Here is a 230,447-nt window from a genome sequence, read left to right on the forward strand (position 1 = left end):
GCGGGTGTTTGAGTCTGTCGCAGAAGGAACTTGTCAGTCCCTTTACGGTCAGCTGCAGTGGGTGAGAACACTTGTTCCCGATGGATCCAAGCTTGGTCAACATCTTCCTCCTCCACAGAGCCCAGCGAGCTGCCAAGGACAGAGCTGTCTCCATACAAATGAAACAAATATGATAAATTTCCGTAAGCTCCATGATGGTTTAGGGGCTCCACCGCCTGATCACACCATCAACACATCACAGGCCAAAGGTGAGTTCCTAATTGGTTGATGCAACGTAAAGTCTTTGCCAAATTTCCAATTATTTAACCTTTTTGGTTAAATAATTTTGGTCGTGCCACATTCTTGCGCTGCCCAAAATGGGTCCCGCGCGAATCAAGTTTGGTGTAAACGCTTTAGGTCTTCAGGGAAAGTAGAAAAGCACTACATCATTCCCCACAAAAGATGACAAATGAAAAGGAAAATGATAGAAAAAGTAATTAAATCTAGAATCCTAAAGGATGGATGTAGTTTAGTGAATTTGCTCTTTTCTTATTTTCTTTCTCTCTTTTTCTGACAATTCTAACTGTTGTATCTTTAGTAGGCTTGACAAATCAACAGTTACTTCACAAAGAACACACAGTGGTCTGAAAAGAAGAGTCTGCAAGATTAAGTAGTTGGATGTCAAAACTTTTAGAGAAAACTGACAGAGGAAAGGATAGACAGCAGTTGGATTATTTCATTGAAGGCAAGTCCTGACATTGTGAGAACAGCCTCCCACTCAAAAGAAAGCATTTTTCGGTAAAAAAGAAAACAGCAGTCAAGTCAGTAAGAGTATGTTAGTACAAGAAAGTCCATGACACGTCTCCAAGAAAATAATAGAATGTCAGCAGCTGAAGAAACTCCGAGAGAGGCTGATCTAACCTTTTTTGTCCTGTAATAACAGGAAACTAGAAACATGTCCTGCTTTTAGCCAAAATCCCTTCTAACCTTGGTGAGGCTCATAAATGTATGCTGAGAGAATTGCATCGTGAGATGCCTTTTGAACCTTTCTGCCTGTGAGTATGCAGGAAATAATTACACACTACAGACAAGGAGCCCAAGGCTACACAGAGAGCCATGTTGGTTTTGACATTGAGTAGAGATAACACTGACAAGCAGAGGAGAAAAACCAGATCTTCAGCTCATCATTGCACTTAACCGTTCCTCTCATGAAGCATTGATCTCTGGAACGTTTGGCACAGTGGTCAAAGAAGCTGCCACCTGAAAGAAGTCATTTCTCTGGCAACTGTAAAGACAAATCCAGCAATTCAGAAAGAGAAGAGAGGGGCTTTTTCTCAGAAAGAAAAACTTTTTTTTTTTTTAGAATGAAATGTTCCTTGATGATTTGAAATGAGGTACAGGGTACGATCTACTTGAAAGTGAGGATCTGACATGTCAGAACCATTGAAAAACACCATCTGATTCTTTTTGGTTTGTGTCTCATTAGAAGGTTGCGCCAATTGAGGGTATGTAAATGTTTCTGAGTGGAGACTTCGAAAGTACAGTAAACCTTTGTTTTTCGCGGGTGTTACGTTCCAAAAAGAACCCGTGATAGGCAAAATCCGTGAAGTACAAACCTTTATTTTTTTAACAATTATTATACAATTAAATACTCTATCATACATTGAAAAGAAAGAACAAACCATTTTATGGGCTTAAGCATTTGTTTCACAAATAAAAGTACTTTAGAAAGGTTTTTTTAACAAATAACTTCTGTACTTTACTGTCAAATAATTATTTTAATCATCAATGTGAGCAGAAGGCTTTAAATTGCGGAGATTAGCCCCGCCCACCGCGACCTGAGTAATTACATTAAATGGGAGGAAATTTAAAATGCTTATGAAAAAAATAAAAAGTACAAACGGACAAATAGTGACTCAGGTGTATTTCACTGCTCTTCAGACTGAGCCGCTGCATCCTGACTCCACTCTGCAGTGTTTTCTTCTTCTGAAGCCCGCGGTGCAGCTGTGTTTTTGTTCGGGGGAAGAACATAGTGATAGGCAGTTGTTGTTGCTCTTTTTTCCGTGGGTTTTAGAGAAACTCGAAATTGCAAGAGAATTTGCACGTAATGTAAATTTGGCAAGCTGTTTTACGAACGTGTGCATATTAAACATTATTGACGCACAGGTAGAGAAGAAGCGGAGTGAATTTTAAGTCAATCAGAATGCAGAACACAATGCACAATGCAAATCCGTGAAGTAGCGAAACCGTGAAAAGTAAACCGCGTTATAGCAAGGGATCACTGTATTACTAAAAGATGTTGGACTTTTGACCTTTTTTGTCTGCTGCAGCTGGTATTCGAACTGCTCTCATTTCTTTATCTCATAAAACGATGTACATATCTGTGAAAAACATTTAATGAGGCTAATATTTTTATTTTTTTATTTTTATTTTTTACAAAATGCAACTATTTAGAGAAAGAATAGCAAGAAAAAAGGTAATTTAATTAAAAGAAGGAAAAATTTGGATTTGGATTCAAATGCGATTGGCTTTGATGCACTCTAATGAAATTTGTATTTTTGGTGTTATTAACATGTTCTTGTAGCATTTTTCTGAAAATGGAAGACATTATATATACATAAATAAGCAAGCTTAAAATTAAATTTCTGAAAATTTCTCTATTCAAATCATTGTGAATCAGGAGCAGACAAAAAAATGCAGTTTCAAAATTGCTGCTTTAGAAAGTACACAAGATCCGTGCTCAACCTGAGATGAAGGGAAAAACAAACAAAACAAGACCTGGATTCCCAGAGGCCTTGCAGGAGTCTCTGGGGACCCTAGCAATGGATTTTTTTGTTGTCAACATAAATTATTCATACTGTGAAACAATACATATAAACACACAAACACATATATACACTCACTGGCCACTTTATTAGGCACACCTTTCCAACTGCTTGTTAACGCAGCAACTCTATGTATTTAAACCTGTAGACATGGTCAAGATGATCTGCTGCAGTTCAAATTGAGCATCAGAATGAGGAAGAAAGGTGATTTAAGTGACTTTGAACATGGCATGGTTGTTTGTTCCAGACGGGCTGGTCTGAGTATTTCAGAAACTGCTGATCTACTGGGATTTTCACCATCAACTATCTCTTGGGGTTTACAGAAAAAAGAGAAAATATCCAGTGAGCGGCAGTTCTGTTGGCGGACATGCCTTATTGGTGTAGAGGAAAATGTCCAGACCAGTTCCAGCTGATAGAAGGACAACAGTAGCTCAAAGAACCACTGGTTACAACCAAAATCTGCAAAAGATTATTTCTTAACGCACAATACATCTCACATTGAGGCAGATGGGGTACAGCAGCAGAAAACCACACCGAGTGCCACTCCTGTCAGCTAAGAACAGGAAACTGAGGCTACAATTCACACACACTCACCAAAAATGGACAATAGAAGATTGGTCTCCATTTCTTCTGCCAGAAGTTACTTTCTACCCCTAAAGGATCTCAAACAAAGCCAACAAAAGTGTTCAAAATAAAGTTTCCTCAGAATATGAAACCTGAAAGTTTAAAATTCCAGATTTGTCACATAACGGAATCAATGAACTTTGTAAATAAGCCTTGATTGTGCATGCAAAGTAAAAATAGTGGGGAAAAAAACATTTTTACTGAAAATATGACCAATAATCTACAAAATAAGTGTAAATATATAAGAAAAACGAAATAACACATTGACTACGAGGGACATTGAGGAAATGGATCTAATGTTTAATAACCCACATTTAATTCCATCATAATTTTGCTTGTAATTATTGATTTTTTAAAATAATCTGAATAAATGTTTGACAGTGGATTTTCTTCACAGCCCTGGAAGCAGAGCGGCCTAACCTTATATTCGTTCAGATTTCGATCTGTTCTCTTATGAAGACAGTTTTAAGTATACAGTAGATGCTCCCAGAAAATAGACTTCATTCACTGCCCCTCACTGTGCACTTTAGAAATCCATTTTCTGGATACCGTCTCCTCTTATCTGAACTGTTTCTCATTCATATATAATTCATACACCTTTTTCATTTCATTAATACAGATTTTTCTGGGTCGTACTCACTCAGATTTACGCAAAACAATGCTATGAATTCATATCTGTCTTATTGAGAGCCAGGGTAATGTACTTGAATGAATATTTTATGACATTTTCTTTAATGTACTCCATCGAGAGAAATCAAAAGTAATTTGAAGTGGCTGCTTGAGGGAAAAGTACAGGGTCCCCTGCAGCCGGAGTGATTGTTTTTCTCTATTAACAAGTCTATTAAATTAATTAGAATAAGGTTGGTGGCCTAAAACTAGACAGATGACAGTATCAAAGTGGTGCAGTTGAGACAAAAGCAAAGAAAAAAGTTTGATAATTGTCCCATTTGTTGAGAAAAATCCAGTTTTAGATAGAATGCTACCAATAATAGAACGGAAATAGTAGATTTGAACGTTCCGTCAAAAATCCTGTATTTATGAGTTACTTTATGCGTGGGTGTAAACATGTTTGTTTATTAATTTGCACTGCAGTCCCCATGCACTGCCCCCCCCCCCTCCCTCCCTCCAGAGACGAATCATCATGATTAGCTGATGGGTTTTGTGTTTGGATCCGGCACCAATACATTTCTAAATTTAGCTTAAATAGCACATTTTGCAATGCCTCTCGATCCATTACTGGCATTATTAAGAGTCATTTTCTGCTTTTTGTTTGAAACCAAACATCCAGTTATGCGGCAGTCAAAGCAGAGTTATGGTGTCTGACAAAATATATGAAAATATTCTATATTTGAGACTCTGCAGTAAAAAGGAGTAAACCCTCACATGGATCTAAATCTGAAAACTTTTAACTATACTATGAAATTATGTCAAAAATTCAAATCTGTAGCTGCTAGACTTGTGCGTTGTTGGATGTCTTTCCCCTTACTCTATTTTGTATGTAGTCAAGAGAAGCTTTTAGGTATATTTATTCTCGTTTTAGTTATTTCAACACCCAGTTCTGCATTCTTTGTTTTTAATGAATGAAGGATGCAGTGATTTGACAGAACCGTTTAGTTTTACCTCTGAAAATAACAAAAAAATCCTGAAACTTGATGTGACAAAAGGCCCCCAACAGTGACTGACTGAAAGCTATGCTCTAAAACATGTAAAGATGTTATTTGCTAAAGCAAAAGCAGCTGTGAAAAATGTAAACGGAAACTTGGTGTGACGCGACTGAGAAAAAAAAAAAAAAAAAAAAAAACACGAAATTTTACAGAACATAACCTTAATTCAAACAAGACATGGTAAGGAAAATATCAAGTATATGAATAAACAGGATGAGCAGTGGGTACTGGGACTGAGTATCGATCTGATTCCACATAATTACAGGAAAAGCATCGATTTCATCACACACATCAATTTTTCACCTTGGTATCGATTCTACAGATCCTCAGATCGAAACACCCACCCCTAATAAACAGAACAGACAATGCTGTCATGGTTAAGAATGGAAGATACAGCACTGAACACGCTATGGGGTAAATCAGTGACTTGATTTTTGGTCAGTGAATTGGATCCAATCAGATTGTTCAAAATGAACCTACATCGACTATGAATCGTCATCAAAAATTATGATCTGAATCGAATCGTTAAAATGAACCATTACATCCCTAGTAGACTTTATTTGATAGGGAAAGATCCCACAGGTTTGTGTAAAAACAGTAGAACATGTAAGGTGTCATAGACTGTTAAAGAAAAGAGGTAGACACAAAGAGGAACTTTAATCCTTTAACGCGAGATATGTCGCTGGTGACAACCTAACACATGTACGCATCTCTTCAACAATTTATGATTCTGATGAGGAGAAATCAAGCTTTTCATAATGGCTTTATTATATTATGCAACACCTTATGTTGGTGAAGAAGCTCTGCTGTTTAAAGGGTTAACTGAGAGTGGTGCTGATCCTGAAGAGTTTTTTCTTTTACAAATCTTTTGGTTCCTGCACTTGTTCGGCTGCACACCACCACAGCTTTTAGATGCTTCTGTAAAAGGTGCAAGTGTTCTGTGTGAATACCACATGATCCACTTCCTCCTGCACATATTGCACATATTAAACTCACTATCAATATGTCTGCTGAGCCTTCATGTTGTATTGACCAGGCATAGTTGAGTAGGGAACAACATCATTTATCATCTCCATTGAGTTCCAGAAGTTTTAGGATTTACCTGCAAGTGAAGCAATGTGGTCCAACCATCTGATTTCTTTCATTCCAGTCAGTCAATGTTAATTTCATAGATCACTTTTGTGTGTACGTGCACGAACAGATGTGTTGTTAGCATTTGCAGGTCACATATTTTTAAACATTCTTATGTATGGCTCACATATTTTGGTACAAGAATGTAAGGATCTGCTGCTGCTTTGGTTGAAATTTTGTTTGGAAATAAGATTAATGCATGGTTTTCTGTTTATATAAATGGATTCAACACACTCATTTTGGCCCTTTAAACACCATACATTATTAACTTTGTCTTCTTGAGACTGAATATGTTAAAAACCGGCTTTTCTCTCTTTTTTACCTTTTTATTTTGCATTTTATGCCCTTAGGAATGATTCTTTGGTTTCTGAAAGAGATGTCTTAAAGAATTTAAAACAGCCTTTTGAAGAAAAACAAATAAGAGTAACGGTAATGGATAGCTTAAAATTAAAGGCAATATCACTGTTTGCTAGAGGCAGGAAAAGTGCAGAGGACATTTAGCAAGCAACAGGACTTCTGGTCACTACGACCTGTTTACTTCTTTTTCTATTAAAAAAAAAAAAAGAAAAAAAAATTTTAATAAGATTTTTTTTCTTTGCAAAACAGAAAAAAAAGACGTTTTTCCTTCTTTTTACCAAGGGGTCTTTTTACTTTCCTAAGATTCTGTTTTTGCAGTGTAAAACTGAATTCCTCCAAGGCTCTGTCTGGCGATTCTGTAATTTTGTTCTAATACGAGCCCATTTCTTATACGTAAAAAATAAAACAAACAAGTACAACTTAAGTCAGTTAAAATTAGACAAATAAAAGAAACTTTCATAAATTTGAGAACAAACTTTAGAACACATTAGAAGAACTCTTTAATACTCTCAAAAAAATAATTTAAAGAATACTTTGAACATTTTTTACTTTTTAATGCTACATTAAAAATCCACTCCAATCGTCTTTTGATCAATATTAAAAATGTTTTGAGTGGTCTTTTAATTATGATTATGTTGTATTTTATCAAAAAATAAAAACAAATAAAAGCAAAGCCGTTTTCTTCCAGGACATAATTTCTGTAGTTCATTAGAAATTCACCTCTGACTTGTGGGACTGTTGTCACAGAGCAACTCCACCCCCCCTCACCCACTCCATTGCTGAGAGCTCTATGTCTACACCATCTCCCGCTAGCTTACAGCCCCTCACACACCAAATCTATCATTACTGGTTCAACAAAACAAAAAATGGTGAGTAATATTGGAGTGAACCAGCTGTACAGTTTTGAAAAAACATGTCAGCTTAGACGAGGAAAACAAAGACGTACATGGATCTAGTCGTTTACAAGCAGATGCATCCAAATGGAGCAAAGCAGGGAGCTTGTGACCCCCCCAGCATATTTTCCATGTCGCCACTACGACCTTTTTCAAATGGCATCTTTTCGTCTGTTCCTGATTCACAACAATTGAAATAAAAAAATACTCAGAAAAACAATTATGAGCCAAAATTTTTTTAATTATGTCCTCCATCAGAAAAATGCCACAAAAACATTTTAAAAACACAAAAACACCATTTTCTTCTGAGTAGATCTTTAAGGAAAAATAATAGTTTAATATTGACTGGTCACCATTGAAATGGCTTTCGTCATATAGGCTTAACAAAGCAACAGGTGTAACCATATTTTCTCCCCCATTGAAAAGACTTAACAATGGATGCCAAAGGCAAACTTTGAGTGAGTAAGTCATTAAAAAAGAATAATCATCAATTTGACGTTGGGCCTGAAGCCTGCTGCCTTTCCACAGACTGTAGCTGCTGTGGTACGTTAGTGAGGTTTAAATGTCCTCACGCCTCCTGTACGTGTAAAATAAATAAAATGAATAAATTGGGTTCAGTTTTCATGTTTAATTTCATAACAGATCTTCAATTAGGCTTTTATGAAAATTCATTCAAAAGAGCTGAGGCGGTTTTTCACTCAAACCCTCTGAGAGAAAAGCTGGTAGGTAGAAATATGAATTATAAACGTCGGCTGGGATGTCTTCTCCCATAGCTGTGTGAGAATAATTTCAAGTTAAAGTACTTTACATTGACATAACTTTTTTCCCCCTCCTGCTTTTTTATTGTTTCCGCCTCTGTTAGATGCCAGAAAGGCGTCACTGCTTTGGATTTAATGGCTACTGCTTGTAAAGTGTTCCATTAAACTTTACATGTTATATTTTTTTAACCGTCCTTCATGCTGAAAGGCTTCAGTGCTCCAAAACATCACGCCATATATGCATCAACGGGATATCATCCACTGCCGCAGCAGCCGCCAACCCGTAGGGAAACTTTAGCCTGATAGGAATATTGCCCTGCACAGACTGTTTCTATGTAATTGAATCACGTCTTGCATCTGCGCCTGTGTACCGCGTTGTGTGAGAATTAATTTAATGGCTTGGAACAATGTTAATGCATTTACAGCGTTGGGTTTGAGAGGGTTGGTGACCTACGGTATGCATCTCCACGTAGGTTTGCTTTTCAGCTAATGTGATGCTCCCAGTCTAAGGAGAGTGGCAGAACAGTTGATAAGCACGAAAGGAAGAAAAAGTCAAAGTTTTACTTTTTTTTTTTTTTTCAAAGTTCTGTTTTATCTTAATTTAAGGGCAGCTCAGAAAATTGGTCTACTTATGCTCATATTTACTCCCATGCATTCTTTACTTATCCATAGATTAAAGACAGTAAAAAAACAGGATGCTGTGGGCTTAATTCTTATAAATGGAGCAATTCTTTTCTGCAGAATCATTGGGACTAATCAAATTATTGACCAAATTTGTATTTAGAACTTTTTAACTTGATAGAATATATCAGTCCTCTTTAGGACCATTAGGAAGTGAACAAACAAATAGTAGTTTTGGAGTAACCAATGGCTTTACATGACAACCTTTTTTTTATCCATATCCCCCAACAATTATGTTTGATCGATCCAATCAATACACAAGAGCTGTTTAGAGAAAAGAGAATTCTTTCTTGCCTCTCTTTAACTTCGACCCTCTGGTTTCACCTCACCAATGGTTTGCTGTGTCCTGAAGGATGGGGGGCATTTCCATGGTCAGAAAATCCCTGTGCCCCACCAGCAGTGAGCTGGTGCTGCAGGAACAGCTGTTAGTGTAGGTGGTGTATAGTGCATGGGGAGGATTCTGGTGGGACTGCTGAGCCTTGGTTACACATCATTATACTGCTGGAATGACAACACTTGGCCACTGTTGCTGCTATACAAACCCTCGTTAAGGTTCTCTCTGTCTCGTTTAGACACTTGTTAGCTTGTGTTTGTTTCTATTCATAGTTTCCATAAGGAGTTAGATTAACCCACTGACACCGGAGCTTTAGCTCTAGTGTTTACAACCATTGAACTACCCTAACTCTGTCCCTAACAGTGGGCATAAGCAGCTTTGTACTGACATGCAACAGTTTATGTTAATGGACCACATTTCTGTTTCAGAATCAGTTGTAATTAGGCTAATTGGTTTAAGAGTTACGGTAGGTCTAAGAGCGTGTGATGTTTTGCTGTCAACAGTTCTGGTGTCAAAGGGTAGTTTTGTCGAAGCAGGTGACTGGGTCGTAGCTCGTGGCGTGACTGGGACGTGGCTCGTGGCGTAGCTGGAGGCAACAATGGCTCGAGGCTTGATTGAAGTTTGATTCTGATTTGAGGCTTGGCAGAGTAGTCCTCGGAATTCCGTGAGGAGCTTCTGTTCCATAGGACTGGACACTCAGGCAACCACTGGTGGTGAGATTGTCCTGGAGACGAGGCATAGGATGAGTCTAGACAAGGAATAACAACATGAACTAAGAAACTTAGATTGAACACACTAAGCACCATCGGGGGCAACGAAATAGCGATGAATACTGGTTCTGGATCTCCTTTTGAAGGACTGGAGGTTGATGAGGTGAGTGGTCGCAGCTGGTAGAGTCAGGAACAGAGCAGAGAGGGAAGGGGGAGGAGAGCTGCCAGAGGCACCATGACAAATCAAGTAAAAATACTACATAAAAACAATACAATCAGAAGTTATACCTTCATATAAAGACGTATTAAACTTTGGATAATTAGACATAAAATTAAATATTGGTTGAAAGGGAGTGGAAGGAAGCGAACTTATATAATTCCACCCCTGTTCTAACGTAACCATTTTATTACACGATTTATCATTTTCTGGTTCATAACTTTTTTTTTTCAGACAGAATTGAGAATCCTTAGGAATCAATAAAGCACATGACAAAGATGAATTACTTAATTATTATGTAAAAATAGACATAACTATTTTAGAAATCAACATAGCAATTGCAGATCAGTTATCTATAATATATGCAGATTAAATTCATTAGAAAAATCATGTACATAATTATAAAATAAACTCTATCAGTAAAATAGACATAACACTGTTTCAAAAATCTTCATAGCAAAAATTGATCAAGTATCAAAAGTAAAAATCATGTGCAAATTATGTTTCATTAGGAAAAATGATGAATCGATTTCTGGAGCAAGTGAAGTATAATTAGAAATCATTCATTTTAACCATCTTCAACAATTGATTGAGCATTCTTTTTTATCTTTATTTTCTTTTCAATTTTAATTTTTCTCACAAGGTACTGCTGTGAATTAAATAAAATAAAAAAACAGGGTCCATATTCTGTCGATTATCCAAGGTTGGTGTTCCATTTTCTGCTGATTCTGCTGACAGCCGTCCTTCTGGTTTAACAGATTTTTTAAGTTCTTTACGCTGTTATGTCTGCACACACTAAGGTCCTTTCCTTCTGCGGCTGTTATCAGCAGTGCAGAAAGTTGAGGTGCAGGTCAGAACTCTGAAAATCAGGGTCACTTCAGACTTAGAGATAGCGATGAATCCAGGCATCATATTTCCTGAAATTATATTTGGCTCTTTGATTTATTACTGCATGTTGGATCACAACCAGAACCTTGGTGCGGTCCGGTGGGCCGAGGGTTTTGTGCTTTGACTGACTGTCCCTCACTTGTACAATGAGCGGCATTTGGACGACTTGACGTCAGCAGAGAGTGTTCAACGTTTTATGCATGTATTGGTTTGGCTCAACACAAACGTCTCATTCAGTAGGGGGCACAAATGATTGCTTCTAAAGATGAAGCTAAAGGAGCATCAATTTGAGCAGAGCTTTAATGTTTCAATAAGACAACATCTCTTTTTTTTTTTGCAATGAAATGGATTCTGGTCAGAGCGGCAAATCTGGTCTAAGTATAGCCATGCATGAATGCAGATGGGACCGCAGCACTGCCAAAGGCTTTGCCTAGAAACTAATAGCCTCTGTGGATCGTAAAATGTCTCCTTTCAAACTTGTTAAATGAGACCTTAGAGGTATGATGAGTGGGTGTGCAGGAGAAAGCGAGTCGCGCACATTGGATAAAATAAACTCCACATAGGTTTGACTCCTTTTTTGCTTTTTACGGCGTAGAAGCAAAAATAAGCTAAATTAAAGCCACACGGACAGAAGGTGTGAAAAGAAGAGGAATGGTATTTGGGACCTGAATGCAGGAAGCATGGATTCATTGGAGACATGAAAAGTGAGACAAGCTTTTACACTTTGTTTTAACACATTTTGTTTTACCAGCAGCTTCGAGAACAACCTAACAACTGGTATTGAAATTCATTTTAGTACTTGAGGGTACAAAGATATCCTTTTGGAAGCGATTGTGGTTATAGAGATGGAGCGTTCTCATTTATTCTCTGATTTAAGATTTGTGCGAGAAGAACATTTCATAGGATGGATTCTATACATAAGCTTGAAGCACTTTGTCAGCGGAGCAAATTAATTAATTATTATTCAATTTTCTTTACAGTTTATTTCACAAAACTGCATAGTCCAGTAGCGTCTTCACCTCTTTAATGGATCAGGTTCAATTTAGACGGTCCATATCATTGTCTTTACGCAAGACATTATGGAAAACATGCTTATCTAGCAAGCTCACTCCTGATTGGCGAAAGTGCTTGCCATAGAAACATTGACTCAAACAAATCAGATCAATCCCTGCTTGTTGACGATTTCTGGCTCCAGCATAGTGTTTTATTTGGCTGGAACCAAAAGTAAGCCAATTTCTATGGGTGATGTTACACACACTCGATCCAGTCAATCGGCTAATTAAATAAAAACTATTTTTTGTTTGCCTTTTAACTGATATGTCTTGAATATTCAAACAAACATGTAGAAAAATGTGATTATAAAAACGATGGCCGTTAGATTTCTGTGCAGAGTAATGCAACACAGCCACAGCAGAGCTAAACTGAATCCATTAGCATATGAAAAATTATTTCCATTTTATTAAACACATCTAATTCACTTTAGATAACACAACTAAAGTAAAACCCATTATGGCTTAGTATAGCTAATTATTAGTTAAAAATAAAAGAAAAAACATTCAATTCCAACCTTCCAAATATTGACTTAAGACACAAAAACAGATGGAAGACGCTCCTAAGAGAAATGAGGATCCAAAAAAAGCACAAAGTCCAACATTTACTGACTCAGGAGAACCGTCTGTGTACTTTTACACATGCCCGCTTTTGCGATGCCAATAAAACTGTTAGATCCGGCTAAAAACCATCTTTTTTCCATGAGCAGATTGCAGAGCAGGTATCCAGTCATCGTGCCCTGTTATCATCTCTGTTCCCAAAGCAAACAAAATTCTATAGGTTTATAACCATTTTAAACAGGAATTATGGGAGATATTTCTTTCCATTTTAAGAGTCCACACTCAATATTCCTGTTTTTATGACAGAAAAGCTTATCTACTGCTTCTTGGGTTTTACTGCCCTGTATGGATTATTGTAAACTACTTTGATCATAGGTTAGGAAGGAGGAAGAAACATAAAAAACAATGGATCTAGGAAAAAGGAAGACAGCAAAGATGAAAAGCAGAAGCAGTGTGGAATCAGAAATGCAGAAATTATGCTGAAACGTCAGTAGCAATTAGCCTACTGGAAGAGCAATGCCTTCCCCTGGAGTTTCAGAGTTAGCCTCAACCTTTTGACCACTCATCTATAACTTAGAACTCATTAAATACTCAATAAGGCACACCTTTTACCTTGCTCCTGATGTATTTAAATATCATAATATAACAATAGTGTTCTAAAATAGAAACAGCACAGATTACCCAGTTATCACTGTGATGAAGATGATTATGTTCAGCTTTCAAACCAAATATGTCTCATTACATCTTGTGCTGTGACCATAAGCATTTTCGCAGCAGCAGCATCATCATTTAGTGCAGTTTGGCCAACTTTAAACACGACACTTACTAAAGTAATGCAACTAGTGTCAAATTATACAAGTCCTGCGTTGTTAGTGCATTCAAATTTTATATTTCGCACACAAGTTTTTGAATGTCTGCATCAACACGTGGCTCAACACTTTTTTGGTCTAGTGGAGCCATGTTTTATAACAACAATTGTTACTGTTGTTTGCCATGGCTCATCTGTTGGATTCCTAATCTGTTTACGTCGGCCAAGATGGCCGTTTTGGTCCAGTTGTTCCACACCGAGGACAGACCTTTTACAGACTGAGGAATCTCAGAGTGAACTGAAGCCGAGTCTGATTCGAAATGAACCAAGACCATCTCAAAAGATGAGTCCGAGAGCAGTTTCTGGTCCCGAAAAAAAGTTTGTTTGTTTTCTTATTTGGGCTAAAAACTGCATAATTATTATTAAAAGACAACTGAGAACACTTTGAAAATAAATCAAAAAAGGATTGAATTTTCCAGGATTTTTGTTTCCAGTTGTGTCCCAACAAAATAATGGCTGATGTTTTTCCCACATATTTACGTGCAGCCAAAATGCAGATTGCGGCATTTCCCACATGGATTTTGTATTCATTATACAAGGCTAATGTTGTTAGTACGTGTTAGCCTCTCCTAATACTGGCTTCTTCCAGCTCCGTTCTTCCAAAACCAAAGCACGGACCACACGGATTAAAATTAAAATGATGAGCGAACAGGCGCTTCATAATATTCATAACATTATTAAAAGCACATTTAGTTTTTCTAGGCCCATGTACACGGTTGAATTTTAATCCGACTATTGATCCGATCAAGATATTTTGCCCATGTAACCGCGGCTTATGTAAACACACGTATACGCGTGTTTGGGGCTTTTGCGTTCGAAACTCTTTTGTTCACACGTCACTATGCAAGTTTCTACTAGAGGTGAGATCGGGCCTAAAAATTCCAGCCCGACCCAACACAGGCCCGCGGGCATTGAAGCAGAACCCGGTCCGAACCTGACCAATTAACTTGATTTGCTGGCCCGAGCCCAAAGCAAACCCGAAAGTTCAATTTATCCCATAGTATTTTTGGCAGAAAAAAAGTCCAGATTTCTTAACGGTAAAATAATCTACATATTTTTTTGATCATGAAAGTTATTTTCTTTCAAACAGAGAGTGGTCGCTGCAGCCGCGCGCGCAGTCAAGCTCGCTGTTGTGGCATAGAGTTCTGCCGGAAGCGCTGCGCATAGGTTCTTCCCTACATGATAAATGCATTTGCACAACGAAATAACGCTGGAACACAGAATAAGAGGCCAGACAAAGAGAGTGAAAGAGAGATCTTGATGCGCACTCGCTTAATTACGCGGAGAAATTCTGCAGCCTTTTCAGTTCCCCAGTCTTAAGTTTATCCTTGACTTCTTGCTGCTCCATATCGGGGATACCTAAACAAAATAGCTGCAGACTTGCGGAGGGAAGATTACATTCACGACACGTGCGCAGAGCTGCAGGCGGCCGGTTGCTGGTTTTCTGCCAGTTGATGTCAATCAACGGTGGGCTGGTGACTGGTGGGATAGAGGGGGCGTGGTCTACCTGTGTGTGTGTGCGTGCGTTCGGTGAACGTTCTCCCTTTGAGTAAGAAGAAGCTGGCTGTGCCTTTCGGTTCGTGCGGTAACCGTTCTGACATACAGGATTAATAAAGAGCTGTTTGACAACCGCCCGCCTAAGGAGCTTCTTTGCAGCCATTAAAATATATTTATTAAAAAAGTCAGCGACAGAGAAGCCGGCCCGAACCGACCCGAACGTAATGATTGTCATTTAGTGCCCGACCCAACCCGAAATTCGGGTCGGTTCTGACTCGGGGCTCGGGCTTAAGATCTTACCTTTAGTTTCTACTACCCTTTTTGCGGCATCCATCAAATGCTTTTTGAAAGTTAAACTTGGTCGAATTTTGTGACTCAGATTTGGTAGTGACGTATGGATGTCGTCTCGGACTGTTTGAAAATTGATCATGGAGGCAAAATCAATCATTGCAGTTTGTTTCCAACCAGAATTATATAACACCAAGACTATCATATGGAGCTGTGAATTAAAAATGAGTTGCGAGACATAAGCTCACAGTATGAAATGGTTTTGATAAGCTAAAAGACTAAAGAATGTTGACACAATTAAGAGGTAGGTTTGGCGGCTGCCTGCTAATTTATGAGCTGGAATGTTTATACATTTTATTCCCATGCTGCTTCCTTATGGAGGGAGCTTCTGCATCTTAAATTTCTTGTTTAATTTCCATGAGTTGCGTTTATCTTTTTTAGGCGTCAATCTATTTGTATTTTCATCATTAAGCTCCGAAGAAAAAATCTTATGTCAGCAAAGCTTTTGTTTGTGGTAAGAAAACTCACAGCAATAAAGAAGAAAGTTTGTTCCAAAGCATTAAAAGTACATTTGTTCAACCAATAGAGTCCAAAAACAAGATCCAACTGGTGATTTGTAGTTTTATTCACTATGTAGATGGTTGTTCTCCAATTAGGGGATTTACTGTGTTTTCCAGCATCTCAACATTCCCTCTTTAAGTGCTCAGTGGATGATTGGAAAGCAAAAGCCCATGAGAGTTGTGTAAAAAGAACATTTGGTTCACAAGTGTGGGCGTAGTAGAAGCATTAAGTGCTTTAAAGAAGCTAGATAAGGTTGAACTGTGCCATTTACCTGACAGCACGTCAGACAACACAGGTTAGAAAGCCCTGCACATTTTAGTTGGTTGAATGCTGTATAGCATTCAACCCTTTGTTTTCCTCTTACGCTATCTTCCGCCGTTTTTCGGCACTTAACTCCTTCTACAATTTTCAACCTATTTTAACCATTCAACTATTAAACTGTTCAGCTCTTTCAGCTTATTACTGCTATGACTTTTGGTTTTTCAAATCCTTGAACTTTTTAAGATATTCCAGGATTTTCCATGATTTTTTCTCCATTGAAATACATGGAGAATTTTTCGTGCAGAAGTTCACAGTTAAACTTCTTCTACAATTTTTCACCTATTTTAACCATTCAACTATTAAAATGTTCAGCTCTTTCATCTTATTCCAGCTATGACATTTTGTCCTTCAAATCCTTGAACTTTTCCAGATAGTCCCGGTTATTCCCGGATTTTCCAATATTTTTGCTCCATTGGCCACACCTTTGCTTCTTTAAACAATTGTAACTTTAACATTCTTTTGGTTAGAGACACCGTTCAAACATGGAAATGTTCACAAGGTTTTGGACTTCAATATAAGGCTCAAATTATTATGGGATGGCAACACCACCTACAGTTTGGCGGCCATTTTTTGCCAAAATGTGAGGCAATTTTAAACTTCTTCAAACTTTCACCTATTTCAATCATTCTACTATTTCAATGTTCAACTCCTTCAGCTTATTCCTTTCAGCTATTACTTTTGGTCCTTCAAATCTTTGAACTTTTCAAGATATTCCAGGATTTTCCAAGATTTTCGCTCCATTTAAATACATTGAGAATCCTTGAAAACCTTTGGTTCTTTCAACCATTGTAACTTCAACATGCCTTTAGCTAGAGATACCGTTCAAACGTTAAATTGATCACAAGGCTTTGGACTATAAAATAGGTTTAGAAATCATGATGGGATGTCGACACAACCTACTGTTTGGTGGCCATTTTTTGACCAAATCTGAAGCAAATATTGCATTTAACTTCATCCATGGCTGGAACTGAACATATTGAAATTCACTGGATCTGGACATATAAGGAATGTGGGCGTGGTTAGCAAACAAACTTCGTTGCTATGGACGTCCAAAGGTTTACTTTTTCTGATTTGTCTGAAACTGACGTCGATTGGTTCGTCATCCCCAGGCGACCCAAACATAAAATGGTTGCTATGGAGATAGAATTAATAGAAAAGCCGCCATTTTGAAAAAAGTGGATTTTCTATCAACTTAGACATGTAGCTTTTACCAATATGATACTCTCAAACAATGTGTTTTTTTGAGTCGGTTGATGATGCTGATTCCAATGCTAGCACTTTTAGCCATTTTAGCAACATCTTCAAATTTTCAACAGTTCAGCCATTTTTTCAACAATTTCAGCTTTAATGCTTAACTCCTTCTACAAATTTTGACCTATTTTAGACATTCTACTATTACAATGTTCACCTTTTTCAGCTTATTCCTACTAGGACTTTTGATCATTTAACTTTTCAAGGTTTTTCCAGTACAGTTCAGACATTTCTTCAGCAAATTTAGCTTTCATTCAGCAGTACAGCATTCAACCCTGCATTTTCTTCTGGAAATGCAGCTCCTTCTAGTTTTACATTGCTTCCTTGTAGATGGAAAAGTACCAGTAAAATGGTTTTAGACCTAAATTAGATGTAAAAGCTTAATTTTGTAAATAATATATCTGATTTTGAATAGTTGAAAAACAGAAAAGTTTGCTTTAAATTTTAGAGATTTGAACACAAAAATATTAAAAGCTAGTAGATGTGAGGGCAACAACAAACTGGATCTACCATGGGGTGAAGTTCTCACCAGCACTTTAAAGAGCTTGTCTTTAGGTTAAAGATTAAACAAGTGTAGAGTGTGTACCCAACCTCTGCCTGACAGTGACTGGGATAGCAGAAACCCTGTGACTCTGAAAGGGATTCAGGGCTTTCTGAAGGTTGACAGACGGAAATTGCCCATAGGTGTGGATGAGAGTGTGCATGTTTGTCTGTCTCTGCGTGTCCCTGTGATGGACTGGAGACCTGTCCAGAGTATACCTTGCCTTTGGCCAACAATAGCTGGGATAGGCTCCAGCAACCTAGTGACCCCCAAAAAGGATTTAGCAGGTTTAGAAAATGGATTGATGGATGCTTATAGGCTAAATTGGTATCTGAAGAGGTATTAGCTGATGAGTATCCACCCTGAGACGTGTTCCAAGTCTACTGCTGAGTCATACCAAACATTCTGAAAGTAGTTCCCCAGGCCTCCCTGCTTGATGACGACATTTTTGACTCTGGTTCTGGGACTGCCAATTTCAGAGCAAATGCAACAAGAAAAATATATCCTGTGATACACAACTTAAACTCAAAGTTTATATACAATATTGCACCCACCTAAATGTTATTACTTTTTAAATCCATCTGGGATCTCCCCAAATATCTAATGTCTTCTCCTTTACTGCAGCCAAAGACTCTTGAACGCATGATGAGGAAAAACATGGCACTTATTGAGCCAGGCTACATGGACAAAGCAAAACTACACCATCTAAAAAAAGCTGGTAACTGCTACAGATTTACTTGATGCTATAAAATTCTCCGGTTAAAGCAGACATTTGGTTTGTGTGGTACGCTGAAGGACATGACCCGCCTGAAAACATCCACCGGCAAAATCTGTTGTGCAACAATTGCAAAGATGCCTGTAAGGTCTAGTAAGAAATTAATTACTCCTGTCTCCTTACCATATTTTATGCATAGCAGTTTGCCTGTATGGCATCTCTGTTGTATTAGGTCCATGTACTCCCTCCAGAGTTTTGTAAAAGTAGCAGGTACACTTTCCATCTGCATTGTTTTTATTATTGATGTGCAACGCCAGAGTGCTATCGCACCACATCCACTGTTTGTTCCTGATAAGTTCCAGCGAAGCCGCATGACTCAGCAGCAAAAATCACAGTTTCCAGCAATTTCACTGTGTCGTTATTTAACCTTCTGAGAGATTGATGATGATTGTCAAAGTTACTCAGGGATGAAGACTGCCTGGGGACTAAAGTTTTCGGTAAGTACTGTTGGATTCCACCACCCTCATTTTACAGACAATGTTTTTCTGCAGAGCAAAAGGGAAACTAAACCTCTGCTTTTTGAGTTTTTGTCAAAAAAAGGGTACTTAGAGCAAGTTGTTGAGTTCGAAATGAGCGAGTAGCAACATGTGTGGCAATGCAGCTATCAATTTGGCTTCAAAACTAAACCTCCCTCCAACAGAGAAGAGGATAAAGCATTTTTGATATTTTGTCGAATCCTCGCCTTTGCATGACAATTAACATGTTTGCATCATTACCCCCTTGGAGCGGTAGCGCTTTTAGCAGTTCTCAGATAGTGACAGAGCTTTCCAACTGCTTCATCCATTCTGTCTGCCAAATATGCAAGATTTTTCTCGCTGAACCACAATCAGTGTGTTGGTCGTTTGCCAGCCAGCATTTCGCACGGCTGTGTCTCCGCTTTCTTTCTGAGGAGCTTCCTTCTAGTTGCGAAAGGGTTTTGACGGACTCCTACACTGCACCCACCTTGTAGAGACGGCAGTGGCGGGTGCAACATTTTTATTTTCACACTTAATAACTAACTCACTGGTGAAATAAATGACATTCATTTCTGTATGAATATACATAAAAAATAAATTTGTGTGCTTTGTAAATTCTAAATCTAAAATATTTACTGCATAGGGACATACTTTTATTTTACATTGTTATAATTAATATCATTTGTTTTATGTATAAACACAAGATACACTACTCACAATTAGTTAGGAATATTGTTAAAAATAAGAGTGGATGTCATAAACAATGTTTGCTTCACTTCAGATTTTTGGAATAGGAAGGTAATTGTTTGGGGGTGATAGATACAGTTCATTTTGTGTTTTCCACATAATGGTGTCACTCTGTTGAGAGTCCTTTACTTGTTGGGGCCAAAACAAAAAACTTCTTAGAGAACAATCTTTTCCAACATTCTGTGTTTAAAAAGCTGATTTTGCTAGTAATTAATTCAAGTTTATCCATGAAGACATGACGTTAGCGCCACCTGTGGTAGTCCCTTCAGGTTGGTAGTAGGCAGTCAGAGGTTGCAGGTGAACTTGCCTTAAAGTGTCATCGGCAAACTTTCATCAAGATGCACAACTACTGGCAGAGTTTGTGACAGACCCAGGAGTTACAGACCATGACCCGTACCTAAGGACCTCTGCACTCAGACATTGTTGCAGGGCCATTAACCAGAAGTGAGGGCTACTAGGGTTTCCAGACAAACCATTCACAACTGACTCCACCGCTTTGGCTTGAATGCCAGACGGCAGTTGCAAGTGACTCCCCTGACACCAGCATAAAAAGGGTAATTGTGTATTATGTAGAGTTCACACCGAATGCAATTTATGAAACAAACTTGCCTTCACCACCTCTGTATTGAACATTGACTTTATATGAGACCTGGACTGAGCAAGTTAAGTTATAAGTTATGAACAAACTAATCAGATGCCTCAATAAAAGCATGTCTGCTCCCCAGACACTGGTCTCCACCTCAATGTTTGACAGAATTTTCCGACTCTGCTTTCAGTGGTAGGGATGTGGACTTGAAACAAGCTTACTTCTGATCACCATAGAAACGTTAGCTCAGACCCACTCAGAATAACCATTGTCGTCTGGCTCTAACATGGCGACATCTGTATAGAGAAAAATGGTGACTGAATTGACTTAATTTCACTGGAGCTGGAAGTAAACCATTTTCTATGGGTATTGTCACCCTTGCCCAGTCCTGTTCTCTCATACAGTCAATGGCTTTGAGACGTCTTGAACTGGCTCCCATTTGAGTGTCCAAAAAAGTGTAAACAAACGTCAGGCAAACCCGCCTGTATAAGGAGCTACCACTAATTTTTACTTTACAATCTTACTGGTACATTATTAAAGAAATGATGTCGAGAGGATAGTTTTTTTTTTGTTGTTTGTTTTGGAGCTAAAGGCGCCGGCAAGCACATCGCATTGTCTGTGTATTCAAGGGCTTACTGGGTATACAAGGTCATGCAGAGATGTTCCCAGTATGGCAATTTTCACCATCTATTCCAGGAGCTATGTCTGGATGATGGACAGCAAAAGAAGAAAGTCATTTTCATATGCAAACATGAAAAATCATGCTTGGGAGAGCCACAAACAGCAATGATCAGTTTTTCCTTTATGGATGTTTTTCTGACTCCACCTGCTGATCTCATTAAAAAACATGTCATTACCAAATCCATGTTCCTGATTGGTTGACGAGATTCAAATATCCAGGTTTCCAGATTTTGAAACTCTGGAAAAATTGACACATGCATCAAGCTGTACAAAACTAAATACATGAAAAGCAACGGAATGTCAAGTAGTTGGCTCCACAACAGCCTTGCTGGGAGGGTTGTAATGAATGTCGAGCTTGTTTTTCCCGCCCAATTGTAAGTTGTAGCAAGGATACCCACATCTCAGCAGGAAATTGACTTAATCTTAATCTACAAGACACATTTCACATGAATTTGCACCAAGTAATGAAAAGCAGATGCTTGTACATCATTTGCAGAAGCCAACATTAATGAAGAATCATCAACTATTGTTTAAAGGTGCATCTCCAATCTGTAAAATTAAAATTAAAATAAAAGTGGCCAAGCCCAATGATGATACATTTTGATGAGTCTTACTAATTCTTCATCAGTTTAGCTACATAAATCTGTCATGTCATGGTTAGTTCAAAGTTACAGTGTATTTTGTAAAGCAGTCAACCAAAGATGCCACTTATACACTTTCCTTACCACAAACCACAGGATAATCTTCGCTGCGAGGTTACAGAAGAGCTCAGTAAACATTTTTCTTTTACTGTATTTATACTGTTTTGCTTAACTGCGGGCATAAAACCCCAAATATGGTCTCATGAAGGCGGCACCTACTTTAAGCTTTAGTCACAGGGGGCTTGACTTGTACAAGTGTTGCAGGTTTTTGGATTCAGGCGCATAGAGATTTGCTAACCGGACCCTTAAAAGGGAAACTAAATGGGTTGAATTTGAATATCAATTTTTAGAAGTACTAACCCATGCTATCATTTACAGATGATGATAAAAAGAGATGACCAATTTACAGTAAAAAGTACTCAAAGCAAGAAAAAGATCAGTGTAAATGTATGCTTGTCATCTTGATCAGCTTTAAAAGCAATAACTAAAATTATATGTAGTCCAGCATCTTTTATTTTTACGGCAATTTCAGGAGAGCTATCAAAGAACATCAGACCTGCACACATCCCATTTTTAGAAGAATCTTCCTTTTTGAACATTAAAAAGACCCTAATAAAATAATAATTTTAACAGGCATTTAGGCATTTTTCAAATTTGTTAACATACCCAAGTGCATGTATGTGTAAATAATTACATCAGCAAAAAAGAAATATATATATGAACCTAAAAACATACATTTTACACTGTGTGTAAATTCTAAGGCGTAAAAGTTTAAAAGTTAATATCCTATCAGCAGTCAATGTTTGATCTACGCATTTAGGTTGAAAACAAACTAGATGCAGCTTTAGGCGGTTTCATAGAAAATCTCTGCTGATAATGTCAAACAATCAACAGTTGAACCAAGTATGACAGAAAAAACACACTCGCCATTTAAAAAAAGTAATTTTTCCTTTAAATAATCAACTTTTACAAGAACTTTACGCCAATCGAGAAGGCCCGACAGCCCCCGATAGCCCATTTATCAGGTCAGCGAGTCATTTTCTGATAAACTTCAGCACACTGTAAAAAGAATATGTTGACAAAATATATCAAAAGGTTTTAAATGTTGGTGTATGGAAGTCGGCTACATTTTCCAAAATGAGTCAAAACACTTTGGACAGTTTTCTTTCACCAGTATTGGGGCTCATTTAAAAAGAATGGACAACTAAATAAATAAATTAATTCACAAAAACAGATGAAGTTTAAGTTTTTTTTAAGTTGTGGTCAACATGGGATGTCAAAAAGCAAACAAATGTTGATTTTATTTTTGTAAATGATCCAAGTGATAAATAAAAGCACCTTTCTAAAAATAAAAAAATAAAAACTACTAAGCATAAACACAATAAACTCAACATGAAGGTAAATGTAGGACTGAAGGAACCAAAACCAAGAAGAGGGAGCAGCGCAAATGTGGACTTATATAAAATAAAGGAGGGTAGTTAACAAACAGGAAGCAGCTGTGCTGATTGCAAACTCCATCCATGTGTGATCGTGGCAAGAAGGTAAAACAGGAGGGAAAAAAAAACTCCCAAAACCATTTAATTGAGTTAAATAAATAAATAAAATCACCAGGATTTTTTTCATTTGCTTAATTATATTTGAACAAAAAAATACTAAAAGTAAAAACCTAAGACTGCTACAGACGTTTTGTTTTTTTGCTTTATAAATCCTGTAAGAAATTAAACTTTTGAACTAAATGTGTTGTTATGATGAAGAGGAAAAGAACAGTCAGACTCATCTATAAAATTAGGATTTAGCACAAATTGAATCTTTGCTTCCTGTGAGGACCTTACACGGAGGCCAGATCTCCAGTACCAGACTCTAAAATGGGTGAGTGCATGCCTCCTTTTCTCAAAGTGTCTCCCCTATTCAGCAGCAATAATTTCCAATTTCCTTTTGCACTGCTTTGCTCCAGTTGGTATAATCAATTTCAATTTGGTATTATTTAGAAACAAAGGGATCCTCGCTTGGCTGAGAATCTTTGATCTGGCACCAGTTTATTCCGCAGTCCTTTATAATTTGCACCGCTAAATAGACCACCATCCCATCCTCCTCCAGCCTCCTTCACTCTCCTCTTCATTTACCTACCTTTGCTGATGAAGCTGATTGCTGCTCGGATTTGAAGTAGAGAGCGTGAGGAGTCGTGCTCGAATCACGCTCTCATGCAAAATTTGATTTATTTTCAACTTGTTTTGACTGAGACATCAAAAGCAAAGAAGGCAGCAGTAAAAATAAAAAAGAGTAATGATAAATCATCCATTTCTGGTTAAATGTTATTTAAAAATACACACCATACTGTAAAATTGTTTAAATTTTTCCCTTTTTTATATTATTATCACAATAATTTTACATTCAAGACTTCCATTAGGCAGTAAAAATATAACAACAACAAAATGTTATTTGATTTAAAACAATATATTTAAAAACAAACAAATTAAAAATAACCATTTTAAACACTTGCGGCTCAATTACTTCACCATCACTGCATATCTTTAAACTGCATATTTATCTCCGACATAAAGATCTTGTCACCTTAATACATGCAAGAACAATAAACGCCTTTGCTTCTTTTTTAAATATATATGTCAAGTACACACAAATTTTAAAACCGGGAGAACTGTTTAGTAATCAATGTGCACAAAATTCCACCAGCTCTTCTATTTGAACTCACTGGTTCTAATGGCTGGGCTCCCCAGAATTAAATAAATCTGTAGAAGATAAAGATAAAGAAGTAGAAGATAAAGTGTTCTCCTCATCTATGATTCCATGTGATTTTCTTGACCCAGTTTTTAAGATTAGTGGAGAAAATATTTTCCCCATCATCCCAGGCTGGTTTAACTTCCTTCCTCACCAATAAATAATGTCATGTTTTTTTTTGTTTTTTTTTTGCAAAGTATAATGATCGTTTTAACAATTCTGCTTAACAAATGCAGCAAAAATTGTATAGAACTCAAAAAGGGAGCAAAATAGTTGTTAGTGTTCTGTGTATTTGCTGCCAAAAGGCATCTATGTTTCATAGGAATTCTAATAAAGCTCCTGGTCTGTGCTCATATTTAAAGACCCATTTTGCGTTTTTTTTTTTATTATGTTAATGCTGCTTTTAGCTAAAATTCAAAAGCCTGTATTGTTTTTTGGATATAGTTTCTGCACAGTGCCAGTAGTTTATTAGGAATTCGCCTCTAAGTTATGGGTAGAATCATTCCTACCCAGAAGTGAGTCAACTCTATCTCTGAGACAACTTCTTTCACGTCGCGATTTCATTGCATCATCCTAGAGCCAGCTTCGGCAGTGTGTCTGCGTTTCGCTCACAAAGGCAAACAACATCCAAACTTTTGCAAAGCAGAATGCGGAAATTGTGCATTAAAAGGAAAGCATTGTTTTCAATCATCACAAGCTCTGTGGAGAAAGTGGGTGTAAGTGTTAAGCTGGGGCGGTGCTGGCAGTAAAGACTCTTCCTGGAAGGGCCGGTTCTCACTGGTCTACGTCAGAAGGGCCGGCTCTCACTGGTCTACGTTAGAAGGGCCGGTTCTCACTGGTCTACGTCAGAGCGGCCGGTTCTCACTGGTCTACGTCAGAGCGGCCGGTTCTCACTGGTCTACGTCAGAGCGGCCGGTTCTCACTGGTCTACGTCAGAGCGGCCGGTTCTTACTGGTTTACGTCAGAAGGGCCGGTTCTCACTGGTCTACGTCAGAAGGGCCAGCTCTCACTGGTCTACGTCAGAAGGGCCGGCTCTCACTGGTCTACGTCAGAGGGGCCGGTTCTCACTGGTCTACGTTAGAAGGGCCGGTTCTCACTGGTCTACGTCAGAGCGGCCGGTTCTCATTGGTCTACGTCAGAGGGGCCGGTTCTCACTGGTCTACGTCAGAAGGGCCAGCTCTCACTGGTCTACGTCAGAAGGGCCGGCTCTCACTGGTCTACGTCAGAGGGGCCGGCTCTCACTGGTCTACGTCAGAGGGGCCGGTTCTCACTGGTCTACGTCAGAGCGGCCGGTTCTCACTGGTCTACATCAGAGAGGCCGGTTCTCACTGGTCTACATCAGAGGGGCCGGTTCTCACTGGTCTACGTCAGAGGGGCCGGTTCTCACTGGTCTACGTCAGAGCGGCCGGTTCTCACTGGTCTACGTCAGAGCTGCCGGTTCTCACTGGTCTACGTCAGAAGGGCCGGCTCTCACTGGTCTACGTCAGAGGGGCCGGCTCTCACTGGTCTACGTTAGAAGGGCCGGTTCTCACTGGTCTACGTCAGAGCGGCCGGTTCTCACTGGTCTACGTCAGAGCGGCCGGTTCTCACTGGTCTACGTCAGAAGGGCCGGTTCTCACTGGTCTACGTCAGAAGGGCCAGCTCTCACTGGTCTACGTCAGAAGGGCCGGCTCTCACTGGTCTACGTCAGAGGGGCCGGTTCTCACTGGTCTACGTTAGAAGGGCCGGTTCTCACTGGTCTACGTCAGAGCGGCCGGTTCTCATTGGTCTACGTCAGAGCGGCCGGTTCTCACTGGTCTACGTCAGAGCGGCCGGTTCTCACTGGTCTACGTCAGAGCGGCCGGTTCTCACTGGTCTACGTCAGAAGGGCCGGTTCTCACTGGTCTACGTCAGAAGGGCCAGCTCTCACTGGTCTACGTCAGAAGGGCCAGCTCTCACTGGCCTACGTCAGAAGGGCCGGCTCTCACTGGTCTACGTCAGAGGGGCCGGTTCTCACTGGTCTACGTCAGAAGGGCCGGTTCTCACTGGTCTACGTCAGAGCGGCCGGTTCTCATTGGTCTACGTCAGAGGGGCCGGTTCTCACTGGTCTACGTCAGAAGGGCCAGCTCTCACTGGTCTACGTCAGAAGGGCCGGCTCTCACTGGTCTACGTCAGAGGGGCCGGCTCTCACTGGTCTACGTCAGAGGGGCCGGCTCTCACTGGTCTACGTCAGAGGGGCCGGTTCTCACTGGTCTACGTCAGAGCGGCCGGTTCTCACTGGTCTACATCAGAGAGGCCGGTTCTCACTGGTCTACGTCAGAGGGGCCGGTTCTCACTGGTCTACGTCAGAGGGGCCGGTTCTCACTGGTCTACGTCAGAGCGGCCGGTTCTCACTGGTCTACGTCAGAGCTGCCGGTTCTCACTGGTCTACGTCAGAAGGGCCGGCTCTCACTGGTCTACGTCAGAGGGGCCGGCTCTCACTGGTCTACGTTAGAAGGGCCGGTTCTCACTGGTCTACGTCAGAGCGGCCGGTTCTCACTGGTCTACGTCAGAGCGGCCGGTTCTCACTGGTCTACGTCAGAAGGGCCGGTTCTCACTGGTCTACGTCAGAAGGGCCGGCTCTCACTGGTCTACGTCAGAAGGGCCGGCTCTCACTGGTCTACGTCAGAGGGGCCGGTTCTCACTGGTCTACGTTAGAAGGGCCGGTTCTCACTGGTCTACGTCAGAGCGGCCGGTTCTCATTGGTCTACGTCAGAGGGGCCGGTTCTCACTGGTCTACGTCAGAAGGGCCGGCTCTCACTGGTCTACGTCAGAAGGGCCGGCTCTCACTGGTCTACGTCAGAGGGGCCGGCTCTCACTGGTCTACGTCAGAGGGGCCGGTTCTCACTGGTCTACGTCAGAGGGGCCGGTTCTCACTGGTCTACGTCAGAGGGACCGGATCTCACTGGTCTACGTCAGAGGGGCCGGATCTCACTGGTCTACGTCAGAGGGGCCGGATCTCACTGGTCTACGTCAGAGGGGCCGGTTCTCACTGGTCTACGTCAGAGGGACCGGATCTCACTGGTCTACGTCAGAGGGGCCGGTTCTCACTGGTCTACGTCAGAAGGGCCGGCTCTCACTGGTCTACGTCAGAAGGGCCGGCTCTCACTGGTCTACGTCAGAGGGGCCGGTTCTCACTGGTCTACGTTAGAAGGGCCGGTTCTCACTGGTCTACGTCAGAGCGGCCGGTTCTCATTGGTCTACGTCAGAGGGGCCGGTTCTCACTGGTCTACGTCAGAAGGGCCGGCTCTCACTGGTCTACGTCAGAAGGGCCGGCTCTCACTGGTCTACGTCAGAGGGGCCGGCTCTCACTGGTCTACGTCAGAGGGGCCGGTTCTCACTGGTCTACGTCAGAGGGGCCGGTTCTCACTGGTCTACGTCAGAGGGACCGGATCTCACTGGTCTACGTCAGAGGGGCCGGATCTCACTGGTCTACGTCAGAGGGGCCGGATCTCACTGGTCTACGTCAGAGGGGCCGGTTCTCACTGGTCTACGTCAGAGGGACCGGATCTCACTGGTCTACGTCAGAGGGGCCGGTTCTCACTGGTCTACGTCAGAGGGGCCGGTTCTCACTGGTCTACGTCAGAGGGGCCGGTTCTCACTGGTCTACGTCAGAGGGGCCGGTTCTCACTGGTCTACGTCAGAGGGACCGGATCTCACTGGTCTACGTCAGCTCATAAGAACCTGGATTGGCGCTTACAGGGCTTTGGGGAATTACTCAGAGATGTGTGAAGGGATCAAAATACCCCATTGGGGTTGTTTTTTGTCAGGAATGAACATTATAATACCTTAAAAAGTTAATTTTGTATGAAATGGGCCCTTTAAGCTGAGCAAGAAGATTGTTTCTCCCCCAGGGTCACAAATACCATCTTTTTCAAACTGTTTTTTTTTTTTTTTTTGCTCCTGATTCAAAACAATTTGAATAAAGAAAAACTTAGAAAGGCAATTTTTAACTTTCCTAATATATGTCCACCATCATTTTTTCTACTCTGATGTCTTAACAGTCACGTCAGTCAGCTCTGAGAATCCTTTAGAAGTTTTTTAGACAGCTTATATTTAAGGAATAACACATTTTGTCATCACAGGGGGCGTTGTTTTAGATTTAAATTGTCTCTATAGAATAAAAGTAAAAGACGATGTAGATAAGAGAGGAGCAACACTTGAAAACAGAGCTTCACAGGTTTTACTTTAACAAACTGAGAGGAAGATTTTTCTATTTTGTTCCTGGCATAGCTTCAGGCTGAATCTGAAAGATTTAAAACCATTAATCGGAGTATTTGAGCCTTGGTTTCACAAAGCAAGAGGCCAAATTGCCTGTCTCCCCCCTCAAAGCAAGCGTCTCAGTGAGTCACTGCTTCACGCAGCTTTTCTTGTAGGTATTTAGAGTCTACAACAATCTCAGCACAGACAAAAGGAGGTGCCCTTTCATGCTCCATTAAAAAGAACTTGAGTATCTTTCACACAACAGGCCTGCTTGAGACGCCAAGCGCTGCCTGCGCAGCCAAGACAAGCGTGCCGCCTGTTCTTTTTATTTTGTGATACTCGGGCGACATTTGGAGGAGCTCCAGCTTTTGGGATGATTGACCACAATTCTTTTTGTGTCGCTGCCTTTCAAGCTCAAAGTTAGCCTATCAAAGTGGCGTGCTCTTTGAGCGTTAATTTTGTTTGCACTAAAACAATGGTGGCGATACAGTGGAAGTCATTTGTCTCATAGGAAGTGAGTCCAGGTTTCTGTGGTAGTTTTGCTGAGCTGTACGCCACATTTATCCTTCACTTTTTCACAAAAAATGTGAACTTAATGACCAAAAAGTTGCTCAAGACTTAAAAGTTGGATAATAAATATGTTTGTATATGAGGGAATACATTTGTTATGTCACCTACCCCTCAACATAGAAATACCAAAGGAAACAAATCCAGCTCTAGTGGATTTATAAAGATGAAAGAAATTGTGTCTTGTATCTTAAAATTTAAGGGAAAACAAAAAGCTACATTTAAAGGCTTCATGCGATTTTTTTTTTTATTTTTTTTTTTTATTTTTTTTTTTTTTAATTTATGTTTATTTTAGTAACAATTTCAGTAATTTGTTTGTCTCCTTGAAGACAAATATTTTTAAAGACTTGGTGAACTTTTGGTCAACTCAAAGGGCAGAGCTTTGGTTCGGCGAGATGCGAGTCTCTTACCCAAATCCTTCTGGTTGCACAGTTCTAATGCATCTTCATTGCCAATCTGCACTTTGGCACAGCATTCAGGCTCCGTGCAATTATCCCACTTATCCAAATAACAAAAAGCATTTCAGGCAAATGCACAGTGCCGATCTAAAGCTTCGGCACAAAAAGAGGTGGCAGGGTTTTTTTTCTTTTTTCTTGAGTGTCACCATTAATGACGTATTAATTTATGCTACTGCCCCAGCGGTTGTTTTGATGCTTTGTCCACCAATCCACTAATGCCATCACTTCAGTTAATTACCCTCAATTAAGACACTATAAAAGACTTGTAAAGAATTGCTAATAAACTCATTTGGAAACGTGGAAACATTCAAAAGCAGACCCTGGATTGAAAGCAATTAACCCCAGGCATTTAGATAGGATACTTCCATTTTTCCTTTCCATTTTTACACTTTAAAAATAATTTTAAGTGAAAGCATGAGCAAAAAATGTGAAAGTTGTGAGGGGCTTAACGGAAACTGTATGACTAAATACTCTGACCCTTTAGCTTTCCAGCACGTCGTGAACTAAATTCAGATACGACATGAACTTAAAAATGTTTTCAATATGTTCTTGTGACATTGTTTCTGATGACGGAGGACATATATTTAAAGAAAATTAAGCTTCAAATTGCATTTCTTATATTTCTTTATTCAAATCGTTGTGAATCAGGAGCAGACGAAAATGAACTGCTTTGAAAAGAGTGTATTTGCGAAATGGAAAATAAGCTGGGCGCGCAACAAGCTCTCTGCTCCAATCTTTCTGGAAAGAGGATGGGAAGGGGGGCGGGGTTGCTTTTCAGCCACAAGTCAGAGGTGAATTTCTGATGAACGTCTGCCCCTCTGTAGAAACTGTCTAGTTTTTTTTATTTTGGCACAAAATGACAAACATGTTTAAAAGGCCTCTGAGAAGCTTCATCCAGTGTGGGTCCTTGGGCTAGATTCTTTGCACTACTGCCTAACAATGTAGCCACAAGGGGGTCCTAGTCTGTGCCCCTTGTGCCGGTCCCCAGTTCGTATGACATACAGGGTTGTGTCAGAAAGGGCCTCCGGTATAAAAATCTTTGCCAAACCACTTGTGCAAATCAGTAAAGGTATATGCTGAAAGGTGAACAACAAATGTAATTTTACATTCTATTTAGGCCTGGTGCTTGGTGTTTGGGGTCCTTCATAAACCCCCCTTTTCCTGACACTTTCTGGATTAAGCTTGACTTTAACCTGCTTAAAATCTCCCTAAATTCTTTTTTTTAACAACTTTTCAGATATTGATTTTACAAGGGCTTTTTAAATAACGTTTTTGGTTCACCAACATATCGTATCTCAACATAAACCAGCCTTATCTTCTTTTAAAGGTTTACTTTTCGCACCAGAATGTCAGAGAAAGCCAAATTTAATCTGGCAAAAGAGAACCTAAAGTCAAAGTAGGATTTGTTTCTTTCCTATTTGGATTATAATTGATGTTTTTAATGAATCAAATGAACTAAGAAGTGTGGAAAAACTGGCTTGTCATTTACTAACAGGAAGGACGTGTCTCTGGGAATTCTGGGCATGTCTGAGTCGCTTGATACTGCTGAAGTTGTGAATTTGCCTCGCTAATGGTGAAGTCAAACAGAAAGATTAAAAGCTCAGCAAAACGCCAAGCATGGCTGACGGGTCACCAGCCTCCTTTGAAGCATATTTCCAAACAGCTGATGCACACAGAACGCTCCCTTCACTCGTATTGTGGTAAACCTTAGACAGGAGTGCAGGCGAAATCCGAAAGGACCGAGCAAAACACTTCAACCTGGAAGCGCCTGTGACACAAATAATGATGTTGTCTTTTGCTTGCTGATTCATGAGGATGGCTAATTAGCAAGGACATCAAATTGTTGTGACAGTTGTTTGGATCTCCCATCGTCTCTCTATTGATTTGAGCTTGTTGTGTTTCTCCTTCTGCTGCCTCCTTTCGCTCCAGCTTTGTCTTTTGTTCTGCTTCTCCTGAGAGGACTGTGGGAGCAGCGTGTCAGTGACTTGCCAAAGTTGATTAAGACAACCTTGCCCCTCTTGCAGCCCATAAACCTGACTGAACAACACAACATCTCTCACATTTCAGCTTAACCATCTCCAATAAACAGTCTTTTAATTCCCAATTGATTTTTTTTTTTTAACCTCCTTAAGACCTGACGTTTACATGAGTGAACATCACATTGTGGGTTGTATTAAAGCCTAAAAAATAAAGAATAAAAATGGCACATCAAACAGAAACTCAGGTCTTAAGAGGTTAAAGAAAAAAGTTACACATGACATTGAAACCGAAGCTTAAACTTTTTAAAATTTAAGAAAAGAAAAAACAGTTTGCTTGAAAGGTTTTTCTGAATGGATTTATAAGAATATTTCTCAGTCGTAAAGAAAAAAGACTTGCAAGCTCATGCCTAAAACAAAAAAAAAACTGCAGTAAGATTTACAAAGAGCAATCTGTTGATTTAAAAATCCCACTGAACTTGCACAGCATGTAGATTTCTGATTACATTTAAAAATGTCACTAAAGATTTGAATCCACGTTACAGAAATGGAATTCACGCATCTGCAATGCGGCTTTGTCATTCAAACTTCCATTAAAACCCCTTTTCATGTTTGTTTACACTCTAACTTACAAAAATAAAGAATACAGACAGTCACATTATTTGCTTGCCACTTAAATTTAAAATTTTTGACCAAGTGAGATGAGATTTGGACAAGTTAATTGAATTTACATAGCCATTTTAAATTTTACAATAAGGTAAGATTGTTTACCATTAAATTTTAGGGATTTACAAATGTGAAATGAAACTTTTTTTATCCCAAATTCTATACTTAAGTACCAATATTTACCAATATTGCATCTGTTCTTTGTTTTAATTTCATCTTGACAGCTGAGCTAAATCCTGCTGTGTTGGTGATTAACTTTTCAAAACTATAAATCTAAATTTGCAAGTTTTCTATCCAGTTTACTTTAATCAGAGGAGATACTGACGTAATTTCACAAAAGAAAAGTACATTAGTGCCGCATTTTACATATGCACATACGAAATGTATTTTGCATTTCCATGATAGTGCATTAGATGACTCTTTGTTCACTGTGTCTCCCTTAATTTGGCAAAAGCGGGTCCATTATAACTGCGATTTTCTGTAACTAATTGCGGTGCACTCAAGCTGGCCTTTGAGGCTCTGCTGTTCATCAGCATAACCCAGGTGTGCATGCATGCAGGGCTACATCCATCGGTTTTCAGTACAAACACTCAAACTCAAAGAACAGCATGTGCGCCCATACTGTGAGTCATGTGCTGCCGATGTATTGTGAGTAACTATAGCATGTGGTGGGTGTTTTTGACTGTCAATGTGTTTATTTATTTATTTGGTGATGTTGGAAGGTTTACAAGTCTCTGTATCACCTGCAGCATTTGTGTGCCCTATTAATGCCGAATGCTCACCAAGTTAAAACATGTCAAACCGTGTCTGACAACTGTCGGCAGATGAGAACAACGTCGGCTTCGTGTCCCTATTTCATATGCCTGCTTTATAATGCAACCTAGCTGCATCTCACCACACCAACGCCTCAGTTGCTACAGGAGCCACATTGTTAAATAATTCAACAGTGGCATGTTTCTAAAACCTAAACCACTGCCACTCAATACGGTTGAAATCTGTGCTGATTCAGGCTGACGTGTTGAGACAAGGGGCTATTTAGGGGCATGAGAAGATGGGGGTTCAGCTCCACTTCAAAGTGTTCAGTTTATAGTGTGAAATACATTTTTACAGCATCAAATTTGTCCAGTTTTCCAAATATTCCTTGTTTTTGAAACCTGTATTGATCCATTTGCAAAAGCATTTTATGTTCCATTATTTAGTTTTTTTTAATCTAAAATCTGTAAAATATGCAAAAACCATGTTATGTGAAGATTTAGCCTCTTCTTGAGAGGAACTTACTAAAAACAGCCTCTGCTCTTCTTCATCTTTCCATATCTGCACCTCCTCCCATGATATGCACTCTATCAAACGTTTTGTAAATGATCAAATTTTATACAATTTACTTTGGTTTTTCTGCCGTCTAACGCCCCCTCTGGAGTTAGATGTGCTGAATTTTTACAAAAATCAACACAAAGTAAAGTACTATTCCGGACTGCTTCTCCAGTAGATGTCAGTAAAACATCCTCCCTATAGTTTTCTTTTTGTGTTGACTAAGGGATGTGAGGAAAATGTCCAAACCTTCAACACCAGCAGCTAAAATTATATACTGTAAGTGAAGAGAAACTCTATTGATGAGGTAGGGAACCTGACTTAGTGCAGGTCAGTTAAATCAAGCTGCGTTCAGAGCAGAAAATGAACCAAAATATTGTTTTTGTGTGGTTTCTGTCAATTATTTTAAGTTTTTTCTTTAAAAAAGACACCACTTGATGCTAAAAATCATTAGAATTAAATAGTTCTCAAGCTTATTGCCGTGTTTAAGTGGATTTTATTTTAATTTTTGAAGATTTTAAATACATTCATTAGATTTCTTTGGTGCTAAAAGCAGAGTACAAATCTTTTGTTTTGTGGTTTGAAATAAGCTCGGACTCAGTCAGTACCAAAACAAGTTTAGACACTTAAAAATAGGACGACAAAGCTGCATATACAAGATTTCCTCTGCAATGAGACTGTTCTGGGTCTGTTTCTCTTGGTGTAGCCGTTAGTTGATCAAGTGTACGCCATTCAAAGATTTGCCTTCTGGCAGCTTTTTTTAATCTTTTTTTTAATATATGTGTTGTTGCAAATTATGGATTGAAAAGGGGCAAATAACTCATGATGGTAGAAAAGCCAGCTGACTTCTTGAAGCCTCTCACTGCTCCTCTGTCGCTATATCCGTCCTCCTCGCCCCCTTCCAACCCCCCTCCCCTTCCCCGCTCTCAGTCGGAGCGCTTCTCGTCTCCAAAGCTCGTCTGCGGTAGCATGTCCTCAGACGTGCAGCCGCGGTGCGATGAAGCGGACCAAAAGACGCCGCCAGCGCAGCGCAAGTACAGGTAAGCCCCTTCACCTGGATGCTTTATCCCTCCTCTCGTCTACATGATACGAGCAATTTGCTGCGCACACCTCTGCTCTATCAAGTATATTTGTTTAAATGGAAACCAAAGCTGTCAAATTAAGAGACTGAGGGCTTATTTTGAAGTGAAAGCAGTCAACGTTTAAAGATAATTTGACAATGTTAAGTGGAGTTGAACCTGTTAATTAGTGGACTCTCGCTATAATCGTAGGTGTACCTGTATTAATGATTCTCCCGTGCGTAAAAAGCCCCCATATGGACATTTGCGAGCGTAAAAGTGATTTTCGTGAACGAAAAACAGCTGGAAAAGCACACAAGTTGGCAGTATCCCCGTCTGTTCTGTGGGTACATTTGATCACGAAGACAATTAAATATTTATCGCTGGATCCTCATCCGATTGTGCCACAAGGCGCACACTAGTGGAAGCAAAGCCAGCCTCGCCGTCGTGCATTCTGAACGGAGCCGCTGCGCTCAACGCCGCGCGCTTTCTCATTCAAATCTTAGCACGCATTCATCCAAGACCTTTTGAATTCATGTAGTTTTACGCATTTTAAAGAAAAATGTTGGATAGAAATCTTTTTGTTCAGGGAGCATCTTTGAGTTTTGAATTAACATTTTCCAAAACTCATTTCTACTTGATCATGAGAAACAAGTAAATATTGATGCATTTTAGTTTACTGTTTCAATATTTACCATGGAAGAAGGCGCACATCCAGCTCCTAAACAGTTTTTCAATTCGATCTAATTTGCCCAACGGCGTTTTCCTCAGTGGTCGATCAGAAACATGCTGTTACTTTCGCCTCAACGCTCCTTCAGCATAGCACTAACGCACCGTTTTGCGTCGCAACTGTTCCAGGCATGCGTAAAAGCGCAACAGACCTAAGTCCAACTGCGGGTCCTATTCATTTTTTCTACACACACAAATGCGCACGCATGTACGCACACAAGCAGATCCTTCACATGATGCTTTGGGTGACGCAGGGAGGATATTGTGTGTGTGTGTGGGGGGGGGGGGTGTTTTGGAGGTAAAGCTGGATTCTTAATCAATCAGACCTTATCATTTCTTTCAGCTCAGCTCATTGCACTTTTTTAATCAATATGGTAATTTCCGTTACATCGCTTTAATGGTGTCTGTGTGAGGTGGTGGTGGTGGTGGTGGAGGTGGAGGAGCGCACTTCTGAAATTTTCCATCTTTTGGCTAGATGAATCAGAACAGCCCGATGTGTGACGGCTGGAGATTTACTCAAGTTTGTGAACGTTTCATTTACTTTTATATTAATTTGGGGAAAGTTGGGCTGCGTGGAAGTGGGTTCAAGTGTGATGGACAGACTAACTGCAGACAGGGGAGCAAACCATTTTGTGAATGAGTTTTCCAGTTTATCAGATTTCCCCCCTCTTTTTTCTTTTTGAGGACTTGTTAAAAAAAGTGTCACCAAGGGGGGAAGGTATAAAATCCTTCTTTCCCTGCAACAATGAGCGCTTGACCTTGATTAAGCCTGCAGAGTTGGCTCAATATTGGTGGTAGTAAACGCACAAAACCTGTATTTTAAGGTATATGGTTGTGCACTCTGTCAAAGTCTCTTAATTTATCCGTGCAAATAAAATATAGTCGATAAAAAATACAAATGCAGACTGGTCTTTTTATTATTTTTATGGGTTTGTTGTCTTTTTTCACATTAAACAGAAACTTTCTTTGAAAATCTCCAGATCAAAGTAAACATGGCTTTTTAAGGAGTTTAATTTAAAATAATGACAAACACAGATGCATTTTAAATATAAAAATACGATCAAAAGTCTTTAATATGGTTAAGGGTAAAGTTTAAACTTGGAATTCGCATTATTTTTAATGCACAAAATGAACGTTGTGCCTCAATTTTTACCCACATTTCTCCAAACTTCCAGTGAGTTCTCATTCCTCCTCCTCATTTTGCTGCTGTCGTGGCATTTGGCAAACATTTGCATCCATGCAAACGATCAAACCTTTGACTGACATTTCCCAGCTCATAAAATCATTCCTATCAGGATGTTGCAGCCCATTTTGCAAAAGGCTGCACCGCTGCTCTCTCCATCACAAGAAGTTTGAAGACTTGTTGCTGTCGCTCTCCTCTCGTCAAACTGTCTGACGCCCTGATGACGTTGATGGATGAGGTTTGCATCCTTGTTATTTATTTATCTTTTGTTTCACTTCTGCAGGGCAATCACTGCTGCACTAATATTTGATCAGAGATGCAGTAATGACAGATTATTACACATTATGTGGTGTCAGAGAGCATGTCTAATGGCATGCATTGATTTATTGAGCTTGGCTCTCAGTTGAGCAGAAATGCTGGTGTTGTTTGAAGAAGTGAATATTTTCTGCTGTTTCAAAGATTTCTTTAACATTCAGGGTAACGTGCTGCCCCCTATGGACACATTTGGGCACTATTGGAGTTTATTAAATGATAGCGTAGTCATAGTTTGTCCAAAGAAAATTATTTCTCACCTTTTTGTCACATTTAACAGCCAGAACATAAAGAAAAAAGCTTTTACCTTCCCTGGTTGAATATGTTTTTGCCTGCAGTGGTTGTCATTTTAATTTTTTTTAAGCAGAGGGGAAAGTAAAGTTTTTATTTTTTTTCATTCCGTCAGCACAGACGTCTCTGCTGTAGAGAGGCTGCACATTAGTCAATCTGTGTATCTGGCACACAGAGAAAGGAATGTCTAATTATCATGCATTCAAGCTCACTAGGCTTCTCTATTTGCACTGAGCTCCTGCTCTAATCGCTGCTTTTCTTGTCATTACACTCAATTTTTTTCTTTTTGCACAATTAATATGCTATTTTTGCTCCACACGGATGCGCCGGGATGTCTGTGAAGTATCGACTCTGTGCTGAAAGGTTTCACTGAGAAGAGGGAAAAACAATGGCTTGTGATGTGAAATTTTCGTGGGAGAGATGAAATAGGAGATGTTTTTAAGGGGCTTTTACATAACCGGGGGAAAATGGCTCACATGGGAAAGCATGGGATTCACATGTTGATCAAATTCTGGACTCGGTGTGGAATTTTCTTACTTTATCCAGTGTCCTCGGCTGGAAGGACAAACGGCCTCTTTCCTGAGCCCATATCAGATACGGAGTGATTGCAGAGCTTTATATTATGAAGTGCCACTAAACCCACAGCACCAAGTGGCATCGACTGGAAAGGATTGCAGGGACTGCGAATCCTCCTTAAGGTCCTTATCTGACAGACGCGGGGAGATAGATGAAAGAAAGAAAAGCAATAATTGCATTCGTAACAAAAGACTTAGAATGAGTGGAGCTGGAACGACTTACAGCCATGAGTACGTGTATTTCATCAACACCCAAATGATTCCCCGTGACACTGTAATTGCTCATAAAATCTGCTTTATGAAACCAATTCTCCAGGTCCTGCTGACTGCCGTCCGAGTGGACTCGTATTTCATTTGACTGAGAATATGGATGACAAAACTCGATGGGTGCAGCTTTAAGACTTCCACATCTGAGACGCTCAATTGTTTTCTGATGGCGCTCAGTGTTGAAGTATAATTCGCCGCTGCTCAATTAAGCGGCAGGTTAAGCACACCGAAAGAAGACTTGTTGTCATTTTCCCAGCAAGGGCAGAAGTGTAATGAAAGTGATTCGAGTGGTTCAGGTCATGCCCCCCCCCCCCCCCCCCCCCCCCCCAACTCCCCACACACACACACTCCAATACAAACCTGGATTAATAAAAAATGTCTGTCCACCAGCAACAACAAACATAGTCACCGCATTTAAAGGGTGGTGAGGGGGAATATGTAATCATTTTTCTCCATTTTAAAAATGTATTTGTGTGTCTGAAGTGACAATTGACTAAAAGACTTTAAAACTATTTTTTTCCTGAGAATGCATACCTGAGTCTTTGCTTCATATTCACAGGAAACTGTTACATCCAACTCTAATCCAAGCAGAGGTTTGCAACCTCAATAGTTAAAGAGCCGTTCAGGTCGATTTCCACAACCCAATAGGAACCTTTGTGGTTCACAAAGTCTTATTTCATTTTTTGAAAAAATAAAACACAAGTTTGTATTTGTTATTGTTAATATTAAGATACATAAAAAAGAAAAACGTTTTAACATAAAAAAAAACAATCGTAAATAGAACATAGCCCTTTTTTCAAAATGTACAATAACTTTTGACGGACGTTCACATGACTTCTTTTCAAAATAACCAAATAAAAGACCTCTTGTGTCACAAGACTAGACCTACTAGTAGGTAGTGTAGTTGATCTTCACATTTATAAAAAATATATATATACATATTTTACCCTTTGTGGGGACATCTCAGCCAGAAATTTGTCAATTGAACAAATACAAATTAAAACAGAGCTAAATAGGTGATCTATACTGTATTTTGCACCAAAAATCCTTTCATTTGTAAAACAAAAATAGGAAATCTGCCTTATAATCCGGTGTGCCTTATTATTTGCCCTTATTGAATTTAGATGTTTTTTTCTCTTTCTTGAGTTTATCAGGAAAACAATATCATTTTCTAGTTAATGTTTCATTGTAACAGAAAATTAAATTTCTTGACTTCATTTTAGACAAAATGCTATTTTAAATTAATAAAAATATATCATAACTGGATTAAAATGTCACAGTTCTTTAATATTCAATGTCTGTTTTGATAAATGTATTGTATTATGGTTAAAAGTTGGTGGACCAATGCCTCAAATGGAAATTAAAAACCTAAATAAAGTACAAATCCTAAGATGTTGTCTTTTAAGATTATTTGTTTAAAATAAATCTTTTATTTTTAGTCATTTATTTTTAATCCTATTCGATAGTAACAACTTTTTATTCTGCATTCATGTAACCAAAGCTTAGAAATAACTGTTTAGGAGGATTACAAGCCTTCCCTTTTAATTAAAACATTTCCCTATGGTGACGCTGGGTTTTATTTAATTAAGATTTAATCAAATTTAGACCTTAAATAACAAAAATTGAGGCTTTTTTTAGACGTGCAAAACACAGCAAAAAGTCTTGCTTTTTATTATTCATAACGCAGAGCTCAATTTTCTTTTTAATCAAAGTGGATGCAGATTGTCCTTGGCATGGCAACTTCCCATTATTGCAGTCTTCTCACTGCAGCATTGTTTGTCTGCATCAAAGCAGGAGAATTTCAACAGAAGCACAGACAGTTGTGTCCTGAAGACCTCTAGAGATGCTTTTGAATGAGCCGTGCCCTCCAAAAGTCTCAGGTGTTACTCAGTTTTTTTTCCCGCTCGTCTAGCTGTTGGGCTGTCATTCCCTATTATTAATCGCAGTAAATCTCAAATCCAAATGTTTACAGATGATTACTTTATTCTCCGACTGGATTGATGTTTGAAAGTCAGCAGGCTGCATCCGTCCAAAAAGTCTTAAATAATTTTGGTTTCAAAAACAGAAATGAACAGTCACAAAGTCTTGTAACTGACGCAAACATGACCAAGCACTTTAACATGGAACTGGTGCTATTTGTGTGGGTGTTTCTTCTTCTTCTTTTTTTTTGAAGTAGCCCTGTGTGACTTTTCCTTGTTGTTGACCAGGAGCACTAACAAGCAATTAGCCCACAGGGACTAAGCTTGGTGTTGGAGGGGGTGAAAGCTGAACATGTGAAGTCTATAGGTTACCCTTTGTATAGTTTTCCCGGAAGATTTTAGTTGTTGTGGTTAGTAAAAGTCCCTGTAGACACAAAAGGCAACTTCAATTTAGACCAGCAAATGAGGCAGAAAGGGACAGGAAATGAGCCGAATACAGTTCAGTGACTTTTATTTATTGCAGATTGAAGAAGTTTTGATGCATTACCCCAGCAATAATCACTTTAATTATAAGTGTAAGTCAATAAGGGACAAATAGATATTTGGTTTCCTCTGAGTATTGCTGCTGTAATTATTGACGTGATACTGATAAACAGCACCAAGTACTAAATAAAGACAGAACCAAAGTCTGTAAAAAAAGCCCCCTTTTTTTACAATTGTGAACCTTTATAATTTCTGCTTCCGGTCGATGATGTCAGGTGCCATCTTACCTGCAAGCAGGTTCTTCTCACTGAAACATGGTTTTCTTGAATCATTTAGTAGCCATTGATTAATCCTACCCTAGCCTTCATTCGCAAAAACACAGATCAGCAGTGAAGATTTGTTAACTTATAGAACCCGGTTTGAATGATTCGTTGGTGTATTTGACAGTGTTGTGACTGAGTAGGGCAAAATTCATTAAGGACATTTCCCCAATGAATGACTGCAACGATACAGATTCCTCCAGATCAAATCAGAGAACAATAAATCCAATAGTAGACCAATTCTTTCCAAATGTTAGCTGTTAGAATCTTTTGTCCCTTTCTTCCCTCCGTCCTAGATCTGTTATAACAATCCCTCACATAAAATGATTCATTTTTAACCATTTTTAGTAGTGAGAAGATGAAGCCATCACAATAAAGACAGCATACGCTGAATGATGCTTTTTGAACCCATGAACGGTGTTTCTAGAGTTCAGAATTAGCCTGAGGGCTTTACTTCTTTATCATCGGCTTGCTTTGCACACAAGATGTAAAGTCTGAACGGCAATTATTAATTGTGCTACATAATACAGGAAACATTCATGTCTTTGAGTGCACAACAGAGGATGTCTCAATGTGTTTTGGAGACAATGTAATCGGTACCATCTGGTAACAAAATGGTCTCGCTGTAATTTTTAAAAATGAGCTTCAAGGCAACCAATTCACTTCTATTATCTCACATTTGCTAATAAAAAGAACACAAAGCAAGGTTTACTGTCAGTAAAATTCACAGTAAAATATTTAGTGTCCTTATGGGAACATAAACCAGTTGATTATTTGCCCTCCACTCTAGCCAAAGAAGTTAAGAAAAATTAGAACTTGATTCAATTTTTATTTTAAAATAACATTTCTTGAGAGGCGACTCTAACTTTTCCAAAACTGTGCAAAACGGTTACTCTCTTCACTTGTCAAGAAGAGTAAAAAATCAAAATGTGTGGAATCAAAGCTGAATTAGAGCTGCCTCCGAGACAGATGGCTCTACAAAAAATTCAGTGCTGTGTACAATACAAACTCGACAGATTAACGCGGGCCGTGACCCTGGAAGTCTGGGATAAAATCAAAAGTAAACATTATTTTCTCAGTGGGACACTGGAGTATGAGCAGAGGCAAAGTGGTGGTTGCTCCACGGATCCCTGCTAGGGGTCAGTGTTATTAAGTCCTGTGACAATCATTATCGGTCATTCTTATTGCATTTTCTGTTTTTACTTGTTTTACTCTTGAGCTTTTTGCAAGTGCAGAGTTCATCCAGTGTTTCTTTTAGAGCCCTGAAGTTCCCTTTTATGGGGTCAGCCAGTTAGATTTATGGACTCTGTCAACACTGTCGGTTTAAAAGTAAACTCAAGACAATCCTCAGAAATCTGTGGTAAATACCACTGTCTTCTTTGATTGCATGTTTTACATGCTATGGCTTCAGAAATACTTTTTCATTTTTTTGTAAGGGGGGGGGGGGGTTCTTGGGGAGAAAAGGGAAAATTCAGGATGTTTCCGAAAAGAAAACATTACTTCCAGATGCAACTAGTGTGTTTTTTAAAACAAAACATTTTCTCAAATTTTTTTGTTTTTTATTATTCTGATAGAGCAGAGATTATTGGAATATATGTTCTTGATAAATTTATTCCAGATGAAATTCTCGATTTTCTTTCTTCTGATTTTAAATGATGCCAAACAGTTTTGGGCATAGCAGACACAATTACTGGGTTTTTACATGTGGTACTACTTCTAGATACACATTAAAGCACAGAACGTAGGGAAGTCCACTTTCAATGTGAAGCCAATGTACAGACACCATCAGAGGTCCTGCGGTGACTTCCGAGCATCAAATGTGGTGTGATTTTCACGCGTAAGCCCATTTTCTTCAGAGCAGAAAAATTAATTTCAAATACTTGAACCAATACTTCAACCAATCAGGAACTTGACTTTTGCCTGTGACATGTGGATGGTGTAATTAATGGATGAAGTCCACAACCAAGTCAGAGGAGAAGCTAATCATTGTCAGTTGCTCTCCTCCTGAACTTTATGATACTTTATAATTTTCTTTTTGTTTTTATCAGCCCTCCTTAGACTAACAATGACAGTAGGTTGTAATTCTCTCCATTGCTGCCATCAATACATGATCGCTGCACTTTATATTTTAGCGGGGAAACCGTGACTACGAACACCAATGCCTTCTGGGTAATGTACCGCTAGTTATTTTTCAATTGAGTTGCATTGTAGTAATATTATCAGATAACTAACATAATAGTTCTGCCTTTCCTTTTTTTGTTATCGTTTGTGTTGGTTGGTTTCCGATCCGGTAAGAATTTAATGTCCCGTGATAAATGGCGGACGATTCCCATCTCATGGGAATCCCAAAATGTCTGCCTCTACTCAGCAGCGAATTTGACATTTAATGCAGAAGTGGAGGACGCCGATTTGCGTGAATCGCTTTTGCACTATATGCGTCATTGATTGGTCTTTTATTGCAAAAGGAATGTTCTTATTTTTTGTTGTTTTGGCAAGGCAGAGACGACCAGGGCACTTGTTCTTGCAGTTTTTGTTCCAGATTTCTTTTCAGGTTTCCAAGGCACCATTGACAGCTTTTGGTTTCTTGGGCAAAGCGGTGAACATTACCGATGTATTTTGACAGTAATGTAATATTGTTTTTTAGATGTTCATACAAATGGGTAATTTTCTGATGTTTTAAGATGGAAAAAGTGCAAAATTTTCCATTTTTTTGGTTTTTTAAGCAAAGCAGAGAGGATTACCAAAATGCTTTCCTGCAGAATTATTACCTGATCATTTATTTAAGGCCTTTAAAAAAGTTGTGTTTTTTGTTTCTTTAACAAAGCATTGAAACTGACCAATTTTTACAACCATGTATTATTTCTAAGGTTTTCACAGAAAACAGGGTCGTGATATGTCACCAGGAGATAAACATAAGTTGGTGAGGGAAAAAAAGCTTAGCCTGAGATTCATAAACTTGCTAAGTGCAGTGTGAGCGGTCATCTGAGACCTGGATGTCTCACTTCCCTTCAGGCCTCACTCTGAGAAGTCGGTGGACATTGTACTTTATCCAAGACTGTGCAAATAGACCTGGTTTCGTTTGATATTCTCAAAGACGATCCCTGAAGGTCTGTGTAATTCTTTCCAGGTGAATGATTTGACATTTGGAGGGAACGCGAGCGAGAAGGAAAGTGAGTGCTTTTCAGATTGTCTGAGCTTGTGCATGCCTGTGTGCCATGGAACTCGTGAGGTTTTCTTCTTTGCATTCTGCAGTTGCCTTTCGCACTAGTTCAGTCCACTTTCTTTCTTTTTTTTTTTTTTTTTAAACACTTCTCTTGGCCTTGGCCTCCCGTTGAGCTGCCTCACAGTGTCACACCAAGAAGCCCTTCTGAAATGCGGTTATTTGACTTGACAGGAACAGGACTGCTGACAGAGTCCAGAGACTACGCAGTGTCAGTGGAACACAAACAGGCTGAGGAATAGATTCACTGTAAGGCACCTGACGCCCCTGTGTTCACACTCTCTGATGGCCCTCTTTGACAGCCCTCTCACAAACAAAAAAGGAACAGAGAAAAAGCATGTACGATCAGATAAAAAGTAAAAAGCCTAAAGACAAGAAAAGACAATTTAAAGTTCTAAGTCTGTATTGTGTGGACTGCAGGTTATGTTTTCAAATGTATCAAATCAAACTTTATTAATAAAGCCCATTTTTTTCTAAAGAAAAAAAAGTGCTTTACATAATAAAAACATCTTTCAAAACAGCAAAATGTCCCTGTTCATGATGTCTCTTAAGGTGGCTGTACGAGCCACGGGGGAATTCCAAGACACACCTGTGCTCCCCTTAAAGATGCAGTCACTCTACTCTACGACCCTCCACAGGCCTAGCCCTGCAGCACAACACAACACACAACACAGGTGGATATGACTAAGACTTTACCAAAAAGAGTTAAGACAAGTACACATAAGTAAAGCCAGAAATGCATATAGTATGTGAACAATGGAGACTAAATGTTGAATTTCTGGCAAATGAACATTGTCTCTGTTGTGCTACTGAACCTTTCCCTTTATCATTTTCTATCCTTGATTTATAAAGTTTTAGTCAGATATAATTATAATGATTCTTCGCATTATTTTTTTTCGTGGATCACAAACACACTAAGAAGTAAACCTTAGCCGAAAATCCTCAGTCCTGTTCCAGATTTACTTTATTTGTCGCTAAATGAAAATATTTTTAGACATCTGGAAAAAATAATACAAGTTTTACTTATTTTTCTCCAACCTGTCACAAATATTGAAAACAATTTTTGTACCTTACTCTCAAATCATCTTGTTTAATAACTGTCACAGATTGGATTTCTGCCATAATTAAGCAGAAAATTATTTTTAAGTTCAGTGTTGTGGAGCATTCACAAAACAGTAAGCTAGATATTTTAGTCACAAAATCAGTTTTTAGGATTTGCAGCCTCTAAAGAAAATGTCCACTTTCTTTCACATTGACAGTTGTCAAAGTCAATTTAGGGAGGATTTGGGAGGGGTTTGAGGGGTTTTGTTGAGAGCGTCAAAAAAAGCTTTTTTAACCCATTAACCCATTTGATGCAAATATGCATCAAACCAATTTGGCTCCAAAAATAAATTCTAATTTTAAATTAAAATTTTATTTGTCACATACACATACATATAAATACAGAATATGATATGTAGTGAATTTTATTGTACGACTGTATGAAATATGGTGAAAGATAAAAACGACTGATTGAGATAATCAATATTAATATGACAATAAAGCCTACCATAGTATCAGGTCATACAAGTGTAAAATTACTTTACTTTAGCATCAGCATGAAAGAAAAAAAAACACTTTTTTTTCATGCCTGTAAAATAAATTCAGACATCAAGCGGTTAAAAGTTCTTTTCAATGTCAAAAGTCATCAGTTTTCTATATTTTGATAAATTTTGTTTTACTTCAACCAGTTTACTTAATCTGACACTAAAGACTGATTTAATGAAATATTTTGCGCATTAATGCGGTAAAGAGGAGCAACCAACACACCGCCTCAACTTGATGTGGTTTGCCACCGCATGCTCACTCATCACTTTGCAACTCCTCTGCGAACATCACTTCAGAGTGTTTCTTTCAGAGTTTCTAACGAATGATCTAACAGCTTTAAGTGGCAGCAGTGCTAAGCAGGTACGGCTTTTCGATCAGTGGAAGAGTGCAGGAGACAAGGTCATCCTGGTTCTCTCAGCTTTGCACCGTTTTCTAATCCAATCAATACTTCCAAGCGTGGTTAAAGCAGAGCGCTCATTTCTGAGGGATGCTTCGAGCAAAAACGAATGCTTTTTAAGCTTCAGTTGGTTAAGCATGAGAGTTAAAAAAAAAAAAAAAAAAACTGACAGTCTCTAAAATAGGTGAAAATTTAGACGGCGTAATTTAGACTTCGCCCAGCAGAAAAGTGATTTGGGAAAGCTTTCAAAGACACGGAAGACAATCGTAAAGGTCACAGTATATCGTTAGAAGTGCTAATAAACACTTTGATTCTTAGACTGGTTTATATTTGGTGGGAAATCCCCTAAATGTATCTATCAAATGAAAAAGAAAATCTCCTGGTTTGTGCTAGTTAGAAATATAATAAACTAGCCCATCACATGACAGATCCCCCACCATGATGACCATGTTCAACAATGCAACAGTCTGCACGATGTCCATTTCTGCATTGATTCATCTATCACTGTGGGACAACTGGGATCTTGATTCACCTGTGAACATATTGGGCGGCCATGGTGAGCAGTCGAATTCTGATTGGAAGATCGCAGGTTTGGTTCCCGCCCCACCCATCCATATGTTGAAGTGTCCTTGGGAAAGACGCTGAACCCCACATTGCTGATGGTGGTTATGGGTTGGCTTGAGTTTGGCAGCGGAGCTGCCATTTGAGTGTGACTGTGTGTGTGTGTGTGTGTGTGCATGGATGAATAGGACTTTGACTGTAAAGCGCTTTGGACCTTCCAATAAAGCAGCAAAGAGCTACATAAGTATACGTCATTAATCTTTTTACCATAATAAATTGTCATTATTTCATTTCAATTCATTTATTTATTTGTTCCTTTCATGAAAATTATTGATTGTCCAGTATGTTTACATGTTTGTTGTACAATATTGAAAATTATCATGATTATCAAATTAGATTGCTGTACATGTGACCTGCATCCCTGAATTTGTGCTTGTTGATGACGTTGCTTCAATATTGGCGGGGCAGCATGGGCGTAGCTCCTCTTGTGTAACCGCCTACAGATTGTCTTTGAGCGATTGTGTCAGATGCTATGAGACATCAATTCCAAAGCTATGTCGATTGAACCAAATGATTTTGGTGTAGCGACACGTGGACTTCCCAATCTTGGTCCGTTAGTTCCTTTATTCTGCACTTCTTACAAGTTAGAAATGGTGCTTAAGTGACACTACAATCGTGCTATGACTTCGCTTTGACTTAACCTGGCAAGCAACAATGTCTTGGTCACCTTAAGACAGACGTAGCATGACATTTTGACTAATGGACCTAATTTAGCAAGATGCCTGTCTAAACCTTTGTATTGGCCTTTTATACAACATGCTAACTAGACTTGACTTTTCTGGATATCTGTTGTTTAAGAACTTGTGGAACCCTTTTTAAGAAATCAACAGCCAGGTGTGCCTGTTGTTATGTCATAAGCAGGTTCTGAGTGCATTAACCTCTTCCAACAAATACATGTCTTTATAAATAAATGATAGCATACATGCAACCATGAAAGCAACATCATGTTGCATTCACCATTATCATATCCATAAGGATAAAAAATTCTTGTTAAAGAAAGTTGATGGTGCGGATTTAATTGAACATCTTAAAAAGTAGTTTTTTTCCATGGCTTCTACAAGACAGAGCTTTCAGATCCTGAAAAAGATTTCACTACGATTAGTTCATTTATGGTGGCTCAAAAGGTCAAGCCAGTTCGTTGAAAGCCCAATGTCATGACTGCCTTCATTTTCTGACAGAATGCTGTGCAAGTCCTAGTTAGAGATAATACACTGTGGTCAGTTTGAAGTAGATACATACGATTAAAATTAGGCCAAAAAAAGTCACTACAGCAGCACATTGGGTCTCTAATTTTGGGCTTAAAAATCTTAGAAGCAATAAAAGTCAGATGCCTATTCTTCAAGTTTATAAGTTTATCACTCTATTGTTTTAATACTGTACTACCATATAGAGATGAAGCTCAAAACTTGACGGTTAGCTCCTCCCACATGTGACAGGAGGTTATGAACACATTTTTAGCCAAACATTGAGCATCAGTTTTGATGTGTGAAGTACGTTTGGCGAGATCCCAGCATTATACCGGGCTTGGTCCTGGTCATTAGTCTCAGCTTTGTTTAACAAAGAAAACATGTATTTGTTTTCTAAATGAGGGCTTCCATGCAAGCATAAGGCCATGTCAACAAGGAACTTTTTTAACGTGTTTAACATATATACAAAACTTTGTTGTCAAATAGAGTTTCTCGGTTGTTTGCTTGTCAAGCTGTATTTTTCTGACGCATCGGCAGTGTTGGTCTTTGATTTCAAGGACGTGGTAGTTATGGAGACTTTTTCCTGTCTCAGTTACCTGACATGGACATTTTAAATTGCAGTGGTAAAACATCTCTTTTTGCAACATTGCCATTGACGGTGTGGGTACCGGATGTTCTCGGGTTGCCGGATGTTCTCGGGGTCCTTCAGGGTCCTTCAACCAATGATGACGTCACACTATTTGATTGGCTGTAAGTTGCGACGACCAATGAGTTAACGTCGCTAAGTTTTTTTAAAAACTTTATTGACAATTGCTGTATCATACATTAACAATGACATTCACGTTAACAACGAACAATAACAATGTAATGAATATTGCTTCGAAAATCAGTCACCATTGCCAAACATAACATATTAATATAGAAAATAAAAAATAGAGGGGAAACAAAGAAACAATGAACATAACACACAAATAAATAAAAACATAAGTAAAATAAAATAAAGGAACATAGAAAAAATCTAAATAGTTTAATACTAGTTAAGTTAGGGGTACTCGTGAAGTTTGTATTTCTGAACAAAACTAAGCAATTTCAAGCCATTCTTCTTTTTCATATAATGAAGTGATTGAAAGTAAAAACAGAGCTCTTTATTAAATGTTATAAAAGTGGTTTGGTCTTCAAAACTTGACCTCACCAAGATGGCGGTGCTCTCCTCCCATGAGGAACCACGTGATGTCCCCTCTAGTGATATAACTCATTGGAAGGACCCCGAAGGACCCCGAGAACATCCGGCAACCCGAGAACATCCGGTACCCACAACGGCTTTCAAGAAATAATAGGTTGTTATAATAACAGTCATTTATATGGGAGAGAAGTTGAGCTCTTTTATTGACTATGTTTATACGCACATCAATATTCCAAATTTAACCCAAATAAGCTCATGTCCAAAAATAAGACTGCCAGAAAAAACATGCCTGTTTGATCAGCTTTGCAGGCATAAGGTAGTATTCGGAGAAAAAAACTATAAGACATGTGCAACATGATCATTGTGTTTGTTGTACTTTTGCACACAAACCCCTTGCTTGTTCTGGAGAAGGAACAACTTTAGTTATAACTTGAGGGGAAAAAATGAATTAGATAAATTTGCGAAAGTTTCCACCTCGGGGAAAAAAAAAAAAAAGATTTAAACTTTGTTTACAAAACAACTTCAAGGCATAAAATCCTTCAAAACAGCACCCCAAACAAAAAAAAGGTGCTTGAATCAGTAACAGTTACATATCAAATGCGAGTAAAAATACATAAAATTGTGCATTCACCATCCAACGGTAATATAGGCAAAAAAAACATAAATGAAGAAAAAAAATACATATGATACAAAAAGGAGGGGGGCAGACCAAGACATTAGTCCTCTATAAGTGTTTTAAAATATTCATAAACATCAAGTTTTTGATATTAATTAGTTTCAAACTAAAGAGGTAAATGTCCACTAAAATCTGGAAAATTGGGTTTTGTGCTGCTGAGAATAAGGAGGTTATGGATGGTGGGGTGGGGCGGCCGTGGTGCAGCGGTAGAGCGGTCGACCCATGATCGTAATATTGCAGGTTCAATTCCCGCCTTGCACGCCCATGAGTCAAAGTGTCCTTGGGCAAGACACTGAACCCCACCTTGCCTCTGGTGGTAGGCAGGCGCCTGTGTTTGGCAGCGGAGCCACCACCAGTGTGTGAATGTGTGAGTGAATGTGTGTGTGACTGGGTGAATGGGTCTGTGACTGTAAAGCGCTTTGTCCTTGAAGGAAGAAAGGCGCTATATAAGTATACGCCATTTACCATTTACCATGGATAGTAAAATAAATTTTTTGTGGGGTAGAAATGATTTGGTTGATAACCATTTTTATAGGTCTTCCTAGAAAGTTTTAAAATAAAGACAATAAAAGAAAAGCAATCAATCATTTCAATATTGCAATCACAGAAATCAGATTTGTAATCGTCCAGATTGAATCTTTGTCTTAGTAATTCTTTGGATAGAAGAATTATGAAATGAACTTCTTTTACCAAAAGGGATTTTGGGACCTCTGCATCAGAAAACAGCTGAATAATAGAGTTTTTTTATAAAGTCAGGTTGAGAAAACAGAAAGCCCACTGCATGCCAATAGATAAATACATGCACGAAAAGTTCCCCCCTTAATAAAAAAACCCACTAAAAACATAGTGTTTTTGTGTGGTTCCAGACTTTTAAAAACACACATGCACATTTGTTCATTGAGTAATCCATTGTGGATTGTCAGTGCAAAAAAACCCCAAAGAAACAAAAATAAAAGGGTATGAATTTTTGACGTGACAACATCTGAGACATAAATGCTGGATTAAAAGGAAAAGTAATAATCTGTTTCAATTTATTATGACATCAATGGATTCTGTTAACCCTTTACCACCAGATACGACACATGTGGTGCCTAAGTAAAACACGCTCACTGACCGACGGTATATCTTCAACCATTTACGCGATCAATGTGAATCAGCTCGTTCTGATGTTGAGAAAAAGCAGCTTGACTTTGCTTTGCACTGATAGGCAACTCTTTACTCATGTAAAGCAGTGTTTTTCAACCAGTGTGCCGGGGTACACTAGTGTGCCGTGGGAAATTGCCCTCATTAACTGATCTTGAAACATTTTCCATCTCCAGGATATCAGCTCTGTGTTCATCCAAACAGGCTCTGATAAAACACTGAGTAGTTAGGAATATGAAAGATCGTAAAATAATATTTTCTTTGTGTTTATTTGATTCTATTAAAGACATTTTGATAAGAATGACGGTACTGCGATTTAACCGCGGCTACAGCTGTATTCGGAAAAGTCCCGCCCCTTTAACTGTCTCCACCAATCATTCTTGGAGGCTCAATCATACGTCATCAGTCTGACCAATCAGAAGTGGTTAAAGTCTTCACTTCCTTGTTCCGATTTAGATCATAAAGTCTTTCAGTTCCAACAAAAATACCAGCTTAAGCTCGTCTTCAGCGGTGTAGCTTTCCACAGAATCTGGTGTCAGACCGTGGAACAAGTGAACAAAACAATGAAGCCCAGAGATGCTAGTCTTTCTGCGTTTGGCGGCTGTTTGCACCACATCTCCCATGATGCATTGGGTTAAAGTGACAGCGTCTCAGCGCACAATGGGTCGTCCTTGTTAAACGTCTTGAAACCGCAACAAACACACATCAAACAGTTTTTAAATCTTTTAACTTAACTTTTATTACAACTTTTATAAAAAAAACAGCTGCAACTTCAAGCTTTTTCTGCCACAATTATCACAAAAATGCACGTGAGATTGCTTTGGGGCTGTAGATCAATACAGACTATGAGTTTCTCCTTTTTTTTTAATTTTTGGATGCTGGTGTGCTGCGGGATTTTTGTCAAGGTTAAAGTGTGCCATGGCTCAAAAAAAGGTTGAAAAACACTGATGTTAAGTGTAATAGAAGGCGCTTTTCTCCACTTCTGAATCCCTTGGTAGTCATTAATTGAGTAAACAGTTGAATTGTTACTGCATTTGAAAAAAAGTCAACACTGGAGCTAAAGCTAAAGATATAAAGGGTTAAAATCTTAAAACAAGAATTCAAGTTGCTTACAGTTCCTACATGAAAATTTTAATATTACAGTTATCAAAATGAATCAATTTCTCAAAATACTGCCTTTGCAATCATAACTGTCAATTGTTAAGCATGCAGGTGCATGTTCTTAGACGCTGTTTGTCCATTGCATCGTGATGCAAAGTGCAGGAAAAAAAAAAACTGTCATCAGAAGGCTGGACGCTCTGTCCCCCTACTGATTTAGTTGTCACACTGGAGAATTTACCTCTCAAAGAAGGGATGCCATTAGTTAAATAAAGATAATGTGTCATGAAGCCCCAACAGATTCACTGCAGTAACCATCTTGTCAGATATCAAATGCTGAGAATTAATCCAAAGGGAACTAAATCCCCATTCCTCCTCTTGCAGTTAATTGCAAATCATGGTGTCACTTTTCGCGTTGCTGCAACAATCCCCTGAGTGTAGCTCGTCCAATTATCTGTTGGCCAGTGATTTATTTGGTCACCTCATCTCTCCCTTAGTCCCCGTGCCATCATCCTTCATTCCAGCTCCCTACTTTATCATTCTGCTTATCCTACATCCCTGCTCCTCTCATCTTTCCATCTCCCCGCGCTCGGCCTCCATCTCCAGAGCGGTAATGGTCTGGTTCACCGTGGCGGGCGGGCGGGCCTCGGTAACGAAGCTGCTGCCCCGCAAATACTGTGGGTATGTTGACTTTAGGATAGAATTCGGCTTCAAGTCACACATCAGTGACAAATTAATGTTTGCTTCACTGAACCAAAACCAATAAGTAGCAAAAATGTTTTTTCTGGTAGAGCTCAGAAGTGAGGAACAAAATATATATATAAAAAAAAAGATTTTACAAATCAGGGATTTTCTAGGTTCCTGATGTGCTTCTCGTAAATTTTAAACCAGTGTGAGCTTTTGGGGGGATGTCCAAGTGCAATAGTACGTGGTAATTATCTAGAAAGTAGAGCAGTGGGTCTCTGAAGTGCAGTATTGGCCCATCCATCTGCTTGTCAGCATCATTGACGAGCTATCTGGCTGCTCCTGCTCCACCATTCTGACTTCCCATGACCCCCTTGGTCGGCTTTGACAGGCAGAGACGTGCTCTCTTCATGAAAAGGTGTGTGCATATGTCTGTCCGGCAGTGTGCTCAGCGGGGATCAGTGTGCCCGTGACCCGGGTTGACGCACATGTGCAGAGAAGGGTAGTTTCCCCGTGTCTGCTGTTCCCGCGTTTCTCCTGTCAGCTGTAGTCTTTGTGGAGCCCGAAGAGCAGCCGTGCATGGCTTCCCTCCATCACAGAGACAGTCTCTGTCATCTTTGCCCACTCATGTTCCTGTAGCTAAATGTCTAATCTATTTCAATGACATGAAACTAAATTAGGCCTGTTTGAAATCCTGTTCATAGGACAAACACAAATGTAGATATGCATCGTGTTTGTGCACAAAGTCTGGTTGTCTTAATTTAATAAAAACAAAATTAATAAGTCTGGTCAAGCATAATCAAATTTGGATTTTAGGAAAGGATGGTCCCACATCCTAAAGGTATCTTTTCATTAAACAGTAGCTAAATGTGTGAACAAAGCTTATGCCAAGCATGGTTTTTAAGTTTAGTGTACCTTAAAGATGACTAATGAAGCCTATTTTTAACTCAGTCAAACATTTTTCTACATTTTAAATAGTTTCCCTCTGTGCATCAGTAAACATTTCAGGCTTTGGTATCAATCTGCAGCCCAGGAGTAATGAAACCATTAAAAACATTCCCTATAAGCTGATTTTTGATGGGGAACCAGGTAGCCTGGTGTTCTGTTTGTGTTGAAACAGAAGATGTTCAACCTCAGTAATGAGGAGCAGGTCATCTGTGCTTTCAATGAGCTCAGAGCCGAACAGAATCACTGTAATAACAGGTAAAACACACAAAAACACATATTTGCTGCCTTTGGTTTTGAGCATGAAGGATGTCTAATGTATGGGACACATTTTATCCATTGTTTAAGCAACAAATGCAACTCTAGCTGATGCGTAAGTGGGCAAAAGCAGCCTTGCACTGATATGCAACTCTTTACAGTAGGAAAGGGTTTATGCAGTCTTTGGGAGTTGAGTGGTTGCTACAGCAAGAAAACCTCTTTACCTTATTATTGCAACGCTGTAATGTAAAACTGATATGAAAAGCCATTTTTTTTGGCGTCAGAATCAGCTGATTGACATCCATCGCGTAAACAGTTACGGAATGGTAAATGGCCTATACTTCTGTAGTGTTTTTCTACCCTCCTTGAAGGCCTTAAGGGTTTCACAGTCCTACTCGCCCATTTGCACAAACACAATTCACACACTGATGGCGACTCTGGCACCAGCCTGTGACCACCAGGAGTAATGCAGGGATCAGTGTCTTGCCCAAGGACACTTCAACACATGGACAGGCAAGGCAGGAAACAAACCTGCAAACTTCCCATCATAGGTTGATTGTTCTATCTTTGCCTTGTCAAAGAACTTGTGTTGTTTAGGAGTCACTGGCGACATCTCTGGTGTTAAGCAGTTAACGGTTTCGGTTCTTGCACCAGCAACCATTACCACTTGTATAGTTACCGATTGCAGTGAGATGTATTTTTTAACATAACTCTTTCCCACATCCACAAATAAAACAAAAACAGTCTTATGGAGTAGCATTTTTCCAACCCACAAACAGTATCAGGTGAAAATGACTCTGAGGTGGGACTGAGTATCCACAGCCTCTCAAGAGCTCCATGTTTCGACAGGAAAATTTATAAGATGACACAGATGCAAACACATTTAGAGGTTTGTTCTCCAGCTCATTTATTTACATCAATAAAAGTAAACCCAATCTTCTTTGTGTTCACACAAGGGCTCATCAATGCATGCAACTATGCAGTTTGAAATAGTGTCTTTTTCTCAAAGTGCAGTTGCACGGTGCATGCAGCTTCTTGTTGATACTTTGATGAAACAGGCGTTCGCTGTATACCTTGATGGGACACATCAGAAATGCGCTCAAGTACAGATGGCAGATTGAGTGGAGAAGTCTGAAAACAGATGTAATAAAAGTTGCTACAGAAAAGAGACACCAGGGATCAAGTGTTTTTTTTTTTTTTTTTGCTTTTTTGCCCTCAAATGATTGTAGTCTGTGCCTGTAGCTGCAACAGGGCAATGAAGCATGAAACCTTGATATGAGGTTCTGCTCGTTCCTCGGCATCCACGGCCAAGAAAGCCACATCCGTCATGCAAAGATCATCCCCACCCTGCCTCTTTGAAGTAATAACTTGGATCTGCTGCGGCAACACGGTTTCAACCACACAATTTTCCCCACAGAAAGACAGCAGAGTGAAAAGGTTCTTACTCCTGTGGAGCTACTTATTGAGAAATGCTGCAAGATGGATGTGAAATGTTATGAGACCAGGTGTAACATGGCCAAGTCAATCAATTTCCATTTAAGACATGCTCCTTGATCATCTATAATTCTTTTGAGCAGGAAACCTTTCAGGTCTTTTCAATTCAAGTGATGTGCTTAACCATGCAGTTCCTTCAGGTAAAATGCCAGAATGCGAAGTAGGGATAATCAAGAGGCAATATCTCAAATGCATTTTGCCGGGGGGTTTTCTCAAAAAAAAAAAAAAAGAAATCACACATCAGATGAAATTCTTTGCGTTTAAAGGGCCTATATCATGCAAAATCTGCTTTTTTTTTTTTTAACTTATAAGTGTATTATAATGTTCAATCGTCAAGAAAATAACCCCAAAGCGATATTTTGATCCATTCGTTCATCTCTGAGCATTCCTCTGAAACCCTGCTGTCTGAGCACCAGCCCCTCCCAATTGCAGATGATTGGGTCCCCATGTTCATATGTATGGAAGGGGCGGAACAGCCCCTTCCAGGAAGAATCTGCACTGCCAGCACCGGCCCAAGGCAAACACACACACATTCTCCACAAATCTAACGGGGATTGACAAAACGCTTTCAGTTTAGCATCGAATCTGAGAAGAAAGGGTTCATCTTGCATCTAATCTGCAGAGACAACAATAGTTTTTTTTTGCGTAAGATAATGTCTTCTAAGTAAGGAAAATGTGTTTTAGGGTGTGAGAGATTTAGGAGTTTGTTCAGCCTTCCCAAAGAAGAGCCCACTCATCAGACATGCCCATAAAAAACCCAATAAAACCTGAAAACCAGCAAGACAATTCTTAGTTCTATAATAAATGCAACAGTTCATAAGAATATTCTCTTAGCTTTTCATTTACCAGTCAGAAGTTATTTTATTTCGTAAAACATTCATTCTTAAGTGTGCCAAAGGCAATATTTTATTATATATAGTAACAGTTTACTCTGAAAGGCTTAGAAGACTTTTAAGACCTGAACGCCAGTGCAGCCCAGTTCAAGACACGAGATCGGCCATTGTTCACTTGGGGTGTAACGATTCAATTCATATCATAATTTGTGATTGACAATACGATTCATAGTCAATATTAGATTCATGACATCTTTAGCTGACAATTCAACTAGTGTGACTCAGAGAGAAATACCTGGTACTGAACAGTGCAGGTGAAGTTTTCCAGATTCCTTGTTTTTCTTATATGATTATCAAGTGTAACTTAAATATGTGTACAAACAAACAAGTAAACAAGAATGAATGTGAAATCCATTCACATCTTAGTTTCCTAGAATTCCGCCCACTGTTGTCTTTCCACATCAAAATAATCCAAAGGGAACATTATTAGAACATTCTAGCACTCTGTATGGTCACATGTCTTTGCTGAACTCAAAGGGTTTCCTCACACTGGACTGGAATGATCAAACTTTATTTATAAATATGATGGACTGATCCTTTTTGGCTGCATCATATGTGTGTTGTCCGCTGTGATGACACTTGGTCGTTTTTACGTAAACCTGTGTCTCAGTCCAAATGGTATTTTCCAAAATCGATTATGGATTTATGTCATGTTGAAACCATTTTCTAATGGTTAATTCAATTTACATAATTTTCCAAGATTTCTTGTTGTGGAAATTATTCATTTTGGAGGTCATGAAATAGAGAAATAGAAAATTGTTGAGTTTCTTGTTGTTTACTCTCATAAAACAATGAGAGCTCAAGATTGCTGTCAATTTTTCTACTACTTATGTCATCCATTTTTCCAATTTATGGAGTGTCTTCTTACGTTGATTAATCGTAGCACCTCTATTTTTAACTGTCCATGGCATGATAGTTTCTAAGGAAATATATTTAGTTTTTTAAATACAAGCTGATTCATTTTTCATCTTTGCGCCTGACTGAGCATGCCCAGTGGCCACCAAAACATGGCGATTGATTAAGCTGTCCAGACAGCTCACAGTCGAAAATACACCTGCCCCGCTTGTCAGCGTCTAAACATCAACAGGCCCCCTCGTGAGGTACTTTTATTGTTTTGGGATGAAGGCACATCCATTTTGACAGGCTTCGCTGCCCAGCTGATGATGTGTTAGTGCCATTATTCTCTGGGAATCTATTTGGAAAATGGCTGCACAGTGAAAACAGAAACTAGTGACATGATTCATTGGTTGCATCCAAAATGAGAAGAGAAAAAAAAAGACCAAACATGAAGTTTCTATTTGGAAAAAAACTGTGTTTATTATTCCCTATTTTCTTTCTGCATGATGAAAGGAGCTGATAAACAAGACTGCCAACGAATAGTAACAGACTTACAGCTCGGAGAGGTGGAAATGGGGAAAAAGGGAGCATGAAGGGCGGAAGGGTGACCAATGACCTAGTTACAAAATCAGCATGCGAGCACTCCATCTTTTTCCTCCTTGTAGCTACAGACCAAGCAGGTCCGGCTGCCATCCAGCTGACACTAGAAGTTTTCATTTCCAAGCATGACTAATTCATTATAAAGCTATTTGAGGGCCTAGAATGCTGTTGTTCTCACCTGAGTCTGAAAAGACCACAAACTGCTGACTGTCTGAAAAAGTGCTCTCATACCTGCCCATATGGCTGAATGGAACGCACGTCTTGTTTGGAATTCAATGAGCATTTGCCATGCATGGTTCAATTTCTTTAGAGCAAAGTAACAAAAAGACAGTCTTCTGATTTTAGAAAACTAAAAAGGTCTGACATGGCGCCCCATCTACTTTTCTTCAGAGTTTGCTCCCCTTTCAAACAGTCATTTGTCAGAACAAATACGTCAATCTGTTTGGAGGGAAGCATCACCACAGGCTTTCATAAAACCAGCTGCATGAACAAAGTGCACGGTCAAATGTTAAAGTTATCAGTGGAGTGCAGGAGCGAAGGAGTCCCTTCACCACTCCATTGCTTTTCATACCTGCACTCCAGGATTTCAGTCGCCTGGCAAAGCTGGCTATGACAGGGCAGAGCCGTGCTGTTGGGCCGAGATAAAACATAATGCAAAAATGAAAATTAAAAAATGTTAAATAATCAGTTCTAAAGAAATCCTGTTTTTTTTGTCTGAAGCAGGCCGCAGGAAAGGAATGGGATTGAAAGATGATGCGCGGAGGGATTTATGAGAGGATTGAAAGCCTGTAAAAATGTACACATTGTATTTTGCAAAATGCGTTTTCCAGTTTAATCTTTTGTTCAATTTGAATAACAAAATGCACATATTTATGGCTTTGCTTATTTAAATGTTAATCTTTTTTTTATTTGTTTTTTTACAAAACCTAAACAACCTGCAAAAAAAGGAAAAGCTAAACATCATTGGTTTGCTCACAGTTCTGGCTGCAATGTCCAAACTTTTTCTGTTGCTGAAGCTAAGCCTGAATGAAAAACCTGATTTAAATTGTTAAAGTAAATTTCAAAAGTTCATTAGTCTTAGTATTTGGTAAAAGAAGAACAACAACACCAACTAAGAGCAACATAGTGGACTTAAAGACTGCAGAAAATAAACCTCAAATTATCATCCGTCCACTGCCATGCCTAACAATGCATTTAAAAGGTTTTCATGACTTGTGTGAAGGCATTTTTCATTATTTTCTTAGAATTATGTGGAAATGTCAGGAAAATGGCCCAAATCCAGATTAAAGTTTGATTTATTGGAGGAAAATGGATTAATCAGAAATTTGAGAATATTTTAAATTAAGAAAAAGTCTAAATATTTGAAAGTAGAGAAAAGTTTCAGAACGATTTTTTTATTTATTTATAATAAGCTGCAATATTGGGAAAAATCTGCACAAAATGAAAATTCAGACGTTACTCTGGAACTTTATGGGGGAAATGTTGAAGTCTTTTACAGTAGTCCTTTATTATTGTGTAGCTAATTTTTCTTTTAGTGCAATTCTGCATGCTTTTGTAAAGCACATTCCATCCTGATTGGCTGTAGACCGTGTCACTCAATCGCTTCTGCGCTTTATCTGTTGAATCCTTTTAGTTTGCAAAAATGTACACAAATTTTGATCCTGCTTATCTTTGTTTTCATCCTTATAATAACGGACTCACTTTTTTTATGATGGTTTGAACTTTGAGAGTTTAAATAAACTCGTCTGTCTTAGAAAAGTTTTTACAGTAAGGAGTTTTACAGTATTAAAACATCTGTAATCCTACTTCATGGATTTCACCTATCGCAGGTTATTTTTAGATCGTAACCTTTGCGATAAACAAGAAAGCGCTGTACTCCCACCCACCTGAAAAACCTATTTCTAACTATGTCCACTTGTGAAGAGTGTTGATCAATGAAAATCAGTGGGTGTTTTATTTCTAAACAATGTATTGCTGCCTATTTCTCTTTTGTCAGATATGTTTACGTTTGTTTCCATTTAAACTTAAAAAATAATGAAGCTACATCTCGCTTAAGTTAGCCAAAACGTCCTAGCCAAAGCGATGTGATGCTGGTATTAACCGTATTAAAATCCAGCATAGCAGATTTTGATCCATGGCATTCATCAATGTTTCCATATATTCATACTTTGAATGTAAAAGAAAAACCTTGAGGTGATGATTTGTGTTTTCCTGCATTTGCAGCTGTCATTCCTGTCAAACAGAAAGAATATCTGTGATTCCCAGAGGAATACAAACATCCTCTAATGGATTTAAAGATTCAATTTGAGAAAGCTCTGAAATCACATCAAGGTAATGGGCCACTTCCTGAAAGTATTACTCATAATTCAGAAATAGGATTATGGTGGTCAGGCAGTATCTGCAACTGCTCTGAAACCTGATGGAAAATCTCAACAAAGTCCAATTCCATGACGAAGCAAAACAAACTAAAATGACAAATGAAAAGCCATCAAATTACCAGGGTTCTAGATAAAACAAATATATTTAACCTAAATTCTCTCCTTAGCTCGTCCTGCTCTGTCTTCATGGCAGAAAAAAGGCCTGCTGTGTTTATGAAAAAAAAAAAGATTTTTGAATTTGATTATATTTCTTTTTGTGTTACTGCACAAAAGAAGCCTAAGCCTTTCCAGAGCTGACACGTATTCCAGACATGTGTGATTAAAACCCACACTGGCAGCAAACAAAAGCTCCAGTCAGTCATGTTTAATGGTATTGTTCCAATCAAAGCGCAGATGAATTCATCTAATCCTCACTCATTCAGGAAATGTTTTTGGCTGAACCTCAGAATGTGATTTTTTTTTTTTTCCAGTCAAAATAATTTCTTTGTAAAATATGATGCCAAAAATATGATTTCCGCTTAAAGTGTTTAAAAGCTAGACAAACTAAATGACTGTTAGAATAGTCATTTTGTCAAAAGAAAAAAGACTGTTGAATTTCCTGACATTTATGTTTAAATTTAGCCTCATTTAAATAGCTTTTATTGAAAAACATCTATTTTGCCTATATTTGCTCTCTTATCCCATCTTAAACAGCACAGTTTGACCTGGTTGAGACAGTTAAAATAACTTAAAATGGGTGTTATAAAATAATAGTGTAGAAGAATTAGCGGTTACTACCTATCATTTGTGAGAGCTTGCATTCATGCTAAATCAATTTTTTAGTTCAAAAAATGTCAAAATAACCAGTTTTTTGGGGGGTTTCTTTGACAAAATCGCAGATTTTGTTTTTTTTATTTACCTTGACTTTGCTTCAGCTCGTACGTAGGTTCTCTGGATGTTAGCGAAGTGACACGTTTGTCCAACTACTCAGCATTTTGACATCTTGAATCAGATTCCATAAGTTCTGCCAGTGAACTCAAACCTCAATTTGCATCGCTGCCGTCTTTGAGGAGCATCCAGAGCAGCAACTCTTTGGCAATGACAGAAGATGTATGCTGGAAAAAAAAAGCAGTTCTGGATTTCTAGAGGTTGACCACAAAACGCTGACAACCTGAAAGATCCTGTCAGCAAGTCGAGATTTACTGGGTGAGAGAGAGAGGAGAAAAATGTTTACCTCATCTAAAAGGGGAGAAAATGCAAAGTATAGAAAATGTTGACTGTACAATTAGCAGAGGACTAAATATGGTATAGGCATGCATATGCATACAATTCCAATAGCAAATAGGGAAATTTGGAGCATAACAAGACATGTTTTCTGTAAATAAATATTAGGTCAAAAGATGAACAAGGGGTGCAAGGGAAGACAGTTATTATATTGTGGCTGGTTTAAACTTTGTAAAGAATAATTTCCTTTTTAGGTCTATTTGGATGTTAACAACTGGACATTAACTCAAGCCGCGTCTGACCTTTTAAGGTATGACAGATAAATAAAGTTAAATAAAATGACAAGCGTCATAAAACAGGTATTTTCTAAATATAGTAATAAACATGGAGTCACTGTCTCTGCAACTTTATTATCTGCGTGTGTGAAACATTCAAAATTCAGTTTCTGCATAGCAGGGAGCGCTTCTTCTGGTAAGTGAGAACAACTGTCTCGATAAAACCGTATTTCCGTGAATTAGAAGAGGCGTCATCCATATGTCACTATGAAATCTAAGACCCATGAAAGTCTGACCTGGTTTGGCCTGGTTTTCAACACATGTTCCATTGCCGCACCTTTGTACAAAGAGCCCAAAAACGGTCTAAAAAACTTGACGTGAATGCCAGAGTTTAAACGTTCAAACCCGAAGCGCACATTTACACCCATTTACATAGACTTGTCATTGAAAATGTTTCCTTATATATGTGTTGTCAAAGGGGGTGTGAATGTAGTGTAACACATTGTACACAAAGTGTTAAGTACAACCTGTTGCCTGGAGCATGCCCGTAGTATAAAATGTGCATGAACATTTTCTTTCTACGGGTTCACCAAGCGCTGTATGAGCTTGATATTTCAGTGGCCCCCCAGCATGCCCTGTGCAGGTTTGCCCATTTATCCCCTTAGGACAGCCTGTAGGCACTAATAAGGGCAATTGTGACTTAAGCTTTAGCTCCAGTGTTGTCATTCTTTTGATCACCGTAACTCTTCAACCGCTCAGACAAATGTCACAAATCTCACTGAAATGCAAAACTATTTATCCAACCAGCGTGAGCCAGTTGATTTTGTTGCAGACGAACGCTGCTTTTCTTCGTGTTAAAATCTACGTTCATCGCGTAGACTATTGAACAGTTACAGTGGTTCAAAGGGCGTGGGATCTTTTGCTGTCTCCGGTGACGGCTCTGGTGTTAAAAGTTTAAGGGAGATCCTTCACATGGCACAGTCTACTGCTCAGAATAACTTCCTACACTAAATATATGCATTTCTGTGCAGTAGCTCAGAGACCGTTTCACAATTTGCAAGACTTAGAAAGAAAAAAAAATGTGTTGAATTCTTTTGAGAACAATTTATTAAAACACCTTGTTCACTGAGATTAAAATGAACAATAAAGAAAAATAAATGTAATTAGTCTCTCAAATGCTTTGAGGCACTGTCAGGACAAACTGTTCCACAGAGGGAGACGACAAGAGGAAGTCAGAGGAGTGTGTATGGCTAAACAAACTCGCGTTGAATACTACAGCCTCCTGCCCTGAGGTTAAACAGATCTGCTAATCTCTTTCTTTGTTTGCTTTGGGTTTTGCATTCGTCTGGGTTGCTCTTAAGCCGGCACTCTGTTGTCTCTCCTTAAATGTAGAAAAGCATCTGCCGACTAAAATGAAGATCAATGGCAACATGAACCAAGATATGGATTTAAACTCCCACTCCAATCATCTTTTGATTTATTGTTAAAAGTGTTCCCAGTGGTCTTTTGATTACAATAATGCTGTTTTTAGTCCAAATGAAAAAAAAAAAATGGTGTTGTTTTCCAGTTTCTGCAGAGCGTTAATAGTTCATAAGAACTTTGCCATTGAGTTGTGGGCGGGACTGTTGGTGCAGAATAAACTTGTGCACATTCCCCATGTTCTCTTTGTTTACTCTCTCTCTCCCTCTAGCTCCTCACTATCCCAATTAGCAATGCAACAAAAAATGGCAAACAATATCGAAACTATCAGCGGTAATGTCTTTGTTGTAAATATACTCTTTTTAAACATTAATTTTTTTATGATTCAGAACTATTTGAATGAAGAAATACTCAGAAACGCAGATTGAATATTATTTTTTTTGTATTAATTATGCGTTTTCTATCATGAGAAAAATGCCACAAGAACACAATTTTCAATGCAGTGGGTCTTTAACAAATGTTACTTAAGCTATTGCTTCACCTTTTGGAATAAACACATTAAGTTAATACATTTATTGTGAATACCTCAAAATATACAAGAAGCTAGAAGATTCCTCCATAAACTCTTGCTATTCTGACCGGAGGTTACACTTATCAAGACTTTATTTTCTCATCACTGGAATGTTGGTCGACATCAGATAATGAAGAGACTGCGGTGATGCCCATGGAGATCCATGACTAGGTTAAGACATTAGCGAGAAACTTTTTCCTGCTCCAGTCTCCGATGCTGAAAGTGCAATAAAGCCCACACTTGAAGGGAGCCGGGCAGCTGGATTCAGGAGAAGATAAGTACTAGAAAACTGCATTATGGACGGCCCCTTCAGAGTATTTAAAAATGGAGACACTGGAAGACTAATTTTATTCTCCTGCGCTTTCGGTGAGGTCTCTCCAAAGAGCTTCCGACAGCTCATGTCTGCGCGAAGATGTTTTTGTTACAGGACGGTTTAAACGGCACTCTTCGGGGGATCTTTTAAAGATGCACAAGTCATCAAACATAAAAGCGCTTCCTCACAGATGGGTAGTCTGAGGTGAAGGTGTGATCAGTAAAAATATGATGACTGCTTTCATCTCTGTGGAGATCAAGTTTAGCTGCCAAGCGCCTTTCCTCATTTTCTATTACCTGCATGTCACATTCTCCTCCCGAGCTCACTTCTGCACTTGATGGAATTTTATTACATCTTTATGCATGGGTGACCCACAGCGAGCCACATTCATAATCATCAAGCAAGTCTATATCAGTCGTCTATAAATAAGAATGTAAAAGTTGTTCAAAGTTGGGATGTGACAAAACTTTATCTAAACAGCAAAGACAAGTGATGTGATGAACAGAATCATGTCTTCAGTTACAGACTGTAGAGGTCATAATGGGCTGGTTTAAGGATATGTTTATCATGTAGACCCTCAGAAAAGCATTATTTTATAAATCAGTTCAGAAAACCTTAACATACTTTTAATTGATTTTTTTTTAATTCTGTTGTCAAACTTCAATTGAAAATGACCAGTTTAGGGTCCCATTGACTTATCTGAACAAAATTGATCCCGTGTCACATTCCATTAGCCAAGGTGTGATTGTCTTAGTGTTTTGAGATTTCTCTTTCGCGGACGTCAATGATACAGACGTGATCTGAGGTCCTGCGGTTTTGAGTGACCAGCGCAGCGGTCTGGCAGCAGCGTGATTTGAGCGGCGGGCCAGGGTGAGCCAAGTTTTGAAAAATCTGAACTCTGGCAAGGTCGCCACATCGCATCAACCAATTAGGGACTAATTTTTGAACATGGGACGTTTTTAGTGTCTCCATCAGTGGGTAGAATACACATCCAATATGGTGGATCAATCCGATCGTTCTACTGAACTTCAATCCATTTTCTTAATCCCCTAGAGCCCTTCCTGGCTACTGTCTGGTGAAAGCACCCTTCTGTCGCAGGGCCCATGAGGTTGGAGCAATCGTGATCACTATGCCGGCTCCCGGGCGGTGAGCTGGGATGGGAAGGCAGCCTGACAGGGCTTCCTGAACTTTATGATGAATTGTCATTTTTTTCATTTTCATTGAAACGATAGTAACAATAAAAAAGGTCCCATTAATTTTATTCCTGTTTTGATTTTATCCCCTCTGGCTAATGCAGGAACCTTCAAACTCAGTCAGAAAGAGAACAAAATACTGCTGAAACGGACGTCACACAGCAGTGGGAGTTAAACTCGCTGTACCGGGAGAGACTCTGAATGATCTCATGAACCGGACATGGAGGCATGATTACTGATGGTTTTTTAGAGCTCCTCTCTTGTGGAGAAGGAGGGTCTAAGGGCAGCGATGTCCAGTTTAGCTTAGTCTGTGTACTCTAGTTTAGAAATCAGCTATTGTATTTTATAACTGATTTTGTTTTTAATACATTAAAATTACATGCATTTAATTCATTATTAGTGAAACCCATTAAGACTACTGTGTTGTAATATTGGACAATATCAATAAAATAAAATAAAAAATGGAATTAAATTCAAACTAAATAAACCTGATCTCTTAACATCCTCCAAGCTTCCGTGGATTGTAAGTGAGATAAACACAGACACCTCTCTTTGTACCGATCAGGCTATAAACACAAACTGGTAGCTCCTCCCACATGCGGCGGGGGCGTCAAGCTTATGTAGACTTTTTTGGACAGGCAGCGAGCAGAGGATCCGCTGAACTGCGAAAGAGGGGCGCTCGACTCGAAATTTGCAATGCGAATTGTGTACGGTGTGAAAGCAGCTTTACAGTCTTCTTCTTTTGTAGAAACAGTTACCTGTTGGGAGAAATTTACATTAAGCAGATGTTGGACTATTCCTGCTTTGTAACTCTGTAAGTAAACTCTCGCTCTCCCTCTCTCTCCATCTATCTATATATATAAATGACACATTTGTCTTCTACTCCATGCTGTCACAAGCACATAACTATGTTTACTCTATTTATTTTAAATACAGAAACCACATAACCTGACCTATTTAAGCCGGCTCCTAGCCAGTTAAAGTTTACTTTAATAAAATCGGGTTTTTTTGGGCAAATTTTATTTATTTCCAAGTTTTGTTCAAGTTGTCTTTTGTGACATTAGACAAACCTACCAAAGCTCCACCACATTTTTGTGCATGTCAAAGTAAACTGCATCCACTCCCACTTGGTATTAGTTATATAAATATTTGTTTCTGAATGAAAAAACTGAATTTAACTGTACAGTCAAAAATTGGATTTTCAAACATGCTTCTAAGCAGTACAGCAGCCTTGTTTATGAATTGTTGTCATTGATTTGTTTGTGCCAAGAAATAAACCACTTTATACAACTGTAACACCTCCCGGTGGCCTACTTGGATAGCAACAGCCGGGGATTTTATGATGAGGTTCCCCCAAAAAAGACATGCCAAGTATAAATAAAATCATTTCAGATTAGAAAAAAAAAATGCGTTTTACCTTTATACCACAGAAACTAGAAAAATGTTATTACCTACCATTTGGAAAATGTAATATATTGTTATATATTTAGTTAAACACATAAAAATTGTGACAAGTCTCTCTTCTGAGATCAATGAACTGAAAGAAATTAGTTTAATAATCATCTGCAAACAGATCAAAACAATCAAAAACAAGCAAATCTTAGTTTACCGTCCATTTACATTTTAGGTGTATTCATGTTCATCACCAGGGCATGACATTGATTTTTAATGTGTCTTGAGCTGAAATTATTGCTTTTTTTAGATGCAGACTTGTGTGTATAAACGCTGACTCCTGCACATTTAAATTCAATGCCTTCTTTATCTAATACTAAAAGAACATGAGCAGTTTGAAGAAATCCCCCGAGAGGACGGTTGTTTATTCTTGCAGCTGCACACAATCAGATGCCTTCCTACCCCCCTCCACATCGCACCTTCTTCTCTGTGTGTTGCCAATCCTCTGATCGTTAATTGAAACTGCCAGTTAGGGGAGAAAGAAAAAACATGAAAATGTTGCCGTTAAATTTCAAAGTTCTCAGTCTGAAGCTTGGAGCACATTTATTTCACAAATAAATCTAAAGCAAGTTCAAGATTTTCAAACTTTTGACTAAAGAGATGAGAAACAACCATTTTAAAGACACCAGAAAAGTTTGATTGTAACCTGACCACTAAAAATGGGCTTGTTCTGTTCCATCAACGTAAAGTCACCAATCTAAGGCTTTTTAGAAGGTTAAATGCTGCTTTAAATCAATGGAGGAAGAAGCAACTCTTTTAACCGAAGAATATGGTCGTGAACACACAATCGAGGAGGTCTGTGGTGGACCGAGCAGTAGAAGGCAGCAAACAATTTTATCAAAAATATTTAAATTTATTTTTCAAAATGTGTAAATGGGCAAAAATGGGCCCTTAAAAGAGGTCAAAGCAACAAAGTTAAGTCAAGTTTTTAAATGTAACAGCGGACAACTGAACAGACAAAGCAACATAATTAAACTGACCTTCCTCATTGCAAACACAAGGGAACATATATAGTGGCTGATCAAACCAACTAGACACACAAGGGGGAACGTAAAAAAGACTAAGACAAAATGCAGAGAACAAACTAAACTAATGTCCAATGAATGAAACTAAGGACCATCAAAATGGAAACTAAAGTAAAGAAACACAAAAAGAGTTCCTTGTCCACTGGGTGATGATTCAGTCCAATTAGCTGCCTGCTGAATATAAGGCCTCTGCTGACTGGCATGCATTCTTGTGTCAGGCCTGACTTGATTGTTCCAGCAGCAGATGGCAGCAGCAGCAACAATGGTTCCCTTTTGCACTGGTAACTCAAACAAAACATCAAATTATAATAAAGTAAACTGAAACATGTTGATACATTTTATGATCAAATGTGTGTGTTATTTGAAAAAGAAATCTAAAAGTATATGCAAACAAATAAAGTGAACAGATATATGTAGGGTGTGGTGCAGGAGGTTACTGCCCTGATGGTGTGGCAGCGTAGGCAGCCATCACGAGGTCTTATGCATTTGGGACAAAGAATCTTCTTTAAATATTTATTGGATTAGACTGAAAGAAGATGACAGTCTGTATGTGGGACACGTTTAACCAAGGAAGGAGTACTTGGCATTTTTTGGACTAGAAGATGATTCTGACATGGATCAGAATCAAAAGGCGTAATTTCAGAGAAATTATAATTATGTTCATAAAACTATTCAATCCCAATCAAATGAAATACTTTTAGAAGTTTGTGTGCCTAATATGAGATCTTTTGTTCAGATTTGAGTAAAGAAATGTACATTTTATGCTAGTTAGTTTCAGACGTTATGCAATCTCCTTTATTTGCTTCTCCATTCAGGGTATTTAGCACATTGATTAACCCTTGTGCTATCTTGTGTCATCTTGTGTCATCTTGTGTCTTGTGGGTCATCTAGACCCACAAGACAGTCCCCTGAACCTGTTTTCTTCAATGATTTGTGATCTTCACTGGTATCCATGGATTACATGAAATCTTTCCACCTTTATCCACCTTTGTCATGGTACGAATAACACGTCAAAGTAAGGGTGGGGTCATCTAAGATAGCACAAGGGTTATAAGACGGAGATTTAGAGGTTTTAATATTCAGAATGAAAGAAACTTGGTTTACAGTTATTTCTTGTAAAAGCTTGTTTTTTTCCCCATAAAATAATTGTCATTTATTACAAAAGAATAAAAATAAGTGATCTTTGTAATCCAATTTTTTTCTAGCAAACAAAATGGACCATCAGCATATTTGATCATCTTTGATTAAACACACCTCTAGCTTTGGTTGTTGTACATTGTGTCCCAAAAAAATTAGAGCCTGTGGGTTATGACAGCAAATCTAAAATAAAAATAATTACAATTTCCTGTCCAACTGTGCAAGTGCAAAATGGATTGCTAATTACCTCACCAAAAAAAAAATCACATTTTCTTGTTTTTTTCCAACTCCCCCAAGAAGCTGTCCCATATTTCTTTCACTTGTAGTTCACAGAAACTAGATCGAGAAGGATTTGAGACGCCTTTCAGAAAATCCCAGGTTTCCATAGTGTCCCCTGCTCTCACAGCCATTTCCGCAACTCCCTTCTAACCCCCATATTTAACCCGTTTACTCTGGAGCTTTGACTCCAGTGTTTCCATTTTTTCATCTACCATAACTCTTTACTCTTTACGCAGTTCATGTAAGTCTAGCTTCTGTAATGGAGAAAAGCAGCCTTGCACTGATATGCAACACGTTACAATAGTCAAATGGTTGCATAATCAGCGTAAACCAGCTGACTCTGTCTTGGAAAAAAAGTGGTTTAGTGCCGTCGTGTGATAAGTGTTGCATGGCGGTGCAGAGCCAATATGAAAAGCCACTAATTCACATGTCTTATCCAGGTGTCGCCGGTGACATTTCTGGTGTTAAGCTACATACACATGCACATTGTGCGTGTTCAAGAACCTGGGTTCAGTTCTTTTAGCATACAGTGGTTTAACTTGACTGTAGCTACCCAAGACTAGCGCATGTACTCACAGTAGGAAAGTAGTGAAAATCAGATAAATCTTGCTCTGGACTTTTTCTTTCTTAGTTCCATTCCAATATATGAAACACGTGGTGTCATAGAATTCCGGCCAGACACAAATAGCAATAATTCATTTCACAGTTAGCACTTCTGTGAATTGAAAAGGACATCCTTTCATCAGTACCAAATCCAACTTCCTGACTGGTCAAAGTTCAACTGGTTTACCTTTCAATGTTTGTTGAATGGCTGCGGGTTTTCTCCGTAGAGCCAAAAAAAAGACTTAAAACTTGTATAGCAACGCATCCATACAAGCGCTTTGAATGCAAAAGCTTAAAACACGCTAATATGTGTGTTTACATTGACTTGTCATCGGAAGTGATGCGTGTTTCCGAGCCCAGTGAACATGGCTTTAGGGGTTAACAAACGGACAAATTGCCTTAATACATTCCATTGCTGTGAAGATATTTTTTTCCCAAAATGTTGTTGTCATTAAAAAGATGTAATAAAGCTTAAATGCAAAGCCAGTGAGATGTGAATTGGACTTGCTGGAAAAGTTTGCGGTCTCTGTAAGTTTTCAGCCTGTTCTTTCACTAAAATGTACTGCCTCCCAGTGAACCCAGTCCCCTGTAAATTTGCTCCTTTATCGAGTTCTCCATCCCCAGAGGCAGTGCTCCTGGTAGATTAGGGTTATAAAGAGTGGATAAAGACACACACATAACCTTTTTTCCAATAATCTTGACAATTCCCTTTGTTTTTCTCTTACATTCAATTCAATTCCCCACCTAGAGAAAAATATATCAGTACCGTCTACTGAAGTTTGTTTTCCACAGTTCACCTTAAATCTGTTAAACTTCTTTTCCAAACTGCACTTTTCTTAGATGAATCAGCATTTCAGTGATGTGTGAGAAATCCTACTACATATTTTAAACCCTTATCACCTGACAAATTTTTGAATAATTTTTACAATCTCGCTGCAGACCTTCTTTTTCTAATCGTCCTTTCACATGATTAGAGCACTAAAGTACACTTATGTTTATGCAGTTTCTGATCCGGCAACAGCTTCCCCTATTAGCATAATAAATGAATAAAAGCTTCAGAGACAAAGATCATTAGGCAAATTCCTTCCACGGGGAAATCATTTGGACAGTGTTTCCTCTAACTAGGAGACTTAAGCTGCCTGGTCGTGTTGGAGTCCTAATTGTCTTCTGGCGCAACAACCTGCTAACCTTGTTTCAGTTGCATTTTTTTTCACCTGTGATTACGGAATGATGCTGCTACTACAAGCTGATATTGTGGCCAGAAGAAGCCAGGGTTACAACATTAGCCTTGTTTGATGAGCACAAAATCCATGCTGGAAATGCCGCAATCTGCATCTTGGCTGCACGTAAATATGTGGGAATAACATCAGCCTTTATTTAGTCGGCACACGACTGGAAACACAGATCCACCTGATTGTTTGAACGGTTTCTAAGAGTGTCAGGATGGAAGCCTAACAAAGCACTTAACAAAGCACTACCCCCCTGTCCGCAAACACAAAGTTATAACTCTGGCTGCTCTGCTCACAAACACGGTTCACTCACGCAGAGCAGCCAGTCCGTCCTGTTTGAGTTCCAAAGCTTCCTCTGGAGCATCGCACCGTCTATGCGTGACGTAAACCAGAGCAGTAGTGACACACGATTGGAATGAACCGTTCACATGAACAACAATCGGATCAACAATCGGCATAACCCACCTATCTCGATCAGAAAGAAATTTTGATTCGAACGAGTCTGATCGGGGCAGAGTAAGCCGAACGGCGTGTTTACATGATGCAGTTTTCTTCCGATCAGGCCTTCTTTCCGGTTATTATTATTGTCCATGTAAACGCAGCTAATGTTAGGCGTGCTCTGGCTGAAATTTGCATTTGAAAATAAAGTGTGGCTTGCAGTAGTTTGTATGGCAATTTAGGTGAGAGACCTGCAGAGCTTGAAGACACAAACCTCAGAGACCTTTAGGAGCCAAAACTCCCTTCACACCACCAAGTGGGTGTGATCTGCATAGAAAATGACTTAATTCCTGCTCCAACAAATTAAACTCAACTCAGTGTTTTTTCACAATATGGGCACGGCCATGCTGTAGTCATGTGTAGAGCTGTGATGGTGTGGGATTTTTGATCACCGGTGTGATGAACAAGTAGGGGTGCGGTGTCGCGGTTAATCGCACGCCCCCCCCGCCAAACACAAAATCCCCCAGCGGCCGTGTTGCAAGGAATACAATTACAACTCAGTATTCTTTGTTAACAAATAACAGTAACAACTAACTACTGCCTATCTTACTAATGAACAAACAATAAAGTTGTTGTCGAATGACTATGTATATGTGTGTCAGCGAGCCTTCACCTGTGCTCTCTTGTACAGACATCTTCTCACAATATTATATATTGCCCAGTAATAAACAAGACTGCAGACCCTTTGTCACCTTTCCGGTAGCCATGAAGCCTGACACCCATGAAGAACACGGGGCGGGAGGCTCCGCCTTTATTTATACGAACACGCAACTTTGCGTGTTCGTATAAATATCTAAAAATCTAACAGCGTTCATGTTTGGTGTTACAGAGTGAAGGAGAAAAGTAATAACCCCCCCCCAAAACAAAATCCTCCAGCAGGCGACCGTGTAGCGCACTCAAGAACGCACGCAGCTTGTAATGGAAATGAATACAATGGAAATTAATAATTTGAATGCAGTTAATTTGTCGTATTTCCTCGTGAGATGGAAACTTCTGTTGTAGAATAAGGATGTGTATGTGCTGCTTAAACCGCACGCGTGTGTTTCCCCCAGAAACTCTCGAAGTCTGAACACAGGACTAGCAGAAAAAGTAAATTATCAGCAAAGATGAATGTGTTTAATGTGTTTATTATAGTTCCAATCACGCACCATATGCAGAACTTCAAAAAAATAAAAAATAAAACTTCAACAACAACAAAAAAGTGCGGTGATGCGGTTATCGTCACACCCCTAGTATGACATCAGTTAGTAATGATTGGTCAAAATCGCCTGTACTTCATCATTTCTATGGTAACCACACGCACAACTCAGGAGCTTGTTGGAAGTTTACAAATTCAAACAGGGGCCATTAATACAGTAACGAGTGGAGGACAGAGTATTCTCTCACAGAAGAAGATACAGGTCTATGAGAGCCAGAAATCTTGCTCGATTGTATGTGACCAAATACTAATTTTCCACCGTAATTTACAAAAAAAAAAAAAATTAAATCAGACAATGGGATTTTCTGGACTTTTTTTTTTCTCATTCGGTCCCTCATAGTTAAGGTATACCTGTGATGAAAATTACAGGTCTCTCTCGTCTTTTTAAGTGGAAGAACTTGCACAATTGGTGGCTGACTAAATACTTTTTGCCCCACTCTACATAGATTATAACTAAGGAAAAAGAACAAGGTACATGTTGGCTTCTAATATAACGGGCAAAATCAATTGAAGAAATTACCTCAATTGTGTTGCTTTGTATGTACAATACAATTTTTTGATAAATTCTCATTTTTCAGCTGCACACTTACAGACACACCAATAGTTCCTGCATGTAGACACTTCCAAGTGCAAGCCTCTTCACCTGAACGAGATTGTATTCTCCCATTTTCCATTATCTGACATGAAAATGACGCTTCCTTGTGTTGAAGTAATTATGAATGTAAAAGTAGGCCACCTCTGCAGTGAGGCAGAGAACAGAAAGTACCCGGTAGACAACTCCCCCACATAAAGTGAAGGTTTTGCTGTTATAGTGACTTATTGTTGGATTTAATGACCTGCTCCAATCATCTTTTGATATATTTTCAAAGCAGTGGTCTTTTAACTAGGATTATGACATTTTTAGGCACAAACAAAAGTGTTGTTTTCTAGGACGTAGTTTCTGCAGAGCGGTAGTAGTTCATCAGAAATTTGCCTATGAGTTGGTGCACAATAAACCCCTAAAACTGAGCTCTCTGTTCATACACTGTCCCACAAGCCATCAGCCCTTCACACCAACAAAAATGGCGAGTAGTATTGGAGCTATCCAGTCGTGCAGTTTTGAGCCAGATTCCAGCTCAGACAAGGAAAATAAAGACGTTCGTGGATCTATTTGCCTGGAGGTGGATGCATCAGAATGAAGCGGAGCAGGGAGCTTGTGGCCCACCCAGCGTATTTTCCACGTCACAACGACAAGATTTTTCAAACAGAATGTCCTTGTTTGCTCCTGATTCGCATCAATTTGAATACATTTTCAGAAATGCAATTTTGAGCTGAATTTTCTTAACATAGGTCCTGAATCGTCAGAAAAATGCCACAAAAACATGTTAAAAAACACAATTTTTATTGGAGTGGGTCTTTAACAGATCTAAAGCATATAGAAATCTGTATGTTTTTATGATCATATTTATAAACTTTTGTCTTAATCTTCTACTTTTTGTGAAGCCATCCCATTCTCTTCTACTGAAAATGTAAAAGACAGAGTTGTAGAAACTGGTCTCTGTAAGTCTCCGCAGCCGCTGATATAAAAGTAACACTTTACGACTTGTGTTCATTGCTCATTCTGTTTTATCTGTTCTTTTTGCACAGAGGCCATGGCCATTAACCATGGAGCTGGAGCCAGATACGCCCATCGATTCATTCTGTCACAGACAGTCTCTGGTGCTGCTCTGAGTGCACACTCTCTGAATATGCCAGCTAAGCACGACAAAGCCCAACAGACTGTTTAACACTCGTAAGTACTCACGCTCCTAACTAATGTAGTGTTGTCTTATAGCACTCGAGCCTTGTCAGATCCCTCAAGAGGGAGACTTTTCTTTAACTCAGATTTCTCTGTGAATATCTGTTCTTTTTACAACATTTAAAACCGTTGCGCTTTAATTTTTATGTAACTTTGCTGTGTTTTATACACCAACAGTACCAACAAAAAAGAATAATATAATGAATAAAGGTCTAAAACAAGTAAACTTTTTTGTACGCAGTAGCTCTAAGAGGGGTTTGATGCTAATGGTACCCCTTGAACGAGTGATGAACATGTGTTTGTGACGCTTTGTTCCGGAAATTCTGAAGCGGGTAACAAGAGTTCGCCCCGCATCAATAGGTACAAATGAGCTCTTCAGCAAAAGGTAAAAAGGGGAGCTGCGAAGCCTGACACTTTTCCATGTATTATGCTACAATCACAATCCCACTCTGAATAAAAAGTGCGTTCGCTGTCAGAAGGCACCCAGGAGTGGCTGAGGTTAATTGCATCACAAAAATTCAGATAATCTCAGGTAAGTCATTGTCATGCATACTAAATTAATTAGGCATGCTATATGTACAAGTCACCGAGCCGCTCCTGCTCTTCAGCTCTGCAATCATAGAAAGTCTTTAACGGAGGTTGCCAAGATAGTTAGCTTTGTTATTTAAATCAGAACATTTCCTTTTGGGTTTTGTTTTAAACTCTTGTTAAACTCTTCTGATGTATTTTCTTCAAGAAATACTTGAAGCGTCTATCATTCAAGATGTATTATAATATTCAGTCCTCATAAAAAAACAATCCCATCTGAGTATTCCTCTAAAAACCTGCACTCTCAGCACCGGACCCCTCCAAAGGAGCAGGTATTCACGTTGTGACTTAACAAAGTGAAGAACAGCCCCTTCCAGGAAGAGTCTGCGCTGCCAGCACCACCCCCAGGCTAACACACACACACACACTCTCCGTGGAACTAGCGGTAATCGACTAAACGCTTTCATTTTATGTGCACATGCATCTATGCTAAAGTTTGGATATCGTGTGTTTTTCATGGGCAAACGCAGACATGCTGCCAAGGCCGACTCTAGGTTGATGTCATGAAACGGGGGGCACCAACAAGGAGGGAAAGGCGGTGCCTCAGAGATCGATGCGTCTTACTTCTGGGTAGAAAAATGAACTGCAAAAATGACTGATATTTCATTTGAAAAAACGTGTTTCTATAGTGTGCCACAGGTAATATATTATCATTTATGAGGATATAGTTTACTCTGAAAGGCTTGGAGAAGACTTTTAAGAACTGAAAGCCAGTCCAGCCCACTCATTTACAGTTCAAGACCCAAGAGATCGGACACTGTTCACTAGTAGTGTATGGATTCAATTCAAATCATAATTTGTGATTGACGATATAATTCACAGTCAATATTTGTTCATTTTGGTTGATCTGATTCAATCTAATTCATTGACCTAAAATGGAAAAAAAAATCCCAGCAATAGTTTCTTGTTAAATCAAATCTTTGTCTTTATAAAGTACTAAATTACAACCAATGTGTCTTAAATTGCTCTAAAATGACAAAATAATAATAATAATAATAATAATAATAATAATAATAAAATAAAACATAAAAAAAGACAAAAAGAAAAATGTTTACAAGGGATGTAATCTGAATAATTTACAATTTAATTTAGTTATTCCAAGTCAAGAAAGATCCACTTTGCAGCCTTTGAGAAGCTAACATTTCTTTGTTTTGTTCATAATAACTAGAAATTTAGTAAGTTTTTTTTTTGGTTTGGTCTTATCTGATATCATTTTGGTACCTATTCAATCCAGTTTATCAATGCTTGCATTCTTTATGAGCTGCCACATTCAGTTGGCGCTGCGTGTCAACACAATACAACCAGATATCTCCGTTACGTCAGAGCTTTTCAGATTTTGTTTTCCTCATTTTATGCATTTGCATATTTGATTACACAAAGATGTTTCTGGGGCTGTGCAGCATGTTCCCATGCACAGAAGGACTCTGATCAGTCGTCACTCCATCATGTCAGACGTTCTCTGCGGGCCGGGAGAACACGCATCGCTATGCGCTTGCTCGCCATATCAGCAGCGTCACCTCTGGCTTCGAGGAGTGAGCGTGGACATTATCAGCAGATGTGGCGTTTGCACGTACACAGGCCTGCACTGACACCAGCGTTTGATGTCTTTCCACCAACAACACTGTCAAGAGCTCTCCCTCTTCATCATACTGATGCTGTCCAGAGTCATATCTCAAAAGGAAACGCTGCTCTTTGAACTGAGATTTTTGTGTGGATGCGTGTGTCTCATCGCCTATCTGTGTCTCATTTGCATCAGTCATTCAGTCTATCTGCTTTTTTGTTTTAGTGCATAGAAAATTCTGTTTTGTCATTACATTCTTTCAGCTGATCATTCTTTAGTGTCCCAGTTATAGACTAACACAAGAGGGCAGCGCCACACTTCAAGGGGGGGATCAGTTATCTATGGGTTCTCGGTCCTTCCCCCACTCAATCTGGGTGACACTTTCCCAGCAGGTTCATGGGAATGAGCTCCTGCACACCCACTCACGTCTATGTAGCTAATAACTACCCAACGCCACACCAAACATCAGCCATTTTCAGCAACAGATGCTTGAGTCCCTGCAAGAACTGTCAAATATGCATAAAGGAGACGAGGTCTATGTCTTTAATCCCCCAAAGCAATTAATACAATCCTTTCTGAGGCCAAGCACTTGGATCCACACATCAAGCTCCTTTCTGGGCTTCTTGAATTTTTTAGCTTGACTAATTTGCAGATATGTTGGCCAGAGGCTTGCTTTAATGGATTGGACCTGTCTGGAAGGTAGTGACAGGCTATATATTGAGAATTCTCCTCACTGGTGTTTGGGGCTTAAGGAAAACATTTATGTTTTCACAATGACAAGAAGCTGCAAAAAAAAATATTATTTTGTTCATGTAATTTCAGAATTCTTTTCTTTATAATAAAAGCCATGTCACACCGCCACTACGTACATTTTGCACATATTGTATGGAGGAAAATTGGTCACATCACATTAAAATGTGTGGAAAAAGTTGTGGTCTTTATGTGAAATTTTCACCAATGTATCACGAATGAACCACGTTAAAATCACAGAAGAATACAAATAAATCACGCATCAATTGTGCATCAATTACGTAATTTTAACGTGACATGTGCGCTGTTTAGGCGATATAAAAGTACATGTGTGAAAAGTCCATTTGACATTTTTGGAACGGTTGTGGAAAGCCAAAGTTTTGCGAATGCATCTCTCAAATATCCCACACAGTTGCATGAGATTCACGTAATAATTGCGTATGAACTACATGATACATGCATAAACTGTGTAACAGCTCAAAACCAAATTCACATAAAGACCAGTTGGCCAAAAGCCTTGACAGACATCTGCACATCGACAAATGACGAATGCCAGAAACATTTATGAGTTACCTATATCACGCATTAGTCGCGAAAGACCGAAATGTCACACATGGAAAATGCGCCAAATGTGCAGTGTAGTTATTTGACATAGCAATATCTACATGCCTAAATGCACTTAGTTGCTACTGTGTGATTGACTGATTAGAAATTTGAGTTAGGGAGCAGTTGGATAGGTGTGCCTTAGAAAGTGGCCGGTGAGTGTAAATTGTCTGTGTTTGTGCTGCATTCTGTTATCTATCAATTCAAACAGGCGCCATTTTCCCCAATCAACCCCTTTTGAAGTGCAGAGGAGAATTCTGTTGCCTCTCCTGCAGAGTGTGTCGTCTTTTCAGTGTATAGAAGGGCATTTCCCCGCTCCCTTTTGGTCATTTCCTCCCCAAACGTTTCGCCTACAGTCCCGTATTGATCCAAATGTTCAACGCCAGTCCGCGGAGAAAGAAAGAAGGAGGGTTGATATTCAGCTTTCTGTTGGTGGGGAAGCATTATTGATCGCTCCCAAAGTGACAAGATTGAGGGGGCCCACTTTGACATGTTATCCCTGTTGCCTCCGGCAGCCAAAGACCAGGCCAAAGGAGCTGCAGCCATTGATTTCTGTGATCATGAATGGCCCAAGAACCATTAATCAGTCATTCAGAGTGTGCAATAGGAAAAGAAAATATATATATATATATATATATATATTTTTCATGCTGTTGTGGTGAAATATGACAGCCTCTTAGATATAAGAGGACAAGTACATTTGATGGTAAAAAATAGGCCTCCTGCACTTTATGACAAGCTGTGATGTCCTGAAAGCTCCAGCGTTTATATCCAGCACAGGGAGTTGCAGGTTTTCTGGCATCTGTGAGATTTTGTTTGTGCATAATTCACTGGTGAAGCGTGACGCTGATATAGCCTCTCCAGGTCTTATGATCATCCATCAGGTAAAATTGCATTCTTTTAACATTAACCGGTCAAATATAATAAATGTGGCCATATAGAGCTGTGCATAGTTACAGGACAGTCAAGCCCCCAGGTTAGAGGAATCTGACCTCTTTTATTTTGCAGCTTATTGAAGGCAGAAAGTCAAATATCTTGTGGTTTGACTTTGTTAGGAAGACTTTTTTTTTAATGTTTGCATCATTTAAATTATTGAAGGTCTTCAAAGGTTTTCTGTTGGAGATAAAAGCATTTTTTCCAAGCTTCTCCTTGACCACTGCACGAAAATAAGTCTTTCAAAAAGATTGGAAGGCAAAATGTAGACCCACATTTGCTGTCATCGATATTATATAAATCCATCACTGTAATCTAGCAGGAAATTGCACGGGCATTTCCAGAGGTGTAATCGAGATGTGGGTGCACTCGAAGTCCGAACGCGGAGGGAAATGAAAGAGCAGTGATGGAGCAAAGACCCACGCGGGAAAAGAAATGCCAAAAACATGAGAAACACACAGAGGCTGCTGGGAAGATAATGTTTCATTTGAGCAGAAGGAATGCACAAAATAATAAATAAACAAGACACAATAACTGAATGGAGGGGAGAGTGGAAAGAAAATGCTTGACATGCTTCAGTGATTGCAGTTTCTGCCGTCCCGCTGTTACCCTTCCACTGTGTCGCCGGCAGGTCTCCAGTTCCATGCGCTGAATAGCCAATTACCCATGAAAATAAGACAGGGACGCCCAGTTGTAACTGATAAGCACACACAAAACAAGCAGCTAGGCAGTAAAAATGCTGGTGTACAGAAAAATACTTTTGTTATAGATGAGTTTTCATAATTTAACAATTGTATCAGTTGCAATAAATCACAGAGCTGCTATATCATTATATGTTCTTCTCTGGAGAGGTAGATTGCAATAACCAGAAGCTTTACACACCATGGATGATCATAAATAGTGTTTACAGAGCGGGAGCTGTACTGTGAGGTCTAGATATCTTCTTTTTTTAGGTTAAAGTTTATATATTGGTGCAGTATAGTTCTGAATTCAAATTTTCTCAGTCAGTCCCTTAAAAAGCTTAGTTATGTCAGAGCATAACAATACAGTAGTAAAGTAAATGTTTGGTTCCATATATGCTCTTGAGTTCCTGAAAAAAGCTCCTGAAAGTCTCAAAACATAGACAAGGACTATCACACTCCTAGCAATTCTAAAGCAAATAAGGAAAATGAGATTCAAATGCCCACTACAAATTATGTCTGCCACTAATTTCTACAAATACAGTATATATAACCTGAACTTCATGGAAACTTTTTTTCTTTGTCAGTTTGTGGTCATTTAGACTTTTAGTAGAGTTTGAGAATATCTTTCAGTACGTTTGGTTGCAAATGGTTCATACAGAGTAGCTTTGTAAGGTGTTGACCAATCTTGAGGTGCAAGATCTTAGGCACAGATACATCTATTAGATATCTTAATCATGGCTATTTCAATATTTACAGCTATGGATATACATTATGTATTTGATAGATATCAATTCACACAGTTCTATTGCAGATTGCCATCTAGATCTAGCAGATGACTTTCACACTACAAACCACCCAAAAGGGATTCAGTGGGTTCTGAAGATGAATGGATGGATGTAAATTTGCAGAATTTATTATTCTTAAATATCAAATGTTTTAAAAGTTCAGTAATAGACATCTAATAATATTCCAAGATTGATATCAGAACCCTATTGGTAGACATCTAATAGAGTAACAAAATAAAGATGTCTGAGATGTCCAGTAGACATCTGGATTGATGTATATTAGTCAACTGAGAAACATGTTGTGCCTGGTGAGAAAGCAACGTGAAGACGAAGAAGCACTCCAGTTACGATGTTTGTGTTCTGTTAAAATTAAATTATACTCAAAACTTGCTGTGGTATTGTCTCATACACAGGATCATGGAGTAATTTTACATTCGATGCAATTTCAATCGGCTGCAGTGAAACATAAGTAGGCTATAATAGGATTCTCCTATTCCGTATATGTTTCTTTCTTTATTAGAACTAATCTTATGATACATTTAGCACCGTTTTCTGGTGTTGATGATGAATATTGAAGACTGTGACATAAGTGTTTTACTCCTAATAAGCTACAAATGTTGTCATTGAATAAATGACCCCTTCCCCTGGCCTTCCAAATAGGAAGTACCAGCTGGCTCCAAGAAGCCAAAATCCTGTAGACTTTTATAGAGAAATAAACAGCTGTTGCTCAGTCTTATACTTTTAACTTTCCTGATTGTTGTATTTGATCTTATTTTTTATAATATTTGTAATAGAGAAATTTCAAGTGGAAGGGGTGTGGACTTTCAACAAGCTCAGTCCTGATTGGTAAGAGTGGCTGCCATAAAAACGTTGACTCAGACCGACTCAGACTAATCACTGGTTGTGTCCGGATTCCTTCCCTACTTCGTGCAATATATTATACAGTGCGTTCACCATTTTGTAGTCCTGTCCGAATCTACAATACCAAAATTGAGTGCCCTGAAAATTTCCCAGAAGTCTTTGCAAAAAAACAAACAAAAAAAACAGTGTGCATCAATGACCACTAGATTGGCAAATGGACCACAATGCATTGCATTTGGGAAATTTTTGTGAAAAAAGTATTTTCTTTTTTTTTAAACCAGCCACATTTTCATCATCTAAACACAGTGGATTCAAAAATAGTCTTTGTAAAATGTTCTAAATAATCATATTTTTACTTTTTGTAATTGTCGATGTTATATTTGTGGTTTAACGTAACAAGCTACAAATATCGAATTCCGACTATTTAAACAACTGGGTTTGGTTTGATGCATTCGTTTTCATCCTTGTGCTGCCCCTTTACTTATAAGAAAAAAATACACTTTAATAATATGAATTGAATCTAAACTGTTTCCCTACGGTGTCGGTTAAAAAAAAATGGAAAGGTGAAGGAGAAGGGAAGGAATTGAAGAAAAATAAAAGATTTATTGATCTCAATGTGCATGTTGGTAATTTTGAAAGAAGCGGGCGGCCACCCACTCTTCTTCTAAAGTCCTTCACCTCGTGACCTCAGCTTGTGCGGCTCCAAACCATAACAAGTTTGCTAAGAGGCACGCCTGCATTTGATAAGTTGGATGTGACAGCAAACTGCTCGAGCCTCAGTAGCCTATTTGTGCCTGTGAGCAAATAATACAATGAGGTGCAAATGTATTCATATAATATCTCTGTTCTGATTAACATTTTGATTCGTATGATTTTTCTCCTCCACTCAGCTGCAGGTTGAATGAGGGAATTTCACTGCCTTGTGTGAATATCTCTGACATGGTAATATATTTTAATCATCCAGGAGATTTTATTGTTTCAGTTGAGAAGGTTTTCCATCTTGGTGGGATTACATGAACTAAACGTGCGTTAAATGGTCTTGTAGGATCATGCCACCAAGTGCAGACTGCTGTTTATGTTGCAGTCCACTACCTGTGTGTAAGTATCTGACCCTGTGCAGATCTTTTTCCTTCTTGCCTTTAATTAGATTGTAAATGTCAACATATTAAGCGCTCTCTTCCGCTGTGTGAAGCATGCGAGAGGTACCAGCTGCTGGCCCGAGGACTGCTGTTCGTCTTTTGTCACATGTTGACTTGGGACAATTAGAGATTGTGAATGGCCCAGAGGGAGCTCCCAGAATAGCTACCTGAGGCGTTTCTTGCTTCCTGAACCTCCTGGTGATTGGCGTCTCAGCAAAACCAGAAGAGACACGACCTAGCAACCGCCACTTACAGACTCACCTTAAACATAAGACTATTTCCCCATCAAAAATTTATGTCAAACAGAAATAAATCAGCCACTTCTTATCCGAGATGAAATGTTTCATAAATATGTTCTTAGTTTATCAAAACCAAGTCCAAACATTTCAGAATAATTTATGCACGTTGTGTTACATGTTTTCCTTTATCCTGCTGAATTCATTTATGATGTTTCATTATACTGCCAAGTAAACTCAACACAATGTTCTCATCCCCCTAGTTAAGCAGTCCGTGACAGTAAATCGCGTTATTGAGCTTAAATCAGTTGGGCTATGTGTGGACTCAATGCAGACCAAATAAAATACGGAAAAATACTTTATTTTCAAGCTGCAATCCAAGCAGTTACAGAAGTAAACAGAGTTGCTGATTAATAAATGCTACATGGAATGATGTTACAAAAAGTAGTTTTGGATAATCTTGCAAAATGAATGGCAAACTGAAATCTTCAGCCTTATTAGTCTAAGTCACAAGCACCATTTAATTAGTCGGAAATCCTAACTTCATTACTTCATGAAGCGCCTGCACACAGCAGCATTCCTGTTCTCAGGGATGTCTAAGCAATGAACTACTGTTGGATAAAATGAACTACCAATATTCAATTTTAATTTCCGTTTACTTCTTATCTTTTTCCCTCATCTTCTACCTTTGATTCATTGTTTAGTTGACTGCAGTTCCTCCAAAGACCACTAGTAACAGGTTGCAAAAATTAGCAATTCACCATTGATTTTTGTATGAAGACCCACTCCAGTGAAAATCAGGTTTTTGTTGTTTTTATCATGTCCTTGAAGCAATATCCTCACGATGAAGAACATATATAAACAAATTAAAGATTAAAACTGCATTTCTAAGTATTTCTTTACTCAAATCACGATGAATCAGGAGCATGAAAAGCCTAATTTTTTGAATGACATTTATTCCTGGAGCCAAATAAAATCCCTTGGTCATTGATTTCTGCACCCCAGTGAAGGATTTCTTTAAGAAACACACTTGGAGAAGTTTTTGATTACCACAAAGATTGAGAGAAAAAATTGAAAAAGACAAGACATTCCCTAGTGCCTTGTCTTGGCATCCATGGTGGAAATGTATAATTTCATGGCTTTGGAATTGTTATGCAAATGACATGAAAATGCGAGGGGTTGCATCGTCTCTGGAAAGTAACGTCGAACCGTGTGCTGCATTTAAATGCCATCAATTCATTTACATCTGCGTGTAATGTACATGTGTTTCCTTTCGGGGGGATGTGAACAGTCTCAACAGCCTCTTCAGTCTTTCTTTGTCTCCTGTAAAAATCCAAACTTTTAGAGACTCCAAATTTTCCTTTCTTTTTTACTTTCTAGTCTATCAAAAACACAAAAGTCACATATTACCTTTTTTCCTGTGCTTGAGTGCATTTGTTGTTGCATCAGCTGCCAGAACCAAAGTAACTGAGAAAATGCAGCTTTGTGGCAACTATCAACTGTCCAGAATTGTGGGGTGTTGTGACATCACAGATAGTCTTTTTCTCCATAGCTTCACATTAAGTTGCATGCATGTAGCGTAAAGAAGAAGAAAACACAAAAGGTGAGGATAGGAGAGGCAGATTTCCCTTTTTTAAACCATATACCTTAATACAAGTTCTTGAGAAAAAGATTTCCTGCATCTTTGTATCATTCTGACCTAATGATGCCACTCAAGTCTCATTAAAAATACATTGTGAAATGAGCCCAACATATTTTTTTCTTTGAAAGGAAAACAAAGAAATGACTTGTATTGAGGTATGTATATGGTTCTTTCATTTTACTATTATATCCCGAAGCAGAATTGATGCTAAATGGCTGAACTCTAATGCATTCCAATAAGGTGCATTGGCATTGAATGTCAAAGTAGAGTTATATAAGCAGTGCATCAACTTACAGCAAATGCTGGTACTGGAATGATAAAAGGCATTATACCCATACACCAATAAACTCCAAAGAGCTTAACAGCCATCACCATGCTGATGATTTCAAATATAGGAACACAACGAGATAGCAGACTAAGATCATTCCCATTCACTGTGGTGATTATCGGTTAAATAGATACTCAAGAAAAATAATGTGTGTTGTTTCAGACTGTACATGGATATTAAACACTGACACGTTTGTCTAAAACTTACCATCTGGCCTTTCCACCAAATTAGTAATGGATAAATTCTCAGGTGGAGGAATTTACATGGATGTGAAGGCCAATGTGTGTGTGGGTGCGTGTGTGTGTGTGTGTAGGTGGGTGTTTGTGTGATGTGGAGAAAAAAAAATACAATTTTCTGCATGAATTGCTGCTCGTCAAGACCTGCGTGATGGAGAGCATGCCACCAGTAATTGCCCTGACGCCAATAAACTTATAATGTGAACAGCAGTGGTGAGAGGTTTGAAACGACTTATGAGAAGGGTCAAACTTCAGCTGAGAGCAGAGATTGTTTAAATAACTTTTGCAGTCTTTCTCAGAACATCATAAAATTCCGTCATTGAGTCACAGAATTGTGGCACCAGGAGACCAAGACTTTCGAAGCTTTGTATAATGCAACCCTAATTTTTTATTGTTCATAGTTATTTTTAACAATTTTTGAATGACTAGTTTTTGTATCGAAGGATTTAGACTTTGAGTGCTGCTTGGTCTTCATTGGTCTAGAACAGGGGTCGGCAACCTATACCTCTCAAAGAGCCATTTGGCAATACTTGTATTGATTCAAAATGCTGTCAGAATATTTATTTAATTATTTATTTTAATTATTTATGAGCGTGATGTTTCCTTTGATCTTTTGTCTATTTTCCACAACCTTGAATAGACTTTTATGTCTGTCAAACACCCAGAGTTAAGATGAATGGGATGACGGAAACAAATGTCCTTTGATGCAGACTCATTTCTTTTTTTTTTTTACTTCTTTAAATCCAGTAAACCCAATAAATTATATTAATTTTGTGGATGACAACTATTTTTCATTAGGAACCACCTCTCTACCTATTCATTGTTTTCCCCAGAGTGTAACCCAGCTTCTGGCGTGTCATCATAGTAGCAAGGTGACAGGATAGTAGGGGCGCCCTAACACAAATTTAATTAATTTTACGCGGAAATGGGTGGTTTTAGTCTAAGGGGGAAAAAATTCTTTTTTTGGGGGGGGGCCCTCATGTATCCCCTACGAGATCACCACTAACTATCATTCCAGAAAAACTTTCCATCCCACAACAGACTCTGGTCGGCGTTCACAGCTGCAGACATGCCCCCTCCGCGCGTTCACACTGCTCTCTTCCTCCTGCCCGCCTGACGGTGTTAAAGGCACTACGACAATCTTGGAACATTATAGTTATTTTACAAAAACAAACAGAGCCGCAGCACAAGCATGAAGGAGCCGCATGCAGCTCCGTAGCCGCCAGTTGCCGACCTCTGGTCTAGAACATGGGTGTCCACTTCCAGACGTTTAGGGCTACTGTACAACATGTTTTCCAACCAACCTGCCTTTGAAGCTCCTTATTGACTAAACACACCTGATCCAGGTAATCAGCAGCAGATAATACAGGATTTCTGGAAAACATCAGGAGGCCGCCCCGTGAGGCCTGGATTTGGACACCCCTGTTTTAGAATCTTGTGGTCCCTATTACAATACATAATCCACTGGAAGCCTAACAATGGTTATTTATACCTTGTATGATGATTTGCTCGTGAACAGGAAAAAAATCTAGGCTAAAATTGACCAATGGATTTGATGTGACATCTGGAAAAATACACTTTATAACTGTCTGCTGTGGTGAATATAGACTTTAATGAACCCTTTTACACTGGAGTGGTGGTACAGTAGCTCATTGAACTACTTTTCGACCGTTCGACTGATTCTGATGTGGTGCAAGACTGCTTTTGTCTGCGTCCGAATCAGCTGGTTTAATTGCTTAAGAACAACAGTAAAGTGTTGCACATCAGCACAAAACTTCTTTTCTCAGCCTTTATATATATTGGAACTACATTGATTGAGTCAGCGGTTGAAGAGTTAAGGTAAAGTTCCAGTGTGAGAGGGTTATAAGACACGGCTCCCAATTTACCCATCAATTCATTTGTAACCCTTGTGCTATCTTAAATGACCCCACCCTTACATTGACGTGTTCTCCCTACCATGACAAAGGTGGATAAAGGTGGAAAGATTTCATGTGATCCATGGACACCAGTGAAGATCACAAATCATTGAAGAAAAAGGTTCAGAGCACTGTCTAGTGGGTCTAGATGACCCAACTCCCAATGTTAAAGTGCCTAGGATAGCACAAGGGTTAAACCTTAGCCACAAGGAAAAATAAAGCGATTTTTCACAGAATGGGATCTAGAGAAGAAGGTTTGAACCCCAGTCAGCTGGGTGTAGATAGGACTGCAGCTCCACATAGCAAGCAAACATGTTAAACAGCAAGATGGCCCATGGATAATACCCTTAGGTCTGTCCTTATAAGAGGACAACAGTTGCCCTAAGGGACACATTCCTGCAATAACATGACCTTCAAGCATCTTTAGGCCGGCCTTCTAACACCAGAAGAGCTAAAAAGGGAAGGGACGTTGGCATGTACTTGAGTAGACTGGTTTCTATGCAAGTGGGAAAAATAGAACAGATGAACAAATAGACATTTTCGGGTTGTTCGGACATTTGATTTGGGGCATGTCAACAAGGTCACCCTGTGGTTGACCCTAGACATGCAAATAAAAAAGTAGCTCTCAGCTGACCTTATTGTCTAGAACAAGTTAGGAGCTGGGGGCAGAATCAGGCATACTGCCATCCACAACCCCTATGGTGCACTAGTGTCAGTTAATTATTGAACTGGAGTACTTTAACACTTGAAATGTTTCACTAAAACATCTTCCAGTCAGAAAATCAACAAAGTATTGACTGCATATTTTTCTTCTAATCCAAAAATGATGCAATGAATTTCAGGGTCACATCTGGCTGTTGCTTTTATCAATTCCCTTATATTCATCTATCTGTTAACTTCTACTCGTCTAAAGATCTGATGATCAAGCCGAGGCGTGAATGTGTTTTCAGCGACAAAATGAAGACGTTACATCAGTAATGCAATACTAAACTGATGGTGAATCGCTGCGTTAACGTGGATGTGGATGTGGGAGCTCAAACAGCTATGTATGAGACATTAACCTTATGACAGCTCCCTCCTGTGAGGATTCTGATTGAACACATGAACAGCGTTCAGAAACTCAAACAGAATGGGTGAGCGGCCAGCTGGGAGTCCAAAGCAGGAGACGGAGTCAGTCACAAGGAGCTTCCTCTACTCCCGCTTTATAAAATGTGACAAGAACATTCCTGGCACAGTGACACAGAAAATGGAGCTACCTCTCCTTCCCCACGCACTCCGAGAGAAAGACAACCCTCTGAAAACACTTATGAAACACATTTGTGAAAATAAAAATATAATGAAGGCATTGAGCACGCTGGTTTGGGGTTTTTATTGCACAGTGTTTCTGCTTTCAGCGGGCTGCCGTTTCAACGGGCCTTGGACACGCACAGCACAACCATTGCAGGCAGCTGCTTGATTTTGTCAGGAACAAAAGGATGAATGTCTTTATTCTGAATGTGACTTGTCAGCAGTTGATGAATGCCTGACATCATTGCTAGTTTCAACTCTGGCAGACTGATAAACTACGTGAAACTGCTGACAAATGGCCACCTTTCTCCAAGAAAAAGGCCATTTCTCTCTTTGGCATGTACAGATAGATTTCTATTTTGACATTATAAGAGAATTTGTATCACTGTGGAGATCTTACCAGTATGTACACTGCATCAAACCGGCCTTGACTTGGTATTCTCTTTTATGGAACTTTGCGGTTACTCACTGAGGGTCACAACTGGACAAAAACATGAGTCAAAAGAAAGAAACCACCTGTGATATACATTCTTTTACACAAAATATGTGTTTTAGATGACAGATTCATTTAACATATACATTCTACATAAGTAAAATATATGGCACACATTTCAGCTATAACAAAACCTTATAACAATTTTAACTAACAAATATCCAAAAATCATAAGCATGAACAGATGCAGGTTCAACTCCCGTTAAGTTGCTGATGGCAAAAAAAACATTTGTTTTAAATGTGAACAACATTGGTTTTTGTACATCAACATAGGGAATAAAAACCTGTTTGACAGGAAATACCAGCGGTGTGGTTTAATGGAAGAGTCTGTTCCCTGTTTTTTTCAGTTAATTCCAATGGTTCCGTTTAAGTTTTATTTTAATCATAACTTCTGGTTGTTGGAGATCTTTTGCAAACCAGTTAGTTCTCGTGTGCCACAATGGGGCAAGTAAACAATATCATTCAAATAATTAAATTTAAAATTCAGCTCGAGAGGTTCTTTAGAGCGAAGCAGTGCTTTGGGATCCCATAGATTAAGCCTGTTTGTTCTTGTTCCTCGAGATCTTCCACCCTGCCCTGTTTTCCAGCTCTCCCTGAACTGATTGCTGCTGATTATGTGGACCAAGTGTGTTTATTCAATCAGAGTGTGGAGACATCTGATTGAGCTAATCAGCAACTAGAAGGGCTTGGAGATCTGGAAAACCGTCAGAGTGGTAGACCTCGAGGAGCAGGAATGAGCAGACCTGCGTAGAATGTATTACTGCAGTGTCTCGGTTAAAAACTATTGTTTTTTTTTTTAAGTTGGCGCTCGTGAATCATTGTAGAAGACATTTTCAGACAATTTCTTTGCAAAAAGAACTTATACCTGACAGAAATGATGTAACAGACAGCTATTACTGACGCTGATGACTGCTAATCTTAGCAACAACAAAAAAAAGCTAAAAAGTGCACAAACCATGCCAGAGTTAAACACAAAACAGAGGCTACATTCACACCGCAAGCTAAAACGACCCAATTCCGATTTTTTTTTTTGCCCCCACGCGACCTGAATCTGATCTTTTCATGACAGTCTGAACGACACAGATCCAATCTTTTGAAATGCGACCGCCGTCTGAACGGCCAGGCCACATGAATCCGACCCGTACGTCATTGAGACGCTACAAACTTCATAATTTTGCGTTGAAGTAGGCGGGAACGAGAACATAAACATCAACCACTGCTGAGACCAGTCAGTGGAAGGGAAGCAAGGTCACCGATTTGATTGATATTTGGGGTAACAGCTCTATTCAGGCCAAACTCCAGGGCTCTTATCGTAACCGGGCAGTTTTTGAAAAAATTTCCAGCGAAATGGCCGAGCGTGTTGGTAAACCTTTCCCGCGATGACTTTTTTTTCCTTTGCGACCATGGTCAGAAGCGTGGGGGAGACCTTTTTCAGGGCCGAAGGCGGATCCTCGTTCGGGGTCCACTTCCCCGTTCAGACCCTTAGATTCTCCAGAGCAGGTTAATAAAGAGTCAATATCAGTTCTGCTGGGGGAAGGCTTCCTTTATTATCGTTCTCCACACACAACATGAACCACACTTCCGCTGCCCCCTCTCACTCCCTCCTGCGCTGCATGGGCTCTCTCCTCTCTCATACACACACGCGCGGCCCCAGCACATATACATCCCCATTCCACAACAGTGGGTACAGACGATCCTGGCTCCAATGCCTTCTTAAAATGTGAAGATTGTAATTGTGCTGGCTCCTTTGTGAAAATAAATGTAATAATGCAAAAAGTGATCAGCTGTTGACAACACTGTTGTTGACATCCATTGTTAACGTTAGTTAGTTCCGCAACAACGAATGTCGTTCACCGTTGAGTATGCTTGTGCGTATGTGGGTAGCTTCTGGGACATTTCACGGTCACAAAACTTCACATTTTATCGGAAATGTGAACGGCCTTGCAAAAAAATTAGATTTTTTCAAAAAATCAGAATTGAGCATTACCCCCTGCAGTGTGAATGTAGCCAGAAACAGCAACATTCTCTAGATTTAAAACAGCTAAGTATATCTTTAACCCACAATTCAGGAAATCCAGACCTCGATGGCTGCATTCTTTCTTGGCTGTTTTCCAGCGTACTCTCGCTCTGCTCTGGCGTGTGCTAATTGGCTGGACACAAAGTTTCTCTGGAGTCCTGAGCCATTGCAACCTTTTAATATTATTTTTTTTTAGATGCAAAATAGTGAATAATATTTTCACGGTTTTATATTTTTTTATGCACGTCATGGTAAAATGATTGCAGATAAGCTATGGTTTCAACAACTTCTGCACCTAATCATAGAGAAAGATCTCACTGGTGCTCACTGGATTTGATCATAACCGCGGGACAGCAATGATGATTAGAGGGAAAATGTTGTACACCTCATGAGTGTTTTGGATGATTTTGTTGCTGAAGCAGGTTATCAGGTTTTGCTTCATGCAGACTGAGCTGAAAGAGAACATTTTAATTGGATAGGATCAAAATTGCCTGGCTTGGTCATTGATCATATGTCCTCCTCCTCAGCTCCTAGTCCAATTCATTTAAGCCAATTTCAGGTCCAGCAAAGACGACTTCCTTGTTTCTGATCAATAAACCAAGACGAACACAGTGCTCTCAGATATCCACATTTCATGTATCCATAAAGTCGTGCCCACGTTAGCACAATTATCCAAATGTTGATTAGAATTTGCCTGCATAGTTTTAGCGATACATTTTGTTGGTCAATTTGCAGTATTTCATCACTGTTTGATTGCTGGTTTTCAATTTAAGGCTTGCTGTTATTGTTACAGCAGCTCCCATGTTAGCTACAACCTCACCCATTTCCAACACTGATTACCCTCCTGTCAACAAGCCAAGAGCCCTGCTCATTTTTCATCTATTTACGCCACCAATAGTTTAGACAATGAAAATTTCGCTCGCAAACAGCTTGGATGCAGAACCCCCTTTTTTGGAGGGGACATCCTTCAACTGCCTGTGTGGTGAATAAGTCAAATGACAAGCTGATTGGTGACTTTAATCAGTCTCTGCTTTCAAATTTGTATCAGGGGCCACAGACATAAACATAACACCATAACCGGTGTGTAATTGCAAATTATGATCCGAATGAGAGTGTTAAATCGGCTTCTGTCTGTGATAAAACTGTGTCCAAGGGAATAAACTGGCATCAGCAGTAATACTTCATTTAAGAATATTTTCCTTTTTTTCTTTGTTTTGTTTCAGAAGTTAGAAAGATGTACTTGTATTTAATAGATCTTTGGCGGGTTTATTTGAAAAGAGTTAATTCTTTAACACAACAACTTTAGCTCCAGTGTTGACCTTCTTTGAACTACCGTAACTTTTCAACGTTTGACATTTTAGCGTAATTCCAACAGATTCTGAAGCAAAGATTAGCAGCTTTGCATTGATATGCAACAATCTATAGTAATTAAATGTTATGTATTTAATACAAATTAGCTGATTCAGATGCAGAGAAGCGGCTTTGTGTTGCATAATGCTTCAAAGTTTCTTTTGTATGTGTCAGAATCCTTTGGAATTACCTCCACAAATGTTTGAGGAGTTAGGCCGAATCATGAACCTTCCCCCGCCCCTACAGCTTCTCCCTACCCCTACATTTAGCCCTCCAGTTATAAATGACGTCATCAATAGTCGCTGGTCATTGACATTAGCGCACAGCTGCCAGCGCTCGGAAAGAGCACAAAAACATCAGTTTTATAAGTTTAAAAAGTCATCCTAAAAAAAAATGAATGACCTTAGGAGTATTTCAGGCATGCAGTTCGAGCAGTGTGTTTACCTGGTTACTCCTCCCCGCAGGCGGTTCAGTCTAATTAACTCACCTGTTTAGCGTCCTACTTAAGTTCCAGGTGTGCGGTCCAATCCCTCTTCATCTATTTCCCGCGAGCTCTGCGTTCATCGGCAAATCCAGGCTTCGAGGGCCGGTTTCTTGCTGGTTTTCTAGAAACTCCGCTTATTTGCTGCTGATTACCTTAATCACGTGCATTCAGCCAATAAGGAGCTTCAATGGCAGGTTGGTTGGAAAACATGTAGGACACCGGCCCTCGTGGCCTGGATTTGGGGACCCTTGCTCAAGGTGGACACCCATATCCCTTCAAATGCCCCTGCAATTTAAGGAATAGGGAGAAGTTGGAAGGGTAGGGGAAGAATTTGGATTCGGCTTTAGAGTACTTCGAGGAGCATGAGTTATTTCGCTGTCTCCGCCGACAACTCTGTTGTTAAAGGGCTAAATGATCTAAAAGTGTTTTTTTAAACAACTCTCAAAATTTTCATTTAATAGTCAACTGACACCTACATTTTACAATAAGACATTAAGATTCCAACAAGGTTTCTCTAAAATAGGTCTGCATTCTCTTAAATGTTAAAGGGTTAAATGTCCAGAAACAACAATTAAGAAGAACTGACATAAATTCAGACAAATGCAGGAATCAAGTTGTTGCTTCCAAAGATGGATTTAGAGGCTTCAGAGTTTTTGAGGTACTTGGTACATTTGTAACCTGATCAGGAACTGACGCTGAAAGCCCAAAGTCATAGTTTTGGTAAATTTGGTTGGACAAAGGCAGAACTGAAAATTTTGATTTTTTTTTTTTGCCCTCTCTATCAGCTCCAAAAAAAATCTTCAACCACCTAATTTTGAGCTCATACAGATATATACCTTGGTAAATAGTAAATGGTGTATATTTATACAGTGACTTTTCTACCTTCCTTGAAGGCTCAAAGTGTTTTACAGGCACAGACTCACTTACCCACGTACACACATCCCTTTGCCTAACGCTGGCGCCAGCCTATGACCACCAGGACACTTCAGCACATGGGTGGGCAAAGGAGGAAACAAACCTGCGATCTTCTGATCAGAGGTCGACTTCTCAAGTCTTTGTTTTAATGACTGAAAGAGTCTAAACTCTTTTATGAATTGATTCCTAAAATATCATCCCACGCCTTCAATTAGTTGCTTTTTCTTTCTTCTTCACAAAAGATGCTCTTCTGAACTTCAGGCAATTACATCAGTAAAATCTGTAGTGAAAATCCATACTTGGATGACAGGAGTTGGCAGAAGAAAGTAGTGGAAGTAGATCTCTGCTAAGAGTGTGCAATGACCCATTACTAAAGTCTGGCCTCTCTGGCTTCTCAATATAGCCTCATCTGTCTTTGAAGCACAATGGAGCTGCTTTTATTACTGAAGGGGTCAATGATAACTGCCCCTTCTTGGCTGTTTGTCTGGCTGTCCGCTGCCAACAGACCATGTGCTGGTTCATTTCAACTCCCACAGTGACATGCAGAGGAGGCCTTTGATGGCTACCATCTACATGTTTGGATTTTTCGCTTTCTTCAAGAACACCTCTTCAGATACACAAGATAAGTTCTAGCCTTGGATGCAGCTGCTAATCAGGGGCTATAAATCAAATTGGCAGAGCCACTCCCTCTCAGCCTCAGCCACATAAAAGCAGCAAAGCTGAGTGAAGCATATTGATGCCAACCCCTGGAGAGCAGTCGCCAGCGTCCAACTGGACTGAAGCCTAGCAGCGCTTCTCGTCGCTTCCTGCCATTGCAGGCACACTATGCTTAGCAGCGGTTTGTCAAACCCACTGTTCCATGAAAGCATGACAGCATGAAGCCTGTAGATTAAAACCACTCAGCTCTCCACTGCTGCAAGAAGAGACACACATAATCTCACGTGGGGAGGTTTGACAAAAGTCAAAGTTTTTGCTCACAGCCTGATAGAATTACAGTTTCTGTTCCATTTGCCTTTGGCAAGTCAACCAAGAGAAAAATAAAATCTTCTCTCGCAGTGCTGAACAAAACGAGTCCATTGACTTGTCTGCATTCTAGATATCCCAGCAGTCACATCCCTAAGATTTATGGAGCAGTTTTAACTACATTTCTTACATCACAGTAGAGATGAGGCTATTACACAACAAAACAGCAGCCTTTTTTTTTTTTTTTTCAGAGAATACTGCCCTTTCAGAGCTCCCCTGTGAGGCACAAAGCCCCTATGAGTCTTCCCAGCCCTTATGGGAGTAAACAGATCAATAATCTCACCTGAGAGATGAAAACTCACCTTCTCAGAGCAGTGGTGATCAAGCAGATTCTACAAATCCCTCCTTTCAGCTGCGTCCTTAATGGCTCTAATGGATACCAATGCTCTTAGCCGTCTTCTTTGACGCTGATTAAGCCAAGAGTCTGAAATATAATGTCTTAATCTGATTAAGACGAGAACATAGACAAGCAGGAAGGTACAGAAGGGTCTGGCTAAATGACACTGGTTTTGGTTGTTGATGAATATGAATCTACTTATGTTTACATCTGTTCCTGGAAATCATTTTAAAAGTTTACAACAGTAAAGCAATATTTTTGTTGGTTAGGTTGTGCATTTCAATGTTCCTTGAGCCATTTGGGCCAATAAGAACCAGGTCCAAAAGAGTACAAAAGACTGAAGAAACCAAACTTTAAAAAAAATCATGTCAATTCAAACACAGGTCATTGTTGTCAAACTAAGTACCTTTAAGAAAACTGGTTTGTACCGATAATCCTCTTGTTATCTTGTAATAATAAGCGGCTTTTCGCTACACTATGTTTACGCTTTCCCATATCTTTGCTATGAGTCCCAATTCTTCCGTTTAGCTGTTTTTGTGGGTTTTTTTTTCCTCTAGAAATACACTTTCCTTACACCATTTATACCGTTTAGTCTACTTCCACTTGGTGGCCTGGGAAGGCTGAAGCATCCCCATGACTCTAGACAGTAATAAAGTTAACTTAGGAAATGGATGGAGGACCAATGTTTGCTTGTAAGTTTCAAGTTAGAGTTCAAGTGAGCTTTCACACTTTCAGAGAGCAATCCAATAGTAAAAATGTATGGAAGCTTCTAACACGTCAACCTCTAAACAATGTTTAATTCAGAAACCAGGTTATCTTGGATGTATTTACACTGAGTTTACTTCCAGGAATAGTCCACTTTTTGTGTGGCAAGTGATAATGCTTGCCTGAGCTCTAACGTGAACAAACCAAGTAATTCCTAGTCTGTTTGAGATTACTGGTAATTTAAATGAACTTTGGTGCAGTTCACTGTGGTGTAAAAGGTTGAATCATACATAGGACTTTCAAAATAAGACTCAGTACCTTTTTGTTGGTTGGATTGGGAGGGCAACACTACTAAACGGTTCACGATTGTAGCTGTGTCTGCAGCTCACCAATTAAATGCCGAAAACAAATCTCACACACACAGGTGTGTAACAACTGATATGACTTTAGCTTAGACCGTCCATAGAACCAAAAACTATAGTAGCGCAGAGGCGATGAGGAGAAAATGAAGGTGCTTATTGCCCTCTATTCCTATTCTTAACTTTCCTACAGCTTGATCTGTGTCAGTCTTTGAATTGCTGAAAGGGGCAATGTGTGACAGTAAACCATGGCAAAGTAATCTTGCATTTATTACAGCGGGAGATGAGGGAAGCACCCAGAGAGGAGGAGGAGGCAGAGGGTTCCAGGGGAAACAGGATCATTAATAAAGTAAAGTAAACTAAACTAAACAAAATTCCACTGCATCAGGCAGGCAAACTCGAAACTCAAAATACATGTCAAATACACAGGGGAGACCTAATCAGCACAGGAGGAAGGAAAAGACAGGACTTAAATACATATAGAAGAGACGAGACACAGGTGGAAACAATGAGGGCAGATGGGGAACAAAAGTAAAACTACAAAACACGACGAAACACAGGAAACCCTACAAAATAAAACAGGAAACTGAACTCAAAACATGACAGAAACAAAAGACAACTAGAACAGCATTGTTGTCTTGGACTACAAACCCCAGCAGGGCCATTGGATGATGAATCCAATGGGGGCTGTATGCAAATTCTTAGTGAAATTGTCTTACCCTGTGCTTTAGTGTAACTCAGTTCTGCACCATTTTGACAGGGGCAGGGGTATGAAAGGTACAGAAAACTCTTGGTTCTTAGTTCTGCTCACAGAAGAACCTGTTTATGACCTCGGTGTTACTGTTTGGCAACCAACAGTGCAACACTTTACGTAAAAGTGTCATTTGCAGCCATATATTAAAAATACAGCACAGAATAATGACAACGCAACTCCTCTTATGACAGGACAGGAAAAAATAGAGTAGTATTGATGTTGACGTGTACTGTATGTGGGAAATTTACCAAAAAAAACTAAGTGGTCAATATTACCATTTACCTAAGTGTCCAAAGCTACGTTCACACCGATTTGTGTGTCAGGCGTGTCTAGTTTCAAAGTTAAGCCGATGTTCAGACGTGATCAGAGGTCATGTGGTGCATTTTGACCATCGAGAATGCAGTCGGGCAAGCAGCATGTTTTTCACAGTGTGTCCAGAGTTCAATTATCTGAACTTTGGGGTTGAATTTCCATCGTGTCAAACAATCAGGGTCTCATCTTATCCCATGACGGTTTGATGATTAGCGGGCGCAATCCAAAACCATCATGGAGGACAATCTGATTGTTCTGCTTTAGAACTATATGATATTTTTCTTATTTGTATCGCGTTAGTGAACATATTTTTGCCTCCAGCAGCAAATTTGACAAAAAACAGAGGTGGCAGATGGGAATTTGAAGTGCTACGTTCAGTGTGAACGTAGCACAAGAGTTCCTGGAGTTGAACTCTGTTAAGTTGTTAAGTTTTTCCCAAATATACATAAATAGAAGTTTTATTAAGATGGAAATCATCCGTTTCTGTAGTGGTCAGTCATAGGTTTGGGTGTATTTGTGTCAGCTTTTATGCTGTTTCATATGTGATGACTCAGATCAGTACAGTCATCTACAGATTAACCGGCCACAAAACACGTATAAAACTGTTTACTTATCAAAAAAGAAAAGTTGCCGTCTCCTGGGACTTATTAAGATCTGAGACAAGACAGAATAATGTACCTCAGCTGTGACATTTATCATAGGATCCAGGCTGGCCCAAAAATCAATCACTCCCACCACCTCCATTGAGATGGAAGCAGCAATGATGGATACGAGCCCCCGCCTCACTGCCAGACAAGAGATCCACTGTGGGTGTGTATGTGTGCGGACGTCACCGCATTTAGCAGTGCACCACAGGGGAGCCGGGGGAAATCACACAGAGACACAGGGAGAGAATAAACAAACAAATCAAAAGCATTAATCCAAACAAACACAACATAGGCGGCTTTTTTAAGGGCCGTTAAACCTCCATTATCCACATCAAATTAAATCTCTTTTTTTCCCCTTAAGTCTTTAGGGAGCTATGTTAAGAGCAGGTTTAAAAGCAGAATCCCCACGTTGACTGATGATATCAGCCCTAATCTTATTCTATCTTATTGAAACCTTTGCTCATTTTCCCTTTAAATGGAGAAAATGTTTATTTCCTCAATATAGAATTTACTCTCAGTCAAATCTTTGAAGCTTTCTGACAGTTTTATTATCAAAAAGCAATTTAAAGAAGCAGAAATGTTTCCATGTAACGCATAAAAATGCATCTCTCTCGGTTAACTGATGAATCATGTCATTCCGAGTCTGTTTATAAGAGCAAACACACACATGGTCTTCCAGCTGCCATCGTTTGATGATCCAATTAGAACTGGAGCCATGAGACGGTTAAAATCTATAAGGTCTGCAGTAAATGTCTTGTACGAAAGCAGCTCAATAAATTACAGTTAAAGAAGCAAAAAACAAACATAAAACACCAGAATAGCCGTGTTGATGCTTGCAGCAGGTCTATAATAGACCTATAGAGCTTTCTCTACCACTAAGTCAAGTAAATATAAAGCTAGAGTGCTTAGATAAAGATCTCATTGGGATGCTTGTTCAACTAATTGCAAAAAGTACTTTTGAGTAAGTTTCTAAAAAGTGTTGAATCTTTTGTAAGATTTGGACAATAACGGGTCACAGTTTTTCTGTGGATAAAAGGATGACAATTTCTTCAAATAGCAACTTGTTTTTATATTAAAAGAAGGAAAAAAAGAACAAGAATCTGACATTTTCTTATGCTTAAGTTAAGAAACCCCCACCCTCCCCCAATGTCTAATAAAATATGTGATATTTTATGACAATATGCTACTACATCACTAGGTGGTCAAGCTGGATGCAAACTTTGTTTTTTTTTTGTCTTCTATCTATTTAAAGCAAAGATAGTACTACATCAGCACAGGCTCCCTACTCCACTCTATTCTGATACATCCACTCACAGATGACAAAATGCGTCCAGTCTTCATTTTTCTTGCTGGCATCTGGCTCAAAAACTCAGATATTGCTCGCCAATTTGTGTTGCCAGTGGGAGGGCATGTAGACAAAGGGTTAATGGTAAATGAGCACAGGCTTACTTTGCACCAACGGTTCTGCCCACAACTCAGAAGCTCAGAAACTCAAAGCAGGTCCTCTTTTTTATTTTATTCTTTTTTTTAGCCATAACTTTACTAAAGTTATTATTAGGTCACAACAAAAGTTTGTGATCCTTTGCGTCGTGTCCTGCATATTTTAAATGCTCCTCTTCTTCAACAGTCTCGATGCAAATGAAGGTGCTGGAGCTTGATGAAGAGATAATTGACCCATTTACTGGAATCAGGTGTGCTGGAGCGCAGGATGGGAAAACATGCAGGGTTGGGGGATCCTCTCAGGGTTTGGGGGAGGATTCTGAAGTCATGGGGTTTGGAAATAAAATGATCTTTTATTAGGAAGGAAGAAAAAGCAAAGCAAACCGGATTTTCTCCTTTTAGTTTCACGTGAACATTAATCTGAGTAAATCCTATAACCTGTCTGTGTGTGTTTGTCCGCCTCTGCAAAAATGGGACTGAGAAGCTCAGGTGCGTTCCAGATGTCAGCTGCTTTCCTCGTCAACAGGATTGCCTGACGACTGAGCGGCGGCAGCTGCGGTGAGGTGGGCGGGGTCAGAGTCCCACGCAGGCTATAGAGTTTGAATTCTATGTGTGCAACTTTTATTTTAGTTTTATTTTGTTGGATTTAGAGGAAAAAGAGCTTTTAGCACAATCCAGGAACTTGGCCTGACCCGAGCTTTCTTTGTGCCTCCGTAAGAAAAGTGTGGATGCAGACTTCTGAGATGACATTTCAGCTGAATGGATGGAAACCGGCCATAGAAATGGTGAAGGTTAGTCTAAAAATAAGTAAGAAAAGCCTTCAGAATCTTGCATAGAAAGGTTGAAATTTAGATGATAAAATAAAGTATAAAAAACACATTTTAATATCCAGCTTGACGGGCTGTGGTTAAAGCTCACTTTCATAACAAGAGCAAGGTTATAAGACAAAATCATTCTCGTTTGGGCTGTAAAAAAGGTGATTTGAGGCACTGCTATATCAACCTCAATTCTTATTTTATTCTCCTGTTACTTTTAATTTTTTTTGTAAATGAAATTTCAGCAAGTTCCCTGCAATTTTGACCCAATTTAAGAGGAACATCAAGCTTTCGTGTCTTCAAAGGTTCTTCTTATTCTACCGCACAGAATGTTTGCATTAGAATGTTTACAAAAATGAGAAAAGAATCAATCTGAAGAGGAATAATTTCATTTTGACTAACATAGAAGTAATAAAACAGTTATAATTGAGTTCAGGAAGCTGGATTATCTATTGCAGATGTTTGTAACTCTCTGTAAGATGAGCTTTTTGTCCTTTGTCTGTGCTCACCTTTGAGTTGGACTGTGATTGCAGCATAATGATGAGCTGACACAACTTTTACTCTATTTTTTAAAGTAAGGGATATTTTTGTCTCTTTGGTCTCACCAATTTCCCTTTTTTTTTTTTCTCTGATGTAATCGGTGGTCACCAGGATCAAGTCACAACAATTATAGATATAAAAAGACCTTCTTTCATGGAAACTCTACGACCAGGTCAAAGAAACATGGAATTAATTTCCTGAGATGTAGCAGTTTGTCATCTCACTTTCATTATGTATTTATGGCTGAAAACATTGATTGTACAGACTGCAAAGGGATAACATCTATTGCTTGTGAAAACTCATACTTTCGAAGTAAGTAAGCAGTTTTTTAGATTAAAATGTTAATAGTAAATTAAAATAGTGCGTATGTAGTACCATTGGCATTAGGGGTGAAACGATTCATTTTAACAACGATATAACTCATATCATAAATTGTGGTTGATGATACTATTCATAGTTGATTGGTTCATTTAGAACGATTCGATTCACTGACCTAAAGTAGATCCAGGACAACCAGTGGGATCAATACCTGGCACTGAACAGTGCATGTGAAGTTTTCCAGATTCCTTGAATTTCTTGCAACATAATCAAGTGTAAATTAAATGTGTGTGCAAACAAGAAATTAAACAAGAATTAATGTTAAATCCATTCACATCTCACTTTTCTAAAGTTCAGCCAACTGTTGTTTTTCCACATCGAAATAATCCAAAGGGAACATTATTAGAACATTCTAGCACACTGTGTATTCACACGACTTTGCTAAATTCAAAGTGTTTCCACACTTTGGACTGGGATGATGGACTGATCAATTTTTGCTGACATCACATTTGTGTTGTCCGCTGTGATGACACTTGGAATAGGAAAATAAACCTACGTCTACAGATTCTCTAATGGCATAGGTCCACTCTATTGACAACTTGCCTCAGACAGATCGATCTGGTTGGATCATAAATTGATTCATCGATTAAGTCGATTATTTGTCACACCCCTAGTTTCCAAATCATACATGTTGATGCTGAATTTAGCCAGTTTTTAGGAATGCCGGCAATTCCTGTTAAAAATGGCTTGAAGTGAAGTTGCTCTTGGCTAAACTAGAAACCGCTGCCTGATGTCATTGCATAATTGGCGCATATAGTTAAATAGAAGTTTGGATGTTGTTGACTGAATATGACAACTGGACTGAGTGACCCCAACCCATCGCGTTCCTAACAGGATGTACCCGCTGGCTCCAAGAACCCATCATTTTTCTATAGAGAAATAAACAGCTATTACTCAGTCATTTTATTTGTCAGAGTTCTTGCTCGGCTAACTTTTTCGTGATAATCCTCATTTTTTTTATTTCTTTTCCATAGTTCAAGTTGTTCAAGTTATGAACTGGCCAATCAGATGTGTGACAGATTTCGTTTAGACTGCTCTCAAATGGTAGGGTGTGGACTACCAATAAGCCCAATCTTGATTGGGGAGAGTGGTTGCCATGGATATATTGATTCGGACCGACTCGGATCAATCACTGCTTATTGACGTTGTCTGGCTCCCACGAATGCGTTGGTCTTGTAAAAAATGGCAACTGAATTGACATAATTTGGTTAAAGTCTAAAGTAAATCACTTTCTATGGATGAAGTCACACTTACTCGGCCCATTTCAATGCAACTAAACATGTGAATTCAAGGAATATCATTGTGAGAAAAATGAAAAAATTATAACACTTCATACAATCTCCTATCAATATAATTTCATTTGGTTTGTTGTTTCTAACCTTCAAAAATGATCATCTCTATTCTGGTGATTGATTTTTTTTTTTTTTTTTTTGTATTGACATTTTGACTAGTAATTAAAACCAAACTTTCTGTTTGGATCAGGATCAGCAGCCACAATTTAGAATTATTCTCTTTTTCAGTCCAGATCAAAAACCAAAATATATTTCACAGTCTCGCTGCTTTTTCTTTTGACACAAAGCAGGAAGGAGCTGCTCCTGAACAGGTGACACTTTGGCAAAAAACCCATTCATCTAAATATAAATGTTCTTTACTTTCTTCCTGTCCGTCTGTTTAATTTGGCCCAAACTGAACAGTTTCATTATGAAAGAGCAAGAAATAGATGAAAAAAAAGAAAACCTTAGCAAAGGATAAAAAAAAGAGATGGCTTTAGTTTAGAGGATTAAACTAAAAAAAAAAACAGAACGTGAAGAAAATCTGAGTAGTTTTGGTTCCAGAATGATTCACTTAAAAGCATAAATTCCATTATACCATTTCATAACAGGAAGTATATAAATAAGGCAATATTCTCATCACTATTAAAAGTACAGTTTAATCTGATTTTAAAGGTCATATTAATAATATCTTTCCCCTTGTTTATCTCAGTGATGCAGCTTTCTGACACATTCGGATGTATTGTGATACTGAAAACTCTCTAAATATTACACACCAAATCTGTTAAAAAAAATTCTCCACTGTCTTAGCAAATCTTGCAGCAAATGAGGTTTCAACATTCGTTCTGCCAGATTTGAATGACCTAAGCGTTTGTTATATAAGGCAAATATCACAGTCGTTGAAGGATGCTCATATTGGGGAAAACGGCTTGAAAGATTGGCCTTTTCAATGGATTTAAGCTACAGGCGAAATGACATCGAAAATTACAAATCAACGAAATCCGACTTGACAGCAAACTTCCTTTGGCTGTCTTCCTTTCATTTGATAATGCCAACAAAATAGCCTTCATGTGTTTGCTAATGAGAGCTCATCAGAGGGGATGGGAACAGCTCTTGGCACATTGTTTTGATAGTTTATTAGGTTAGGTGCCATCTTGCTAAAAATGAGAAACTCCCAAAGAGTGTTGTCATATAAATGTTTGGCGACACTTAAAGTACTACTCCAATCATCATTTGCTCTGTTAAAGAAGTGTTCCCAGTCGTCTTTTAAATATAAATATTCCATTTACAGCTAAAATTTTTAATCCTGTGTCGTTTTGTAGGACTTAGTTTCTGCAGAGCGGCAGTAGTTTATCAGAAATTTCCTCTTTGAGTTGTGGGTGTTGGTGTGGAGTTACCCCGCCCCCTCTTCCCCTCACCATTGTGGAGGGAAGCAGGGAGCTTGTGGCCGACCATGCATAATTTTTCAGTCACAGTTTCGCTCATTTTCAAGCTACATTTTTGTCTTCTCCTGATTCCCATTGATCTAAAAAAAAGTAATAGTCAGAAATGCTCCATCATCCAAAAAATGCCACAAGAACGTGTTAAAAACAACAAGAAAATTGTATGCCATATAAGGCACAAAAACATCAAATGGCATGGAAAACGAATAGGAATTAATTAAGTTAGAATCAAAGCTTACTTTCCAACATCTTCAGAACATGTTTTCCACATTACTTGTACATATTATTGTCTTATATTTTGATTCATCTGGTATGCACAGTTTTCGCATAAGGCTTTGTTCCTCCTGTAATACCTTCCGACATCTTTGACGATACTTTTTCCCAATCTAGATCCACCAGTCATCTCTGAGATTCTCCCTCAGTGAAAAATTCAAATCCTTTTGACATCTTGCCAGCAGTCTTTTTTTTTCTTTCCCCCAGAAAAGAGAGTCTCTGATCATTAATTATCACTATAAGCTTCACAGACTGGCTTAGCAGCTACCATTATGAGGGGTTATTTCAGGTGGGGCAACCACTCAAGGCAATGCAAAGAAAGGGAAAGTCCTTTAAATACAGCATGTATTATGGATGAAAATGACTGGGAAAATGGCAAAGGTTTCAAATGTGGGAGCTTATTATAATATAACCTCAGAGGCAGAGCTGCCTGCCTTGGGCCTAAACTTAGGCTTTTGGGTAAAGTCCCACTCCGATCATCTTTTGATATATTGTAAAAGTGTTTCCAGAGGTCTTTTAATATGATTGTGCGATTTTTAGAAGAAAAAAAACTAAAAACATCGGAGTGGGTCGGTAAATGGTATAGGGCATAAAACGAAAAAGCTGTCAGACGACGTAGATCCTCTCCTTAGACGAAAATGAAAAGGTTTTACACCGTTCGATAGCTAATCTTTTTTTTTTTCAGCAGAGCAAAGGAATGACGTTCTAATCAAATCAGGAGAGGCAGATAAGTGGATCCTGACGAAACTGGCCGTCTCTGTAACAACGTGATGTGACAGGCTGTGGCGTTTGAGCACTTGGGGTTGGGTCTCGGCACATCTGTTACTCCAATCAAGGTTAACTTCTGTGGATTAGCGTCTGTCAGCTGGCCTTTTTTCTCCCCTTTTTCTTGTGATACTTTTAGGCTTTACAGCCAGGATTCCTGCCAAGAAAGCTGATGGCCACTTGTAACCGGCTCTGCCGTCTCTCACGGCTCAAGTTGCTGCTGCCACCAACATGAGATGCACTTCATGCATTAGCGGCTCTTGGATCGGAATTTCTTCTAAAATTAACTCTTTGTAGATTCTTAAGGTTTTGGCATTGAGACGTGTCCAGCTGTTTCCTCCAATTCTAATACGTATTTTCATGTAAATGGTATTCTCTACCAGCAAAAATGGACCAGGTACTATAAATAAAACAACCTGTCCAAGGGCAAAACAGCTCTGCTCTTTTATTTTTATCATGAAACACTGAATCACGGGTGCAAGGCAAAAATGGAGGGAGGGCTGGACAGTGAAATACAGAAACAATGAAGTGGAACAAATCCAACAGGCACAAGCTTTATCTCGTTCCCTTCGCCTTCCCCACCTTTTTTTTTCTTTTCATTTTTGCTATCTTTCTCTATCTTAATGAGCACCACAGCTTTCTATCTAGGGATGGTGCCAGTGTGATGCATCACAGGCAGGGCGCATACAGAGAGATGAGGACAGGATGGTAGCAGGGTGACAGTGATGCTGGCAGAGCGATTAAGGGCGCTTAGACAGGCACACACTGATTCAGAGTGTAGGCAAAAGAGCACCATCATGCTCAGGGAAATGGCAGAGGTGGACTTCCAACCTCTCCTTGAGAGGAAAATGTCAGGATCTAAACTAGAAACATTCCGTTTGTGTGTGTGTGTGTATGTGTCTACAAGACCGGGGAGACAATTTCAAGACTGCATAAAGATGACTGAAGGCTAATAGGGAAGATGACTTAAGGTCAAGGAAAAACAAAAATCCCCATTTAAATTCAGTTTAGCACAGAAGGCGGATTCACTTTTTTTTTTTTTTTTTTAAAGGAAAGGCATCTTTGATCTGGTTTTTGGGCAGAAAACTCTAAAGGATCCAGTGAAAAGAGAGGAGTTTATGAAAGGATGATGCACCACAATTTCAGAAATAGTTTAACCCAGCTTCTTTTCTCTGCTGCTGACTGAGTGATCCACAACACTTCCTGTATTTGGAAAGTCTTACCGATTTTAAAGATGAAATGAAATGCACCGCTGTACCTCCAAAGTCGTGGCAGCAAGTGACAGCATCTAATTTTGGCCTCATTTCAATCAACCTGAGTAGTCCCACCACTAGTGTTCATTTTTTTGTGCTCTGGTGAAGATGGGCCGCCTTAAGAGCGGTAAACTTACACAGAGCAAAAGCTGCTCTGCTGGCAAGAATAATGATAATAACGGTATTAGAAATCAAAAAGCCAAAAACCATCGTTCCTCAGGGGATCCTATCCTTTTCCCCTAGTGCCGGAGAAGAGAATATCTTTGACAATGAAAATTTTCTTTATTTTTCTATTAAATGTGTGGACAGCCTGAACGTTTTTGTTCTGTTAGAAATCCATCCAGTGTGGTCAAAGGTGCTCTGTTGCCAGATTTATTCCAATTGGACATGAGATTAGGTAAAATTGCGTATGGTGGTACATAAAGGCAAGGCAAGGCAAGGGCAAGGCAAGGCAAGTTTATTTGTATAGCACAATTCGTACACAAAGTAATTCAAGGTGCTTCACAAAACAGAAAAATGCATTAAAATCACAATACATCATAGAAATAATCAACATAAAATTTACTTTAAAAGAAAAGAAAAAAAAAAAAAAAGATTTAAAAAGAAAGGAAGGAAAGAAAAGTGCAGATAGGACCTTTCAGTCATATACACGGCTAAACAGAAATGTTTTAAGTCTAGATTTGAACATGAACACAGAAGAGGCCTGTCTTACGCCTTCAGGGAGGCTGTTCCAGATTTTAGCTGCAGAATATTGAAACGCTGATTCCACTTGTTTAGTTCTGACTCTGGGTATCAACAGGAGGCCGGCCCCTGAGGTCCTCAGAGTACGAGATGGTTCATATGGCACTAACATGTCAGAGATGTACTTTGGTGCGTGGCCATGGAGAGACTTGTACACAAGCAGAGCTGCTTTGAAGTCTATTCTTTGAGGTACAGGGAGCCAGTGCAAAGACCTGAGCACAGGACTAATGTGATCATACTTCCTGGTTCTGGTCAGGACTCGAGCAGCAGCATTCTGGATGTACTGAAGCCGTTTTACAGCTCGTTTGGAGAGGCCGGTGAGCAGGCCGTTACAGTAGTCTAACCTACTGGAGACAAATGCATGGATAAGTATCTCCAGGTCTCGCTTTGAGATTATGTTTTTGATTTTGGCAATGTTTTTCAGGTGGTAAAATGCCGCTGATGTTACTGACTTGATATGGCTGTTAAAGTTCAGGTCAGAGTCCATGATTACCCCTAGATTTCTGACTTGATTTGAGGGTTTAAGAGACAGAGAATGAAGGTAGCTGCTGACAATTTCTCTTTGTTTCTGTGGGCCAAAAACAATAACTTCGGTCTTGTCTGAGTTTAGCTGGAGAAAGTTGTTCTGCATCCACGCGCTGATCTGTTGGAGGCAGTGGTTGAGTGAATCCACTGGCCCATATTCACCTGTTGTCAGTGACACATAGATCTGAGTATCATCTGCATAGTTGTGATAAGAAATGTTATTAATGCGTATTAACTGCCCTAGTGGCAGCATGTAGAGGTTGAACAGAAGGGGTCCCAGGATCGATCCCTGGGGCACACCACAATTCAAGCCCATGTAGTCTGAGACACAACTCCCAATTTCAACAAAATATTTCCTGTCTTCCAGATAAGACTTGAGCCAACTTAGGGCAGATCCAGAGATGCCAACCCAGTCTTGGAGTCTGTGCAAAAGGATCCCATGATCAACAGTATCAAAGGCAGCGCTCAGGTCTAGCAGGATTAAGACAGAGACTTTTCCATCATCAGTGTTCAGGCGGATGTCATTGGTTACCTTGATAAGAGCAGTTTCTGTGCTATGATGGGGTCTAAAACCTGACTGGAAAACATCAAACGAATTGTTTAATAAGAGAAAGTCAGTGAGCTGTTGGTAGACAACTTTTTCAAGGACTTTTCCTAAAAATGGCAGATTAGAGATAGGTCTGTAATTATTCAGTACAGTGGGATAAAGACATAGGTACTGTACATGCAACAGTATGTGGGGGGTTGATCAGTAAGGGTGCCACAGGTTTTGGTGTCCATGGAAAGTCATAGAGAACCGCGAGCGCATCTTAGGAGGACCGCATGTGTGTCCTGTAGTTCCCTTGGGACTCATACTGCCGCCTTAAGGGAGGTCATGAAAATGGAACGTACCATAGTCGTGTGTAGGGTAAGAGTATCAAGAAGTAAAGGTTGCACCCACTTATGACATACGGGTGCCCTTATCGTACGGTGACCTCATGCTACACTTTATTTGTTAGTAAGGTGCATGCACGGTGTGTGAATGTGATATGCCCACACCCTCTAAAAGTCTAATTTCCTCATTTCTAACAGTCAGGCTGTGTGCAAAGGAGCTTGAATTTAGCCTTTGTGCAGGATTAAGGGGGGTTGAAAAATATGAAAAAGGCATTTCTTGCCGGCCCACCGCCTGTGTCCCACCTCCTGCACCCTTACTAGTTGTATAGATCTTCGCTACAACTTGTCAACCTGGCCGTGGAAAATTATTTAGATTACATCGATATTTTGCATGAGCCACCTGCATGCCCTGTACAGGAGTTACCCTTACCCATAGACAGCTTGTATCCACCGGTAGTAGGACTTGTTGCAGAGGCACTAACACTTACACCACAACTGTTGTGTATCATCTAGAATAATCAACATTTAAACTTGAAACAACAAAGTTAATTACTTTTCATGTAGAAAAAGGTTGTCTGGACAGAAATGACCATATTAGGTTGTTTTACCTAACCTAATATGGTCATTTCTGTCCAGACTCTCATTCATCCAAGATGGGTCCATAGCAGAAAGAGTTTTAGGAAGCGTCATTTGGACTTAGTTGCTTGAGTTGTAGATGTTTTGCCTCTTAGCACTTTGAAGTTTCTTTCAAAATGTAAAGCGAGCGACAGTGGCTCAGGTGGTTGAGCGGGTCGTCCAATAACCGAAGGGTTGGCGGTTCGATCCCCGCTCCCACCAGCCAAAATGTCGTTGTGTCCTTCACCCTCCTTGCCTCCAGTGTGGCTCCACTGGTGTGTGAATGTGCATGAATGTTCCCGGTGATGGTCAGAGGGGCCGTAGGCGCGAAATGGCAGCCACGCCTCTGTCAGTCTGCCCCAGGGCAGCTGTGGCTACAACCATAGCTTACCGTCACCAAGTATGAATGAGGAGTGAATGAATAATGGACACAATGTAAGCACTTTGAGTGTCATAAAAAGCGCAGATAAATCCAATCCATTATTATTATTATTTTTTTTTTTTTAAATGAAATGTGTTATCATTGTTATTATTATTATTATTATCTTTTCCAAGAGGCTTTTAAAATAAACTGGTAAAATAACGGCTTTTTATAACCTCTTCAGAGGTGGAAGTTGGACCCTATAAGTGACCATCACAAAGACCTTACAGGTTTTGGGTCACATGCATCTGGGATTCCATTAAAATCCATGCTTAGCTTGTGTTGAAGTATTTGAAATGTTCATAGAACACTTGGTTCCTTTTTATCCATGCTTAAAAGTAGTAGAACCCTAGTTGTTTTTTTTTTTTTCCCATGGTCCCACCATCCATGTGCTTGATGCTCTTTGAGCAGCAGTTAAAACCTTTTTGAGGGTGACATTAATGGCATTTAGCTCCCTTAGCGAAGTACACTTCAGCGACAGAGAGTTATAATTACTCTCTGTCCCGAGTTAAAATGTCTGGTCATGAAGTCAGCCTGTGCTGAGAGCCGGTAGCACAATCACAGCCACTCATTGCACAAAGTCAGAGAGCTCACTTGCATAACATGGCCTCATTATTCAGAGGCGATATTGCACCACTTTAATAGGAGGTGACCTTTCCATTTGTTTGCATCATGCTCTGCCAGTCGTAATTTACTTTTAATTCCAATCATGCTATCCAAAACCCTCCAACAGATCAAAGCTGAAGTCTACATCGTCTGCTTGCTCCAGTGATTTAAGTTACTACTGGGGGAAATAAAAACTTTAGCACATCAGCATAAAAGGAGCAATTCAGTAATTGTTTATTTTTATGAGAACAACCATCCATCCATCTTCAGAACCTGCTGAATCCCTTTTGGGGTCACGGGGTCGCTGGAACAAAACCAACCACGTACGGGCGAATCAACATATGTAACATGTTATTGGTCTTGGGGAGGAAACCCACTTATGAACGAGAAGAACACCCAAACTCCACACGGAAAGGTCCTAGCTGGGATTTGAACCAGGGCCTTCTCACTGTGAAGGAAGACTGCTGCTAACCACTACACCACCGTGCAGTCCTACATTAGGAATCTGAGTTCTTAAAAAATATGAAGAACTTCACCACTTTTAAACGTTTTAATTAGAACATAAATAAGAATTTTGCTTTATTTGGACCATTTGATGCACCAATCATGTGGGACATCATGTTCACTAACACTAACGGGCAAATAAACAAAAAACTGTCACTCCAATTGTCTGAATCCTATGATCCCACCAAGCATGTGTCGCACGTTCAAGAATGCAGCAAACACGGGTTCTTGAAAGTGCTTTTAGCTTTTGGTGTTCTCACTGGACTGTTGCTACCCAATGCTAACAAATCCTCGCAGTTGGGAGAAGCTTGGTGCGAAATGTTGAAGCGGTGCAAATCTCGCACATCTAATAATTTTGTAATGGTTGGCAATTCAGTGAATAAAACGGATCCATATGTCATTAATGCATTCCAATCTCTGATTGGTAAAAGTTCAACCTGGTTTAACTTTCAAAGCGCGTTCAATGGCCACGGTTTTTGTACTTTGAGTCCAAAAATGGACCCAAAAACATGTACCAGTTTAGAACACAAAATGCATATATACACACATTTACAGTGAAATGTTATTTGAAATTGGCCACTTGAACGTGTGAACGTAGCTTTAGATCTTAAATGTCCATATAATATTTCCAATTACTGTCAAGCCAGAATAGCCCATAAACAGCATTAAAAAAAAAAAAAAATAACAAGCAAAAAAAAAGAAAAGCACCAGAGATGTTGATGGAAACCGTAAAACATGGCAGGCTACTTCATTAATGACTAACCAATATTGTTTGTGGTTTTCGGTCAACCTTTGGCATCGTTTAGAAACAAACTGTATGGAGGATAAATGACAAAATTATTTTAAAAATCCCAAACAATACAGCATCCAAAAATCAAATAAACACTTTCCATTTATCGTTTTTAAATTATTATTTAAAATTCAACCATATTTCTCCTTAGTTGCTGTTGCATAAAACAGAACAAACCAAATACACAAATAAATCAAGTTAAAAGGTTTTACTTTTGTAGCACGAGAAGACAAAAATATAATTCTGTTCCAACTTGGAGTGTTTGTTCTTCACTTCTTTTTCTAATATTGACAATGTAACAAACAAGCTTGGCTATACATATGAAGCAAACACCAGCAGTTATCCTACAAGATAACAATGTATGCTTACTGTCCTTTAACTGTGTGACAAAAAGAGTTTAAAAAAATGTTAAAAGTCAGCAATAGAAAAAGGGGATATAACTAAGTTGATCTTTAAGTAAATTTTGTATTTTAAAAAGGGAATGAATGCTGAGCTTAACTGATTTCCATTTCTTATGAAGGCTTTTATTTTCTTTCTATATATCCAAATGGTTTTTTGGGAACCTAATATTGATACTCATTTGTCTAGAGAGACTGGAAGATTTTACTCTAAAAAACAGACCTGAATGTCATATTTGTGGCGCAGAATATAATAATAATAATAATAATGGATTGGATTTATCTGCGCTTTTCAAGACACCCAAAGCGCTTACATTGTGTCCATTATTCATTCACTCCTCATTCATACTTGGTGATGGTAAGCTACGGTTGTAGCCACAGCTGCCCTGGGGCGGACTGACAGAGGCGTGGCTGCCATTTCGCGCCTACGGCCCCTCTGACCATCACCGGGATCATACATGCACATTCACACACCAGTGGAGCCACACTGGAGGCAAGGAGGGTGAAGTGTCTTGCCCAAGGACACAACGACATTTTGGCTGGTGGGAGCGGGGATCGAACCGCCAACCCTTCGATCATTGGACGACCCGCTCAACCACCTGAGCCACTGTCGCCCCATAAAATAGTCACAGCTCTCAGCAACAGTGACAGGAAGTTGGGCTGGAGTTGCTCTGCATTAATGGTCCACCTGCAGACATTATTCAAAAATACCCTTTGTTTTTTTTTATTTTGGTCAAAAACAACAAAATCCTAAATTAAAGACCACTGGGAATGCTGTAAAAAATTGATAAAAGATTACCTGAGTGGGATTTTAATGTGAGGAACGTGGATGTAAACACGTTTCGCTGATGGTGCAGCAAAGACTTTTGAACGCAGCTCTCTCCTGCTTTTGTTTTGTAGGCATGAAGTAAAAAAACATAATGAAGACTTGGCGCGATAAAAATGACTGCCAGGTGTCAAGAACCACTTTATGCTGTAAAAAGCCCAACAAATTCCCCCGAGAGCCTGTAGTGGGCCACATGTTTTTGTGCAGGGACTGATAATATATTATTCCCGGGATGTTCATGTGCGCACACCCCCATCTGCTGATGGATTCTTTTGAATGCTGACAGCAAAAAGCTCACAGTTGTCTCTGACCTTTAGATGCCACTTCACAGAAGTTCTGTTTAGACTGATTTTGCTGCAAATTATCTTTAGCATTTCAGGAATGTCATTTTAAGGTGCTGCCACTGCTGATACCCCCCACCCCTCCACCCCACTGCGTCTGAGAATGCCATGAGATCTGTCCATTGATATTCAAGCTACGGCAGCCACCTCGCCATCTGTGAAAAATGACTGTCACAATCGACCTCTGCCGTTCTGCTCAGGCAGCCAATCACACGGGCGCGCTCCACCTTCCAACAGCAGAACCATGTGAAAAAACCCTGAAAGATGCTATTGGAGTCGGATCCAAACATCCCTTCAAGTACTAATTTAATTTTGGTCAGATACAGGTCAGTCTAAAGATCAGGTTCATTTTTTTTTTTTTTTACTGCGGTTGACAGTTCAAAAACTATCTCAGAGATTTCACAAAGCCCCTACGAGAGGCGGGGGAGAAAAAAGAAGCTGAGCCAGTAATGAATGAACAATGTCTCCCAGCTAGCTGGGAAGGTAAGGGGGACAAGTCAATTTTCTCCTGTCATACAGCGAGAGCCCGCAGCCCCTCCACAAATACTGTCAAGCTGTTTACTCAAATGTTTGCTATCTTGCCTCTCACTTCACATTTAACATTTCATTTCAAACTCCTAATTTACCCATGACTGCAAAAGCCCTGCATTGTCTTGCCTCTGCTGCTGATTGACTCAAATTAGCAACCTTCCACGTTTTAATCATAACTGCCTCTGAAGAGTGGGACTGAGAGCTTCGCCTCCATCTCGGAGCCCTATGGAATCTGGTTTGAAGACTTTCGGGCATGGCCGGATATAGACATGGGCAAGCGGGGGGCTGCGTCCCCCTAAAAACAAATCAAAGCACCATGTCCAGAGTGCTTTAATTTAACACATAAAAAAAAAAAAGATTACCGCAAACAACATATTAATACCATAATACATATTTTGATATGTTGACATACCTTATTCTACAGTTAACTGTCTTATGCGATCACCCTTCCGCATACCCCAATTCAATTATGATAATGAACACCTCGTCTGGCTTTATCCCTGACATAAAAGATAGATATGGCGCTATGGCATCGTTGTGGGTTAATTCTGTCAAGTACTACAAAGTTGCGTAATTGTGACGTCAAAGCAGCGATGGGCGCATGCTGTGTAGAGGAACGCAGAGAGCGATGTAGGACATGTTTTCAGCTGAGTTCAAATAAAACGTTCATGCAACTGTTAGACCTTTGTTTTATATTTGATAACACGACAATAGTTATAGATTAAAATGAGAGTACCTTGACTAACGTAGCCTCAAAAGGGCACAAACCAGTGTTCTGTTTGTCCCAAGCCCGGTACACACTACAAACGCAACACAAGTTAGGTCATTTTTGACCCAACTACAAAGTTAAACACTTCTTTCTAAGTTATTTTGAAGAAACAAAACTCAGAAAAAACAAAAAAGTCAGTAGAGCTCCAAAAAAGTTACGCAAAAATATATCCCAACATAAGAAACCCTAAAATTGGGTTGAAGACAAACCTAGTGTTTTAAATTGTATTTTTAAGAGTGTCAGGTAGAGCATGTAATAAAAAAGTTATAAGACCTATAAAGGCTAGATGGACTTAGACTTATCATAAGAACGTTTTTTTTATGCATTTTAGGGACTTTCCCTCCCTGATATTGTACCTGCATCCCATAGTGGGGCTAAATCCGGGCCAACACTATCAACTCAAGTGTTTGTGGTCTTGCTTCAAATACTTCAATAACACAGAAAATCCTTTTTTTTTTTTGCTTTGACAGTTTCTGTGTCCTTGCAGATGAAGGATGTTTTTCACTGTGCACCCGTCTGCAGCAGTCCAGAAACACGTTGTAATCAACAGACAGACATATTAACATCTGGCGAGCGAATCTTCTCTCTGGTGTAACACCTCAGAACAATGCCGGCTCACAACAGCCTGCACAAGCCCAAAGCCATGGAAATAATGTAATGTATGAAAAAAGTCCAGCACGTTATTCCTTCCACACTGGGCTTGCAGAAATCCCCATCAGCTTGAATGAGTGTGTTTATTGACTTTTCCATTTCTTCTCCCATAAAAATGTGTCCACTTTTGAGTATCTAATCTGTGCCTCATGTGGGCAAAAATGGAACGACAGTGAGTGTCCCTGCACTGTAATAATGGAATATGGAGGGAAGAAAGAAAAAATCACTATCCTGTGCAACTTTATGAGGGAATATCATACCTACCGTTTGTTTCAGCTGGAACATTTTCTTCCATAACAAATGGCCAGTATTGCCTCTGGGAACTCCCCTTCTGTTCCTACTTTCTCCTGTAATGCATGCCAAGGAGCTGGCCTGCGGCCTCTGCTGGCACTTTCTGGCTCATTACAGATTTCACATCCGGGGTAGATGTGGATGGCCTCTTCTGAGGCTTTCCATTCATGCAGCGGCTCAGTAATAATCCCACACAGGTCAAACAGAGTCTTGCTCGTGTTACTTTGGGGCTCGCTTTTGCAAAAAATTTCAATTAAACTTTGCTCCTGACTGCCACTTCAAAACAAGGGTACTGTACAGCGCCTGCTTTTCACTCAAGAGTGGTCGATTTTAGCTGCTCTATTCTTGGCTCTCCACAAAAAAAAAAAAATACTTTTTTAGACTTTTTGCCAGTTCCATCAATAACAGCCAGTAAAACTAGCTTTGAGTACTTGTAGTTAAGGCTTATATAGGTATCGGCACCATTTGGATTTCATTTAGTGCTGAACCGGTGCTTTTAAAACAGTTCCAGTGCCGAAGCGGAGCTCCAACCGGTGGTTGAAAACAGAAAAAAAAAGCATTTTTTTTCTAAAAACATTCAAGTGTGATGTAGCAGCATCCCAGGTATGAAGGAAAGCACTTGAATGTGCATAAGAGGCTTTATTTCATGTATTCTGATAGGAAGAAAAACTATGCTGAAGAACAACCTTCATGCATTTGTGTGACTACATTTTCTTTCAACTTTTTTCAAAAACTGAACGGATGTGTTTCACAGTCACTTTTTAAATTAAATGTATAAGTCCTTGTATACCTTTGCATGTTCACATTAGAAACTGTGTAACCTAAAGCTTCTTAGCCCAAAGTCTTTAAACAGATAAAACTAAAAGCTCTGCATCTTTGAATCTTGAAAAATAAAATCTTGAAATTATTCTACTTCCAGGACACAACTTTGCGGCCAATGGGACTTGTCCGACCAGTTTCTCATATTTTATTACACCTTTAACATTGAAGATGTCAACAGTGACAACTAAATAACACACGCTCTCTGACCTATCGGGAGTTTTTGACAGTTTACCCAGTCAACGGGAATCAGCTGGTTCTGATGTGGCTTTTCTTATTGGCTTTGCACCAATAACATGTTTCTTAATGCCACAGATCCACTTTTCTCCATGACAGAATCCCCTAGACTTGCATGAATTGCATAAATGGTTGAAGTTACGATAATCGGACGAATGTCTCTACTGCAGCTAAAGTTTTGATGTTAAAGGGTTAAGCTGTTTCCACGTAGTGTTGACTTGCTTCCATTGTTGCGTCTATGTCAAGAACGGAATAATCCTAAAAAAGTACTTTGACCTGTAGTATAACATATTTGTAAAACATTGACATTTAAAAAAATAAGCTTGACCCAGTAAGGTTGGGTTTCAAAAATATGGCTTCAGCATTATCTTTTCAAACAACAGATATTTGTTCTTTCTTTCACACAGACAATCCCTGCAAAGCTGTGCAGTTTAAGGCATTATAAGCATGTACCCGCATCAATGAAATGCTGGAAAGCCACAGAATGCTGTGCCTAATGTGAACCCCCCATGGGTTAGCTGTGCAGCAGCAATAACAGGCTTCCCATGTTCAAACATCAAGTAAACGTCGGCCTACCTCCTTCACCCCTCTGTGGAGAGGTTCAACAGTGAAAACGCATGTAATCATCAAAGGCAGGGGGTACGTGCTTTTGTGAGATCAGTGCTCTGAGATGGAAGACTGGAAACTGGACATTAGAAGTCGGTGAAGTGTGGCTGCCATTTCTGAAAGCAAAGTATTATATTTGTTGGCTTTAATATGAAGCAACAAAATGCCAGATCTAAACAAATCTTTCTGGCTGGTAGATAATTCGCCACAGCTGATGCTCAACTGCATTTGCTGCAGTATAACCCTTGTGCTATCCTAGGCACTTTAACATTGGGAGTTGGGTCATCTAGACCCACTAGACAGTGCGCTGAACCTTTTTTCTTCAATTATTTGTGATCTTCACTGGTGTCCATGGATTACATGAACTCTTTCCACCTTTATCCACCTTTGTCATGGTAGGGAGAACACGTCAAAGTAAGGGTGGGGTCATCTAAGATAGCACAAGGGTTATTCTGCCCAACATAATTTCAAATATGGGCATATAGGTGGGTCAATGTAAAGTAGGAGTTTTGTTAGATACACCTCTAACTGTGCACGGATTTAACTCAAACAAAACCAAAATAGCATTTCTAAAAAAGGGGACAAAAAAGTTTTGCTCTTGTTCTAAAGTTGGATTTTTCATCATGGGAGTCAATAGAAAATTGCTTACTTTTAAAACCAACCTTCAGTGGTCATTTGAGGATCTGCAACTATGAGTCCGTCTAGATGTCCTCCATAGACTGATAGTGATCAAAATCTGCACATTGACTATGGAAATCTGACCATTAGAAAATTCTAGTCTACGAATGATCTGGTGCATTCCAGAGAACTACGTTGCTGTTTTCAGTTTATACTCAGTAAGGCTGCAATAGTGGATGCAGGAGATGCTCAATGCAACCTGAGAACTCAAGTTGCCTACAGTATATGCCCTGTATTTGACCTACAGATGCAGCGATGTAAAATTATAACGTATTAGTCCCAACAAAGTTTTCTCTTTTTTTTTTTCATTCTGTGAACTGTGCAGGGCTGTTCACGTAATGCATACATGATCCTTCCGTGCCCTGTACAGGCCCGTATCTAGCCATAAGACCAGCTGTGACCACAGCTTTTCAGCTATAGAACAGCTTAAGGTCATCATACGATAGCGTCATCTTTACGCCGAAAGTATGTGGAATATACGTTAACTTTATGAATACTTTTACAATGCATCCACCATATGCATTAAAGTCCTATGTTTCATTTTCAACTGACCTCAGTGGAACTGCTAGACACACCTGTGTTACCGTTAAGATGTACCTTGAATCAGGCACTTCTCTCTACAACCAGGACAACCCATAAACCAGCAGCCCCCATAGGGGTCAATGCCTAATCTGGTGCCTGAGACAAAACCCTAAAATATATCAAGCAAAGGTGAACACATGCAAGGAAAAATCAGCTTTTTGATTAAAAAGCTGCATGGGTTATTTTCTATAACTCGTTTTAGGATAATTGCTGTCATTAGATAAAGGACATCAAATTATATTTTCTTCAGCCTCAGATTTGGAGCTGGAATCCGTGGGGTTAGATTTTGGAGCCTGACAAAACACATTTGTGAAATGAAAGGTTAAAGACTGTGCAGCTGAACGAAGCAGCTCAACTTGATCAACTTTGTCTTAGTTCACAGTGCCCATCTGACCGGCCAACAGTCCACCAGAGGAGAGTCAGGACAGAAGGTATGGGAAAAATGTGAGGTTGTCCCTCCGCTTTTCCCAAAGGGCATAAGCAATTTTCAGCTCTAGTGAGCCAGCTCAAGGAATATCCAGCACCGAACACAGAAGAATACTCAAGCTCATTTATTCACATCCTCCTATGACAAGGGTTGATGTGTAACAGTTTTTGCCAAACTACACACTTTGGGAAAACTTAGGATTTCTTAATTTATTGACTAAAATTGTATTCATTTTGTCAGGTAAAAATTGGAAAAGTCTTGGAAAAGACATTTCTCTTATTTAGACGATGCCTTAAAGAAAATGAAGGTCACAGTTTTACTCTGTTGGCATAATGACAGAGATGCCACTCATTCTCTGATAGTGTTCTGTCAGATGTGTACTTCTGCTGAGAGATTGATAGCTTTGTTCTGCTGCTCTATTTTTTATCAATCAGAGATGAAATCAAGATACTTTACATCCACCATTCAGACTATAATTTGGGGTAAAAGAAGATCCACGTGTTCCTGGTTTAATCATATCACTGACTTGAGTTTCTGCTACAGGATGTTAGCATGACTCAGCCTGACAACCCAAGAGTTAGAACCAATTCCAGACTCCTCTGTGACCTTTTTGTTTTGGAAATCCAGAGTTATCCCCATTGAGCTTAACAAGGATTTGTCCATGTTTAGTTGACAGAAGGCGGAGCGCAGCTCTTGCTGGGATTTTTGGTATGGGAAGAGGCTTACGGCAGCAGGAGTTACACAAAAAGTAGCTGAGGGAGGGAATTGGCTCCTCTCGGCTAAGACCATATATACTGATCCACTGTGCCCCTCTAATCCACATGGCTCAAGTGAGCCACAAGTGTGTCCCATTTGTATTGTTAGTGTTTTTCAATGTAAATCAGTGGACTTAAACATTTTATGGGGATTAGAGCAGCTTAGCTCCATGTCTAATGCAATGATTAGGGATTTCTGGCTCAGCTGATAAGTGAATGTTCACTAGTTCCTCAGCAACCAGGCTCAGTGGTTAAGACCGGTGAGACCTGTGTCAAAAGGCAGTCTTCAACCAGAAATTACCATAAAACCCCATCAAGTTGTTTGGCAAATTATTACTGTTTTTCCTTGGTTTAGAGTTTCCTCAACTAACATTTAATCAACAACTTCGACAGATTGGGGTCTAAGTTTTATAAAACTTTATCAGTGATAAGCAGATTGCAAATCAAAATGCTGTGATAAATCAATTCTCTTAGGATTGCAGAATTTTAACAAATAGGTTCATTTAGTATTTTTTCAGTGAAAAAACTCATGTTGTGGTTGTACAAAAAGCTGTCTTTACTTCCTCCATTGATGGCATATCTGAATAAATCTAAGCATAAAGTCCTCATTTGGTTGTGTCTTTATCATAGCAAAATATTTCAAATTTCTTTAAGATTTATTTTTTAAAAAGACACAAATTTCCCCCCAAAAAAACATTTTTTGGAAAAACAATAACAAATCTTTCACCAAGAAATAAAATTCCAGAATAAAATCACTACAAATTATCTAAATGGAAGGTTCATTAAATTTTAATGAATTTCATTTGTATTTAATGAATTATGAACAATATGGGAGTTTACTGACAGAAGGGGAAAGCATTTAAAGACATGAAAAAGATCAATCAATCAATGCAGTCTTCTATAATTAAAAAAAAGTAGTTAAAAGAAATATTAATTAAGCTTGACTGTCTTTACATTAAGCCACACAACTGTTATAATAAACTTCTGACCCATAGCTGCTCGCCGTCTCATGCTGTGTAGAGAACAGCAGCCTGACAGAAGATGATAAAATGCCTGCTGGTCCATCTCCTAAGTAGATAACCAAAATTACTTTTGCCAGCTAGCGAAAGACAGAGCAGAGTCTCCGTGAGAGTTTTTATTAGCTGTCCTGGGACATTATAAAGAAGTTCACCATAAAAGCTGAAAATCAAGAGGAAACTCTGGTTTTATCTTGGTAAGTGATTTATTATTATTATTTTATATTTAACAAATGGTATCACAGAAGTACAATATACGCAGGCACAGTATTTGTATGTGGAAAAGTATTTAGAGGAAAATAGCTAATGCTTTTATTTATTTATTTTTACTGAAAGTGAGTCCAACGTAAGATAAGATTTTAGTATTAAAATAAAATATTAAATATTATCAAGATGGTTCATGTCTGCATCTTTCACAATTTGAACATTTCCTTTAAATAACCTTAAAATCTATTAAGGTCATTTAAAGAAGTGTTTACTTATTCTAGTAGATAAAGCTTTCTAGTGATGGGCAATATCACACTTTGAAGATTTGTTACCATGCTAATTACTGATTTCTGTTAATTCTTTATTTGTGAATTATTTTTTATCCTAAAAAACAACAAAAAAAACATTAAAAAAAAATTTGTTGATTAACATCTTTAATGTGCAAGGTCAAAAATACAAAACCGTTTTTTTCTGACATCACCTATTCAAGCTGTGTGGCTCCTCTGATCATGTGACTGATGGACAACCGCAATATGCTGCGGGCTGGGAGGCGTTTCAGAACAAAACACTGGAGTACCTAATAACCAAAAATATCTAGAAATGACACATACACTTTTAGAAGAAGAAGGCCCCCGGTTCTAGTCCCGGCTGGGGGACATGAAAAACACAACATCAATGAGGGACCTTTCTGTGTGGAGAAAGTCCATAGGTGTGAGTGTGAGAATGAATGGATGTGTGATTGAGGATATTCCACCCTGATATTCCACCCTGCGACAGACTGGCGACCAGTCCAGGGTATCCCTTGCCTACGCCCAAGTGGCCGGGATAGGCTCCGGCAACCCCGTGACCCCGAAAGGGAATAAACGGTTAAGAAGATGAATGAAAATGAATGAATGAACACTTTAATAGAGTAATAGATACTAAAAAGGGTGATTTACACGGATCTTTATTTTAGTACTGTTGATATTGTTGCTCCCATCATTACCTTCTAATGTCCTATGTATCTTTTGTTTAGTTTCTCTTCTTTTTCAGCTAAATATAAAGTTCAAATAAGTGAACAATCCTGACAAGGACTGCAATGCGCAGGACTTCCGTTATTATTTCTTTTGTTGTTTTGCCTCGCCCTCGTAATTCTTGACCAATGACTGAAGAGATCTGTATGTGGTTTTGTTTCCACGCCTTGGTTTAGAACATAATGGTCCGCTTGAGGGCAGTCTGAATACGATCTGGACCAAATTAAGCGGACTCAGTCCGGACCAACAAACCTTTCCAGTCCTATTACCCCCTCTGTCTCTTTGTCTCGCTCAATGTGCCATATAGTTCTGTGCGATTTATATTTGACTTAAGTTTGAAAATAGACCGTTCATTGTTGGTACACCTTAGAATCCTGTGTGCCCTATAGTGTGGAAAATATGATATGTTTTTCTGGACCCTATTGTGTAAAAGGAAATGGCATTTGGAGAGCAACAACTGCAAACTAATACACTTTTTACCTCAGTTTGGTGCTTATGCTTGTTTTTTTTAACCTATCCTGCCTTTTTATTTTTAACATTTTCTTGTTTAATCTGACTGCACACATTGTGAAAAATCGAATGCATAACAAATGTTTACCATCTTTTTGAAAGCTACAGAAAGTATTCAATGTTTCTGAAACCCCAACGGAATAATACTACCTTAAAACAGGGACCACATGCTTGTAAGAGAAAGCTGTTTTAGCATGACCTCCTTACTGTATTTTGACACTCAATGACAAATTCTTCTAAAGTGCGTTCTCTCTGGAAGCCTGATTTCAAAGCAGAAATGTATCAGGCCAAAACCTGAAACTTTGTGAAAGTGTGAACATTATTTCAGCCTGATGATATTTGTGTCAAACTGCAAAATGATAAGTCACACATGGAGCGTTAAATGTCACCCAGAGCCACTGAAACCGCTCGAAGAGCGTTGACAATGTTTGAGAGCACACAAACCAGAATATCAAAGGGCCGTGTGACGCACACATCTGAGTAGCACTGTATAAATCAAAGAAAGTCTTCCACAGAGGCAAGTGTTTATAGTTACAAATCAACTAGCAGGTCACCTGAGGATCAAAAGAATGTTTGGAGTGGTGTGTGAAGAGAATTTTTGAGTGGAAATGAAGCTTTTTGAAGATCAAACGTCAACCTTATTTATGTCAATAATTCCTTTTAATGTTTTTATTGGATTCTGGGTAGCGTGATTTGTGTGCAGAGTATAATTAAACCCTTTAAAGAAGAGTGTTATTGGAAGACAAAAATGGTCGACTATAAAAACAACAGCCACGAATGAAAGAGTCCTGAAGTGCATTTAAAATAATGAAGAAATAAAAGCAGTATTTTAGGACAAACGGTAATTGTTATGCCTTATTTAGTTTAAAATGCATCAATCAAAGTAGATGGGTGAAAAAAGCAGTGAAAATGGTTCTGCTTTGAGCGCTCTGTAAATGGAAATAAATGAATGGTTGATACCAATGCATACCAATGCATAGGCTTTCTAAAGTCTAATATTTGGTTTAATGCTTTTTTTATGCCGCACAAATTTTGTAGCAGGTGTTTGTCCTTAATGATCCAGTAGATTTTGCATTTCTGCAGTCATCAATTCATCTGCCTTCTTCATTTATTACATATTTTCCTTTTAATTTCTAATATTAAATGAAGAGAACTTTGTGTCAAAATGTTGAAAAAGTGGTGTCGCCTTCAGTCTGTTTTCTTTTTTAATCATTGCGCATCTATTTTTGCACCCTTTTTAACTTACCTTTTTTTACTTTTTCGCTAACAAAACAGGTGCTTAATGGTGAGTTATTTATGCGTTAATTATGTTAAGCATAGATGCCAGAAATCTGTGCCTCTAATTGCAGAGCTAATTGGCTTAGAGGCTCAAATTGTTGCTGTTATTTGATGAGTTAGATGGGATGAAAGCTGGATCAACAGAAAATGGCACAGTGACAACATTGTTGATTCAATGAAACTTGCTTTTTATTTGTCGTTGTTTATTGTTTGGGTTATCATTATTATTTGCAACCCCACCATTACATGTGATGGCTGATTGAGGGTTTATAACACATTTCATTCAAAGATGCTAATTCGAAATGGGGCTGAATTGGCATGGTTTTCATAATTCCATGTTTAGCAACATTTATGTTTTGGATATACACTCACTGGTTAGGTTATTAGGTGCACTTTGGTGTAGCTGGTTGGACCCCATTTTGCCATATTGACATATTGGCATCACACAGGTGCTGCAGATTTTTTGGCTGCACATCGATGAGTACATTCATTTGAGTCCAATTAATTCATTATCATGTTCAAGAAACCAGTCTGAGCTAATTCCAGCTTTATGACATGGCACATTATCCTGCTGGAAGTAGCCATCAGAAGATGGTACACTGTGGTCATAAAGGTATGGACATGGTCAGCTAACAATACTTATGTAGGCTGTGGTGTTGTAGCCATGTTCAATTGGTACTAAGGGGCCGAAAGTGTGACAAGAAAATACCTCTCATACCATTGCACGACCAGCCTGAACTGTTGATACAAAGGCAGGATGGATCCATGCTTTGATGTAGGTGATGTCAAATTCTGACCCTACCATCCGAATGTCACAACAGAAATGGAGACTCACCAGACGGGGCAATGTATTTCCAATCTTTTGTCCAATTTTGATGAGCCTGTGCAAATTGCAGCCTCAGTTTCCTGTTCTTAGCTGGTGTGGTCTTCTGATGCTGTAGCCCATCTGCCTATGTTGGGCTTTCAGAGCTGCTCTTCTGCATACTTCGGTTGTAACCAGTGGTTATTTGAGTTACTGTTGTCTTTATATCGACTGGAACCTTTCTTATCCTTCTCCTCTGACCTCTGGCATCAACAAGGCTTTTCCGCTGAAATAACTGACACATTAACAACTCTAGGGTTTACAGAGAATGGTCCGAAAAAGAGAAGGCTGTGCGTGAAATCCCAGTAGAGTTTCTGTAATGCCCAGAGCAGCCTGACAGGCACCAACAACCATTCCACATTCAAAGTCACTTAAATCATCTTTCTTCCCTATTCTAATGCCCGGTTTTAACTGAAGCAGATTTTCTTGACCATGTCTACATACCTAAGTACTTTAATTTGCTGCCATGTGACTGGCTAACTCGAAATTTTAATTAACGAGCAGTTGGAAAGGTGTGTCTAATAAAGTGGTAAGTGAGTGTAAATGGGCAGCAAATGTCTTTACAAATCCTCACCTAACTAAAGCTCTCTGTTTTCTTCTCTTACAGATTTCCTCAGAGTTGGAGCTCGCAACGGAAGACCAAATGAAATGGATGCATTTAATTTTACGTACTGGAATGCCTCTGAAGGCAATGAGACTGTGGTGGAAGAGAGTAAAAGCCCCTACAAGACTGTGGAGGTGGTCTTCATCGTCCTGGTGGCTGGATCCCTCAGTTTGGTCACAGTTATTGGCAATATCCTTGTCATGCTTTCCATCAAAGTTAATAGGAACTTACAAACTGTCAACAACTATTTTTTATTTAGCCTTGCATGCGCAGACCTAATTATTGGACTGTGTTCTATGAACTTGTACACAGTTTACATAGTAATAGGCTACTGGCCTCTGGGACCAGTGGTGTGTGACTTGTGGTTGGCGTTGGACTATGTTGTCAGCAATGCATCTGTCATGAATCTTCTCATCATAAGCTTTGACAGATACTTCTGTGTCACTAAACCCCTCAGCTACCCAGTAAAAAGGACCACTAAAATGGCAGGAATGATGATTGCCGCTGCCTGGGTTCTTTCATTCATCCTCTGGGCCCCTGCTATCCTTTTTTGGCAGTTTATTGTTGGTGGGCGGACAGTGCCTGAGAAGGAGTGCTATATCCAGTTCTTTTCCAATGCTGCTGTCACTTTTGGCACGGCCATTGCTGCCTTTTACCTGCCCGTCATCATCATGATCCAGTTGTACTGGCAGATCTCCAGAGCGAGCAAAAGCCGCGTGAAGAAGGACAACCGAAAGCCATCGGGGGCCAACCCAGAACCTCTATCGCCTGTACAGAGGAGGAGCAGCACTCCAAAACCCAACAACAACAACGTACCGGGGGAAGATGCAGGGCATTCCCAAAACCAGAAAGTCGATGGTGGGGCAAACCAGCATGATAGCAAGCTGCAAAATGGGAAAGGACCATCATCCACAACTGCTGAAGGAGAGACTGAAGGTGAAGATATGGCACGGGAGAACTGCACCCCTGGAGACGAGAAGGAGAGCTCCAATGACTCCACGTCTGTGAGTGTAGTTGCTTCCAATCAGAAGGATGAGGAACCTGCACCTTCCACTGCCAACTCCTGTGCAGAAACAAGTCAGCAGATCCCACGTCAGCGAGCCAAGGCTGGGGGGTCCAAACTGACCTGCATCAAGATCAAGACAAAGTCCCCCAAGGGGGACTACTACACGCCATCAAACGCCACAGTAGAGATTGTGCCAGCCACGGAACGGCAAAACCACGTGGCTCGAAAGATCGTGAAGATGACTAAACAACCCCCGAACAAGAAGAAAAAAGGGGCTCCCTCTCGAGAAAAGAAAGTTACCCGCACCATCATGGCCATCCTGGTAGCTTTCGTGGCCACGTGGACTCCTTACAACGTTATGGTGCTCATCAACACCTTTTGTTCCAGCTGTATTCCCAACACAGTGTGGACTATTGGTTACTGGTTGTGCTACATCAACAGTACCATCAATCCGGCCTGCTACGCCCTGTGCAATGTCACATTCAAGAAGACTTTCAAACATCTTCTCATGTGCCAATACAAAAACATCAGATCAGCCAGATAAATACGGACTTCCACAGTGGAGGCATGGAGTTGTGTATGTGTGTGCAAGTTTGTGGATAAATGTGTCTGAAGAGGGGGTTTGTGAGGAATAATAGTGTACATCCTGAGGTCATTTTTCATTACTTTCACATTAGCTTTGCTAATTCTCTTGGTTGTAGCACTTTACACTAGTTCCACTAAAGCCAGTTGCTTTGGGTGGGATGTGGTAAGAGACAGTGTGGAATGGGAATTAGTGAGAATGGTAAGCTTAAAAAATCTGAGGGTCTATACAGCAGGGACTGACAAGGAGACGATAGAGAAAAAAAGAGTGAAAAAATAAAGATAGTAGGAGGATCGGTGTCGGACGGAAAACAAACAAAAGCTTCAAAATGGGAAAATAGGGCTGACTGAATGTACAAACCTCACAAGTTTAAAGTTCAGTAAGATAACTTGTAGATAGCTGTACATATCACTGTATATCCTACGTGTGTGTGCAAACGTGGGTGTCTGTGCACATTGGTTTGTGCTTCACTGTCTGATTTTGTTTTTGTTCATCATCTTCATCATCATCATCATGGCAGTTTTAACCAGCATAGAAGAAATAGGGCCTGGGCCCTAGCATCAAACAAACAGCAGCTGGACAGAAAGTTGCCACCACTGACTGTTTATGCAAACTGGAATAAGTGACCTCTTCCTTCTTTCGTTCCAAACAGCAAGTACGCACTAGCCCCAAGAAGCCAAAATCCAATCCTTTTGTCCAAATCAATATATTTGTCAGAATAACCATTCTTGCTGCAACATCTTTTTTCACGTCCATACTCCAAACATTTGATTAAAAGATTTCGTGGAGCCTATTTTCAAGTGGTAGGGGTGTGGCCTTCAAACCAGTTAATTCTTGATTGGCGAAAGTAAGACCAACATGAACCAATTACTGCTTACTGACAACATCTGGCTCCAACATGGCATCTTCCATATAAAAAAAAAAATGGTGCCCGAATTGACTTCATGTGTTGGAGCTAGAAGTAAGCCATTTTCTCTGGGTGAAGTCACTCGGTCCACTACTCATTTACAGTCAATGATTACCACAGATAAATGTTGTACAAAAAAAAAGTTTACTTTCAAAATTAGCACACAAATAGAATATGTAACAAAAAATAACAAAATTGTTTAAAATAAACAAAGAAATATATAATAACAAAACAGGATTGGAAGTTGTCTGCTCTTTCTAGTTGAAATGGTGAAATGACACTTCTGTGTGTATAGGTTGGTTTTCTTACAGCCACTTTGTTTTAGTGGTGTTTGTAAGGGGATTCCTGACAATTGCATTAACTTTTTTTTTAAAATATGATAAGAGATCCCTTCCAATTATGAAGAGATTGGTACAGTAGTTCCAGATGGTTAAATACATTTATTTGGTACATCGTTTTTAGACACGAAGGTTGATTTATATCTAAACATTCAGAAATAGACTACTCCAAAAAATATGATGATGCAAATGACACGTAAATTTAAACCTGCATGTTTTCTTTTATTTTAGGCTCTCAACATTTTCCAGACTTTCTATTAGTTTCTGCTGTGGAACAAAAAGACACTTAAATTTGGGATTTTATGAGTTTTTGCCAAGTAAAGGTGAGGCTACTGAATCCTGCTGCTCAAGACCAACCTTCTCCTACCCTTCTAGCGGCTTCTTGCCATAATGAATCAAGTTCAGCTTTAGGATCAAAATTTTAAAGATTCCTGTTATCTATCTCGACTATCTTGACCGGTGTCTAAAATGTCATCTGAGTTTGACTGATCAGTTGGGTAGCCAGAAAAGAAGCAGAGCAGTAGCTTTGGAGATTCCTGACATCACACTGCTCCACACGAATGTCTGAAGAATTTTGAGTGACATCACAAAGTACTTTCCCCCAAAACAGATCTTTTTATGTCTTCTCTTTAGCTCCAAAGACAATTTTGGGGAATTTCTTGAACAGTCTATAAACATTTATCTGACGATGTGATACTCCCTCCAAGACTTCAGGCGAAGTTTTCATAGGATTTGAATAAATTATAGTGACTTTACACTCTCCAAATGACTTGTGAGAACATCCCTCTGCTATAAATGATGCAACGTTCAAAGAACATCTACTTTTACATGGGATGTGATTCCTTGAATAAGAAATTATCTCGGCTGCCTCATCTTGGGGATGTTTCATCATCGGGAAAGATATTTCTCCTCAGTTCACAACATGCTTTACCATCTGTGATCATCTGATTCTAAGGTAGATCTATTAATACAAAAAAGTGAGTTTAGTGCAGAAAAATAATATTTCAATGGTTAAAAAGGAAAGAAAAACATCTATGGCAGCAAAGTTTTAGTTTTTTTTTTAGGATTTTTGTTATGTAACAAAGTCACTGCATCTCAACTTCCACCGTCACATGTTGTATTTTAGATTAATTTTAACATAAAAAGCAAATTAAATAAAGTGAATTAGGTACACAGAGGAAGAACACAACCTAGAACACACCAACCCTGAAAAGAAAAACTGTAAAACAGGATTGTTTGCTCACTTTTCATTTGTCCCTACCTTTATTGTGGACCTTTGGTGTTTTTTGGCAGCTATTAATGCAAAAATATGTTTGGCAATTTTTTTTTTTTTTTTTTTTTTTGCAGGACACTGTCATTTTCCATGAGAAAAATCTGATTGGAGCTCAGAGTATAAAAAGCATTTTTGATTTATTGTTCTGCTCAGATGAGTGACAGACATTATTTGATTCTGCTGATTAGTGGGTTGTGTCACAGCATGCATTGTTTGCGAAAACTGTGTGAGTGGGTTTCAAAAGCTGAGGTGTTTGCACGCTCCAACAGTGGAGTTTACTTCTGATCACAGGTCATGACCTCGTGATTTTAAACATTTTTAAAAAGGGCTATTTTTGTGTCTTGACATCATCGTTGTGATTCATCCTTCTTCCACCGTGCACTTAATTTGAGTTAATCAAATCCAAATCATTCCTGTTAAATTAAAAGTGATAAGGATTTGTGTTCATTTTAATGGCAGAAGAAATGAGAAAATATCAATTTACCAAGAGGCGTGTTGCGTGTACTCATGCGTGTCATCCATCATTTCAGCCTATTAGACTTTTCTCAGTAACAGTAATGCACGCTCAGTAGTTGGGGTGATGAATATGCAGCAGCATTCGCCATCAGGAGGTTGCCACAGAAGCTGGTAGGGGGGCTTTGCAAAGATTTACGCCTGCGCCGGATATCTCCTTGAGGCTGTCGGCTTTAAAGAGAGATCTGGGACAGATCCTATAATGAAAACTCACCATGAGGCTGATCAGATTACAGGCCGATGTGGAACACCTACATTTCAGATTAAAGACTGTCCATTACACGCTCAGCTTGCGCTTTCATGCTACACGCCCGTGCCCCACTTACTGTACTGCAGCGCCGCGTCACGTCTTTAGTTCTTACAAGGTCACGGCTGTGTCATATAGGACACCTGTGCATTCATTAGCTCGCACTATAATTCATGATCATTTCCCGAGTCTTTGCTCCAAATGGTGCATTCCTCCCTGCTAAATTACAGCTTCCCTGATGGCTTTTGTATCCATAATTGATGTTCGTGCCATCGTTGGTGGAAGAACTTTCTGCTTTCTCGTGCACAGACAAAAACTACCAATTTTCTTTCATAATTGGAAAAGAATTGCAAATTGAATATTTTGCGCATTGAAAAGTTGATCTAACATTTTATAAGTAAGGGCAGCCAGATGATGTGGAACAGGCCTACAGGAAATTTTCACAATTGTGTGAAAAAATAAAAGAGGCAAAACAGCCTAACTAACATCCATCTAACATGGTGGGTCTTTTTAATCACCCAAACAATTTTCAAACCATTTTTATATATAAACCTAAATTTTACTGCGAATGCTTATCAGTTGTCTAATCATGTAACATCAACAAACAATAGTTCCAATGTATGAAAAAGAACTGTCTTTCATTGCATCTGGACCAGTCTAATCCAGTCAAACAGGTGGTGGTAGTGTAATAAAATGAAGCTTTTTTTATTTGCCATTTAAGGGCATGAATGACTTTCAGCTCTTCAGATAATCCTGAAGTAGATTGTATTTAGTTGAAGACCTGCATCTCATTTGGGTTGTGCAGGTGGTAACAAAAACATATGAGCACAAATTCAAGATTTTTAACAAAATTTAACAAAAAAGTCATTAAATCAATTGAAATTCTTGTGGTATGATTTCAAACAGGCTAATCAAACTGAAAATGTGACCCACTTCGATGAAAAATTCTGTTATGGGTATTTCCAACATGTTCTTGTGGCATTTTTCTGATGATGAAGGATATGTATTAAATTAAAGTTATTTATTAAACTGCATTTCTAAGTATTTCATAATTCAAATTGTTGTGAATCAGGAGACGACGACCAGCATTAATTTCCTAAAGCCTATGAAAAACTCAACGACACACAGGTTTTGGTTTTAGTTTTTGTCTTTGGCAGGAAAGGCAATGCATTACAAGTTCAAATTGTTTTTTAAAGTAGTTGCTGTTTTAGCAATTTGAAATATGTTTTACGTTAAGTATAAGAAAATATTCAAAAACTACATATAATATCTTACATTAATGGGACTAAAGTAACAATTCTGAGTTGGGTTTTAGGTCTTGCTTAGTCTTTGTGGTTGGAACATCTTTTTCTTCCAAGAGGACATGAAACTTGTTGTAGGCGTGAGGAAATTCAGACCGGCTGCACATTAATGCTCTCAATATTTGAACAGAGAGCCTGTGACATTTTAAGATGTGACAGATTAATTATAGAAAGTATTAGACACTTTAATTGCTTCATTCTGAAAAATTAGCTGTAATCCCCAACCTAAAGTTTGTTTTTAGTGTTCAGTCATATAAAATTAGTTCCCACCCTTAACTGATCAGCATAACTACAGTTTATTGTGAAATGTTCAGTAGAATGCCAAACAGTTATTTAATCAAGTTGAACAGTAAATTGCAAAATGCATGATATTTAATAAAATGGAACATGTTCGTTTATATTCTGATCATCCTTTGATCTATTTATTAAGTGGTCCCAAAGGTCTTTTATTTTTGATTATGCCGTTTTTAGGCTAAATAAAAGGACACATGTTTTCATTTTCTTGGACTTAGTTTCTGTAGAGCCGCAGGAGTTCGTTCAAAATTTACCTCTGAGTTGTGGGCGGGCCCATTGGTACAGAGCAACCCCCACCCCCCACCCCCTTCCCCAGCCAGTCTGTGGCCTGCTCAGCATATTTTTTCCATGCCACAAACAGCATCTTTTTTAAAAGGCATTTTTTCATCTGGTTCTATAACAGAATGATTTGAAAGAAAAACTCAGAAATGCAATTTCAAGCTTATTTTCTTCCTGTATTATCAGAAAAATGCTACAAGAAGTGGGTCTTTAAATAGTTATAGAACAAGTAGTTAAAACTGTTTAGTGTTTGTTACATACTAATAAAAAGACTTTTCAAGTCATACTTTTGTTTTACTTTATCTTTGGGTTCTTCCGTAATATCATATTCTGGTTGACTTGATTTGATGAAGTGTCTCCTGTGCTTTCACACTGCACCCTCTGGAGGGGACTGAACTGCCAAAAACTGTCATGTAGTTACAACAGGGGCTCCTTTGGGAGCAGTTTTTCTCTTTCATTTATGCCAGTTCATTGTCCTGTTGACGTTTTGCCCACATTGTAATGAGTCACACCAGGGTTCACTTGCAAGTCAACTGAGATACTCGTCTTTATAGATTGTTCATCTGTCAGAGGAAACAAACTAAATACAGACCAACAACCCAGTGCACTAGACTTTCTTCAGTGTGCAAACAAAATGATTCCTGAATGGAAAAAAATAAAAAGTAAATAAATAAATAAGGACACAAGCAAGTGCAAGGGAAAAAGGGACAAATGTTTTGGAGTGTTTCTTTGGCTAAGTTAGAGGTCAAAACTGATCTTAGTTGTCTTATATAGCAATTGATAAATTCACAAATAATCATCTAGGTAAGACGTTGAAATGACACTGTTTCAAACGTGGCCTTATTGGAAAGTTTGAATTTGAAGTGAGCCTCTGTGTTCAACATCCAAACCTTTGTCACATTGATAAGTGGAGCCACTTCTGTCAGACATCTGTCACACATCTCTGTCGAGAGCGAAGAGCTTTCCAAAAACATCTAAGTAATCTGAGCTAAGCTGTCGTTTGAGTGGTACCAGCGGCAGGGGTAAGCGGCTCGCAGCTCGAGCGGCGGTCCAGCTGCTTGGGTGTCGGATGAAAAGCAATGGCAGTTTATCACCTCCTGGAGTGGGAATTATTTGGGGGGGGCGCATCGTGACACTTCCTGTATCCAACCCATCGTGAACAAAGAGACATTGTTGTATCGGCCCTTGTCTGGAGGTGGTTTGGGAGAAAGCAGGCTTCTGTCAGAACAAGAGAGTGTTCTTCTGTGACAGCCAGAGAGTGCAGCTGCCACGCATGCGGCTGAGAAAGCCACCCCAAGGTGTGCTCTGTACATATGAAACAGATGAACGCGCCTTTGTCATCAGCGTTACTGGAAGAGCGGTGGGGAGGGGGTGAGAGAATGAGAAGAGAAAAGGTTCTGTTAGAGACTGGACCCAAAACTGGAGCATCAGCGCAGGCTGGGGACCATGTTTGGAGAAAGTCGCAGCCATTCGGGGCAGGTCAGCCAAGGGTTTTGCTGCAGGAATTTTACTGTCTCCAGGCTAAACTGACATCTGTTATTAACACGACACGACACGGCTCTGTTTACTGTCTTTCATCTTGCTTTTCTCTCATTTCATCCAAACAAACCTCAACCTTTTTTCTCTCTCCATCAGACCATGTTATTGTTCATTCCAATAACTTACCTACTCATCCCTGTTCACCTGTCTAATAAAGCTAAAACAGGGGTCTGCAACCTGAGGCTCCAGAGCCACATGTAGCTCTTTTATCCCTCCATTGTGACTCTTTGGCTTTGAAGAGAAATGCTAAAATAATTTACATGAAAACAGGTTTGTGGTAATAGTTAATTTGTTTTGGTTAAATTTGTGTTTATGTCTACATTGTTTAAGACTCACTCCAATCATCATTTGATCTATTTTAAAAGCGTTCCCAGTGGTCTTTTAATTATGAAACGAATCCAAAAACCTGCGTCGCTTTCTAGGGTTTGTGCAGAGCAGCAGGAATCGGAAATTCGCCTTTGAGTTGTGGGCAGGACTGTTGTCACGAAAGTAAGCCTCTGCTAATATCCCATGATCCCTTTGTGTACATTCTCTCCCGCTAGCTTACAACTCCTCACACTCCCCAACCTAACATTAGTTCTGCAACGGAAATTGTGAGCAATATCAGAGCCATCTAGCCATACAGTTTTGAGCCTGATTCCAGCTCAGACGGGGAAAACAGAGACGTTCATGGATCCATTTGTCTCCAAGTGGATGCATCAGAATGGAACAGAGCAGGGAGCTTGTGGCCTGCGAATTGTTGTTTTTACATAGCAACTTTTTCCAAGTTTCCAAATCCAAAATGCACTGAATTTTCTTTAGATGCATCCTGCATCATCAGAAAAATGCTACAAGAACATGTTAAAAACATCAAAAACATTTTTACAGTTAACTGAGCAAAGTTATGCACATAAAACCCATATTCTTATCTTCTGCTGCACAACAGCATATATGGTGTTCAGAGGCAAAGTTCTTTAAGTATACAATTTGCTTTTGGATGTATTGATTTAAAAAAAAAAGATGCCAGACCATAATCATCTTGTTTACATTCATTAGTGAAAGAGGAAAAAGGATGATAGTGCAACAAAGTAATAGAAAAGTCATGTTGGACTTTCATTCGGTAATTGTTTTATTTTAAAAGGAATTTCCTGTGCTTTTATCAAAAGTAAAGTTCAAATTTGAACATACATCACTTAATCATTACTATTTATTTATCACTTTAATTATTGTAATAGCTATATTTTATTATGAAATGGCTTAATGGCTACAAAAACATAAGTAAAGTGTATTTTTCTGAATGGTGAGGTGGGAATGTGCCGCTCCTGCTGGGTTTTGATCGGAAAGAACCTGGACCAAATGGTTCTTTTAGGTTGCAGACCCCTTAACTAAAACAAACATCGATGGTCTTTCCTGTCATTGTGCCGTCACAGCTAGTTGGGCTCCCGTTCACACGGCTTTAATCAAAGGGCTACACTCCTTTTATGGAGAACATGTGATATGAAATGACTTCAAACTGAAGGTTTCTCAACAACCTTGTGAAGTCACAGCGCGCTCTCTTTCTCTGCGCTGGGAGATTTTCTTTTCCAGGACGGAGAGCGTATATCGCCAGATTGTACAGAGCAATTTAAAGTGCCTTATCCGGAGTGACATGAACAAATTGCTCTTTTGCAGTAAAATTCCCCTGTTGTGTGGTGTGCTGAGTATGATGCACATTTTAAAAAACAGTAGTCTTCCTTTAAAATCTAAATTGTGTTTTAGCTCTGAGCTCCAATCCCAGGGTTTGTGTCTTAAAGAAAAGTGCTCATCTGTTCACTTTCACACTTTTTATTTGATTAAAAGAAAAAAGTTTAACTAAATAATTCTGACATTTTGAAATCACACATTTCTGAAAGGGTGTGGCTGCAAATGATGGGGCTATTTTCAATATGTTTGTGAAATGTTCCTATTTTTTGATCATATCCTCCTGACTGTGCAAATATCTGTAGAGGACATTTCTAAACCTAAATATCTCCCAATCACTGCATACTAATGAAATAATTGCTTTTATCTACAGAGGACATTTACGGGTTTTTCAATGATACCAAATGTAAAGGGGCGGAGTTCTGGGAATTGTAGTTTTTTTCCGATTTAAAATAAAATGTAACAGACAGTCAGGAGGATATGAAGTACATTCTGAAAAGAACAAAAACATCTTCCCGTTTTAATCTTAACAAGCTTCCAAAGATTCACTAAAACACTGATCTATGTGTTAATAATATATGATATTGAACATTTTCTGTCACATTTTGTAAATCTGAATCTTATATCAATGTACAAAATCAAATGTAGTTATTCAGATTAGAGTATGGTCAGTGTACAGGTACTTTTTTATGTTACATCAAATATGAGAATATTATGAATATTGAAAATGTTTTAAGGGAATGTGAATATGAAAGGGTATATATGTACAATAGTGAAGTTTATGATTTACCAGAAGTGGATTCTTAAAAGAGACTGGAATTTAGCTTTTACAGATGTATTAAAAAAAGTTCCAGGGGATTTTTGAGGAAATTTCTTATTTGGACAAAATCAAAAGGGGGTGGACCTCAGGAGGAGGACAAAATCTTTAAGCTTTCTGTATGACCTTAAAGCCCAGAGTTCTCCACTTTTATTCACCGGATACCTGGTGTAACATTTTAAGGTTTTGTTATCCAGGAAAAAAAAAAAAAAAAAAAGTTCACTTTTTTTTTGAGGCAACTAAACAGCGCTAAGTGCGACTTTAAAGACCACAAAAGTGTGGATTAATAATTTAAAAAAAAGTAAAAAAAAGAATAATAAATCAGTAGCCTGCTGCAAGTGTTAAATATACATTTACTGTTAATATTTCATTTTCCTATATATGTAGATGTTTACTGGGTATTCATTCACTGTGGCTTGTGGCTCTTCTTGCAATAGGAAATTCAACTGTATATTGTTTGCATTGTATTTATATGACAAAACATTATATGTGACTGAGACGTGGTACATTTAAAATGTACAGACATTTAATAGCTATCCGAATGTCTGTCCCCAACAATTGCACATTTATCCCACTCATCATAATACTATACTTCCTGTACAGTGACAATGGTATTGATTTGATGCTTCTTGATGATTATTTGTTTTGGACAATAACTGAGTGTTAGTATCATCGGCCACCTTTGACACTGTAAGATGAACTGCATTAAGTGGTTACACTGTATCATATTCCTCTACAAATGAAATAAAAGCATACAAAATGTGTTTGAAATTTAAATGTATTTTTTTATTTTCTTTTGATGACCCAATTAGAAGAGGTAATGCTTTTTATTTTAAAACAGTTTTCTATTTTACGCTTTGAATGTTTACAATGATGGACAAAGTACGGTGGCCCTGAAGTGCAAATCTACAAATCAATTGACACCAAAGCCTTTTAAAGGTCACAACGAATATGAAAATAGCAAAACCAATAATACAAAAAAAATAAAATAAATAACATCAGAACATTTTGAAATCAAAACAAAATTCCAGAGAAAAAAACCTGAAGTGATTTTTTTTAGAAACAAACTTAAATGTTAAAAAACTATAAACACAATGAGAAACCGGAAAAGGCAGATACTACGGGACATCGCTGTTTGGATAATGATATCCACTGTCGCTTCGTGCCAAATAACTTTTGGTTAGTGATGAACAAACATCATCATCCAATCTGCGGTTTGATTTCTAAAATATAATGTTGCTTTCTCTCTCTCTCTTTTTTTTTTTTTTTTTGAAGTTACTGTGATCCTTATTATGTTTTTGTGGCGAGCGATTTGTTGATATGATTTCAACTTCGGGGCCACTGTAATGATGCAAACACTTTCTGCAAAGTTGATGCATGCCAAGATTTTTGCAAATAAAACATTTTTTTATCTAGGACGTTTTTTCTTCATTGTTCCAAAGAAAAAAAAGTTAAAAACAAAGGAACATTTAAATTTCTAACTCTGTCTCGTGCAGATGTCTCCATGAAAACCAGACAAAACTTTGGTCCAAAATGCGTTTAAATTTAAATTGAGCGATTTTGCAAATCTGTTTATGTGTGATACTTCAGGATAACCTGTATGCACCTCTGAATTGTAAAATCACAATGTGACACAACAGTAAAACTGCAATTCATTTTTTTTTTCCCCTCCAGCTCATTGAATGAAATTTTAAAAATTCCTTAAAACATTTAAAAGTCTTAAAGTTTCTTAGTTCTTTAGTTAAGGGGTACTTATTCACCCTGTTGCTGAGTATTTTTTTTTTCCTCTATGGCTATGAAACTTTTTCACAGTTAAGGAAAATAATCTGTAATGAACTACATTAAAGCTCAAATAGCTATGAGCAGAGCACTAATGGTAGTATTGGGTTACTAATACAGAAACGCTAATACCTCTTAAAGACCCACCCCAGTCTTTTGATCTACTTCAAAAGCGTTCCTTGTGGTCTTTTAACTATCATTGCGCCAGTTTTAGCCAAAATTAAAAAGCTTGTGTCGTTTTCTAGGACATAGTTTCTGCGGAGCAGCAGAAGTTCATTGGAAATTCACTTCTGAGTCGTGGGTGGAACAGTTGGCACAAACCTCCCCACTTCCCCTCCCTGTTGCTGAGAGCTCAGAGTGGCTATTTCATTTGTTTTATTTTATTTTTGTCACATTATTTTGTCTGTTTCCGATTCACAACAATTTGAATAAAGACATACTAAATTTTCTTTATTTACATTTGCCCTCCAACATCAGAAAAATGCCAAAAGGAAACATCAAAAACACAATTTTAATCAGTGTGGGTCTTCAAGGTTAGCCATAACGAAACTCTTATTGTGTCTTTTAGTTTTCATTTTCCGGTGTTTCGCTTTTCTAAGTGAAGTAATATTTTGTAAGCAAATCTAATTAGGTTTTTTTTCTTACAGTTTCTCTCCTTTGAACAGTTTTTAATCATTACAGCTGCTTTCTGTCGCTTTAGCCTTAATCAGATCACTTTTTCTCTTTCTGGTTTGCATCTTGTCACGTTGCAGTTCCAAATGAATTTTTTTTACATTTCACCTAATTATATAAATCGTTAATGTCTGTCATCAGGCCCTTTATTCTGTCACATTTAGCTCAAACATCCCTAGTATTTCTGACATGTAGAAATCCCTAAAGTGTTATTTAATGAACATGAATTGTGTGGGAATAAAGCTTGTCAAACGTTTTGCAGGTAAATTACCACTTCAAGCAGCTGCCATAAAACTAATTTTGTTAATCAAAAAGAAGACATTCGAGACATCCTGAGGAATTTGCTTTTTGTACTATAGGTTTTTTTGATAGTTTAGTAAATTTGACCCTGATAAATTAGTGGTTTAATTTGGTATAATCTGGCCTGAACCTGAATTATTCATTTGAAGGGAATTTTCTTTTCCATAGTCACCTGGTTACATGTTGAGCGTGTAACATTAAAGTAGTAATTATTTGCTGTTCTTGACTGAATTGAAATTATTACTGTCCTGGATTGAAATTAAGGCATTAATCTGTATGTTTATGTCTCGTTTTCTTTGTTTAAAGACCCACTCTGATTATATTTTGATCTATTTTGAACTTTTCCAGTAGTCTCCTAATTGGTGTTTTCAGTCAAAATCCAAAATCTGTGTAGTTTTTTTAATTTTTTTATGAAAACAGTTCTGCAGAGCAACAAGAGTTTGGTAGACGTTAACCAGTGAGTTGTGGGCACACACAGAGCAGCCCCGCCCCCTTTCTTCTCCCTGTTGTGGAGAGGACCAGTGTTTGTTCTAGGCTCCAAATTAGCTATTTTCCAACTGCATTTTTTCGTCTGCTCCTGAGTCGCAACATTTTGCACAAAGAAATATTCAGAAATGCCAATCTGACCTTTGTTGTCTTTACATATGTCCCTCATCAGCAAAATGACACAGAAACATGGTAAAAACACCAAAATCACAGTTGTGATCAGAATGAGTAATATGAAACGCATTCCAGAAAACGCTGAACCAGTATTCCTGAATATTCTTTAAACATACGGTGTGCTTACTGGACTGTCACTACACGATATTAGGGTAAGTACTCAAAGGTTTGGTTTAAATGCTGGACCAGTGCAAATCTTGCAAATGTCTCTCTAGCCTTTTTATTTAATTGCTCTATTCCCATATATGATCCACTTGGTGTCATATAACTCTGGCTGGCAAAAAACACAATTATTGATTTCTCCATTATGATAAATTTTCAATTGGTTGGCACTTCTGTGAATTGAAAGGAACCCTGATCTATACATCACTACTAAACCTGAATCCCTGATTGGTCAAGGTTTGACCTGGTTAAACTTTCAGTTTGCGTTCAATGGTTTCGCGTTTGGTCGTAAAAACGTATGTAGTTATGCAGGACCACTGGAGTTTTGAACATGCAAGCCCAAAACATGCAAATGCATGTGTTTACATGAACCTGTCTTTGGAAATGATCGCTTGAACGAGTGTTTCCGAGGCTGGAGTGAATGTAGCTTCAGAAATTAATCTTCTTGAGGCGACCATTGTTGTGCTTTGTAAATTATTATATGAACTAAACCAAATAAACAAAAAGTTAATCAAGAGAAACCAAAAGCGTTTTTCATTTCCCTGAACTACAAAAGCAGAAGAGGAAGAACCTTGAGTGTCTTTTTCAACTTTTTCTTTTTATTTCTTTTTGTTTTTGCAAATATACCAGAAAGCATAGGTTGTGGGTGAGGATACATTGGGGAGCGATAGAGAGTGGATAAACTGAGATACAACAGAGCAGAAAAAGAGAACTCAAACTGCAGTAATTTCATGCAACTTCCTTTTACAACACAACAGAGTCACGGGGAATTCTAGAAATGCAAGCGTTTGACTTCCAAATTAATTAAGTGGAGATGTTGGCGACTTCACTTTTAACAAAAGGCTTCATTAGGACGGACCACAGAGCAAAACATTTTCCAGAATTAGAGTTAGGGTGTGCAATTGTAAAACAAAGAAAAGGCAATTTGTTCTCTGGAAAGTAATCCTAAAAAAATAACATCATTAAACCCTATACAAACTCCTCATTATCCATCCCTACCACTGCATATAATGTCTCCTACAAAAACATACAAGTTTCATATCAGGTGCTAGAAAGAAGGAAAGATAAAACATATTCTTCACTAAAGGTCATGCTTCCACAGTTTTTTACTTCCCCAAAGGTATATAGGCTCCTAGAGTCAAGCTACTAGACACATAGTGAGGAACCGGGTTTTTTTTTCTGTGGTCCTCCGCCGATCTCAGTGGTTCAAACAACCTCACCAGGCCATTGAGGCACGCTCTCGCTTCTTTCCCTCCTTCTTCTGCTTTTTTGCATCTGCAAGAAAGAGGACAGAGTTATATCCCACAGTTGAAAGGGAAGTGACAAGAACCCCTGCTCGGTTTTAGGAACAAACCACTTTATCAGCTTCCAGCAAGGGTGGACTGGCACTTGGCAGCCATGACAAGAGCCACAGTGCGTGGCTTTGCTTTCCGCTGAGTGACCGCTGTGCTCCAGTAAACACGGTGTAGGCCTGCGCTCCGGCCGGCCAGTAACTGGCTAGCTGTTTGCCGGTCTGTCGAGTTTTCAGTGTTTACCGTATCCGCTCGACCGGATGCATGTGTGTCTCTGCATCGAAATGCTCCCTTCATTTTTTTTTTTTTTTACATTTTAAGTGCTTTTTTTGTAAAAAAAAAGAAGGGCTATTTCTAGGAGTAACTGACGGATTTGAAAGCATCTCATCTCAATTTTCAGACAATCATTAGCAAAATGTTTTGACACTAAACTCAACTGAGTCAAGAGAATCTTCTCAATTTTATAAATACTTTTTTTAATGAAGAAAATGAACTATAATTATGATAATCTGAGTGGAACAGTGTGACACCCCTCTTGATTACTGGTAATTTAAAAGAAAAGATTTAGATTGAGTTTTCAATTACAATAAGACTGGCAGCCAAGTTTTTAATCCTCTATAAAGAGCAAACTAATAAACATGTAGAGGAAACAAACAATAATTCTAAATGCAAAAAAATAATAAAATTCAATCCCACTTTTAGGAAAAGTAAAACTGGGCTTTATGTTGTTTGGAAGGAATACATTTACAAAAAAATGTGTTAATAGCAAATTTCAGTATGATAGTCTCAATTTAATGGTGAAGCACATTGGTGCTAGTATCATGGTTGATGATCAGTTTGAAATAAAAAAAAGTTAGATGTAGTCATATAATACATTGACTTAATACATTTAACTTTTGGGCTGACCAGAGAGTTGTTAGTCTTTGTCCAGAGAATTTTCTTTCACGGCTCTATTCCACTTTATATGAAAGACTTGATGTCATTGAATTCCAGCCGGGCACGAATGACAATTATTCATTTCTCCTTCATGATTAATTGTCAAACGGTTCCCTGAGTTAAAGGGACGCCATCCATACCAAATCCGAGTCTCTGACTACTAGAAGTTTGACCTGGTTTAAATTTTAACAAGTGTTCAATCGTGGTGCATTTTGTACGTAGAGCTGAAAAACAGTTGTAGAACCTGGCATGAACTTGCAAGTCTGAACATGATATACGTGGAAACCCGTAATGCACACATATGCGCGTTTACATAGACCTTTCATTGAAAGTCGTCACTTAAGCGTGCGTTGCAGAGGGCGATGAATGTAGCTTTAGATGACAAACACCTGACTTGAAATTTTTTTTTGTGTTTATGATGTTTCATTCCTGTCACTCTTTGTTTTCTCTTTGCCTTTGCTGAGTTTCTGTTCAATCTGGACAACACAGCCAAGACATGCAACTCTGGATCTCAGATACCTCTCTGTGGGGCTCTAAGCTTTGTCTTCTCTAAAATCTACAAAAGACACATGCATGATGACACGTGCTGCATTCAGGGGGCACCTAGACCTCCCCCAAACCCAACTGTTACTGTTCAGAATGTTGATTTTGGCGGTCAGTTCCTGGAGACTGTGACATGGCAGCCATTGTAAAGTCAAACATTTCTGTATTTTTTGGTAAGCCCTCTGATTCCTGCTGCTGTGTATTGACTCTCTGCCCTCTCCTGACATGGGGGGGGGGGGGCTTACACAATTCCCTTTCCTACACGCACCTCATTGTGCTTAGCAACCCCTTCTTTTTCCAAGTAACCTCTCTGCTTCCCAGAGCTTATCTTCCAACTGGCAGACGCAGGAAATCCCACTTTACTTGGATAGCTGGTCTTTCCCACCGAATGATTCTGCTTCATCTGGGCCGCTGCCATCACTGATTTGCCTCTCTTTTGCCTTCAGCACTCACACGTCGAAGATTGTCACTCTGCATCCATGCAGCCAGTTTCATTAGGGTGACAAAGAGGTGCAGTGCAACACACACATCTCTAACCTAAATGGAAGTGGACTGGTGAGACATCCAGGATGACATTTTCACACACATTTTTTTTTTTCAAATATGTAGAATTTATACAGAGCAATGCAATGAAGCTAAAAGTTGTACGTATGTATGTATGGATAGTGATTTTCATTTATCTATCTTCTTGCACTTCCAATGTCATTATTATAAATAAGAACATCCTCTTAATAGCTTACCTGGTCAACTAAAGGTTAAGGATGTCCACGCATGTCTCACTGACTTTTCATGCATGTACCTTTTATATAACTTTTATATATACATGTATACAATGCACATATCATGTTAAAACTACGTATTTGACACACAAATTTCTTATAATTTGCATAAAAACAGCGCGACAATAAAGCAGGGTTTATTTTCTACGTTGATTTACGAGTTCTTTGGATGGTTTCTTCGTCAGTCTTCCATGGTTTTAACGTGTTTCATTCGTGAAACATCTCTGAAAATGTCATGCAAAGACCACAACTGTTCTCACTTTTTCCATGTAAATGCATGTATGAACAATTTGGATCAGTGCAATATGCACAAAATGCACGCAAGAAGCTTAAAGAAATATCGTCTATCGGAAGATATCGCCATGCCAAGGGAACTTCTGGTCATCACTGATGTATCATATCGGTTTCATTTTCTTTTTCACTTTTTCACTTTTTTTTATTTTATTTCTGGAAATTTTTTAAAACATTTCATTTTATTTATATATTTTTTGTGTTTTTGGAATTATGTTCTGGTTTATTGAAATTTTGTTTTTATTTCCAAAATTGAATAGTTTTTTTATTTATTTTCCTTCTTTTAATCGTAGTTGAAATGGGTTATATACAGTAAGTACCATTAGGACCACTGTACTTATATACCCCATTGTATCCCCACAAAAAAATATCCCTGTAGAAAAAAAGCAACAAAAAAAAAGCAACTTTCAAAGCTCAATTTGAATGATTTTATAAATGACACATATTACAGTAATTTATGTCAAAAAGCATAAAGTTCAGTTTGTTTGCATAAGAAGGGACTCAGATGATTATGGTTGTTTGATGAATCTGCAGCAAAGTCCTTCTGGCGTTTGAACGAGTCATCTGCCGAGCGCGATAAGCCATCCGCTTATGGCTTTTGGCTGCAGTTCATTACTCCTAATAATCCTGTTTGCACAATAGGACACTCACGCAGGATCAATAACATCTTTGTTTGCACAGTTATTGCAACCTTGTCTGTTTCCAAAGGGAAATCAAGGCGCTCTCGTGGCCCTTTTTTTTTTGCACCAGTCTCCCATCATTCATGTATTTTCATGGTTAAGTTGCTCCCATTAATCCAATACTTGTTGCTGCTTAAGTTTCCAGAGAACTGCAAAGAGAATGGGCGAAGTTCAGCGACTCTGACACGGACAACAAAAGCTAAAAACCTGTAATTACAGCTGAATCAGGAGGTAACTGACGCAGCATCGCTTTCATACCCTCACTCAGCCCCGACACTTCAGGGCTTCTTTGTGCTAATGTTATATCCAATGCAAATCGGAGATGACATTGCCTGGGATTTGCAAGGGGTTTGTCAGATTTAGCAAAGATGCTATCCCAAAGAGATTAGCATCTTTTGAACTTTTACTGTAATTATGAAACTGATGATCGAGGCTTCTCGGTGCAGATACCAATTCCAGTTCATTTCAATTAAAAACCTAGTTCAGAGTCACTTTTCTTTGATTTTGACCTACATGTCATGTGAGGGAAGAGGACGGCCCACATTAATGTAAAATGTGTCCGATTGTCAGCAGGAGGTTGAGCAGCAGAAACTGGGTGGTAAACACAGCTTCAGCTGTAATTAGGTTCAAACGACTGATCTGTATTGGTCACTCTGCTTTAGCATGAGTCCAGGCAGGCCAAAGGAACTTGGTTAATCAACACAGAGAAACAAGATTTTTTAAGTTTTCAATGTTTATTTTTTATGTTTTTATCTATTATTTTTGTGTATCAAAAAATCTTCTCTTTTGAGGAATTAAAAGTTCAAACAAAATTCACTTTAGTGTTTCTGATTCAAAGCTGTTTTCACTTTCCTAACCATTTTTGTATAAGAAAGAAAGGTAGGTTTTACTCAATTTTTTGCATTTTAGTGAAGTACATCCATCAGCAAAGTATTCTACACCAAATTTATCTTTAAAAAGTTGAAATAAAAAAATAAAATAAAAAGCTGGTTAAATACTGTTTCTTCTATTCTCAGATCAAACCGTAAACTCTTAAACCTTTACCGGATATGTTTTTCATGAACTCAGTATTACAATTGCCTAAATCCAAAATACTCTAATCATGTAAATATAGCTCACACCAAAGTATTCAATACAAAATTTACTTTCGGTATAACATTTTTTTGTACATAAAAGGCTTTATTCCGATTAAAATGAAAGTCCTGATCTGCTAATCCAGTGATGGAGCCATTTGTGTCTTTTGTCACACCATGCTTTTCTAATTTCTGTAATGCATTCTATTGATCTCTTCTTTACGGTAATAAAAAAAAAAAAAGATAATATCAGTTTGATCTGAGCTGCAAAAAAACTAACTGGAAATAGTATAGAGGTTTATTAGCATTTTGGTTTTCTTAGCTTTTTCTGCAAAAGGCATTTATGCCTTGGTTGTTACTTGTAATTTAATGAAAAATTTAAATATCCCCTATTTCCTGTGAAATATGCAAAAATAATATTAGAAGCTACACGTTTGCATGAAAACAAGACTAAATTACAACATGTCCACCCATCATGGTTGCTAAGAAATATGTAGATAAATTACTTTGACAAACAGAAATGTAAGTTTGCACATATAATACAATGAGAAAAAACTGCATTGTGCTACGATAAATGGGTTGCAGAAGGAGCATTTAATGCAGTTTACCACTTTGATTATTAGATTAAATTATCGTTCTATTACACAAAGAAATGAGCAAAATAAGTCATATTTACGGTTTAGATGGTTGTCTTACTTAGACCTTTTGTACTAATCGTTGGCACATGGAAGTTGATGGTATTCAGCTGAAACATTCAAAATTATCCCTATATTTTAGTGATTAAACTGCAAAAACAATTTAGTGTAAATTAGATTGTTTTTAAATATATCTTTTAAACAGATATCTCAGCCCATTTTGTGAGATTCACCAATCTAAACTACAATAATATTAAGGCAAGTTTATTAATTATTTGACTTTTGTTAGATATAGAACCTGCAGTTGAGAGTTTTCCCTCTATATTTCTACAGATTTTTTTTGGAATACAATTTGTTGTCCTTTGGGTTTGTGCTGGATGCTCTTAAATTCAAAGTGGAGGATCAGAAATCACAGCTTTTGAGACATGAAGGTCCACCTGCTGGAATTTCAAGTATCCAAAGTTTTAGTATCTATGAAGGCGTGATTGCTTCCTCTCATCTCACCTTGCAGCTTGGTCTTGGGGATTTTCCCACAAGGCTTGGTGGCCGTGACAGTGGGGGTACAGGTTGCATCCATGAGTGCCCGCTTCAGAACTCCCGTCCTGTTCTTCATCCCCGTCACCAGATCACACTCACCCCAAGCCTTGAAGTCGTACTTGCATTCCCCTAAGAGAACACAAAATCTTCATTATATGCTAGAGTTTATTAAAGGACAAAATCAGATCAAAACAAAGCAGGAAAACCCTACTGAAATGTCACAGCAGGCTTGAGTTTGTCAAGGAAGCCCCTTGAGTCCAGGAATTAATGATTTGTAGACTTTTAATGGCTGTTTGATGAGCAGTTGGTCGTTGCTTCCTATCTGTCCAGCATCCACAATGACTTTTTGCGGAGCTTTTGTTTGAAACAGAGAGCTCAATGCTTTACCTCGCAGGAACAGATGCTTCCCAACTGTTTTGATCTCACAATTCCTATGTGATGCAATAACTGATAGATAAATGTAATCAAAAACAAGCCAGTTTCTTGAAGAACTAAAGGACCGAAAGGATCTACATCTACCGAGAACTGAATATCATTTCTTACGATGCATTGAATTGTGAAATGAAAAAGAAAAAGCTGTTTTTTGATCACCTCTTACCTGAAGAGGATCATTTTGAACTCTAAGTATTGAAACTACTCAGTACTTCAGGGATATTGCCAAAAACTCAGTAAATGTCATCTACACAGTGTTTGCGTCAAAGATTTTCGGGACAGGGGGGTAATCGTATTGGGGTGAAACACCTTGTGTTGTGTTTACTATATAATGGTCTCACTGTGTCAGTGACTTACTTATTTGGGCCAAAACCCCAAAAAATAATAAAAGGAAACCCTTGTCAATGTGGCATCAATTTTATCAATATGTCTAAAAAACTGATTTTGCCAGTAAGTCATTCCAAGTTCATAATTCAGCCATAAACACACAATGTCGCTTAACGGACAAGCAGCGCCACCTGGCCGTAGTGCGCCTTCGAGTTGGTATTAGGCAGTCAGATGCTGCAGATGAACTTGTCTCAAAGTGTCATCAACCGACTTTCATCAAGACACAGACCTAATGTCGGAGTTTTTGACAGATCACAACCATGACCAGAATCCTAAGGACCTCTGTACTCAGACATGGTTTAGCAAATGCCACACAGCTGCAAGCCCGTTTACCAGATGTGAGGGTTACTAGGGTTTCCAGACAAACCGTTACACCCTACTTCATTTGACTTGAACGCCAGACGACCGCTGTAGGTGACTCCATTGACACCTAGACACGTTTGCAGTGGACACAAGGCAATGTGACCTGAAGATTGCAGCAGTGGTCTACTATCCGGTTCACTGATGAGTATCAGGTCAGCTTGCACAGCAATGATGGTCATCAGCGTTGCTGGAGAAGGGGAGGTGAACCCCATAGAGAACCTCTGGGACCAGCTGAAGCAGAGACTGGATGATCAGAATCCACCCCCAAGTGACCTGGTAGAACTGCATGTAGCACTTGTGGAAGAGTAGAACGCCTCAGAACCACATCATGAGGCTGGTGAGGACCAGCAAATGGTGGCAATACCTGCTATTGATGTGATCAATGTTTGTTATTTGGAGTTATCCTAATCATTGTCTTAATTTTTTAAGGTAATAAATATCAAACTAATGAAAATAGTGTTTCTTCTCATTCATTGTGAGTAATATCAAAGGGAACTTATATGTATTCCATTTAAATTTAGATCAAATGGGAAAAAGACTCATGAAAATGACAACACTCCTAACTTATTGTGAGGACTGTACAGTTCTTCTCTTGCTGTCGGTCCAATCGAATCTCTAGCGGGCCGTGACAGTCATTTGTTTCACATGTACCCTCTGAAATCCCAGGGTGCTCATCAGAGAAGGTGAAGGTGGGATGGAGGGTGAGGACGAATGGGTTAGGAGAGCAGAGCGAGGGAATGACAGGGCCATTGTTACAGGAAACCTACAGGGAGTTTCCGAGCCACCTCTCGGCATTAAAGATCCCCTAGTGCCCTCATAATTTGTGTCTGGGAGAAAGAGGGCAGCTTTTATGTCTCCTGGGAACTCGCCAGGACTCATATATCCTCTTAGAAGCATCAAATGTGCAGAAAGAAAGAGTTATCAAACATTTGATGTCAAATAATCACAAGATTTACTTGCGCTACACACAAAAATAACTACTGACACGATTTACAAAAATGTTAGTTTAAAATTATACAAAGTTGAAATATAGTGACAGAAATATTTTCTGAGAGGAGCTTACATACAAGAAAAATGAACTCCAATTATTCCCTTTATGTGTCACCTTACAATAAAAACCTGAGGGACAACTATTATGTTCAATTATTTCTGAGGTTACAATAATTAATGTAAATGGATAACTTTTGTCTGACTTTGGTGACATTCTTTTAACCTTTTAAAAATAACTGTGCTAGTACTGAAGTCATGTTTTTTGACATTTTACAAAACCGATTTAACTGTCTGTGAAACCACATCATTAGAAGAAATTAGCTTGATTTTGTTTGGAGAGTCTGTAAACGTTTGCAGCCAAACATCATTAGATTCTTACTGGAGAGCAGTAACGTAACATTCCAACAAAATGAGGGAACCAAATTCAGGAAAAGACATCATAACCTGTATAATCAAAGTGAATATTATTATAAATATTAAAAATAGAAATAAAAAGATTGTGCCTTTTCTTTCTGTGGTTTTTTGGCCGTTAGCAAACAGCTTTGTGGTGCATCACCGCCACCACTCAGTCTGGAGTGTAGATCAAGCCATGGACACACCAAGCATGTGACAAGAATGCGCCAAACGTGCTTATGTGTACATGCATTTAACCCATGGTGTTCACACTTGACTGTCTCTACCTGATACCAGCGCATGTACACAAGTTAGAAGAGGTGTGGTGCGAAATGTTTACGAAATGCAAATCCTGCGAATCTGGCACCAGGCTTTTTCTTTTTTCTTTTACAGTTCTATTCCAACATTTGACTCACTTACTGTCATAATATTCCAACCTGGCACAAACCGCGATTATTCATTTCTCCTCCATGTTTAATTTTCAAACGGTTGGCCTTTCCGTGCCATCTACACATAACTACCAAATTCGAGTTCGACCTGGTTTACCTTTCAAAATGCGTTGAATATTACTTTGCCTTTGAATAAGCCTTTTAATTTTGCTTTATTTAGTCTCACATTCACATTCATTCATTTCCTGCAAGTCCTTCATGAGCTGGTATCTATAAAAATGTCACAGCCACTCCTAAACTGTGTATAATGTATAAAGTTGGATTGTACCATTTGGTTGTCCGTTTTAGTTTCTTAGTTCTTGTCATGTTCTGTTTTCAGGTTATGCCTGTCAGTCACACCAGATGTAGATTGCCAATCGTCTACAGCTGTCTTGATTTGTGGTAATGATCCTCCGTGTGTTTAAGTATCTGTTTTTTCAGATTTTCCTTTTCGGGTCATATGCTTTTCCTGTTTTTTCTTGTTCCCTGAAGTCCTGTTTTGTCATGTTCAAGTTAATTATGAAAATTTGTTGAGGAAATGGGATAAGAGTCATAAAGGCAAGAGTGGAGGGTATTGTCAAGACTTCAATTTGGTCACACTCAGTTGAGTTACAATCTTTTTAATATTGGAAAACAAATTGGTGCAAAATTTGATTTTTGCACTTATGAGAGAACAAAATCTCAGCAAGCTGCTCAACGATCTGAACAAGGAAGGGAGAAAAGATGGCATGAACAAAAAGAAAACCAAAATCATGTGCAATGAAATAGCAAGGAAGAGGAGAAGGAAAGGAATAATTGCAGATGGAGAACAACTGGAGGAGGTGGATGAGTGTAAGTATTTGGGAAGACTGCTAACACCAGGAAATGAGATGGCGAAAGAAATAGACGAGAGAGTAACAACCGCTTGGAAGAGATTCGGACGGTACAGTACGTTTCTGAGAGATCAAAAAATGCCCATGTGTCTCAAGAGGAAGATCATGAACAATGTCATACTGACATCAATGACATATGGAGCTGATACATGGTCACTTACCAACTGCCAAAGAGAGAAACTGGCAATCACCCATAGGAGCATGGAACGATCAATGCTGGGTGTTACGAGGAGAGATAAGGTCAGGAACGAAGACTTAAGATCAAGGACAGGGGTGAAGGATGTCATCGAGAAAGTGATTGAAGCCAAAGGCAAGTGGGCAGGACATGTAGCCCGAATGAAGAACCACGAATGGGCTAAGAAAACAACAGAATGGACTCCGTGGGACAGGAAGAGAGGAAGGGGAAGACCAAAGAAAAGATGGAGAGATGACATCGAGCAGATGGCAGGCAGCACGTGGACCCAGAGTGCCCAAAACCGTGATGAGTGGAGTAAGATGTGGAGGCCTTCCGCCAGCAGTGGCGTGACAGGCTGATGATGATGATGATGATTATGATGATGATGATGATGATGATGATGAGAGAACAAAACATTATTTAAAGACAGGAAGACCTCTCATCATAGATAAATACTTAAGAAACAACTTTTGTTGTTTACTATTATTTCTGCTATGCTTAAAGAAGCTTATATTGATGATTTCTTAATATTTGTCATTAACGACATCAGTATAAACTCGTATATTGTAGTGGAAAAAGAAGCACTCAACATGCAAAGCTTTAAGCTACACAACAAAGGACTAACAACCTTTTCAGGGTTCAGCAACCATGTGACCCTGAACAGAATTAAGATGGTAATTAAGACTGCATGTATGAAATTTATGAAAAGTTAACTGAAAAAATGAATTATTTATTGAATTCCAGACTGAATTTTACTTGTTTTTTTTTGTTTTTGTTTCATTTACTGTGCATTCATTGTTTCGTGGCGGATATGAATCACTTTCTAACCAAAGTTGCAGAGCTAGTATCATCTGTTTTTATTTACATCCGTCTAATGTGCTCGCTTTTATCATTTGGCAAAGCTGCACTGGAAATCTTTTGTTGTTTTGGAGGAACATATGGTCCTAGAGAAGACACCTGCAGCAGTTGCCGCAACAAAGACTGCTTTGAGTGTTTCAGGAAAGTGTAAATACGCCCGTCTGTTTGTGGAAACATTTTACCGTGATGAAAGTCTTCCAGTGGAGGAAGCAGTTTGCAAACACTCGCAGGTGTGGGATTGAAATTGCTCCACATTCCAACATTGTTGCCGCTGTTGTAATTTCCCCAGATAGTGGAGATGTTCCTCTGTCTGGATCTTTTAAACACAAGAAGGGCTCATTCGTCTCCTTTTTTTGTTTTTATCTCCGTGACCCCTCCACACTCCAAAGTCTAAAAGCATTTCACTTGTTGCTTCAATTTCAGAACTTTTGGTACAAGAATGGTGCAAAAATGTGTTTAGTTAGCAGATGCATTACCTCCTCAAAGAGATCATTTATGGCAGTTTTATTGCAAGCAGGAGGCTCCTGCTTAACAAGCTGTGATGTAGGAACAAAAGCCTGTCATTGCGGGAACTTGCACATACAGTATGTGAGTTTGACATATTGCAGCCCAAAAAGCTAAAGAAATCGTGTTGAACGTGTATAGGGTTTATAATTTAGCCGTTAATTTCCTGTATGGTAAGAAATGTACTAAAAAACATAGACTATCAAAAAAAAGATGCATATTTGGTGCTCTCGAGGTGAAAATTGTTTCACTGACGATGCAGGAGGGGGATTTCTGTGTTTTCCATCACAATGTATCATATTCTCTGCAGATATTTTCTTTGTACCTCTTACTAGTCTGCTAATGTATTCCCGTTGTAAAATTGGTGCCATTGTTTCCGCAGATGGCATTCAACAATAGGTCATGAGGAGGTGTGACGAGATAACTGGTGCATATAAGCACGAGGACTCTTTGGAACCGAGACTTTTTGGAAAATAGCTGATTAAAATACTTTTGAAAGGTTAGCATTTTTAGATTTTTCTTATGTGGTTCTTGTTGGCACACAAAGGTCAGTGTGGTGGCCTTTCTCACCCCCGAACTTTTTCTTCCAGTTGCACGGGATCTTGCAGCGTTGGGTCTTGATGGTCTGCTTGCAGTCGGTGCCGGTACGCGTTCCCTCTCTAGTGCCAAGTCCACAGTCACCCTCATTGGCCACGCAAACGCTCCACTGCCAGTCCCCACATTCTGACTTGCGCTCCTTCTTTCCTAAAAGGTCAACAATGACAGTTAAAGAATAGCACCAGATGTCGTCACCAGACAACATGGTAAGAGTCATTTTTGTGTTTCCACTTCACAGTTTACGATAGCCTTTTTGTTGTTGCAGTCAAAAGGTATTTTTAGGTGTATTTAACCCTTTTTGTCTAATTTGATAATCCATTTTCCATTTAAACAGGTTGTTAGATGTCCTTCAAATATTGATTTGATAGTTAATAGAAGTAAAAGCTTGGTCTCAAATGCCTTTGCGGTAGAGCAAAATAATGTTAAACATTTTACCCTACTGGCATGTAAGTGACCGGTTGAAGCAAACACATAAATTGCACGGGTAAAGTAAGGGGGTAATATTTGAGATGCAGGTCTGTTGGGTGGACTTTTTCTTTCTATTAACACCCCCCAAATACAAAAGCGGATTGTGCACTGAGCCCATTATTTGTTGTTCATGTGAACTCATGACTGTTGTGAATAAAGACATAAGACAATTAGAGCGTAGGAATTGTGGGCATCCTTCAGGCGTCCTACGGGCACTCACTATACTGTAGGTATCACCTGCACACCCCGTGCATGCCTCATCTGCGCAGTCCGTAATATCCCTTTTGTCCAGCAAATATAAATAATTGCCTTATTTTCTCTTTCAGTCAATAATGTTGATCACAGAATATTAAAATAAGTGGACGGTTTTTTTGGACGTGGTTTTGGTTACGCCGGTCTCAAAGCTGCTTGGCAAGCCCCCCTCAAGCGTCCGTCGGTTCCAAAGGTTTAAGATGCAGCAGCTCCCCTCCATGTTCCACTATGGGCTTGGACACCCAAAATCCACAGTACCCATACAGGTCAAAATCCTGTATAGGCACGTGTACTGAGGCTTAAGCGTTCCAAATGTTGAACTAACCCTGTTTTTTCATGTCTACAACTCTGCTTGACATCAAACTATCCCTGCTATGTCTGCTGCTGATTACCTGGAAATGGTGGGTTCACAATTAGAGCCTGAACTCAATAACCTCCCACTTTAACAAAATGATTTTAAGTGTGTATTTCATTTTCGATTGAAATGAAGTTTTCTTTCTCTAATTAAATTAATGTTTGGGCTGTTTACTGCTCATTTGGCTTCCTCTCCTTTTGCAAAACATTCTTTTTTGTCTCTAGTAAATTTTCACCAGAGACCAATTACATCAACTTCAAAGATGCATTTTCAATCTTACATTTTTCAAAGTTGCCTACTACCAAACAAATTGTTCAGTGGGACAGAACGCTGTAACGGTGCTGCTCTTTAGTAGCTGATTTAAATTGGATCCGAAAGGATCCTATTTGCATAATGTAAGACAAACATTTGTGGACATTGAGGTTTCACCTTGTTTCTCAGCTTTGCCTCCGTCTGCAGCCATGACTGTTAACACCAGGAGGGTCATAACAGCCACTTGGATCCACTGTTTTAGTCCATTCATTCTGAAAAAGACCAAAACAAGAATTAACCTCTGAAAACACATCTGATGCTGACACGTTAAGAAAAAGAGTTGACTTATTTGTCATACACTGCAAACTCAGAAGGGTTTCTGTCTATATTGTCTTGTGTCGTATCAGCTGATTTTGTGTTTCAGTTAAAGTCGACTCTCAAGTCCTAAAACTTACTAAAAATTATTATTTTTCTATCATACATTTTCATTGAACACCTTTAAGCTAGTGCATAACTACAGGCAGTTGGATTTCTTTTTCTTTATTTTCAACGCAAAATAATTATAAACAGAGCTTTTCCTTTTTTAAAGCAGACAGTGAAGTCCTGCAAACAAAAAATAAAAATAAACAAAAATGTTGTTCAAGAGTCCCAATCCTAATCTCTTATGTTTTTGCATGTATGACTTGAATGCAACTCAATAACAAGTGGATTTATTCAGCATAGGATGGTTTTGTGCAAACTAAGCAATGTTGGAAAGTTATTAAAATAGTTATTGCAAGGTCCCACTAAAGTCTTGTGAAAGTTAAAAAATCTTTTCAGCTCAAGTCTCCAGTTTTCGTTCTCAGTCCACACATATATGTATTTAATTACAGATGACTTTACTAAACTGTATTGCATCAAAGTTGTATTTTTGTTAATGATGCAAACCTTTTTCTGAGGGTGGCACCCTCCAGAATGCTTAGAAGAAATCTTCATCACAGATTAATGTTTTTATTTTTATATGATAATCATCCCATACCAATATCGCTTTTCTCTGCCTTGATTAAGGCCCAAAGCACTTTGCAGTCACACATGAACACACATGAACACACACTAGCACTGCTGCAAGGCAAGGAGCTATACCCAGACCAACAGGAGCAACGTGAGGTTGTGTTTTAACCAAAGACACTTCGACATATTGGCAGAAAAGGCATGAACACAACCTGCGATGGTGCGACCTTCTGATCAGGGATCGATTTCCGCCTCACAGCCGAAATGATCAAAAGAGACTGTGAACTTCAATGACAGCTAAAATTAAATTTGCAGCTTTCCATAGATCATTGATTTGAACCGTTTTTCATTTGGTTACAATGGTGAAGCTGAGTATTTCAAAATACTTGACATTTTTTAGCATTTACTTGATTCCGACAGGCAGTTGATCATTTTTTAGAATTATAACAAACAGTTAAACCTTTTAAAAAGTATAAATAAAAGAAGAAAGTATCATTTATGGTGTAAAGTTAAACTAATTTTTAGTGGGTGTCCAGTCAATTTGTTTTGTTTTGCATCCCTGACAAGGTAGTACAAAGTAGCGTTGAAATATGAACAAGTATCAGCATCAGGTTTCTCTTCTATGCTGACCCCAGCTCCACCAAAAGTTCAACTGCCACCAAATGTCGACTCCTGTTTACTTCTTTTGCTCTCGTCCAGAGCAAAATAACCAAAAGGCTGATGCGTGGACGGGCTTTAAGCGTGCAAAGGGGCGCTGACCTGCAGGATATTTGTCATAAAGAAAGATCACACTTGCATTGAGGAAATATGAGCCGTGTCCTCATAAAGCTGCAGCACAAGTGCTGGAACTGTCAGGGAAAATGCAGCATTTATTCAGATGGCTCTTTGTTGTCTGTGGCACACTGGGTGCAGCTAACATTTCACATTTACAGTGCACGATATAAGCTTTAACAACTAAAAATAAGATGTCATGCATCGACTTCCATGCCTTATTTGATCCTCCTGCTGGTTTTATTTGAGCAGAAAGCTCCTAAATTGCACTGCCAGGGAAATTATTGCTGTCTTCTTGGGTAATGCTGCCCTTTCCCTTTTTTATAAGAAGATCTTCCATCAGGCAATGGTATCTAAGAGAGAGTCAGCATCAGACTTAGGCAATTACTAAGCGTCTGACAGAAAAAGTAATACAAGGCTTCAGCCTAGAAAACTGTAATTTTTCTTCTTGTTATCTTGCACAGCTGAAAAAAAATAACTTTTTTTAGACAAAAATAGAATAGCTCTAAGTCAAAGAAGTGTCTATTCATTTAAAATGAAGTGGATGTTTTCCATAAGTCAAAAACTTTAATAATAAGCATGATGTCTGCATTTGCTCTGCAAAAGGATCTCCGGTCTTTTATTTGTGGCATCTCAGGGCCAAATCCAGTTTTGATTAAATGCTTCAGACTACCAGCCTTTTTCATTTCAATATTGACTCTAAAGGACTCCAAACTGTTCATAAACAAAATAAAAGGACAAAGAAAGGGGAAAGACATCATTAAATCTGTACTGTAAGGAGCAAACACAACCAGTTCTGAGAAAAGAAATCCAATAAAAGCATCCAGATAAAGATCATTTTTTCATGAAAAAGAAATAGTGGTTTTTGGAAGATAAGAAAGCTTTTCCCTCCGTTAGTCACACGCAAAATGATGGAGTCCCAGTGCAATACAAGCATAATAATGGAGTCAGGTGATGACTTTAAATGAGCCCTCTCCAGAGAAAACCAAGTCTTTGAGTTAAGCTTACTTAGCCATTCCCCCTGTAGCCGCCAAATCCTGTGAAATGTCACTTTACTCCACCTGCTGAGGTTAATAAATGAAGAGAAAAGTCGATGAGTGCTCCAGTTTCAAAAGCCTGACTTCACCTACGAAGTACGACTGGATGAGCCCTTGACACTCGTCAAGCAGACACGTGTGTAGCCGGTGTGACACCTCGATAAGGAGAGCTAAGAGGTGCCAACTTAAAGGGCATCCACATGCGTTTGCATATATATTTTTGTGCCTCATCTTTCTTTGCACACATCTTCAGCTCTGCAGCGGCGGCACATAATTAAAACCAGCACAGCTGTTTCCTTCCTGGGAGACTGTACATTAAAAACAACCTTGACTATCTGCTGACATCACATAACCCATCGATATTTTAATAATCCTATTAAAGCCCTACCAGAGCATCGTGACACAACAAACAGGGAGTCATTAATCATGACTCAGCTTGTCCTCAGACTCCGAAACAAAAGAAAATTGCAACACCTGAAGGTTTGCTGAACTTAAGCCCTCCATCACCTCACAGGTCCCTGAAAAAGCTTTGCAAAAAGTTTGTGGAAAGGTCTCAAATTGTTTTCAAAAGGTTACGAGGAAGGAATTCTTCTTAGTCATGGAGAGATAAGGTTTACACGTTGGATGGAGTTCAACTAAAAGGACAAGCTCATCCTTTAAAAAAAAAGATTCAGTCTGATGTAAAGATGACTGTAAAACAGATAAGTAAAACAACGGAGTCTCTGCCTTTTCTAACACAACTTTTTCAGTGGTTTTTGTAATATTTTACATAGAACAGGTTCAGTAACACTTCTATTACAACACATTATAATACACCTAAAAGATTAAATAATATATATTTTCCTGAAATAGGCCATTTAAATAAGGCACAACATGGTGGTTTGGGGAAATAGAAACACAGGAAGAACATATAGTTGGTTCTAGGTCATAATTTAAACAAATTGTACACTGTTGATTTTTAAGAATTTTAAAGGATTTTAAGTGCCTTACAGTCCAGAAAATAGGAACCAAATACAGAACCCAAGACCAGTGTGTCTCAAACTAAGATTATAATTCCGCTTTACAAAAGCAGATTAAAATTACTATAATAACAGGATAGAAGGACACCGGCTCTGGGAAAACATCTAGTAAAATGAATGAAAGTATTTGTGTTTATAAACCCTTAAAGAAAATTTGTGACATATTTTTATGTCAAAACCGATTAAATGGCTCATCGACCACAATTTTAAACCGATTTCTTTATAACAGGTTTGATTCCCGCGCTGCTCACCTACACTCAAAAAAAGGAAATTACCAGCCAATTAAGTTAACGAAAAAGTAACTTGTGATTTCAACAAGAAAATTTTATGTTTGTAAATCTTACGTGAATGAATCATGTCGATTGTACATAAAAATAATCCATTTAAAAGTTACTAATTTCAATCACGTTGATCCAACATGATACCATTAAATTGGATGCATTAGTAATCGCGAGGAATTGTGGGATACCATTTTCTTTGTCTATCTGGGCTGATTGGGGTCTAAGTGTGAGTTTTTGTCCATGGGTTTTATTGTCTAGCTGTTTTACTCTGTTTTAACTAGTGATTTAAACTGTTATGTTTATTTTTTTTTTGCACCATGAGTTAAAGTTTGGTAGAGGATGATCACCAACCACCTTGTGTGGCAAACTGTTAATGTTCCAATACTTAACACAGAGTTCGTGGTAATTGAGCTCCTGTCTTGTGATGGACTTTGCTGGGTAATTCATGTCTTTGATGTGAAAATTAAAAGACCCATTGGTTGTAACTTTGGAACAACATATCAATTACAGATGAATAAATAAAATTAAAGAAATAAATTGAAATTCAAGTTAAATAAACTTAATTTACTTAGGTGACCAATTGAAGTGATTCAATTAAATTGGATCAACTTTTTTCTTTTTAGAGTGAGCAACAATATCAATTTAAAGTTGGGTGCAACTGCTCTATTTAAATTGAATCAACTTAAATTTATTAGTTTGAACCTAAATACATTAAGTTGACCCAACCTAAATACATTAAGTTGAGCCAACCTAAATAAATTAAGTAGGACCAACATGATTCATTTTTGTTAAAGTAACGCAATCTAATCATGTGGAAATCCTTTCCATAATTTTTTTATGTTCATTCAAAGTGAACGTTTTTTGAGTGTATGAGCTGAAGTGTCCTGAACCTCAAATTACTCATATTGGGTAACTGTAAAGCAGTGGAGCAGTCATCGGTGTGTGAATGTGTGCGTCAATGGGACTGACTGTAAATACACCATTTAACCATTTTTCATATGAACCAAATGTAGACACGTTAAATATCAGAACAAATAAAAGGATACAAGAATAGGTGTACCAGATTAGGATTTTTATAAATGTTTGTGGATTACTGGGTGAAAAAGTCCAGCCATAGACTTTTATTCTGGAGTTGTCAGCAGCAGGAAGAAAATAGCTCTTCTTTACCCAGCAAGGCTAGTTGGTTATATAGCTTCTCATACTCTTGCGTCTTTAAACAATTTATATGTATCCTACCAGTCGGTTGTAATCATTGACTGTGTGAGAACTGGACTGATTAACCCCTCTCCCCAGCTTTTCAAACAGGAAGTACCCGCTGGCTCCAAGAAGCCAAAATCCCATAAACATTTATAGAGAAACAAACAGCTGTTACTGTTATTCTCTTTATCAGAATAACCATTCTTGCTCTGCTACCTTTTTTTTTTAGCATATTCTTGATAATCCAATTTTTTTTCATACTTTTTTTTTTTATTTGTTGTTATTCTTGTTATAAACTGACCATTCAGACACCTAAATAAAAAGTATGTTCTCTCACAATGAACATTCAAAATGACACCGAACACTCCTATCATTTGAAAGTGGGAAAGTGGCACACCGAACTATTAGACACAATAAGCAATTCAAAAAGTCTAAGTCGGTCAGACTTTATCAACTTCATCTACAGCAACTCTGTCTAACACGCTACATGTTAGCCATGCTAGGAGCCTTGTTACTGTGACTACGTTAACTTCCAACTATGTTAGTAACTAAAATCTGTCTGACACCATGTTAGCCATGTTTGCATATTCACAACACCCAACCAAATATTTTGACACAGCACTGTATTTGTCTCAAAATCACTTCATCATCAGTGACCACAACCAGCAAATATCCATATTTAAGGTGCTCCGGATTACAAGGAGTACTGAGTGTGCCTTATAGAGCGGAAAACACGATAGACCTTATATGTATAAAACGTTCAAGAGAACAGAATTCCATTTAAAAGCTTGGGCATTTGAGTGTTTGCAAAGATCTCTCAGAAGAAAGGTAAGAGGAGAAAAACCCAAGACGCCGGCCGGCTCAATTAGCCTGTCAAGACTTCTCCTTCATCAAATTGATTCAGGCACAGTTTGTGGTCAGAGGGACAGTGGAGGAGAAGCAAAGCAAATACCGGCCGCAAATCAATAGACCAGCACTGATCCTGTGAGTGCTCAAACCGATTTGGAGAATATAATTACCAGTCCAATGAGCGCACAAAGGTACCATCTTCTTCATATACCAATGTTCTGGAAGTAACACGTCATCTGCTTATGGATGAAGGAGGACTTTTTTTCCCCCCTAATTTTACTTTCATAAATCTTCTAATAATGTAGTCAGATGGAAGTGGCCCTTTCTTCATCCATAACTAAAGAACTGTGTAAAGGTGGGAAGTTAAAACCAACTTCAAGGAAGCCCATGGTGATTGCTATAAATGTAAAATAATAAGTTCACTGGTAATTCATCACTTATATGGTCCAAGCAGAGCAAAATTCCTGGGGTGGGTGGGTGTGCTGACTCAGCACTGTAGATAACCCCCCACCCCCACCACCACCACCACCACCACCAGCCAGAGGAGTGGAGTTTGGTTCTTTAATTCAATAAGTTTGCTCTCTGATTTGACTCCTTGTTAATCAAAAAACTTGCAGGCTTAAATGCATATGGGGGAGAATGTAATTAAGGAGAAGCTTTTCCATAATAGGTTTATGAAAACCACCCTTTCTTATCAAAGGATTTATTTCAGCTTTTAATATTTCCAAGCTGCCTTTGAACATACTTAGCAGAAGATGAGAGTGTTTGTCTCTGGGAGCCAAGTTTTATCGTTTAGTGCTGTTCATATTGTCAATGTTTACAGAGCAGAAAGCTGTTTATCGTAGAAGAAAAGTTCTTGGTAGAGATAAAACATTTTTAAAAAGAAATCCAATTAAAGACAGGGAAGAAAACCTGATTGTTAAAGTAATGGTAAAGTAATGCAACAATGACTGACGCATGTACTATAAATGACAAATGACATGTCAATGGTAAATGACAAACTATTTTTAAGTATTATTATATTATCTTACAAATGACTGTATTTTCCCCCTTTTTTCATTCTGATTCTTTTTTAGATTCATTTATTTGGCTCTGAGCACATTTATCCAACACAATGTTTGCTGGATTTGGTGAAAATAAATATAACTTTGTTGATTACAACTTTATTGAACTACAAACGGATGCAGTTGACTTGTTACAGATACTATTCTCATGTCAAGCCCCAGACTGAAGGTTACTTTTGAGTCTAACGTCACTTCCTTACTGAATTGTGGTAATTTCCACGCCTGTTTGAAAAGCTATTTCCTATAATATATCTGGTTAACTTTCCTTTCCATTTTTGTTAAGCCTCAGTCATAACTGTGTAGTTGGGCTCTGTGTATAGCAAAATTGTGCAAACCAGCACCGGGTACCTATTTCTTTTCTATGGACATGCTGTAGGTGAACAACTACAACCTCCAAATCCAGCGCACGGAGCCTGTTAGTGTTGTTTTCTCGTAATAGGTGCGCACTAGTTCTGCTCGGCCGTACTAGCACCTTCTTACGACTGCAACATGGCGTTAGGGCATTGCACGACAGCTTCACCTGTACGTCATACGTCAATAAGACTTACATTATCCTCCCAAATATTTCACAATACATTTACCACACCAACGACAATGGTACAATCCATTTTCATGGTATCATCTTAAATTGTTTATTATAAACTGTAATATTTTTCATGGGTTTTTACATACCCTTTCTTCCCAATGGTCAAGGATGACAGATGCCCCTCAGCAGCATCACCTGCCATTTCCATCCAACTTATTCGGTTTTACAGTCAGAACCTTCTCACTTTTTAACAACATATTAAACAATAATATAAACTTGCCCTGGATCATTCTAATCTATCTCATCTTTGTGGATTTGTCCACTTTAAAGCATCCCAGTTCTCATCATTAATGGAGTCACTGACTTGAGGGAGGTTCAACAGCTGATTACACAATTAGCAGTGATTCTCCGTCACTCTGTAGAGAATCACTGATCTCACACTGAATCTGTGCAAACACAATGAAGAGCTACGACAAACGAGCTGTGGCCTTGGCTTGTCTCGGTCAGTTCACCAGTTACACTGGAAGTAAAGTCAATTATCATGGCAGCATGAACTGCAGAGCTAAGCTCAAATTTAGAGAAAACTAGCCTTTTGGCTTTCATTCAAGAATAATCGATTTAAGAAAACAAAACCAATTTTTTAAAGTTAAGTTGAAAGTTTTTCTTGTGTCTTTGACAGGACTGCAGGAAAATACCATGTGACTGTCAGTCAAGCTTACAAGTCATGTCAGAAAAAAGACTCAATTTGTAAATGAAAAGCAGACAAGACGCACACAAAACTTAGAACACTGAAAGTCATGATTTTGAATCCTTTTGAAATGATTTAAAATCTGTTGGGAAACATTGACTGAAAGGTTTTACACCCAGGCTAAAAAAAAAGGCATTTTCAGACATGAGATACACAATATTTACATTTTTAAGGTAATTGAGTCAGGTATTAATTATTTCTCAATTTTGATTAAAATGTGACTGTGAAAGTAATTAACACATATGTAGATTGAGCTTTAGCAATGAACTTCCTTAAAAATAGGGGTAAAATCTTTTTTTTTTTTCATTTTATCAATCTAATAATTCTCTAATTGATAATACCAATATTTTTATTCTTGGGGATTTAGTCCACCATAGACAAATTGCGTTTGTTATCTGCTAGAAAAAACAGAAGAAAAGAACAATAAATACTTAATTCTAACTCATACGCCGGAGTTCAACCAGAATACATTATACTAATTCAGATTTTTCAATTATCATGTTTAGGATAAGAAAAACATGTCTGAACACTGAAATTGAAAACAAATTCTTTATTAAAAATGTTTTGGTGAGGACTTATCAACAACAAAAACCTTTTCTCTCCTTTGTCAGGAGAGCCTAAACGCATGGAAATTATTTCCTTCTTTTGGTGGATTTGCCTTCATTCTCTTTAAATTAAAATTGTTCATTGTTTTGGACAGATTTTGAGATTAAAAAGAAAAGTTCTTTACATACTAATGAACTGATATTTTCTGCTGGTTTATTTGTCTTCTCATCAAAGGAAGTCGGGCGGAAAGATTCCCCATCAGACGCCCGTCCCTCCTCAGTGAGCAGTTTTGGTTCTAAAGGGGGTTGAAGTGTTTACAGAAAAGACATGTTGTTGTTTTTTTTTCCACCTGTCTTCTGCGATTTAGAGACATTTCAGCTCAGATGGAAGAAGACCGACATCCGGAGAGAGCTAGGCTTTTTGGAAACGTGCATGTAGAGTCAGCATATAACTTAAAAAGTCAACGGAATCAAAAGCATGAAGTAGCAAGCGGCTGCTGCAGGGATATGGATGTTTTATAGATAATCTTTAGAGAGAATTTCTGCTGAGCGCAACAAACACCTCCAGGTTTGGTGATGACGTCCACTGAAGTAGCAGCGTTCCCGCTGGGTCGCCGGGATCCTTAATTGAGGAACAGCAATATTTCACATGTGCTTCGGTACAGATGATTAGAGGAAAGTGCCACACATTTCTGACTAGTGAATTACTTTTTTTATTTTTTTTAAAGGTCAGACTTTGGCGGCGTTGGTGGTGGTGGGGAAGTGCGGATGGGGTCCCTGCTATCTCTCAGAACAGCCCCTGAGGAGGCCCCAGGGAGCCACGCTTGCAGAAGAAAAACACTGCGTGTGGCGCTCCATGTAAGGGAAGGGGAAGGAGGAAGCAGAGTTGAGCTTAAGCAGCAGAGTAGAGTGATAAGCTGGTTGAAGGACAAAGAAACAGTAACAAGGATAAAAAAAAAATTTAAAAACAATTGAGCGCAGCGGAGCTGAAACAGCAGAAATGAGCAACTTTTAGTTCATGTATAAATGCTTCCATTTCGCAGAACACATTAAAAATGCCTCCAAACTCTCACTGGGTTTGCTGTCTCCCCTCATCTCTCTGTAGATGGAAATTGGATGCAAAAACTGGAGCAGAAATAAGTATTTTCTTCTGAAAATACACAAAAAAGCGCCACAAAAACAAAAGTGACCTAAACTGACCTAAAGTGCAACATCTTCGGGCCATAGTTTAGTTCAGGTTGCGGTCTCAATCGCAGGAAGTTATTTGGAAAGTTAACAATCTTTAATTAAAAAAAGAGAACAATAATTCAAGCTGAGCTCAAAATGATCATATAAAAGTTAAGTACAAAGGGACTGGAGGCAAAACACCAGATCGGAAATGAAGACAAAATGATTTATAACAGAACAAATTAAAGCAAAAAGTTGTATACACAGAGGAAGCAATTAAACTAGAAGCAGCTTTGGGTTTCACAAACTAAAACCAGGTGCAACCAGACAAGGAACAGAGCAGCCGCGGAACTAAAGGGCTGAGCAGTAAGGGGCCAAATACAGAAACTTACTTCAAAAAAGATGAAAAACTAGCAAAACTTTACATTTTCAAACTAAATATTAAGTAAATAATTTTTAAAAGAGATGTTTCCCTAAGACTACTGATCAGATTGAGATGCTTTCCCATTCACTCAGCATCAGTTCTCGTTCAAAAAAACCTGTCGGGTTTGACTTCTCACTCATTTCTCACTGGGTTTATCATTACCATAAATCTGTACATTTAAAGTAGATTCCACCTGAAGGGGGCAATTAGTGTCAGCTATGAGAGTAAACATGGTGAAGCAGCATCCTTCACTCCTCCTGTCTAAAAATAAATCATGATGTAAACCATTTCAACAACTTGCACATGTTGGGGAAATTATAAAGGTGATGTGAAAATGATTTTTTTGTCCCTTTCCAAAATGACAGTTTAGAGGAGTTTAAGTAAGTCCACTCCAGATCCTAGTAAAAAAGGACAGAGGTTAAACAAACTGAATGTCTGGGCCTCTGATTCATCTGAAAACGTTTTTGTCCCCCTCCTGAGCTCCGGTGTTTAAACTGCAGAAACAGTCCCTGATGTGCGTGTAAGGTGTCAGCTGCAGCTCATTATCCACCTCCATAAATATCTGGTTGCTGTCTCCACACGCTGCCAGGTGGTTGACTGCCTCACTGGAGTCCCGGTCAAGCCTGTTCTGGTTTTTGTGCATTTGAGCATCAGCCCATCCTGTTTCCTTCTCCGCCAGAGAGTCAGCCTGGACGTGGCCAGCAGGCACTCCTGCTTTTGTTTTCAGTTAACTGCCCAAAAGATGTTAAACAGGACGTGGGAAGGATGTTGCCATTTTCCGTTCCAGCTCTTAGTCAGGGGCAGAAGTGGAGTACAAACAGAATCTTGGGTAGTGCCTGAGTCCAAGAGTCCAGTATTGATGAAGAAAATAATTATCGTGTAAAATGTGAACAAGAGTTTACATTTGAATGTCATAAAACAAATTAATACATACTTTAAAGTATGAAAATGTGTGAATTAACTGAACCGGCAATCTCTGATTCCATATACTGGAGTTTACAACGCCCAACACAACAGGGCTCCAAAAATTCAACAATTCAGCAGAACAAAGAAAAGTGAGTGTAATGAAGACTCACTCCAGTGAAACTGGGGGATAGTCCAGAAGGCACGTTTAACTATCCTGACTTTAACCCTGAACTCTCGCTGAAATCCACCCGAACTTGCGTACTTTGGGTCTGTCAGTTCCAAAAGACCGGATATGAGTTGGCGTAATTACGCTTGACTTGGAAACAATGGGTTAATGCGCGTGCACAGCAAGTGCATAAAGACAGCAGCACTAAAGTAACACCTACTTAATTGAATTAATTTGACTGTATGTAAAATAAATGTCTGATAACTACTTGTTATGTTTAAGTTGACTGAACTTCAAAAAATGATGTATCTTAACCAAAGCAAATAATTAAGTTAGATCAAAGTAAAAAGGTTTATCTTTCCAACATCCAAACTTGGTCTTATCATCCTCTCATGGTGGAAAAAGTATTTTTTGAGCTTCTTCATCCACTAAATCATCTTCAAATGGACACACCATGCTTTTTCATCTCTCTAAAAACAAACTAACCTTCAACTAAACCTGCTCCAGACCAGGTAAGGTTCAGAGCATGAGTTGCTATGGCAACTTGACATATCCTGAAACATACCTCCATGTTCGGAACCAAAAGTTGAGGTTATCCGCCTCCTTAGCCTCAAACTTAACGTGGTAACTCACATAGCCTGTGTTTTGGAATAACTCCCTGGTGTTTTTTTGTGTTTTTAACATGTTGTTGTGGCATTTTTCTCCCGATGGAGGACATAAATTAACAGAATAAAGATTAAAGTTGCATCTCTGGCTATTTCTTTTTCTAAATTGTTGTAATTCAGATGCAGACGAAAAAATGTTGTTGGATAAAGCTTGTAGGATTGACGCAGAGGGGAAACACGCTCCCTGCTCCGCTTCATTCTGATACATCCAGATGTCAGAATCTGGATCCATGTATGTCTTCCTTTTCCTCGTCCGATCAGGAATCTGGTTCAGAACTGTACGGCTAGACGGCTCCAATATTGCACGCCATTTTTGCTTCTTCAGTTGGGGTTCTAAGAGCTGTTAGCTAGCAGGAAAGTGTGTAAACAAGGGGATGATTGAAAGGGGGCGGGTTTACTCTACCCGTACAGTCCCACCCACAACTCATAGAGGAATTTCTTATGAATTTCTGCCGATCTGCAGGAACTATGTCCAAGAAAATAATTTTTTTTTTTTTTGCCTAAAAACAGCCAAATCATAATTTAAGGACCATTTGGAACACTTTGAAAACAGATCTAAAGATAATCGGAGTGGGTCTTTATGGGGACGACCCACCAAAGAATGTTAAATAAAATACATAAACAAAAATAATAATGGATTAAAAGGTTGATAAAACCCACCAAGTGATCGTTTTTTGCCCTTCTTGGTTTTGTGAAAGTTTCTTTGCTTCCTTTCTTTTTTTATTTTTACAACCCCCTCAGCTGGTGATCTAACCATTGTGGAACATGCGGCCACGCATCAACAATGTCTGCAAATCCTCCAAGCTTTGAGATCCACTAATCCTAAATGTGAAGGCGGGGTTGAGTCCTGTGGACATCAGTCTTATGTTTGTAGGTCCTGTGATAACCCTCTTGTGCATTTGACTCCTAAAACAACAGCAAACTATATTTCAATAAGGATCTGCCTACATATGTGAACATAAATGCTTCCCATTTTTCTACCTCCATCATCTCTGATGACGCTAATGTTGAATTTGCTGAATTCTGCCTCCTCCATTATTCTTCTAAGCTGCAGATGGAGACACCTCTGCACTCTTCAGGCTCATCTTATCACCGCGTGTCCTCTTTCCCTTCTCCTTTCCATGTGGCTGCTTTTTGATTGCTTGAAATAGCTGGGCTTGTCCTATTCAGATGCTTTCTGTCTGACTGCTGGATGTGTGCAGCCTGCTCCCCCTGGCAGCCGCTGACAGCCCAGGAACAGAACTCCATCTCGCTCCGTCTCTCAAGCCCGACGCTCTTAGCATCACCAGTCCAACACCCCCGTCTTTTCCGTCTTTTCCTCCTGCCGCCTCTCCAAAGGTGCCAATTTGAAGGTGCCTGTTTAATTGAGTGGGCAACATTTATCTTTATGTGTGGAAGTGTGTGTGTGTTCATCTCGGTCTGAAAGCACCTCGAGTCACTCGTTCATTAAAGAATGCTGGATGAGAAAGCGCACTGCGTGGGCAGTTTTGTGTGACTTCTGATTAAGTCATCTTTCTTCTCTTTTTTTCACATCTCCATCCCTTTCTCATGCTTCTATCTCCTCTTTATTCAGCTGAGAGTTGGACAGATAAATCGTGTTTGTGTCCACTTCATCCGCGGCACCATGAGTGTTTCTGTGAAATAAATATCTCCTGTAAACAGACACAGGAAGGGAAAGGTGACAGCTTTGTGAAAAGAGCAGAAATCTCCATCTTCCTGAATATGAGTGGATGTAATCTCGTCCATATTAAGGCTTATAACGATGTGACCACTGTAGCTGTCAGTCAGGACTTATTGATTTAAAAAAAAAGGACGTTTGATATTGCAGACTGCAAAAGACTAAAAATATTATACTTTGTAATAATTTGATTCTACTCCCAAATTGATGGGCTTTTTTTTTTACCTGTTGGCGCATACTGATGCAAACCCGCAAAAAAACACTTAGGAAAAAATTATGAAGCTCCACCACAGTAGATTTAAAGACACACTCCAATAAAAATAGGGGTTTTTAACTTGTTATTTTGGCATTTTCTGGCATTTCTGATCATTTCTAAAATGTCAACGGAAAAAAAAAAAATTAAAAAAAGTTAACGGGCCACCACTTCCACGATAAATGGAAATTTGCCAAGTTTTTCAGTAAAATATGAAACAACTGTCTGCCTGATGTGCCAAGATACACTGGCTGTTTTCAAGGAGTTCAATATCAAGGAGGACTACCAGTCAAGACAGGTTACCTACTAAGCTAACTGGAAAGGAACTGTTTGCCATTGCAATGGAATGTTCATTAAACAGTTCATTTGTATATATTTTTTGGATATAGTTCAAAATATATGAGGCCAAATGGTTGGCCCTCAAGAATTTTCAACTCACCAAATTGTCCTCTTACTCCGCACTTACAGTCCAGCCTTCAATTTAGAACTTGTAATGACCTACTGCCACTCTGCAGAAACTATGTAAACGACACAGTTTTTAAGATTCTGGCTAAAAAAGGCATAATCTTAATTAATACTGGGAACATTTTGAGAATAGTTTGAAACAAGATTCGAGCGGAACTTTAAAGTTTTTGGTTGTAGTCTTAAAGTCTTACATCTCCTGTCTAAAACAGCTGGTTTTGGCAGATGCCCCGCCCACATCCTGGTCAGATCTCAAGAAAACGTATTCACTTTGACACTCCCAAATACACAGACAGACACACATTTAACCTTAATTCTGGTGTTGTTATTTAATATAAGCAGTTTTAGTAGATGTCCCGCTCAGCGTCTGATTTGATACAAGCAGTCCTGAAACCCTGACTGTGCGCTAGCTGTCTTTTCATTGGCTAACCATTCAGAGGTGGGAGCATCAACCTCGGCGTGTACAGAAACACTCATGGTGACGAGGGAAATTTTCCAACAGACCATCTCGAAATCAATTGTTCTGGGACTGTAGGGTTGAGTTGTGGTTAGCTCCCTTACCGCTCACCAAAAAAGTTCAAATACCAGCTTGTAAGATACCCAGTCCAAAAACATGCTTCATAGATTCATTGATGATTCTAAATTGTGAATGTGTGTGATTATGTAGCTCTGCGAAAGAGTGGTGACTTCTTAAAGTTTACCCCATCTCACTCACCCACAGTAGCTGTGATAGGCAGCAGCAACGGGGGATTCAGCACGTTTAAAAGACGGACAAATAAGTTGTTCTACAAATGTTTATCTAAAACATTTAGATGTCACTATCACATCTTTAGGTTAGCGGTCACAGTTTGTTGATAGTTATTGGGTTGATGCCGGTTTTAAAAAGTCCTGCCAGATAAACTTTCACAGACGCAGCAGTCCGAACAACCGCGACGGAATGATCCACTCAGGGATCTAATGGTGTTCCAGATGGGATTGTCAGAACCACATGAGCTTGATCACCGATAGCAGCTCATTTCGTGCAGCAACACCCGCGTCTCCATAGGCACCGCGCTGCCAGTACAAGAGTGGTAGATTGACAGCTTTGCGACATCCCATTTGACAGTGATAATAACAATCTGTAAGAAAAGTTATCTTTTAGTTTTTTGTCATTTATGTCTCTTTCTGGCTCCCAGCCAGACCTTGAGGTTTCTTTTCTCCATGAATCCGAAACAGAAAATTATACTTTTCTCGCAAGCTGTGTTTATGATTATTCATCGTAGTCTAAGATCAATCTACAGACCATACAGTGCAGTCTAACCAGGTTTTCCACCAGTGTCCCATGACAACAGCTGCTAGTGCAGGGGTCGGGAACCTTTTTGGCCAAGAGAGCCATAGACGCCACATATTTTGAAATGTAATTTCAAAAGAGCCATACACAAATGTAGTGTCCCTTTCCCACACTGAGGCACTGAGACGTAACCTCTTTTAAGGTTCTTTATTCTGGTTACTGTAGACCGCAACAAACGCCGTACAATTAATTCAACAACTCCTGAATCTCTCCCGCTGAGACGAGACAGAGCGCTTCTCCCAACTTTATATTCCCCCCTCCCGCTCCAGCTCCTCCCATTTCCCTTATTTGGCCCATAGCTGAACCCCATTGGTCCAAACTACCTAACAACAGGCTGAGCGACAGAACTGATAAATTGATGAATTGATGAATTGATGTAATTTCAACATTTTTAAAGTACAATAAGTCTGTGGATTCTTTTTAATAATATTGTTATGCTGTTGCTGATAAATGAGGCGTTGAGACTTTAAACCTGATCGTAAGTTGGTCTGATTGTTCTGTAGATGTGAGAAAGACTGCTCACATGCAGACGCGGAGCCAAACACACACACCCACGCTGCAGTGAGTGACGGGTAGCGGGTTTTACGTTACTAGAATCCCTGCGTGATTCACCTGCTACCTGTGCCCACAACTCCACCCTCCACCCCCACCCTCTGCTTTCTTCCTCACACATCCCGTCCCCGCAACTGCGCGCTCTTTCTCAGAGATGGGAGCGCGCAGTTTTAGGCACGGCAATTCACAGGTTTCCGGGTGTACAAACTCTGTGAAATAATAGATAATAGTAAACTGATAGTTTTCTCTCCAAGCACCGCTACTACTGCGCGCCTCTGGCATCGCATCGCGCCCGAGAAGGACTGGTCTAATGAAAAAAAGAAAAAAAAGTATAAATAAAGATTTGTCTGCGAGCCACATGTGACCATCAAAAGAGCCATATATGGCTCGCGAGCCATAGGTTCCCGACCCCTGTGCTAGTGGATAGATAAGGCCGACCCTTACCTGTAATTCTACAGCCCACACTCACACACCGTAGGAAACACAGCAGATCAAGCTCTTCGATTGCCAAACGCAAGCACACTATCAATACTGTAGATGCTACAAATAATTCTCTATGGTCGATGTGAAATTTGCCCCCAAGAAATCGTCAGAACATTTCACAGAATTATCATTTTCTGCTATTCTTTTTTTTTCTCTGGAAGACATCTGTTTATGTTAGACTCCAAGCTGAATCTGCTTCTGCATCAGGAGAGCCGAATGAGCTGAGCGGTTTTGGTGCTGTTTCAAATTTAATTACAAGAAATTGTCAGGTTATTACTTTGTACACACTTTATATGCACATGTTGAAAAGTGCTCTCCAGTTTTCACAGCAAATTTGTGACATTTGGATGCAAATTTGCACAGTTTGAGAGGGAAACTGAACCTGTGTTATGCTTTAAATTGACAGTATTTACCTACAAGTCATTAAGATTCAACAAACTCTATGTGAAAAGGTTTTTTTTCTATTTTTGACGAATGCTTAGAAGTTCATTTCTGACTGTTGACAGGCGTTAAACTGGATATTCACAGTAAAGAAGATCAGTGAGGCATCTCATATATCCAGCCATTAGCAAAAAAACATAAAATCCTGATTCAAGTGAAGACTTTAGTTTATCTCTAATAACACATGACCAGTGTGAGTCAGGAGACAGGAGAGGTGTACAGAGAGGAAGGCGAGAGGGTGAACCAGCGCTCGGCAGAGGTCAGATGGACTTTCACACCAAGTGAAGTGAAATCTAGTGCGACCGAACAGCCCGGGTGTGAAATAAAATTAAAAAAACAACTCCCCCTCAAAGTAAGACTGCTGCACATTCAGTTTGATCCAATAGGTTTTACAAACTTCTCACACCAACAACTAGAGATAAAAGATAATGTTTAGTTTCTTTAAAAAAAAAAGAAAAGAACAAATACAGCATTGTTTCATTTTCTGCTGTCAAACTGAATTTATTTATTTTTTTCTCTTTTGTGGAAGAGTCAAAACTCGTAGGTTTGTGCCTTCCTAAGCATAGGAAGAAATGAACCCCCAGCTGATCTATATCCGGTAAAGCCAGCCAAAGCTTTGGATTCGATGGGGAGCAATGGAACTCCAAGGCCAGCAGATGGGAGTTTATGAGTTAGGGGGATGTTCTGCTTCTTCCATTTAAAAGATAAACTGATATTCAGGTATTTTACCAATCCATCCTTATTTAGAATCTCACTAAAGTTATGCCTTAGTCACAACAGCCCTTACGGGGCAAACCTGTACGGGGCAGGAAGGTGGGTACACAAAAAATATCAAAGACCACTTGGTGAGGCCGTATAGCCAAACTGTTCATGCACATTTTTACTACGGGCATGCTGCGAGCGGCGGGTCGTAGTTAAAAAAACACCCAAGACGATGGTAAGATACAGGCGTATCATACAGATTTTGCTTAATTATCCCCCATAATCCTGTGGAGTTCGCAGGGAACCTGTCTGTGCTGTACATGTGATAAGTACACGGTCCTTGCGTACTGCTTAGAATTATGTTCACACCAGGTTTACGCACTTTCAAGAGGTCACTTCCATTGAAAAGTCCTTGTGAGCGCACGTTTATGAGCATTTTGAGCTTCTGCATTCAGAAGTCTTGCTTATGAAAGTTTTTAAGATTGTTTTCAGGCTTTGCTAACGAAACACTATGCCACTGAATGCGCATTGCATGTTAAACCAGTTAAACTTTGACCAACCAGGGTCTTGGATTTGGCAGTGATCCATGAATAGCGTCCTTTTCAATTCCTATGTGGCATTTTCACGGTCATTAAGGGGCCAATAAATGCTCCTTACCAACAAATAGAATGTGGTGTAAAGGCAAAGCCACCTGTACACCATAAGTATTAGCAACTAAAAGTACCCATACAAGTATTTCATAATATACTTAAGGGAACATACCATTGTTCTGCGTGTAATTTTATGACCTATGCCTTAAAGATGCAACCACTCCTCTCCATGGACCTAGAAAACCCAAAAACCCACAGCACCCGCACAGGTCAACCCATGGCACGGGTGCTTGTAACTAAGGCTTTGGTGTTTGACATCACTAACTATCACTATTTTCAGGACTCTCCTTTTATTAATGTGATCTGTTTATTAATGTAATCTACAAAAGACGATGTAAAGAAGGGGCCAGTGGATTTATGAGAACATCCTCCCAGGATCTGCTCCCATTCTTAATTTGACTTGCAAAGCCCCCCCCCCAATGATGTACACAGGACACAACAAAATGCTTTTTTCTTTCTTCCGGCTGTCTGACACCAGCAAAAAGACAACGCGCGGCATTGCACGGGGGAATCATGTTTGTTCACGTTACCAAAACAAATAGTGCTGGACAGCTTTGACAGTTCTTCCTCTCACTTTTTGGGGAAACTGAAGGTTGTGTTTACAGCGTTAGTGTCACCCCGCCGCCAAAAACTTTACCCAACATGTAGTGAATGTGCCGTCTATATTTACCCGTTATTCCTGAGAACTGCATTCTGTTTGTCTGTGCTTTTGCTTTATTCCACACCTTCTTAAAATAGGTTTTAGATGTACAGGCAGATCAATGGAGTCTCTGGTGGTGAACAACAAAAAGACTGTATGATTTCTTTATGCTCTGAAGCAGCCCCCCCTTGCCTCTCCTCCCCACCACCACCTCTTGTAGCCTGTGCGGTAGCAAAACAAAGCCTGACTGCAGATTACGCCAGCCTCACAGAGGCAAACAGGAGTGAATTTCCCTCCAGGCTGAGGCTCACCTCAGATCACACAGAAGCAACGGGGAGAAATACTTACAGTCCAGCATCGAGGAGACACTTGTCCCACCCTCTCGACCAGTCAAGCCCCCCACGAGTAACGTCTGAAAAAAAGCTCTATTGATTTTCAAACTCTACAGCAGCTTGAGTCACGGCCATACATCCGGTTTTACCGGAGATGGCTCCAGGCAAACGAGTCTAGAGCTTTTAATCATCAATGTGTGGGATTTTGAAAAGGAGGCCGTCACCACGGGCTATTTTCAGCCACCTGCCGGTGACCGCTCAGTTTGCACCAAAAACGCGGGAAGCAGGTGTGCTGATTAGTGGACTGGCATCCTGACCCCCCGCCCCCATTCAATTTTCATCACTGCCTTCAAATGTTTGCTTGATTTATATTCTCCAGCATGCCGCTCACAAGAGGACGCCCTGCAGGGAGCGGGAAGTTTTAGGTGCAGCGTGAGGAATAGTCTTTCTGCTGCTTTGGTCGGGAGGGATTTGTTCTCTTCCCTGCAGTGATTCGATGCTCATGTACCTCTGGCAGCTTAATGCGCAAAGACAGATAGACAGAAGCGAGGTGGGGAGGAGGATAAGCCTGAATCGCAATGAAAAAAGGAAAAAGCAGCATTTAAAAAGTAATTGAAATCATTTGGTCACCAGTTAAAGAAATCCTCGGAACTAAACGAATAAACTGCAATTAAATACAGAAACTTTTAAAAAGATTTTTAGCATAAACATTGAGGAATATTTGTTTGATAGACTGAAACAGCAATTATTTACTCAGAAATATGCTTTCTATTGAACATCACTGCACTTAAAAATAAGTCAAACGTAATCAATGAAAAGACATTAGAAATTAATATGTTATCCCTCCCAGGCCCACCTTTGCATGCACATTTAGAAGTTTACACTAACTTTAGACTGATTTTTTTTTTCTTTTATAAACTTCCAAGAACACCAAGACAAACTTTAATGGCTTTAGATCAGATGCTAAGAACTGTGCATCATGCTTCCTAAAAGAAAGGAAGAAGACTCCATTAGCCTCATATGGCCACCTCTAGAGATGTCACAGAACATAAACGTGCCATTGTCATGCATGTGCTACACAGCAAAATCTGTAGTGTTGCTTAATGTTGATCTTAGTGTTGTTTTGAGCACATCCAGTGTTAAAACAGCATTGGGGGCGGAGCTTTGTCCTGTAACGACTGGCACAGTTATTTCAAACTTGCTTGAAAAGTCCCTCTGCGACATTCGTTTCAACATTCTGACTTTCCAGTCTGAATACACCCTAAAACAGATTGTTAATAGACTTTATCATAATTTCTCATAGACCAGGTCCTAATCCTGCGTTTTACAATTCTATCAACTATGCAGTTCTTAGTACTTTTGCAGCTACAGCGCCAATCATTAGCGAAATCATGAGTCTTGCATTACTAACATGTATAGAAGCTACAGAAATGAGAAAAAAAAGAAAAATCAAATTATCTGGTATTCCACATTCTAATAGACTTTATCTAATTCAAAGTCCATGTCTGTTTTCAGCACATAAAAACAAGTTTTTTCTAGGGCTATTATTTAGTCTTAAACTAAATATCAACTAAATCAGACTTAGCTGTTGTTAAACTAAATTTGCAAATCGCACACAAGCAAAAACAACACTTGTAAATACTCCAAGATAAACATCTGACTTTGATTGTTTATGAAAATCAGCATATCACTGTAGGACATTGATTTTTAACTGTTGTGGTAAAATCTCCAGCATTTTTGAGGAAAAGAAATCATAATTTTCTCAGCAGACGCACACAAAATAGCAACGTTTTAGCTAAAGTTGTGGTAAAACTTCTAAAAGTTTTTACCCCCTTCCCATCTCTAAATCACATCTTTCCCTGAACTGCAGGGGTGTTTAAATTAAGGTTTTAAGCGGAGGGGATAACAGACTGGAATTTAGTTCCCGATTTATTCTCTCAAAAGAATTTAAAAAAAGAGTAATTGCTTGGAAAACCATCACACCTATTTAGGCAGTCTACTTTTTTATCTGCACAAAATTGCAAACAGGGGGCTAGTACAGCTATTCTTTTGATTGAACTGTCAGCAGAGGGCTCTCCTGATCTATCTGGGATGGTGCTGACCTCTGCTGCAGGGAGAGCCTTTAATGACAGCCACCATCTTTTCATGGACACACTGAGCAGGGATTCTTTGCCTCAAATAGTATGGAAGTGGCCTTTTCTGCTCAATTTCACATTGATTTCCTCACCGTGATTCAGGCCCACACTAGAGCATCCTTCTTAACTTTGACATCTACATAAAAGTGGTTAAAGTTGTTGTGAAGCTGTCACAAGAAGGGGAAGACCTAACCTGTTACAAAGTGTGATATAAATGAAGAAAGGCATGAAAACAAGTGTTAAAACTTTTGGATTAACATTTTCTTTTTTGTTTCTTTCTTAATCTGTGCTCACTCTGTGGCTCAACTGTCCAAACCCGTTAGAAGTCGGTCAGACAGAGAGGTTATAATAACTCACAGCTGACAGAGTTTCCCCTTGTGGGCTGTTGGGGGATCAAACATAAAAGCGGGCAAAGAACAAAGGCTTGTCAGGACTGTTAAAGATGCCTGGACCATGGCAGCCCATCAAAATGTATTCCCTGAAACAGGCATGAAATACAACGGCTGGAACCCATCAGACACGTCGACGCTTCACACTTGTCTTTTTTTTGGTGTGAGATGATGTAAACCCAAAGAAGGTCTTACATGTGAAGTTTTTTTTGTGACTATTTAATCGTTCACTTATTAATGAATAATCAAAAATATTTAGTTGAAACATGGTTTTTTAGTTTAGAAGCTTTGCCGGCTGTTAAAAAATATTTCACATTGAGCAACAGCTGGTTCTATCGGTTTGTAGCCCTGCATGGAGAAATGACATCAGCTGACTAAGAAACGACCGGAAAATATCCTGACAAGCAGAGAATAATTATTATCCGGATGACTGAATGATGGATGAAACCGGGCTCTCCAGGAAGACGATGCCCTCTCGCACTAAACTAGTCAAGGAGGAGGCACAGACTCTTGGTTTTAAGGCTCAGAGGGACAGAGCGACACTCCTAATGTGCAGTATAAAGTACACTACGGTACTGTCTACTTCTTTGAATTTGTTTTACAAAGCATCATAAATGTTTCAGAGGGGTTTTTGATGAGGAGGGATCATTCCTGGACATCCTTTGGCCACAGGGGGAGAGGGTAGTTCTCTATATTTGAGGTGTCTGCATATTTGCTGGTGTCTCTGGTCCTTAAACCCGGTAAATATGGGGGGAATACTGATGAGAGATTACAATAGCAATCCATTAATTTTCCCTTCATTTATGTCATACATTTGTTAATTTACTTGGCATAGTACCCCGGGCACGACTAGGTAGCTTTTTAAAACCCAGCTACGACAAAGCTAGAGGAAGGGAGAGAAAGCAAATGGTGCAGGGTGAGATCAGAGCAGAGATGGAGGAAGAGCGCCGGAACAAGATGGTGGCGGTGTACCAACAAGGCACCTGGACAAAGGTGGGACAATGCCAGCACATCAAGTTCATTATCCAATCTGTGTATGATGTACTCCCAAGTCCAACCAATCTGCAGCGCTGGGGTTTATCAGACACCGCGGCATGCCAGCTGTGCAAGAAGAAAGCCACCCTAGAGCGTATCCTCAGTTGGCGGCGAAAGGCCTTGGGGGAAGGACGGTATCGCTGGCGTCACGACCAGATCCTGAGTGCCTAGTCTATCCCCTTTTTTAGAGCTGGGAAGAAGGCACCACAGCGGCCAAGGCTGGAGGAGGGCTTCTCACCACTATAGAAAACTAGGAAGACAGCTCAAGTTCCCAGAATACATCTTGGCCACTTCACTCTGCCCAGACATATGAGTTAACATCAGAGACATCAAGGAAGTGATTCTGGTCTAGCTCACTGTCCCCTGGAAAGATAGAATGGAGGACGCCAATAAACGCAAGCGGGCCAAATAAGCTGATAGTGTCAGAATGACCGAGGGAAGGCTGGAAAGTCCGCTGCAAACCAGTTGAGGTAGGGAGCCAAGGTTTTACTGGCCAGTCACTTGCACGCACAATCAAACTCCTTGTGGTAAAAGGTCAGATGTGCAGAAGAGTCATCAAAAACATAACTGAGGCTACAGAGAAAGCCTCAAGCTGCTTTGGATCCGGAGGGGGGATCTGTGGAGTAGTGGCCCACTTGGTCACAGGCCGGGGGCCGTGCACCACCAATGGGTCACCTGATGGTTAAAGACCTGAAGCACCCTATGACCTCGGGTTTAACACTGATGTGTCCAAATAGCACCTAGTAGTGCATTTAAGAACCCCCCCCCAAACTTTCCAATTCTAAACAATCTTTCATCCTTTTGGCTTATCTTTGTTGGGTCAGTTCATTCACATCTGTCAATATGAAGAGTCTAAATAACACAGTTGGAATTTGTTTCAACAGATATCTTTAAGTATTTATTTTAAAAAGGGTATATTTAGAAGATCTTTAGTTTGGAGACCTTCCATGCCAAAGAACTCCAGGAATTTATTTTAAACACTCACAGTACATATGGTGGTTAAGAGTTAAAAAAAGTATTTCATTTTGTTACTTTTTGGGTTCCATACATGCAAGAATCTGAGTTGACCCATCCTGAACTACCAATATAATAACATATTATTAATAAGTTGCAATGACGTGAATCATGTCTTTTTACATCAGAGTTCATGCATTGCCCAAATTTGTGAAGCACACGTCAGACAGGAAGTTACTTATAATCCTTCATAATAGCAGTCATGAAAAAACAAAGACACATCATGAAAAGGTGAAGTATGGGGAATCTGTGGGATTTTTAAAACGTTCCGTTTTATTTCATGTATTCATTTCTTCAGCAAATTCCACAACTATCAATGAAGGATAAAACCTATAATGGATAAAGAAAAGAAATAAAAAACATAATAAAAGGTCAGCTGGGAGATTACTAAACCACAGACATGGAGGAACATTTTGGCTTTAAAACTCTCCAAATAGCCATAAAAGTTGAAGTCTTGCAGGAATCCTTTGTAAAAAAAAAAAAAAAAAAACACCAAAAAAACCTCCTAATTTAATTTATTTTATTTTCAGTGATAGCATCACTCACTTCCTGCTGCATCTGTATCCTCAGCAGATCAACCATCTCTGGCAACACACTGTACTTCAGGACCCAACGACAGTTTTATTTCTAGCTGTCAAAGAATGCTGTTTTGCTGTGAAAATTGGACATACCAGATTTGTCTCGAACATAGCTTTTGTCTAGCTTTTTATTGATTTGTTTTTGGGTTTTATTTGACCCAAACGCATCAAATCAAAAGGTAAACATGGAGCCTTTCCTTCCTCTATTAGCGCCGTCTTTGTTTTTGTCGGTTTTGAAGCGCAGTACAAGTATAACCTGTCAAGGCAGGAATCCCTTACAAAAAAAAAAGGGAGCTAACTGTTTAGACAAACTATTCGATAAAATAACGTGTCCATCACAAAAAGAGTATAAAAAAGTTCTACATCCTGCTTGATAGAGAGGAAAAGTATAGAGCAGTTGGTGTGGAGGACACGTGTAGAGATCCACCGCCTGAGGTCCTCTTACATCAGGCCCAGATGGGAATTCAATACACGGCATCCACACCACTTCATTTATCATGCTGGAATATTGGTTGGAGCTTGCTTGTCTGCAATTACGTCAATGGCTTGGGGAGATGAATATGACCACAAGCATTTCAGATTAGATGGTTTCTGTTACTTTTAGTGACATGACCAAATGTCCTCTTAGACAGGAAGAATGGAAGATCCCAGTAAATGAATCTCTGAGTTTGACTGTGATTATTGGGAGAGCAATGTAAGGTTATTATGAATGCCGTTACATTGGGTGGACATATTTGTTATGTCAAACCTATTTAACCCTCTAACACTGTAACGTTGACGTGTTTTGAATTACCGCAAGTGCTCAACTGCTTACGCCAGGGGTGACCAAATCCAGGCCTTGAGGGCTGGCTTCCTGCTAGTTTTCCAGAAACCCTACCTTATCTGCTGTTAAATAACTGAATCAACTGTGTTTGGCCAATAAGGAGCTTCAATGGCAGCATGGTTGGAAAACATGTAGGACACCAGCCCCAGAGGCCTGGATTTGGGCACCTATGGTTTACGCTATCAACCTAATTCCAACGGATTCTAATGCTGGATAAAGCAGCTATACAGACCTTTACAGTAGTGGCGTGTTTACGCAATCAACATAAATCAGGTGATTAGCACCAGTATTGACGCAAATACACTTTTTCCATGTCAGAATCCGTTTGAATAGCTTTAATTAGTTGAAGAGTAACGGTAGTTCAAAAAAGCTTTTGTTATTTTACAAAACATGATCAACTGTGACCAAAAGCAACTGACCAAAAAGAGTAATACTAGTAGAATTAACAACTGGTATCAATTGCGTTGACCAAAAACATAATTGCTTAAGCGTGAATACGGCGTGAGGTGGTAGCATCATGGTATGGGCCCCTAATGACTACTAACAATGCATACTCCTGAATCAACTTCTTTTGGTATCTACAGAGAATATTTGAGGTTTTTTGTTGAAACACAATGTGAAGGGGTGGGTCTCTGGGAATTGTAGTTTTTGGTGGATTTAAAAGAAGGTTTGACTGAGCAACTTTTTTTTCCCTCTGGTAGTCAGGTGGATATTCGATAGCAAGATTACCATTGTAAAAACGCATCATCAGAAGGGGTCTGTCTCAGAGCTAGCAGAGCTGAGACCAACAGGTTAGCAAAGTGGTGTCTAGTGTGATGAATCACACACACTTGCTTTTGCACAGAGATCTGTTAATTTTACATTTTCTAACATGGAATTTTTTCAAGGAAAGACAATGGTAAAGAATTGTTTGATAGAGTTTAAACCTGGTATTTACCTTCCACAGAAGAACAAATTATATGATAAGTATCAAGGGGCAACCAATTCCAATGAAAAGTCGGTGTAAATATGCACAGATGCACGTTTTGGACTTTTGTGTTCAAAACACTCATGTTCACACTTAGCTGCGCAAGTTTCTACAACCTTTTATATGACATGAATTACATCAAGTCTTTCATATAGTAGAATAGAGCTGTGAAAGAAATAGCCTGGAGCAAGATTCACAAAATTTACACCACTTTGACATTTCACACCAAGCCTCTTCCAACTGTAGGTGGAAGACATGTGCTAGTAAGAGGTAGAAAAACTCCTCCCTGTTTGATCAGTGTGGACACTTAGTGCTAAACGTGCTTTTAAAATGTACGTCACATGCCCGGTGAGTCCGTAGCTTTTTACAAATGTAAAGTTCGTAAAAAATGGTTCAACTTTCTCAAGCCATTTTCCCCTTCTCCATAGATGGGATTTCAGACTACCGGTATTTTACTTAGTGATCCTTAAATTAAAGTGATTTATTTTTCTCGAAAATGGGGTGTAGCCTATGGAATTATTTGTAACTGAGTCCCAAATCCCCCCCCCCCCCCCAATTACATCCTGTTTTTATTTGTTGTGTTGTGCAGCTCAAAGACACTATATAAATGCGCTAAATTTCAATCAAACATCTATGTGTCCAGAATCTTTAATCTTGAGACATAGTTATCTAACAAGTTAACTATAGAAATCTAATTTAAGTGCAAAAAATGTTTTTTTTTATTTTTATTTAAAGGATACAAGTTTTTGGCATACTTATAATTAAAAAACTGAATATGAAAACAGGATTACAAGGCAAGGGTTCAAGTTAAAGCCACAAATCTAAATAAAAGATTGATTTTCTTTCATCTCTTCCTTCTTGAGAAAAGCCACAGTGGTCTCACAATTTCTGCAGTCAAGTGTTCACACCTGCTTTGAGTTCAGATAACTACAGCTGCTGCATGTTATGTAATTATGCCTCTTTATAAAAGACTCGCTATGATTCTGTTGGCTATATTTTTTTTTCTCTCATGAATGAAATATTCTTCCACCTGCCAGCCTGACCCAGGTCTTTGCTTCTCCAGCAGAACATAAAAGGCAAAAAAAAAAAAAACTATAAAAAAAAGCTGACCAACTTTTTTTGACCTCGCATGAGCATTAAAACCATAAAGAAAATATAAGTTCCAATCAATGCATAAATATTCTTAGCTTCTAATTGTGCCAAAGTGATGAATTTCACAACTACTGCTGCATTAAAAAGACATGGTCAAAGTTAAAGCCAGAGTTTCTGCGGCTACGAAAACACTAGCAGTCGTTTTGTGACAGCTTAGATGTGTGTGTGTGTGTGTGGGGGGGGGGTTAACGGGATGGATGAGGGACTTGTACCAAGTGGCTCTCGGTAAAGCCAAAAGCGATAATGTGACCTTTGAACTTGCAGCTGAGCATCATGGGCGTCAGAGGAAAGTTCAGTCCTAGTGCAGTAGCATGTGTTCACGCTTTCTTCCACGTGTCGAACATTTAAGCCATTTGGTTGATGGTGTCAACTGCGTCTGATCGTTTCAAGTACCAAAAAATACACAAATATGGTAAAAAAGGCCCGTTTTTGTTAACCAGTGATTGACACATCTGCAGGGTGTTAAGAGAAGGCAGTCATCCGTGCAGTAAATCCACTGTTCAGTTCCCAGCAGCAATATGGATTTCTTGCTGCAAGCTGGTGTGCATTCATGTCCTTGTCACAGCTCAAGCTCCTCTGTCTGCAGGCGTTATGGGCCGTCTAAGCCTGAAATAAAAGATGGAAGGACGGCAGCGTTGGGTCAAACTAACATTTTGATTAGAAGGGCATCAGATTTTCTTAACTGAATTATTTTAAACCTACATAGACAAAGCCTTTTTGTGACATGTAAGCTACTTTTGACGAGAAAAGATACATACTATGGTATATCATATATACACAAAAAAATCCTTTATTATAAAACACACCTGCCAATGGCGGCCAGCGTAAATATTTTGCATGGCTCGCAATAAATTACAATTGAGGATTTTATAATTCCAACTGTACATTCCTTGTTTCTTGTAGTTTTTGGGGACATAAGTATGCACAGTACTTAGTCCCAGAGAAGAAGGGATCAGTGAAAACTGAGTAAGAGCAGGAAAAGGAGAGAGCTTTTTTTAAACTGCATTTTGCTCCTGATTCATTTCAATTTAAATAAAGAAATACTCAGGAATGCAGTTCTGATCTTTAATTCTTTTATACATGTTCTCCATTGTCAGAAAACTGCCCTAAGAACACGTTAAAAACACCAAAAACACAATTTTCAAATGAAGTGGGTCTTTAAAGAGTTTAGTTTGTTTATCCTGCGACAGACTAGCGATCTGTCCAGGATGCCCCCTGCATTCGCCCACAAGTGGCCGGCATAGGCTCCGCCAGCCCCGCGACCCACGAAAGGGACAAAACGGTTAAGAAGATAAATGAATGAATGCTTTATTTATCTTGTTACATAAGGAAATGTTAGCTTAAAAATTTTAAAGAGGCACGCCGAGCTGATCTTACTTTGAAAACTGTAAATCACCTCAAAAAGTAGGATAATGGCTCAACTGTGACTAAAATGATTACATCTATTTAAGGTGACTTTATAAGACTTTTACGGGAAAATTAAACAAATAAGCAGCTTTTTGGGAGTTTGTTTTTCTCATTTGATCACAGTGATCTGATGGGACAAACTTCACAGAACTGCTTTCATCGTGGTTGTTTTCAACCTTTCAGGTTGCCGCTGATCTAGATCTACAGAGATCCAAGAACTCAGCAGCGTGCTTTATACAGTCCTCTTTTGTTTTTCAGGATGCTGATTCCTGCTTGAACCAGCGAGCATGTGAACCGCCGCAATCTCCAAACTCCTGCCGACGATCTCACAGCCCGACCTGGTGTTTATGATCACTTGGAATGTGGACTCTGAGGGAGACGGGGGGGGGGGCTTTATAATGAGGCTTCCTCCTCTGTTACTTGTTTGTTTGGACAGACCAGCTCTCTGACAAGCTGCAGATACCAATAAATGGCAGATCATTCTTTTGTTTCTTTCTCATTTATTTCATGTCCGTGTGGATTTCAACCATTGGTGAAGTTTTCATCCTTACTGATCCGGCTCTCTATTTATTGGTAGTTGGACTGAAAGCCGTGCAAAACCACGAAGGGAAGTAATTTAATCTTCCATTCATCCATCAGAGGTGTTTAGTTTTTTAAATAGATATTTTTTTCCTAGGGAATGCAATGCCCTACAGCAACGTCGAGACATCCCAAAGCTGCAAAAAGCCTCCAATGGGTCTGATTAAAACCTGCTGAGATTTAACCAAGGATTAGACACCCCCCTCTGGGAGAAAAAGGCTTTGTGCACCGTTTAAAATTAGTTTGGCATTAAATGTTGAAGCTTTAGCCCCAAAAGCAACCTAGTAACTGCTAATTTAAAGCAAAGGGATGGAAATCTTATCTTACTTATTTGCCCCATCATATTATTAGCATGAATCCCAGACGGATCTCCTTTTTCAGCTTACTACTGACATGGAAAAAGCTTGAGTTGCAAGAGCAAAGCAGAGTACATCACTGGTCCAACAATCAGCAGGGCGACCACGGAAACCGACCGTGTTCCACAGCGATGCTCACAATCAATTCAACTTTCCATTAGACATCAGTGGCTGCATCATAAAAAACGGCTGCCTCCTCGGTGAGCGGGACGGACCTGCTGCAGGGAAGTCAAACCCACACACAATTACACCAACCATAAAACTCTTTCTCTGAAAGTGATTTTAATATTGCTAAAAACGCCGGGGGTTAAGATGCATTCATCTCCGCCTCCACAGAGTACCTTTTAGGCTAAATGGAGTCGTACTGATGACCGATGATGGGCATCGGTCATGCTTTATACCAAAATAACAATAATTTGAATGTGACTTTGTTTGAATTTTATGGCTTTTAAAGAGAAAAAAATGCTCATATTGTGTGGAGCTTATCCCTGTGTTCTGTGGTTGTGTACAAACACATCCTACTCCCATGTGTTTCACACACTGAAGCCTGAACACACAAATTCTGAAGTCCCTCTCTCACAATTTTCCTCAAAATGACTGGCTTTATTTGGCTTAACCCTTTAAAACTGGAATTTTACCTCCAGTGTTTACAGTTTTTTTGATTATTGTAACTCTTCAACCGTTTATGTTATTAAAATAATTTCCAGCAGATTCCGAAGTGGAGGAAAGTAGCTGATATGCAACACTTTACAACAGTGAAGTGTTTACAAAATCCAAACTCCAGTGTCTCAAAATACTAGAACTACCCGGACTGTATTTCGTCCACTACAATATTTTTGTTATTTTGCTAAATAATTTAGATTACCAAAACCATGAGTATTTTACAGAATTCACTGATGTAAATACGAATCAAAGTTTTCAATTGCTAATCTGATTTTTAATAGGAAAAAAGATGCAGAAAACCAATCTGTTACTGTTTTAACCCTTGTGCTATCTTAGATGACCCCACACTTACATTGACGTGTTCTCCCTACCATGACAAAGGTGAATAACGGTGGAAAGATTTCGTGTAATCCATGGACACCAGTGAAGATCACAAATAATTGAAGAAAAAAGGTTCAGCGTACTGTCTAGTGGGTCTAGATGACCCAACTCCCAATGTTAAAGTGCCTAGGATAGCACAAGGGCTACAAAAGCTCTCAGACTAAATAATAAAAGTCTTTAAAAAGACAATAAAACATTGATTTAGTCAAATATTCTATGGATCGATTCAACAAAATGTTGTGTATTAGATGTTTCTTGTACATCCAGATCAAAACAAATGCAGGATTTCCAAAAAGAACATCATATTAACAGTGTAACATGGGGGTGTTAGTGTCATGGTCTGGGACTTAGTGTTCCAGCATCAGTTCATTAATTTAAGATAAATATCCCCTGAATTATACAGCATAAAATTGCCAAAAAATACCAACAAGTCCACCTCTGAGTCAGTAGAAGAGGACAACAAGGAAATCTATCTATATAATTGTGTAAATTGTTTATTTTTTGTCTGTTCAGTTCTCCTTTTTTGACAAATTAGACAGCTACTCTCCTTCTACAAACACTACGTCTCCTCTAAAAAGGTAAACTTAACCATTATAACATCAACCAAACCTGTCACTAAGTATTAGCTGTGTTTTGATGAATTCAAGGTGTTGGGGTGGGATCCATTAGTCCTTAATTTCACAGAAACTTTGGGGGAGGTGGGCAAACATGCAGAAAGTCTACAGGCTTTGAGTTTGTACTGTAACTTCAAGGAAAACTATTCCAGCTTTCTTCTTCACACTGGCACAGTTGAAGAGGGGAAGGACAATAAGTGAAAGCAGCTGTTTACTGCAGATCTGTGTTCAGTGAGATACAGAGCGAATAACCGTCGTTACTGCTTGCATCTGTAGGTGGCAATCTGAGTCCATTAGTGAAAGAAAATTAGTTTTATCTACAAAAGGAGATGTGAGGAAATGCACTGAAACATAAACAACAAACGGCTGGCAGTGTGACTTTAACCCTTCAACACCCGAACGTTGATGTTCTCTGAACTACCGTAACTCTTCAACTGTTTACACAACTAAAGAAATTCCAATGGATTCTAAAGCAGAGAAAAGCAGCTTTTTGTATCGTGTCAGAATCAGCTGATTTACGGTGATTACGTAAACGGTCGAAGAGTGTAGAACATGGAACGTGTGTTGTCTATCCATTATTGATTACATTTTTCAGCACATACATGAAATCATAGCATACTACAAAAGAACTTAACCTAAAACTAGCATTTACATCATATGGAAATGTGCATGGAGGAGAAAGAACCAGAAAGGTTTTTGTTGAAACCAACCAACAAAACAGAGCCAATTAAACACAAAAATCATTTGTAACTGAGTTACAACAAATATTTGTTTAAAGGTCTATATTTGGATTTCGTTTTGTAGATAGTCAAAGAGTTTGCGTTGTATCAATAATAGTATTCTGTGGTTTGGGTGCACTCGACTAGTTTTGTAGAAGGTCATTTTGCAGTCTGTCTTGTTAACGGTGGTGAATTTGGCAATTATGAGTATAGTCATTTTTAAATGTGTGTGGAAGCCAACTAGTATTAGAAATGTCTCTAAATACTAATGTAGAAGTTAGCAGAGTATTGATTTCCTGAAAGTTAAGTGACTTGAACTTATTGAATAATGGTGCGTAAGGTGTGGCCAGGGATGTAAATCTTTTTTCCAGATTTTTCACAAGACTTATGGAACCAAAAATCACTTGACCTTCAAAGAAAACAGACCTACCTAAAAATCTAATAAGTCAAAGTTTGTTTTACGTTTTAAAACAAAGAAAACATGCACCTACATAGGAGGCCGCAGTTCTGAAAGATCCTCCAATTATTGAAAATGCAAACAAATTTGGATATAAAAGAAGAAATTCCTTGATATGGATTTGGATTTGCCAGTTTTCACATGCGTTTGATTGCTGTTGTTTGCAGCAAGACTAGTACAATGAGTCCATTATTTTTCCACGTAGAGCTAGGCAGGTTTTGACAGCTTTTTAAAGCTACTTTATAATTGAAATCATGTGTTTATACTTCCAAATAAGCAGCTAATCTTGTGCTCAGCTGTGGCTTTTGCATTTCGGCAAAACCAGACTTATTCATTTGTATAGTTGTGAGACATCTCACTTTGTTCAAATTTCATTGTGGCAAAAAAACAATGCATATGACAACAAAGTACCAACTTCATGCATCCAATTAAGAATAACCCCGCAGTAGTACGTTAACTGCCTCAGTAGGTAAGGAAGCCTGCATCCAACCATGAAACCATTGCTTCGTTGGTTTGCTCACTTTTGGAAGGTCTGGAGTGAATTTGTCAGTACTGGTGCTCATGTAGGTGGCTGCTGAACGAGGCACTAATGAAACTACTCATTATAGTGAAATGAAAACTGCAAACGTACTGGGAACGAAGGTTGCCTTGAGCTCATCCACTGGGACCCATCTGGAGGTGCTGGTAGTGGGGTAGCTCAGGTTGTTATGGGTTGATTACATGTACAGTACAATGCACTTATGCTTTTTTTTTTTTTTTTTTACTTTATGGTAGACAGTGGTAGTAAAAAAGCAGACAGGATCAGCAAAAATGATATGGATTTTCTTGATTGCTAGCCAAGCGGGATTCGGCCTGACGTGCCTTATGGCCTCTAAAAATGATGGCTGAAAGCCTCGGATTATTATTAGCTCTCCTAGGAGCAAACGTCAGTTGAAGCCAAACGGGGGTGGAAAATTTAGATTTATTTTTTTTAAGAAAGAAGAAAGTTGTAACAACACTTTAGTATAAACTTGTTGGATGCTAGAAAACATTAAGTAATGCTTTGAATGTGTTTCCTCAGAGAATGGGGAGCGACAACACTCAATCCTTAGAGGGTTTGTGGCTTTCTCTCACCTTGACTATATAGAGGTAGTTCGTTGGGCGTCCCTGTGAAAAGGTCCGCTTTTTCACACACGATTAATAAACAGCCTCAGGAGATGGTCGCTGTTCATCAGCTGAATAAAAGAGTGGGTCAGACTTTTTATGAGAAGCTCAGGGGACGTGAGAACAATCTTTGAACCTAAAAGCCTCAACTTGGTGGCTCCCTTTATAGTTTCCGTCATTTCCTGGGAGGTTCTGTTGATGCCAAGAGACCTGAGTATCTTCAAAGGAAGTGCCAAACAGCATGCAAGATTTATGCATCAATTGATCGAAATGTACAGATGGAAAGAAAGTAGTTTATGGATCTTGAGACGGTAGAGCCACATCTTAACGACATGCTGTAGTGCTGGTGGAGATGATAGGTTATAGTGGACATTTAAATGGTATATAATTAAAGTAAGGGCCATAAAATGCAGAGAAAGTTCACAAACCATTAAGTTTATCACTCCAGGGTGGTAAAAGTGCCTTTGAAGAGACACCTGGGCTGGATCAGTTGCTTCAGTTAATTACTTTAACTTCTTGGGTGGAACCTTTTTGAGGTATTTCTTGAATTGTCAGTTGGTGCTGTTGTAATTCTTCCAGCCTATGATGTTCGATGGACAAGAAGGACAAAAAGGGAATCCAAACAATCTCCTATGGAGCACAACTGCCTTCTCCAGCTCGGCTTTTTCTGTCAATTCTCTTCAGAATGGCTTCCATCTGAATCCGTGCTCCTTGACAGGCCTCTCTCCTGGCATCCGTCCCCTCCTCCTTTCTTCTATCTCCTTCTCTTTATGCTGCCCTCCCTTTCTATCAGGGCCCTGAGGACCCCATCAATGCCCATTCAGTTCACCCCACATGTGAAGGGTCAGTGCATACCCACAAAAATAAACCAGCCCCTCAATGGGAGGATCTTTGTGTGTGTCCACACACCCCCTGCGGTCTTCCTCTTTCCCTCACACCTACTTGTGCCTTATAGATGAGAACTGGCTCCCTTCACAATGTCTCCCACCCCCCTGGAGTGGACTTCTCAGGGCCCTAGAAGCCCAATTCTATGCCTTATTGCTTTTCTCGTTGATGGAGAAAGCACCCCCCAAAATCATTTGTGAGGACACAGAAGGAAATTAACTGGCTTTTGTGTTAAAACGCATTGACGTATAAGCAAAATCACGTGCTGAAGTAACAAGAGAAAAGGATTTGGGTTTCCCTGATGTTACGTTCACACCGGCCTCGGTGACACGCGTTCAAGCAACCGCTCACAATGACAAGTCAAAGTGCTCGAGTGCACGTTTCACGCTTCTGCATTCAAAACTCTTGCATTCATGCGTTGCCACGCAAGTTTTTAAGTCAGTTTTCGGGTGTGGAAATGAGCATTGAACGTGCATTAAAAGTTAAACCAATTGAATTTTGACCAATCAGGGCCTGGGATTTGGTAATCATAAAGATGAAATTAATAATTGCAGGAGATTTTAACATTTTGCATGAAGCCTTTTCAACCTGTAGGTACATGTGCAAGAATCGTGTAGCGACAGTCCTGTGTGAAAACTTTTTGCGGATGTTTAAGAATGTGCATTCAAGACCGCGCGACACATGCCCCGTGTGAACGTAGCATTAGGCCATCAAGAGGCCATCTTGGATTTCTCAGAGCTCGCCCCTGCTGGCTTTTGTCCATCTTCACCCGCATTGTGTTCTAACTTCCTACAAGCTTTCTTCAGCTCATCTCCACATCGTGTTTAATCTCCCTTCCGCTCTTTCATTAGGACCACACCGTGTGCTGATTCTGAAGAAATGAAGCGACCACCTCATTTTGAGCAAGAATGAACTGGAGAGAGCCTTTGTCTGCCACAGGAATGCCCATAAGACAGAGAGTTTGCTCTGACTCGGGCTGCTGCGCTGAGGCTGAAGGAAAGCCATGGCAACGCAGGCAGAAGGTCTACTTGATCACATAGTGCCGATACAATGCAGCACTCCACGGTTTGTCATTCCAGTCAGGCCTGACCTAAATTACGACATCCTGGGAAAAAGCGGTCCACTTCAACCAGCTTACATGCTGACTTAATTGGGCTTGCACATTTTTGGCTGATAGCTATATTAAACAAAACATATGGATGTTTGAAGTCTAATCACTGAGGAAACAACCCTGTTAATGATTTAACGCCACACTCCAAAGCCTGTGGCTGCTTGGATTATTGGGTCCAATTGTTTACCCCGTTTGTCCACAAGCCATTTTTCCATCTGCAGTTATAATTCTCAGCATTTAAACTACTTTTTACTATTTTTTACACATTTATTATCTTGTCTCAACAGCCTTCAGGGGACAACAATGTGATGTTTAAATGGGAAGAACAACAACAACAAAAAAAGGGATTAGGACCACGTCTACAGAAGTATTTCACCAAGGGCAAAAGTCTCCACAGAGATGCACAGGTGCAAAAACATTTGCACGATGACTTGAAGTAACTTTTGTGAAGTTTTTCAGAGAAATTCAGAGTACACCTTACACAGCCTCCATAAATCAAAGTTTTTGCACAAAAGCTGTTTCACCCAACAGTTTTTTTTTGGCTCACATAGCTGCTCAAGTATATACGTCCGCCTGCACTCACAAAGAAAGAATCCACTTACTTTACTCTGGAGGTCTGGTAGTTGTTTGTCAGGGGTAAAGGCAATAAGTTCTGTGGCTCTTTTTATCTGAACCTCTGCCCTGCCTCTCCAATACTATTTCTCTGTGTGGGCCGGGCGTAGGAAAGCTGTGTAGCCACTTTTTTTTTTCTTCCTCACTTTGTTTGTGTGTGTTGCTTGTGTTAAGGGGGAGGGTGACGGGGTGTGGTGTTCAACATCGGGTTTCCTGGCTCATGATCAGGAACTCATTATACCCTCCAAGGTCACTCCAGGGACGGCCTGCCCGGCACTCAGCGAGACACCACAGGGAAGATGTGAGAGAAGGGGCGGAAAATGGGGGAGTTAAGAGCCCATGTGCACAGGAGATCCGTGGGGACGGGAGCCAAAGGACCGGCAGAGGAGAGGCAGAGAAACGAGACAATGAGCAACAGTGATCCAAATTCCAGCAGAGGTAGATACTGAAAAAAAAAAAAAAAACAGGGAGCAGACACAACAACATGCAGAGCCACAGAGCGGGAAGGAGCGCCTAGAGCATCTAGCCAAGCCACAGAGTTATGTAAAACACTGTGTTGATCCATGGAAAAGTGAGTGCAAAGCAGTCGATACCATAATGATCAACCACAGACAGACTTTTCATTTTCTTTTCTGCATGGACTGTTTATATAAAATAAAAAAGAATTCCAGATAATCAAGTTTTTGTTATTCGGAGTAAAATTTTATCGACTGGAACAAAGAAAATGTTTTAAAACAGCCATTTTTTTTATTTCACTGTTATTGCCCAGCCACACCTACAGTAAATAAAACACACTCTTTGACCAACCGTTACACTTTGACCGCTCACCCGATCAAAGACAATCAGCCGATTCTAATGAGGAGAATAACGGCTTTTCATATCAGCTATGCACCAATATCCAACACAGTACTAACGTAGAGCCTTGAATAACGGAGCAAAGCTGCTTTTCTTCATGTCAGAAGAAGATAAAAGTATGTAAACGGTTGAAAAGTTACTGTTATAAAGAGAGAAAGACATTACAGCTTTAGCTTATGGAAATTCTGTAAAAATTCATACCAAGTAGACTAACCAAAATTCCTACATGAGTACGTAAAAAATAGGAACTTTTTTCTGTAATGCAACAAAGTATACACAATTTGATGATACTGTGGACAAACGTATTATATATTAATATATTAATGCTAATAATACATTTTATTTAAAAGCACGTTGCAGAGCCCTCAAGAACACTGTACAATTTAAAAACACAATAAAAGGTATTAAACTTCGTAAAAATGTACCTTATTTGAAATGCTTCTCAACTATCACCAAAAACTTAAAATATCTTTAAAAACAAAGGTTTTTTGCATCTTAAGGATTAGAAAAATCTTAAAAAACCTGAATTAACCGATTGTTTTGGATTTATAAAACATGTTTTTTTACTTTTAAAAAGTAACTTTTTTGCTGTATTTATACTGCAGGTCTTGATGCCCAAATCCGATTTTCTGACTATATTGGATTTTTTTGATGACCCGCTTACATCATGTTTTAAAAGTGACCCGTATCCGAATTTTGCATTTACAATATACAATGCTGAAACTATCAAACATAGACGCTCTGAGGACTACGAAGCAGCATTTCCGCCTTCCGCGGACCTCCTTTGGACTTTTGTATGATTGCGGTTGTCATGGAGACAACGCAGCGAGGGAAGGAGGCGTTGCCTTGGGCCCTCCTGAGGGGATGCGCAGGAGAGGAAAAAGAAGGGCTGCTCGGCCGGCTTATGTGCTCTCGCTGAGTTTTGAACGAGGAAGTGTTTGCAGACGTTGTGCTGTCCTAACAGTTTGATCCAAGCAAAGAAATAAACGGCTTCTAGCCTGTTCCAGAGCAACGGTGTCCCGCTTCATTAGTTACCGTTTGCGCCCTGACCTGGACCGGACCGGAAATAACAGCAGTTTCTGACTACGGTCTGAAGCCTGAGGCTGAAAGGTAACATGCTGATGGGGCTCCAGCTGTCCTCGAACAGCAACATCAGCGCACAAAATCACCTATAATAAGTCATGTGAACTCAGTTGGTGGTGTCCTGAGTTGACGTCATTTACTGGGGAATATCCGATTTGTCTGCTTACATGGCACACGCAAATGCACGTATCCGATTCGTATCCGATTTATTTCCACATATGAGTGAGGCCTGATTCCGTTCTGAGAAAAAAATCTGTGCGCTTTTGTCCTGCTTACACGCTCACAGGTCATATCCGATCTGTGCCACATGAGAGGAAAAAATCGGAATTGGGTCACTTGAACCATGCAGTGTAAATGCGGCCTTTGACATCATTGGTGTGTGTTCGCATGGAAGGATGCTAACATGCCAGCATCCTAACACGTTAGCATGCATGTAAGACTCAAGGAAAACATAACTTGCCCATAATTTTAAATTAATGCGAATTCCATTCACTGACGATTTCACTGGAAAACATCTGATCAGATTTGGGTCACAGGAAAGACTCAGAAAGGATTTTACTGTTTGTGTAACAAATTGCAAAGCGACCTGTTAAGCTAATTGGCAACCAAATATCACAATCCTGGCTGGATGGATGGGAGCCTGAACGGGTAATTTATCACCTGCCTAAACCATTTAAGTAGGAATTAAATTCTCCACACTAACAACTACAGCAATTGGAAAATTTAGTTCCCTTCTTCCGGCTACCTGCCAGCTGATCTAAGTCACTGTCATTCTGTCTTCCTGGCGTGATTGTTTTTTCTCGAGGTGCTAAAAGTGGAGCACAGCCTCGATGTGTTTGTGGTGGCAGATGGCTGCAGATGACCCTAAGAGCAACACCGGTACACCGCCACAGCTGTGTTGGCCTTGATTGACAGATTACAGGACACTCAATCAATAAAGTGCACCATTAGTTCTGTCCACAAAGCCCCGTGTAGTGATGTCAGACCGCCTCTATAAATTCTTCGCCGTCCACACAAAGAGAAATGGCCTTGTTCGTCACGTCATAAGACTGCCGTCCTGATTGAGTGCTTTGGGTGACTTCATTCTGCCTCCGATCTCCTCCTAGTGTGAAAACAGCACTTCGTCAGGCGTTAGATAACCCCCCCCCCAGTGACACAGAACACTTATAGGGTATAGTTAAGTTCCTCACAATGTTAATATTGTAAAAGTAAAATTAAAAATCCACATTTATCACATTTATGAGGTCACTTGACAATCAGTAGACATGATAATATAGAGTTGGCTTGATTTAAATTGAAACACTTGTAATTAGTTTGCTTGACTAAAATCTTTCTACTTAGATTTTCCATTAAGCCCGGAGCCACTTGAGTCAAAGTAAGAACTGCTCTGAGGAAATCTGACGTCCTGCAGGAGAAATGAAAAGGTTTAAAATGCCATACGACTAAATGAACACCATTAATGACTCTTTTTCAATATTCACCTGAACCACTTTAATAGGTTTTACATTGTGCGATAGGATATTCCAGCTATTTCGACACTTAAAGGGCCTATATATCATGCAAAATCAACTTTTTGAGCTTTTCAATGTATTATAATGTTATTTTCTCACAAAACAAAACAAAAACCCCAAAGCGGTATTTTAATCCATTCACACATTTCTGAGCATTCCTCTAAAGACCTGCACTCTGAGCACCAGCCCCTCACAACCCACGAAACAAGCTGACGTAGATGAGTGAGAATCAGCCATCCCAGGAAGAGTCTGTGCTGCCAGCACCACCCCCATTCTAACACACACACACAATTTCTCCACGGAGCTAACGCTGATCGGCTAAACGCTTATATTTTATATGTACAGTATGCACATCCATCTTTGTAAAAGTTTGGATGTTGTTTTCTTCCGTTGTTTGCTTTTCATGGACGCTGCCGAGGCCAACTCTAGGTTGACGTCATGAAATGGGCGACACCCACAATGATCGAAACCCAGTGCCTCAGACATTGAGTCGTCTTACTTGCGGTTCAGAAAATAAACGAGGCCAATCACTGTTGTGTCGTCTGCAAACTTAAGGAGTTTGGTTAAGGTTTGTAGTTGTGAGTGAAGAGAGGAGGGGAAAGGGTGGTACACCAGTGCTGAGTAGAGGCCCGTTCACACCGGGACGAGTTTAACACCTCGTGACTAAACAAAGGGCACCAATGAGAGTGTGCACACCGACGCGAAAAAACGCCACGCGTCAAAGCGTCAAAAGAAAAAAAACGCCTCGGGTTCGTTTTTTTTTTTCGACGCATCGCGTCGAAATCTATTCGACCAATGAGACTGGCGCTTTTGCACACTTGTCTGGAGCTTCTGAAGTTACAGTAAAACACAACTTGGGGGCGCTCAAACACAAAACTGCCTTGCTTAGCACACATACCAGCGAAGAAGATAGACGCCAAGTAGCGTCTACACTGTCGCGAAGAAATAATGACGGACATTCTAAAATATCCCCGAACCAAGCACCAGTTGGAGCTACTGGTGCTTGAAATATTCATGTTTTCTTTGTTTGATTCTGACAAGCGCGTAAATACTTGCTCTCTTCTTCTGAGTGAAAAGCGACTTTAAGAAGCGTAAAGTTGCACAGCGCCACCTCGTGTACAGGAGTATTTCTGGTTTACATTAAGCGCCATCTAATGGCAGGGAAGGAAATTGCATGTTCGCTCGGCTCATCGTCAGCGAAAATCGCCTGGGTGTGAACACAAAAAACGTGGCGAAAAACGCTGGCGAATAACGCCTGGCGAATATTTGTCCCGGTGTTTACGGGCCTTATGACGGTGGTGGAATAGGTGAGGTCTGAGCTAACATGTTGAGGTCCGTTGGTCAGAAAGTCCAGGATCCAGCTACAGAGTTTGGTGTGAATGTCCAGATCTTTGAGTTTGATAATTAACTTGGATGGAATAATTGTGTTGAATGTTGAGCTGAAGTCGACAAACTGCATTCTTGCGTAAGTGGTGCTTTTGTCTAGGTCAGAGGTGGGCACTGAGGGCTGCATTCCTGCATGTTTTCCAGCATACCCTGCTCTGGCATGTTCTAATTGGCTGGACACACCTGAACCAGGTAATCAGAATCAGAATCAGAAAGCCTTTATTGTCATTGTAACACAAGAAACTTGTGACAACGAAATTTCTGGTGCTCTCCAGCTGCTTAAACAATAAAATAGATAATCTTCTAAAGAACAATAAAATTGAGTTTAACTGAAAATATACATATGTACAAAGATACATAACTATTCTAAATTGCATTATATTGCACTGGGAATTGTTAATATTGCACATTGGCTTCAGATATTGCACGAGTTACAGTTTTTGTGGGATTCACATTTATTTAGGAGGTTGACTGCTCTGGGAAAAAAACTGTTCTTTAGTCTATTTGTGCGAGCTTTGTGGGATCTGTACCGTCGGCCTGACGCTAGCAGTTGGAACAGGTGGTGGTTTGGATGGTGGGAGTCCTTGATGATTTGCCTGGCTCTGCTCGTGTAGCGAGAGCTAGCAATGTCCTCTAGGCTGGGCAGGGGGGAGCCGGTGATTTTCTGGGCCGTGTTGATCACCCTCTGCAGCGCCTTCCTGTCTGCGGCCGAGCATCCTGCATACCAGGCTGTGATGCAGTACGTGAGGATGCTCTCGATGGTGGCTCTGTAGAAGGTCACCAGCAGCTTCTTGTCCAGGTTGTTCCTCCTGAGTATTCTCAGAAAGTGGAGACGCTGCTGGGCCTTCCCTACTGCCGCAGTGGTGTTTGCAGTCCAGGAGAGGTCCTCTGTGATCAGCACACCTAGGTAGCGGATGGAGTGAACCCTGTCCACGCTGACCCCATTTATATAAAGTGGGGGCGGGTCCACTTTCCCCTTTCTGAAGTCCAGGATTATTTCTTTCGTTTTGGTGGTGTTCAGGTGGAGGTTGTTTCCTGAACACCACTTTTCCAGTCTGCTGACTTCATCCCTGTAGAAAGTCTCATCTTCCCCTGAGATGAGCCCGACCACAGCGGTGTCATCAGCAAACTTGATGATGGTGTTGCAGGGGTGGGTTGGCGTGCAGTCCGATGTGTAGAGCGTGAAGAGGAGAGGGCTCAGTACACATCCTTGTGGTGATCCTGTGCTGATGGTGATGGTGGATGAAAGGTGGGGTCCAAGTTTAACAGATTGTGGTCGTTCTGACAGAAAGTCTTTAATCCATGAGCAGATGGGGGAAGAAAGGCCCAAGTGAAGCAGTTTCTCTGTCAGGATGTCTGGGATGATGTTGTTAAAGGCTGAGCTGAAGTCCAGAAAGAGCAGCCTAACGTAGTTCCCTGGGTGGTCCAGGTGGCTCAGGGCAGAGTGAAGAGTGGTGGAAATAGCATCATCTGTTGAGCGATTTGGTTTGTAGGCAAACTGAAGCGGGTCAAGGGTGGGTGGGAGATTATCTTTGATGTGTTTTGCTATCAGTCTTTCAAAACACTTCATGATTACAGGCGTGAGGGCGACTGGCCTGTAGTCGTTGAGGCTGTCTGCTGCTGGCTTTTTGAGAACCGGAATTATGGTGGAGGTTTTGAGGCAGGCTGGGATACTGCACTGTTGTAGGGACTGATTAAAGATACTGGTGAAGACGTCCGCTAATTGGTCGGCGCATGCGCTGAGTACTTTGCCTGGTACTCCATCTGGTCCCGTTGCCTTCCTGGGGTTGGCTGATTTAAGCACCCGTCGTACTTCCTGCTCCCGGAGTACTAGGGTGCTGTTGATGTGGGGTGGTGATGATTGTGGCGTGTCTGCTGGGGGCCTCTGCGTGTCAAACCTGGCAAAGAAATGGTTTAGCTCCCTTGCCAAGGAGGCATCCGCTCCAGTGGACACTGTGTTGCTGCTCCTTTGATTTGTGATGTGGTTTATCCCCTGCCACATCTTCCTGGGGTTGTTGTCAGCGAAGTGCTCTTCAATCTCCTTTTTGTAGGCCATTTTGGCCTTCTTTATGCCTTTTTTTAGGGCAGATCTGGCTGCGCTGTATTGGAGCCAGTCACTGTCCCTTGACCTGAAGGCGGTGTCTCGTTTTTTAAGGAGAGATTTTACTTTGCTGGTCATCCATGGTTTCTGATTTGGGAAAGTTCTGATCCTTTTGTTCACAGTCACATTGCCTATGCAGTGGTTTATATAGGAAAGGACTGTGTCCGTGTGTTCTTGTAGATTTTGGCTGTAGAAAGTGTCCCAGAGTGTGTTTGAGAAGCAGTCTTGCAGTTGTGTGAGGGCAGCTTCGGGCCAGATCCTGATGGTCTTTGTTTCTGGCTTTGTTTTCCTTCTTAGGGGGGTGTAGGTGGGGGTGAGGGACAAGCAGAGGTGGTCTGAGCCTGCTAGATGGGGGAGGGGGGTGACTTTGTAAGCCTGTTTAATGTTTGAGTAAACTTGGTCTAAAGTGTTTACTCCTCTGGTGGCAAACTTTACATACTGTGTGAATTTGGGGAGCACAGTTTTAAGGCGTGCTTGGTTGAAATCCCCAGCAATAATCAAAAGTCCATCAGGGTGGGCGAGCTGTTGCTTGTTGATGATAGTTAGCAGGAGGTTGAGAGCCGTGCTAGTGTTAGCATCTGGTGGTATGTAAACAGCTAGCACCAGAACAGCTGTGAATTCCCTCGGGAGGTAGAAGGGCCTGCATAAGATGGCTACAGCCTCCAAGTTCGGGGAGCAGTGTCTTTCGGTGATGCTGCTGTTGCTACACCACTCGTTGTGCACATAAACACAAAGCCCCCCTCCTCTGCTCTTACCGGAGCTGTGATCTCTGTCCTGACAATGTAGCGTGCGTCCCGCTAGCTCAATCGCGGCGTCGGGGATACGCGGTTATAGCCATGATTCGGTGATGATAATCAGACTGCAGTTCCTTGTGAAGCTGTTTTTGGCTGTTAGTAGTTCCAGTTCGTCCATCTTGTTGATGATGGACCTCGCATTTGAGAGGAGGAGGCTTGGAATTGCGGGTCTGAGCGGTTGTTTACGTAGCTTAGCCTCTGGGCCAGCCCGGCAGCCTCGCTTCTGCTTCCTCTCTCTCCTCCGCCTTCGTCGCTTGCCGGGTGGGCTTACCATCCACGGAGACCCCGGTAGCCTCGCTATTTCCTTTGGGATGTTGTGGCGCTGCTGAAAGTTCTTTGTTACCGACTGGGTTTGTCTCAGCCCAAGGTCTATCAGGTACTGGCGGTGGTATTTAAAATCGGCGTAGCAAAAATCCAAAAGTAAATAAAATACAAACAATAGAATAAAAAGCCATGCTGGAGAGCTGAGAGCCGCTGCACCCGCGCGCGCCGCCGCCATGCCTCACGCCATGAGTAGGGCAAGATTATTGGCTGGACACACCTGAACCAGGTAATCAGCCATGAGTAGGGCAAGACTATCTGGAAATCATGCAGACACACCGGCCCTCGAGGCCTGGAATTGCCCACCCCTGGTCTAGGTTTATTAAAGCAGATTGAAGTGTGAAATTTGGATGAGATCTGGTGTGTAGGAAATACAGCAATTCCAAAGTTTTTAAACATGTTTGCTGAAACATTAAAGTTTAGTTTCTAACTTGCCTAACTCACAGGATTAAAGGTTTTCTGACTTTTGATCAATTAGACTCATTTTTATTTTAGGCTTTTTGGCTTCTTTGCCCCTGTGGTTCAGAGTGTTGTGTTTTTGTTTTTTTTATGTGGGAGTCTCTGGACTGAAATCTGATTAAATACTTGTCAGATTATTATATATTTTGTAGTTCTAATCTTCTTCTAATCGGTAAATTTTGACTTTGTGCTTTTTTTAAAGGGACGTGAAAAGGATAAAATGGGGATAAGAGGAAAGAAAACTGTCATTTTTTCAGAAAACTATGTTTTCTTGGAAAACTCCAAGGGACAATAAATTCCAAAGGTTTCCCAAAGTTTGTCTGGGATTAAACAAAAAGGAGCTAAAATAGCATAAAAGATGTATGTGCGGGGAAGCAGAAGGTTCCAGAATCAATTATTAAGTCAAAGATGTGCTGCTCCATGAAAAGTATTGATCTGCAGCTGAAACGAAAGCTGATAAAAGCTATTGATATTTTCACTAGAATGAGGGGAAAGATTTTCATGACCTACTTGAGCATCAAAGATCAGCTTTTTCTCTGAAAATGCATAACAATAAAAAGGAATGTTGCCATCCATCAATTATTTCACATTTTAGGGAATTGCACATTTGCACAAATGCGTTATTAAAAAAAAAAAAGGATTCTGTGCAAATGCTTCAGCTTCTGACACTGTAGGTGCGGTTGGGGACTCCAGCCCCACTGAGGGTCAGTAATTAGTATGACTCATACCCTGTAATGATAAAGTCATACTCTGCTTCCATCTCAGCTCATTTATAATACATATCATCCATTTGCTCCCCCTTCCCATGGTCCGCTGTTTGCTTTATTGCCATCCAGACTGAGCTTTTTAACTTTCATTCATCCCTGTTGATTAAATGAGCTTTGACCAATGATATAAAGCTGATGCTTTATCTATTTATTTATTTTTATTTTTTACATAAAAAGTGCCAACGGAGCTAAAGGTAAATGAATGACAATTGCATTAAAGATGTTTATCGTTTCAGCTCATTCCAGGTGAAATTCAAAGTTGCCATCTTTGGTCTGAAGCGAGTCAAACTCTGCTCAGTTCCTATAAGCCTCCTCATTGACTGCATGTCCACGGGCATTACAGAGAGAGGGCTGAAGCGGCCGGGCCGTCTGTGGTGAAAGTCTGATGAAACCAAAGGAAATCTTCCTGCCGGAGTCAGCAGCGGCATGCAAACCGCAATTGCAGAGCCCCAGCAGCACCCCATCAATCCCAGACACCAGCGCAGACGGATGAGCGCGCCAAAGAAAGGATGTCATATTTCCATACGCTTAATAAAAGTGTTCGGTTTCTGCAACAGGTATGAAAAATTCATTTGTGACCACCAGCCATAAACTGAGGCTTAAAAATCCTGAGTCCAAGCAAATTTATTGTATTCAGAAAGCAGGCATCAGGGAAAAAGACGGGAAACTATCTATTAGGTTGGATTAATTAATTCCAACATGAATTTAAGAAAAAGAAAGTTGATCCCTTAAACGGTTTAATTAATTAATAAATGAAGATTTATTTGTTGGCAACAGACGTTCAAGCGACCACTTACAATAAAAGTCTATTTAAATACGCGTTTCGGGATTCCACATTCCTCATGTGTTGACTCATCGCTACACAAGTTTTAACAACTGTTATTATCTGATTTGGTAGAGACGTATGGATGGCGTCCCTTTTAATTCACAAAAGTGCCAACTATTTGAAAATTGGTTATGCAGGGTTATGCCATTTTTGACCAAAATCCAAGAAACCTGTCATTTTCTAGGACAAAGTTTCTGAGACCGCAGTTAATCTGAAACTTGGCAACAAGAATATGTCAAAAACACAATTTTCCTTAGAGTGGGTCTTTAAGAAATTTCTTTCAGGATGTTATGGTGTAGCAATTAATCCCTTCATAAATTACAACAGATCTTTTTAAGCAATGGGCCACAAAAGCAGCCCTGACCATCATGCTACCAACATCTGTTTTTACTATTGCTGCGATGGACCTTTGATTTAATGTTTCTTTTTTTCTTTCACACAGACTCAGCCCTCTCAAGGGAGCTTTCTGAACTGTTTTCCATCAAAAGCGTTGCCGTCGGTGAACCTTCTGCTAGCATGAAATAATGGCTGGAAGCAGCTCGAGAAAGCTAATTATTCCAGTAATGTTTTTGTTTGCTGTCAGTAAAAGACCGCCCGCATAACCTCAATTAAACAAACACAGCACCGAAGTCGGTCTCCATCACAATCAAGTACTTTTTGGAGTGTTAGCTTTGCCTTTTGATTAGATGGGTGGTTTTTGAAGTCTTCTTTAATTTATTTTAACAAATAAGTTGGTTTTAATTATAAAATATGAGTTTTTGTTCAACAATGTTTATTTGCTTATATGTCTTCACCCAAAGAACAAGGTAGGGAATTTGTTATGAGTTTTCATGAAATTCCCATCGGAACATGATGACGCGGCTGCTTTTGGTTTGATGTTTACAACCTCAAACGTCACAAAGAATGTAAATAAGTCAACAGTCAATTCATAAAGTTCCTGGATTCAGTCCATTTAATAAAATCAAAATTTATCCTTAATTGGAAGCATTTTTATGTTAATTAGCGTTCATGCAGCATTTAGCGTCTGCAATGCGGAAATCAAACTGATCAAAAAATAACCTCAACATTAAATTGTACTCTTCAAATGATTGATTGATTTAACGCCTAATAACTTCAGAGGAATTTGCAAATCGTATCAAATAAATAAAAAAAAAACAGCTGTATGTCAGTGAAAGCTCCTGTCCCAGCAGTAACAACACGGCGGAACTTAATTTATGAATGACAATTAGTCAGAAGGACCCAAAAACACTCCAGCATCGCCGCTGGAGCGTGACAGCGTTGGCAAAAACAGCCTTCGCCCCGATTCGTCTCCCAGCCGACAGTCTGGCCCCGTCGCACAGCATTTATCTGCCTTCGTGCGCCTTCACCCCCCAAAAAACTCATTAATCTCTAATGGTTTAACTCTGTTCCCAGTATGGCCTGCGTATGTTCTCGTTAATGACTTTTCAATCTTATGCTACAGAACAGAGGTGAAATTATGAAATGCCTTTCATTTAAACAATGAAATCAGAAGGATGTGCTCCAGCCCTTTAAAAATCAAACATACCACCTGCAGGGGAAAATTAAGAAACAAACAAGGGAAGGCGAGTAGCCATGATTTTTTTTTCTGCCTACAGAACTTTCAAAGCCAAACACAAAGCTCTTCAGTCTTTCTCTTCAGTGGTTGCAAGTATTGATTCCCCACATTCCCCAATGGGTGTTTTCTCCTGTGACATAAACACAGCCTTCCATATTTCATTTTCACTATAATTTCAGACTTTTGGCTGTCAAAACAACCCGGGGCTTCAAACTGAAACCACACGTGCAGTTGAACGAATTTCTGTCGCCAGGTGCTCAATACCTCCAAGGCCAATTAGCGAGAGATTCATAAAATAAACAAATAAAAACACAAAAACTGAAGGATGAGAGATGAGACAGGGAAGAGGAAAACTTAAGACCTTAGTGATGTTTCAATTTACCACGTTTGCGAAGGTAAGAAATAAAGACGAAGCTGATGGAGAATGCTGGCGATCACCTTTAACAACAGGATCAGTGACAAGCTGAGGGACAAAAAGGAGGATAAAAACTGTCGGGGATCACTGCTATCACTGATGGAGCCCCTGCGGGACCACTCGTCTTTCTGTTTGATTTGTTTTTCTGTCATCTCGTCTGTAGCCAGTGGGCTGCGGTCTGTTTACTTGGCACGGCCCTTTTATCTGCTGAATGAGAGACAGAAGTAGGGGATATAGCTCTGTGACCAAGTGCTGAACCTTCCTCGTCCATCTCCTGACAAGGAAAACCATACAGCCCGGAAGGCAGCTGGCTGGATTATCACTAACCTGATATTCCTGACCCCTTTGTGATGATAGGTCTTTTTTCTGCCCGTATATCCAGACTCCGAATCAGAGAACATATAGTTGCTGTGGCCTGTTTTATACGCTTTTGAAGGGGAAAAATTTATACCAAAGTCTAATGTTGTCACAACAAAACATCTGTCTCACTCAACAACAAATCCCACTAAAAATGAACAAATACTGAAACACAACAGCAAATCGTGGAATGATTGTTTTAACTTATTTATTACTGTTTTCTTTATGTGGACATTATAAAAACATGACATAGCATTTTTTTTATTGTATTACTGCAATAAAATTGTTTAGCAAGGTAAAGTTTTTGCATCACTTCTGGTATAAAGAGTATTTGTTTTCCATTAAGTCAAGTGCAAAACACGAGAGCAGAAGATGGAGAAAAAATTATTGAAAGCAAGAAACTAACTATAAGTTAGCAGCTGCGGCCTCAGCTGAGGGTCGAGGTATCAAAAGAAACGCAGGTTTGAGACAAAGTCCATCACATGGAAAACGGTTTGATTTTGGAGCTCTTCATACTGTTTGACAGGCGCAGGGCCTCCTTTCTGTCGTCTCTGCAGCTTTTCCATGCAGCTGAGCGTGTGTGAACACATCGGCTCAGCGGGCGCCGGTTCCGGCCTTTGCAGGTGCTCACTGTCGGCCCAGGAGGAGGTGAAGCAAACAAAAGTGCCTGAGAAAACAGAGCTCTGGCCATCTGCAGCCAGCACTCGGCCGGCCGGCTGAAGGTTTAATGTTCTAACTCGCACCGCAGAGCTCCATCCTCACATGAAGGACATGATTAGAAAACACAAACAGCAGGCGCCTGATGCAAGCCATTAGTTTTCTAATTAAAAGTGTGGCGTGCGTACCTGCAGAGTTTGGGAAAAAGTCAATTTTGTTGTACTCGATGAAATGTCATCAGTTTCGATTGAGCGTCGTTTAATTGTTTGATAATGAGAGATGATTATCAGCTCACGAGGCTCCATCTTGATGGTGTAGGGAATGGATGGTGGCCTAGAAGTGTCAAACAAAACATAACTTGAAAAGAAAATGTTTCACAAAGTGTGACCTCCTATTTCAAGCGGGACGCCCTGTAGAGGACAAAGCTATGGGTTTCCTCTGCCAGGCAGTTTAAGAGGGTTTTTCTGTTTTTTAAAAATTGACAGATGGACAGTCAGTGCGACTATTTAAGGACACAAACTTTTCAAGTGAAGGACAACAACAAACAGCAAAAAGCAAATGTTCATGTCATATGAAATAATTTGACCTCTGATTGGAGGATCGCAGGTTCAGTTCCTGTCTGTCAAAGTCCTTGAATAAGACACTGAACCCTACTTTGCTCCTGATGGTCAGCGGTCGGTCCTTAGCACCTCAGTAGCCGCGGTTACACGGGCAAAATATCTTGATCGGATCAATGGTCGGATTTAAATTCCAACCGTTCACATGGGATCAGAAAAACTTTTTCCGATTAGAACAAACGTTCACATGGGTCTCACTTTCAGTCGAAATAAATCATTTGGGCATGTGCAGTAGTGTTGAAAATACCTGAAAAGGAAATGAGTCCCACAGTAAACAAACCTTGCTGTCATATACAGTGAGGTCAATAAGTATTTGATCACCCTGTGATTTAGCAAGTTCTTCCACTTAGAAAACATGGAGGGGTCTAAAATTTTCATCATGGGTGCATTTCCACAGAGAGAGACAGAAACATACAGAAATCACGTTGTACGATTTTTTTAAAAACAATTTATTTGTATATTACTGTGACAACTAAGTATTTGATCACTTGATTATCAGAAAGATTTCTGACCAGCAAAGACCTGCTGTTCTGCTTTTAAATAGTCCAACTCCACTCTGCTCATTATTCTAAATTAGTGGCACCTGTTTGAGGTCGTTAGCTTGCATAAAAGCACCTGTGCAGCCCACAATCAGTCAGAAGTCTAACTACCAACATGGGCAAAACAAAAGAGCTGTCAAAACACACAAGAGACAAAATTGTAGACCTTCACAAAGCTGGAAGTGGCTACGGGGCAATTGCCAAGCAGCTTGGTGAGAAAAGAACGACTGTTGGAGCAATTGTTTAAAAAAATCGTACAACGTGAATTTTTGAATGCTTCTTCAGATTCTCTCTCTCACTGTGGAAATGCACCTACGATGAAAATTTTAGACCCCTCCATGTTTTCTAAGTGCGAGAACTTGCTAAATCACAGGGTGATCAAATACTTATAGACCTCACTGTACATTTATGCAGCAGCTCGGTAATAAACGAGACGATATTCCAAACGTGCTTTTATTAATGTTATGAATATTATGAAGCGCCTGTTCGCTCATCATTTTATTTTTAATCCGTGTGGTCAGTGCTTTTTTGTGGAAAAACTGAGCTCCCAGGAGAGGCTAACACATCCGCTAACATAACAACATTAGCTTTGTTTGATGAACATAAAAATCCATGCGGGAAATGCTGCAATCTGCATCTTGGCTGCACGTAAATGTGTGGGAATAACATCAGCCTTTATTTTGTCGGGACACGACTGGAAACACAAATCCACGTGACTGTTTGAACGGTTTCTAAGGACTGAGCGACATTCTGCTTTGAAAAGTTCACACACGACCCAAAGCACAGTCCTCCTGCGTCAGGCAGCCGCTAACCAGAGCGATGGGACGGATCACAGTCTGAATTCTCCCACACATAACTAAACAACAAAATGCACACGTAACAAAGCATCCTCCCTTCCCCTCAAACACAAAGTTATTAATCCAGCTGCGTTGCTCAGAGACACAGTTCGCTCGGTCCACCGGCACCTGAGCCTGGACCTCACAGGGTCCAGACCTCACGGGGCACGTAGTGCTCCTACCCCGCAACCCCCTCGTGAGGGGTGTAAGAGAGGGGAGAGGAGAAGAGCCAGCGGGGCGCTTCGAACCGGGCCTCAGCAGAGGAGCGGGTCGGTCCTGTTTGAGCTCCAAAGCTTTCTCTGAAGCACCACACCTTCTATGTGTGACGTAAACCAGAGCAGTAGTGACACACGATCGGAATGAACCGTTTAGATGCAACATGATCGGATCAACAATCGGCATAACCCACCTATCTCAATCGGAAAGAAATTTTGATCCGAACGAGTCTGATGGGGCAGACTATTCGTAACGGCATGTTTACATGACTCATTTTTATTCTGATCAGGCGATCTTTCCGATAACTTTTGCCCATGTAAATGCAGCTACTGAGACCTCCGGTCTCCATGATGCCTGTTGTCACAAATATGCGACAAACACTCTCAAATTACCGAATGGTAGCATCAACTTAAAAAAAAATAGGAAAGACAGAGGTGATTCTTTTTCATCGCTGGAATCAAATTAAGGCAATAAAAGGTGAAAACTTAATTTATTGTTAATTTATTACCAAAAGCATTTCATTTTATTCGTTTTGGAGAGCACCTACCAACACCAGCCAACAGGGCTCAATGTGCCTTAGACAAGGAAAGCAGAATATATTATATAATTAAAAAAAGCATAAAAGACATTAAAACAGATTTTAAAATCGAGATTGAAACCAACATAATAAAAAGGCCTGCCTCCTGACTCAAACAAGCTCTTATTGTTTTCCTTTATCTCTCTGGATTATATTGTGAAAGACATTAGGATTTCTATAACAACATTAAACCTCACCAACTCATTTCCACCCCCGATCGCTATTCATGATTAATTCTCAGCAAGTGCTCCGACGCAGAGATTGTTCATGTGAAAAATAAAACACAAGTCTTTCCTTCTTTATTGATCATTTGTATAATAGATGTTTGTGTGAGTCAGAATCTATGACCCCGACCTTGGTTGTAATAAATCTTTGGCGCTGTCTCGGCTGCTGAAGGGGCGTATTGATTTGTAATTATGTCATTTGCTCTGTGTGGCGCTTCCATGTTTTATCTTTTTTTTGTATGCTACAAGTTGACTCACTGTTAGATTTTAAACGTTTTTTGCATAATGTATTTAAGTCATTTTTTACTGTTTGATCTTTGCCTCATGATCCACTCAAATAAAAACTGTCTTTTTGGTGTTTTTAATGTGATTGTTTTGCAACTTTTTGATGAGGGCACATAGTTAGAAAATTCAACATAAAATTGTATTTGTAAGTATTTATTTATTGAAATCGTTGATAAAGTACTTTTTTAAAATAACAAAAACACACGTTTTTTTTAAAGATAATTTTGTTTTGATTGACCGGATTGTTATGAAGAAAGTCCAGCCATAACATCTTTTCAAAACTACAATATATTAATTTTGAGTCAAGACGCTTCGTATCCATGTTTCTCAAAGCGATTCCCATCGTCTCCATTTTTAATAAAACTTGGTATCTTATATGCCACTGATTAGCAAAACACTAGCTTGAGCAAATGAGAACCAGCACCTACGTGCTGTAAGCAGAACAAAAAAGTCGCCCTCTGGGAGCAGAAGAGACTGCAGCGGAAAGAGGGAAATAAAAATGATATGCAAGGCCAGAACTTGCAATAACAGAGCTTGATAGTCTCGCAGTAATGTGGAAAACAGGCTTAATTAGTTTGCTCTGCTGGATTTGAAGTGCTGCGTTCTTCAAATGTTAAGCATCTGTTCCCAAAGTGCAGAAGTTAATTTTCTTGTTTAGTTTCTTTTCTGTCTTTTTTTTTCCTGTTCTACACTTGAAAGGGGAGACAGTTCAAGTGCTGATGTCGAAAGGCTCACAGCTCGTTTAATGAGGCGAGACGTTGGGCTGTCAAATTGAGTCCACAGCATTTTATTTTTGTTCATATTCTGTTTTTGTTCATGTTTATGGATTTGATAGTTTTTCCTTGCATATCTACTTTTGGATTTTGAATTAAAAATAGGCATTTTGGGGTGGAAAAGTTGGGATCTTACCTCACTTTTTCTGCTGTTTGAACATTAAACGGTCGCTTTGGATTATGGACACAAAGATTTAATCAGCTTTAAATCTGTAATGGAGCAAAAAAATGTTTATAATGTAAAAACTGCCTTTCTTTTAGTTTAAAAAGTGGTTAAAATAACTTAAGCAGCTGTAATTTCTTAAACTGTATTGTTGTTGAAAAAGTTCTTGTGATCCTTAAATACGTCAGAAAAAGCTCTTGAAGTTTTGTGGAATATTCTTCGGTCATTTTTTCTTTTATTTTGCCTTTTTGGGAAAGATGTCTTGATTTCTCTTTTCATTTGCTCAGCTCTAAACCTTTGGCTCAAAAGCATAAAGTAACCATGAATGCTTGTGTTGACATCTTTTTTTTTTTTTTTTTTTTTTTTTTAACTTGTCCTGTCCAACAGCTAGGCAGACAGATGAGAGCTGAGGGCCTCTTGGGTTGGACATATTTTACTTTAACAAGAGGGGTTATTAATCTTCAGACAAACCAAAGGTATGTCTGAATAAACCCCTTTTGTAATTGAGGCCAAACTTTATTAATTTCAAACATGTCTGAAAATCTTTGGTGTTGGACCGGACGGAAAAGGAAAGAGGGGAAGAAGAAAGAGGGACGTTAGAGAGAGGGGGGGTAGGGGGTGATAATAGGAGGGGAAGGGGGATAAGACCATGAAGCAGCATAAAGCAACAAGTTTACTGGTTGTTAATCATTATGGTAAGGTTCAAATGTAAAAAAAAAAAAAAAAAAAAAAAAGGGCGGAGCCTGTCCACACACACACTCAAATGTTATAAACACACCTGTTAGTTGCAAAAATGTCCACCTGTCGACATGTACACAAAACAGATAGTGTTCACACGCATACTTATGCCTTAAAACCAACTAGTGTGAAATATTTCAGTCATTCAGTCTGTTGAGCTAACACCTGTGCTCAGGTGAGTGTTTATGTTCTTCTAAAATGGATGGTGGAACGTGAAAAGAAGGAGGGAGAGTGCCCAGCCATCCCCACCCCAAGACCCCCACCGCACCAGCAGCGGCAGCCGGATTCCCCCCAACACCACACGGGAACCGGCAGGGAACAACCGCCGCCCGGGCGACCAAGCCCGCCACCCAGGCCAGGGCCAGCAGGGCCGCCGCAAGGCCCCCAGAGCCAGAGAGCAGGGAGGCACGGAGGGAAAGAGGGCGCCGCCCCAGCCCAACCAGGAGAGCAGCCCCCCCGCCGCGCCGGGAGAACCCAACGCAGGGCCCCACCGGAGAAGGACGCCCACAGCCCCAGACGAGCACCCCACCACCACCCAGGAGTTCCGGGCATCCCCCCGCCCCAACCCCAGGTACGGGCCAGGACCCCCCAAGGGAGACCCACTCCGCACCCCAGGCAGCCATCCGCCCGGCCCACGGTTGGTCCAGGGAGGAGCGAGGCAGGGGCCCGCCGCCCCCGCCCAGGAGGGGGGAACCCCGGGGAAAAAAGAGGGCCCACAAGGGGTGTTGTAAATATGGCCCGACCAGGCTCGGCCACAGTTGGAAATTTGGCGGGGCCCAGCACTCAGGAGCAAGGACCAGAACCCACCCCCCAGGGACACGAACACCCCCGGCTCAGATGTAATGTGAACCCCCCCACCGCGCGGAGAGAGCACCGCCGGGCCCAGGAAGCCAGCACCCCGGGGACACAGCCGCCGTTGCAAAGGGGCCCGTACCCCCCACCAGGGAAGAGGCAGGGGACAGATGGTCCCAGGTCCCACCTTCCTTGCAAAATGTGTGTGCGTGTATGTGTGTTTGAGAGAGTGTGTGTGTGCATGTGTGTGTGTTTATGTTGGGATGTATATATTGAGGGGGGAGGGGTGTGTGTACTAAGGGGGGTGCGGTTAAAATTGGCGGGTAGGGCACTAAGGGGACGTCTCCTGATTACTCACAGTGACGTCCCCTCACCCTCCCCACCAAGGGGCCCTAAATGTCTAAGGTGCGGTTAAAATTGGCGGGTAGGGTGCTAGGAGGACATCCGCTGCTTGCTGGCAGTGATGTCCAAGCACCCCCCCTACCAAGGGCCCTACATGTCTAAGGTGCAAATAAAACCGAAAGAGGGGGGGCCCACTCCATACGGCAACCACAGGAGGGGGGTCACTGCCTAGTAAACCCCCCCCCCCCAAGGCTCATCGCAGGCTAAGCCCCCCACCCCCTCACCCTATTATGAGGTTATATGAGGAAGGGGGTAAGTTGGGGACAGATGATAGACTGTCCCCCGGTGGTCAAACAGCCGTCCCCCGCCCCCCCCCCCCCAGCAAGGGGGCCAGGCCCACCCAGCCCCGGGGCCCCACCCCCGGAGGCGCAGACACCCCAGGCCCAGCACCACCACCCCCACACAGAGAGAGGGGAGCCAGAAAGCGCCGGCCCCCCCCGGAGCAAGCCCAGGCCCCCACCCCCAAACGCCGGCCCTAGAAGAGCTCTGGTCAGGCCTCGACGGGACCGAGGCAGCCAACCGGCCGGGGAAACCGCCGATGGCCTCAGCGGAGACCCCGACCCGTCAACCCCCCCTGCCCCGTACCAATAGTGGCCCCCCCCCTCCCCCAGAATGCCCCCCCACAGGACAGGGCCGACAAGACCCCCACCCCACCCCACCCCCAGACCCCGCAGCCGAAGCGGATGACACCCAGAGTGACCGGGGGCCCCAAGAGGGTTGTCCCGTCCCGCCCCAGAGCCAGGGAAGGGCCGATCCCAGCCCCAAGTGTAGACGGGAAGCCCATCCAGCGCCGCTGGGCCCCCCCCCCCGAGCAGCGCCCCCCGCCAACCCCCCCCAGCACAGGCAAAGGGACCACCCCCCCAAGCCAAGCCAGACCACCACCCCACCACCCACACCACGCACCCCCACACCCAAGCCCAGAGGACCACGCAGCGCCCCAGGCCGCCCCACCCAGGCGCCGGACCCGACCCCCCGACCAACGGAGCCCCCACCACCCCCGGCCAGGCACCGGAGGCCCCGACCCCCACCCCGGCCCACGGCAGAAGGGCAAGGAGCAGCGACGACCATGCCCCCCCCACCCCCTAAGTCACGGAGTTAGCTATGGGAGACCAGAGAGACCGAATTCTTTCAAAGTTACTTGAACTTTGGGCTGACATTTTTTCCAAGCTGATATGATCAAGCAGCAGATTTCTGTGTTGACTTATATTTATATTTTTTTTGCTTTTCCAATTTATTAAAATAGTTTTTTTAGCAATGCAAAGAGTTATGAAAATGATAGAGCCTAATCCTCCTTCTACATCGATGGCACTCATGTCACCAAGCACACAAAGTGACGGTGAAGCTGTGATTGAAACCTTAAGCCAGACTGATAGATCGGCACATACCTGCTGCCAGAGAGCCTGGACAGGCGTGCAGAACCATAGTGCATGCATGTAATTGTCGGGTAGATTACTGTCACAGTGCTGACAAATGTCTGAGTTACTGAGACCCATCTTGAACATCCTCTGTCCAGTGTAGTAAATTCTGTGAAGAGTTTTGAAATGGATTAGCTGCAGATTTGGATTTTTTGTCATTTTAAAGGTGTTTAGACAAAGTTCTGACCAAAAACTTTCATCTGTGCTGATGCTCAAATCCGCATCCCATTTTGTTGTCGGAAGTGAAATATTGTTATCTAAATTACATAAAAGTTTGTATATTTTGGAGAGAGTTTTATTCATTGAGAAATTGATCAGAGTGGTAACTACATCTGGTAGCTTTAAATCGTTGTCTCTGTATTTAAACTTTTTAGTAATAATTGATTTAAGTTGCTGATATTCCAAGAAGTTATATATTCCATGTTTGTCTTGAAGTTCCTGGGGAGTTATGAATCTTCTATCAATAATTATGTGCTCTAGTTGTTTTATGCCCCCTGCTTGCCAAGCTGGGAAGTGGATAATTTTTTTGTTTATGAGGATGTCTGGGTTGTTCCAGATGGGTGTCATTTTGCACGGTTGAATTGATGATTTTGATATTTTGAGAAATTCCCACCAGGCTGTTAAAGTGGCATTTATATAAATACTTTTGAAACAATCCTGTTTTTTAACTATTTGACTAATAAATGGAAGATCTGACAGGTTGATCTTTCCACATAACGCCTGTTCCAAGTCTAACCATGAGTTTGTTTCTGGATTATTTTTTAACCATTTTAAGATGTATTGTAATCTATTTGCAAGAAAGTAATTGTGGAAGTTAGGTAATTCTAATCCTCCACAGCTTTTTGCAGATTTTAAAGTTTTTAGACTAATTCTTGCAGGTTTATTGTTCCATAGAAAGCTTGATATGGATGAGTCTAATGTTTTGAACCATTTTAATGGCGGTTGTGTGGGAATCATTGAGAAGAGATAATTAACTTTGGGTAAGATTTTCATTTTAACCGTGGCTACCTTGCCCATAAGGGACAAAGGCAGGTTGGTCCAGCGTGTTAGGTCGTCCTGTATGTTTTTCAGTAATGGGGTGTAGTTTAGCAGCACCAGTTCTGATATTTTGGGGGAAAAATAAATACCTAGATATTTTATATTGCCTGATTTAACTGGTATTGTGAGTCCTTGCTCCGCATTACTGTTCAGTGGTAATAAAACAGATTTATTCCAATTAATGGAATAGTCTGATATAGAAGAGAAGTCATTAATGATTGTTGCCGTTTCATTTACAGAATGTATATTACTTAAAAACAGTAATATGTCATCTGCATAGAGACTAATTTTATGATGGCTGTGTTTGGTTTTAATTCCTTTAATACTCTCATTCTGTCTTATTGCTGCAGCTAGAGGCTCGATAAATATTGCAAAAAGCGAGGGGGAGAGTGGGCAACCCTGTCTAGTTCCTCTTCCAAGAAAAAACCTGTTGGAAGTCTGTTTATTAGTTCTAACTGATGCATTGGGGTTGTGATATAATATTTTGATCCAATTGATGAATGATTCTCCAAACCCAAACTTATGGAGGGCAGCAATGAGGAACTTCCAATTTACTCTATCAAAGGCTTTTTCAGCATCCAGTGATAGTATAGTCATTTCCTGGTTTTTGATGGTGGCAAAGTCTATTATGTTAACGAGTCTGCGGACATTGTCATCCGAGTGTCTGCCTTTGATGAATCCAGTTTGATCAAAGTCAATTATGTGAGGAGTGACTTTTTCTATTCTCTGTGCTAGTGCTTTGCAGATAATTTTTACATCTGCATTAATTAAAGAAATGGGGCGATAGCTTGAAGGACTCGTAGGGTCTTTGTCTGGTTTTAGAAGAAGGATAATGTTGGCAGAGTTCATGTTAGGTGGTAGAGATTGGCTTTCATTGATAAATTTTACCGTTTTATAAAACGTTGGTGCCAGTTGTTCCCAGAATTCCTTATAAAACTCTGCAGGAAAGCCGTCAGGCCCTGGTGCTTTACCATTAGGCATAAGTAACAGAGCTTCATGAAGCTCAGACAACGAGAGCGGAGAGTCTAAATTTGTGATTTGATCTTCGTTTAACTTGGGCAGGTTTATATTGTTGAGAAATGAGTTGATGCTTTGTTCTGATGGATTGATCTGTGGAGTGTATAAGTTTTGATAAAAGTCTTTAAACGCATTATTAATTTTTACCGGGTCATGGGTGACATTCCCTGTTTGGTCCATAATCGAAGTGATTGTTGATTTTTCTTTATTAATTTTAAGCTGATTAGCTAGAAATTTGCCAGATTTATTTGAGTTTTCATATCTTTCCAGTCGAAGCCTTTGTATCTGGAATTGTGTTTGTTTATTGATGATGTCATTTAACTGCAGCTTGTGTTGACATCTGATGTCTATTTAATTTAGATAGTTTGACTCATAAAAAACTTTATATAATCTCCTGAAAACCTGCAACAAGCAGAAAAATAAGGTTAGCTGCATTAAATGAATATATGTGCATGCAATGAAATATCTACATCACTTTTTTAATCTAACAGAAAAATGATAGAATATGGATTTATTTATTTTTTAATTGAGGGAAGTTCAACCTGACTTTGGCTTTTTAGTTTGTTTTTCAAATTTTCAGCTTTTCTAAATAAATAAATAGTCCTAAATATATTTGGGCATAATTTTAGATTATCTAAATGTATATATCAGAGACCAGAAAACCATTTTGGCTTTTGTTCTGTTTTCCTGCTTCATGTTGTCGTCTTGTCTCACCTGGTTTCGTTTGGTGATTCTCCACAGCTGTTTTCAGTTAAATCAATCATCCTCTGTATATTTAAGGGTCCAGTTTCTTTTATTTCACTTCTGTTGAGTTGCTTGTAGCTTATACCAGCTTTGAGTCTTCATTGCTTGATATTCCATTCTTTAAAAGTTTTTTTTTTTTCTTATTAAAATGCATTTTTTCCTACACCACGGGCTCTGATTTGTAGTCAAAAAGTTTAAGGAGACTCATTATAATAGACTGTAAAATGGATAGCTGACATTTTTTAATCTTTATTTTTTTATCTTTTTGTGTTTTGTTACTTTGTATATTATTGTTTTGATGTGTTTGGATAAAAAACATTTATTTTAAAACAAAATGTAGAAAAGCTACAACCCTTTGACACCTTGTGATATTTTTAATTGTGAAACAAATCATTTGTATCTGTCTGTGCTAAATTAAGTAAAGTTTGAAGCAGAAATGGTTCAATGTGAATTTGCATCAATCAGCACCAAGATGTTAAACCTATTAATTATGTTTTTAATAGATTTGGTAGAACAGTGCAGGGATGTATAAACTTACAACTTTTCTATTTCTCTCTAACTGTATCTAACTGTAAGTTTATTTGATGACATAAAGAATTGTTTTGTTAGAAAAATGTTTACTTTTTTCCCTGTGTAGTGTGATCAAGTTCCTAAAGTCCCACTCTGATCATTTTCTGATCGATTTTTCAAAATATTCCCAGTGGTCCTTTAATTATAACTGCCTTTTTTTTTGTCAACCCCCCCCCCACCACCACCACCACCACCACCACCACCAAACGTGTCATTTTCTGAGAAACGGTTTCTGCAGAGTGGCAGGAGTTCATTAGAAATTCACCTCTGAGTTGCACCCCCTTCCCCTCCCTGGGAGCTCTCTGTTTACAGCACCTGTTTAGAAATGCAATTTTTAGCTGAATTTTCCTTTTTCCCCAAAAAAAGCCAAGAACGTGTTATTTTCTTCAGTGAGTCTTTAAAAAGGCTGAAGTCCTCCTCTGTTTCTCTTCCTGCTTTTAGTCTTGATGAAAACCAAAAGTCACGGTGTGACGCCCATGAAGCTTTTCTGATCAATCAACCTGTTGCGCTGCGGTTTCAGCCAAACGCTCGATAAGTTTCGACCTACAACCGAGGCAGTGGAGGGGGGAACACCGTCATGGATCCCTGCTCGCCCATCTCCCTGTATTGTTTTATTAAAATTGATAAAGGTCTGCGTGAAGGCAGCCCCAGCGAGCTTCTGGCCAAACCGATCGATGGCTGATAATAGCTCCTGCTGTGGTTTCAGCGCCTCTCACCACAATTCCAGCCCTGGTTGTACGAGTCAATATAGACTCTTGCCACATTGATGCAACAGAGAAAGGTGTTTGAGCTCCATGAGTCTGGGAAAAGCTGTAGAAGACTTCTCTAAGGAGAAAATCCTGTCTTCTTTTGGCTGCTGATGTTCTTCTGAAGCAACGCACAACAGAGGAGTCGACTGGATGTGCCACTCATTAGATCTAGGCCATTTCGCAGATATTAATATTTGAAAAGAAAAAAAACAGAAGGACCACAGTAAAGGCTTCAAACGTGGCATTGTTCCCATCTCGCCCAGGGTAACCGCGAGGACTCTGCGGAGCTTCAAGACCGTCTCATTATACTATTTCTGCTATCAAATGTTCTCAGAGCCCCACTGGGAGAGTTTGCAGTCTCTCCACTTCTTGAACGCAACAACGCTGATAAACAAAGAGGGTGTTTTATCAGTTCCTGTCCCACAATCCTCAATTTGCGAGTCAATTTATTTATTTTTTTGGTTATCCTGCTCTCATAAGCATATTAAAAGATGTGGAAACATGAAAATCATTAGCCCTTTTGGTCTGACATTTAAATGCAGTCAATTCTCTGAATCACCTGAGGACACCGGCCTCTTTCTGTGGAAATGTCATCCTAATAAGCAGCTCTAATGCAATCTACTGTTCATCTTCAGTTGCATTGGTGCATCTGTGTCCTATGATGTATGAATGCTGGGCTTTAAAACACAAAAACAAAGCACACTTTAAGACTCCACAATTCAGATAAGCTAACACCTGATTTCCTAAAATCCATCTGCCTCCATTTGGTGACACAAAAAACAGAAGGTTCATTAATCAATAGGAATGTTTACATCGCCTCAATATTTTAATAGAGTAGTTGATACCATTGGTAAATTGGTGATGTACGGTACAGACCAAAAGTTTGGACACACCTTCTCATTCAAAGAGTTTTCTTTTATTTTCATGACTATGAAAAATGTAGATTCACACTGAAGGCATCTAAAATATGAATGAACACATGTGGAATTATGTACTTAACAAAAAAGTGTGAAACAACTGAAAATATGTCATATTGTAGGTTCTTCATAGTAGCCACCTTTTGCTTTGATTACTGCTTTGCACACTCTTGGCAATCTCTTGATGAGCTTCAAGAGGTAGTCACCTGAAATGTTTTTCACTTTACAGGTGAGCCCTGTCAGGTTTAATAAGTGTGATTTCTTGTCTTATAAATGGGGATGGGACCATCAGTTGTAATGTGCAGAAGTCAGGTGGATACACAGCTGATAGTCCCACTGAATAGACTGTTAGAATTTCTGTTATGGCAAGAAAAAAGCAGCTAAGTACAGAAAAACGAGTGGCCATCATTACTTTAAGAGGTGAAGGTCAGTCAGTCTGAAAAGTTGGAAAAACTTGGAAAGTGTCCCCAAGTGCAGTCACAAAAACCATCAAGCGCTACATAGAAACTGGCTCACATACGGACCGGCCCAGGAAAGGAAGACTCACCTCTGCTGCGGAGGATAAGTTCATCCGAGTCAGCAGCCTCAGAAATGGCAGGTTAACAGCAGCTCAGATTAGAGAGCAGGTCAATGGCACACAGAGTTCCAGAAGCAGACACATCTCTACAACAACTGTTACAAGGAGACTCAGGTCTTCATGGTAGAATATCTGCTAAGAAACCACAGCTAAAGAAAGGCAACAAGCAGAAGAGACTTGTTTGGGCTAAAGAACACAAGGAATGGACATTAGACCAGTGGAAATCTCTGCTTTGGTATGATGAGTCCAAATTGGAGATTTTTGGTTCTGTGTCTTTGTGTGACGCAGAAAAGGTGAATGGATGGACTCTACATGCCTGGTTCCCACTGTGAGGCATGGAGGAGGAGGTGTGATGGTGTGGGGGTGCTTTGCTGGTGACACTGTTGGGGATTTATTCCAAATTGAAGGCATACTGAACCAGTATGGCTACCACAGTATCTAGCAGCAGCATGCTATTCCATCAGGTGTGGATACCGAATGTTCTCGGGTTGCCGGATGTTCTCGGGGTCCTTCAGGGTCCTTCAACCAATGATGACGTCACACTATTTGATTGGCTGTAAGTTGCCACGACCAATGAGTTAACGTCGCTAAGTTTTTTTTTAAACTTTATTGACAATTGCGGTATCATACATTAACAATGACATTAACGTTAACAACGAACAATAACGATGTAATCAATATTGCCTCGAAGATCAGTCACCATTGCCAAATATAACATATTGACATAGAAAATAAACAAAAGAGGGGAAAAAAGAAACAATGAACATAACACACAAATAAATAAAAACATAAGTAAAATAAAATAAAGGAACATAGAAAAAATCTAAATAGTTTAATACTAGTTAAGTTAGGGGTACTCGTGAAGTTTGTATTTCTGAACAAAACTAAGCAATTTCAAGCCATTCTTCTTTTTCATATAATGAAGTGATTGAAAGCAAAAACAGAGCTCTTTATTAAATGTTATAAAAGTGGTTTGGTCTTCAAAACTTGACCTCACCAAGATGGCGGTGCTCTCCTCCCATGAGGAACCACGTGATGTCTCCTCTAGTGATATAACTCATTTGAAGGACCCTGAAGGACCCCGAGAACATCCGGCAACCCGAGAACATCCGGTACCCACACCGGTTTGCGTTCAGTTGGACCATCATTTACTTTTCAACAGGACAATGACCCCAAACACAAACAATTGTGTAATTGTTTCAGTATATAGTCTATTTCAAACGGTTGGGACTTCCAGGAAAGAAAAGGGACGCCGATACATCACTTCCAAATCTGAAATCTCTATTATTGTGATCTGTTAATTGCCTTTTTTTTTTAAATTCATGTTCCCATATTTACTTAAATAGATTTCTCCCAAAAATGCAACTTCAACACTCCTTTATACCATTTTCTCTTCCTAATTATGCATTTTTTGGCATCTGCTACTTGTACTCCAAAGCACCTAATAGTCCAAAAAATAAAGTAGCAAAGCCTTATCTGTTGGCCTCCAAATTTTAGATTTAAACCTCAGCTCTGGAGGTTTCCAGGTCCAAGCGAGGAGCATGAAAATCGTGAAACAGAACAGAATTTTTTAAAAATCCCAGAAAGGAGAAGGTAATAATAAAAATCTCCTGGCTTCATGGAAAGTGTGTTCCTGCTGCAGACCTGCGGCAGCTGGTTGACTCCATCTGCAGGCAGAGGGCTGTCGGGATAAAGCGGAGCAGCGCGAGTAGGTGGGATGAGCTGATGGATGAGGTGTGGGTGGCAGCGTTGTTGGTGGCAGCTGTGGTCTTAATGGCAGGTCAGTGAACCCGCGTGGCTCTGTGGCAGCCAGCAGTCGTATTGTAGGAGGGATCTTTACAGTGTTGCTGACTGCATAGATTAAAGGATTACTGCTGCAGCCGACTGTGTGACATCTTTAAGTCCCGAAGCTCCCACCCAATTTCTGGGGGATTTATGTCATTGAAATGCTCCCTGCGGCTAACTTTATATATAATATAAGAACCTGAACAGGAGTTTCTGATTCATTCACCCTAAACGTGGCAGAAAAATCTCTGTTTTGGGATAATTTGATCCATTCCGGTCATTTTTCAGAACTTTTGTGGTCTTGTAAGTGGGTGATTTTATATCTCCCAGTAGATCCTGACGTACGTGTAACAGACAAGATTTGCAGGGGTCAAAAAAAAGTGCTTGAGCTCCTTTCATTCTCCATTTTCGGTGTTTTTCCTCTGGGTTTCAAATACTTTAATCTCAACAGAGCAGAGGTGGGTTTTTACAAGTTCCGGTAATACCTTAGTCATAACTACCCTTATTAGTGGATATGATCTATATACGGACGCCAAACGATAGCGTCACCTGTACGCCATAAGTGTGCAACTCCCATTAGCCTAACAAATGCTTAACAATACTCTTACCACATGCACGACAATGGTACGTTCCATTCTCATGAAGTTCTATAACTTCAACCTGCCTCCCCGCTAAGATGACCCTCTCTGTGACCCTCTACGGGTCCAGAAAACCCCAAAACCTGCAGCCCCCATACATATAAACATCCCATACTGGTGCATGTGACCAAGCCATAAGTCAGTTACATTTACTTTAGTAACTATGTACAAATTGTACTTCTTAGAGTAATGCACTATACTTTTTGATTTTAGTTGAGTAGAATAAACATGTAAAAATAGGATTCATACTTGGATATAATTGTCTACTTTCATCTAGTTCAACGTTTTACAAAGACTATTTATGAATCCACTGTGTTCTGATGATGAAAACTTGGATGATTTGTAAAAAATAAATTCCAGTACATTTTTTTTTTAATGAACAACACTGGGAGTATTTCAGGCAGGCAACTCGAGCAGTGCGTTTACCTGGTTACTCCTCCCCACGCCGGTTCAGTCTAATCAACTCACCTGTCTAGTGTCCTACTTAAGTTCCAGGTGTGCGGTCCAATCCCTCTTCTTCCATTTCCGCGAGCTGTGCGTTCATCACCCCACCCTCCTCCCCGGATTCCACCTGTGAGATCCATTAGGGGTAGTTTAATACCCAAAGTTTTCTATGGAGATCTTTGTTTTATGTCTCTGAATAGAGCCTTGTGCCAAACTAAACTATGACACAAAATACCCAAGTCCTAGAAATAATGCTAACAAACAGCTAAAACTGAGAGAAATTCCCTGACATGGATGCAATTTTCTAAGGCGGATGTATTTTTGAGGGAGGGGGGGGCAAAAACAGATTTGGGCTATCACAGACGGCAGAGTCGCTCGCCTAAAAACCCAATTGTCATCACTCTGCTTTACTGAGCTTGAGTTTAAAGGGACAGGAGGAAGCTGAGAGGGGAAATGGGTTGAGAAGAAGATGGAGAGAGCAGCTGTGTTGCCATTGCTCTCCTCCTGATGAGCTCAGCTCATTGAATCCATTCAACTCCTTCACATTTTTGTTGGCTGTGTGCTGGGGTGCCTGTTTGTTTGATTGCAGTTTTTCCTTGTGAGTTGGGAGAGTCGGATGACCTTCCAGAGGCTGGAGGAAGCTTTTCTGCCCCGGGGGGGCTTTCCCTCCAGATGAGATTTTCCTCCCGATCCTGCACACTGTTGGAAAAAATGTTTTTTTATGGATGTAGCTGCATGCACTTGTGTGTGCTAGTCTGTCTATCCATGCAACCCCTCCCACACTTGCCAAAAATAGCAAGCAAGGAAAAGACCTAAACTCAGATGTTTGTTTTTTCTTACTTCTACCCAAATCTAAAGCAGCTTTGAGCTGAACTTGTTTTCAACAGTTTTCATCCAAAACTGAGAGAATAAATTAATCTGTGGCAGCAAAGAAGCAGGTATGAAAACGTTTATAAAGCTCTGGTTTTATGTGTGAAAAAAAGATGAGAAGCCTCATTTTTCTGTGATCAGATTAAGGGAATAAAAAGCGTTTCGTCCATGCATCATATTGTAATCTGTAAAGATCAAATATTGATAGTGCAGGAAGAATAATTGTGTTCTCATGGATTTGCTCTTCCTTTTCTTCTTCACTTGCCTTTCTGGTGGCAGTTATAATTATGACCAAGCTGTAAGATTGATCTCGTGCTCAGCTGCTGCCTTCTGGCTGTAATCCTTTGTGACGCTGCAGTGAAATGTTATGCAATGAGAAGATTGGATAGAAAACATGACAAAAGCATTGTGGGAGAGGTGAAAGATGTGCACCACGTCCTTCCTGATTAATGTTTGGAAAGAGTGGGGAAAAAATCTGGAAAAATGAATCATTGATGGGAGATTTTTCTTGAGAAAAATTAGTAGAAACATAAAAATATATGAGTACAGCGTTGTCGAAAAAGTACGGAGCCCGTGCCCTGACATGGTTAAAATAAAAAATGTCTCGTTCCCACAAATTAATATTCCGGTCCCTTCAAAATAAGAAAGGAAAGGATAAAGTAACTAATAAATAAATCATTTTTGTTTGTTTTTTCCCCTCTTGAATGAATGTGGATCACAGAGACATGGCAGTAGCCGCGGAAAGCTGCTTTTGCGGCAGGATTGACGGAGACCGTACCGGGATGTGAACGAACACAGACATGGAGACATGATTTCCGATGCTTTTGTGCTTTTTAAAATAAATAATTCTGATTTCTAAACATCGTCAGTGTCTTCCATGCAATGGAATGAGACACCCAGACAGAAATGTGAAGGTATCTGCTGTAAATCCAAGTATTGCTAACATCCCTGTTTATGAATGACTAAACACGTGAATAATTATTTCGTTCGCACAAATTAATAATTTCAAGGGAACGGAAAATTATTTTGTGGGAACAAGATGTTAATTTGCGGGAACGAGATATTTTTTTATTTTATCCATGTCAGGACACAGGCTCCGTAAAAAAGTGCAGAAAGTTTAAAAAGTATTAATATGAATACGGAGGTTCTTGTAAACTGAAGATTCTTCTACTCAGATGTGTCAGTGTTTTGGTGTTTTGAACATGTGGTATTTTTCTTATAATGCAGGACAAACATAAAGAAAATAAAGCTCAAACCATTTTCATAAAAATCCGTGTGAATGAGGACTAGATGAAAAAAAATACATTTTAAAAAAGATTATTTATGATGTAGAAACAACTGCTTCGAGTTCTCAGCAACAGGAAGGGGAAGAGGGGGCGGGGTTGCTCCATGCCATCAGTCCTACCCGCAACTCAGAGGGGAATGTCTAATGAGCTCCTGCCGCTCTGCAGAAACTATGCAGAAGACACTTGGCTAAAAACAGCATAACATGATTAAAACACCACTGGGAACGCTTTGAAAATAGACCAAAAGATGATCATTGTGGGACTTAAACTTTTCTGCACATACCATTGATGTGTATAACAGTTGTCAAAAAGTTCTATTTCTTTGCTGCAAGCTAAATTAGTTAGAAGAAAATGAGACATAGCCAGAATGCTAAAGGCTTAAAATATTCTTATCTGCAAAAATACTGAATTTAAATCCTAGATGTTAAAGAAAACAAATAAATCAACCTTTCTATAAAAATGATAATCAAGTATGGAAAGAAAATCTACTCCAAATGCAGTGCAGAGTTCAAACCTTACGTTTTGTAGTCTCTGGATTGCTATTTTTTTCAGTGCAATTTTGCATGTTTTTTTTTTTTATATAGTGGATTGTTTTCGGCATCCCGATTGGCTTCAATCCTTGTCAATCGATCTCTTTTTGTGCCACAGAATGCATTAATTTTGACAAAATCATCAACCGCGATCAGATCTTTGTTTTCATTCTATATAACTGGACTTTTTTTTATTAGGGTTTGAGCTTCAAGAGTCTAAACAAGAGAGAAAAGTGTGCAAATGTTCACATCTGTCTGAAAAAAGTGAATAAAGTTTATAGTGAGGAGTTTCACAGCCTTAGCAAAACTATTAAAAATTGTAAAATAAATAAAGACGACCACTTTGCAGAATTTCTCCTGTCGCAGGTTATTTTCTGGAATTTGGCCTCTTGCGACAAACGAGTCTATAGGCAAACAGATTCAACCACGAGATGCTAACTTGGCAAACAAATGAATAATATTACAAAGCTGAAGGGGGTTAGATGAACTGCCAAACCTATACAGGTAAACGATGCATGCAACATTTAAAATATAAAAAAATCCAAACTCACCACTCCTAAACAAAATGCTAGATTACAACATTGCTGAAGTGCCTATATTGGATGCTAAAAATGCTCTATAATTGCAAAATACAAAACCAGCCAACAATCGCCAAAAGTTCTTTTATTAAATGTCTGAAAAGATGAAAGCAACTGCAGGGTTGTTCTTTGGGAGAAGCACACAAAAAGTTTAATTTTACTCCAAGCACCAAACCGATCAGTATTTGATGGATTGGCCGGGTACAGCCTCCTTAAGAAAACAAATCAATACTCAATAACCTACAACCTGTGGAATTTTAGTCTGAATACATAAACACAGCCAAGTCAAACACATAGTCTATTTTGTGTAAGTACCAATAAAAGGAAAGGAATGTTAATGGAAATGAATGAATAATTAATAAAAGTTTTGCATTTTCTAGGTGGACATATAAGAACTACTTCAAGATTATTCTCTTGAGTTGCAAGAGTTCGACTTTAGACCCAATCCAATCATATTTAGCTCTATTTTAGGAGTATTAGTGGTCTTTAAATTAGGATTTTTAGTTAAAATAAAAAATAAAAACTGTCATTTTCTAGGACATAGTTTCTGCAGAGCAGCAGGAGTTCATTAGAAATTTACCTCTGAGCTACAGGCGAGACTGTTGGCATTAGCAACCCCCCCCCCCACCACCACCTCCTCCCCCTTACTGACAGCTCTGGTTTTCGTGCTCTCCCACTAGCTTACAGCCCCTCACTACCCCAACCTAACATCGCTGGTGCAACGAAAAAGGCGAGCAATGTTGTAGCAATCCAGACGTACAGTTTTGAGGCGGATGAGGAAAACTTCTCCTCCTGATTCACAATAATTGAAGAAAGAAATATTCAAAAACGCAATTTTTGTTACGGTGCCTCTGGCAGATTCCTCCCCCTCATCACCTACACCTGGTACCTCCAGCTGCGCCTCCTCAACCTCGTCAGCCGGCAGACTCTTAAGGAGACCTCGGACCTGTAATCAACGCTAGTTCGTTGTACTCCCACGGTGCATCTCCTGGCCTCATCTAGATTCTTGTTCATGCCTTTGTCCTCGACTAATTACCTTGTCTTGTGTCACTCCAGGATCTCGCCCTCACGAGTTACTCCACTGGTTGCTGTCCACCTCTCGCTCCATCGCCCTCCTGGCTACCATCACGGATCATACGGTTGTCGCCGCCAAGACCCTCCAACCAACACCTCTGGCCTCCACAGAAGAACCTGGGACTCAATATTCTTCCTGCAGTTAAAATTAAACCTTTATTACTCACCTCAGTGCCTGTCGAGTCTCCTTACGGGTTCCAGCACTTGGGTCGGCTAAGTCAGCTAAACCATGACAGAACGAACTAGCCAAACTCCCGACCCAGCTGACCCGGAGGGCCTCCGACATGCCGTAAAACAACAAGGTATCTTTTTGGGACTCCACTCCAACGCACTCACCCGCATTACGTCTGTTCAGGAGGATCTGGTCTCCCATGTCAAGGATCTTACTCGGACTATTACCAATTTAACTGATCAAACCTCAAATTCTACAGCCTCTGTTTCACCTCCTGCTTCCGGCAACACTCTGGCCGTCACTTCCTCTCCGTCAGACGAAAACATCCGCCTTCAACCGGAGCCGTTCCACGGAGATGTTGAAGCCTGCAGCTGCTTTTTGCTACAATGCCGGCTCCTATTCCTTCAGGCACCCAGGTACTATCAGTCCGATCAGCATAAAATCTCTCTCATTGTCAACTCTCTTCGCAGTAAAGCTCTCCAGTGGGCCCAGGCCTTCCTAGCCTCTAATCCCCTCACTCATCTCCCCTTCGACCGGTTCATTGGTGAGTTTCGGCTTGTTTTTGACCAGCCGCGCAAACAGGAAGAAGCGACCCGGCGGTTACTCAGCCTCAAGCAGCGTAACCGTTCGGTGAGTGACCATATCGTTGACTTCCGCATTTTGGCAGTAGAAGCAGGCTGGCCAGACATAGCCCTCAAGGGAATTTTTTATCAGTCTCTTAACGAGGGGATTAAGGATCATCTATGTACCCAACCCGAAGCGGATAATTTTGAAGAACTAGTGTCAGCGGCTCTCCGATCTGATATTCGGCTTCGTGAGCGCCAGACCAAACGAAGTTTCACTCCTCGCAGATCTTCTCCCGACTTTTTTCCCCGTCCTCATCTGGATTCACAACCAGCGCCTGCTGGCATCAGCGCCCCTAGTCCCCATTCTGATGAACCCATGCAGATAGGACATTCCAAGCTTTCCCCTGAAGAAAGGCTTAAACGCCGTACTAATGGTTTATGTTTTTACTGCGGAGACGCCAGCCACATCGTCTCACAATGTCCAAAACGATTAATCTCCCCCATCCCCTCGCTAAGTGACAGGTCACGAGGGGACTTGGCCGAAGGTTCCGTTAAGCCCTTCCTTTTCATACCCGTCAAGTTTTCTAGTTTTAACCAAGTCCATGAATTCAACGCCCTTATTGATTCGGGTGCTGAACACAGCCTTATTGATGCTAACCTCGCTCGTCAACTTAGACTACCAGTTGAAACCCTCGACACTCCTATTAAGGCAGCTGGTTTGGGGGGTAAACAATTATCTAAAATCACCTCACGTACTGAACCCATCCAGCTAATTTCTTCTGGCAATCACCGCGAATACCATCAGTTTTTTATTACTGACTCCCCCCAAACTCCTGTCATTTTGGGGTATTCTTGGTTACGTTTCCATAACCCCCAAATCGACTGGACTAATTCTCGGATTATCAACTGGAGTACGTATTGCATGGCCAATTGTCTGCACTCTGCTATTCCTTCCACTACTATTGCTAATCCGCCAGAAAATGAGGATATTGATTTGTCAAGGGTACCATCATGCTATCATGACCTTAAAATCGTGTTCAGTAAATCAAAGGCTCGTGCTTTACCACCTCATAGGCCTTATGATTGCGCCATTGAGCTCCTCAGTGGAGCCTCCCTCCCCAAAGGGAGATTATTCAATCTTTCGGGTCCTGAAAAACTCTCCATGGAGAGTTACATACAGGAAGCGCTCTCACTCGGTCACATCCGACCCTCATCATCTCCAGTCGGTGCAGGGTTCTTTTTCGTTGAGAAAAAGGATAAGACCCTGAGACCTTGCATCGACTACCGCGAGCTCAACCAAATAACGGTTAAAGATAAATATTCCCTTCCTCTTATTAATTCTGTCTTCGACTCTGTCCAGGGTGCCAACATTTTCTCCAAGTTGGACCTTCGCAATGCTTACCATCTCGTAAGGGTCCGAGAGGGGGACGAATGGAAAACCGCCTTTAATACCCCCCTCGGACATTATGAATATCTCGTCATGCCCTTCGGCCTCACCAACGCCCCTGCCGTGTTTCAGCGTCTAGTTAATGACGTCCTGCACGATTTCCTCAATCGCTTTGTTTTCATCTACTTGGATGATATTCTCGTTTACTCCAGCAACGCCGCCGAACATCGCCACCATGTTCGTTTAGTCCTCGAGCGTTTGTTGGAAAACCAACTTTTCGTTAAGGCAGAAAAATGCGAGTTTCATGTAGATTCTGTCTCTTTTTTGGGTTACATCATCGAGGCTGGCAAAATCAGACCCGACCCCTCTAAAATCCAGGCCGTTTCTGAATGGGAGATTCCTGTGTCACGTAAAAAGCTCCAGCAGTTTTTGGGCTTTGCAAACTTTTATAGAAGGTTCATAAGGAACTACAGCAGCATCGCTGCTCCTCTCACTCAGCTCACCTCCGTTAAAGTGCCTTATGTTTGGAACCCCGCAGCAGACTCTGCCTTCCGGAAACTCAAAGAACTGTTCACATCCGCCCCCATCCTCATACAACCGGATACTCACAAGCAGTTCATTGTTGAGGTTGATGCCTCTGATTCTGGGGTGGGAGCCGTGCTGTCCCAGCGTGAATCTCCATCCAGCAAGCTCAAACCCTGTGCTTATTTCTCCAGGAAACTCAGTCCCGCGGAACGGAACTATGACGTTGGCAACAGAGAATTGTTGGCCATAAAACTGGCTTTGGAGGAATGGAGACACTGGTTGGAGGGGGCTGAACAACCATTCATTGTGTGGACAGACCACAAGAATCTGGCCTACCTGCGATCGGCTAAGAGACTAAATTCTAGACAAGCCCGCTGGTGTTTATTTTTTGACAGGTTCTGCTTTACAATCACCTACCGTCCTGGCAGTAAGAATGGCAAACCTGACGCCCTGTCACGAAAATATAACACCACGGAGGGGAGCTCTACGCCTTCCATCATTCCAGACTCCCTTTTCGTGGGCAACCTCACGTGGGATATCGAGACGAGGGTGCAGCAGGCCCAAGGTGAGAAACCGGCCACCATCAATTGTCCCCCAGGAACTTTGTTCGTTCCCGATAACCTCAGGTCTGACGTCATCACCTGGGGGCATTCATCAAAAATCGCCTGCCACGGTGGGGTTCATCGTACACTCACGCTTCTCAAACGACGCTTCTATTGGCCCTCCATGGAGGACGACGTGCGTGCTTACGTCGCAGCCTGTACTACCTGTGCTAGAGCTAAGTCATCCACCTCACCGCCTGCTGGTCATCTGCATCCGCTTCCCACACCCGGTCGACCTTGGTCCCACATAGCCGTTGATTTTGTCACTGGACTGCCTCCTTCTCAGGGTTTCACTGTCATCTTCACTGTTGTCGACCGCTTTTCTAAAGCAGCTCACTTCATTCCCCTCGCTCAACTGCCCACAGCCACCGAAACAGCCAACATCCTGGTTAATCATGTTTTCCGGCATCATGGAATACCTACCGACATCGTGTCCGACCGTGGGCCGCAATTTATATCACAGGTTTGGAAGGCCTTCTGCTCCGCCCTCGGAGCCTCCATCAGCCTCTCATCGGGGTATCACCCCCAATCCAACGGCCAGGCCGAAAGGGCCAATCAGGAGCTGGAGGCCGCTCTGCGTTGTTTGGCGGCCCAAAACCAGGGTGACTGGTCGGACCATCTCATCTGGATTGAATACGCCCATAACAACCACCCATCTGCTGCTACGGGTATGTCACCCTTTGAAGCCTCTTTGGGATACTCACCACCCTTGTTTCCTTCTCAGGAGCTCGATCTGGTAGTGCCCTCTGTCCAACTCCATCTACAACGGTGTCAGGACGTTTGGCGCCAGGCTAGGGCGGCTCTCCTCCGCACCAAGGAGAGCAACTGCCAGATCGCCAACCGTCACAGGGTGGTGAGTCCTTCCTATCAACCTGGTCAACAGGTGTGGCTTTCCTCAAGGAACATTCCCCTCCAGGCCACTTCCCGTAAGTTGGCTCCACGCTACATTGGACCCTATGTCATTGAGCGAGTTATTAACCCCACCTGTGTCCGCCTCAAGTTGCCTGCCGCCCTCAAAGTGCATCCTTCCTTTCATGTTTCCCAAGTCAAGCCTGTCCGCCAGAGCCCCCTTTGCCCGCCGTCCGCTTCCCCACCGCCCGCCCGGCTCATCGACGGGGCCCCGGCCTTTACGGCTAGTCGGGTTTTGGACGTGCGGCGCAGGGGCCGCGGTTTCCAGTATCTGGTCGATTGGGAGGGTTACGGCCCGGAGGAGCGGTCGTGGGTCTCCCGCTCCCTGATACTGGACCGCTCTCTCATTGACGATTTTTTTTCCGCCCATCCTGATCGTCGCCCTGGCCCGCCTGGAGGCGGTCGTTGTGGGGGGGGTACTGTTACGGTGCCTCTGGCAGATTCCTCCCCCTCATCACCTACACCTGGTACCTCCAGCTGCGCCTCCTCAACCTCGTCAGCCGGCAGACTCTTAAGGAGACCTCGGACCTGTAATCAACGCTAGTTCGTTGTACTCCCACGGTGCATCTCCTGGCCTCATCTAGATTCTTGTTCATGCCTTTGTCCTCGACTAATTACCTTGTCTTGTGTCACTCCAGGATCTCGCCCTCACGAGTTACTCCACTGGTTGCTGTCCACCTCTCGCTCCATCGCCCTCCTGGCTACCATCACGGATCATACGGTTGTCGCCGCCAAGACCCTCCAACCAACACCTCTGGCCTCCACAGAAGAACCTGGGACTCAATATTCTTCCTGCAGTTAAAATTAAACCTTTATTACTCACCTCAGTGCCTGTCGAGTCTCCTTACGGGTTCCAGCACTTGGGTCGGCTAAGTCAGCTAAACCATGACAATTTTAAGCTAATGCAGTTTACCTTTGAAGAAAATAAGTCATGTATTTATACTGGACCACTGATCTTAGCCTGTACGTTTCATACATTACATTTGGTGGTAAATATATTCTTTATATATTTATGTTTACTTTTGTTGTGAACATAATACTTGGAGATACAGATGGTTTAATTTTCAAAGTCTTTCAGCTTATTAGAGTTTGATTCATTCATTTGCTTTTGTTAAGAATAAAATGCTTTCCAATAATTTAAATAAGTTCAGGAAAAATCTTTTTCTACCGGCTATTTTAAAGTAATTTTCCTAACAGAGAAATTCAAAGAATTAACCAATAGGCGCATAGACTCCACCCCCTTCTACTGTTATCTGTCCAAGAGGATATTATTGAGTTAATAGACAATTTTCGTATATGATGCAGTGCAGAAACATCTAAAAAGTCGTTTTTGACATAAAATAATAACAATTGAATTCAAGGTTTTATGTAAATACATCAAAAAATTTTACGTTAAGTTAAAAATAAAATAAATACATTTTAAATGGAGTATTTCTAAGCCCACTAATGCTAAAATATGATTCTTTTTTATTGTGTTAATGGTAAAAAACAACCGTATCAAATGGGTCAAAAAGCATTTTAAGATAAATGCTTCTCATAAAATGTTTTGTAAATGATCCAACCTTTTTTCTGTTTATTTTAATACTTATTTTAGAGCTTTGGGATTTCTTTTTTAATCACAAAACTCAAAGAAAAACTGCGTTCTGACAGCAGGACGTTGGTGAATTGCGTGTCCATCGGACGCTGACGTTTGGGGATGAGGACAAACATATTTGCGGCACCTAGAAGTTTGATCACACCCGTCCTTGTGTCGTTTTTACAGGACGTTGAAAAACGGCCAAAAACTGGATGTTCCCCAAAAAGGCAATCAGTCACAAGCAAAGCTGTTCTACAAGCACAGATGGTGTGTACAGTGCAAAAGCTAACAGTTGGCAGATGAATTTCATGAGCGATAAAATGTGCAGTCTTTACACACAGTCAGTCACTTGAATGAATGACTTTAACTGCAGTTAATCCATCACGCCGTGAGTTTGAGACCTGTATTTGCTATCTGTGAGTGTCCTCTCTATACTCTTTTTTTATTTTATTTTCTCTGGTCTTAGTCTGCCATAATTTACAGGCTGCTGTTTCACTTTTTACAGTCTGCGGCGCCGCGGCGTAATAGACTATTGACTTTTTGTCTCAAATTTGCAAATAGTTGTCCAAAGGTGAAAAAGGAAAAGCAGCATGATCAGGTAGAAGGAGCTCCTGGGTAAAAAAAAAAATAAAAAAAAAAAAAAGAGCATTTTTAGGTGGCAATTGCCTGTTTTGTTTGTTTGTCTGCCTTTTCTCATTAGATGAGTAGAGATCGGCGCTCCACACCTCCAGCATCCCCCTCCCGCCTCCAAATCCAGCCCTGATGATGCTAACTGCTTTATGTGGGGGGCAATAATGAACCGCTATTACCCGGGTCACATTGACTGACAACCAATTTGCAGGGCAGAAGGAGGCTGCAGGTAGGCGTGGGCGTTTATCCCGGCTGGTTTTAAAAGTAGCCCTGGAGTTCAGGCGGGAGCTGGAGATTGCATCTCTTGATATCTATCTGTTTACCTCAAACAAACAGCTGAGGAACTCCTGAGCAGCAAAATCTGCTTTTTTCTAACCCACTGCTGGTCTTTGAGCACCAGTGGGGACACGCTGACACCCTGTGGTGTGGAATATGGGCCACAGAGAGTGTCATTTAGTCAGAAAACAACCTTTTGTAAAGATGGAGAAGATTATAAAAATCAGGTGCAAAAAGGTCCATGACTGCAGAGATGGAAAATTCATAATGAGACAAAACAACTGAAATATATATTTTTGAATGTAGACTTTTAACAGCAACATTGGAAGTGTTTGTATCTGAAGTTCCCATTTGAGCTGGAATCCAGTCAGCAGCACTTCTGCGCTTAACTTAAAGAGTTCAAAATCACAGCCATAATATAACCTGATCAGCAGACACACCTTTTTCTGAGGCCTTCAACCATAAACTTGTTTTAACTGAGCCGCAGTGCGTCTGACATCACTCTTTGAAAACCCGCCCATCTTTACGAGCAGAAGGGATGATGGGAACATGGCAAACATGTGCTCACATCAAATGGTCTGTGTCCTTTAAAAAATAACATGTTCTTTTGTCTTTTTCAATCAATAACCTCAACATGTATCAACAAAGTTTTTTTGAAAGATTTATACACGAGGATGGATTTTTCTCTGGTTCAAAGCATAAACTTGGTTTTTAAGAATACAATTATAGTCTGCAGACCATCACAAATACTTTTTAACCCTTAAAAGAAAACTTTGAGAATGAATAAAAAAACAAAAAAAACAAAGATGTTGTCTTTTTGAGTTCCTGTAAGAGCTGAAAATGGATCTATTTCCCGACCCTCTTCACTTGTGTCCAGCAGATGGACTGTTTTTAAATATGAAGTTCTTTTTTTTGTTCCTTCCTTCAGCTACAACAGCACCTCCACCTTTTAAGAAAACAATTTTTTTCTAACAAGAAGGAAATGATCACCAAATATTGTCACCTCCTGATATAACGTTCTCACCCTGAAACACAAAAGAGATTAAAAAAACATAGAAAAT

General features: G+C 39.9%; 2 protein-coding genes and 1 long non-coding RNA gene across 5 annotated transcripts; 2 read left to right on the plus strand and 1 right to left on the minus strand.

Moving 5' to 3' along the window:
* The first annotated feature begins 23,446 nt into the window (after nt 1-23,446).
* Nucleotides 23,447-135,455, plus strand: chrm2a (cholinergic receptor, muscarinic 2a). Of its 3 annotated transcripts, XM_020714093.3 has the most exons (4): nt 34,560-34,855; nt 44,080-44,122; nt 74,175-74,319; nt 123,926-135,455. In XM_020714093.3, the coding sequence occupies exon 4, from the start codon at nt 123,967-123,969 to the stop codon at nt 125,470-125,472; it is 1,506 nt and encodes a 501-aa protein (XP_020569752.1). In that variant the 5' UTR covers nt 34,560-34,855; nt 44,080-44,122; nt 74,175-74,319; nt 123,926-123,966; the 3' UTR covers nt 125,473-135,455. The 3 variants fall into 3 exon arrangements, with proteins under 3 accessions (XP_078798056.1, XP_020569752.1, XP_004083144.1); XM_078941930.1 differs by lacking the exons at nt 34,560-34,855; nt 44,080-44,122 and adding an exon at nt 23,447-23,752; XM_004083096.5 differs by lacking the exon at nt 44,080-44,122.
* A 3,373-nt stretch (nt 135,456-138,828) lies between these two features.
* Nucleotides 138,829-189,388, minus strand: ptn (pleiotrophin). The gene is made up of 5 exons (XM_023952508.2): nt 189,232-189,388; nt 152,521-152,615; nt 150,990-151,163; nt 144,985-145,146; nt 138,829-139,526 (listed from the first exon to the last, which is right to left on the minus strand). Exons 2-5 carry the CDS (start codon nt 152,612-152,614, stop codon nt 139,468-139,470), a joined length of 489 nt encoding a protein of 162 aa, XP_023808276.1. The 5' UTR covers nt 152,615; nt 189,232-189,388; the 3' UTR covers nt 138,829-139,467.
* Nucleotides 151,088-182,209, plus strand: LOC144989448 (uncharacterized). The gene is made up of 2 exons (XR_013653634.1): nt 151,088-151,222; nt 181,980-182,209. It is a non-coding gene; the product is annotated as an uncharacterized LOC144989448 (long non-coding RNA).
* Nucleotides 189,389-230,447: the final 41,059 nt, after the last annotated feature.

The sequence above is a fragment of the Oryzias latipes genome, chromosome 23 (assembly GCF_053564925.1).
Source record: "Oryzias latipes strain Hd-rR chromosome 23, Olatipes_Hd-rR_3.1".
NCBI classification, from domain to species: Eukaryota; Metazoa; Chordata; class Actinopteri; order Beloniformes; family Adrianichthyidae; genus Oryzias; species Oryzias latipes.

What these genes read in the sequence shown, in the direction of transcription:
- chrm2a (XM_078941930.1), top strand. Translation starts at nt 123,967, where the DNA reads ATGGATGCATTTAATTTTACGTACTGGAATGCCTCTGAAGGCAATGAG.
- ptn (XM_023952508.2), bottom strand. Translation starts at nt 152,614, where the DNA reads ATGAATGGACTAAAACAGTGGATCCAAGTGGCTGTTATGACCCTCCTG. An exon ending in AGGCAAAGCTGAGAAACAAG is followed by an intron (nt 151,164 to 152,520) that starts GTGAAACCTCAA and finishes TTGACCTTTTAG; the next exon opens with GAAAGAAGGAGCGCAAGTCA. An exon ending in CCCCAAGACCAAGCTGCAAG is followed by an intron (nt 139,527 to 144,984) that starts GTGAGATGAGAG and finishes TCTTTCTTGCAG; the next exon opens with ATGCAAAAAAGCAGAAGAAG.